At 41.7% G+C, this 288,358-nt stretch overlaps 2 protein-coding genes, 1 long non-coding RNA gene, 1 other non-coding gene and 3 pseudogenes across 14 annotated transcripts; 5 read left to right on the top strand and 2 right to left on the bottom strand.

Annotated features, from left to right (window-relative positions):
• The first annotated feature begins 9,846 nt into the window (after positions 1-9,846).
• Positions 9,847-12,386, top strand: LOC123827917 (annotated as a pseudogene).
• Positions 12,387-17,725: 5,339 nt separating this feature from the next.
• LOC123830131 lies at positions 17,726-17,855 on the top strand. Its single transcript, XR_006787705.1, has one exon. It is a non-coding gene; the product is annotated as a small nucleolar RNA SNORA11 (small nucleolar RNA).
• Positions 17,856-20,352: 2,497 nt separating this feature from the next.
• LOC123828569 lies at positions 20,353-29,719 on the bottom strand. Its single transcript, XR_006787472.1, has 3 exons — positions 29,325-29,719; positions 23,130-23,253; positions 20,353-22,786 (listed from the first exon to the last, which is right to left on the bottom strand). It is a non-coding gene; the product is annotated as an uncharacterized LOC123828569 (long non-coding RNA).
• A 24,166-nt stretch (positions 29,720-53,885) lies between these two features.
• On the top strand, positions 53,886-108,206 carry METTL21A (methyltransferase 21A, HSPA lysine). Of its 5 annotated transcripts, XM_045852810.1 has the most exons (5): positions 53,909-54,013; positions 55,212-55,390; positions 56,831-56,942; positions 63,350-63,666; positions 106,190-108,200. In XM_045852810.1, exons 2-5 carry the CDS (start codon positions 55,244-55,246, stop codon positions 106,193-106,195), a joined length of 582 nt encoding a protein of 193 aa, XP_045708766.1. In that variant the 5' UTR covers positions 53,909-54,013; positions 55,212-55,243; the 3' UTR covers positions 106,196-108,200. The 5 variants fall into 5 exon arrangements, with proteins under 5 accessions (XP_045708773.1, XP_045708782.1, XP_045708787.1 ...); XM_045852817.1 differs by lacking the exons at positions 63,350-63,666; positions 106,190-108,200 and adding an exon at positions 59,138-60,036 and having other exon boundaries at positions 53,886-54,013; XM_045852826.1 differs by lacking the exon at positions 63,350-63,666 and having other exon boundaries at positions 53,890-54,013; positions 106,190-108,206.
• On the bottom strand, positions 70,080-127,929 carry CREB1 (cAMP responsive element binding protein 1). Of its 7 annotated transcripts, none has more exons than XM_045852774.1 (11): positions 127,819-127,912; positions 119,734-119,788; positions 116,450-116,500; positions 108,961-109,082; positions 102,049-102,195; positions 101,260-101,301; positions 94,506-94,606; positions 90,570-90,712; positions 85,777-85,959; positions 83,821-83,971; positions 70,080-76,202 (listed from the first exon to the last, which is right to left on the bottom strand). In XM_045852774.1, exons 4-11 carry the CDS (start codon positions 109,072-109,074, stop codon positions 76,058-76,060), a joined length of 1,026 nt encoding a protein of 341 aa, XP_045708730.1. In that variant the 5' UTR covers positions 109,075-109,082; positions 116,450-116,500; positions 119,734-119,788; positions 127,819-127,912; the 3' UTR covers positions 70,080-76,057. The 7 variants fall into 7 exon arrangements, with proteins under 7 accessions (XP_045708730.1, XP_045708719.1, XP_045708736.1 ...); XM_045852763.1 differs by having other exon boundaries at positions 127,703-127,892; XM_045852780.1 differs by lacking the exons at positions 116,450-116,500; positions 119,734-119,788 and having other exon boundaries at positions 127,819-127,929.
• Positions 127,930-142,774: 14,845 nt separating this feature from the next.
• On the top strand, positions 142,775-166,424 carry LOC123827928 (annotated as a pseudogene).
• On the top strand, positions 144,227-144,310 carry LOC123830058 (annotated as a pseudogene).
• Positions 166,425-288,358: the final 121,934 nt, after the last annotated feature.

Consider the following 288,358-nt stretch of genomic DNA (forward strand, 5'->3'; position numbering starts at 1 on the left):
AACTCCCTCACCCTGAATTGAGGCACCAAATGCTTATTGCATATCTTTAAAGTAACTTCCTGAAGTCTGTGCTAATTCTCCCAAGGGTTGAAGTGTAACCAGACCAATTACTCTTATCAGTCTCTTGCATTTGCAACATTTTTTCCTTGTTAATCTGGAGGAAGTAATCAGTAACATCCTTTCTGCTGCTATCTGTAAAAAGTAATTACCTAAAGCAAACCTAAGCACAATGAATGAAAACTTTCTTTGATGTATGCTATTAGAAAGCAATAAAAGCTTGTACAGGCAAGGACCGGGGCACTCTCCTCTTGAGAGAGTGGCTGTGCTGTCCCTTTCCCTCCACAGGACTTTGGTGGTCCACATGAATTTGTCTTGTCTCATCCACAACGCCATGGACACTGCTGGCCAATGTCTGCATCAATTGCTGAGTCATACAGTAACTCCATTATTTTTTTAGGAACTGCCATACTATTTTCCATAGTGGCTGTGCGAGTCTGCATTCCCATCAGCAGTGAATGAGGGTTCCTTTTTCTCCACAATCTCACCAACACTTATTACCTGCCTTGTTGATAATGGCTATTCTAACAGGTATGAGGTGGCATCTCACTGTAGTTTTGATCTGCATTTCCCTAGTAGCTAGTGAAGTTGAGCATCTTTTCATATATTGTTGGCCATTTGTATGTGTTCTTGGGAAAAGTGTCTGTTCAGGTGCTCTGCTCATTTCTTAATTGTATTGTTTGTTTGGTGTTGAGTTGTATGAGTTCTTTATATATTTAGCATATTAACCCTTTGTCAGAGATATTGTTTGCAACTATTATCTCCCATTTGTTTGCTTTTTGTTGTTCCTTTTTCTTTTTTTTTTGTTGTTATTGTGAAGAAGTTTTTTAGTTCGATATAGTCTCATTTATTTTTGCCTTTACTTACCCTGCCTTTGGGGTCAAATTCATAAAATGTTCTCTATGACCAAGGTCCACAAATTTCATACCTATGCTTTTTTCTACGTAATTTATTGTTTCAGATCTTATATTTAGGTCATTGATCCATTTTAAATTCATTTTTGTACTTATGGACAACCTGTGATCTAGTTTCATTCTTTTGCATGTGGCTTTCCAATGTTCCCAGCACCATGTATTGAAGACACTCTTAGGGATTCCATCCCATTCAAGATCCATTTTTATATTAGTATCTGGGCTTGGTTTTCTCATACCACACGGACAGTACAAATATAGATCTTACACCTTCTTGTGGGCTTCCCTCCTATCCCACCCTGCCACCCCCATGGGTTTTTTATTTCTCAAAGGAAATTACTTCTCATGCACAAAGTGTCCAAGGCACAGACTTCCTTAGGCCACGGATGTGGTCTGTCTGATGCTCGTCACAAAGGGGACAGCATTTCTAGGATTCTGTTCTTGGCACAGGTCTTGGTTCCATCTACTTCACAGGTGTGAGCCCTCAGTCATGGTCTTCATCCTTGCAAGGCACTAAATCACCAGCCCACGGTCATTCAGACCTACATTTGGGTGCAGTGTCCCTGGGGCTGCTTTGACATCATTTCATACATGTATTGCTCTGCTTTTGAGGTCCATGTTCTGGTTTTGGCTCCTAGATATTTTCTTTCAGAAAAAAAAATATTGCACTTTATTCAGAAATCCTGTTTGGAGGGGGAATAGTTCTGCAGCACCCTTGGAGCTCTGGAGTGGGAAAAGTGGCCTCCGCTGGATTTCGAGCCCTTGAAATGTTTCTGGACAAGAGTGTCTCAGACGATGTTATTAGCTCACCTGGTGTGTTGCCATCTATTTTGAGGAGAGTCACAGAGATTAGGCATTAACGACAATTACAGCACCCAAGTTTTCCAGTTTTTCACCTTTGAAAATAAATTCAAGGCTCTTTTTATTTGATAACATGATCCTCGCTTCCTTAAATTCTTTCCTGGTAGAAAAGCTCTAAGAATGTCCTCTTTCACGTGTGTGGAGGTGGGAAAAAAGCAAAGAGGTTACTCTGGACTCTACTTGCCACCCTCTTAGGTATCATCTGAAGACACCCTCCACACCAAACCTTACCAAATTCTTACAAAGTAAACACCATGCTTCATAACGACAAGCAGAAAACTAGATTTACTTTCTGTACCTTTTCCAAGATTTTTCTTATGATTAATTCCAAAATGCAGTTTCATCCAAATAAAACATAATTTGTAAAATATGTGGTATGGTTGCCTAGTTACCATAAGAGGGAAATGAATTGAGCTTCTCCCATCACAGGTCCAGTCCTGAACCTATGCAAAGAGCCCACTAAGGAAGAATGAAACCCACCTTAACGGGGTATCCCTCACTGGTGCCTCTTCTCCACTCCCGGGGCCACTCTTGCTCCTGACATCTCCGGCATTTGCGCCCACATTCTCCACGCTGGTGGGGAAAAACTGAAGGTGGGAGGCACTGGATACAGAGAAGCACAACCCAGGGCAATTGATTGTTAGCTGCTTCTTTTTAGTTCCATCGCTAACATGAGTTTTCCTCAATTATATGACACCTCAACAGAGCAATGGTAGGAATTATCTTTTTAAAAAACATAAATTTTTTTTCTTGCTGTGTAGTACATCACCAAGATTTTTGTAAGCTCTTTTTGTCACCTGTTACCTCACTGGCTTATGAGAGTCTTATAAGGAAAAGAGAGGGAGTTGTTATTTACTTCACAGCAGAAGCTGCCCAGTGTAGAAAGCCCTCAGGTGTCCACTGGGCAAACCTGGGGCATCCAGGCTAGTAGTGACCTGAAACCTTCAGTGATTCACGTTCCCCCTGTTCAGCTATGACCTTGGTTCAGTGGTTCTCTATTTTCCTTCTCTTAGCTCAATAGGTGGGTCTAACCTCTCATTCTAATTCGTCCATGTCTCACCTCCACAACTACTGAAATTCCCACATGTACCACTGCCTCACCAACGTAAATCTTCCCCATTATTCCATAAACGAGTCTACATGGTCTCTCATATGAGCCAACTGCACATTTATCACTTCCGTTTATGTTGACCACTGGCCAGAACCTTCTAAGTTGTAGCAGATGAACCAGTGTGATTCATGCAGGAACGGTAGAAACCAACTGTGACAAATCTCTGAAAAGACAAACATTTCTTGGTACTTTACTTGTGACAGGAAACTATTCTTTTTAAATAATATATTTTTTTAATTTATTCTTAGAGGGGCAGGGAGGGAGAAGGAAAGGGAGAAGAACATTGATCAGTTGCCTCTCGCGTGTGTCCTGACTGGGGACTGGCCCGCGACCCAGGCATGTGCCCTGACCAGCAATTAAACCGGTGACCTTTCTCTTTGCAGGATGACACTGGACCAACGGAGCCACACCAGTCGGGTGAGGTGGGAAAATACTCTAACATGTAAAAGGCATCTGAATTTATTAGGGGGGTGTAGTTGCAATGTAACTACATTGCATATGGGTTTTTTCTCACAGTCTGATAACGGCTTTATTGCATGCTAGCCCTTGTCATTTATTGCTTCCCGTGACTATAAAAACTAAAAAGAGTGTGTTATGGCTTGACTGGCTGACCTGAATTTGTGGCTTGTTTGATCAGAAATGTGCCCTCTTGTGATGGCACTTCAATTTATGGCCGTAGTTGGGTTGACAGTAAATTAAAAAACATAATTAGCGAGCACCTAGGAAATCGAGCTGCTTTCCTAAATTAGACTTACTAACTTAGTTATTATTTTAAGTCAAAACTCTGCATGAGTTTTGCTTTTTGCCCAGCAACATTATCAAAGTCATACAGATAAGTCGAAAGAGCTAACTAGGTCATTACAGACCACGAAGTGTCTTCGTGGTGCTCTGGCCTAAAGAGAAGGCTGGGTGCAGGGTCACACTTCCGTGCGTGAAGGGCAAGAAGCAGCAGGGAGACAAAGGGAAAAGAACACGAGCAACAAGCCTATGGTCTGGAGACAAAACACCTGAGGCAGCGGCAGGAAGTGGACAGGGAGGAGAGGGGCCCCGTCCCTGGCCCTGCCCCATGCCTGGCACGTGAACAGCGGTGGGGCACCCGTCCGAAGAGAACACGAGAAAGGCCCTGCCCCTGAGAGGTGGCCGACCTGTGGTGTCGGTAGGGATGCTTTGGGGGAGACTCAAAAGGAGAGCAACGGAACTTGGCAGAAAAAATAACCGGGAGTGGCATTACTAATTCTTTCATAGTACTTAAGAGATACAGTAGATCTGTTTTACATCTCCCATCCCACCTTTTTTCAGATGCAAGGATGAGTAGAGGCGAGACCATGACTGTTGTGAGAAAAGGCGGGAAAGTCGGAGTTTGGTGCTTATGAGTTTTCACCCAGAAACCCCCAGCTTGTGGAGGGCAGATTGTGGGACTGCTTGGCCTTCATACCACGTGAGCCAATTGCTGGTAATAAATCTCCTCGTATCTATGCATCTGTATCTATTCATATTCTATTGGTTCTGCTTCTCGAGAGAATCCTGACCAACACGGGCATTTCTTCACCTAAAAACTGTATTATAGGGAAAATATAAACCACACTTAAAAGTATAATATGACTTCTTTCCTTTCCTCTTCCTCTTCCATCCCCTTTCCTTCCTTTCTCTTCTTTTCCTAAACAATTCAGGCATAAAGCCATCTGGGAGGCACGCATCCATGGTAGTGCGGGTGGAACAGGGAGCCATGATGGCCCACGGAGCAGACAGAAAGGGGTGCCAGTCGGAGAGGCAGCCTGGTGTGCACGCCAGAGCCCCGGGGGAGTGCAGAGGCCATACTGTGAAGAAGAGGCCTGGTGCGGGGGGAGGTCCTAGCCAAAGTCGGGTGAGGGGGTTGGGTTGCCAGATTTAGCCCTCAAGAAGCCAACAAAACAAAACATGACTTAGTGCGTTTGAATATCAAATAAACAATGAAGAACATTTTAGTACAAATATGTCTCAAATCTTGCATGAACTATTTGTAGTTTATCTGAAGTTCAAGCATAATTAGACACCCTGCATTTCATCTGGCAACATAGAGAAGGGCATCCACACAGAGGGTGGCCCCGAGTCTGGCATGTGGGAGCTCAAGTGCGGTGAGACGAGCATCCATGAGGAAGGTGGAAAGGGGTCCACGACGGGGAGTCAGAGCTGGAGCAGAGAAAGAAGCGCGCTGGCCCCTGAGATGGGGTAGAAGCGGAGGTGTGAGGTTCCTAAGGCTGCTGTAACCAATTACCGCAGTTATGGTAGCTTAAAACAACAGAAACCTCCTCTCTCCGACCTGAAAGGCAGAAGTTGGAAATCAAGGTGTCTGCAGGGCAGCACTACCTCTGAAGGCGACCTGAAAGGCAGAAGTTGGAAATCAAGGTGTCTGCAGGGCAGCGCTACCTCTGAAGGCGTGGGACAAGAATCCTTCCTTGCTCTTCCTTCCAGGTTCAGGCGGCTTTAGGCCTTCCTTGTCTTGTGGCTGCAGAACTCCCACCTCTGCCTCTGTCTTCAGGCACCCTTGCCCTCTTCTTCTTGTACCTCTCCCCTGGGCATGTATCATTTTTTTATGAGGACACCTGTCACTGGATTTAGGGCCCACCCAGATAATCAAAGATGAGCTCATCTTTAGAACTGTAACTTACATCTGCAAAGCCTCCTTTTCCAAATAAGGTCACATTCACAGGTTCCAGGGGTGAGGGTGTGGACATATCTTTTGGGGAACCACCGTTCAACCCACTACAGTTACATATAGGAAACTGATAAAATAAGCAAATAATTGAAAGATAATGAAAGCTTTAAATGATCCTAGTGGAGAACAATATGAAAAAGCATTGCATTGGAATTACATAGATGTGGATTGGTAAAACTGTGAATGCATGGCTTTCAATATACTACACAGGTAAATCTAGAAATAATTCTAGATGTTAATTTCTGCCTGTACGTGTGTGCATATGTTGTCTACTGGCCAGTGACATCCCAATAGCAATGAATACAATACATCTAGTACCCAGGTTTTGGCCTCTAAATAACCATTTCCCACCGAAGGGAATCAGGTTTCTTTGGAGAAAATACAAGGTAAGCCCAAAATATTTTGTTGTATCATAAAACAAAGCTGTCCAAGGAATAAAAGGGACATGTAAAAAGGACACAGAAGCCAACTTTAACAGGCTCCAAGTTGTCAAATTGAAGACAATTTGAGCAACAACATAAATGATTATAACAGTAGATTATAACGCAGTGAACAAAATAAGAATCACGAGTCCATACTTATCTGAATGAATGAATGGAAAGCTTAATGAGAAATAGGCTATTTTCACACTTTTAAAGCACCTCCCCTCAAAATATCTATCAATTACAAAGGGGGCAAAAATAGTTTTATAATAAAGAAGTTTGGCTGGAGCATTGTCCGGTAACCCAAAGGTTGTAGGTTCAATTCCTGGTCAGGGCACATACCTGGGTTGCAGGTTCAATCCCCAGTCCAGGCATGTACGGGAGGCAACCAATTGATGCTTCTCTCTTGTGTTAATGTTTCTCTCCCTTCCTCTTTCTCTAAAAAAACAATTAAAAAAACATCTTTGGGTGAGGATAAAAAAACTTAAAAAAAAAAGAAGTTTGGCAGACACCACCTTAATCAAATGATCAATGGGAACACCATCAGTAATGTGACAAATTTAAACCAAGCACCACCTGGTAGGATGTAAAGCACAGAACTCAGTCAGCAATTGTTCTGGGGTTTTTTCTTGCCAAAGATTCATAATAAACTTAAATTTAATCATGAGAAAACCTCAATTAAACCCAAATTGAGGGTCATTCTGCACAATAATGGGCCTGTACTTTTCCAGAGTGCCACACCCATGAGATCAAGAAAAGGCTGAACACATGTTCCAATATCTAGGAGACCAGAGAGCCATGACAGCTAACTGTAATGGCTGATACAGAATCACATGCTCCCGCTATAAAGGAATTAACAGAACCACTGGCCAGACTTGACTGAGAACTACTTATTATTAGATGGTAGCAATGTATCATTTCTGGATTTTGGCTGTCATTTTACGGTTATGTAGGAGAGTATTCTTATTTCCAGGGAAACACAGAGAAGTATTTAGAAGCAATGTGGCATCCATTTTGTGTGGGTGGTGAGAACATTTAAGATCTACTCTTAGCAACTTGCAAGTGTACAATAGAGCATTGTTGACCGTTATCACCATGCTGCACATTAGACCCCAGTTGTTCAAAGTGTAACAGGGAATATGTACCCTTTGACCTACGTCTCACCACATGCTCCGCCCCCCCAGACCCTGACCACCACCAATCTGCTTTAAGAGCCGTGTCTTACAACACTTTCTAATCCAGTACTACTGGGTAGTTTAGGGGTTATATAGTAATGATGGGAAGATGAAAAATGTCCAGGATCCCCAGAGAGGAAGAGTTCCCAGAGTCCCCTCTGTTTCTTTAGTTCAGAACAATCCCAACTCACCTCCTGCAAAAACATACCTAGAACAAGGGTTATTCCTTCTCTTTGGGCTGGTGTGGATGACAACTTTTATGAGGGATCCTTCCTTCCTAACTTGTCATGCTCTCTTGATTTGATGCTCATGTGTATGGACATGAGGAACTTTTACAGAAATGCTTACAGCACCTCTGAGATGTCCTCTGGTGGCCAGTGGAGGGTGCGGTAGAAATGAAAAGTGAGAAGATTCCTTAAACTTTCTCACTCAGGATGACAGTCTACAAACTGTGTAGCTTTCCTTGGTTTGCACACTGCTGGTAAATTATTTACTGGCCAACGCATTTTTCATTTTTCTTTTTTAGGGTTTTGGGGAGGAAGCTTAGTGATCCTGCGTCTGTTATTCAATCTTACCCCCAAAGACGGACGTCACTATTTCCTGTGTCAGTGGTCTTTCTGGTTAATGATAATCACTTTCTGTCAAGTAGAAGTTTTTACTTTTGATCATGATTTTGAAAAATAATAATACCTTTACCAGAACTTTTCCTCTTCCACTAATAGCTTTTATTGAGCAGTTCTTTCCAGTCAAGGACAAGGGATAAGAAAACCTCAGGGTTACTTTTGACCTTAAGATTCTAACAACCGGCTTCAAGTTCATACCAACATACACATCACAGAATGCTATTTGTCGCCTCCCATTTTTGAAAGACTGCTGAAACCTTTTTACACAATTCAGCAAACGTTTAACATAGGAACACTTCAGTGGGCATGTGTGAAGTAAGTAGGTATGTAAGGAACAGGCCTGGCAGCCCGAGGAAGAGAAGACACGGACAGATGACCACACGAGAACTACGTCATTCTGACTCACCACTGGCAACAGACTGGGCCTTACACCAAGAAAAATGAAACCCAAGATTTAAAAAAAAAAAAAGTTCTTTCAACTTACTGGACAAACAATCAAAACTATGGACTCCTCAGATTTTAGATAACATTACAAAGAATCTTTACTGATTGTAAGTTTACTCTTCTAGAATATACATTTTTTTCTGCGTTTATAGTTACAGACCTGCTTCTGTGACTGTGTTTTTCAGTTGGATATGGATGTGGAATTTTGCTTGTGTTCAATGGTAGAAGATAAATGTGTAACTTTCCCTCTTCCCATTGGGAAAAAAATCAGGAAGGAACTTAAATACGAGTCTTTCCTCCCATTTTATATTCAAAAATGTCTCACAGGAAATGAACAAACAGTGAGTCTCAAATGTAACATTGTGCTTCTATGTGCTGTTCCTCAAGTTGATGTTTTTAAGGACAAATGTGAAACTTGGATTTTCACTTCCTGCAGAATATAAATGCCAAGTTCTTCAGCCTAACATTCATGACCTTCAAAATCTCATCCCAACTCACTCTGGCCTCATCTGTTTCCATCTTTAGTCCACATACCCAGTAATACCCCATGAACCATGGGGTATTGGTTATTTTTATTTTCACACCACCCCCCACCTTTGGAACGCTCTGCTATCTCTTCTCTCTCCTTAATTCCACCTGTCAAAAGTTCCTCAAGGCGCATTTTTTAAAAAGGCATCCAGAAAGCAGCCTGCTCACCGTTCTCCAAATTGGAATTTCCCCTTCTTTCTTGGGTTTTTATCATTCTCTATAAGTAAGGGTTATTGCTTTTATAATTGGAACTTAAAACTAAAAATTGCTTAATATAATATCAAATTAAACTAGATCCTAGTGTTTTGAAAAGAGTAAGGAATTCCTTCAGAACCAAAGAGGCACATTCATACCTTTAAATGCTTTCACTAACAAGAAAAAAATAGATGTTAATTCCAGCCAACTTACAAAGTAGTAAGAAGATAGACTTGTCCCATGGGCTATAAGTAATTTTTTTTTAAATAATGGAAAAGTGAAAAAAAAATTAAAAAGCTAGAATTACATAAAAATGAATGTGTGACCTACAATAAGAAAATCAAAAACTTATTAATGGGAAAATCTTTAAATGACATATTAATGCATGTCATATTCCTATAAATTTTCCTCAAATTAATATATCAGTTCAATGCAAATACTAATGAAAACTCCAATGTGATTTTTAAATGAGAAAAATGAAGTAAAATTTCTTAAGAGAAACTTAAATAGTAAAACACATTTTGAAAAAGGAAAGGATACAAATGAGTCTTGGGGATATAATGTACAGCCTGGGGAATGTGGTCAATAATATTTTAGTAACTGCATATGCTGACAATGGTAACTAGACTTATCATGATAATCATTTCATACCGTATAAAAACATCACACTATATTGTACAACTGAATCTAATATAATACAGTATATCAACTATGATTCAGTTTTAAAAATAGTTAATAAAAAATAATGTAGTGGGACTGGTTCTATCTGATATTAAGACATATGAAATCTATAGTAATTAAAACAATGATATTGGCAGATGACTATGAGGTAAATTAATAAAACAAAAGACATAGCTCAGAATTAAATTTTAGTTTATCTCATATTTTATAATAAAATGTATCCTAAGGAAAATTTAAAAACTAAAAATGAAAATAAAATGGTAAGATCTTCTGACAAGGCAGAAAAAGTAAATATTTACCCAGTGTCTGGAGGAGACAGTTCTATAGGGTTAAAAGAATGAAGAGGAAGCAGAGGAGGAATGAAGCGATATCTGATCACACACGTCTTGAACTTTTGCATAAGAACCATAAGCAGAAGGAAACAACTGTTGTGTGGTCAAGTGCAGCAGCTTCAGCTCGGATGAAAGCTTTGATGTCCCTCCCACCTTCAATCCCTGTACCTGGTTCAAACACAGAGCAATAATAAATAGGACCTATAATGGGGAAATCAAAATGACTTCATCGGATTCAAAAAGCTTAAGTGTAAACACCAACATAAAACAAAAACACTAACAGTGCACTCATCATATAGAGAACTGTACAAACAAGGATGAGGGCAGGAGTTCCCTCTTCCAGTCATATGAGACTGAAAACCAAAGTTGGCTTACTCATTGCTTAGAACTACGGATTCATAGGAAGCTGCAGATGTTGCGAAGGAGTCACACAGCCTCGTGTACTGAAGGTCTCTGCCATCTCGACAGTATCACAGTACATCAGGAACGTCAAACTACTACTGTGCAGCCTGTTCTGAACTAGGGGCCCAGGGTACTGCGTGGAATAAACAATATTGTCAAATAGGAAGGTGTGAATGTAGGGGGAAAGGGAAAGAAGGGGAATAAATAAAAAACTAAAAACTTTCCTACTAAAAATGACCCCCCTGCAAAACAAAATTCCAAAACCACATTAAAATAACAAAAATAGCCTTGGCTGGTGTGGCTCAGTGGATTGAGTACCAGCCTATGAACAGAAAGGTCACTGGTTCGATTCCCGGTAGGGACACATGCCTGGGTTGCAGGCTGGGTCCCAGCTGGGGGCATATGAGAGGTAGCCGATAGATGTATCTCTCTCACATCAATGTTTCTCTTTTTCCCTCCCATGTCCTCTCTCTGGAAATAAATAAATAAAATCTTTTAAAAAATAAATAAAATAACAGAAATAGTACTAAAATAAATGAAAGAGATTAACCTCACTTCTCCATTTGGAACATGAGTTCACTCTATACAAAAAAATTTTACAGAACAGACAAGAAATTGAAAATAAGCATGCTGATGTTCAAAGAGATAAATGAAGATAACCTTTTGATTAAAAAAGAAAAAGAAAGCATAAAGCAAAAAATCAATAATGAAACAGGTGGATCTGAAAGAAAAACAAATAGAAATAAAAAGTATGGACATTAAAATAATCAATTGAACAAACGAACTTTAGGCCAGAAATATTCTGAGAAAGGATTGCTGAATTGGAAGAGAGGAATTCACCCAGTTTATGGCCCCAAATGAAAGCATAATATGAGAGAACAATTAAGAAGTATTATTGATTTTGAGGATTCCAGAAGAAGAAAATGAAAGGAAGACAAAGAGTTGAATCCTCCTATCAAAACTGTGTTGCACAGCGTTTTGCTAGATTGGGCTGTCTGGCACCTGCTACTACTGCAAAGCAACATATTTGTGGATCCAGCTTCTCCCCAAAGCCTGCATTGCCCAGTAGTATCTAATTCTAGGGAGGCTTTACCCGTGCCTGAGATTTATGGGCCTGAAGAAAATTGTGCAGTTTTGCAAATGGCATCTGCTGAGACACTCCACACGGAAGCTGTCTCTCCTTCCTCCATGGATCTGCTTGCTCAGAACAGCCCTGAGTCTTCCGCCAGTCCCTGTGGAATAATGCCCTGGAGTGAGGAGTGAAGAAGGAAGAGAAGGTCCATATCAAGACACAGAGGATCAGAACCATCTTCTCACAGACCCAGCTCATTGTACTCAACGAGATTTCAGAGACAGAAATATCTCGGCCTGCAGTAGATGCAAGAACCCTCCAACAAATTCAGACCTAGTTCCAGAACCAGAGAATGAAATGTAAGTGGCAGCAGAAATACAACTGGCCAAAGAGTAGCAACCATGTGACTCAGGGCTCAGCAACTACAGAGTACCTCCCTATCGCCAGGGATGCCTGGTGAATGCTTTCAACGTGGTGTAAGCAGACCTGCAATAACCCATCTGGCAGCAACCATTCCTGGGACAGCCCACTTGGAACTATCATTCCTGGACCGGTCAGACCTGGTGCTCCCAAGCCCTGAATAACCAAACTTCAAACAACCAGGCCTGGAACAACAGTCGGTTCTACAGTTATGGAGAGAAATCCCTGCAGCCCCAGACCCAGTTTCAACAAAATTGTGCTACTGTGCTACTGTGATTTGGAGGCCACCTTGCAAAGTGCTGGGGAGGGCAATGAAGGAATGCAGCAAACCCTTACGTATTGTAGTTCCCAGCAAACCATGGATTCATTCCCCGATTATTCCACGGACAGCGTGTTCATGTGCGATGATGGGTCTATTCAATCTCAATTCGGGCAGTGGCTGTATTACCTCTCCTAGGATCTTTCTGTGTACCCCTGCCTTGATATCCTGCTTCTCATTAGACCTATTGTGCCAACTTGGAGGGGTGGGGTAGGGATAGGGTACGACTGGAGTCTAATCAAAGAGGTTTTTGTAGCCTTGCTGCTATTGACTAATTATAAAAGATGTCTCTGGCTATCGATAACTAGATGTATGTAATACTATTTTGGGTAACTCCAGGACCTAGAATCTTAACCTCAAGTGCGAGTCCAAAGATGTGTGATGAGGGAACATTCACATTTTCTGAGACTGGGAAGCTTGTTAAAAACTTCAGTTCAACTGATAATTACAAAATAGTCATGGGGATGTAAAGTGCAGCGTAGGAAATATAGTCAACAATATTGTAATAATGATACATGGTGCCAGCTGGGCACTGGAAATAATCAGGGGGAGCACTTGGTAAAGTGTGTGATTACCTAACCACTATGCTGTGTACCTGAAACTAATACAAACTAATACTGAATTTAAACTGTAATTGAAAGTTTTAATTAAAAATTATAATACAAATATACCCCACAAAATATAAGAATTATTGGATTAAAGATAAGCATATAAAGTGCTAGCATGTTTTTAAAAAACTTTAGTGCAGGTGACAGGTTAAGCTATAAAGTGCTTCGATGATATCCTCTGCCCTTTTGCTGTTTTACCATAACCCCTAACTTGTTTATCACTCGAACATTTGTAAACGGTGTTTTGTATTTTGCTGTATGATAATAACAGTACCAGTTTGGCAGGCTGGTTTATAAGTTTAAGTACAAATAAAGAAAATGTCTATTATAGTTGCTTCTAAGGAAAAGTGTGTTGTACATACCGAAAGGGTAAAAAAATAAAATCATTATAGTGTGAATTCAGAACATCAAGAAAATATTAACTGCCATCACTGATAAAAGACAGATTATGTGCAATTAGGCCACAGTCTTCCCATCAGGAATATGAGATGCCACAAAGTGATGCCAGTGAAGTGGTGTCTTTGGGGTACTGAGGGAAAACAGATCTCTGTGCTGCTAAATTTCCGCAACGTGGCCATAAAAATGAAACTTTCAAACAGCAAAGAAGACCAAGAATCTGTAGTCACCTGCAGACTGGGGCAGTTGGAGTGCTCACCAGCACAGGACTGGTGCAAACAAAGTGGAGATCCAACACACGGCAATGTGAACACAACGAACACACCGATATATACTTAGAAATGTTGAAGATGGAAGATTTTATATAATGTGTTTTCCTGCCATAATGGAAAAAAATCACACTGTGCTCAGGCCCCACGTAATCCCACTCTAAGTTCTCTGTGCGGGTGGGCAACGTGCAGGGACAGGGAGCAGGAGGGAGTTTTAAAAACCAGGTGGTTTTCAATGTGCAGCCAAGGTGAAAAACCACCCAATTATGCCTAAAATAAAGCCATATAAAATTTAAAAGAAAAAAAGAATCAGAAAGGGAGTGTTTAAAAAGATGGATAGAAGGCAAATGAAAAAGAGGAAATTGGAGAAAGAAGCCAGTACAGCAGTTACTGAATTAGACAAAATAGAAAGTGAAGCAAAAAATGTGGATAACAAGGCCTGCTACATAATAATCAAGAGGGAAAAAAATCATGTACCATCACAAATTTGTGTGTATACAACAACACTGTTACAAAATATATAAAGTTACATGACATATAAAGCAACAAATATATATGAAGCAAAAACAGAATGACAAAGAAATACAAATCCACAGTTGTGGTTGGAGGTTTTTAACACAGTTACCAGAAACCATTAGACCAAGAAGACAAAAAACTTAGGAAAGATATAGAATATTTATAAAATAAAACTTTAATTTAGTAGGGATACAGAGAACCCTGCAAATGGCAAAGAGAATGATTCTCCTTTTCACAAACATATGAAACAACTATAAAAACTGACAACACAAAGGTCACAAAATAAGTCTCAACAAATTTCCAAAAAAATAAATCAGTATCATGAAGATTATATATATTTTTGTAATTTGTCATTTTTTCTTCTTGAAATTTTTTTGAAATTATAGCAAAATATTATCTGAAAAAGCTGGATATAGATTCAAAGTGTTTCATATATCATTCTCCTAATGTTTCTTTATGTTTCCAATGTAGGAATGAATATTTGTAAAAGCCCAAACCACTAGAAAGATGTTTCCAACAAATATAATAGCAGATTACTATCACTTTATACAAAGAGCCCACAAAAAGATAAGAAAACACTAAAATGTTTATACATGAGTACACAGAAGACATTGAAGGACACCCAACATGAAGAAAAAACATGTACTTAACAAATGCAATAAAATTCATTGCATTTTAAATAAAGTCAAAGAAATATATGCCCTGACCGGTGTGGTTTGGTGGACAACCTGTCAGTGGGACAGTCACTGGCCCCTTCTGTCCTTGTTTTGCCTGAGTCCCGTCTCTATGGAAGCATGATTGACCGGCCCCGGGGGTCAGGCCACCCCGACCACAGTCCGCCGAGGACACACAACAGGGAGCACCAGCAACCCAAAAGAAAATCGAGGCATTCTCCCCACAGGAAGGATGCATGGAAGCTACAGAGGTCAAAAGCAATGTCTGCTTCAGACATTTATTGATTAAATCTATTTTTGTCTCATGTGGGAATCTTCACACAAACCGCGCCCCCCCATCCTCTTTACACCCAAACTTATTCTTTGGGTCCCTCATTTTATTCAAACAACAAATGTTTGTTTGCAGCAATCCTAGGCAAGCCCATGTGTGGGAGACCAAACATGTGTCAGACCTGGAGCTTGCCGTGGAGTTGTTCACGCTCCAGCAGTGGGAAAAGAGAGAACTGCAGCAACATCGCAAAGAAAGAGGAAGAGGCCCTACAGACACAGAGACAGTGCTCTGGAAATTCAGAGGAGGGACCACTTCCAACCGCACCTTTGATCCCATACTGCTTTGCAACATCTCTTGCATTGTTGTCTTGTCCGAGTGTTGACTCCTGCCTCACTCCACACCAGCTCTGCAGTCGTGCTGAGGAGCTCCTGATGCTGCTCCTTTCTCTGCACCCAGGCCAGCAGCTCCGCCAAGGCAGGGCTGGAGGACTCACAGGTAGAGTGCAAGGGTTAATATCTACAGACCAGAATACTGCTGCAGCAGCAGAGAACATCAAAGAAATGCTATCCGAATAAAGTCTATATAGGCTCATAGATATAGACCTTTATTAGCTTACCAATATTTCTTTAATGCATTAAACAAAATAAGAAATTCAAAACTTGCTTTTCTCCTTTGCCACTCCTCCCCTCCCCCACCGCCCCAGGAAATGTCTTTCTGTTGTCATCTCTGGCATGTCTGTCCACCTTGGCTATGAAGAAATGCCAACTAAAGGTAAAACACACCTTGCTGGTGGCTCTCAAAAGACCTTTCATACCACGATCTCTGATTTCTTCATGGAAATTCCTTTTGTGTGTGTACCATCAAATTTCGCCTTTTGGTATCATTCCCAAGTCCTTCTGAAAAACAGACTATGTTTCCTTTTTTGTTTCTTTTTTAAGTGACCGATAGTAAGGAAACATCTTACTCACCTCCCTTGCTCCCCTCCCGACTACAAGCCAGAACCATGCCCAGAAGTTCCCCATGTCCTTATCTGTGCTTAAGCCGGCCGTGCAAACAGGTCTTCATCCCCTCTGGAAGGTGCTCTCGTGGGTTTCAGAGTCGCCATCCTCTCGCAGCAACTCTCTCCTTCAGGATCTGGGGTGCGTTGTTTTCAGCCTCCATGGAGTGGTTCAGGGAAACATGCGCCATGTTACACTGGGTCATGGTGGGGTCTAGGGAGGCACACGTCCCAAGAGAGTGACTTCTCTGCACTCCTTCATAGAAGAACCCTGTAGCACAACAGTCCTGGTTTGGCTCCAAGCACCTCCCATGAATCTGTGCTTGGTCAGGCAGGACCCCGCATAGCTCCATCAGCTCTACCGGGGCCCACTCAGCCCCATGATCTCTCTTCTTACACCCTTTCCTCCTGCATGGATGCTTCCTCCTCTCTCTGCCTGAATGGCCTCTACTCTACTACAGACTACGTGTCTGAACCCTCACTACAACTGCCTGCATGGTGGGATCTGCTTCTTCCTTACTACACCAGGCCTCATGGCAGAATCCCCTTGTCTTTCAGACCCCCGTATTTTAATGCTTGGCCTGGGACTTCCTACATGACCTCATATCTGGCCCCTCCTATGATGAGCTACTTTTGCCAGTTCCCCCATATCTTTTACCTTCTTTTGACTGCCATCCTTAGTCAGGGCAAGAGTTCCTGTGATGCAGGGGCACCCAGCTCCTGCCTCTTCTGCAGACACTATATAAGCTCCCCCAGCTACGTCACGAGTCCCTGAATGTTCCCAAAGTTGGGTATCCTTTAGCCTGGGGCAGCAGCACAGCTATTAACTTGCCATGGTTATGCAATGTATCTTAAATTTCATTCAGTCCACTTCCTTCTTCCCCCAATTGAGGGACCCCCACTTTGCAACCTATTACAGAACTATGTTACTTTGGTGAGTCAAAATGTGAATTGTGCTGAGAGCATGGTATGCCTGACAGAACCCCTCACGTGAAAGTACCCTATCTGACCCCAGCACCTGAATTTCAGAGTAGCCTTGTCCTTTTCACCCACTTATGACACACTGTCCAGAAGTCACATGTTAATGGCATTTATACAAAAGAAAGCATTTACTACAACAGTTTCTCTCAAATGTGGAGATTCAAAAAGGTTTTGCCCAGGATACATTGCTGGAGAATGATATCATTGCTGGGAAATTCCATGGAATGGAGATAAAAGAAAGATAAATAGAAACTTACTGAATTTCTAGAGATATTCCCTGAGTCAGGACTTTCTCTAATTGGCTTTAAAAGAATTTGAATATGAATGACAGTATTCAAGGGAATCAGTGCTACTGTTAAAAAAAGAAGAAAAATAAATAAATAAATAAATAAAAGAGTGGGAGGGAGAAGAGGAGGGGCAGAGAACCCCCAGAGTCCTACAGAGTCACAGTCACAAGCAGTCCATCTGAATTCCTGTCTGGGAGTCCCCTTGAATCAAATGACCTCTCTGGGCAATATTAACCACAGGCCAAACTGGAAAATGACAAGAGTTGTCCAGGGGAACAGTGTCCACAGTTACACACCTTGGGAATAAAGAGCCGAGCCTGCACTCCTCGGTGCTGGTTCATCTCCTTCCTGTCACACCCACACCAACCCAGGTCAGACGCTCGCAGGCCCTCCAGCTGCTCTGGCCAGCTCCAGTCTGTCCCAGCGCCAGTCCTCCAGTCCGTGAAACGCGGAGGCTGCTGTCTACAATGCGGGTGTGTGGGCGTGCTTGGAGCAGGGGGCCTGCAGAGATGGCTCCTCAGTGTACGACACTCCCAACCAGAGTTTGGGGTCATTGTGTCGAGGGGCACAGAACTCGTGCCCTTCCTATGAACAAACACCCTACATGTGAAAAATAAAAAATAATTAAAAATATATAAATAAATAAATAAAATAAAATAAAACGCAGGTGTGGCCACATCCCTCCCAGCTTTAAATGCCCACTGCCATCAATTCCTTTTTTTGTTGTGGTAAAAAAAAAAAAAAACATAACATGAAATTTCACTATCTTGACCATTTTTAAGGTACAGTACATTAGTGGTAACTATATGCCCACTGTTGGGAAACAGTTATTTGGAACTTTCTCATCTTGTAAAACCAAAACTCTACATCCATGAAACCCACTCCCCATTTCCCCCTATCCTCCATTTACTGTGTTTCTGTGAGTTTGACAAGATACAGCATAGGTGGACTCATGCAGCGTGTCTGTCCTCTTGTGACTGTCTTATCTCACCTAGCATAATGTCCTCAAGATTTATCAATGTTGTGGCACATGACAGTATTTCCTTCCCTTTAAGACTGAATAATATCCCATTGTATGTGTTTACCACATTTTTCTTGGCCATTCATCCATTAAGGGACATCTGGGTTGCTTCTATACTTGGCTATTACGAACAATGCTGCTAACATCATAGGTATGCAAACACCTCTTCATGACCTGCTTTTGCCCTAGCCAGTGCGTCTCAGCGGTTCAGAGAGTCGTCCTGTAACTGAAAGTTGCCCGCTGGATTCCCGGTGAAGGTAACATAGCTGGGTTGTGGGTTCATTCCCTGGGTGCCCCAGTCCTGGTGCACACGGGAGGCCACCGCTCAATGCTGCCTCCCTCAACATTCTCTCTCTCCCTTTCTTGCTAAAAAGCAATGGAAAAAAATATCAGGTGACAATACCAAAAAAAGCTTGCTTTCAATTCTTTGGATAAATACCAAGAAGTGGGATTGCTGGATCATATGGAAATTCTATTTTTAATTTCTTGAGGAATTGCTACACAGTTCTCTATAGTGGCTGCACAAGGACTCCAAATTTTCCACATCCTCACCAAAACATTATCATCATTATTATTATCATTATTATTTTATACTGGCCATACCTGGGCGATTTGTGAAACAGAGCTCCTTTTCATGTTTGCTAGCCACATGTATGTCTTCTTTGGAGAAATGTCTGTTTGGGTCCATTTTCATTTCTCAGATGGGTTTTTGTTATTCTGTCGCTGAGTTGCTGTTTATCATTCTTAAGCATGGTCCACACCCTTCAAGATCTGGTCGTAAGCCTCATTTCCCTCCTCTGCTTACCTTACACACTTCTCTTTGGCAAGCTCAGTTCCATGAGGTTCCCTAACGGAGCAGCCACACTATTACATCTGCATGTGTTGTTCCTGACAGGTGCTTCCCTTCCTACTCTAGACACACCCTGCCTGCTGGAGAAAAATCTGCTTTCGCCAGAAAAAAAAATACCTTTGAAAAGCCTTCTCTCACTATGTCCTTTAGCCCACCACAAACAGAATTGAGTTCTCCCTCTTTTACACCATCCATCTATCCTGTGTGCAGGGCTCACCACGTCGGTTTGTGATTTTTGTTATCATCGGCCTCTCCCACCAGACCACAAGCTCCTTCAGATCAGACCCAATGCTTTATTGAGTATTCAAACTCCGATGCCAAACACAGAGACCGCCACATAATCTGTATTGTTAAATATCTTCTGAAGGAAGGGAGGGGAGGAGGAAGAAAGTCTGGTGGGCAGGTGAGCAAGCAGGCACAAAGGGAAAACATACATTCAGGCTATTCCTCCGTGCCCTGCTCCAACTCCCTGTGTGGCCTAGTTCTCTCAGCACAGTCTAGAGAACCCTGAACCCACCTCAACTTCCCAAAGCTGCAATGGCTTAGTCCTCACAAAGGTCACACAATAGTTCTATCTGCAGCATTCCAAATGAGAGTTTAGACTCAAAGACTGCAAACAAGTGGTCCAGTGCAGCCAAGCAAATACCCCGATCAAGTCTTGGGGCACTGGGAAAACTATCGTTTATCAAGCATATACTCCATGCCAGCCAACATGCGATGGCCTTCAGATTTGTTATCGCAATTCAACCCTCTTTCAAGTCCTTTGAGAGAAGGGTTATTATTCCCACTTTCCACATGAGGAAAACAAGACCCAACCAGGATATTAACCAAGATTTTTTTAATGCTAAGGCCACACTTTCATTATTGTATCATGACACTATAAAATTTACAATGGATGTGGTCCATTGTTTTGATAATTATTTATTAGGTACCAGCTATATGGTTCATAGGCTTGTCATTTATACCTGGGAGATACCTTAGAGGATATCTAGTCTAATTCCCTTCATTTACAAATGAGGAAGCCGACAACTTGACATGATTTACAAACTGTGCAGTGAATAGAATGGTACAATCAGGCTCTGCAGAAACATTCTTCTATTTGGTTTTTAAGTAGGTTTTTTTCCCTAAATGTAAAAGCAATAAAGCTCAGTGTTCAAATTGAAAGTTAAATAAACAGGAAAGTTAAAATAATCCATAATTCAACTCACAGACTTGGGGAGGGGAGAGGGAGGGGCTGGGAGGGGGTAGGGAAAGGGAGTAAAAACAGGAACAACTATAATAGCATAAACAATAAAATTAAATAAATTTTAAAAATCCATAATTCATATTCTGATAAGCCTAACACTTATTAGTAGACACGGGTTTAGACTTGGTTCATTTGTAAACTCATTCTAGGCCTTAGAAAACAGATGCATTTATTAAGAGAATGGCTATATATGTATATACACATGTACATATATAATTAGTTGATATTATTATATTCTTTATAAAAGATAGTAGGTATGTCTCTCACTGAATCTTATATTTTCTTATTTTATTAAACATTTTAACAAATATTCTTAATTAGTAGAAAGTATCTGTACCATGATCATAAAAGCAATACTTCCTCACTGAGAAAAAAATTTTAAAAATATACATAATTCCAAAGTAAAAACCACCATTAACACTTTGGGTTTTTGGAGGGAAGAGTGTCTCCTTGGATCTTCTTGTGTGTGTATGTAACCAAGACAAATAGCACAGACATGTAAAACCCTTGACTGACAAATTGTTTTTCAGAAAGTCTATTCGTATTTAAATTAACAGTATCAGTAAATGAGATTGTTCCTCTCACAATATCCTCCCCAACTTTAAATATTATCTTTTAAAAATTTTGTCAATTTTATAGTGGGAAATGGTTTTGAATATGAATTTATTTTAAAAAATTAATTGTGAAAATCATTACTTACAATTTTTATTTTATGAAGCAAATAAGATTAAATATAATGTATGAAGAGCTCTATATATACGAACTCTAGTTTGTATCATGCCTATCTAGACTACTTTAAACCAAGGTAACAATGTCTTGAAAACAGTTTTGCAAAACTGCATTACATTAAATGGAACAGAAAGAGTAAGAAGGTACCAGGTAGGGTGGGTCCAAGAGCCTCAAGTAAGACTTCTGTGGAAGAGATGACGGCAGCATCTCTCTGTAATTTGTTTGTTTCTTTCTTTCCTACTCTGTTCCAAGAGGGAAGGCAAATAATACATCGATATATCAGCACAATGCAAACAGTCAGACCTCACCTGCAACCAGAATTTCTTAAACGTTTTACCTGCTATATTTTAAAGCCACCAATGATTTGAAGGGACATACATCAAAGTCACAATTCACAGAACACTGGAGCGAGAAATCTAAACACCTTCAGAAAAAGGTGTTTAAGAAAGGTTTAATTTCCAGTCCAGTTACTACCTTCCTAAGCCTCCCAGCACTGCTGTGTATGCTGTCCCTTTGCACCTGAATCTTTTTCAACAAATATTTATGCCTGTTAAATTTCTGGTAGGAGTCACATGCCATTGTTGACCCTCATATTGTGGCTACATGGTCTGTCGAAGAAGGAGGGGAATCACATTTGCAGGATGTGCAGTGTTTGGTGTCAGTGTTCAGAGTTCAGAGCCCTGGGAGGGTCCTTTGGCCCTCCCGAGAGGAGGCCCTGCTGGCTTGTGGTGGCAGCGTGCACAGCTACCCCTGACATCTCTAGATAACTATGTGAGATAAACCCTCAAGAAGGAGCAAGAGTGAAGTGGAAATGTTTGGACTGTGTTCATAAATATCAAGACATACGGGAAATGAATGCAAAAGTTTGGAATCTATTACAGCCTATGAATGCAATATGATGCTGTCATTATTGTTGCCATCAGAAAAATGAAATCCCTTCATACTGAATGTCTTCTCTGTTACTCGTCAGTGATTAATGCTATCATTGTTCCGGGGCCTTGTGTTAAGAATGCATGACAATCATGATAATGGAGGCATGGAATTCAAACTCTTTCTTCTGACATTCAAGGCCTTATATAACATTGACCTAGCCAACGGTTGGAAGCTTGATCTCTCCCTTATGCAAAGCTTTGTTCCAGGAAAACGAAGTTTCGAGTTACTCGCTTCCCTCCCTAACCCCCTGCTCAGTTAGTGCCCTCAGGTCATCTGGAAAGCCCTTTTTACCAAGCTGCCTGGCAGTTCTGCCCATTGAGGATCATCTTAAATGCCACCTCCCCCATAATATTTCTCTCCTGTGAACTTTTTTCTCGACTCTGACAAAGGTTCTCTGGAGGCAGAAGCTACACACCTTACACAATATGAATGACAGAGACCTCAAGCTTGTTCCTCTCCTTCCCCAAGTGTAAAGTTGTTGCAGGAAATTACTACCCTGCTAGGGACTACATAGGCCAGTAATATGTCATATACCCAGGCGTGCCCAAGTAACTTGTTCTTACGGGTTGCATGTAAGTGGAAGTGAAGGGTGTCACCTCTGGTCTGGGCATTTTAAGAAGCATGCGTCGCCTTCTTCACTCTTCTACTTCTTTGGCAGCTTGAGGAAGAAGATTCTGCCAAGCAAGAGAGCCTGGCAGGAGCCCAAGATGGAAGGAGGCAAACCTCTGGATGACCAGGTGGAACAGAGTTGCCTGCTGACCTGGAACAGAACAGCTGAGAAGGTAAGTAAGCGTGAACTTAGTTTCCAATGGGTTAAACCACCGAACTCTGACATTTTATTTCTTAGACAGAGTCGCTTCCCTGACTGATACTGCTTGGTATACTTTAGTTTTTGGCTCATTCCATTTCACACAGCAGTAGCTCCAAAAGTATTTGATAAATTACTCTGAAAATTCAGAGACAAACATGAAGAAATATAAATTAGGTTATACTTTAAAACATAGTTTGAGATATCTGGTGGCACCAAAATGTCCTCTGAACACTATTTTCTTAAAAATACCACCCCTACCCCAAGTCATTTGTTTTATATGATAAGTACTTACGCTTTGAAGTCCGTTGTCACTTTGTTCTTGGCAAAGAGAAAATAAGATGTTTTGATAACTGACAGCATTCTGGTTGAATGTGGCTGCCAAGTTTTCTTCTGGTTAAATGAGCCAGATGGCATAACTGTGAACAAATAATGACAAAATGGAAGATATTCCTGTCAGATAATTGGGTCGGATTTTCAAATAAGACATACGCAGTGGCTAGAGGCCCTTGGTCAATAGCACTTTTGTTCATACTCTAGTTAGACTTCCATTGTAAAACGATGATGTTATTATTGCGGTATTATTTCTTAGGTTGAGCTGAGTCATAAAAAAGGGAGGTATTTATTAGCTCTGCCCAAAATGTCATCAAGACAAAATACGATTGGGTCAGCATCCCTCCAAAGCAAACATCAGTCTAATTCACTGTGACAGGACACTGCATTACAAAACCAGAGTGCCAACTCCAGGAGCACGAGGAAGGTAATGAGGTTACCCCAACTTTGGCATACAGCTTTCCTTGGGACGACTCCTTAAGTCTCCTCTCAGTGTGCTCCTTTTTCACCTTCCTTCGCCCATTTGATTTCTCCTCCATCTCAATAAGCGAGTAGCCCATGGAGCCCTGTCTCTGTTCAGAGACATTTTCATATTATTTATCTTTAGGCCTAGATTGTTTGATTCACTCGTCTAGCATACACTGTTCCATCAGATGATTTCCCACAAAGACGTTAATAAACATGTATACATTTGTTTTTGATAATTTTTCCAAAATTTTTTTTCCTAAAACTGAAGTTGAACCCATACTCTCTGACAGCAAATGGACTAAGAGACCCACTTTTGGAGGCCCTTTAGTGGCTCATAAAAATCAGTTTATTGAGTCATAACCCGAATTTGCAAAAATTAAATAAAACAGAATAAATACATGTGTATCAGAAGGTGTTATACTTAGTGGTGGGTAAACATTCATTCGGCAAACTTCCATTTAAGTTACTTATACTTGGCACATACTATGAGGCAAAATAAAATATATTTCAGTGTGCATTGAAGTTTTTCATTGTGAGCCACAAAGATGAGTTATCTAGTTATTTACTTAGATTTCTAATTTCTTTCAATACTATTTTGCAGCTTTTATTGTACAAATTCTACACTTCTTTCATTAAATTTATCCAAAAATATTTTGCCATTTTTGGTGTTGTAAAAAAATAGTTTTATTAATTTCATTTTGGATTATTCACTAGTGTAGAAATACAATCAGCTTTTGTATACTAACTTTGTATCCTGCAAACTTGCTGAACTTGTTTATTAGTTAATAGTGTGTGTGTGTGTGTGTGTGTGTGTGAGAGAGAGAGAGAGAGAGAGAGAGAGAGAGAGAGAGAGAGGGAGAGGGAGGGAAGGGGGAGAGAGGGAGGGAGAGAGGGAGGGAAGGAAGCGGAGAGAGAGAGACCTCAGAACTTTCTGTATACAAGATCATGTCGGGCCAAGATGGAGGTGTAGGTAGATATACTTCACTTCCTTGTACAACCAAAAGAAGAATAACAACCAAGTTAAAAACAAAAACCAACCAGAAACTGCCAGAAAATTGAACTGTATGGAAGTCCGACAACCAAGGAGTTCAAGAAACATTCCCAAATTGGTAGAAGGGGTGGCAAGGACACAAGACATGGTGGTGGCTAGCAGATAGGGCCATCCCACATTGGTGGGTCGATAAACCAGAAGGAACAACTGGGGAGGGAGACGGACCACACAACCCAGGGTTCCAGCACAGGAAACAAAAGCCTAAAAACCTCTGGATGTAAAATTCTGTGGGGGTTGTGGCAGCAGGAGAAACTCCTAGCCTCACAGGAAAGTTTGCTGGAGAGACCCACAGGGTCCTAGAAGATACACAAAAGCACCCACCAAGGAATCCACACCAGAAGGGTCTGATTTGCTTATAGGTAGCAGGGGAAGTGACTGAAAGCCAGCACAGAGCAGAGTAAGCAGCACTATTCCCTCTCTGACCCCTCCCTTACATACAGCACCACAACTCAGAAAAGTGGGTTACCCTGCCCTGGCAAATACCTAAAGCTCTGCCTCTTATAATGTAACAGGAGACAAAGAAATATGGCCCAAATGAAAGAACAGATCAAAACTCCAGAAAAAGAGCTAAGCAACAAGGAGGTAGCCAACCTATCAGACACAGAGTTCAAAACACTGGTAATCACAGAAATGATTGAGTATGGTCACAAAATAGAGGAAAAAGTGAAGGCTACACAAAGTGAAATAAAAGAAAATATACAGGGAACCAACAGTGAAGGGAAGGAAACCAAGACTTAAATCAAAGATTTGGACCAGAAGGATAAAATAAACATTCAACCAGAACATAATGAAGAAACAAGAATTCAAAAAAAATGAGGAGAGGCTAAGGAACCTCTGGGACAACTTTAAATATTCCAACATCCAAATCATGGGGGTGCCAGAAGGAGAAAAGAGCAAGAAATCGAAAACTTATTTGAAAAAACAATGAAGGCCCTGGCTGGCGTAGCTCAGTGGATTGAGCATGGGCTGCGAACCAAAGTGTTGCAGGTTCGATTCCCAGTCAGGGTACATGCCTGGTTGCAGGCCATGACCCCCAGCAACCGCACATTGATGTTTCTCTCTCTCTCTTTTTCCCTCCCTTCCCTCTCTAAAAATAAATAAATAAAATCTTTTAAAATTTTTCAAGAAAAAAAGAAAAGAAAAAACAATGAAGGAAAACTTCCCCAATCTGGTGAAGGAACTAGACATGTAAGTCCAGGAAGCTCAAAGAGTCCCAAAGAAGGTGGATCCAAGGAGAAACACATCAAGACACATTATAATTAAATTACCCAAGATTAAAGATAAGGAGAGACTCTTAAAAGCAGCAAGAGAAAAGGAGAGAGTTACCACAAAGGAGTTTCCATTAGACTATCAGCTGATTTCTCAAAAGAAATCTTATAGGCAAGAAGGGGCTTAGAGGAAAGAAGTATTCCAAGTCATGAAAGGCAAGGACCTACAACCCAGATTACTCTATCCAGCAAAGCTATCATGTAGAATGGAAGGGCAGATAAAGTGCTTTGCAGATAAGGTCAAGTTAAAGGAGTTCATCATCACCAATCCCTTATTATATGAAATGTTAAAGGGACTTATCTAAGAAAAAGAAGATGATCAAAATTATGAACAGTAAAATAACAACAAACTCATAACTATCAACAACTGAATGTTAAACACAAAAACAAAAGCAAACTAAGCAAACAACCAGAACAGGAACAGAACCACAGAAATGGAGATCACATGGAGGCTTATCAGCAGGGAGGGAGTGAGGGGAGAATCAGGGGAAAAGGTACAGGGAATAAGAAGCATAGTTGGTAGGTATAAAATAGACAGGGGGAAGTTAAGAACAGTATAGGAAATGGAGAAGCCGAAGAACTTATATGTATGACCCATGGACTTGAACTAAGCAGGGGAATGCTGGGGGGATGGGTGGTACAGGGTGGAGGGGGAGAAAGGGGAGAAAAAAATTGGGACAACTGTAATAGCATAATCAATAAAATATACTTTTAAAAATAGATCATGTCATTGACAAATATACATTTTCCTTTCAAATCTGAATGCCCTTTTCTTTTTCTTGCCCTGGCTGGAAACTACAGTCCAATACAAAATGAAAGTGGTGGAAGCAGACATCCTTGTTCTGCTGTAAGGGAGAAAGCATTTAGTCTTTGACTACTAAGTATGGTGTTTTGTTTCATTTTGTTTTGATAGATGCCCTTTATCAGCTAAGACAGTTCCCTTCTATCCAAGTTTATTGGGGTTTTGTTGTTTTTAACCACCACATTGTTTTGTATTTTGTCATTCTTTTCTGTGTATATTCAGATCATGTTTTTGTGCTTTATTCTATTAATACGGTATTATATTGATTTATTTTTGGACACTAAGCCACCCTTGCTTTTTTCAGATAAATTCCACTTGGTCATCATGTATAATGCTCGTCTCTATACCATGCTTTTGTCTTAAAGGTAGAAGGTGGAAACCTTTGGTAGAGCTGTCCTAAGTGTGTGGCATGTCTGGCCTTTCCCTCCATATTCCTAGCACTTAGTATGGTCAAGGGTGATATCTTTATCGCTTAATGTTAATTCAGTTACTGTCTAGGGTCCTTTCCTGTAGTCCAAAGGACTCCCTTCAGTATTTCTTGTAGGACAGATCTACTAGTGAAAAATTACCTCAGTCTCTTTTATATTTATTTAAGTATCTCAATTTTGAAGGATGTTTTGCTGGGTATACAAATCTGGATTTTCTGTTTCAGTTCTTTGAATGTCACCCCACTGAACTACTGGCCTACACGGTGTCTGATGAGCAGTAAGCTCTCAGTTTCACTGGTGATCATTTGTACATGGTGTGTCATTTTTCTCTTGCTGATTTCAAGATTCTCTTCTCATCTTTAGCTTTAGACAGTGTGATTACACTGGAAATTCTTTTAAAATATTGGATGAGATACTTATTTGCAGTTGGGCTATAGTTCCTTCGATGTGTCTTATTGCCTCTCAGAATGTTCCATCAATGCTGTTGGGATCTACTCCTCTAATTCTGCCTAGAGTTATCCTCAGAAAATATGTATGAAGCAGGAAGAAGTGATGGCCATATTTCCCATTTTTTCATCCTTTTCTGTTTTGTGTCTCACTAATGGGAAATCTTTTCATTCTAAATTACCTCTGCTGAAATGTTATGCTGAGCTGTGACCCTTCTCTGATGACTTAAGGCCATGAGAAGCCTTGCATTGTATACATTGTTTTGTTAAATGCTTTCTTCCATTTAATCACCAAATGGGAATATTTTCCACTGTCTTCCAAAATACAGTTTATTAACAGCTGCATAGTAATTCATAGCTCCAAAAAGAAACTAATTTTGGTTATTTTGTTGGTTTCTGATTTTTCCCTATTATAAACAACACTGCAATGATTATTAACAACCTCCAGGAGGGCAGGTGCCATGTCTATTTTATTCTGTATTATGTTGCAGCATATGCCACAGAGCCTGCCTCATAAAAGACGTCAATAAATGTGTGTAGAATGAAAAAACCCTGGCTGGTGTGGTTCAGTGAATTCAGTGCCCACCTGTGAACCAAAGGGCCCCTGGTTCAATTCCCATTTAAGACACATGCATGGGTTGTGGACCAGGTCTCCAGCTGGAGGCACTTGAGAGGCAACCACACATTGATGTGTCTCTCCTTCTGTTCTTCCTCCCTTTCTCTAATAATAAATAAAATAAAAACTTTTTTAAAGAAATTATTTTTTAAGATTTTTATTTATTTATTTTTAGAGAGGGAAGGGAGGGAGAAAGAGAGAGAGAGAGAGAAACATCAATGTGTGGTTGCTGGGGGCCATGGCCTGCAACCCAGGCATGTGCCCTGACTGGGAACTGAACCTGTGACACTAATAAATTATTTTTTAAAATGTGTGTAGAATGAATAAGTGGTTGAATAACAAGCTCTTAAACTTTTATTTATGAATTTGATCTGTTCCTTTAAAAAATACCCAAAGGAGAAGCTGATGGATAGGTAGATCTGTGTATATTTTAAACACTTGGTCAGTATTTTCAAATTGCATGCAGAACGAATTCGTCAGTTTACACATTTCACTGGGTGTATATGGGAATGTCTGTTTTCTAACCTCCCCAACTACTGATTTATTTAAATCTGCGTAACTGACAGTTAAAGAATAGTGCTCTCTTAATAGTTTTAATGTACATTTCTTGTAGGATAAGCGGTGATGAACTTTTTAATGTCTTTTGCCATTTGCTCCTTTGACCAGCAGAGCTCATCACTTTAGAAAGGAGGGCTGCTCTCTCGGAATCCCGGGAATCACAGCCTGCGGCTGCTCAGAGAATAAGACGGCTGCTCTGTGACGGTAACAATCCGTCTGATTCTCAGGTACTCCCACAGGGTGCCATCCTCACTGGTAAGAACAGCAGGGAGCGATTCAATTGTACCTTTCTCCTGGCAGGTTCTGCTCTCGCTGCACCATGACCCAGGAAACTAAGGTTTATCTTTGGGATTCTAGGAACTTAGGCACAGGCTCTCACTGCCACCACCTCCACTAATGTTCACCTTCTCCAGTTAGATAGACACCCAATCTGCCGCCGCTTACCTTCTTCCGTTGGGGACGCCACCTCCGTTGCAGCTCACCTTCTCGCATGGAAGACTCCACCTCCACTGCCGCTTACCTTCTCACGTGGAAGACGCCACTTCCGCTGCAGATCTTCTCCCGTGGAAAAAGCCACCTCCGCTGCCGCACGCCTTCTCCCATGGAAGACGCCACCGCGGAAGACGCCATCTCCGCTGTCGCTCACCTTCTCCCGTGGAAAAAGCTACCTCCGTTGCCGCTCGCCTTCTCCCGTGGAAGACACCACCTCCACTGCCACGCACCTTCTCCCGTGGAAGACGCCACCGTAGAAGATGCCACCTCCGCTGCCGGTCACCTCCCGTTGGAGACGCCACCTCCGCTGCCACGCACCTTCTCCCGTGGAAGACGCCACGGTAGAGGATGCCACCTCCTCTGCCGGTCACCTTCTCCTGTTGGAGACACCACCTCTGCTGCCTCGCTTTCTCTTTTTATAGATCCCGCCCCCTCTGACGTTTACTTCCGGTTGGAAACCTCACTTCCGCTGACGACAATCTTCTCCCTTTGGAGACCTCACCTCCACTACCGCTTATATTTTTCTATTAGAGAATCTTCAAGTTTTTTTTTATTTTGCACCCCTGCTGGCAAACAGGTTTCAAGCATGTTTTTCCAATATATGTCCACCAATAAAATCTATGTGTGTACTAAAATACTAATGTATTAAATACATACACACCTATCACATGAGACTCAAAATTTTAAAGGGTAAGATTAAAAAGATATACTCAACTGGCAGCTCCAACATTCCTTCTTGCTCAGTGATATTTCTTTTGGGGGTCCCCTACCTTAGAGCTTAGGGCTCTCAGTTATTTGTAGCAAAATGGGTTGTCTCCTGTCTGAGCACAGTTCTTAAGCGAGTCAGACTTCACCACTGACCAGCTGACTGTATGGGCCAGTACTTCCCGTGGGGTGCCATACAAGGCCTAAACTGTTGTTCAGTAAACTGAAACCAGTGCTCTTTGATGCAGACTTTACATACCAGCCAAAGCCAGAGCAGTGAGAGAACTGGCAGTCTCTCCCATTCTTCTCAGCCTCTCCTGCCTCACACTCAGTGGCTGGTCCGCTTATTCAGAGACTGCAGTGACGTTTGAGCAAAGAAAAAGCAGCGGCAGCAGCCGAATCAAAACCTGCCCTGTGCAGTTAGAGCTTGCATCACATTGATTCAATTAAGTGAAATATTTACATCACATCATACTGTGTACACATGTAATCATAGAGAAACACTCACACAAAATAATGTAAAAATTTAACTGAAACAATAAAAGAAATAATAGTATTCGAATATAAGTTTTGAGGCAATTTCTTTATAGTAAAATGTAACACCAAATGCTTTCATGGAAATAGCTTTCTCTAAGGAAAGAGGAAAAATCCTTCAATACATTTTAGTTGAAACTTTGGGGGAAGGTGCTGTATTTGAAAGGGCGAGGGGCTTCGGGGCCAGACACCTGGATTTGAACTAGCTTTTGACCCAAGCTCGCCGTATGCCAGCAGCGTGACTTCTGACATTGAGATTTTTGGTCTATGAAAAGGGGATAATAATCCCCTTACCTTATAATATTATGAAAATTAAACCACAGAATGCCTACTAGCCATTTTCTATGTGGTAGCTACTCAGTAAATGTTTGTTCACTCTGAGATAGGATAGTAAGGCAGTAGGACAGACAGTTCCTTCACAAATGGAATGGGGAAACTGAGACAAGAAAATTAATCCAGATCAACCAGTTTGAGCAACTTACAGCCCTTATCTCCCCTAACCAAGGACACTTGAGAACAAGTAATGTATACCTCTCCTCCATAACTAGAGAATACATAGCTGAAATCACCCTGGTCTGGGGACTTCCTTTGATACTTCTCCTTGTAGTTGTGAAATACCACAGTGTCCAGGGAAGGGAAGAGAAGGGAAACGTAGAAGCTGCCTACAAGCATAAGACCCCTAAGAAACACAAGATAAACAACTGTCTTTCGGTGATTTTATTCACAGGACTTAAAGAAGGAGGAAAACAAGACCAGGGTGCACCTTCAGGGAGAAAAGAACAACCATTCTTCAGTGCCTGGCAGCTACAGAAACTCACACCAAAACTGAAAAGGCTTCCCGCCCCTTCTCACCCCAATAAAAGGCCTGAGCACTCCCAACGCAGGCGACTCTCTGGGTCTGATTCCCAGAGTTGCCACCCTCTGCAGAGTTGAAATAAGTCTTATTTTCATTATCGGCGTCCCTGAACTAAATTCTTTTATTTCGGGAGACAAGAACCCAAATTGATTCTGGGTTTGTTTTGGTAATGAGTCCTCCCTCATCTTTTTAAGACAGGCATGCAAATTTCTTTCATCCCTGCTTATGTCCTAACTTCAAAGCTTGCCTGTTTCAGCATTAATGATGTAGAATGGTTTTCCACCAGCTGCTTTAACTACCGAAAAAAGTCTTAAATTTGAAACTTCTATTGGAAAAAGTCTATGTTCCATTTGATCATTTCTAAGTCTCTAATGCAATCAAATGGGTTTACTTGTACTACAAGTTAGTGGACACAGCCTCGGGTAATTCCATAATGTGACAGTCATCAGAATTATTTTTAGCATCATTAACTGATTTTTTAAAATTATACATAACTATAGTGTTCCAGAAATCACATGTACAGCAAAATGCAGATTCACACCTGCTGAAAAACCTGCTTTAGGAGAAAGTTTCTCCATTCAGCTCTTTCTGTTCAGCTTTTCCTTGCTCCTTATTCAGTTCTGTAAACACAGGCTTATGTTTAGCTCCCTGCCCCACACCTTCATTCTCCATGTGCCCTTCTGAAAACATCTCCAATTAAGGAATTTGCAGTAGTTCATCTCTTGGAGAACTATTGCAGGTGTGAGTGAGAGTTGTCTGCCACCACTCTCAGTCATCACAGCTAAATCAGGAATCAAGGAGGCCTGTGACAGACATTTGCCTGCCACATAGTTCTCCCAGTATTTTGGAAAACTTGCTGACGACCAGAGAGGGTCAAGGCTGGTGACTGTGGAGGTCTGTTTCATCTCCCCTCCCCGACCTCCCTTGCTCTGTGTGCAGAGGATGTGGACAGCCAGAGAATGGGAAGCGCTGGCTCCCAACACCACAGACTGAGGTAACGAACACAAACTCCCCAGGCACAGGGGAGGCCAGAGCTTCCCAGCCAGGTGAGGGCCCTCACCCCAAACTACAGGTCTTTGACGAGCTAACCTTCCTAACCTTCGCTGGTCACCCTGCAGGCCTCAGGCTGCTCCTGCTCTCAGGGAAGTGTGGATGAAAAAGGGGCCACGTACTAAACCTGACCGGCTCAAGGGAGACCCACATGGCAGGCCTCACCAACCCAGAGACCAAGAGTAACCACTCACAAGGGTCTGAACGTAAAAATTTCCAACTCACAGTGAGTCCTGGCAGGTACTCAGGCACTAGGCCTGTAGCTTACTTGTCAAGGGTCAATCACTACCCCAAGTGAGCCTGTCTGTTGTCATCTTGCATCTGAGATAACATACCTTTGAAAAGTCACAGTGTCTCCAGCTCCAGACCCCTCAGGGCAAAACCACCAGCACCAGAGCGATGAGACCACAGAACTGCTCTTTGTTATCTTGATCTCTGAATACCATCTCTCTGAGCTGTAACTGTTAATTATTAGCTAAACGTTACCCACCACTGTAAAAGAAGTCTCTTCATTTTAGGCTTTATCCAATTCCACGGATTTCTCTACTTTGCTTTCTCCTGCACCCTTTAATCTACCACTGATGGATTTCATGGAACCCTCTTTCTGTCTCCCTCTTCGATTCTAAAGTACAAAACAAGCTGCAAAACTGCCATTCTCAGGAGCATTTTCCCACCCACTGAGATTTTGCCTCCCTTCAATTGTCAGTTTCACTCAAATAAACTCAGGAAACATCTCTACGGGTTTGGATGCTCCTTGCATTGACAGAAGAAATTACTCACACTTTACCAAAAGGACGAGATGAGAGAGAAGAAGGATTTTGGAGTCAGTGAGAGACCCTGGAGTCTCTCCCCTGGCGCCTGGGCATTACCCTGGGCCTTGGCCTCCTGGTCTCTGAGGAAGTTAACAGTCAACTCTGTAGGGTCACAGACGTGCATGGCACCTACCAGGCACTGGATATGCCATGATCACACCTCAGCCACTGGCCCGGGCACTCTGCTGGTCACCACTGTGTGCCCAGCTCTCTGCCCTCTTCCTGAGGTTAGCACCTTTCTCACCAGCACATCCTGGGTTCCCTTTCAGTTCTTTATCTTTTCAGTCTTTTGCTTTCTTTGCATGGTTTTTCCTTCCAGTTGAATTTCCCAGTAGACAGTGAGTTCTTTTTTTCTTAGTAGCTTGGCTTCCACAGTCACTAAATGTTACCATATTTACTTCCCTTGAACTAAATAAAGCCTCTTGAAGAAAATCCCCACAGTCAGGAAAGGGAGCCAGGTGTTCTCTGTTAGATTCTCCTTCAGCCTTTGGCAGCACTGGGGCCCCTGAGGGCCAGGCTGGTGAGGAGCGCTTCCTCGCCCCCCTGGGGCTCCCGGGCTGTCACCGCAGCCTCTCTGCCCTCGGACACACTTTGGGAAGACTCCTCTCCTGGACGTGTGGCTCACTCAGCCTGTCCTTTCCCTCCTGGGACCAGGCCCGCGCTCTCCCCTGCTCCTCTGCGATGGAAGAATCCCACAGTAGGGCAGCCTTGCTCCTGTGTCCCCTGTAACCCAGCTTGGCTTTGCCTGAAGATATGAGCCTGCCCATCCAACTGCTTCCCTCCTAAATAATAAACGGGATATTTTGCCTTCAGCTTTATTCACTGTTTTGTTCCTCACATGGTTTAGAACCTGTAGAGGAAAAAAAAAGAGATGCTACTTACTGGGTCCCTCTCAGATCCCCAGTGCTGTGTCAAAGGACAAAGCTGGGTGGGGCTAAGTAATAGGGAGACTGTGGCAAACGGAAGACAGTGAACTGTGCAAAGAGAATAGTCAGCTCAGCTCCAGCTCATTGCTGTCTTGTGGGCATTGGGCCCTCCTCCTTCTCCTAGAAATTTCCAAATTTCAAGGAGAGCCAGAGCTCTGGATTTTTATCTGACATCTCCATACCTTTAAAGGTTGCAGCCAACTAAACAAACAAATCGCCAAAACCCCTTAGTGGGTGTGGAACAAATTAAATTTATCTGTAGGCCAAGGCTGCCCGCAGGCCGTCTGCCCGGACCCGCAGTCCTGCATCCTCCCTGGTCACACCTGCATGTCATTCCACATCCATCATCCCGCCAGGAAAACTTCCTACGTCCCATCAGGGAAAGTGAGTCCCAGGTGCCCTGTGTCACCTGAGGAGGGGCACTGCTGTCAGTGAGTGAGTAACTGTGGAACTGAAAGTCAGCAACTTTCATTTGATGATTTACTGCTTTTTGATTTGGCTTTTGGTCTGGCTTCCTTAAAATGTAACACACCTTTAGAGTTACACACAAATTAACATGCCGAGTATGAAAAAGACAAATAGCTCTGTGACACAATGAAATGATCAGCCTCTCAAAGGTGTCTAATAAGTGAAATTGGGACTTTAAAACTCTTAAGGTGATGTGGGCAATTATTTGGAGGGATGTTCTGAATTGCAGCAGTTCTGGGGGAGGAACAAACGTTCCTCTAGCCTCATGGCTCTCCTAGTTGGTCAAATAATCACATTAGCATGAGACAGGTCAGCAAGGGAAAATAACCAAAGTTAATGCATGCGTATGTATGGGAACCCTGCATACGTGACTGAGTCAGAGAGCCCACATGCAGGAGAGGTTCGGACAGAGAAAGGGGGACGGAGGTGAGTAAGGCATCCTGAGCTGAGGATGAGGGGAGGGGCCTTGGGCTGCCAAGGGATGCTGGAGGATGACAAGAAGCGTAGGCCTTTGGTAAACAGAAGTTTGTCCTGCCCTATAGATTGGTCAAAAGAAGTTACCTCTGATAATTTCTTACTATGAACAAGGCACCTAAGGTTTTCTAGGTGGTTAAAGGGAAGGGCAGAATTCTGCTTCTCTTCACTCTGAGGCTGACATGGCCCTTAGCTCAAAGTAATTTTCATACCACTGAGGCATATCTTGAGGTGTCTGGTTCTGAACCCCCACACATTTATTCATTCATCAGCAAATATTTATTCGGCACTTCTCTGAAAACTGCAGCTGGAACTGCAAAACCCACCAGAACCCAACCTGGGAGTTCCTGCCCAAGCTGCTGCTTCCAGGCCGTTGTTGAACCAGACCATGGGACCAGCTGCCATGCAGCTGTGAACAAGCGTGGTTGCGCTGGTGAGATGAAAACTCCAAATGTGGCTATTTATGCCACACATTCCCTCAGGGCGACAGTGGGCAGTTTTCCCTCCTTTTCTCCATGTAGCGAGACCTTCTGAAAACTCTGACACTGAGAAGCGACAGGAGAACTGAGGAAACGTGGTGGGAACACCCTTACCCCGGATGCGGCATATGGTTACCGCTCTGTGGCACCAACTTGGCCTTTCTTCCTTAAGCTTCCTGAAGAGCCTGGAGACAGTGACTCTTTGAGTCTATATTAGTGTCCCCCAAGGCATCCGGCCTCACCCCTGGAGTCACCTAGGGCCCGGGGACTCACACAGAGGACTTGGTAGTGATGATGCAGAACTGTCTCTCCTACAGGCGGGCTGTTGGGGAGTCTGGGCACTGAAAGTTTCAGTTCTGGGTTCTCTCTACTCTTCAGGCCTCTTCCCCTTGCTCTGGGCTGTCCTCTGGAATGTTGGTCTCTTAGCCCGGGGGCTGTTACCTTTTCTATTCCCTGGCTTAGAATGCCTTTCCCCTCCCCTCTCTACCCTACTTCGTACTTTTAATCTTTAACATTTCTAATCTTTCAAATGCCAAAAGCCGCTCCCTTAGAACCCTCGCCTTCCACACCACTCCAAGCACCTTCCTTGTGTGTCAGTGAAATAAGCCAGGCCACACTGCCTTAGTGAACAAACCCCAGATCTCAGTGCTTTAACACAATAAGGGGTGTTTCTTGCTCATGTCACAATCCAGTGACTCAGGGACCCAGTTCCTCCAGTTTGCCCACCTCTCAGGGTGGAGGGCTTTCAGGCAGGGCTGTAAGGTCCCCGTGCTGACCAGGACCCAGGCACATGGCCCCAAGTTATCCGGAAGGGGGCTGAGAAAACAGTCTTCCTTCACAGAAATGATGTCCATGAGGCCTCTCAGCAACTCCCTGAGGTACAAGGAGCCTGCTCATTTCACAGAGGGTTCACTGTGGCTCACAGAGGCTAAGTGACCCACCCCAGGGCCCCAGCCTCCCAGAGCCCAATCAGAGCAAAAACTCTGCACTGCCCACGTGCTTGCAGCTAAAAATAAAAGACAATCAATAACATATCAATTATATATTTACATCTAGTGTTGGAAAGTCAGAGTTTTCTTGTCACGTATTCCCTGAATAATAGCAGTTTAGACAAAAAAGAGAGTTTTGCTAAAAAGGCTAAGGAACGTTTATGACAAACGTTTCTCCAAGTATGGTCTGCAGCTTCTGGGGAGCCCTGATTCCATTTTAGGGGATCCAGGATGTCAAAACTATTTTCATAGTAATGCTCAGATGTCATTTGCTTTATTCCACTCTCTTCTGCTCATGGATGTTCTATGCAGTTTTCCAGAGGCCCCTGCACAGGATGATTTTGTTGCTGTGGTGTGAGCATGACAGGGAGGTGTGTCTGTCACTTTAAAATGAACTCACACATAGTTTACTGTCTTCAGTTTTAATTTCTTAAACCCTGATATGACAACATCAGTAGATACAACCCTCACAGAAGTTCTTAGGGGTCCTCAATAATGTTAAAGACTGTGAAAGATCCTAAAACCAGGAAGTTTAAGAACTGCTGGGCTAGGAATGTAAGGCCGTGTGTTTCCTGATATCAGATTAAATCCTAGCGGAGAGCCAAGAAGGGACTCTGTTTTAAAAAAAGATACATGCAAAATGGCTATTTCTTATGTCCTTATCTTTAACATAGGTAGTAGCACAAATATATTACTAATCTATAGGGTGCAACACAAATAACGCCCCTTGTTACTTGCTGGTAATCTATATCAAATCTACTACTACCAAGTCATACCCACGTACTTCTGTAGCATAACAATGTCACATTCAAGCACACCTACGAAATTTGAGGTAAATGTTCAAATTGCTGTCCATCTCCTGTGAGACATTCACGTCCCCTACCAACCGCGCTCAATGGCATTACTTCTGCCGGACCCTACACATTACAGCATTGAAATAAAGAATAATTTAAAACAACAAGTATAGTAGCTTGGATTAGAATAAAGCATTCTTTAAAAACACACACACACACAAAAAACTATGTTTAACACTAACAATATATTTATTTGAAGAAATTTCCTCAATTTTCTTTGCCATTTTTCCTCAACTTCATTTAATGAAACATTACTACAGGTCAGTTTCCAGGATAACAAGACTCATCTCCTCTGCATGAGTGTAAAGAGAGCTCTTGAACATGGTTTATGGGTGTATGTGCTTTGCTACTGTCATCGTATAAATTTAAGTTTAAATAGAAGCGAGTAGCCAATCCTTTCTAGTTCCATGCAGTGGCCACACAAATTCACAAACGTGATATTTATGACCCATTTACCTTCACAGAGAGAGTGAGCCATGGGGGCAGGCAGTTCACTGCAATGGAACACAACGTCGGTGAACCTCGGTACGTACCCTCCCTGTTATCTTAACAGATGGGACGCTGTAAGGGCACTAGGTAGGCCTTTCACAGAATGACTGATGAGGCCTGCCCCAGTGCACAGTTATACTTCATTTAAGGCTTACTGCCAATGAAGTTATTTTAGTGTCTTCTAGTTTTTGGAAAAACTATGATTCTAAAGAATGAATTAAAAAACTAAGATTCTAAAATGGTAGATGATAAATAAGAATCAACAGTGAAATACCACTATGGAGTTAATAATAGGTGAGTCTTACTAGGAAACTCTTCTGTACAGGTGTGCATATGGTGATTGACATGCTTTTAGCTCACTGACCACCACCACCACCCACCTGGCCTGTGTCCTATGACACAGGCATTACCATATTTTTACACAAGGGAAGAAATTGACCTTTGCAGGATTCAAGCTCATATGCTGTGATTCAGTGCCTCATGCTCTCAACCACTATCCTATACCAGCTTCCACTTTACAACTGTTCATTTAAAGCAAATCCATACGATTCTTTACAAAGGTATTTTCATTAAAACTTGTCCTCAATTGTTGGTCCTTACTGCTTTGGTTAATGACTGTTATGGGCTGAACTGTGTCCCCTCAAAAGATATGTAGAACTCCAGTCGAACCCCCAGTACCCGTGAACGTGACCGTACTGGGATGGGGGTGTTTGCAGATGTAATACAGAAAAGAAGAGGTCGTCATGGATTTAGAAGGGCCCTACACTGATAACTAGTGTCCTACCAAGGAGGGGGAGGTTTGGAGACACAGGCACAGAGAGAGGAGACAGCCAGAGGAAGATAGGGCCCCAGACTGGGGTACCCTGCTACCAGCAAAAAATGCCAAGGACCACCAGAAGCTGGAAGGGACACAGGAGGACTCTTCCCTAGAATCTTTGCTGGGGCCATGGCCCTACCCACAGCTGGATGTCAGACTCCTAGGTTCCTCTACTGTGGGAGAAAGTACTTGTGGTTTTTATAAGTGATTCTTAGAAGTACGAGTCTGTGGTCCTTAGCTATGGCAGCCCATGACTAAATGGGCTGATAAATAAAATGAAGGATGGCAAATGGTGTCAGTCCTTCACAGCATCCTCTGGTCTGAGGCAGGGCCCACAGTAGCAGCCTGGGTGGCAGAGGAGGTCGAGGAGAAGGCTGAGTAGAAGGAAAATCTCAGCTCCTTATGGGGCTGACCACTGACCACCAAGGTCAGTCCCTTGAAGACACTTTGGTTACCACAGCCACCTCAGCAATGACTGAACAGACTGAAAATATGGGCACTGAAAGGCTGGAAGGTTACCAACCTTGTTAAATATGGAAGCTAGAGCAGCAGGCAACAAGGAGGAAAGGAGTAACAGCAAATGTTCAGGGAGTGCTTCCTGTATGCCAGGCTCTGGTCTGAGCACTGAGCGGGGGGATCGCCACCTTCCTTCTGACATCAAGCCACCAGGGTCACGGTGTGGACCACAGAGGGGCCACGGACTATGCCTGCCAGGCTCAGGGGAGGCCTGGGTGGAGGCCTTAACAACTCAGAGACTGGAAGTAACCACACAGGATGGTCTGAACAAGCACATTCCTAACTAAGAGTGAGTGGTGTTGGTAGTCACGTCCTAGCCCTGTAGCTTCCCTGACAAAGGTCAGTGTTTACCTTAGGGGGCCTCTCTATTGTCTGATTACATCTAAGGGACATACCTTTGAAAAGTCCCAGTGTCTCCTGCTCCAGACCCTCAGGGTAAAACCAGCAGCAGCAGAGCACCAGGCCCGGAATTGCTCATCCTTATCTGTTTCCGGGAATACCATCTCTCTGAGCTGTACTGTTAATTACTAGCTATCCTATACCCACTAATGTAAGAGAAGTCTCTCTCCATTTTAGACTTTCTCCAATTCCTCAGATTTTTCCACTTTGCTTTCTCCTGCCCCCTTTAATCTACCACCGATGGATTTCATGGAACCCTCCTTATGTCTCCCCTTTGATTCTAATGCATAATTAAGCTCGAAATTGCCATTATCAGCACTCTTTTCCTACCCATTGAGATTTTGCCTCCCTTCAATTGTCAGTTTGGTCCAAATAAACTCAAAGAAACTCCTGACAGGTATTGACATTACTCACATTGACAGGAGAAACCACGCACACGTGGCCAAAGGAGTAGCAGAGACTGGGGAAGGGATTTGGAGTCAGTGAGAGACCCTGGAGTCTCTCCCCTGGCGCCTGGGCATTACCCTGGGCCTTGGCCTCCTGGTCTCTGAGGAAGTTAACAGTCCCTACTCTGTAGGGTCACAGACGTGCATGGCACCTACCAGGCACTGAATAAGCCGTGATCACACCTCAGCCACTGGCCCGGGCACTCTGCTGGTCACCACTGTGTGCCCAGCTCTCTGCCCTCTTCCTGAGGTTAGCACCTTTCTCACCAGCACATCCTGGGTTCCCTTTCAGTTCTTTGTCTTTTCAGTTTTTTGCTTTCTTTTCAAGGTCTTTCCTTCCAGTTGAATTTCCCAGTAGACAGTGAGGTTTTTTTTTTTCTTAGTAGCTTGGCTTCCACAGTCACTAAATGTTACCATATTTACTTCCCTTGAACTAAATGAAGCCTCTTGAAGAAAATCCCCACAGTCAGGGAAGGGAGCCAGGTGTTCTCTGTTAGATTCTCCTTCAGCCTTTGGCAGCACTGGGGCCCCTGAGGGCCAGGCTGGTGAGGAGTGCTTCCTCACCCCCCTGGGGCTCCCGGGCTGTCTCCGCAGCCTCTCTGCCCTCGGACACACTTTGGGAAGACTCCTCTCCTGGACGTGTGGCTCACTCAGCCTGTCCTTTCCCTCCTGGGACCAGGCCCGCGCTCTCCCCTGCTCCTCTGCGATGGAAGAATCCCACGGTAGGGCAGCCTTGCTCCCGTGTCCCCTGTAACCCAGCTTGGCTTTGCCTGAAGACATAAGGCATGCCCTCCACCTCTTCCCTCTTAATTAATAAACGGGATATTTTGCCTTCAGCTTTATTCACTGTTTTGTTCCTCACATGGTTTAGAACCTGTAGAGGAAAAAAAAGAGATGCTACTTACTGGGTCCCTCTCAGATCCCCAGTGCTGTGTCAAAGGACAAAGCTGGGTGGGGCTAAGTAATAGGGAGACTGTGGCAAACGGAAGACAGTGAACTGTGCAAAGAGAATAGTCAGCTCAGCTCCAGCTCATTGCTGTCTTGTGGGCATTGGGCCCTCCTCCTTCTCCTAGAAATTTCCAAATTTCAAGGAGAGCCAGAGCTCTGGATTTTTATCTGACATCTCCATACCTTTAAAGGTTGCAGCCAACTAAACAAACAAACCACCAAAAACCCTTAGTGGGTGTGGAACAAATTAAATTTATCTGTAGGCCAAGGCTGCCCGCAGGCCGTCTGCCCGGACCCGCAGTCCTGCATCCTCCCTGGTCACACCTGCATGTCATTCCACATCCATCATCCCGCCAGGAAAACTTCCTACGTCCCATCAGGGAAAGTGAGTCCCAGGTGCCCTGTGTCACCTGAGGAGGGGCACTGCTGTCAGTGAGTGAGTAACTGTGGAACTGAAAGTCAGCAACTTTCATTTGATGATTTACTGCTTTTTGATTTGGCTTTTGGTCTGGCTTCCTTAAAATGTAACACACCTTTAGAGTTACACACAAATTAACATGCCGAGTATGAAAAAGGCAAATAGCTCATAACAGAATGTAATGCTCGGCCTCTCTTACTCCACCTTACTCAAGCCTGCTGGCTTCACCTGGCTTCCAGACTAACAGTTTCTGCCTAGTCTGGCTTATGATGGGGGATACCCCCCAAAACTGGAATTATCTTCTGGAGGATGGGCCCCCTGTGGCACTGGCTTCCCCAACTAGCTGAGTGTTCCAGGGACACTTGTGCATCAGTGTATCAACTGGCGTCATTTGAGAGGCTGTGTTCAGTCAGAGAATTTCTTCTTGAAGACTCTTTCAGCGCCTTTGCCCATTTCATGATGGCTGATTTTGAGCACACCTTCCCATGCCGTACTGAGTGTTCAGCAGTTTTTGACCAAAAACAGCACGACCCCTATGTCCACGCTCCCTGTTTACCTGGTCCGAGCCACTTTTTCTGTGACCCACCTTAGGCCACCAGCCTCCAGAGCCCGAAATGATTAGAAACTCTGTGTTGCTTACTTGCTTTCATGTGTAAAACAAAAGATAATCGACAATATAGCAATTATGTATTTACAATTAGTGTTACAAACTCAGAGTTTTCAAGTGTTCTTGTTGTGTATTCAGTGAATAACTGCAGTTCAGACAAAAAAGAGTTTTCTTTTTTTAAATTTTATTTTAATCATTGTTCAAGTACAGTTTTCTCCCTTTTACTCCCATTCCAGCCCACCCACCCTAAAGAGAGAAAGAGAAACATAATGTCTGGTTGCTGGGGGCCGTGGCCTGCAACCCAGGCATGTGCCCTGACTGGGAATCGAACTTGCGATGCTTTGGTTCGCAGCCTGTGCTAAATCCACTGAGCTACGCCAGCTAGGGTAAAAAAAGAGAGTTTTCTAAGAAGGCTAAGGAACAATTATGACAAAGGTTCCTCCAAGTATGGCCTGCAGCTTCTGGGGAACCCTGATACCATTTTAGAGGATGCAGGATATCAAAACTATTTTCATAATAAGCTGAGGTGTCATTTGCTTTATTCCACACTCCTTTGCTCAGGAGTGTTCGACACAGTTTTCCTGATGCTCCCTGCACAGGATGATGTCATTGCGGTGATGTTAGCATGTAAGAAAGGTATGGCTGTGGCTTTAAAATGAATTCACAAATAGTTTACTGTTTTCAGTTTTAATTTCTTAAAACCATATAAAATCACAATCAAGTGTTATAACCCACACAAAGTTCTTCGGGGTCCTCAATAACTTTCAAGACTGTGAGAGATCCTAAACCAAGCAGTTGAGAATGACTGAGTTAGACGTTTAAGGCCGTGTGTTTTCTGACGTCAGATTAAACTCTCCTGGAGAGCTATGAAGTCTATGGTTTAAAATATATATATGAAAAGTGGCTATGTCTTCTTTGTTTATCTTTAAAATAGGCAATAGCAGAAAGATAACACTAATCTATAGGATCTGGCACAAATAGAGCCTCATTTTATTTGCTGGTAATTTATACCAAATCTTTTATTACAAACTCATAAGCATGGAATTCTGTAACATAACAATATCACACTCAAGCACATCATGTGACATCTGAGGTGAGATGTTCAAATTGGTGTCATCTTGTGCAAGATATTCATGTCCCACACTCAATGCATTACTTCTGCCGGAGCCCGTGTATTACAACACTGAATAAGAGATTAATTTAGAACCTCAATTACAATAGCTTGGGTTAGAATGGAACATTTTTAAAACACTATGAGAAACATTAACAATAAGTTTAAAGGCATTTCCTCAATTTTCTGTATTTTTCTCATCAACTTGATTTAAAGAAACATTACTATGGCTGAGGTTCCATGGAGACAACACTCAGCTAGACTGCGCATGTGTAAAGACAGCTCTTGAGTGGGGTTTATGAGGCGGACTGCCCCATGCTGCTGTCATCGTGTAAAGTTAAGTTTAGATACAATCAGGAAGCCAATCCCTTCCAGTTCACAACAGTGGCCATACAACGTTACATAATGTGACGTTTATAATCCTTTTACTTTCACAGAGAGAGTGAGCCCTGGGGGCGGGCAGTTCACTGCGATGGAATACAACGTCGGTGAACCTCGGTACGTACCCTCCCTGTTATCTTAATAGATGTGACGCTGTAAGGGCACTAGGTAGGCCTTTTGCAGAATGACTGATGAGGGCTGCCCCAGTGCACAGTTATGCTTCATTTAAGGCTTAACACTGATGATTTATTTTAAGTATTCTAGCTTTTGGAAAACTAAGATTCTAAACAATGAATTAAAAAAGTAAGATTCTAAAATGGTAAATGATAAATAAGAATCAATAATGCAATACCATTATAGAGTCAATAATAGGTAAGTCTTACTAGGAAACTCCTGTACAGGCGTTGTGCATGGTGATTGACGTGTTTTTAGCTCACTGACCACCACCACCACCCACCTGTCCAATGACACAGGCATTACCATATTTTTACACAAGGGAAGAAATTGACCTTTGCAGGATTCAAGCTCATATGCTGTGATTCAGTGCCCCATGCTCTCAACCGCTATCCCATACCAGCTTCCACTTTACAACTGTTCATTTAAAGCAAATCCATATGATTCTTTACAAAGGTATTTTCATTAAAACTTGTCTTCAATTGTTGGTCCTTGCTGCTTTGGTTAATGACTGTTATGGGCTGAATTGTATTCCCTCAAAACATATGTGAAAGTCCAGTCCAAACCCTGGTAGCTGTGAACATGACCATACTTGGAAAGGGAGTGTTTGCAGGTATAATCAATAAAAGAGAGGTGATTCTAGATTTGGATGGACCCTAATCCCAATGACTACTGTCCTAACAATGAGGGGGAGGTTTGGAGACACAGGCATATGGGGAGGTGACTACCATATGAAGATGGGAGCCCAGAGTGGGGTACCCTGCCACCAGCAAGGAAGGCCAAGGACTATGAGAAGCTGGAAGGGGCAAGGGAGGACTCTTTTCTACAATCTTTGCTGGGGCAATGGCCCTACCTATACCTGGATTTCAGACTCCTAGCTTCCTCCACTCTGGGACAATGCATTTCTGGTTTTTATAAGCTACTTAGTCTGTAGTCCTTAGCTATGGCAGCCCATGACTAAATGGGCTGATAAATAAAATGAAGGATGGCAAATGGTGTCAGTCCTTCACAGCATCCTCTGGTCTGAGGCAGGGCCCACAGTAACAGCCTGGGTGGCAGAGGAGGTCAAGGAGAAGGCTGAGTAGAAGGAAAATCTTAGCTACTTACGGAGCTGAGCACTGACCACCAAGGCCAGTCCCTTGAAGACACTTTGGTCACCACAGCCACCTCAGCAATGACTGAACAGACTGAAAATATGGGCACTGAAAGGCTGGAAGGTTACCAACCTTGTTAAATATGGAAGCTAGAGCAGCAGGCAACAAGGAGGAAAGGAGTAACAGCAAATGTTCAGGGAGTGCTTCCTGTATGCCAGGCTCTGGTCTGAGCACTGAGCGGGGGATCGCCACCTTCCTCCTGACATCAAGCCACCAGGGTCACGGTGTGGACCACAGAGGGGCCACGGACTATGCCTGCCAGGCTCAGGGGAGGCCTGGGTGGAGGCCTTAACAACTCAGAGACTGGAAGTAACCACACAGGATGGTCTGAACAAGCACATTCCTAACTAAGAGTGAGTGGTGTTGGTAGTCACGTCCTAGCCCTGTAGCTTCCCTGACAAAGGTCAGTGTTTACCTTAGGGGGCCTCTCTATTGTCTGATTACATCTAAGGGACATACCTTTGAAAAGTCCCAGTGTCTCCTGCTCCAGACCCTCAGGGTAAAACCAGCAGCAGCAGAGCACCAGGCCCGGAACTGCTCATTCTTATCTGTTTCCGGGAATACCATCTCTCTGAGCTGTACTGTTAATTACTAGCTATCCTATACCCACCATGTATGAGATGTCTCTCTCCATTTACTCTTTACCCAGAGATTCCCCATTTGCTTTATCCTGCCTCCCTTCATCGACCACCACTCAATTTCATGTAACCCTCCTTATATCTCCTCCTTTTATTGTAATGTATAAAATAAAGTACAAAGTGCTATTCTCAGGAGCATTTTCTCAATTCATTGAGTATTTGCTGCCTTGTGATTGGCATCTGTTTGGCTCAAATCAGCTCATAAAATTTCTCTATAGGTTGCGTTGACAGTGGTTAAGATCTCCCTTTTGCAGCCTGGCTGGCGTAGCTCAGTGGATTGAGCACGGGCTGTGAACCAAAGCATTGCAGGTTTGATTCCCAGTCAGGGCACATGCCTGGGTTGCAGGCCATGGCCCCCAGCAACTGCACACTGATGTTCCTCTCTCTCTTTCTCCTTCCCTTCCCTCTCTAAAAATAAATAAATAAAATCTTTTTTAAAAAAAATCTCCCTTTTGCAAATGGGGAAAATGAGGCAGAGAAATACTAATTCATTAGTCGAGGTCATAGAGCTAGGAAAGGAAGTAGTCAGGAGGAAAACTGGTCCCTAGACTCCCATTTAGAGATAAGGAAGCAGGTAAAATCCAGGAGTTGCAGTGCATGGCCAGGGCCACGTGATCAGGGACTAGCAGACCTGGGACTGGGTTAACGTTGTGTAATCTCCATCACTCTGCTCCTTCACTGCACCCCTGTGGCCGCTCTGTGGAACACCAGGCTTGTGCGGAACTGGTACTTTTGAGTATGTTGTATCTGAACTCCCAGTAAATCTGTGAAGCGGGCAAGAGTGTAGGAAGAAAAGTCCGGCTTTCAGAGAAGCTGCAGCAGCCTTGGGGGAGTGTAGAGGCAGAGTGGAGGCAGTGGGAGGGGGTGAGACCAGAGGCTGGGGACCCAGCATCCCGGCACGGAATTGTCCCAGGGCCTCTTCAAGTCCAATGCTGTGGAGAAGTCTGGTGTCTGGGACAGAGACAGGACCTGGCGTTGGTCAGAAGTAGCTGTGAGACAGCATCTCAGCAGGGCCAGGGAGCAGAAGGCAGACAGCAAGCAGAAAGCCCAGCAGTGAAAACCAATGGGGGTTCAGAACAAGTCACCCCAAGATGTGCCTCTGTTGCACGCAGATCACTTTGAGCCGAAGACAACATTAGTCACAGCCTTTAAAAAAAACTTCTACTCGTCTCTTTAGTACCTAGAAGATCTTAAATTATGAGCCTTGACCTGAATACATGGCAAGAAAACTTGTATTTACTAAGCATGTGCTGGTCTTATCATCGTGCAATGACCTTTGAAGCCTCCAAGACACCTCCCCTCATCCCTGGCTAGGATGCTTTACTCACTTCAGTCCCCCTTTCTCTCTGTGAACCTCTCCTGCATGTGGGGTCTCTGGCTCGCTCACATGTGCAGGATTCACATACATATGTATGTATCAAATTTGGTTATTTTTTCTTGCTTACCTGTCTCATGTTAATTTAATTATTAGAAGAACCAGCCAGAAGAACCTTGAGGGCAAAGGAAAGTTTGTTCTTCCCTGACAAACCTCTAAGCAGCAAGCATGCACCACTCTTAAACACTGAATTTGGAGCTAACGGGATTGTTTGGCAAAAAGAAGCTGTTGATGGAACAGGTTAGGGAGCCGGCCTCCTCAGGCCTGGGGAGGAACAGAACTCCTAGGGTGGGTGTGGTGGTGCCTGCAGGTGGCGGGGTGGGGGTGGGAAGGTCGGAGGGGCCAATCCTTCATTCTAGAATGGATGGGGAAGATATAGCCAGAGGTCACGCTTCCATTGCACCAGCATTTATCAAGGTCTGTACTAACTCAAAATAGCTGCTGCTAATGAGTGTGGAAAGGACACCTTTGTCCTTCTTACACACATCCATCTATTAAGATCTTATTTGTTGTTTGGCAAATATGATGGCAAATTAGCCGTCACCAAATTGTATACAGGGACCTTACAGAATATTTGTATTCTGTCTCATTACTTCCTCAGAACAAACTACCGGTGTTTGCACGCTCTCTCCCCAAAGCAACCCGGTGGGTGGAAGCACGGCACCTAAAGCAGGGTGGACCGGAACAGAGACCGTGCTGAACTACTGGGCCTCGGATGCCAGGCGAATGGCACAGCAGCTCTGGGTCCTGGCTCTCCTCCTGGGCTTGGTGAGACCATGTGTGGGTTTGTGGACCCAGAGGCTGGACTTCTCCACAGAGAGACGAAGCTAAGCCACCTGGGTGTGGACGAGGCAGTGAGGCAGCCTCTTTAGGGATATCTAGCATGCAGGGCACAGAGGTTCACCCCTCCACTTCCAATAATTCTTACCACTATTGCTCAAAATAGGTAGATAGATAGATAGATAGATAAAAATAAAAACAACAGAAGACATACTATCCACTAGAATTCTGGTTGCATGTATCAGGCACCCAAGCCAGTTTAAGCAAGAAAGGGAAATTTATTATCAGGTTACACTGGTGTCCCACAGGTCCTGGGAGCCCAGGCGCAGCCACGAAAGGCTCAGGAGAGGAGAGCCACCGGGAAGCCTGGCCCCTGTGCCTCCTGGCACGGGGAGTATGGCCCCACCCAGTGCGACTTTCCATCCCTATTGTTCAAGGGACCAGCCTAGACTGAATGGATCGTGTTTCTTCAGGAGAGGACAATAAAAGCAGCTCAAACCAGCTTAAGCTAATTAGGGAGTTTAATGGTTCAAATAACTAAAAAGTCCAGGCCAGCTGGGTCCAGGTGGTCACAGGGCACGGTAGGGGGCAGCCTCTCCCTCCACCAGCACCTGCACCGCACTGGCTCCCCGCTCTGCTGGTTCAGCCCCCTGGAACGAGATGGCCTACAGGAACTCTGCTTCTGTCCTTCCCAACACTGGTTCTCCGAGAGTCCCGGCAAGTCTCAGGATGGATGGCGGGGGAGCCCAGCTTCGGTCACACTGCCCACCTCGGAATCACGGCCCAAGAGAAGGGTACTCGCATTGGCCAGGCCCGGGAGACGCGTAGCTGGTCTCAGAGCCAGGGCCGAGGTCAGCCCTGCCCAAGCATTCAACAAGAGCCAATGCTACATGAACTTCACTGTTTGCTGGGCACTGTTTTAAGTACTTTAGATAAATTAACTCATTTTAACCTCGGTTTACTATCTGTTCATTAATGTAGTCAGCACATCATCCCCTTTCTGTAAGTGGGGAAAGGGAGGCACAGGTGAAACAGGTGAACGTGCCTTCACCTTCACTTACGCAGCCTCACTGCTAGTAAGCTGCAGAGCTGGGATGTGACCTAGGCTTTTGGGCCCCAGAAGCCGAGCTCTTGACGGGTAGCAGAAGAGAACTGCTACCAGCAAAATGGGAAATACATAGATGCTGGGCTAATAAACATAATAGCAACAGCAGATGTCCAATGGCCACTCTGAACTCTCACCCTGCGGAGGAGATTATTTACCCAGCCTGGGCTGGGGATCCACCCCCGGCCGAGGGGTGGGGTCGCCTTGTACCAAGGTGGCTGTTTCTACTGTGACCTCGTGCATGAACTGGTTCCAGACCACAGGAGGGACAGGAGAATATGTGCCCTTCTACAGTTATGCCCTGGTGACACGTCATAGGATTGAGGAAAGGCCATTTTAGTCTCAGGGATAAAAATACAAATCTACCGACCAGAGGTTCTGGGCGTACTTATTTACGTTCTACCCCCACCCTGAATTCTGCTCCCCACAAGGGGCTGAGTGGGTGTGAAGATTCCAGCAGCCTGAAGGTACACAGGGAGCGCACTGGGCTCAGGAGATGCCCAAACGTGTTCCCTTTTGAGTCGTCTGGGTCCAGGAGAGGACCAAGGAGAGAAGCCCAGTTCCCCTTGCTAAAGGAAAAAGCACAACTTACAGACCGGTGTACTATGACTGAACTGCCCTTTGGAACTGCAGATAATGCAAAGAGTGAATCTACCTTTTTCCACATCCTAGCAAGACTGGCAGCAGAACTGTCCTCCAGCCTGAGAATCACAGCTGGATAAAGGTGGTCAGTGATCATCAGCTCATGCTGACAGTGGAGGCCCAGGTGTAGGGCGATTAAAGAAACCTCATGTGCTAGGCCCAGCTCTGAAAACGGGTCTTCTTCACTGAGAAGCTACACTAAGCCGCCCATCCTAAAAACTTCTGCGTTTTGAAATTTCTCTCTTCCACACCTGTGTTGTGTCAACTTCTGCTGAGTCGTCCTGTAGTGATGACTCCCAGATCTTGCAGTTACCTCAACAAAGGTTCATTTGTCACTCATGGCTCACAGATCAGGTGCGGTCTGCTCCACCTGGGGCTGCGGGTACAGGAGCACCCCAGTCTGGGACACGCTGCTTTGGAACCCAGAGAAAAGGAGCAACGACACAGCTGGGCCAGACACCTCATGTTCCTTCTTGGAGGTGACAGATGTCATTTCCACCCACAATCCATTGGCCAAAGAAAGTCACCTGGTGAAGCCTGACCTCAATAGGGCGTAGAGACAGCCCTTCCTCGGGAAGGGACATCAAGGACAGGCCTGTGTAGAAGGTGAACCGGGTATTTAAACAATATAGTCTACTGCTTACACAACTTTTTTCGAAGATTAAAAATTTATTTCCAAGCAATCACAGGAAACCATTGGCTGTTTTGGTGTATTATGATAAAAACAGAACTCCACTTAAAATCTACATTGCTACGCAAATTGCATATGCTCCTAAACATTCTTTTTGGTGCTTCCTGAGCCAATGGGCACCACTTAGCACACTGGTAGGACTAAGGATATTTCTTGTCTATTATGGTCAGGAAAAAGCGAATAACTTTCCAAATGAACTGTAAGTAAATATAATGAGGCAAATGTCCTACATTTGTGGAGTGCTGGAGAGGCTGGGAAGGTTTTCTTTTGTGAAGTCCTGTGGATGATTGCAGCAAAAGCAATGGAGAATGGGGAGGGGGAATGGAGGAGGGGCCGGCATCTCTGTGCCAGGATTTGTGGGCCAGAGACCTGGGATCTAGGAAGGTTTGGTGATGGCACAAGCTCATCCCAGTTAAAGTGTCAGAGGCAGAATTAACATTTGCACTGTTTCTCTGGCTCCAGAGCATATACTTTTTTCTTGTGCCCCAGGATGGCTCCCCAAAGGAGAGGGACAAAGAGAGGGAAAAATAAGGAGTGAGCTGGGGGTGGGGGGGGGGGAAAGTTGAGAGGGCGAAGCAGCACGGAGAGGTAGAGGAGGTAAGAGAAAGGAGATAATGGGAGAGAAAAGAGGGAAGAACGAGAAGATCAACAAAGAAAGAACAGTAACACTGAACGAGAAGAACAGCGTTGGAGGGCTGACACTCCCTGACTTCGGACTTAACTGTGAAACTATGGTAATGAAGTGTGGCATTAGTGAGAGAACAGACAAACCGCACACTAGTGAGAAAGGACAAACCACAGACTCGGGGGGACATGTCTGAAAAATACATATCTCATAGAGGAATGTTATCCAACATATATGAAGTCTTAAATTCAATAATATGAAATGATCAGATTTTAAAATGGTCCAAACAATTTGGTATATGAAATGGTGCTTAACAAGTACATGAAAAAGGTACCTGAAAAGGTTCTCAACATCACTAATCGTTGGGGAAACGCAAATCAAAACCACAGTGAGATATCACCTCACATCAGTGAGAATGGTTATTATCAAAAAAGATAAGTGATAACAATTGTTGGTGAGGGTGCACAGAAAAGGGAATCTTTGTGCACTGTTGGTGGAAATGTAAATTAGTATAACTACTATGGAAAACGGTATGGCGGGACCTCGAAAAATTAAAAATGAAACTACCATATGATCCAGTGACCCCACTGCTGGGTATGTATCTGAAGGAAACAAAATTACTGTCTCGAAGAGACATCTGCACCCCCGTGTTCACTGGTTACTCACAGGAGCCCAGATATGGGAACAGCCCAGGCTCCACCAACAAATGAACGGATGGAGAAACTGTGGTGTGTCACACACACACACACACACACACACACACACACACACAGATATTATTCACCCATAAGAAAGGAGATCCTGCCATTTGGACCACATGGATGATCTTGCGGGCATTACAGTAAGTGAAGTAAGTCAGGCAGAGAAAGATAAATACTGTATGGTCTCACATACAGTGGAATCTACAAAAAACAAACGACAAATAAACCCACAGAAACAGAGAACAGATTTGTGGCTGCCAGAGGCAGAGGGTGATGGGTGGGGGACATGAGTGTAGATGGGCCAAGGGCACAAACCTCCCGTTGTAAGATCTGGGGATGTGAGGTGTAGAATGTGATTGTAGTTAACGATACTGTATTGGGTGTTTGAAATTTGCTGAGTGTAGATTTTAAAAGTTCTCAACACAAGGAAAAAACTAACTATGTGAGGTGATGGGTGTTAACTAAATTTCTCGTGGTAATCATTTTGCAATATCTACATATATCAAATCATTATGGTGTACACCTTCAACTAATATAATGTTATATGCCAATTGTATCTCAATACCACTGGGAAAAAATGCTCCACAGCATATGTCATTAAGGAATTGTAAATTAAAACAGCAGTTTTGGCCAAAATCCGAAACCCTGAGCACCAAATGCTGGGGAGGCCGAGGAGCAAAAGCAGCTCTCACTCATTGCTGGTGGGCATGCAGTACGGTAAGGCCGCTCTGGGACACAGTTCAGCAGTTTCGCACAAAGCTAAACACACTCTCACCACATGACCCAGCAATTGTGCTCCTTGATATCTACCCAAAGGGGGCAAAAACTTATGTGCACACACAAGCCTGCACGTGGATGTTTACAGCAGCTTTATTCGTAATTGCCAAAACTAGGAAGCAAACCAACATGTTCTTTAGTAGGTAAGTAGATAAACCGTGGTACATTCGCACAATGGAATGTTATTGAGCACGAAAAATAAATGAACTACCAAGCAATGAAAAGACATGGAGGAAGCTTAAATGCATACTAAGTTAAAGAAACCAATCTGAAAAGGCTGCGTATTGTGTGATTCCAACTATATGGCATTCTGGGAAAGGGCCAAACTATGCAAAGAGGAAACAGAGCCGTGGTTGCCACCGGCCGTGGAGGAGGGATGCACAGAGGATTTTTAGGGCAGTGAAGCTGCAGTGCATGATAACATAATGGTGGATACGCATCACTATATACTTGTCCAGACTCATAAAAAGTACAACACCCAGAGTGAGCCCTAATGGAAGCTGGTCTAGGGTGGAAAGGATGAGTCAGCTCAGGTTCATCAGCTGTAACAAATGGGTGAGTCTGGTGGGGGATGTTGATAATGGGAGAGGCTGCGCAAGTGTGGGAGCAGGGAGTATAAGGTAAATCCCAGTACCTTCTCCCCGACTTTGTTGTGAACGTAAAATAGCTTCAAAAAAATACCAGCATAAAAAAAAAGTAAATTGCGCAAAGAAAAAAAAATTGACCTTCCCTGCAGATCTTCAAAATTCACTTCAAGTCACCTTTGAGGCCCAGGCCCAGCCTTCCATGGGAAGGTTGAGGAAATCAGAATGAGGCCTGGCACGCCCCCTGCGGGATGGAAGAGGCGCTGCTTCGGGACTGGCCTGAGCATCCCGCAGGTGGCGGCCAGAGGAAATCACCACGGAAGCTCGCAAAACACCCGTGCTGCGCCCCAGCGCACACCAGCTGGGACTTGCGCGTGGCTGAGTCCCAGGACGAAACGCATTCTCGTTCATTCATTCAGACGTGCAGCGGGGACTGAGGACCTCCGTGAGAGAGCGGTGGCACAGTGGGGTGAGGGGACTGGGGGTCAGGGTCTAAGCAAAAAAGGAAAAGAGAAAGCTGCTCCCCACGTGATCACACTTTTGGGTGCCCACTGAAGCCGCGCACTTTCCAAGGGCCTGCGGCGTGGGTGTCACACTGTCAGCAGCTTTCACGTCAAGAATTGGCGTGCCCAGGATAGATGCGCTAGCCATCTGCCCCGGGAGGAGGGGGACTAGGGCCTGGGGTCTGCAGCAGTTGTAGAGGCATGGTAAGGGACCCCCCCTCCCCCAAACACATTTTACAATCCAGGAGCCGGGCCAAGTGCTGGCAACGCGTTTGCGCTCTAGTTAAAGGCTTTGTCACTTTCCCACTGTATTGTCACCAAGCAGGCGATTACACCCCTTCGAACTTCACTTTGAAGTGACGCGTGGACGAATGGGTGGGTGACCGTGTATTTTTTGGAACGTACTTTCTCCTACACCCGCTAACGGGGCACCTGTAAAACTAAAAACAAGCAAGCACACAAATATAAAAAAACAGTGCTCGCGCGAGGACGAGCACACAGATAGAAAAGTGCAACTAGTACAACAGCATAGCCAGGGCCAGGTTGGTGGCTTCCTTCTCACCAGTCGCCAGAGTCCCCAAGCCCTCTCCGCACCCGCCCGCTATTCCGCACCTCGATCTGCAGCCAGCGCTGCCCTCGGCCTCGGGAGAACTGGCTTGGGAGCCCGAATACCTTGAGGACCCACTGGGGTAAGGGCTAACCACCCCGCACCCCGCGTAACGGCGCCCCTCCCGGCCCCTCGTGGCGCACGCGTCGGCCTCGCGCCCCCCAGCGAGCGCCAGGCACCTGCCGGGAAGGCTGGGAAGGGAGGAAACCGGAAACGCGGACCTTGGGGCCTCCCTCCTCCGCCGCTGGCTCTCCTACCCTTTAAGGCCGGTCGACTCTGCATCCGGCCTCGGCCCGGAAAACGCAGCGCACACCAGGCCGGCCTGCCCCGCGAGCCGTAAGTAACGGAGGGGCCGCGCCTCCGCGCCGGTGCGCTGCGGGCCCGCTTCTGGGGCGGCCTGGGCGCCCCCTCGGCCCTCCTCCAGGCAGTTCTCAGAATTCCGGGAGTGGGTGGGCGTCCCGGTTGGCCGGGGGTCGCAAAGACTCCTGTGGGCCTCTCCTCCATCTCCCGTCTCCACCTTCGCGGGTTCCCGGAGCTCTGGGGGCCTCAGGAAGGGAGTGCGCACCTGTCGGTGCTTTAGAGGGGCGGGTAGTGGCAGGTTTGGGGGACTCTGGGGAGGCCTACTAGCCGCGGACCCCCGAGTCCGTTCAGGACCCGGGGCCGCGTGCTCCCCGTTGGTAGCCACGAGTGGCTTGCACTTCCAGTCTCGAGGAGATGGAACTGCGTCCACCGTTTACACACAGCAGGGGTCAGAAAGTAGGATCATAAACCCGGTAACAGTCTACATGCAGGTGCGGATCCATGGTTGTTACCAGTGAACGCACTGCTTAGGAGAGAGTGGAGGCAAGACCAAAACCAAAACCAAATTCCCAACAAAAATATTCCCAACTCCTGCGACTGCGGCGAGATCCAGCTGCAGTCAGCGCAGGCCTGGGCCGTTCAGAGAGCGCTGCTCTCTCCCTAGTCCTGGGCTGCACAGCTGTCTCGCTCCCCCTCAGGGCCGCCCAGAGTCCTAACAGCGAAGTGCGTTGACCATCATCTTGCAGGAGTTGTACCGTTCTGGGTGCTTTTGCCTAAAGACATACTTTGGCATGGATTCAGAGCCAAATCTCATGTCCCAGAAGACTGGGAGGGGGAACACTGTAAAAGGAATTAGGGAAAAGCTTCCCCGACCTCTTGATTATTCTTTTGAAACCTTAACCCTTTAAAAAGCATGTGGGGCCACTGAAGAGATAATGCATTTTCTGGCCAGAACACGCAGGATTCTTTTTGCCCAACAGGTTTAAGGGAGCAGAGAGCTGGCACAGTTGAAATGGCCCTGGTGCCCTATGAGGAGACCTCGGGAGTGGGGCTGCAGAAATTCCACAAGCCTCTGGCCACCTTCTCCTTTGCAAACCATACCATCAAGATCCGGCAGGACTGGAGGCAACTGGGAGTCGCAGCCGTGGTTTGGGACGCGGTAAGCAAGTCCTGGGAGGCCTCTGAAAACGTCTGCAATTGATTATAAGAGTGGTCTTTATTTTTAAAAGTAAAAGAACAACTGTATCGAGATATAATTCACACACTGTACACTTCACCTAAAGTGTACAATGAAGTGATTTTTTAAAGTGAATTCAGAGTGGTGCACCCATATTACATTTTAAAATATTTCTATCACCCCACCCACTCCATAAGAATTTCTACACATCAGAGTCACTTTCCTGCCCATGTTCCCCGAAATAGGTTGCATTTAGGGTGAGTGAAGGAAAGTTGAGGGAAATTAAAATATTGCACAAAGAATATTGTAAAATGACAAAGCCCGTAGTGACGGTCTTGTGTTTCTTTAAGTTTCCCATAGTTGTCATCAGCACAAAATGATAATGGTATTTGCTTTTTCACTTCTTCTTCTCCAGCACTGTTGACAGTGGCTGGCTCTCACGTCTGGCGCCACACCTGGGCTTCAGAGGTAGCTCTCCTGATGTTGGCTAAATGCTCGGTGTAGATACAGTTTCACAGTCTTTGCGTTGTATTAGGGAAATGAGAAAAAACCTTTAGGAATAAAAAAATGTATTCTAACCCAGGAATACTTCAAGGAGTGTAGTCTAACTCCACGAAAATGATCCTAGACCAAGTAATAAAGGTACATAATAGTGAAGAACAGGTGAGTCTCTTAAATGCCCACTGAGAAGAGGAAGTGCTAATTATATGAATAGCATGTGGCCATGGAAACAAACTATATTTTAAAATCATGTTAACAGTATACAGTGCTTCTGTAGAATAGTACACAAATGCTAACTCACACATCAAGTATCCAGAACTTTGGCTAAAATGTACCTTTTGTTGCCCGATAGTACATGGCGAGGGCTCCCGTGGGGCGATGCCCATCAGGGATGATGGGGGGTGGGGGAGGGGGAGGGTGAGGAACGCAGCTCCAGGAGCCTTGGTTGCTGCTGTGCTTTTCTCCTTGGGGGAACATTGTGGCCTTGCTGATTTGAGCTTAGTTTGGAAACTAGATGTCTCCTTAAGAAAAACGACAGAGACTGTTCCCGCCAGCTCTGCCAGAGGAGCACTGTAAGCCTCAAGTGTAAAGCAGTGACACATTAAGACATTGATCTTCCCAGGTTCAGCAGCACCCTATCTTGTATGGGCAGTGTCATGGATCTCTAGCACCCGTGCCCGTTAGAGCCTTCGGTGGGGCTTGCTGCACCTGTCCTATAGGGTGCCTTGCCTGGGCTTGCTGTGGGAACCCCCTCCCAGCAGCCCCTGAGCTGCTGTGTGTGCTGTCCAACCAGGACCCGAACCATGCGGTGGGAGGGGGGCTGTGATGTCTTCTTGCCAGTACAGAGCCTACTCAAGACCTTTCAGCCCTGACCTGGAGCAGTGCTGACCTTCCTCATAACCCCCCTGTGTTTTGACTCAGGCTGTCGTTCTTTCCACGTACCTGGAGACGGGAGCTGTGGAGCTCAGGGGCCGCTCTGCTGTGGAGCTGGGTGCCGGCACGGGGCTGGTGGGCATAGTGGCTGCCCTGCTGGGTGAGTGTGACTCGCTGGCTCACGGCTCTGTGAGTGGAGCTCATGGAGAGATGCGTTTGCTGCTTTCTCGGTGTGAAGCCCATTGTTCATTCACTCTCTGGTTCGATTGTTTTCCTTTCCCCTGTACTTATGACATGTTACGGACCAACTGCTGGTGCTCTGAAGTCCAGTAAGGCTAACTTCTCTCGCTCTTTATCTTTATACTTACACTTTTCATGGGCCTTTGCTTTTCCCCCTTCTATTTTATGCTGCTGATAATGTGATCTGAAGGTGACTTTAAGTTCAAAGAGAAGTCTCTTATTCATGTACATAGTTTTTTGCTTGTTTGTCTTCACAGTTCAGGTGCTTTCCCATACACTGTCACCTCTAACCCCGCGAGGCCAGAGAGCAGATAGCTCTCCCCTTCATTGCTCAGGAAACTGGTTTTTGCCTTTGAGGAAGGGTCGGCCCTGCATCAGTTTGTAGTGGCATCTTATATTAAAAAAATTGTAACAGTATACAGTTCAAAGCTGATGAATATCAAGGTTTGTCATTTTCTTTTTTGTTTGGCATACAGACCTTAATGTAGGCCTAGAGTATTTTTAAGTCACATTACTATCTGATGGCTCTTTACTGACTCCTCCCCACAGTCTCTGGTTCATACATCTGAGTTAGGCTCTGACGGGACAGACCAGCTTCGAAGATTCTGTGTGGAGTATTCCCACTTCAGTGCTGTCCCTGGGGGCTCTTGTTAAAAGGCAGTTTTGGGTTCTGAAGAAATGAGAGTCTGCATTTCTAACCAGGCCCCAGGTGAGGGTACGCCGACTCCCAGCTTATTTATGCCCTCTCCTAACTCCGTTCTTTCCCAGCATTCCTTTCCCTATTGACATTCCGCTTTCCGAAACCCAATGGGGAGTGTGGCAGGGGTGGTGGTTAAAAGTGTGAATGAACTGATTTAGGTTTCTGTCTGTGGACGCAGCCCTTTACCACCGGCAAGGCCCTTGCTGCTTCGCTGCCATTTGTTTTCCTTAAGTTCCCCTTATGTGTATGCTAGGCATTATTTCCCATTTTCATTCTCAAATGGAACTGGGGTGCTGGGAGATGAAGCCTCTCTGAGGTCCTGGTCATCGGAGGCCGGAGACTCAAACCAGGCCTGTCAGACACAGCAGCCCAAGGTCTCCTCTTTCCACGATGCTGACCTCCCTCTGCTGCTAAGTGAGGAGTTAACTGGGACAGGAAGTGAGGCTCCCCCCCCCTCCCCGGGAACAAGGGCGTCTGCAGAAGGCGTCTGGCTGGCGTAGTGACGTACTAGTGAGGTAATGTAGCGCATAGGGTTAGAATTATACTTGGTTCTGACACCTTTTACCTTCTACTAGCTGTGTGTCCTTGGGCAAGTTGCTTTACTTCTAAACTGCAATTTTCTGATATAAGGGGGAAGTAATCTCATTCATTCCACGCTGAGGATCAAATGCGATGCGTGTAGAAATCTGCTAGCTCACCAATGGACACAGAGTAAATGCTCAACTAGTATTGCTTGCCTCTCTGAGTGTTTCTGTTTCTGGTCCAGAAATGTGGATCTGTGCGGTTGGGAAAGTCGGGATAAGGCTCTTCAGACTGTCACAGAGCCAGGGACTGGTGAGCTGTTGCCACCGAAAGTCTTGGGAGCCTGCGGGAGCTGCTAGAGTGGCAGATAGCCTTCTCACGGTTGGGAGGTGTGTGCTCCCCGCCCAGCTCCCCTGTCACCTCGTGGAGTTCTTTCCTGCCCCAGAGCAAAAGTAATCGCTGCCTTAGTTCTTTTCCCCTCTGTGCTGGTACACTCCCCACCTCTGTCCCAGCACGGTCCCATCACCTCCTGGGCAGTTGTTATGTGTATCTGTTTCTCCCTGCTCCTGAGGAGTGGGCTCTGCACACCGGTTCCTGTTTTTACTTCACACATTTTATTGCAATGTGTTTATGTCTCTTTCCCTCATGAGGCTGAGTTCCTAGAGAGCAAGGTTTACCTCATTGCTCTCTGTATCTCTAGCACACAGTAAGTGCCTGAATAGTTGAATAAACTAAGTCATTACTTACAAAACGAAAAACCAAAAGCGAGGACAAACATTTACACATTCTTCTTCCATTACCAAAGGGGTGAGAGCAGGTTGTGTGGCCTTACTGGGTCGGTGTCCCTTAGTCTTGTATGAACCAAATATCGCTTCCCTTCCCTCTTCCTCCAGCATCATCGAGGGCAGGAATTTCATCTTCATCCTTACCACCGTGTTCACATGCCGTCAACACCCTGCCCTGCCTCGCTCCATCGTCCTCACCGGGCTGAAAACAAGGTTAAGTGCAGCTCTCCTCTCGTTCCGGGCACAGACCTGGGCAGCCAGACAGGGCGGGAGGAGACGCACTGCTGCTGGTCTCATTTTCAGTTTGTAATCCGGAGCCTCAGAGGGGTTAATGCTGCTGAGCAGTCACTCTCCTGCCTCTCCCCCCCTGCAAGCCCACAGTCCTTCTTCCTCCATCCTCACTCTTCGCTGAGGATGTTGCCTCTTCTTTCACACAGAATGTCGAGGCAGTCAGAGGACAGCTGCTGGAGCCTCCTGGCACTGCCTTTGCCCCAGCTGTGGCTGGCCCCAGCGTCTCTGCTTCTGCTCCAGAGGTTCTCTCTCTGTCGTCATGCCCCCCACTCTCCACCCGATCATCCCCATCACCACGCATGCAAACTTGCTAGTATTTCTCCCATCTATAAAAAAAAACTAAAAACTTTATTAAGTGGCTGATTCTAGGTCTGTGGCAGGACATGAGTAAGAGGACCCTGGAATATCTTGTTATACCAGATAGTAAGAAAGCTATAGAGGATGACATAGGGTTGGGTCAAAAGTCTACTGGCAAGAGACAGGACAGCATGGGCATCAATAACAATAATGGCAATGGACTTAAGGTCCATTAAAACTGTGTAACCCATGAGTTCATGATGCAACAACTACAATAGAACCTAAACCGTTGTCTTTGGAGGATGCTTAGAAACCAACTCTTCATTTTGAAATCTGTTTTATAAAAGAGAAGGGAGGAGCAACAGTTATCCTTCCTTTCTTATTAAAACAGTTCCTATACACAGTGAGTAAACAGCCATTGAAAGAAGCATTTTTAAAAAGATTTTCTTTATTTGTTTTTAGAGAGAGGGGAAGGGAAGCAGAAAGAGAGGGAGAGAAACATCAATGTGTGGTTGCCTCTCACGCACCCCATCCTGGGGACCTGGCCCACAACCCAGGCATGTGCCCTGACCTCGAATCAAACCAGCGACCCTTTGGTGTGCAGACCGGCACCCAATCCACTGAGCCTCACCAGGCAGGGGAAGAAGCTCTTCTTTATCAAAGTTTCTTAACAAACAATTCAAAAGGAATCTAATGAATTAAGGATCTGGGCTGCTCACATCACAAAAGTAGAGCCTACAAGGTACCTCTTGAGGAAGAACACACCACCACCTCTGAAATGTCTTGTTCAACAAATTCAACTCCAAAAAAATTTACAGGAGATACAAAGGACATAAGAACATACTAAACGATACAAATGGTACCATCAGCAAAATCCTGACTGTGGGAAACTGTGGAACCAATGATCTGTTTCTTCCCTACATTACACAGGAAGAAAGGAAAGTGATTAAAAGAGACTAAGTTACAGGGCACAAATGATGTCCCCTGTACTCCCCGCAAAACCGACAAAGAAAACCCCAGAACGAAGCCACATGGACGGACATTCGGGTGATCAAATTCAGTGAGCGGTGACCGAGTGGTCCCCGGGAGAGGGCTTGGCCCGCGCGTGGGTGCTGCGCTGGGGAGACGGCTTGTGGCGGGTGTCTGGGGTGGTAACAGGAAGGGGGTGCGCCGCAGGCCTCCGCCAGGGTCATCGTGTTGGCCTCCTCACTCGTCCGCTTGCTTCCTGCCCGCTTCCTGCCCGCTGCTGGGAGTTCCGTTAACACCGAAGTGAGATCGTGCACACTTGTACTCAGCCTCTCCAGTGGCTTCCCACCTCAGTCAGAAAAAGCCAAAGCCTTCTCTTGTTTTTTTTTTTTTTTTTCTTTCAATTTTACTTTGTATTGCTTTCAGGTATACAGCCTTGCGGGTAGACAATTGATACTTCATAGTATTGACCTCGCTATTTCCAGGACCCCAGCTGACACCTTGTGTAGCTATCACGTCATCGACCGTGTTCCCCGTGATGTGATGTACTTTGCAGCCCTGTGGTTGTCCGTAACTACCTATTTGTGCTTCTTCACCCCTTCACCTCTTTCACCCAAAGCCTTTTCAAATCAAGACCAAAGAGGCCTGGGTGATCTGCCCCACCTCCCGTTACTTTTGTGACCTGGTCTCCTTCTGCTTTGTTCCTCATTCGCTCATTTCAGCCCCTCCAGCCCCCTCCTTCCCTTCCCCTGTAGGCCCTTGCACTTCCTCTCCCGTCAGGCCTTCACCTCCCTCATCTGCCAGAGGCCGTCCCTTCTACCCAGTCTAAAATTTCACACCCGCCTCCCTTGCTTCCTGACGGTTCATGTCCATCTGTCCTGATTTATTTTTTTCCCTAAGGGCATCTCTCTCACACACTGGGTGTTGTTTTTAAAAACCTCCATTGTTTACCTCCTCCCTGGAAGGCAGGCTCTGCGAAGGTGGGGGTTTTGTCTGGTGGCTGGTGGTGGCCACTCACATTTTGTGCAACTGAGGGGTGGGTGTCACAGAGGAATGAATGGCCAGCTGCCGGCGAGGTCCCGTGAGGACTCCTGGAACAGCGAGCCGGCAGGAGGAGCCTCAGAAATCCCCGAGCGGGGCGGCAGGGGAGGTCCGCGCCTGCGCACTGGGGAAGTGGACCCCCGAGAGGGTACGCAGAGCACTCGATGGCTCTGCATTGAGCACAGCGCCCTGTGGACGGTCGAGGCATCCAGAGGTGAGGTTCTGAGTCAAACCCGGAGAAGGCTGCCCGTGGTGCGTGTTATCAGGAGAGAGGGACGTATCACGGGAACTCTGCTCAGCAGGCCACGCGCTGTCTAGCGAGGGATGGATGGACGAAGTGGGAGGCCTGTGCTTGTGACAGCTGACGACTCGAACATTCCCGCAGTTGCCCACTCAGGACTGTGAATGTCAGACTGAACCGCATGCCGTCCTGACCTAATGGGACAAGGCAAGATAAGAAACGTCAAGTAGGAGCTGTGTCTGAAATGCCTTCTGTAGCTGCTCTGCAAGCTTATGGGGGATTGCCTATGAACATCCCACACTGGAGACAGAGGCAAGTGAGAAATCGTTTCGTGAAGGGAGGGAGCAACAGTTGAAACTTCCGATTTGCAGGGCACAAATGAGGTAACATTATACCTATTACATTGTTATTATGATAGAGATGAAGTGTTTTCGGGGTTCATTTGAAGGGTTCAGCCTCTCTCAGATATATTGGTTCAAAACTCTGGATCTTTTGTTCACGGTGAACACCCACAAGGATGAGACTATTAAGTACTGCCTCGTTAACCTTATACACTGTGTGCCAACACATAGCATGTGGAGGCCAGGATTTCACACTTCAACCTACAGTACTGGAACGCAACCTAGGAATTTCTTTTTTTCCAAATTGGAAAAAGGGAAGGTTTCTTTAGAAAGTTACAGAGGCCATAGAAATGAGCCAGCTGGGCTTCCAGGCTCAGGAAACAAGTTACAGGAGCGAAGAAGGGCCTTGGAGCTCAGGAGAGAGAAGGAGGGTGAGGAGAGAGATGGGTGAGGCTAATGGTCTGGGCTGAGCGGGGAGGAGGGGGGAACGTGGAACGTGCAGGCGTGCTCCCAAGAGGGAGAGTGTGCCACGGTCTAGTAGTTTGTAAGTTTACCGTTTTTCAATAATTATATATATATATATACACACACATATACACATATGTGTGTATATATACATATATATGTGTGTGTGTATATATATATAGAGAGAGAGAGATTAGCTGCTTTATAGTAGTATGAGGAGAAGTGGATTAGGATTTCTTCATAGCCAATTAATCACTTCCTTGATTCCTTTTAAAGCTTTAATCCCAGAAAGCAGCCCTTCTCTGTTTTTGGTATCTTGTCATTTTCATGCTTGGATTCCATTCCACCCTGAAGCCAACTGGGCTTGAAGGCTGCGACCTAATGAATGCAGTGCAGTGGTGGACACCTTTGGAGGGTGGGCCAGCTCTGCCTGCCGAAGTGAGAAGCCTCAGGTGGTCGTCACTTGGGGGCCCTGCGTTTTATAAGGCTCACTTTTACTAGTAGGCTGTGCAGAAAGAGCTCCTGGTCATTGTTCTGATCTATTGCAGCCATCCATGAAGGGCGTGATCTGCGTGTCAGGTGGAGTCTTTAGACACACTCACCTGCCGTTGAACTTGGCCCCATTACCTGTTAGTTGTACTGATGTGCCCATTACTTTCTCTCTGTCCCACATTCCAGGTGCTCATGTGACTATCACGGATCGAAAAGTAGCACTAGAATTTCTTAAATCAAACGTTCAAGCCAACTTACCTCTCCATGTCCAACCCAGAGCTGTTGTTAAGGAGCTGACTTGGGGACAGAATTTGGGGAGTTTTTCACCTGGAGAATTTGACCTGGTACTTGGAGCTGATATCATATATTTAGAAGAGACATTCACAGACCTTCTTCGGACTCTGGAACATCTGTGTAGCAGCCACTCCGTGATCCTTTTAGCTTGCCGAATTCGTTACGAACGGGATAACAACTTCTTAGTGATGCTGGAGAGGCAATTTACAGTGAGTAAAGTTCACTATGATCCTGAAAAAGATGTCCACGTTTACAAAGCACAGAAGAGAAACCAGAGGGAGGGCTTATAGTTGGCTATAATTTATAGGAATCTTGTCATTAAACGTGTCCGTTAAGGTCTTCGCCTGGGAATCTAACCATATTGAATGAATTGGCGTACTGAACGAAAAGTCTACCCAAAACTTCTCAAGGGACAAAGCGAATGCGCAGTGTTAAAAACAAAGCAGCAACAGACTTTGCCCCGTTGCTGTGGCTTTTCAGTCATGTGTTCCTCACTCAGAAACGCAGGCAACAGACAAGGGAAGCGTGCAGCTCTGGTCCGCGCTGTGTCTGCAGGCCCACGCTGCCCTCTCTCCGCGAGCAGCTGTCTCGGACGGACGAAACGGTGAAGGGCTGGTGGTAAGGTGTCTTCAGAGCAGTGGGAGGGGCTGAATCACCCAAATCATTTTAAATACATTCCGAGATACACGTTCAGCTGTTTTCCCTCAACTTCTGAATATAAAACAGGAGGTTTCACATACATTCCCTGTGCTGTTAATGCTCTTGAAATCTTTTGTCTGCCCATTCAGGTCTTAAGTACTTCCGGTTGTTTGAGATTGGGATGTGAGTTTTCTGAGGTCTCATGTCGTGCATTTTGGCCTAATTTCAGTTTTAGGTATGTAAACAAAGGAATAAGTAAAAATAAAGTTTTAGTTACTTTTGAAAGCGTATAAAATCTTGGACCTCCATGTGCTGTGAATAGGTTACTATCTTCCAATCAAACGCCGTAGTTTTTCCCTTCACTTTCCCCTTTCTCAGATGTTTTTGTGATTCTTTCTTAGGCCTTCCCTGCCTCCTTGTAGTACACAGGATGACAATGAAATAAGTATCACACTTGGGAGAGGTTAGCTCCCCAAGTACAAGTTCCTTCCATATTGTACTTGTAGTTCCTTATTCAGTGTTTGGATTCCCCAGAAGACAAAGCTTCTTGAGGACCAGGAATGCCCCTGCCTCTTTCACTGTTGCCTCCCCAGTATCTAGTATATCAAACCAAATATTTGCTGAGTGATAAAGACACATTCCATTTAGAGGATATTGATCTTTGGGTTAAGTGATTGCTACATTGTTTCATGATTATCTCTAATAGTTTATGAAGTCACACACATCAACACAGTCGCCCCCCCCCCACCTTTTACAATGTACAAACTTAAACAACAGCTTAAACAAATTTAGACCACAAGAATATTATAACTTGAGTATGGTATTTGATATTAGAGATAGATTTCCTTTGCAAAACATCAGAAATAAGACCTCTTTCCTCTTAACCTTTGAATGAATATCTTGGATATGAAAATATTTTCTGCAATTATTTTAATAAAGGTGAATTAAAAGTCCTGAGCATTCTGTGAGGCACCAGTTTAACGCAGTTCTGATAAATGCACAAACACAAACACCCAGAACTTACCCAAACCACACAATGCCTGTACTGTGCATGAACATGGAAGGTCTTTTAAAACAATACATGCCCTGCAACATCATCAACACTAATGAAAGCCCAATCACATTTGGGTACCAGAAATAATTATATTAATCGGAGTTCAGCTCCTTTAGTTTGAAGCCTCTAGCTTTGGAGATAGGTACTACCATGACTTGGGGTGGGGTGAGATGGGGCTGGAGAGTTTCGAGGTGCCTGGATGTGCTACCAAGTGAGCAATGATTGGGTTGTCTTACATTTCCATAAAACATTAACTAAGAATACTGTTGCTAGAACAAATTGAAGGTTGTTTCCCGCCCCCCACCTTATCCCACTAGAAGAAAATAAAGGCAAGAAAAATTTAGCAGGAACAGTTTGGTTGTCTAAGTGAAAATCAAGTGACCTTTTGGCTTTGGGTTTACGAGGTTGTCACAGGTCAGCTTCCCTGGGGAAAAGACTCAGAGATGGAGGTAGGGTGCAGACATTTTAAATGGGACTGCTTTCGAGATCCATGTCTCTGAAAGAGTAAAAGTAGTAGAACTTGGAGAGTGGGAAAAATTGTTCTGAGACACAGGCAGGAAATCCCCAGTGAATTCAGAATGCAGGTGGGCCATATTAAAGCAAGGGGCGGGACTTTATATCCTTGTGTAGCTTAGTCATTGGATCCAAGGGGCATAACTTTGAGCTGAAGACGATACCAGGAGAGGGACTCAGCCGTCAGCCAGCACTCCTGGAAGCTGGGGAAATGAGTGCTTCAGAAGGCGTGTGTGTGGGAAGGCCGGGGTTGGAGGAATATACCTCTAGAGTATGCCAGAGTCTACCATAAGTATCAATCAACAAAGTTGTGACCTTTTTCACTTACGTTAAAGGGATTAATGTATCCCACAAATGTGCATTTTAAGTGTGTTTGTTGTATCCTCAAATTCAGGACAGAAACCTAGTCCACACTGATTGTTCTAAGCCTTGATTCTCACATTGCTGTTTCTTTGAACTGTTAGAGAGTTAAGTCATCCAGTGGGCATCGGTGACCTTCTTCCCGACTGAAATTAAATATGGCTGCCAAGGTGCTCTGCGCCAGAGCGTGTACGACATCGGGTTCTGAGAACCCCCGCTCTGACGCGTGCCGCTGTTATGTTCCAAGGTGATTACCTCCTAACAACCTCTTTAGTTCACGAAAGAACTACCCGGAGCCCTGGCAGCATCTTCATATAGCTTCTAGCAGAGCATTTATTCTGTTGTGAAGGGATCAGAATTCTAATAGATGAAAATACTGTATCCAAATTAACTGAACACTCAGTTGAGAACCCAGGGCAGAACAACAACATTGTCTGGAATGTTTTATCTTACCGAATACAGTTTATGCTCCCTGAAGACAAGAACTGCACCTCGTATTTTATACTCGTGTTAATTACGGTACCCTCTTCATAAAGGGAGTTCAAGAAACATTTACTCATGAAAAATAGATTCCTTTACAGATGAGTTATCTTATTAAATTGCCTAATTTCTGTGCTTTATTTTCCCTTGACCAAGGTAAGGGATAAGTACCTTATCAGGGTTATCAAATTATCAGGCTGCCAGTTTATGGTGTTTGAAAGGTAGAAGTATTTCCTGTCAATTTTTAAACCAAGAAAATAGTTTGGAAGTGCATTTGTTTATTTATCCTCACCTGAGGACATTTTTTTTCATTGCTTTTAGACAGAGGAAAAGAGACAGAGAGACAGAGACATCGGTATGAGAGAGAAACATTGGTCGGTTGTCTTCTTATATGCTTCCTGATTGGGGACCAAACCCGCAGCCTGGCTATGTGCCTGACTGGGACTCAAACCTACAACCTTTCTGGTATGTGGGACGACATTCCTAACTAACTGAGCCACACTGGCCAGGGCTTGCAGTCCTTTAAAAACCACTTTTTAAAAACATCCTTACCCGAGGATACATTTATTGATTTTAGAGAGAGAGGGAGAGAGAGAAACATCCATTAGCTGTCTCCTGTACCTGCCCCAACAGGGGACCAAACCCACAACCTAGGTGTGTACCCTGACCAGGGATGGAACTGGCGGCCCTTCTGGTGTATGGACAGCACTCCAGTCAGCCACGCCAGCCGGCCGGGGCAAAACCCACTTTTGAACATTATAGTATTGGTAAGCGGTCCTAGATATGGTCTGACATTAACACTCTGTGAAACAGGTATGTGATTTACTTTAGTGTCAGAGAAACAGTCATCATTCTGCTCCCCGGAACCTCCACCTAGACAGAAGTAGCACTTCATAAAGTTCTTTAACAAGAAGGAGACAAGACATGGCCGTGAGTAGAGTCCTGCTCTGGGAAACTGGAGGCTTGGATCCTCTGAGCACTGGCAGAAATTGCACAAAATCAGGGTGGTCCTCAGTTCTTTTTTTTTAATGTCATTTTAAAAAATAAGGATTTGTAAGCTCCAAAGTTTCAATCCACTGTTAAATTTTGTTATGCTTTTGTTTCTCAACTACCTGGGAAGGGTTAAAATGTAACACTAGAACAGACAGCATACTGAAAAATTGTCTCCTTGGTGAGGACTGTTTCTGAGGGAGATGAACAGGAAAACAGTATAACAGAGGTGGGAACAGGAAGGTCCACCCACGTCATAACCTCATGAAGCCTGGCTCTGCTACTTCTGACTTGACTTCCTCAAAAAAAACAAAAGCCAAAACAAACAAACAAACAAACAAACAAAACATCTCCACCAAAAAAACGCTTAAGTTTGACATAAAAGAAAACCAACATATTTTTATTGATTTAGCAGATTCTTAATATTTAAGAAACAACTTCCAAATATGAAAAAACCCATAGTTTTCACTTCTCATGTATGTAGCTCTACTAACATGTATATCTAACAGTCAAAGTTTTAAGCAACCTACATGTCCACAAAAGAGGTTACTGGTTATTTTATACAATGGGATACTACATACCTGTTAATAGACAGATATATGTACATATATATATATATATATATACTGAAATGGACCTATTGCTGACACATTCAGTGAAAAAAGCACCATTTATGTAAAAAGGGGGTGGGAGGAGAATCTCCATTACATTTGCATATTTACAGGGCGGGGCAAAAGTAGGTTTACAGTTGTGAATACATCAGTTTGCTCTTATATTGTTACTTATTACTGTATTATTTCCCATCCAAACTACTATAAACCTGCTTTTGCCCCACCCTGCATGTCGATTTGCACTGGAAGGATACACAAACTTTTTGGTGTTTGTGCATTTGTCTTTTAGTTTTTTCCAAATGTACATTATCACTTTAAAAACTGAGTTCAAATGAAGACATCATCACAAAAGTGGAAAGAAAACTTGGAGAACTGGAGGAAATATTTGCAAACCATTTTTATCTGGGAAAGGTCTAATATCCAGAATATATACAAAACACAAGAAACTGAACAAGAAAAAAAGTTAAAAATTAGCAGAGGACTGGAGCAGTCTTTTCTCCAAATGATACATGAATGACCAAATATTTGTACATGAATGTTCCTAGCAGCACTATTCACAATAGGCAAAAGGTGGAAATAATCCAAATGTCCATCAACAGGTGAATGCACTTACATGTACAAAATGGAATATTCGGCCACAAACAGGAATCACATACTGATAAATGTGGAAGAACCTCAGACACTTGCTAAGTGAAAGAAGCCAGACACAAAAGGATTCCATTTATATGAATTATCCAGAATAGGTAAATCTATACAAACAGAAAGACTGCTTGTTGCCAGAGGTTGGAGGGAGAAATGAAGGGTACAGGGTTTTTGGAACGATGAAAATGTTCTGCAACTAGACACAGGTGGTGGTAGTGTATCATGAATGCACTAAATACCAGTGAATTGTTTGCTTAAAATGGCAGGCTTTGTTATGTGAACTGCACCTCAATAAAAAATGAAAAGAGCATTCAAACTCCTGAAAATTTACCTTCCTCTTCACTTGTTAGGCCATTAGAATTCCAAGTCCCAGTTCAATCAATGTGCTTCAAGTGCACGAGACGAAGGCTAACATTGATCAAGGAAGTGCTTTTCTGGGTTTTGGCTTAAGCTGCAACAAATAGTGGCATCACCTATAGGAAAAAAAAAAAAAAGCCAAAGGAAGAACAGATGTAGAGGAGAAATTAAGTTTTGTATTGGACCTGTGCTTTACAGAGTGCAGATGACAAATGAGTCTGCAGCTCAGGACTAAAACTGTAAATGACAAAGTGGCTGCAAAGACAAGCATGAAGAGAAGGTAGGAACCCTATGCTTTTATTGGAGATTCATCCAAGCACCTAAATGTGGCTGACAAGCCGGGTAATGCTGGTTTATGCCTGCTGTCCCTACTAAGATTACCCTTTCACCTTCAAAAATGCCTATTTCTATAATAAGTTATGCGGTCACTCTTGTAGAAGGAAAAAAGGAATGAAAATCATGTAATTCCTTTAATACAAGAGCTGGTGTAACAGGTACTGTAGAATAAAATCCACTGTTATTTTCAGAAAATGAATTTAGTATGTCTTTTGTTTCAAGCAAAGAGATTATAACCACATTCCCTTCTTTTATATGATCACAAAACTTCAGCATTTTAAGGGAACCTGAGAAGTTATCTATTCTTATTGTTCTTCCAATGCAAACATGCATTTTATGACATTGGAGATAGCTGGTCAGGTTTTCAATAGAGTGGTAACATCTCCAAGTCTTCAAGAAGGCACTGTTCAATCTTCCTGAACAAAAAAATCTTGTGCTAAAAATTAGGAAGACAATAAGATTAACTGAAGATGTGTTCTTGCTGCTTGAATTAGTTTTCTGTTGATGTGCAACACAAGCCTGTGATATATTCTAACATAACTTTGCTCATTTAATAAATGTTACGTCCAAGAAAATATAGCTTAATGTTACTAGTGAAAAGCAAAATACAGAGATCCCACCCCCAAAAAAGAGACAACAGTTTTTAAAAGCATGTTTATGTGACTGCACGTAAATGTGTGTAAAAGGGCATTATGACAGTTTTTACCACAAAGATTACAGTAAGAAAAAGCACTTTATGACAATATTTCACAAATTCACAAGGATCACTTTAATATACAAAGCAATGCTACCATTCTGAACACAAAGCAGCTAGTATGTACATAGTGTTAATAAAATGCTTTAGAACTCAGTACATTTTTTTTTCTTTACACTGGTGAAGCACAAAAAGATTTAGGTAAAAAAAATTAAAACAGGGATGCTTCTAGGATGTAGGAATTTTTATTAGAAATGTATATTCCTTATTATAGTTCTTTATTTAGTATTCAACTCTAATAGCAACATCAGAGTTAAAAATCAATACCCTGTTTTGTGCTGATAATTTTGGGGGAGGTATTCATTACCCCAGTCCTCAAGGGAAAACAAAAAAAAGCAAACACCTCTTTCTCTAGAAACTTCCCTGATTATTGTTTCTAAAAAGTTTCAAGTGATACTCCTAGGTCAGAAATAATTCCTTTTTGGGGTGGGGATGACAACTGACGTGTGGACAGATCAGTCAGAGACAACTTGACACGGAAAACTGCTAACAAGCACTCTCCCTACCACCCCCAATAAATCTAATCACAGAAAAATGTCGACAAATTATTTCCCACTTTTAATATAAATAATTTTATTACTTATTACATACACAAATTGGAGTGGCATCTGGATAAAAATACGTCTATAAAGCATTTACCAATTCAATTTTAATAACGTTAAGAAAATAAAACCTCCCAAACACAATGCTAGATCATTTCACTTGGCCAACTAACGTAAGATCGTATCTGCAGGGATTTTTTCCTTCCCTACCAATGTTGCAACTATTTCAGATTTACTTTCACATCTCTGAGATGCTTCTCAGACAGAAGCTTAGAAATGCTATACTTTTGTAGGCAAGTAATAAATAATGCCTGTGTAACAGTAGGTACAATTTCAATTTCCTACTGCTTGACCTTCTCTAAAGACATTTCCTAAAGACTTTTCCTTTTTCTTGCTGGTGACAATTAATGTATCCCATTATACCAAGGTAGGACCTGCAGCCACAGTACCAGAATGCAGACAGGTCAGTATTTTCTCCCTGTGCTCAACAACTCTGCCTGTTCTATGGTATCAATTTTGCTTCACAGGCTTTGTTCTATTTTTTTTTCTATTTTATTTTTTTAAAAAATAAATTTCAAGCTAAAACACCTGAAATATAATCCTTCCATTCAAATATTATCTGGTCCCTCTTAAAAGTTTGCCTGCCCCCTGAGGACACGTACAAAGGCTTAAGCTACATTCACTAATCAGCAAGAACTTATCATAAGCATGTGAGACAGATGGAACTTCAGCACCCTGTTTGATTTATTTGAAATTCTTCCATACTGACTCAGCTTCACGATATGTTCGACCCCTCAGGGATTAGTGCCTCTCCTAGCCATTGATTCTAGAAAGTCAAGGAAACCAGTTCCTAGTACATACAGCGACTATGCAGTCAACTTAAAAAAAGTCAACGTTATCAACATTAAAGTACTCAAGATGTATGTAAGCCACTCGCAAGTTCTAGTTGTGCTTTGTACAACTGAGTGAGCAAATGTATCCCACCACTCTCCACCTACAGGCAGCACACTGCACTTTCTCCCTCCTCCTCTGAAGTCAGTCAAAACTAGGCAGCGTGTCTCTTATGCTAACAAGGCCGATTTTAGGTGAAATGAATTCAGTCAAATGATTACATGCAGGTCTCCATTATGACAGTACTTAACTGCCTTGAAAAATCTTTTACCATTCTAGACAAATCCATGGATATCTTGGCATCCTATAGACAGTACTATTGTTGGGGTGAAGATAAGAGTCTATTTAAAATTGTAAATATTTATTTACTTGAGTTGTTTTTTTCCCTATCTTTATTCATAATGAAGAAAGAATAAGGATTTGGACTCATCTTCTATTTAATTGGGCTAGTCAAATCTAATTTCCTGATTCAGTGAAAAGTTTACATTAAAAAATGTCCAGTTATTTAAAGAAAGGAGAAAGACTAAGTTGACAATGAATTGATGAGGGAATTTCTCAAGTTGCTAATACCCGAACTGGGTCATTTTTAAAAGTGCAAGTTACACCAAACATTTACAAAGAATATAATGTAAATATAATCCAAATAAATACACAACTTTTGTATTAAGTCAATGGGACACAATACACCAATAGTTCTCAGGGCTACAAAGACAATAAAATAAAGCCTCTTGAAAAATAACTGAACAGGTATATAACCACTGTTTCTAAAACACACTTTAATTCAAAAATCTTAACTTTAAGACATAAGCTTTATTTACTCCTGCAAAATGAAGCAGCCTCTTTGATCTTGAAAATAAAGACCAACTTATGCTGACTGTAGCTAATCATAGAATTTAAAACATTAAAAGTGAAAAGAAATCTAAATGGAAGTCACTTCAAGTAAGCAAAAGCATCCTGATTTAAACAAACTTGCTTTTTCTCCCTAAGCCTTTGTACGATTCCACATGTCACCCAAATGGTTGAAATGATGATAGAGATTCAGCCTGAGAGACAGAGATGATCTTCAGCCACATGGCTTCTGGCTGGACAGCCTACCTGGCTGGTATTGTGCTTTCCCGTACAAGCACTGCTGCCGACCTACCACACAAACACATTTTCTGACAAAATCCCTGCTCAAATGAAAACACCCAGATCCTCCCCTAGGATGATTTTTTGAAATAGCAGTGGTACCTTTTAGAAGCTATCTTTAAAGTGTTCTTACCACTGTTATAGCTGCCAGAGACAAAGCATATAAACCAAATACTTTGGGGGGTGGAGGAAAGTTTTCAAGTGACTAATAACATATTTAAAAATATCAAGCAAAAAAAAAAAGAAAAGAAATACCTGGAAGAAAATTAGAGGACAAAAAATCAATCATGAGTGCTGGAGTAATGCAGTCTAAGAAACTACAAAAAGATATGCAATAGAACACGCAAAAATGTAAAAATTCATCTGACCTCAATATACTATAATACTCAGCATTCCTGACTTAAGAGCTCTCAGAGCTTCAGATTATATACTGTATGTATGTATATATATATATATGTACACATATATTATACAAATGCCACCCCCCAGAATATCTAAATGAACAGCACCTATGACAGTATTATGGTTGCCAACATGGTACTTGAGTTTGAAAAAGAATGAACGTCAAGTTACATCTGATAGCAATGTTTTAACAATGTGAACACATTGGATCTAGCCCTTTCTAAACCACTTTTCAGTTAAACACTATCAAAGCTTGAAAACTAACAGTAATATCAAAAATAAACCCCTCCCACTTCATTTTTCATTAGTTAATCTGTTCTATAGATAAAAGTGCCACATGGCCCTATATTTGCAAAGTGATACCAAACTATTTTCTAGGCAAATCAATAGCTATGTACAGATTCCTATGATGACGTTTTCATTCCCTTTTGGCCAATACGAAGAGAAAAAAACATTACTGGTAATGTGGCCACATATGTTCTTGGCTACAAGATTTTTTAATTGTCATTTTCATAATAAAAATTCTCAAAGTTGCATGCTTAAAAACACCTTTCCCCCAATGCTTGTTTAAAAAGAAAAAAAGTCTGCACAAAAGATTCTTAATTTCTATCTGTATAAACTGAAATCTTCAAGTCTCTCCAAGGTTCTGAAACAGATTTATCAACAGAATACATTTCTTACCCCACCATTAAGTAACTGACCAAGCCAGTGCAATCATCCTCAAGATAGGAAGGACTCCATCTTTGTAACTTACAAACTCAACCAGCTAATACGGAAGTGATTGCGTCTTGACGTATCAGGGACTAAGAGGACCACCGACTTTCTGATCAGATAGAAAGTCCCAACTTTTGAAAAAACATTTAACTTTAGTTTACAACTTACTAAATACTAGGCAATTTTCATTTATAAAGCTTTATGACATTCAAAATGTTCACTCTGACATTTCGACTCATTACGAAAGAATTCTAGTTGGTGAATCGATTTGCGATTTTGCTCGGTTTCTGTTAAACCAGTTTTGGAAAATGACGTAAGTGTGCTACTATACAAATAACTTTTATGCTATAACTTTCCCCGTTAGCTCAGCAGGATAAACATCAAACGATACAGTCGTTTGAAAGCCTTCTTGAAAACCTGACGCATTGTCCAAATATACTACACCACTCAATTCTTAGAATGATGCTCCTTCATAAACTCTGTTTATCCTCGAAAAAAGACAATGGTTTGTTACAAACAAAAATATACCATTTACAAATATTAATTTAAAATCTTACTTTTTAAAATGGACCCAATAATTAACATCCACTTGCATATTTTAACACATTAACAACTTTAAAAAATAACCATGACTAAATATAAAACATTAATTTTCTAGACTCTTTTCTAAAAGAAATAATCTTCTCAAATGAAAAATTATATCTAACATTATGTCAATCTCTAATTTTTAAAATCCACCTTAGTCTTTTTTAGTCTTATTTTCTCTTAAACGATAACTTTTAGATTTATCAGGCTTAGTGAATAAAATGATTAATAATAACAAGTAGTAATGAAAACAATGTATGATACATACAAACACAGGTTGTTATAATTAGGAGTTAAAAAATGTATCTCCTTTATAGAATGACGAAGACTATATAGCATATTGGAAGCCTAAAGCACAATTACCCTTTTTAGAGGAAAACAAATGCTTTCCAAGAATGATATTCGAAATATTGTAGTACAGCAGTCATTCAAATATGTCTGAAGAAAATGACTTTCCTCGCCACATGTAATAGTGTACTTTTTAGAGCTATACCTTACAACTTCTCCATTAAAAAATTCACTAGAGATACTGTTAAAATGTGTTAATATGGAAAAAATTTAAAATAAGTACTTTTCTACAACATAACATTTTATAAACAAATATATCACTTTGCATTACTTAATCTTGAAGGCTTTCCTGTTGGTGGTATAATGTAAGTGCAAATGGGAACCGTTTAATTAGAAATTTTTTAAAGTAAATGATTGACAATATAAATATTTTTGGAGGCGATGACAAAAACATTTATTTAAAAACCTTGTCATATAACTCAGAGGGCTGGTTTGAGTAAAGAGCATCTTTTCACTAAGAATTTAATACTAACTAAAACAAGCTTTGTACTTATATTTACTTCATTTTAACTTAAAATACCATGCTTTTTTCAGTTTGTTACTTCTTTTAATGTATTCAAAAACATTGAACACATACAGAACTGAATTAAGAAGCAACAACTGCCCTATGGAAGAGCTGTAGTTAATACAGAATGTTTTTAAGAATCAAGGACAAGTTTTCAGTATTGAAGAGAATATACATAGAAAGCACTCCAAATTCATTCTTAATTTCTTCAACACCATACTAGAATTTTTTTAGGGGATAAGCCTTTTAATGATTTTACATAATTCACAATGAAAATGTGAAAACATGTCAATTTGGCAATCACGCTTCTTCATTGCACCTTACTTACTTTATGCATGCGGCCCACACATCACTCCAGCACAAGAGGCTGGGGTGATTCTGTCCCTAAGGCAATCAGTGCGCTCAGCACTAACCTTGGAATATTTTTAAAAAGATTTTCTTTCCTCATTTCCCCCATGATTTTACAAGTAAACCAATTATTACTTCTTGAGGAGGGTGGGGGATGAAATGTTGAAGTCTCTTCATGATTCCTGGCGCTGAAAACTTCTTGAAGGGAGAAGTGGAGGCAGGTGTTGGAACATTCACAGTTTAATGCAAAAGCACAAATGAATGAAATTCTGTAGTTGCTTTCAGGCAGTTTTGCGCATAGAAAAAAAGACATGTTTAGAAAATAAAATGTTTATTTTGTCTTTCTGCTTGTGGCCAAGTCAGTTCTTTTTCCACCATACCGGTGAAATTTAAATCCCAAACTAATCTGATTTGTGGCAGTAAAGGTCCTTAAGTGCTTTTAGCTCCTCAATCAGTGTCTTGTTTTGGTTTTCAAGTACTGCCACTCTGTTTTCTAAACATTTCACATATTCTTTCTTCTTTCTGCGACACTCTCGTGCTGCTTCCCTATAAGCAAAAAAGGACAGGAAAAAGTATGTGACATTTCTGTATCACTTATTTTGGGTTAGAATACATTTCTTAGAGATTTAGCTCATACATCATTTTAATATATTATAAATTTAGCATTTGGAAAAAATACAGAATCAATTGGAGACTGCCTTACATAAACATTTAATTTTAATATACCATAGAAGTTTGATTTAAAACTTCTTTTGATGTGAAAACCCCACAAACAACAAAAGGGCTGAACTATCACTTAAAAATTATATTTAAAAAATGCATCATACCTATAAAACTTGAAAAGCTATCAATTATTGGTAACTAAGAAAATATTAAATTTTAGTGTGAAAAACATCCTTCAATGATCTCACAAGCTCATTTCAAGGCATTTAAAAAAATCTAACACAAGTCTCATCAACAGATGATGTTGAGGAAACACGCAAAAGAAGAAAGTTGGACCCTTATCTTATACCACATACAAAAGTTGAATCAAAATGGGTTAAAGACCTACACACCAAGACCAAAAACTATACAACTTCTTTAAGACAACAGAGGGGAAAAAGCTTTAAGACACTGGATCTGGCAGTGATTTCTCGGCTATGCCACCAAAAGCACAGGCAACAAAAGCACAAGGAAGCGAATGGGAAAAGGGGACTATGTCAAACTTAAAACTTATGTGCACCAAAGGACACAATCTACAGAGTGAAAGAACAACCTATGGAATCAGAGAAAATATTTGCAAATCATGTATCTGATAAGGACTTAAAATCCAGAATATACAAAGAACTCTTAAAACTCAACAAATTAAATTGATTTAAAAAATGGGCAAAAGACTTGAACATTTTTCTAAAGATATACATACGTATGGCCAACAAGCACATAAAAAGATGTTCCACATCAATCTAATCATTAGAGAAATGCAAATCAAAACCACAGTGAGAAATAACCTCTCAGCCATTAGGATGGCTATTACAAAAAATGCAAACAGCAAATAACATGTGTTGATGGGGGTGCAAAGAAATATGAAAACTTGTGCACTATTGATAAGAATGTCAAATGGTACAGCCACTACAGGAAACACTATGGCAAGTCCTCAAAAAATTAAAAACTGGATTACCATATGACTCAGCAATACCACTGTTGGGAATATATCCAAAAGAATTTACAGCAGGACACTGAAGAGATATTTGCACACCCGTGTTCGTAACAACATCATGTACCAGAGCCAAGAGGTAGAAGGAAAGCAACCCAAATATCTACGGATTGATAATACATTTTAAAAACATGGTGTATAAGTAAACAATGGAGTATTATTCAGCCTTAGAAAAGGAAATCCTGTCATGTACCATAACATGAATGAAACTTGAGGAAATTATGCTAAGTAAAACAAGCAGTCACCAAAGACAAATACTGTATGACGGTACTTAGATGAAATATCTTAAGTAGTCAAACTCAGAAAAACAGAAAGAATGGTGACTGCCAAAGACTACAGGGGGAGGGGCAGCTGAGGGAGGTTGTTTCTTAGTGAGTTTCCATCTCACAAGCTGAAAAGGTCTAGAGATCTGTTGCACAGTAATGTGAATATACTTCACACTACTAAACGGTATACTTAAAAATGGTTAAGATGGCAATTTTTTTAAACTAATATAAAAAATTTTTAAATCCAGCAGATTAAAAGTAATAAAAAATACTTTTTAGCAAGCTACTAAATCACTATCACAGGGACTGGCACAAGGCAGGTACTTACTGTTGAATGAATGTAGGAGTTGAAAGCAGAAAAGTTTTAAGTCTTTAAAAAATGAACCCCCCCATCAATTTATAATCATTCAATTTATAATCATTCATTTACCACAGTGGCAGTACAATACAGCAATTAAAGAGTAGTAGCTTTACTGTATCAGATTTAATTTTAAGTGATTTTATGCCTTATCAATTTATGTGACCACAGGCAAATTATATAACCTTAGCTTCCTGACTAAAAAGAGATAATATAACCTACCTGAAAAGTTTTATGAGAATTAAGGAATATATGAAAAGTGCATTAAATAGTGGCTGGCATTTTGCAAATGCTACATATGCATTAGCTATTATTATTTCTAGATAACTCAAATGGCAGTCTATTATAATCTCATTAATGTCTTCATCCCTATAGAGCCTATTGATTCAAAGAACGAACACGTTTTCTTATAATGCAAGCTAATTTTTGGAATTAAAAAACTGTACCCAGTGTTGTATGTCCATGGTAGATATGGACAATGTATGATCCAGTGCAAGAAAATTTTTTTGGAAATAAGTTAAAAATGGCCCAACATTCTACTGAGCATTGAAGACAAGTCAGGAGGTTTCCAAAGTTAAACTACTATGATCCTGTAAGTAACTCCTAACTTTTTCTCACTGAAATCAGTACAACTGTTCCTCATTATCAAGGGGCCCCACAGATACCAAAATCTGTGGATACTTAAGTCCCTTATATAAAATAACAGTATTTGCATATAACCTAAACACATCTTCTGGTATACTTGAAATTATTTCTAGGCACTGGCTGGTGTGGCTCAGTGGGTTGAGTGCCAGCCAGCTTGTGAACCAAAAGGGTGCTAGTTCAATTCCCAGTCAGGGCACATGCCTGGGTTGTGGGCCAGGTCCCCAGTTGGGGACATGTGAGAGGCAACTGATCAATGTATATCTCCCACATCAATGTTTCTCTCCCTCTCTTTTTTCCTCCCTTCCCCTCTCTCTAAAAATGAATAAATAAAACCTTTAAAAAATCTCTAAGCTACTTACAATACCTAATAAAATATGAATGCTATTAAATAGTCACACTGTATTGTTTAGTGAATAATGACAAGGAAAAAGTCTGTACATATTCAGTACAGGCACAACCATCCTAGGTCTAATTACATGAGCAACAACATAATATTTTTTTCCAAAAAATTTTTGATCCGCAGGTGGCTGAATCTACAGGTGCAGAACCTGAAGATATGGGGGGCTGAATACTATATTGTTGTGAAAGTTACAATGTTTCTCATAAAAATGAAAACAGTAGGCTAAGGAAATTAACTTATTTCTTCAATGCAAGGTCTCTTTGATCTTTTTAATATACTAATCTCCAAAGGGAAATTCTATGTATAGCATGTCCCAAACTGAATTTGACTACATGATGCTTTTTTGTTTGGAGGTGGGAGGACCACTGTCATGAAGAATGATGCTCAGTACAGGCACAATTTAAAATAAGCAAATGTGGATAACAATTCAATACAGGATGTCAGACTAGCAAGAATTCTAAACTGAGGGTCAGGAAACTTGGGTTCAGATCCTCACTTCAACATTAACTACTTGTGTAGTTCCCAGCCCTTTCCATTTGAGGGTTGTTCCTCATCAGCTTAAAAAAAAAAAAAAGGTTAATCAACCTGTCCCAAACCAAGACCATTAGCTTTATATTAACAAGTATGCAGAACCAGAAAATAAACCTGAAATGTCACTCTAAAGCACCAATTTTAATTGATAGGGCAGAGGGAAATTAAGCACTTTTATATTAAAATAAGCATCAGTATATTTTGGAATACAAAATTCAAATGAACTTTAAACAAAAAAATTAAAGAACTCTTTAGTGTGGAGAATGCCTCTTAGAGCTTCTCAAAAATTTCTACCTGAATATTTTTAAGGGCAGAAGAAAAGGAAAGGACTCTCCCAGTGGATGGGGAGGATGTGGGGTGATGATGAAATGGATTGCCGATGTCTCCGCCAATATAGAAACAGGATTTTATCATTCCAAGCATTTATGCAAACAGATAGCCTATACATTCTGAAATTAACTTGATACACATTTTTAGAAAAAAGTTCTTTTACATTACATCCTCCTCCTATATTTACTAAACTAATTGTATGTGATACTAATTGTTTCATTTATTCTTGCCTTCTCTTGGCATCTTCAATTCTTCCATACTACCTTCTTTTTTGTCTTTTGCATTCAAAAAAGTTTATCAATTGCACTGATTTTTTAAACAAGTCATTTATTCACTCAGTCATTCATTTATTCACTCATTCACTCTTTCATTCATTTTTGGTCCCTTGACCAGGAATCAAACCAATGACCTTTTGCTTTCTAGGACAATGTCCAACCAACGCAAACAATTTTGTTTTTCTTTTTACTGTAAAGGGCCAGAATGTAAATATTTTAGGCTCTTAGACACAATGGGCTCTGTCACAACTTACTCAACTCTGCTATTGTATCATACAAGCAGAAAATGATAATAATGAAATGAGCATGACTATGTTCCAATAAAACTTTATAAAAACAGGTAGTGAGGTGCAGTTTGCTAACTTCTGACACAGATTAGTGATTTAAAACTTTCTTTTCTAACATAAGTATTTAAAGGTATAAGTTTCCATCTCAGCACTGAGTTGCATCCCACAAATTGTTGTCACAAATTGAACTGTCCTTTATCTAGTAAAGAAATTCAATTCACAGTTTTAAAAAAAGCCTTTCAAAAAATGAAAACCCTAGGCCCAGATGGTTTCACTGGCAAATTCTACCAAATATTTAAGGAATAGACAACACTAATTCTATACAAAGTCTTTCAGAAATAAGAGAACACTTCCCACCTCATTTTATAGGCTAGCATTACTCTGATAACAAATCCAGACAGAAGCATTAGAAGAAAACTAAAATTCTCTATCAGTCATGAATGCAGATGCAAAAATCCTCAACAACACACTAGCAGATCAAATGCAGCAATATGTAAGAATGATAATACATCACGATCATGTGTGAGTTCATCCCAGCATGCATTCATAGCTCAACACTGGGAAAAAAAATCAATGTACTTTACCCTATTAATAGACTAATTAAGAAAAATCCTATGTTCACCTCAATAGATTCAGAAAAGCATCTGACAAAATTTAACAACTACCATATTTTGCCATGTAAAAATGCTGCTCAAATGTATAATGTGCATCCTTATTTTTCCCTCCGTAATTTGGGCAAAAAGGACACATTATACACAGCAAAATATGGTATTTATGACAAAAACTCCCACAAAACTAGAAACGGAAGAGAACTTCTTACTGTAATAAACAGTATTTACAAGGAACCTGTAGTTATCATCATATTTATGTTCTCCCAAAGATGCCCAGTCTTAATCTCTGAGACCTGTAAATACGTTACCCGACATGGTAAGAGGGGAATTAAGGTTCCAGATAGAATTAAGGTTGAGAATCAGCCAACCTTAAATAGGAAAATTTTCCTGGATTATCTGGGTGGGCACAATGCAATCAGAAGGGTCCTTAAAAATGGAAGAGGGAGGGAGAAAATCTGACTACAATAGAAAGACACTGTCCATATTTGTCAGCAACATGATAGTAGAAAATGCCAAAAAAAAAACTACAACAAAGCTCCTAGAAATAATAAGTAAATTTAGAATAGTTACAAGATAAAATGTTAAAAGAGAAGTCAATTTTATTTCTATATACCATCAATGAACAACTGAATATTTCAATTTAAAAAACATACATACCATTTAAAATACTCCCCCCGACCCCCTAGAAAATCCAAACTGAAAGCCCCTAAGTATTTAGGTTTAAATCTAACAAAATATGTATAGGAACTATATGCTGAAAATGGAGCATGTAGTGTGTTCACAGAATGGAACAATCAGTATTGTTAAGATGTCAATTCCCCTCAATTTGATCTATAAACTCCAACACAATCCTAATCAAAATCTCAGCAAACTTTCTCACTGACATCAACAAACTGATTCTAAAATTTATACAAAAATGCAAAGGAACTGGAAGACTAAAACAATTCTGTAAAAGAACAAAGTTGGAGGATTCACATTAGCAAACTCAAAACTTACTAATAGTAATCAAGACAGGGTAATATTGGAGAAAGTATAGACACAGACCAATGAAAATAGCTAGACAGCTCAGGAACACACCCACACAAATACGGTCTGTTAGTTTTCGACAAAAATGCAATGGCAATAGAGAAAGAATAGTCTTTTCAAAAAATATTACTGGACAAATGGATGTCCATATGCAGAAAATGAACTTTAACACACCTCACAACTAATACAAAAGTTAATTCAAAGGGGATCATAGATCTAAATGCAAAAACAATCTAACACTTGCTATAGAGCAAATGGAACTCTCATACACTCTGGTGCACATGCAAAATGGTATAGCCACTTTGGAAAACAGTTTGGCAGTTTCTTATAAAGTTAAACATATACTTACTATTCCACTCAGCCAGACCACTCCTAGAAATGTACTCAAGTGAATTGAAAATTCATATAAAAATGTACTTATAAGTGTTTACAGTACATTTATTCAAAATCCTCCCAAACTGGAAACAACTAAAATAAACTTCAAGGTGAGTGAACAAACTACAATACATACATGCAATGAAAATACCAGTGATAAAACCAATTATTTATTTATGCAACACTGTCAATGCATCTTCAATGCATTTTGCTAAGTAAAAGAAACCAGACCCAAAGGCTACGCACTATATGATTCCATTTATATAAGATTGGGAAAAGGCAACCCTTTTTGGTGGTTGTGGGATCCTGGTATAAAAAGGAGAAAACGGAGGTTTAAAAGGTTAATATTTAGGTTAATATCCCAAAGCCACAACACAAGGGACAGAACCAGAACTTGAATCCAGATCTACGTTCAGTCTGTTTCTTTTACTTTATTCATCGTGTTTGAAGAACGTTGGGGTGAACAGCAGAGGAATATTTTTACCAATTTGTAACTTTTTATATCTTATATACTTTATTATTTTATTTTATTTTATTTGGTTTGTCTTATGTCATTTCTATATTAAAATCCTAAACTAAATATTTAAATGTTAAGCTAAAGAAAAATACTAAGGTAAATGTAAGTAAAAATAAAAATATTTTATTGTTTTGTGATGATAAAACCATTTAAAGCTATGAATTTACTTTATGAGAAGTGGATTTTCATAGATTTTTGATATGCAACATCTTTATTGCAGCATTTTCTTGAGGTTAATTCTATTTTAAGATTTTGTTAATAACAAGGTATTCTCAGACAATCCATTTTCAAAGAATATTTGGGTGCTAAACTGTTACTATTTTGAGTAAAGGTAATATTCACTAGGACATGGATTGGCCATTATACGTTTACTATATTGCAAATAAATTTAACATTTAATTTTAATATATGTACATGAAACTCTTGATCTTGTAATATACTGCTCATGGAAAGAAACAATTTTAAATAACCTAGCCAGTTGGTTGAAGCCTAATGAATATATAGCAAATTGTGCACTAAATCTCTTATGGGGAAAATGCATGAAAGAAAACTACTTCATGATCAAAGATTGACCCGTAATCCTATTGGCCATCTCATAAGTGCAACTTACTAAATGAGTTTCAGCAAGACCCATCAATTCTACAAGAATTTAAAAAATGTAAATTTTTTAAAATTTGTAAAATTTTTTACAAATTCTTGTAAAATGTTTAAATTTTAAAACGAAATTTAAAAACACCAAAATTTAACTCAACACCAAGATCCTATTGTCAGCAGATGTGAAAGACACACATCTCAAGAATCTGAAGACATACCCCACTTACATCAATCTCAGTAAATGCAACGTACATACCTATTCTTCATGAGGCGCACCTCTCTCTTCCGCGCGGCTTCTTCAGCAGGCTGCGTGGGGAGCGCTGGGGAGGACGCCATAACCACGCCGGGGGCAATGGTGCTTGTGGGTGCTGTGCGGATCTGGTATGTTTGTACATCTCCAGAGGCAGCTGGAAAGAAAAATGAACATGGTGTAAGACACTGAAGCACTGTGACCTGGTAAAACTAGGGAGGTCAATCATCAATCTAAACATACATTTTAGATTAAAAGGGGAAAAAAAGGAATAGGTGATTCTGACTAAAATGTTGAAAGAGCACTCTTTGGGTCATTACTGAGAATAGTTCCCAACTGAATGTGTTTATTAGCATAGGCACTTGGGTGAAAGAGGTCTTAACCCTATACACATCTGCTGGGTTATTTATCTTTCATTGGAATGCAGTTCTATTCTGTTAACATGCTTACCAACCTTAAGTCTAAAAGGTAAGTAGGGCACAGCTTGGATCATCTTCCTAGATATAGTCCTCAATGTCTTCCTTTGATATTGGTAAATTCATATTAAAAAATTTCAAGTAGACTCTTGCCACGACATAAAAACGACCATGATTTTTCATAAAATAGCAAAATGGAAGAGAAAATAAAGCATTATGGTCAACTATTATAAATTTCTAATTGACACAAAACTGTAAGTATGAAAGTGTACCAAGTGATGCCAATTATATCATCTGTAAACACTGTTTTAATGTAAATGATAACTACTAAATAAACTCAAGTTTTATTCTAACTAAATGATCCATCACTTGTGAAAAGAAATACAATCACTACTTGTCAAACTGCTTTTAAAAACAGCGTAATAATATGCCCACCTAAGAGAAGAAACCTAACATTATCTGAATTTGAAGATCTTTGTTCTTATAAAATTATCCATGTTTGTTAATATCAATTAAAATGTGTAGTTTGAGTGGAAAAGATTTATATACTAAACATGTTACCATCTTCAAACTGACGTTCAGAATTCAAATTCACTGACATCCTGCTTTACAATTTTTGAGTACCTGCATGTAAAGTGAAAAGGTGTTTTACTCCCATTAACAAGCAAAATATTATCTTCTTCAAATATTTCAGTAACAGAATATATTCTGTAAATACATTAGGGCCCTTTTAAATAAATTATGACTCTCTCTAGTTGATGTTTTAGAATTATTCAAAAAATTTTCATCCATAATGAAGGGGCACATCTGTCATTCCCTAACAGAGGCAAAACATATTATTAACAAAAACATTTTAGAAACATCTTTTATTTCTTTAATATGCAAATTTCAATCTGGCATTAGGCCATATTCTTAAAATACTGAAATAGTTAAAAAGAAAAATGGTCAACTCCTATCTATAAAGATTCCTGAAAGAAAGTAGAATAAAATAAAACAAAATTTAAAAAGCTACTTCTTTAGTTGCATACTGGTACAAAATTTTTCAGAACATGCTTTCATTTGAAATAAAAAATGATCATCTTAGAAATGAGGGTATAAACTGCTTTTGACTAAAAAAGCAGAGAAACAATTTTGAATATCCAAAGATTCTGATCAATAATTTAGTAAGATTCTCATTTGACACATGGGAAAAAAAAAAGGCCTGGAGAGGGTGGGTCTTACTCAAGGTCACGGAGCAAATCTATGGAGTTCGATAGAATCTAATCCTGGTTTCACTGTTTCCCTTTAACCTACGCTGTTTCTCCTACCCCAAAATTCTAGGTGTTAAAGATAGAAATTATATTTTTAAAACGGAAAATAGTTGTTTTTATGCCATGACATTTTGGTCCAACTGTAATAATGGAAGAGTTCATAGAAAATATTATCTATAGTGAAGAAAAATTTACATTTTAACAATGTTTTACAGTATCATACTTACTTTTTTGAGTTTATAAAATTTAAACCTTCCACAGAATTTACCATACCTGTGAAATCTGAGTTCTCTTACCTTGAACGACGACTTGGTTGCTGGGCACTAAGATCTGCTGTCCATCAGTGGTCTGTGCATACTGTAGAATGGTAGTACCCGGCTGAGTGGCGGCTGCATTGGTCATAGTTAATGTTTGCAGGCCCTGTACCCCATCGGTACCATTGTTAGCCAGTTGTATTGCTCCTCCCTGGGTAATGGCAACTAAAACCCAATGGATTTTATTGTTACAAGTTTAATTAATACCATATAGGACTTTTACAACACACTAAACTCAAAGTAGAGTACTTTGTTGTAAGACATGAACTCAGAGAACTGTAACTACAAATAACAATGCCAAGAAGGATTTAGTACATTCAAGTACTCTTCTGCTCAGGAAACCCATATCCAATTTCTGTATATAAATGCACTCAATAAACTACATTATAATTTATAATAATATCTACTAACAATTTTAGAATAAGTAAATAAGTGAGAAAATATTAAATTCCTTTGGAAGTTACTTGGTTCGGAGGAGGTCCCACTTTGTGACCCCATACTTTCTTTATTCTAGCATTAACTACCTAATATTTTAACTGTTTAGTATTTGACCCCCAAATTAAATAAATTTCTTGACTGTAGGAAATGTGTTTTTTCTTCTCTACTTTCACATACTTATTAGTACAATAATGGGCATGTACTAAAAGGTTATCTTAATGAATAATTAATAAAACAGTTCAGTAGCATGTTTTCTCTAACTGCCAGCAATGCACAAACTATAACAGAAGTCCACTCGATGAAACAACTGAAATGTCGTGTGGAACTTAATTTTCAGAGTCTTTCAGGGAGTTTAAAGTCAGAGCTTATGACCATCATTTAGGAAAAGAATACCTCACTGCTATTTCTAAGTTATGTATCCAAGCATTCTCATCAGGGGTCTTTTATTGATTATTTATTAATTAACTATACTTGTCATTCATTCACTGTTACAAAGTAATCATCTGTTACAAAGACATTACACTTTATTAAAAAAAAGGTGAATTCACCTTTATGGTAGAGTATATGAAAAAAAGAGAAATAGATCATTATTTTATTTGGAAGAAGTAATCCTTTAGTTATCAGCATTAAGATAGATAGTTGGATCCTTCTCTAGATACTCTCCCTGTCAGAGTTTTAAGTTTTCCAAAAAGAGACTAAAAATTATATTACATATAAAATTGCATAATGGATTTTTAACTGAGTAAGTCAATATGTCTGACTTAAGCATGTTACTTTTTGTCTGTTAGAAGGGAATTAACTTGGAATCAACTGTGAGCCAGCTCTGGTAACTAATATCCTGAATAATCTGTATATGGAAAATTGATGATCTATTGTTCAATCAGGAAGTAACAGTTAATGGCTATGATCTGGTTTACAAATGATATCTGTGTAAATTAAGACACTGGCAAATAGCCCTGGCTGGCGTAGCTCAGTGGATTGAGCGCGGGCTGCGAACCAAAGTGTCGCAGGTTCAATTCCCAATCAGGGCATATGCCTGGGTTGCAGGCCATGACCCCCAGCAACCGCACATTGATGTTTCTCTCTCTCTATCTCCCTCCCCTCCCTCTCTAAAAAATAAAATTAAATTAAATTAAAATTAAAAAAAAAAAAGATACTGGCAAATACAATCCATTCACTTTAATCCCGTAAGTTTTACTTATCTTAGACAAGGCTAAAAAAAAAAAAAGAATATGTAAGAACTATTGAGATTAATATTCCAGGATAACTTGAAAGAATCAGAAGGTTAAGAAATCAAACCACAATTTCTCATATAGAGTTAATAAGCAAATTCCACTGTATTTAACACACAGCTTTCTTCTCGGCTACATACCAATGAACTCATGGTGGGAAGAAAGAAGTAGAAAACTATATATCAGGAGATCTGGGGTCTAGTCCAAGTTCCATCACTAAACTGTTATTTGACTCTGTTATCTCTTCTGTAAAAATAAAAATATCTGGTTCTAGCCACTAAAATACAATTGCTAAAAAAATTAAATGAGATAATGTACATGAAAGTACTCTGAAAACTGACGTCTGATCCTATCAAACATAGTTTCTTCTTAATTTATTTATACATTTGATTATTCCAAAAGAATTTTAGATAAGATTTCAACAAAACAAAATTCATTAAACCCTGAGCAGTGTGGCTCAGTTGGGTGTCTTCCCACAAAATGAAATGTGGCCTTTTACATTCCTGGTCGGAGCACATGCCTGGGTTGTGGGTTCAGTCCCAGGTCAGGGCATGTAGGAAGGCTACCAATGGATGTTTCTCTCCCTGTCTTTCTCCCTCTTTTCCCCTCTCTCTAAAAATAAATAAACAAAATCTTAAAAAACACACAGACAAAAAAACCCAACTAAGTTCATTAAAATAAGAACACAGAAGTCAAGTGACTGATGTATCTATAGGTATATTCAATAATTCAATCAGAAAATCTAGACAGAAAGAATACAGTTAAACATAAACTTAGCTGAGATTCTCAGTAGCTAAAATAAAGAGAAAAACATCATTGGTTATATATAGTTTTATTTAGTGAAACAAAAAATTCAAGTTCAAAATGATATACATGTTTTTCTACCTAAAAACAGACTCTTTCAAATAAGACTTTATTATTGGAGACAGTGAACAAAGTATGGATAAAACTAGCAACAGTATTAATAAAAGAATATAACCAATTTATGGAAGGAACAAAAATTGGTTCAGCCACTGGGAAGAGCGATTGGGCAGGATATGCTTTGATTTAACAATTCTACTCTGTGAATGCCATGCCACTGAGGCAATACAACATGAGTAAGAATGTTCATGTAGCATTGTTTGAAACAGTAGAAACGTTCTGAATGTTCACCAGTATCTGTGTGTGTGTGTGTGTGTGTGGGGGGGAGTATTTAAGTAAATGTTCATTTATAAAGTGAAACATAATATAGCTGTTAAAGACATAGTATACATAACTATATGTGTATATATTATCAATGGTATAGAAATAATGTAAGTCATTTATATAAAAATACATGACAACATGTGCATGTACAAATGGAATGAAAAAGAATGGAAAGATGTATACTTAAACTCTTACTACTGGGAAGGGAAGAAAAAGATGTTTACTTTTTATTAATGATATGAACCCCTACCATTTGAATTTTCACAACAATGTATTTGATAAGGTAAAAAATATACAAATATGTTGTGTAGGTAAGTAGTCATTATACTGCTTCTTAATGAAAATCAAGAACATAATATTAAGTCACTTCCATCAAGGTCATGTGTGTTTATACGCAGAGAATAAGGGATAAAGATACTAACCTTTAAAAATCTAAAAGTATTAACCTTTTAAAATTAGTAATATCCTCAGTTGCTGGAGGAGAGCAGTGTACCAAATTAAACATCTACTTTCCTGAACTTCACTTCCCTGTTTAAGATTCTGATATGCCTCTTGCCAAAGGAACATGCTTTTTAGTTCAAGTGAGAACTGCTAACTGAGTCACTGTCACCAACAGAAGTATGCTGTATCCTCCAGGCGTGCTGAAGTCGGAAAAAAATAAAGGTCATGTATCTGCATCTTAGAGCACACAGCTTGAACAACTCAAATTGTTTGGATGTAGGGCTAAAAAACACGTGCATATATATATAAAGATAGTACCTGTTTATCTCTGCCAACAAAGAACTTAAAGAGAAAAAAGATAACAGAACTTTATTAAACTCAGAGTGGACAAGGAGCTTAGTCAAAAATGCCTTCCTTCTACTTACTATCAAAAGTTTCCGCTTTGAGAGAGCTAAAAAGTCTGCTACTTGCAAATCTGTTGTTAATCCAGCTGGAATGCAAACCAAGTTGGAGTTATAACTGAAATACTATATTAACTTGGAAGCCAAACTTTTATTCATTTCTGACACAGGCCGCAGGGAATTTGAAAACTAAGCAAGCAAAGAAGTTTCAATGTTTGCATTTAATTTGTAATTAATGAATGGAGGACAGGAAACATAAAATGGGCAGTACTGAAGTAACGAACAAATCAAAACGAAGAGACCGATACTTTCAGGCACTTTGTGAGGGAAAAAGATACTGGGAAAACAGGACAAAAAGCGCCCTTCACACAAATGCCATCTATCTAACAAAAGCAGAACTCAAAAGTACTTTATAACAGATTTAGGTGAAAGTTAAGACACACTTAAGTGTTAAAGATGTCACAGAAATGGAAATTGATAATTTTGCAAAAGAAATCTGCTTTCTGTGAGCCAGAAAGAACTTAATTCAGCAGTCCTTGTGCTTTCATTATCATATTCACTTCACTACCTTTCATATGAAAAGGAGTAATAACTGAATGTGCTAGTAGACTGCAGACTGCAGCCAAGCCTCTCCAACCCCACCATGAAACATGAGAAACTACTTTACAATGCTAGAAGGAAAGATGAAGTATCAAATAGGTAAATAATGAGACCATTTTGGGCTTTAAACAAAATCAAAGAATGATTATTTTCTTTATCTCAAAAAACGTATGTTCTCTAATCACATCACATACATCATGAAGATGAAAATCCTCAAGGAGTGGTTTGAAAACCTCTACGACTCTCCATGCAGCAGCATAAAACAAAAGGATGGTCGTCTAAAGGGCTTACATACTTGGGTAACCCTAATTAAAACCCTGAAGGAAACAAAATACTTCTGTATAGAACTTTGCATATTGAACAATAAAGTAAATATATAATGACAGCAAGCCTGAGAAAAGAGTTGGCACTTCCATGATTCCTTTCAGGAGAATTAGTTTTCATCTCACTTTCCGAAACAGAAATATCTGTTACTCACTGTACTGGCCGCTGCTCGTCTGGTAAATCGGAGTTGGCACCGTGACAGTGGTGATGGCAGGCGCTGAAGTCTCCTCTTCAGACTTCTCTTCTTCAATCCTTGGCACTCCTGGTGCATCAGAAGACAAGTCATTCAAAATTTTCCTAGAAAAACAGAATTATATTAATTAAAATAAAGTAACATTAACTGGCTAAATACAATAGGACAAGATCCAAAAAGTGGTAGGAAGCTGCTGCTGCTTAGGACAGAAGTTTAAAACACAAGAATTTACAAATATACACTAAAAAAGGGCCAGGGATCTACAATCTATATGTCAAAATGAAACCACATGAGAACCAAAATAAACAAAGGTGAATTTTTCTTTAACTTGAATTTAAAGAAAGACTGTGATTCAAAATCCAGGTGCAAGCAAAGAAAAAAAATCCTTTTGTGTGGCAAAGAACACCAAAAATTAAGTCAAGAGATGATCAACAACACTAGGAGAAAATGTTTCCCTGTATTACATATAAAGGGCTAATATCCCTGATATATAAAGAACTCTAAAAACTGATGGGGAATAAAAGACCAAAATACTGATTTTTAATTTTTAACTTTCAAACTGGCAAAATTTTTTTAAAAAAGTGTAAAAAACAAAGCCTGACTGGTGTGGCTCAGTGGACTGGGTGCCGGCCTGTGAACCAAAGGGTCGCTGGTTCAATTCCCAGTCAGGGCACATACCTGGGTTGGGGGGGGGCAGTGTGTGAAAGGCAACCACACACTGATGTTGTTCTCCCTCGTTTTCTTCTCCCCTCCCCCCTCTCTAAATATAAATAAATAAATAAAAACCTTTTTTTGAAAAAGTGTAACAATATATTCTATTAGCAAAGGTTTGAGAAAACGCTTTCAGATTTTGCTGTTAGGAGTGTAAAATCAGAAGAAGATTTACGAAAGTAATTTGATAATATCTAACAAAACTGTATGTTTACATAGCAGTCTTCTAGGTATTTACCCTTAAGATATACTCCCAACAGCACAAAAATACATACGCATAAATACTCATGGTAGCACTCTTTGTAACAGCACATACGGAAAACAATCTACATACTCACACACAGGGGAATGTTGAATAAATTACAGTTCATCCTAGTAATAGATATACATGGTAGCTTTTTGTATAATAAAGTGAAATAAGAATATATATATATGGATCTGCTTATCTGTTCTAGAAAAACACAGAGAGGCTAAACCAAAGTTTAATGAGATTAGCATCTACTAAGGTGGTAGGGAAAGAAGGAGGACAGAAGAAATGAGTGGGGGGGATCCTTCTGAGTATGTGCACATACGTACACACACACAATTCTAACTTCTGGAATCATGTTAATGTTTCACATACTGAAAAGAAAAGAAAATACATCAACAAGGATGGGGAAAATTATAAAAATGATGTATGAACAAAAACAAATAAATCTTACCATATTTCAAATGAATAACATAATCACAGAAGAGAGGAAAAAAACCCTAACTCAAGTCATTTTCAACATCTTAAATTTCCAACAAATCAGTCTGAATAACTTAGCTTTAACAGTCTACCCGAGCTCTGCCCTTTTATATTATTGTCACATAATAAATCTTCATAAAATATAGTGTGCTCATTAACAGATTTTATAATTATTATTTTATGTATTGGTCTTTCAAATTATATAGGGAAAAAAGAGGAGTTACAAGGCAAAACTATATATATTTATATATATATATATTTACCTATGTAATTACTTTTACTGTTATTATATAAAATATTCTGTTATTATCTCTTTAAATAATTTTCTTTCTCCCAATTTCTCCTCTGGAAATTCTATAAATGCTTTTATGGAAGTACCTCACTTTTATATACTCCATGACTTTCTGCCAGTTTTTTACATTTTCTACTTGTTTCTGCTCTCCATTTTGAGTTACCTTCTCAGTTCCCCTCCAGTTTGTTACTGGTGTTTTGTTTTTTAATTTCCCAGTTTGTATTTATTATTTCCAAGATTTCTTACGTATTCTTTTCCATATCACTTGTTCTCATTTGGTAAAGTCCTATTCTTATTGTAAGTAAGATTTTCTCCTTTATTTCTTTGCAAATGAGAAACAACTATTTTAAACAACTTATAGACTGAATGCTGGTCAACAGATTACACTTCAGCATACATACGACCATCTGAAGAGCATGTTAAAACACAGATTCGACCCTGGCTGGTGTGGCTCAGTTGGTTGGAGCATCATCCCATAAAATGAAAGCTAGCGGGTTTGATTTCCAGTCAGGGCACATACCTAGGTTGCTGGTCTGTCCCCAGCTGGGGTGCGTAGGGGAGGCAACCGATTGGTGTTTCTCACATTGATGTTTCTCTCCCCCTTTCTCCCTAAAATCAATAAGCATGTCCTTGGATGAGGATAAAAAAAAATTAATTTTAAAAACAGATTCCTAGGCCATATTCCCAGAGTGTAATTCATGAAATACGGGGGAAGGACCCACGAATTTGCATTGCTAACCAGATGCTGATTTACCAGTCTGGTGTGTGGACTACATTTTGAGTAAGATTGTTTCTAGAGCAATGTGTCTCAAACTGAGGTCAAAATCCACATGTGGATCATCAAAACAATTCAGTATGTTACAAACAACATATTGTAAAACAAGAACAGCTGAGTATCACCCATGATAAGGGTTAGTATTGCCTTGTGAAAATTTTCTTTCAGATGCCTGTGGACAGATATATACACTCAATATATATGATATACCTACATTTTTATATATGATTGTGTAATTATATGTATGTGTATAGAGAAATGAAAAGATGTATTCTTGCCCTGGCTGATGTGGCTCAGTGGATTGAGTGTGGGCCTGTGAAACCAGGGGTTGCTGGTTCAATCCCCAGTCAGGGCACATGCCTGGGTTACAGGTCAGGTCCCCAGTGCGGGGGCACACAAGAGGCAACCGCACATTGATGTTTCTCTCCCTCTCTTTCTCCCTCCCTTCCCCTCTGAAAATAAACTTTAAAAATTCTTAAAAAAAACAAAACAAAAAAATATATTTTTAATTATGGAGTATGGTTTGAAAAAGTTTAAAAGCCATTACTGAACTCCTGCAGTACACATACATCTACTTCTCTTTTGCATGAAGCCAGTGATCCCTCTTAAGTCTTTTCTTTCCAGACCACTTTAGTCAATTCTCCCCCTGAAAATACAGTTCACTGAATTGAATTGTGAGGATAGAGAAAAGGGCTAGCTTAGTAGCCAAGTAGAAAAAAAAATTAACCATTCCTCTGAAAAATAGAAATATACATAAAGGAATTCAGACTACTAAAAAAGAATAATATTATAAGTTTGAACCTTACATTAAACTGTGAAGTAAGCTTATGAGAATTTGTGGAAGGAATTACTCTTCCTGGAAATATTTACTATGGAGCCAGTATATCCATACAAAAAAATGGTTTTGGTACATCTTGGAGGCAAGGCATGGACCAGGCAACTTCTCTAGCTGAATATAAAAACTACAGCAAGGTACCCTTAAAATTAGGGGATATCAGCAAAGCATCATTCTGAAACAACTATTAAATTAATAAACAGTTATGTTAAGTACCATTGCACAAGAAATGGTTTGCAAATGTGTTGCTAAGTAGATGAAGAGCAATCTCAAAACTGTCATGTAACTAGAAAATGCTATAACCTTATCAAGTGTATTTCAAACTTTTAAACAGAAAAGCAGCTCCAGCATAATCTACAAGAACAGAGCAGGAAGAAAAATACATGTTGGTGTTTATCCAGGATTGTGCAGAGTAAGAAGTGTTCTCACTCTGTACGATAAGCTTTCAACTTATTTTGAGAAAAGTAACTCAAGATGAAGAAAAGTAAGCTTCCATACGGTCTTGAATTGAACAGCTGATTGGTTTTCTGACATCTTTTAACTATTAAATTTCATACCTGTAGGAAGGCCTCCTTGAAAGAATCTCTCTTCGTTTTTGGGAATCAGTTACACTATCCACTGACTCCTGTGAATCTTCACTTTCTGCAATTGTTGAAATCTGAAAAGAATGAAGAATTATCTTGATAATCAAATTTCATTCCCATAAAATTTTTATGAATTAAAAAAAAAGTCAACTACAAAAAGACATAGATAAACTTTATACATGCTTCAGATTTTAAAAAACACGTTTTTATAAAAAAACAATCACATCAATCACTTTCCTCTCCCATTTACTTATCTATAAAAAGTCAGAAGATCTAAAAAGTTTGTGAAAACCACACTTTTGTGATATCCAAATTGAGCTCAATCTATTCCAGGACTTCACGTAGTCAATCATGAATGCGCCAAGATTATCTGTCAGTTGTTTCCTTACAGCTGTTAGAACAAGACTACCAAGTAAAATAAGGGTTCTGACATGAGGAAAGAATAAATAATGAAATATTAGGTCATAAGTCTATATGGTGACTATACAAATATTTTCCTTTAACTACAGTGTAAACACTTGTGAATATATTTACAAATGTACAAATAAGATTGGTGATACCCTACCATCTTCCAGATGGTTGTTTCTAGCAAGTTAAGAAGAAGCTCTCTGCTACATATAGACATGTTTCAAAGTTTGCATTCTATTATTCTTATTAAGCAAACACTCAAGTTAAAAAGAACTGTGCCTTTCTGGAGAGTATCTTTGGACTGAAAGGTAATAAAGATTAAGTTGAATAAAGATTTTACATGGAGTAATAATAATAGCAACTAACATGTTTTACTATGTGCCAGGTACTCTGCTAAAGCACACATATATATACATATATACATACATACATATATATATATATAATATTACTTAATACTTACTAATACAGTAACATTAGGCGATGGATAAGTATGATTATTATATCCATTTTATACATAGAAGAACTACGGTACAAAGAAGTAACTCACTGGAGCCACAAAGCTAGGAAGCAGTGGAGTCACTGTCAATACCTGGCATTTCAGTTTTAGACATCCTTACGGGCACCAAAATCCTACTGGTTCCAATCTCAAACCAGTTTTATCAGAAGCAGAAACCCACAGGTGCTTTTAGACCATTTTTAGACTAGAAGTGCATTCACCTAGGCAAGTCTATCTGTCAGATTTACACTGCCAAATTTCCCTAGTCTATTCAACAGGAGCCTCTTGCTTGTTCCTGAACTAGGTGCACACAAGGCTGTCAGAGTGAGAGTTAGATTTAACCAAGTCTATGTGGGTTAGCTCCAGGTAAAAATTTATGGCAACAGGATTAAGGAAAAACATTCAGAGGAACTTGAGAAATCCCAAAGGCACTATGTACATGGTCTGAGCCTAAGGGTTCTAGTAAGGAAGTAGTCATTGTAACAGAGCTTTGTGATATGCACTCATCTTAAAACAAAATTGGGTAAATCTCGTAACACTTCACAAACTGTACTTACAATAAAGTAATCTGCTTCATCCAAACACATTATAGTATTAAAGACATAAAAATTAACAGAAACATTTTAAGGAGTCCAGAAATGACAGATAAAAAGATGGGCAAGGCTGAAGTTAGTCTGTGAGCCTCTGCACAGTAATAATGCTACAGTTACTACGGAAGAAGCACACAGAACAATTTCTCACTGATCTACAGCTGCTGTATCTAGCCCACTCAGTGTAGTCTGCACAGACTTTCTCACAGAGGTAGAGCAGATAAGGAACTTGAAAAAGCCTTAACAGAAGACCAGAATCTCAAGGAATAACAAGACTGAACAGTACTGTGTGTGGGAAGTGTTTACCTTCATTGATACTTCTCAAGACCTTAGCTCCTCTATTGTTCTTTCTGCCTTGTTTAACGTTCATCCTTATAACCTTCTTGCAAGGATACATAGTTGAAAGTCATGAAAATAACTTCAAAACATGCTACACAAACCACCCATATGACAGTTTCAAAATGAAATAAATGAATGTTCCTTTTTTAACAGATAGTCTGATTTTTTCCCAAACTCAGTAGATCTATTGCTCTTAGTAGGAACCATCCCCACTTTCTCTGATCTAAAAGATTTTGTCAATTCAGACAACAGGAACTAACTTACCATGTAGTAATTACTTAGAATTATGAAGCCAATTCCTATGGATTATTTACCCAAAATAAAAAACCAACCAAACAGAAAAAAACAAACCAAAAGTACATAGTGGATCCATATTTCTGAGACTATTAAAAACCATGTCAAAAATCCTTTTTATAAATATCACAAATTATTATAGTTTAGCCACTTCCTTAGGCCTCACCTCAGTCACCTCACTTTTATGCCCTTCCTGAGCTCCGTAGATAAGTCTTTAACTTTGGCCACTTACAAGGTAAGACATTTTCAGAAAGCCAAACTAGCACTTATAAATGTAAAGTTTTAGATATGTATCTCTCAACTTTCTTTTACTGTGTTAAAACCCCATACCTCCTGTTTACATGGGGGGAAACTTCCTATTGTGATGTTTTTTTTTTGAAATTTCAAAATAATCAGCAAAAATAAAAGTAATGGTAATAATAGATGTTTTCTCAGACTATACACATTCCCCTTGAAACTTAGGTACTTTTCCTGGGGAGAGTCCACGCTCATGGTTTTAGTACAGATTTCTACTCAATGGATCAAGAAGTTTAATAAAAGTATACAGCAATGATTTCCAAACTCTTTTGATCTTCAGATCTCTTATGAATAACTTACATAAGCATGTATATTTATTTGTAAATTTAAGTGTTATTATATATTATAAACAAAATCATTTTTAAAGAGATAGATCAAATATAAATAAAATATACCTGTACATTTCTTAAAGCTAAATCATTAATTTTTTTATGATAGTGAATGATGTGCTTTAATACGCTTCATTAAAAATAACTTAACAGGCCCTGGCTGGTGTGGCTCAGTGGACTGAGCACCAGACTGCAAATCAAGGTTCACTGGTTCGATTCCCAATCAGGGCACATGCCTGGGTGGCGGGCCAGGTTCCCTAGTGAGGGGCACATGAGAGGCAACCACACATTGATGTTTCTCTTCTTCTTTCTCCCTCCCTCCCCCTCTGTCTAAAAATACATAAATAAAATCTTTTTAAAAAATCACTTAATAGTTTATAATAGTGACTCAGAATAATGATTCTAAGCTTGGGATTTTGAAATGTGATTTAAAACCTGCTATTACTGAAAAAAGAGAACTTGTGAGATGTAGATAAGTACATTTTTGGCTAGACTTACTTAATAAAACAATCACTTTTCTTTTTATCTACTAGTTATAAAAACATTTGATGAGCTTTACCTAGTATAGTTTCATTTCCCTGGCTCTCAGTGTACGCTAATAAAAAAAATTATGGTTTCATATTTCAGCAAATAAGTTCAACACTACTGAAACTGTAGAAGACTTCTAATAGTTTAGAAAATTCTATTTCCGGGGTTTATAAAGTATATAGATTTGAGTTTTTAGGTGCCAAGTTTACCTTGTTTGCAGTTTGGAAAAAAAAAAGGTAAGGATCCCCCAGCCAGGTGGCTTAGCTGATTGGAGTATCACCCCAGTCACCAAAAAGAAGCAGGTTCAATTCCTGGTCAGGGCATATACCTAAGGTTGTGGATTTGATCCCCTCTGTAGGGGCACGTATGAAAAGCAACCAATCAATGTTTTTTTCTCACATCCATGTTTCTTTCTCTCTCTCCCTTCCTGTCTCTCTCAAATCAACTCAAAAAAAGGTATGGAAACATTTCCTAACTTTTCTTTCTTTAAGATTTTATTTATTTATTTTTAGAAAGAGAAGGGAAGAAGAAAGAGGCAGAGAGAGACATTGATGTGAAAGATACATCAATCTGCTTGCCTCTCGTATAGGCCTTGACTTGGGACTGAACTCACAACCCATCCAACCTACTGAGCTGCTCAGTCAGGACCAAACTTTTATTTTCAAAATGCTCTTTTCACACACAGCACAAGTTTCTTTCAAAAAGTAGTTACTCTCAGCCCTGGTCAGGTAGCTCAGGTGGTTCGAGTGTTGTTCCGATACACCAAGACTGTGAGTTCCATCCCCAGTCAAGGCACATACAGGAATCAATTAAGGAATACATAAATAAGTGGAACAACAAATCGATACCTCTCTTTCTCTTTCTCTCTAAAATAGTCAATTAAAAAATATATAATATATAAAACATTTACTCTCTCACTCATTAAAATGTCACTTTTCCTCCCAAAAAATAGTTGAAAGGAATTTTCTTTCCAAAAACTTATTAGGTAATATATCACTTGCAAGTCCTTACTTGCCATCATTAAAAATATCAAAACTTCTTGAACACTTACGTGAAAAACAAGCAAGTAATTCATCCTTTCATTTGATAAGTCTTAAATACATGATAACCACTGTACCTCTGTGTTTCACGGGGGATTTTTATTATTGTTCCCATCACATTACAAAGCAAAGATTCTATCAAAAATTCCATCTACAACCACTCTTCCCCTTGCTCACTCTAGTTGAGTCACATCTCACTATTCCTTGATATGTGACCCATGTGCTCACTTCTGAGCCTGGGGACTTGCTTCTATGATTTGTATGGGTTAGCCTGACTTACTGCCTTCTGCTTACCATGTTCCCTGACCACCCAACATAAACCAGAACATCCTTCTCTCCAAATCACTCTCCATCACTTTCCCCTGCTTTTAATCATCTTCCCAGCACTTATCCTCACCTGACACATTTTATTTTTTCATTGTTTCTCTTCGCTCAAATGTGATCTTCATGAGAATAGGGAAGTATTATTTGTTCACTGCTGTCTTTCAAAGCACCTAGAACAGTGACTGGCACATAGCATGTGATCAATAAAAATTTGTTGAAGGAATGAGTGTAGTAATTTAAGGTAACATAATCCATATATCCTCTGACACATTTAAACTGCACTGTATTAAAAATGCACCCAAAACCAACAAATGAAAAGCGAGGATGCCACTGTTAACTTCTACGCATTTATGCCACTCCCATAATCTGTGAGATTGGACTCATACATAAGGATTAGGTTAGGGCACCAATGTAAGCCATAAATATGAATGCAGCTTAGTTTCTAATATTCTGATTAAAAAATATAAACAGAAATCCTAGTATCTTATTTTCGCACCTGTGAAATGTACCTTGTACATTTTGGAAATGCTATTGTAGAATAATAATATTCTTCCATCTAGAAGTTTCAGAAACCATTCTTCTCCTTGTCTGATCACCTCTTTGCTGTACATTACTTCCTAGTTACGTTAACACTGATCACTGTTATGATTATTATCAATCACTGATATGGCCATTAAAATTTAACGGATTCTTTATGGTTTAGGCCCTTTAAAGAAAAAACACTGTATGTCTCTATTTGTAGAATTCAGGCTTTCAATTATAGACATAGCTCACCTTAACAGGAAAATGTGTTTTTGAAAAGATGAACACATTTCTATAGTTAATGGCCACATAACCCTCAGGTCCAAATTATTATTATTATTGCCACAAAGGTTAAAATTAAGAACACAAAAACATCACATATTCTAACTAAAAACTGTAATCTTAACGAATTTGTGGGTATAACTTTTTTGTGTTCTTTATAGAAAGACCTCCTACTATAAGTGAAAAAGAAAAAGTAAAGATTAATGTGAGGTTTGAAATCTAGTCTCCTAAGTTTTTTTCCACTATTTAAAGAGGAAGATATGAGCAGGGAATTAGTAATGGCCTAGGATGGAGAATGTAAGGTAGCATTCAATGAAGTAAACACTGAGGCAAAGGATAAAAGGCTATAATACAGCCACTGTGATTCCACAGAAATGTCAAATTCTTAGGTCTTTACATGGACAGCACTGACTCCTATTTGATAACAAATTCCATTCCTGGTACCTTTAAGTATGGAAATTCATACAAATTAGTATCTCACACGAAAATATTTCCCCCCCCCCCAAAACACATGTCTTTTTCCCCCCACTAGGTGTTCAAGTAAGCCAAAAGCACAAGGACAGAACGAAGCAGAGGGAGGTCACAGCAGCTCAGTATAATATGGCTGACAAACCCCAACATGTCCTTTCAACATTAGTGGAACGCTTCCAGGAAAAAGGAGGTACTTCTCCCCTCTACAAATATTAATCAGTCTGGCTACCATACCCAGGGAAGACACAACAGTTCACCCACAAAAAGACAATAAGGATGGCAATGAGAAATCAAAGCTATATCATATAATCAATGGCTGAAGAAAAACAGGCAATTGTTTAGTCTGAACTTTTTTTTTTTTTAAATGGAAAGGGAGTGGGAGATGAGGAACAGAAAGCAGTCCAACAAAAAGGGGGTTAAACTTGCTTAACTAGTTTCAGAGGAAAGACCTAGGACCACCAGGAAAATTTTATAAGGGCCTATCCTGGTTTATCACATGGAACAATATTTTAGCAATTACCCCTAATTATAAATCAGTTGCCTCAGGAGATAGTATGAACTTCCTTATTCTGGTGTCCAAGCAGTGCTGGGCTACCATCTGGAGGGCAGATGAAGAGACATGTAGGGAAATCAAGCAACAACTAAGGGCTGGGCAAGCAACAAGTCTGGGCTACACCTAGAAGATCTTTAGGATTTTCCTTCAAACCTGAATCCCATGTTTATAGAGAAGGACAAAGACAAAGAATAATTTCTCACCTTCCTTTCTACATATAGTTCTCTCCAAATCTAGGACCTAGGACTCACCTGAGTTCCGGAGAAAAGTCTTTTTAAGTCCTTACAGGAAGACTGTGAAGCAAAAAATATGAAATGGGAGGCTGGGGTTATGGCCTACTTGAATGAACGTTAAAAGTTTTTTTTCTTTAATAAGCTGACTGCAAAGATGTATACTACTCTAGGTTTTTCCTACAATTAATTACAGTAGTCACCTTCAGAGGTCTACAAGCCTTTAATTCCTTTGGATCCAACCAAAGGAATAATCTCTCCACAGAATGAGATAATGTGTAGTATACTCCCTGATCCTTAAGGTGCATTTTCCGAATATATCATAATTTCACAGTTATACACTGTTAACTTAGAACCCTAAACATAGCTGGTATTACAAATGCTTTATGTAATCTAAATTGAAGTAATATCTTAGGTAAGGATATTGGTTACTTTCTGACATAGGTTTATTTTTTTCCAGCTGCATGTTTAGAAAATAATTAGAGGTATTATTTCAATTTTCCTTATTGAGGTAGATCAGCCTTACAGTCTCACCCAAAAATGTTTTCATTTTATCCCATGTACTTAATGATTTTCCCCAATTTTCTTCTTCTATAGCTTAGGAAAAAGTCTTTTTCTTAACGTGTCTGTTCTTGACTATATGTGTTCCAATACATGAGGTGACTATATAGATGCAGCATATTCCTTTACCGTAAAATAAAATAAACTCTGAACTAGATTATGTCCCTATTTTCATAACTAATGAAAGGAGAGAGATATGACTATAAACCACAGTTACAAAAGTAGATGAAGAACTTTTTATACACATACCTGAACTGTCTGGACTTGTGGAGACTGAATAACTGATGGCTGGGCCGCCTGAATAACTCCATGGACTTGGACTGTCTGCCCATTAGGCAGCTGTACTAATGTTACGGTGGGAGCAGATGATGTTGCATGAGCTGCTGGCATAGATACCTATTGTGTTGAACATGGAAAAAAATTACCACCACAGATACCTTCTTGGGAGTACTCATGTTCAATATCAAGCAAGATTTTAGCAGCAAAGAGATGACCTTTTTGCTCGGTAATTATTTCATTGGTGTAAAAGAAACTAATCATTAAATTTAACATTCTGAAAGAAAAAAAAAAAAAGACTACAAATCCCTCCCCCACCCCCACCTTTCAACTTCTTCCAAATGAGAAAAACAAAATACTATTTTAATGTAATATCAATATATTGGGTTAGCCAAAAAGTCCATTACATTTTTTCTGTACAATGGCTCTAGTGGTGCTTAGTTGTCTTTAACCTCACTTGAAACAGTTGTACAGGAACAAGTATAAAGGACACATGGACAAAAGCAGGGGTGGTGGAAACGGGAGGGAAGTGGGGAGGGCTGGGGGGGTGGGCTGAGATGGGAGTAAAAGGCAGAAAACTATACTTGAACAACAATTAAAATTATTTTAAAAAAAGAAACAGTTGTTAGATTGTATTGTGACAGCTGCCATATCAGTGTGCATTTAAAAAAAACTTACCGAATTGGTAAATTTTTGTGCAGCCATTTTAATACTGAAAATGGAAGAAATAGGCAACATTTGCAGTGTATTATATTTTATTATTTCAAGAAAGGTAAAAATGCAACTGAAATGCAAAAAGATTTGTGCAGTGTATAGAGAAGGTGCTGTGACTGATCAAACATGTTAAAAATGTTGCAGTTTCTTGGTCCTACTGACATTTTGGCCAAATAATTCTTTGCTGTGGGGCTTTCTTATGCACTGGAAGGTGTTTAGCAGCATCCTTCGCCTCTACCCACTAGAAGCCAATAGAAGGAGATAGCCGGCATACTCAAAATATCCGCATCAATGAAGTTATTGGTGAAAATGGAAAAAATGTGTCTTATTTTATGGAAAAAATTTAACGGACTTTTTGGCCAAACCAATATGTAAAAGACTTCCTTTGAACACTAAATACTACTTTATTTGTATGATGCTTTACATTTTCCCATCTACATTCATACCCAATTTCTCATTTTGCTCTTCAACAATATCAAAACCAGGTAATCAGGATTATTTCCATTTTAGAAATAGAAATATTAAGTGCTCAGAGATAAAGTAATTTATTCAAGTTTAGTTGATATGCTAGACTTTAAGAAACAAAGGCTTCTTAATATCATGTATTAAATAGCCCATGTTCTAAAATATAACTGCTGTCAATCTTGGGCAAACTTAGCTAGTATGTCTAGAATAAATACACATTTTATAACATAGTTTTATCTTAAACCGATTACAAGTATGCCTTTCACTAGTGAGAAAGTATTAACAGGAATTATAATCTAAAAATTTCTACCCTCCCCAAATAAATTGCTAAACTGGTAATAGTTGATATTTTAAAGATTTATTTTCCTCTAATAAAGCAGCAGAGTTTAGAAAATATAAGAGAAACCAATTCTCCCTGATGCACAAAGAAGGCAATTTTAATGAGTAAATATCCAGGTACAAAGGGCCTACATGTCTGTCAGATGGTACTTAACTGTTTCTATGCTCGTATATGCTTATGGGCAGGGATTTGTATTTGCCCATTTAGTAAAGGTACTGGGGACTTATATGCCAGGAGCAATGTCAGACTTGAAACTACAAAACTGATAAAGACATAGATCCCTGCGCCCTTATGGAAATTATTGGGGTATGTGTGAAGAAATGGGGAAAAGAACAAAAACATAATTCAGTTAAGTAATGAGGTCTGCAAAGATAAAATTGAACACACTGAGAGCTAAAACCACCCCACCAAAGAGAGGAGGCTACCAGGAAAGAATATGAATTTGAAACAAAGAAAACAAGTCAGACATGTTGTTATAAGCACAGAATTCCAGGCAGAGAGGCTAGCACTGGCAAAAGCAAAGAGAAAACAGCATGGCCTGCCCATGGCCGAGAGGGATGACAAGCACACGTAAGGGTTTTACTCCATGATGTAGGCAGTGGGGATAGATGACGTAACAAAGGCAGGTAGGGGCTAGATGCGCTAGTCAGGAAAAATCTTATGTATGTCCTGTTAAAGAACTCGTACTTCATCCTGAGGAGACTGGGAAACGCACTGAAGGGTTTTGAACTCCTGAAAATCAGGGTGAGGTTTATACTTTAAATAGATCTTTTTCTGTGGCAGGGTGAAAACTATTTATGTCACAGAAAGAAAAAAGTGCAGGTAAAGAGAATAACTGAGAAAACCTATATAGTAGTTAAGGTGGGATGATGAAGGGCGGAAAGAGGGTACTAGATGTGGTAGAGATGAGAATGAGAGAAGTGATTTAATGAAAGTTCAGGAGGCAGACCAGTAAGGGCTTTATGAATGGTTGATTGAAGCAAGAGAAAGGAATCAATGATGATCCTAGTACTTCATGTTTGGGTAAGAATTGGTAGGCTGTATTATCAACTGAAGCAGAGAACACAAGAAGTAAGGAGAAACTTTTGGGTGACTGGGGTGGTGGTAGAAGACATCAGAATTGATTTGACATCTGAATTTGCAGATATTTAGCAGGCAGTTAAATACTTTGACTGTGAAGCTTAGGGGAAAGATCCCTATTAGGGTAGAGGTTATGATCATAAGCTTTCCATTTTTGGACAGTTAATCACTATTTAATCACTTTCTCTCTGGCCACTATAAATCTTGTTTAGTTTCACTGGTTCTCGAAATGTGATCTGTGGACCACACCTCTGTTAGAGTTACACAGGGACCAGTTTATACACTCTGATGGGCCCAAAGATACTGTTCTCTACACTGAACCACCACCTTAAGTTATTCGGAGTATTTCATCTCAATTTCATGTAAAAGCTTTTCTAATATTTAAAGCAATTATGTCCTTCCTGAGTATTCTCTAAGGTGAATATAACATGCTAACTCAATGAATAATCCCTTTTATCCTGATCAGTCTACATAATGACTCTTCTCCTAAGTTTATAAAATACAGATACACAAAAATAGATGAAAATCACTTATATTCCTACCACTCAGACACAATCACTCTTAATATTTTTGCTGTAAATCTAGGTGTTTTTAAAGGTATATATATACATTCAAATTTTATAACACATTATCATAGAATCTATTTTATCTTTCAAATCCATTATAAACATCTTTCCATTCCATTAAGTCTTCTTTGTTTTAATGACTGTGTAAATTCTTTATGCATATTTAGGTTTTCAAATTTGCCTATTTCAAGTTACAACTATCATCCTTCTTTCCAATTATTTAGCCAAGTCCATAAAAATTTACATTCTCACAATCAAAACCAACATTTTTTTCACTCAAAAAAATTTGTGTAAATTCCAAAAGGAAATTAAGACATCTCATTATTGTTTTAGATTTTCTTTCTTTATTAGGCTGAATTTTTTTCCTGTTTATTAAATCACAATGATCTTGAATTTGACCATTTTATTATCTTTTTCTAGTATTAAAAACTGACAATAGCCCTGACCAGTGTGGCTTGGTTGGTTGAGCGTCATCCAGGCAAGCAAAAGGTTGCCAGTGCAATTCCCGGTCAAGGCACATTCTTGGGTTGCAGGCCTGGTCTCCAGCTGGGGTGCGTGCTGTAACCTATCAATGTTTTTCTTTTCTCCCTCTCTTTCTCCCTCCCTTCCCCCTTCTCTCTAAGAACAAATGAGTAAAATCTTAAAAAAAAGACTGACAATAAAAAAATAGCAGGCATCAAAATTATGAGGAAATTATGTCCAAATGTGTGATATATGTGTTAAGAATGTGGATGAACAAGTGAAAAAACTCTGTAATTAGGGATAAAAACAAAAAAAATATACAAATAGAAATAAACTTTCATGAAACTCAAATATCATGCCATCCTGCCTAAGTCTTAAGTGCTAAAGGACTGCTTGATAAGAATGACATCCTGAACATGTGTATATAATTTTGTTTCTTTCCTGAATCTCCAATTAAACTTCATGAAACTGATTTTGCTTTTTACAGGTATAACCATGCGAACACAGAAGAATGGGAAAGAGTCAGAATTTTGGAGGCTGGAAAGCAGATGAATGAATGGTATTAAACTTGGAAGACCTCAGAAAGACCCCATTCAAGAGGAGGAGATAGGGACAGACCGATTTACACCACAAAATCCTTAAGTGGCTCAGGATCTAAGACAACCTGGAAGGCAGGGTGAAAGGGAAAGCTGAAAATAAGGAAGCTGTTTCAGAAGCATTTGGATCCCCTCCTCAATTCCCTGTGGGCAGGACAACTAACATGTGCCGTGCTGACAGAGAAATGGAGATTTACTTTCTGGATAGAGGGTCTCCCTTGACTTGTACTGACACCAGGCATTGCTCAAGGTAGGGCACTAAAGCTCAGTCTTCCTCTCACTTGGCTCCCAGGCCTTTACATATGAGCAGGGTAGTAGTAAGGCTTTCTCTGGGGAACAGGACCAACACCAAGGGCCAGAAGAAAAACTTAGAAGAATCTGCCACACTGAACCTAGGTGAAGCTCACAACTCATGTTAGACCCCAAACATATCCACAGAGCTTTTTGGTGCCCTACTTTTAAACTTCAGCAGACAACCACTAATTATTGAGGAAAGTTTCTAATAAGAAAGATGGAGACCAGAACAAATGGAAAGGAGAAAAAAGCAATAGAGAAAAATCTTGTGGGAAGAAGAAAACATAAAAAAACAATACCCTCATTAATAGTCTGATAGAAAACACTGCCTTTGTGAAATATAAACAGGATGAAATATAAACACAAGAGGACTATTCAGAGAGCAAAAGGAACTCTTAGAAACGTGACAGGATAAATAAGTTTCAACAGATAGGTTGCAATGTGAATTTGAGGAAATCTCCCAGAAAACAGAACAAAAAGACAAAGAGATTAAAAAACAGGAGATGAGGAAATCACATAAACAGTCTTATAGGCATAACACCTGTATCACAAGGATCCTAGAGAAAAAAAAGAGAAAAAAATCACTAAACAAATAAATTGTGCAGAAGTGAAAACATGAATTTCCACTACAAAAGGGCCCACTGAGTACACTGGACAATGGATAAAAATGATCCAAATCAAGGTCTTAATAACATGACAATGAGATAATGAAGCAGTATGGTCAGAGACAAGATTTTTATAAGATACCAAAGAAAATGCATTTAGTCTTTCAAACAGCAACAATGGAAGTTGATTAGATCAATGCATTCAAAATTTGAAAGAATGATTTCTTTATGAAGAATTCTTTACCTAAACTTGCTCAAGAAACCACTGGAGAACATGTTTTACTATCTAAAGAACACAAAACTCTCAAGAGAAAGTCAGTAGGGAGGAAGGAATTTCCAGAATATTATATAGCAGACTTAGAGGACAACTGGACCAGAGAGAACAGTGTGACGACAGAAAGATTCATTGAAGGCTGTCACCATCAAGATCACTGCCGGTGTTATAATTTACCAGAGGTCTGAATGCTTGGAAGAGCCCAGATTCCTATTTGTGTATGCTTTCCTTGACCAAGTACTGATGAAGTCCTGGCTCTCCCACTTTGTTCCTGCACCTGCCTCATTTGAGTACATTTACTTCATCCCCAAGTGCCTTCTCTTTCTAAGGGCTGGAGGTGAGCCTTGGTGATCTTATGAGAAAACAGAGCTGCCCACTCCTTCTACTGGACTAATTACTGCTGGAGGTCCAGTGTTGACCCACACTTTAGTTCAGTGGTAACTATCTGTGGTTGGCCCTCTATTTGACAAGACTCTATGCTTGCTCAGTGACTCCCCTGGCCCCTGGGAGAGCTTTAAAACTCTTTGGAAAGCTGATGCTTGACATTCTGGAGCATCAGCTAGGATTACTTCCTCCTGGGAGCCTTCACCTGAAAGAGGCAATATCATACTCTTACCTGACAGGTCTGTTTGCTATTTGGTTTTTATATTAACCACCTTTCTCATATATCTTCAAATAGTTGTTAATAAAATATAATACTTGAGACCCTGGCTGGTGTGGCTCAGTGTATTGAGCTCCAGACTGAAGCAAAGGGTCACTGGTTCGATTCCCAGTCAGGATACATGCCTGGGTTGCAGGCCAGGTCCCCAGGAGGGGGTGCACAAGAGGCAACCACACATTAACGTTTCTCTTTCTCTCTCCCTCCCTTCCCTTCTAAAATAAATAAATTAATTAATAGATAAATAAATAAAATCTTAGAATAAGATACTTGAGGAAAAATATACATAAAAAATAAGCATGAGAATATAATTTTAGATATAGAATGTTTCAAAGATAAAATGAAAGAATCATGAATTTCATTTAAAATTTACAGAAAACAAAAACTATCATCCTTAAAACTTACTTGTGTGTCAATTTATTTACTTATCCTGTTGTTTTAGTTCAGGCACATGTAAACCTAGCCTTTCAGACTACCTGCATTTCCATGTTCCAAAATAAATCTGTGTGATATGAAAAAAAATTATCAAGTTTTCTTCCCTTGTTTAAGAGATACAATCAATCTACCCATCAATTAAAATGTCATTATTTCTGAATCATGTAGCTACAAAGTGTATCTGTATTTAACAATACATTTTTTTTATATTACTGAATATTGTCATTTCTAAAATTAGGTTAATACTAAGTAAAATAGGAATTTTGATATTCTAAGAATGTCTCTCTCATCCTATGTGTATCTCTAAAAAATACCCCCAAAAACCTCAATTCTCTGATCTGAAACATATTCCTCTTGGAAAAGATGCAACTTGGCATCTCTCCATGTATTTTATACCTGGGCTAATGTGGCAATCTGTGGCTGGGCTTGAACTGTCATTTGCTGGTTTTCAGCTTCTGTTACAGCTGCATCTCCACTCTGCTGGTTCTCTGCTCCAGATTCCATGGTCATTTAGTCACCTACAATAATATGGAAGAGTGTTACAAGCACTACAGTGCTTTGTGCTTTTGTGATTTTAAAGGCAAATTTCAACTTATAAATATGTACATGTGGTGGTTAGGTTAGCAAATGCACTAAGAAATCTAATTAAAATACAATGTAGCTTAATTATAATAAAACTTGTTCAAATTTGCTGAGCTATAAAAGTTTTAGTCCCTTGAAAAAAGAAAAAGCTTTTTCCCTTGTCATTTCTTCCCAAGGAAATATTACTCTAGATGTAAGAAGGTATTCTTTTCTTCAATGAGTCACCCCTATAAGCCAGGGGAGGACAAAGTTATTTTTTCAGACTACCAATTAGGTAAGAAGCGAGGGTAGAGAGGTGAGCTGATGACATGGTCTGTGCATACTGGCTTCACGGTACATCCTATAAGGGTATTCCCTCCTATTACAGGGAAGAAGCAAAAAAATTAGAAGCTACTTCCACAGGAAATTATTGGAGGTAGGACAAAATCCGCACAAGTTGCAAGAGCCCAGGTTGTGGGGTATTGATAGAAAGGTGGGGTAATTATCCACAGAGCCAAGTTAGAGACTCCAGTCACTGAAAACGTAGGTGTTCTGATTCCTCTCCCTATGTATAGTATATAACACTATGTTTATGCACACACACACACACACACACACACACACACACACACAAAATAAAAAGTTTTAAATTTTAAATTACAAAATTGAGGGTAAGTTAATTAAGACCCTTTTGGCATCTCTGGGCCACAATGGAAGAAGAGTTGTCTTGGGCCACACATTAAATACACAAACACTAATGAAAACAAAAACCCCTCAAAATATTTTAAGTAAATTTACGATTTTGTGTTGAGCTCTTTGGGGCCCACAGACCGTGGGTTGGACACCCCTGGCTTAGTATATTTGTTGGGTAATCAGGCACTGGATGGCAGCAAAAGTAAATGGAAGGCAAGTCTTAGCAGCAGCTACACATGAAGGTTAGAGAAATTTCTGATGACTGGGGAAGCCATCATGTGTAAATGAATGGGATTATTTCTTGTGTACTACTGTTATCACTCAGTGCCTAGCATATTACCTGTCAAAAATGAATTTATTAATAGTAAGGATTACCCACAGTGATTCCATAAATAACACAAAACCCCAAATGCTTTTCCAGAATTTATTACATTTATTTTATAACTGAAAATAATCAAAATTGTCATGGTTCCTTATGTGATTACTACATACCATCAGAATGTATCACATACTAGTACATTTTGCCATCATTTACAGAGTTCTATAAAAAAAGTGTTTTACAAGTATTGGTTAAAAACAAAAGTAAAAATATCTCTAGAAAGGAATATAAATAGTTTAGAAATACAGAATCCATGAAACAGATAACAAAGGAAAAGATCAACAACTTAACTATATATTACTTTAAACATTTATATGGCAAAAGCCACTAAGACAAGTGCACAGGGAGAAAGTATCTGCCACATACACAATTAACACAGTAACATCTAGAATACAGAGAAAGTACTAGTCAATAAGAAATCTTATTGAACTATTACTGATTAGTTCACAAAGATGTATGTTCAAAGAAATTTTTTATAATAGCAAAAAACTAGAAACAAGTATTCATCATTAGGAGGACCATTAAAGAATTTACAGCAATAAAAAAGAAAGAAATCTACCTATAGTGTAATAACACATAAAGCTTTCCAAGACAAAGTGAAATGGTGAGTCACGGAACATACTATAAAACAGATCCCTCATTTGTGTTAAAAACAAGTAAACCAAAATGTTGCAAAGCTATATGCATGGAAAAAGATGTGGAAAGTTACATACTACCTGTAAGTGTTAGCTATAAATAGATTTGGTAGACGTGTATAGGATGATGGCTTTCACCTCTTTTTACATACTTTAGTATTCTTTTTTCTTCCCATGAACGTCAGGATTACTTGTACAATGTAAAAAATATTAATACCAGAAGTCATGGATGACATTTTGAAACTATGAACCAAAAACTGTATTTCAATCATGATTTTGAGATACCTGTTTACAGAAAAATTTTAAATCCCAGATACTTTTACATGAAATTATTGTTTAAATTTTGTTTACCTTACATTTCCAGAGAGTAACTATTTTTAAAAATTATCAAAAATTTTGATTATCATTTATGATGATTAAGTTTATACTTACAATCTGTGCTCTTTTAAATGAAAATATTTAAGAAAGACATCAAAAGTAATAGAAAGCAACAGTAACAACTAAAGTTTGTGTACCCTAAATGTTGTGCATACTTTTGGTCTGGAAGAAAATGGATGTGAAAATAAAAAACCTAACTTTAGTAACAATAGGTAAATAAATCCACTTGAGAACAATACTGAGTCAAATCAAGTAAGAGCAGGAATCCATTTACTTTTCTACTTCTCCCCAGTCATCATTTTAATGAAAATGAAGATAAATTTATTACCACAATATCTGCAAAGGAGATGCTGTAGTATCATTTAAACAATACTTTATTTATAGCCACGTTTTTCTAACCTAAGCTGTCAGTGATTATAGTCTTACTCCATCGTTTGCTTAAACAAAATCTAAGCATTGTACATATTTTTTATTTTCTCTGTAACATATCTGGGTTACTTAATATTTTTGGCTTTTGAGACATAAGGTATCATTATAGCTTTTGTTTTAGAAAATATTTATGACTATTTTAACAAAGGAACAAAGCCATTATCTAACATAAGTTAATTATAGCTGCATTCAAGACAGAAGTGTGACTTGCATCCTTCTCTCCCCAACTAGATAATATTCTTTCTTTTTAAAACAAATTGTGGCCCTGGCTGATGTGGCTCAGTGGGTTAGGCGCAGGCCTGTGAACTGAAAGGTCTGCAGTTTGATTCCCAGTTAGGGCACATGTCTGGGTTGCAGGCCAGGTCCCTGGTGTATCTTTTACACATTGATGTTTATTTCCCTCTCTTTCTCCCTCCCTTGCCCTCTCTAAAAGTAAATAAAATCTTAAAAAAATAAAAATAAAAATAAAATAAAATAAAACAAAGTGTGATATTTACAAAAGACAGGACCCTCCATGTGAACTGCCAGTGTTTTATATTATTTTATGCAGGCAGACTACCAATCTTTTTTCAGAGGAGGAATAGCCTTCTTAATTTTTATACTCTTAGCTTGAGTAGATATGTCACTGGGGCAACAGTACAAATATTGTCTTCCATCAGAAAATTCAGAACTTTCTCAAAGTGGAGGTGAGAATGAATCATTTTTAAAAGAACAACCTGTATCTGCCCTGGCTAGTGTAGCTCAGTGGATTAAGCACTAGGCAGGCCAACAAACCGAAAGGTCACCAGAATGATTACTAGTCAAGGGCACATGCCTGGGTTGTGGGCCAGGTCCCAGGTTGGGGGTATGCTTGTCAACCAATTGATTGCTGATGTATCTGTCACACGTGTAAATTCCTCTCCCCAACCTCGGCCCCATCTCCCTCCTTTCCCCTCTTCTCTAAAAAATAAATAAAAATGCTTATTTTAAAAGTGCTTTAAAAATAAAAAATAAAAAACCTCTGTATGAGAAATTCAGTCATCACTCAACTAAAACAGACATTATTGTTTGGTTTGCACCTAGAAGGTACTGAAGCAGCAATATCCCAACTACACCAAATTAGTATCTGAAGTAGATGCATTAATTTTGGACTTTGAAAACTTTTGTTCTTTTTGTTTATATCTCTAGGTGGAGAGGGAAGAGATGCTGTAGTATCATGTGTACAATCTTTACTTTCCTACTAACCCAGCAGCAGTCTAGCCAGCAGTGCAGTACACAGACACAGGATTAGTAATTACAGAGCCAAAATGTGCACTTCTGAAATTGTTTGAAGAATGGAGAGTCCTGCCTAATTCACTACACAAATCAATGCTTTTTGGGTGCAAAACATAAAAGGACTGAATGGTACTATAAAATAAGAAAAAGATCATGCCTATATGAACTCAGAGAAAATGCTGTATAAATAATGGGCCCAGAACATTAGAAACAGAATAGATCTTACAAATCACTGAAAATCTAGTACTAGACTAGCTTGATGGTTTTAATTCTTATTCTTCCAGTAATTCTGAATATTAAAATTTATTTGGATTCAATATTTAAGATTTGGGGATTTGCACGATTTATCCTTAAAAATTAACATAATCCTTTGGAAATTATGAATTTCTAACATAAAATCCTGCCATACTTAAAACAAATGACAAATTTTAAACCAATTTAGAAAGATACATATCATTATGTATAATCATCTGAGTTCTCCTTCCTAATGTGAAAAATAAAAACCGAAGTGATCCTGTAGTATTATTCATCCAGTCTTGAAGGAACGATGAATGTATCTGTAAGTAGTTGAGAAAGGGAATTCTGGATCTGTCACCAAGTGGCTGTTGGACAAATTAAACTTTTTGTGTTTTAATTTCCTCACTTTTAGTAAGGGGGATGGATTAAAAGATCTGTTTCAAATGCTGTGATCCTAGGAATTGACACAAGATGTATGTACACACATATAATTATGCGGGTCACTTAATAAAGTAAAATATATATAGTAAAGGAAGTATTTCCCATATATATCTGATAAAAGATAGAACTAAGACTAGGTCATCGAGCCTCTTGAATGTGGACAAATACAGCAGTACTACCACTCATTTATATATATAAAATCTTGATAATGCAACATGACTGGAGACAGTGTTTTTTACTCATTATATTGTTCTTGTCATAACTATTATAGTTATTAAAAAATTTAGCCCTGGCTGGCGTAGCTCTGGATTGAGCACAGGCTGCGAACTAAAGTGTCACAGGTTCCATTCCCAGTCAGGGTACATGCCTGGGTTGCAGGCCATGACCCCCAGGCAACCGCACATTGATGTTTCTCTGTTTCTCTGTTTCTCTCCCTCTCTCTCTCTCTCTCTCTCTCTCTCTCCCCCTCCCTCCCTCTCCCCCCCATTCCCTCTCTAAAAATAAATAAATAAAATCTTAAAAAGAGTGGCTGAGAACCTTTAAAAAAATTTAATAGTACCTTTTCTTAATTTTCAAAGATAAAGAAATTTTTTCTTTCATCTTAGAAATCTTCCAAGAACTTAACTGAGTGGGGCTATATCACTTCTGTACCCTTTACACAGTAAAGACAGTAGATACTTAAAAGTTTAAAATGTAGTTTAGGTCAATATCCCAAATACTGAGCAAGCACTTCCATGACATTTAAAAGAAGAGGACATGTTCTGCAAAAGGCAGAGTGAGGGAATTCCAAAAAGGCACTGGGGATGAATAGTACTGATAAATGAGGGGGAAAGGATAACTTTTCTGATAAAAGAGAGAAAAAAGGCTTACATTATGGCAAGACCTTTAGAGAAATGACTGTCATTGGCTGGTGTCAGATTTTGTATAGAAGCAAAGAGAAAGGAATAATACAGAATGGTCACTCCAAAGCAATCAACAATTAATAAGCAAAATAAGAATATAAGAATGATGTCTTTTAAGGTAAGTACTGGATTCAGAATTTTTATAGTGCAGTGGATTTACTTCTACTCTATATAGCAATATATCCTGAGGGAATTCACCTGTGAATAACTCACTTCTCTAAAACCAACAGTATCTTCAATTTGAACCACTTACATTATATTTCTATTACAGTATCATATCTAAGTACTTATATATCAGGCACTGTTCAAATTACTGGGGATAAAGAAAAAAAAAAACAAAATAAAAAGTTAAAACCTGACTTTGCATACTTATATTCTAGTGTGTGGGAGCAGGGGAAGATAAGTCAGCCCTGGATGGTATGGCTCAGTGGACTGAGTGCTAGCCTGCAAACTAAAAGGTCAATGGTTCAATTCCTAGTCAGGGCACATGCCTGGGTTGCGGGCCAGGTCCCGGCTGGGGGCGCTCAAGAGGTAACCACACAAGGATGTTTCTCTCCCTCTCTTTCTCCCTCCCTTCCCCTCTCTCTAAAAAAACAGAAATAAAATCTTTTTTAAAAAGTAAAATGTATAACAAATCAGATGGTGATAAGTGCTGTGGAAAAAATAAAGCTGGGAAGGATGTTTGAGGGATTTTTAATATTCTAACAGCTGACCAGTGAAACCTTCATTAATTTAAAATAGCATTTAATATTCTATACATGATACACCAAGTCAGGGACAATTTTCTGGCAGCACTATTTCCGTATCTTTCCGCCTCTATCGAGTGAACTAAAGCTAATCAAACAAGAAAGCAAGCCCATCTCATCAGTTTTGCTAACAAGCATTAAGCAAAAGGAAAGAATGCTACAGATCTTCACTTTGATCTTTTTCCTAATACATTTGGATCTTTAAAAAAGAAGTGCCCCAGTCCTTACAATCCTAAACATTCTAGTTTAGTTTATAAAAATAGATTCATCTCCCCAAGAATCTAGTCTACTTTTTAATTCCTTACATCTATGACCAAATTACAAATAACATATAAATGCATTCTGACTTTTTAAAATGCAAATGACATCAATTATAAATGAGGAAAAAACGTTCCTCTGCATCCCACAGCAAGTAGATTCCTCCTGCACTCTATTATCAATCCAACAGTCAACGGATTTAAGGAAATCACATAAGAAGTTTGAAGTCTCTAGGGTAACCATCACAAAAGGCACATTACTTTAAAACTAAACAACTATTTTGTCATACTCAAATGTATTACCAAAGATATTTTGTAAAAGTATACCTAGAAACATCTGAGCAATACATAATACTTTCTCAGTTATTTGGTACTTATTATTTAGTTTTTAGGATATTATAACAGTTTGAAATCCTTGCTAACACATTCTTAACACCTTCAACAATGTCTTGATTAATTTACTAAAGTGGTAAAATGTTCAGGTGCTACACAATAGACTTTAGCTTTCCAGAAATCGGCAGCTATGTTGGCACTGCCTCTTTCCTTTTACTTTTTTCCCCCGTACAATTTTTTTCTTGGTTGTTAACCTTGAGCACTTGTCATTTATGTTTATCACATGTCCATTCTAGCAGAACTTAAGATGTACGCAACCAATAAGGGAAACTTAATAATGCTCCAGGTTTCTGATGCTAATATTTTTTTGTATTAAATACAACCTATGTTCCCTGAAATTGGATAAACTGCATATTCAAATGTATATGTATGTATGTGTATAAATTTACACACAATCCCCTCAATTCAACACACATACCAACTTCAACTATAAAAACTTTATTATATTATACTGATCACACCTTGACAAAATGAAATGAAGTTAATATACATTTTTGGGGAAACAGCAAAAAAAAAAAAAAGGCAATGTGATAATAAATTCTGACATAGTTTTCAAAAATAGTTTTCTATGTGCACTTACCAAGCTCTTTCTCCCTTAATTGGAGAACAAATCCATACCTCAGCCTGTAGTCTAGATATTAGAGGAAGGCAAGAAAAGTTACAGATGAAGTTAATTCTGTGATTTGAATTGATAAGCTTTAATCATTTAGAAGACAAAATCTGAAAATGTGCTTACATATATATTTTAAATTCTTTGTATTAACAGTAAACAACAGTATAACCAAACCACTACCAAAAAAAAAGGCAACATACAGCAAAGGAGAATCTTTTCAACATTATTAAATAAAATTAACTACCTGATTTATCGGTTTGTTGGATCAAACTCAGAGAAACTGCTTTAAGTTCAATATTTATATTTTATAATTTATTGCAGTTTGTGATTACCAACATATTTGAATGTTATTTTTAATAAACTAAGTTATTTTTAAATGTATAACATGCACTATGAGAAAGACAGTGTCCCCTCAAAGGAAGTGAACTAGAAAAATGTTATTTGATTTACAGAAATGTACTGCATGATTTATGGCAGCCATCCTTGAATATGGGGCTGATTCTATAATATCTTTCAATAAGAAACTTTAGTTCTTTCTTAAATCAAAGCTATTATTATTTTTTTAAGTACTGGAAAATTGTATATGCTTTGTTTTCCTTCAGGTTAGACTACCCAAGGCTCTGAAATAAGCCTTGGTGTATCTGGTAACCAAGAGACAAAAACTGTTGCTTAGCAGAGCAGCAACCAGGACTATGCATTATTTTAGATTAACATTTTATCCCATCTCTTCCCATTCTCCTTTCTTTCCACACATCCACGTGATATTATGTTTCTACATTTTTACACTTTAAGCCTTTCAAAGAAGTGATCCTACATAAACTTCTATATGTGAAGTTCAACTAAATGGATTTTTGTTCTACTAAAACAATTTTTGTTTTGACTAAAGACTGAAACTGTCTACAAATTAAAGTTCTGCTTCATGAAATTATTCAGCGTTGAAATTTTAAGGACTCACAGGAGTTGTGCCCAAAGTTAACTATTAACAGCCTACTACTCCATTTACTCAACAAAACCTGAGAGATTACTCAAAAATCACTATTCAAGTGGAAATAAATATCCAAATGCTTTTGAAAAATGTAAAATCAACATTTATTATTTTGACAGTTGTTCTGAACTAAATTTGAAACACTATTCTTAGTCATTTACAAATTAGACATGGAAGAGTGAAAAATCAGTTTTCCTCAAGCAAGTCAGCACAGTATAGTAGGAATAAGACAGGAATTCTGCTTTTCGCTCTGACTTCATAGATAAAGAATGGTTAACATATTTACAAGAGTGTTTAGGGCTACACCACATAGCTTCAAATATTATAAAAAGTGAAGACTTCTTTGTATTTGGCAATGGGACTATATAAAACTATTAAGCAACACGCTTATCATTTTAACTATGTTTTGTTTACTAGAAAAAGCCCAAGTATACATGGCACCAAGAATATTTTGGGGTATTTAAAAATTAGCCATGGTTAATCTATAAAGATGATAAATGACGCACAGAAAACAGCAAAGACTTTATGTACAGTTTTGATAAAAGGCTCACTTCCAATTTAGGAATCTTTATTTTTAATCCTGAAAAAAATCAGCATCAAGTCCAACTTTTCCGGTAGATATACCATTTTTTTACCAAGCTGGCAGTGATCCCTGGTAAGGTCACTTTGATTAATACAGGCTCATGCTATTTCTCATGTCATAGAGGTGGGGAATTATTAGTAAAGCATCAACGTTAATAAAAAGTCAAAGTATGAAAACTTTTTAAGCAATGGAAAATAAAACTCATTTCCTTGGATTTTAAAAAAACAAATCTGTGATTTCAGTGTATTTTAATTGTCTAAAGTTTGTTATGTCCACTTCCTTTAATCTGTGCAACTCTAGAGGAGCACTGTTTTTAATGCTGCCTTTTAAATCTGTGATCCTGCAAGAGGGAATCATTTATTAAAAAAATTTTCTATGCCCATTATACAAGTTTTCTGCTAAAAACTATTGGAACTAAAAAAAAAAAAAAGCAGACAAGAATCTTTCTGTCAATGAGCCTACAAACTAATAATAAATAAAATACAGGGTGGAACAAAAGTAGGTTTACAGTTATAAACTGTATTTGAAACCGTTTGTATGAGTACACAAAAGTTTGTTCTTCTATTATGATTTATTATGTTATTTTCCATACAAACAACTGTAAACCTACTTTTACCCTATACTGTATTATATATGAAAAAGTTATTTGCACATACAACCAATTTACCTATAAATTACTCCAAATATATATTTAATAACAATGATTTAAAATCATAAACTATTTTGAAATGATAGGAATACAACAAATTATGGAAAAAAAGAAAGCATAGGCTGGCCATTTATGGTAATCTTTAAATGATGCACACTTCAGTAATAAATAATAAAATCAGTTTTTTTTCAAGACCATGGATAGAATGACTTCCTCCACGTGAACTTTACAAACTGAAACTACTGTTTAGAAATAAAATTTCTAGTAATCATAAAGCTAGAGCTTTGAAAACTTCCTTTACAAAGAGCCAATACTACGAAAAGTGATTTAGGCTATGCTTTTACTGTTATTTCTTGCCCAAGAAAAAGGCTCTATCAGCAAGTAAATTATTAAAATTCTACAGGGCTGATTATGTTAAAAAAAAAAAAAGGAGTTACTACTCTCTTCATGGTAAAAGTTTGTAAAAGTGTGAATTCCCCAAATATAGTAGTTTATGAGTCATACACTACACCCACACAAGCAGCATAATAAATTCTCTCATAACAAATAATTCTCAAAATAGAACACTTATCAATGTTTCACTTAAAGTTGTTATTTCTTGATTTTTATCTCTGCTTCTTTTCATCAGTTACTCCAACTAAGGGATCTGGACATAGAATAAAGGGAAGTCCAGAGGAGGCAAGGTGTAAGTCAAAATATGTATTTGGGGTTTTAGTTGTTTTTCATTAAATAATGGTCTCCTGCTTGCCTGGGCTTTCGGGGGTATTCAGAAAATGCTTGTAATAATTAAATAAGAATTTATGATGTCCAAGATAGGGACACCAAAAGCACAAGCAACAAATGAAAAAAATGTATGAACCGGAAATCATCATCATCAAAAACTTCTGTGCCTCAAAGGGCACCATTAAGAAAGTGAAATGACTGACCAATCAGTAGAGACCATGGCCCTAACCACCACCCTAACTCCCTCAGTCCCCCATGTGACCCATCCCTTAGAAGCCATCAGGGAGCCAGGTCTTTGAACATGAGCTCACCTGTGACTCCGGGTATGGCACCATTTCCTCAATCACTGAACCTTTATTTTCTTGGCTGGGAAAAAAAGTGAAAAGACAATCCAGAGAATGAACAAAAATTTTTAAAATCACATATCTTGTATATAAAATAAGAACTACAATGAATAAAAAGACAATTCAATTTAAAAATGGGCAAAGGAGCAGAACAGACATTTCTTAAAGGAAGATGTACAAATGGCCAATAAGTACATGAAGAGAATGCGAGTGTCACTAATCATCAAAGCTACGAGATACCACTTTTCATCCACTAAGATGGCTATAATGAAAAATCATAGCAGATGCTGGTGAGGATATAGAGAAATTAGAACCTTCACACACTGCTGTAGGAATGTAAAAAGGTACAGTAGCTTTGCCAAACAGCCTGGAAGTTCCTCAAATGATTAAACATAGTTACCATATAATGCAACTATTCAATTCCTAAGCATATACCCAGAAGAAATAAAAACATCAGCAATAAATGAATGTTCATGGAAGCTTTGTTCAAAAGATCCAAAAAGTCCAAATGTCCATGAATTTATTGATAATGTTGTGTATCCATAAAATGGAATATTATTTAGCAATATAAAGGAATGAAGTACTGACATATACTACAACTTGGATGAACTTTGAACACTGTGCTAAGTTTTTTACTGCTCACAGTGAAAAACTTATTGTATAAGTCCATTTATATGCAATGACCAGAACTGGTAAATCTCTAATGCAGATTTTGCTGGTGCTGGGGGTATGCAGAGATTGAAGGGTGATGGCTACTAGATGCTGGGTCTCTTTGGGAAGTAATGAGAATGTCCTAAAACTGACAGATGCACAACTTTGTGAACATGCTAAAAACCAATGAATTGTGCATTTGAAATTAGTAGATTGTTAGGTACGTGAATTTTTCAATAAAACTGCAAAAAAAAAGAAAAAAAAGGAATCTATGATGTCCAATTTTTAAACTGCAATACAATCTACCATGAAGGAGAGGGGATTACAAGTCAGGAACTATGTTTTAGTCCAATTTATGTCATTATTGTTTATACTGTTCCTCCTCTTACATGAAATTGAAAACTTCCTGCCTCACACTCAGGGTTCCTGATAATGTGGATTTATAGTTAATGTAATACTTTCTCCACTAATTTGTGAGAATATTAGGTTCACTTTACTTCCATGCTTTCATTTCTATTGTCCATGCTGCGGCCACCATGTAGACAGAATGCATACCTTTTTGTCTCTACCTATTCAAGTTCTTCAGTATTCAATTTAAGTGCTTTCTCACAAAACTTTCCCTCACTAAATTGCCTCTTTTAAGCTCCTATAGACCTTTAACACAATAGTGAAAGCTGATAGTCTGCCCTGTATAAATCCCTTACACTGTTTTCATCATCTCGACTACACCCTAAGTTCCTTGAGGGTTGGAGCCACATAATCAGAGTTTATTATTTATAGCAACTAGAACAATCCTTCATTTAATATCTATAAAAATACTTAACTGAATAAATTTTCTTATGATTATTTCACCAACTATAAAAATATCTATATTGATAGATGCCAGTAAGTAAAACCAAGGTATTATTATTGCTGGTCAGAGCAAACAATAAAGCTGCTGATACTGTAAAAATAATAATACCCTTTTAAGAGTACAAAGTCAGGACACATAACAATTTTTACTTCAATAATAAAAAAGATACTTCTCAGTCTCCTACTACCAATCACTTATACAAATAGGGATAAAAACCCTCAAAAATAATGGTTATTCAGCTTTGGATGAATTACATTTTCAGCTACATTGATACTGTCATGTAAGTTTATATAAATATAAATATATAAATATAGCCAGAAACTCACACGCAGACAACTAGCTCATTAGGCATACACTTAAAATTAAAGAAATAATAATTTCAGATAAGTAAGACTCACTAATGTTTGGTAAAGACATAATTACTATTGGCCTAAGTCAACTTTTAGACTCACCCTGTACTCCTACCCAGGTCATTAGTTGGCTATTTTAACTTCTGCTTAATTCTTTCTTCTCCAACCAAATGTCAGTTTTTAATTCTCTCCTTTGGGGGGGGGGGGGGGCGGGTACCCTCAACATCAATCTCTCATATTCCAAACCTTTGCCCCTTGTCAGATCCTTCGGCGATCCTAGATTAATCCAGCAGCAAGAAGAAAACTCATATAATACATGAGTCTTTTCCATCCTTGTTCAGGTAGTCCATCTTATATATAAAACCCTTTACTACCTTACCTCAACCCTGAGAAAAAGCAAATCAAGTATTTCAAAGTTTTTCAAGAAGTATTGTTTTCTTTTTCTTTTAAACTTGAGATTCATGTAATTAGCCTCAAGAATAGATTAAATATACAAGGTAATTTCTCATCACTGAAAATGTAAAATACTGTCTTTTACTTCTCTATTGGGATAAACAGCAGAATATAAATGATTAATTTTTCCCCCTCTTTTTGGTAACCTAGTAGGAGACATGAACAAAACTCTGGGTAAAATATAACAAAACATCTTCACAGGGCCACGTCTGGCAGAGCTAGGAAAAAAGAAGGCGAAACAAAACAAACAGGACACGAGACAAAAGTGTGCATATATTGAGGCGAGAGAAGCATTCTGAATAAGAAAAACAAATAGTTATTCTTATCTAAGTTTCAACTGTCTCAAAAACCTGTATTTGCAGATATGACAGTGTAGATTAAGTTTAAAACCATACTTTCTTCTTCTGACTTCAGAAACTTGACCAGGGCTAACCTCTACATAATGACTGAGTTAGCATATGTATTAAAGGGCAAAGGAAAACAAACAGCCATTTTCACGTGATCAGTTTGTTACTTTAGTTCATTATCTTTACCTCCCCCTGACAAAAGGTAATCAATCCACTGGTTCCATGATTCCCTGAGAAATCACCTAACTCCCTGGTAGTGTACAGATATATTCCAGAAAAAAAATGTTCTGCCTTTACAAACTTTAATTATCTCTATCCCCCCAAATCTGTAAAAAGTGCTTTGTAAACATTTCAGTCATTGAGCAGGTAAAAAAAGTAAAAAAGCATGTATTAATATTTTATATGAAATACTAATAAAGCCTCAAAATAGTAAGGCAATATATTTTTACATTAAAAACTTCAGCACACGTAACTGTCAACTAGAGCATACAAAGAATGAGATACACCAAGACAGCTTCAATTAATGTGTTTTTTGAAAGATAGCTTATCTGTGTCTCTGGTGTTCAATTATTAGTTATCTTCTTTCCAAGTTTAGTCAACCTTAAAATTTATAGCAGGTGTATTTTACAGATACACTAATAGCATGTTTGTTTTAAATGGTTAAATGCTGCTTAGAAGAGCCAAACAAGAAAAAGAGAGGTGCGGAAGCTTATTTTGTGCCCTAGCTGAAGTATTACCTGCAACTGGTTGACCAAGGATTTCCAGCCGGTCGCGAGGTGTGGGAGGGTCATCTCAGTAAAGTCTCAATACAGAGTCAGCTGAAACTCACCATTTATATAGGTATAAAATATAAAACTCAGTGATAACTACACTAAAAAATTTAGAAAACCACCAAAGATTAAGTTAATGATTCTATAAAAAATAAACACAGGAAGAAAACTAGAACACTAATCAGCATTACTGGATTATAATGTCCCATGAAAATAGCCTGCTTTAAAAAACAAGGACTGAATGATATAAGATGTTTTCTCATTTAGAGAAAAAACTGAGACTTTTTTTGGCTTGAACAGTAATAGGAGGTGGTAGTCTATTTAGGACTGTAAGAACCTCAGTAAGAGTTAAATTCAAACTAAATTCACTTTCATAGTTAACTCTTACACAGCTTACTTGCCTTTTCATGCACTAAAGCTAAAAAAGTACGTAATGGGGCAGTTCAAATAACAATTTCCTGTTACAAACTGCTATTTCTCATTCAAGGGAAGTATCTTTCATTTAAAAAATAAAGGTATAATGCCAGATTCCTTTAGTTTAAAGGGTCACATAAGACCTAAAAATAAAATCAGCTCACTAACTAGGTAATAAATACAGGTACAACTACATGATGAAATGCCTCATAATTAAAAAAAAAAGCACAAAGCTCTTTATGTACTGATATGAACCAACTGCTAAGCAATATTAAGTGAAAAATAAGATACATGATAGTGTGTATATTATACTACCATGTGCATAGAAAGGGGGGCAGACTACATACATATTTGCTTGTGTATGGATGGAATACCTCGGAAAGGTTAAGAAATTGGTAAAACCTGGGTGACTGGGGTAGGGGATGACACACACATGTGCACAAGATTTTTCCCATATATTTTATGGTTTGAATTATGAATTATCTGAATAACGAAATAATAAAATTGGCAATATAAAACTAATATTCCTCTTTTCCATTATTTTATCAAGTATCATCTTTCCTTTGACTGCTTTATTATGACATATATTTTGCCTTATTAGTCATGGCATCCTCAAGTTCCTTCAGAATAGAAATAAAACTGTAATTCATCTTTGGATTTGCTGCAACTTCTGCCCTAGTGTATTAAACACAGTAATATTAATTATGAATAATTTTAATAGGAAACATTTGTTGAATACTTGTGAAATGCCTCACATTTAATATGTATTAACTTATTTAAACAGTTTACGTGTGTTAACTTACAGAAACCACACATTTCTGTAACGTGGATATTGCACGTTTACGACCAAGCAAATGAAGTATGGAGAAGAATCCTGCCCAATGTCCCACAGAGAGGAAGTTAAAGCTTTACAGTGAGTGCTTATCGTTGAATCCCTATGGAGGTACTTTATCTCATGGCCCTATCCAAAAGGAGGTACTATTCTAACTTAATAAGGAAACTGAGGCTGAGAAAGATTTTAAGGAACTTCCAGGAACTCACTAATTTCCATGAGGGTAAGCACATGACCAGTAGTGTCAGCAGGGATTCCAAATCTAATGCTCTTTCCATTAAGTACATTCTGTCACAGTAAACACTAACTAACTATTTTAATGGCCACCAATCGTTGTCTCAAGTGATCCTGTGGTAGGAATAAGTTCAAACACAAGTAAGGGGAAAAAAAATCCTTCTTTTTTTCCATTCCCTATTCACTATATCCTTACATTCAGATTTGAGCTCTAACTATTCAATAAAAAGGCCTTCGCTGGGAGTGACACTGTACATCAAGAAAGAGGCTTGTAAGACTGTGTCACAGACTAGTATAAACAAGTGTATGTAACTGTATCTAGTGAGGTATTTATGGGTTAAATAAAATTATAAATTTGTGATACATTGTAAGCATTAAGTTACAAGAAAAATTTTTCTACTATGGAAGAGGAAGATTTTTAAATTGAGGTGAAGGGGGAAATACATACAGCGTGGGGCAAAAGTAGGTTTACAGTTAGTCATAAGGAAAATAATACAATTAACAGATAACACAAGAATAAACTGTTTCACGTGCTCACAACTTTAAACCTACTTTTGCCCCACCCTGTACTTGGTTTTACTATATTATACTCCAAAAAAACAAAACTCTACATCTTAGAATAAGACAAGATAAAGCTGCTTCTCTGTGAACAAAAAACTTCTATTTATCAGATCTAATAAAAATACATAAATTTTTGAAAACAAAAAAAGTGGGTGCCTTTTATGGATCAGGTTTCTAAATTCCCTTGGGCTCTTATGTGGAAAAAAAAATTCAACAAGGGCACTATTGAGCATTAAATCACATAAACTCTCTTCTAACGTTTTTCAATTAGTGTCAAAGATTCATTAACTTTCTGAATACACGTGTCCATTAAATAAAGTTCAAGCAGATTTAACTATAATTTTTAGTGATCCCTGAGAGAGGGGAAACAGTATAATTAGTACCATGCTCCACGTGAATGTTCAAATATTAATGAATATAAAAGTTTGACAAGTTTCACCTGGAATTGCTAAGAATTGCAGATTATGAATTTGTAAATAAAAAAAAGTTTAAATAATCTTTGGGACAAGACTGAAAAAAGAATCCATCAGGAAACTTTAAAAAGAAATTTCACAAAGCGTTCCTGTCCTATATTCTCTGTAGAGGGAAAAATGGACTCAACTGATGCTGCTGGACTGCAGAAAATCTTTCTTAAGGAAAAACAGTAATTTATAGCACTACCAGTACTGTGTTGTCAGGGTTTAGCAATAAAACCATCTTCCCAATCCTTATAGAAAACTCTCTTGATTGCACCTGAAGTTTTTCATCAGTGACGGATTGCTAATGTAATTTTTTAAAGACCTGCAATATAACAAAGTAGGTTTTGGAAAAGTGACTTAGCTACAGAAAAAGAAGACGGTGCTTCTACTGCCAATCAGTATTTATTCCTAATCAGAAACCTTGTATGTATTAACCACAACTCTATCATACTGTGACAGACCAAGTATTTTTAAAACAAATAATCTGTTCATCTTCTGTACCCCTAAAAATAACCATTTTGGCTCTCCATCAGGAAAATAAGCAGTGAGTGTAAAAAGATTTCAATAGCTGGCAACCAAAATTATCTTTTATACTTAAACCTTTACAAGGCAGAACTGATGTTAAGACCAGAATGATATTCTAACTTAAGAAGGTATGGCAAATTTAAGTAGGTCATATTGCAGGTCCTTTAAAAGTTTTTATTTTAATGTGTCAATGACTTTTGTGCTGTGCCTTTGCCTAATAGGCAAAGAAAAATAAGCCTTGTGGCTTAAATTATTGTCGGTCTCAGCCTGGAGTTACCACCGCGTTGCAGACAAATAGTGGAATTTTTAAATGCCTATTTTTATAATTAGTATTAATATGTTTAAGTTTAAACAGAAGTAGGTAGGACAAATGGTAGGAGGTGGGGTGCAGAGAGATCCAGAGGACCCAAACGCCGTTGGCTTGGTTGGCAAAATAATATAAAAAGTGATGTAAAGCAAAAGTCCATCAGTATAAACGAAGTGTTTCATAATGATAGATCTCAAGTGATTACCTTATTGAAAAGGGTTAAAAGCGAAACTGTTTTCAAACACCAGCTTCCCTTTTACAAGATCCCAACAGTTTTAAAGTTACTGCAAATGTTTTTTCTTAACACCCCCTTCCTCCCCAAAAAAGAATGCATTTCCATGACTACTGACTTTGGGGTGAAAAAAAAGAGAGTGAGGGAAAGAGTCAAAATTATCTAAAAATGCACAAGCCCTCATCATTTCAACTATGGAGAAAAAAACGGTGTTTCCCCAATGGAGTGGGAGCAAGGGAAAGGGCATGAATAAAATACAGCACGAGAAGAAACCTTTGGTTTCGAACTTTATTGCACAAAGAGAGCGGAGAAGAGTAGGTCAGACGTTGCCGCGCTTCTCCTCGCGAAGCGGGCAGGGCAGACACGGAGGCTACCGGGAAGGCAGGCACCTTCACCTCCTCTGCCCTCAACAGTCGCCTCTTTCCTCCTCCACCCCCCGCGGGCACCCCGGCGGCTCTGCCCAGGAGGACTGCCGGGCCGGGGGCGAGGCGGGCGGCGGGGGCGGCGCGGGGGGCAGCAGCGCCAAGCCAGATCGGGCCGGGCGGGCGGCCTCCCCCGGGGCGGCTCCCGGTTCCCGGCTCTGCGCCCGGCCCGATCCGGCGGCGGCGGCGGGAACGCGGGCGCCAGCTCGCCGCGGCCGGCCGCCCGCACACAACCCGGGTCCCGGCTCCCACCCCGCCCGCGGCCCGCCGCCCCCCGCCATGAGCGCCGCCGCTGGCTGCAGGCAGAGTGGCTGCCGCCCCGGCCGCCGCTGGCTCCAGTCCGCCGCCATTATTCTTTGTTCGCTGCGAGCGGCGGCGAGGTTGTGGGGCTCGGGCGGAGGCTCCATCTTTACCGCGGCCCCTCCTGCGATGGGAAGGCCCCGAGCGCGGGTGTCCGGCGCCTCCCCGTCCCCCCTCCGTCCCCCCGGCTCTCTCCGGCTCCTGCCTCCTCCTCCTGCTCCTCTTACCGGTGGTACAAGCTCCTCCGTCACTGCTTTCGTTCGCGGCCCGGATCTCGCTGGAGTTTTATTCTCTCCCCCACGTAACACACCGCGTCAAACTACACCTCCGCCGCGTCACTCACCAACACTCCGCTTCTCCCAGCCGCCCGGGCCACAGGCAGCAGCAGCCGCCGCGGACTGAGGAGCCGCAGCCAGGGAGCCAGCCAGCGCCGCCCAGTGCCGAGTGCGCAACGGCTGCGCACGGAAACAGCCGAGTTCGGCTCGGAGGAGCTCGAGCGGCCCCGCCCTCGCCCTGGAGGCGGAACTTGCCGAAGTTCTTCGGGTTCCTTCGGCCGAGGCGAAAGGGGTTCCGCTAGGAGTGGGACCGCGAAGGTGGGCTGGAACCCACCGGGGGAGGAGTGATACAGGCCCCACGGCGACGTTGTGATGAAGGAAACCTGGCGGCGGAAATTTGAAGGAGGAAGTGGGGCTCGCGTGTGGCCGGGTGGGGAATTCCCGAGGGGTGTGGACGACTGGATGGAAACCCCCGCACGGTTCCGGCTCTGCGGCTTTAAGTGGCGGGCTCTAGGGCGGCTGCGGCCTGGCGGGCCCGGGCTCCCGAGGGCGGTCGGCCCGGGAAGTTTCGAACGCCGCGGGGACCTGGCAGACGCGCCGCCGAGTCTGGGACGCGGCTGAGTGTGGAAGTCGGGCGAGCTGGGGCTCTGCAAACGCCCCCAACGCCTGGGGCAAGGCCGCGCTGGAACGCGAGGCTGCTCTGCTGCCCCAGCGCGGCTCGGAGCCCCTGTGGGGAGGGTTTTACGCCTTTCTGGGCCGCCGAGCTGTCTGGCTCCGAGACTCAGCTGAGAAACCTGGCGGCCGCAGGCAGAACTGTTCTATTTCGGGGGTGGGGGGTGGGGACTTGTGGCACCTCGCGGGGTTCAACCGGCTGCGTGGTCGGCCTCTACAGAGGGTCATCCAGAGCCTCTGAGCAATGATCTACACTGACCCAGTGTCTTGGACACTTTTTTGAAATGTCTGCACGCCTCGTTTCTGGCACCATCCTGTGTCGCTATCTTTTCACAGCCGGTTTTCTACAGCAGCGGTTTGCACCCACTGCACCCTTTTCTTCACCACCTACTCCCACTCTAAGTCAGCCAGTGTGACTTCCGTTGCCTCGAGGCTACTGAAATGTCTCATCGGTCACCCAAGGTCATGATACTGACTTTTCACTCCCCTTTTCATGGAACTCTGCAGTCCGCTTTCATAATTCTCTTCCTGCCCGTTAAAGCAAACCTGCCCTTTAGGAAGCGCGCCGAGACGGTAGAAATCTGAGCTCCGCCCCGTACTGGTTTCCTGTTACAAAGAAACGGTCGTCCTTCCTGGTCTCTTGATCAATCACCTGCTTTCAGGGACTTTGGGCTGAAGAATATCCACCTTTCCTTCTGTTATTTTTCAACCTTTCTGACTACTAGCTTTCCCATCTAATGTTTTAACACGCTTAGGGCTCTCATTTCATTAAAAAGATTTCTCTCCTTAAATCCCTCTCCAACTGTGATTCCAGTTGTCTCTTACCCCATGAGCATTCTCTCACGTCCCACTTCTTAACCCTTTCCAGTCTAGCTTCTGTTCCTACCATTCACCTGAAGCAGCTCTCAGTTGTCATAGACAAGCTTCAGTCATCATCTTACAAGATTTTATTCTAGCATTTGACACTACTCTGCTCTTATATCAAAGTTTTTTGTGGTTGCACCTTCTCTTTTTTAATTTTCATCTGAGGACATTTTTTCATTGCTTTTTATTTTTTTTTTCACCTAAAATGTCATATGGTGTGCTTGAGTGTAACATATTACAGAATTACACACTTACGATTTTGTAATACAAAAGGGACATTTGTTATGCTGGACCCTGTATTTTAGTTATTTATATTTTAAATATATAATCTTTATTATATTTTTTTACATTGCCATTAGTCTCCTTATAACCCCTACCCCCAGCACTTTCATTGCTTTGTAGAGAGGGAGAGAGAGAAACATTGATTGGTTGCCTTCTCACATGTGCCTGACCAGGGATCGAATCAGAGACCTTGGTATGTGCCCCTACCAGGAATCGAACCTTCAGCTTTTCATTTCGTGGGATGATGCTCCAACCAACCGAGCCACACTGGCCATGGCTCTGGTTGCTTTTCAATAACCAGTTTCTCCTCCTTTACCCAACTCTTAAATATTGGAACCCTATTGAGCTGAGCCCTCTTCTTGAATCCTTCCGTATCTGCTCTCCTAGCTGGTCTCATTTTCTTCCAGTAGCTTCACATACCCTCTGCCAAAGACTTTCCATCTCATAGTCCATACTAGACCTTGTTCTTGAACTCTAGATTCATATTTCTAACAGCCATTGCTACAGCATTATTTGGATGACTAGGGCATGTCAAACTTGAACTGTATGTTGTATTCCCTACAAAACCTTCTTCCCACTGCCCTGGGATCAGTAAAGGGCATCCTACTTATCTAGTCAGTTCAAGCCAGAAACCTAACATGCCTCTGACACATCAGAATCACCTAGACCTGTGTGCCTTAAAAAATTGGATTGTGGCCGCTTTCCACATCCGACTTCCGTCTAAGCCACTTTCATCTCTTGCTTGAAATACTGCACATAACTACCATGCAGGTCCTACAAAACTGTTCTTGGCCCATTCCAATTCATCTGCCAAACTGCAGCCACAGTAACGTTTAAAATACAAATCTGACCAGGTCACTAGCCTGCTTGAAATCCTTCAGTGGCTTCCCGTTGCTTACTGAAGACAGTCTAAGCTCCTTATCACGGAAACCAGGCCCTCCGCAGGCTTGTCGGCGTCCCCAGCCTCTCTAGCCCTCTGCACTCCAACCACAGTATTCTCTTTTATTTTTTCCAGGCCCTTTTCTCTCCCTTTTTTCCTGCTGTAGGCTGTCACCTCAGGTTATGGACACGTGCCATTCCCTTTCCCCTGGAATTCTTTTCTGGCACCCACCCCTCCTACCTAACTGTGAATTAACATTTTCTTTTCTGATTTATCACACTTGGAATTGAATGGGGACAATGTCTTCTTGTTCACCACCAGCTTTCCCCTTCACTTTTATCCCTAGCACCAGCACAATGTCTAGAATGTAGTGATATTTGTTAAATATTTATTGAATATATGAATGTCTGTGTGGTCCCAAGATAAGTTCCTTAATATCTTTGGATTCAAATCCTGGCTCAGCCACTTAATAACAATGAGACTTTGGGCAAGTTGTTAATTCTTCTGCTTTGATTTCCCCACGAGTAAAATATAGGTGATAATAACACCTATATTATAGTGTAAGTGCCTTGGGAGTGGTCTCGTGAGATGATGAAAGGCTTCAAGGAGAAAGTGATATTTGAGAGCTTTTTTCTAACTGTGTCTTCCCTTTCCTGTTATTTTTCTCTCTTGCTTCCGCTGTTGAACCTGATTTTTGCCCTCACTACAAACTCAAGTTCCATGAACCTGCCTATTCTGCTGCATCACCTCTCATGACTTAATTTGCTTTCCTTACCTAACCCCAAGGCCATGGTGACCTTTCTCATTAATTCTAAAAATATCTGTTGAGCACCTGCTTTGTGCCTCATCCCCTTAGAAACTGGGTATCAGCGCTATCAATGTTATCAATGTTCATGAAATAATCTCGCGATTTGCATTGTACTTTCCAAATAGTTTTCCAACAAAGAAGGGGCAAGAACTGATGTGTTACAACTATTCCTGGTGTTTACCAGTTATGGTTCACATGTAAATTAAGGTATTTGCTTCTTCAAATTAATCTTAAACTATAACAACAACAACAACAAAAAAACCCTCTTGAATTTACTTCTTTTTCTAGCTACTGTCCCATTTATTTTTGCTCTCTGTGCAGAAAATATCCTTGAGAGAGTACTCCCTTCTCAGCCCCAGTTGCTTTTCTCTCATGTTCTAGCTAGCTCTTGCCCCCAGCGTTCCACCAAAACTGCTCTCCGTGTTACTCAATCCGATGGCCTGACCTCAGTCTTCATGTCTCTCGGCCTATCAGCAGCAATGGACACAGTCGATCATTCCCTCCTCCCTGTGACACTTCCTTCACTTGTTACACTTGTTTCTTTAGTGTTACAGAACACTCCACATTTCCCTGGTCTTTCCTAGCTACTGTCACTCTTCCCAATCTGCTCTGCTCGCTGACCTCTTAATATTGGAATGTCCCAGGATTGCTGGACCTCTTCTGTTTCTTTCCTCTCTCCCTCAGTGATTGCATGTAGTTTTTATGGCATTAGATATGATAAATACGCTCACAGCTCCCTAGTCCCAGATCCACACTTGTTTATGTACCTCAGCATGTTTACTTGGATGTTTAATAGACCTCTCCATTTTATTATGTCCAAAATGAAACTGATTGCCCCCCCTGCCCCCCGCAAAAACATTCCCTGCCTACAACCTTCTCTATCTCAGTTTATGGCAACTCCATCATTCCCACTGCTGAGGCCAACTGAGCAACTCTTACCCCCATATCCAATCTGTCATCAGATCCTGTTCAGTCTCTTCAAAATACATGGCCACTCTTCCCCTCCCCGCTGATACTACCTTGGTTGAAGCCACTGTCACCTTCGAATAGGATTTTATATCAGCCACCTTTAACCTTCATTTTGTTCTCAGGAAAGCAGTTAGCATGATCCTTTCAAAACCTAAAGCCAACCATCCCACCATTCTCTTCAGAACTACCCAGCAGTGTCTCGTCTCACGTAGAAAAAGCCACACTTCTTACAGTTAGGTCTACAAGCCCCTTTTCCTGTCTGATCTGACGTTTGGTTCGCTTAAATAAACAGGTCTTGCAAGTGTTCAGGTAATTCTCATTTTATTGAATGCCACAATCGCATAACTTATTATAGTATGTTGTTACACTTTTATTATGATTTATTGTTGTTAATTTCTTACTCTAATTTGTAAATTGAACTGTATCATAGGTATACATGTATGCACAGGAAAAAAAAAACAGTACACATAGGGTTTGGTACTCTTTGTGGTTCCAGGCATCCACTGGGGGTCTTGGAATGCATCCCCTGCAGATAAGGGGGACAACTGTACCTTGAAAGAGATGAGGGCCTCTTTGGAGCTTTCTGGTCTCCCACGTCCCAGAGTAAGAATTAAAGAACTAATCACCAAGATTCTGGTTGCTTTTAATTTCTATTTTGAGGACCAAACGGTCAGCTGCAGTCTCATCTTCCTCGTGACCGAAAGCAATGCCATGTAAACAAAGCCTCTCATCCTCCTAGAAGTGTCAGAAAGGCCAATGGTGAGCAATTAAAACCAGGAGCAGGAGCAAGTTAAGATTTATTGAGTGCTTACTTTGTTCCAGGTACAGTTCTAACATTTTTGATATGTTAACTAATCCTCATAGTAACTCAATGAGGAAAGGTATTAATTTTAGAAACACTTTATAGACAAGTAAGCTGACGCACAGAGGGGTGAATAAATGTCTCCAAGGCCTTAGAGCTAGTTAAATGGTAGGCAGACAGCTCCAGAGCCTGCATTCTTTACCATGACGCTTCACTGCCTGGTTGTAGAATAGAAAAAAGGGGTGGGGGGGATGGACTTTACATTGAAAAAGCAAAGTAATAACTCCAGCCATGTAATTCTGTCATCTGAAAGCACCATAGTAATTCAAGCATTTTTTTCCTGACATCGGCCGTATTGCCATTTTCATAAATGATGCAGGAATCAGGCTAACTAGCTTCCAAGATACCTAGCCACTCTTCCAAGGCAAAGGAGTAGGCTCCTCGAAACACTCTGCCAAACCCTTCCCCTTGCCTTTGCTTCACTATCTCCTACTTTTTAGCTGAGCTCTGAAGGGTGTGTCGTTACTCTGAGTGGCCTACCTAACTACCCCTCCCAAGCCCCTAAGACAACACCCTAGTCTGGTTTAGGTGCTTGAATTCTATGTTTTTGTTTCCATCAAAGCACCTATCACAACTTGTTATTATTTGTGTAATGGTCTAGTTCTCTAGACTGCAGTCTTTGTGAGGGAACAGTTGTTTCAACTGAATAAAAAAGCAGTATTTCAATGAACAGTAAAATGACAACAAACTCACAGCTATCAACCAAATCTAAAAACAAAACTAAAAACAAACTAAGCGAACAACTAGAACAGGAAAAGAATCGCAAAAATAGAGATCACATGGAGAGTTATCAGTGGGGAGGGGGAGGGGGGGAAAGGTACAGGGAATAAGAAGCATAAATGGTAGGTACAAAAGAGACAGGGGAGGTTAAGAATAATGTAGGAAATCTAGAAGCCAAAGAACTTGTATGTACGACCCATGGACATGAACTAACGGGGGGGGGGGGGGTTACGAGTAGGAGGGGGTGTGCAGGGCAGAGGGGACTAAAGGGAGGAAAATGGGACAACTAATAGCATAATCAATAAAATATATATTTTTAAAAGTGGTATTTCTAGAGAATATCTACAATTGTAACTATGCACTAAGATGAGTTTTCTTGTGTCCAGGCTAGTCCATCTTTTTAGAAATGGAAAAGATAACTTCCTTCTAGTCTGCCTTCCAGCTGTTGGGTTTTTGTGTTATGATGCCTGAGCCATAGTGCTAGCTTTCAATTAGTGCTTCCTTTGCTTCTGATTCAACTAACATTCAAATGCTATGTGATAGATATTTTCCTAGGGTCTTTTGTATACAATATATCTGCTAATTTAAATTGAGATAACTTTTTTGGGTTTTAGTTTCCTCAGCCATACAACCAAGACACCAGATGGACTTGTGCATGATCAAACTGTAGGTCTGAGAATTGGGGTTTGAGTTTAGAACTTCCGATTCTAAATTTAGCTTCCTTTTTTTCATGTGTGCCTTTCTGTTCTCATCTCTGATCTTGTCTAATTAGTCCATGGTTGTCACCAACATTACTTGAGTCACAAGCATATTTTATAATCTTATTGTACACACCTTCTTTAAAAACTTTTTTCTTATTTTGTTTTATTTTTCAGTTTGATCCATTTTCTTTCCATTTCTACTCTGCCATTTTCTCCCCCAAACAGTGGCACTCTGGGTTTATGAACAATATCCGAGGCCGGTCCTAATTCCACGTGGGGGTTGAGGGCATCAGTAATATTTGTTTACTTCTATTATTATTCCTATACTATCATTATATTTATTTTATAAATAGATCTAAGAGTCCCAGGGATGGAAACCAGGACACATAGTATTTGGGCTCCTGATGAACCAAGGTGATTGGACACATGCTTTTTCCTTTGCTCATACCCCCCACCCCACAGTAAAAGAATAAGAAGTATAAACTCTTACGGTAGACAGAATAATGCCCCCCTCCCAGATATTCCTGTCCAAATTCTTAGAATTTAGGAATATGTTATTTTACTAGGTAAAAGGCACTTTTGGATGCAATGAAGATAAGGATTTTGAGATGGGAGCTTATCCTGGATTATTTGGGCAGGTCCAGTGTAATCACAAAGATCCTTGCAGGGAAGTTGGAGTCAGAGGGATGGGGGAGGGGGAGAGAGAAAGTGACCAATGGAAAGCTGCTTCCCCACTGGCTTTGAAGATAGAAGTGAGGTCATGAGCCAAATAATGCAGACAGCCTGTAGGAGCTAGGAAAGGCACAAGAAATGGTTTCTTCCTTTGAATATCCTCAAGTATTCAGCCCTGCAACAGCTTAATTTTAGCTCACAGCGGCTGATTTTGGACTTCAGACCTCCAGTACTATCAGATAATAAATCTGTATGATTTTAAATCATGAAGTTTGTGGTAATTTGTTACAATGACAATAAGATTCCTGTACAGCCCTCATGGACAAGAATAGGAAAGGAGATACAATGGTAGTTGAGAGCATTCAACACACATTGAGAAGACAGGATGGGTGGAGGAAAGGTAGCTGACTCGGCAGAGCAGAGAAAGTGATTCCCAAGTGCCTGCAAAGGGATATCTGGAAGAAGAAAGGCGATTTGTCCTGTGGAAACCAGGGCAGTTCAGGAGCTAGAGGCCATGCCTACTTCATGCCATTTGCAGAGCCAAGGGGAAAAGGTTTAAACAGAGGCCTACAGAACATTTGGTTATTTATGTATTTTTTAGTTTAACAGGCATTTATGCATTTAGTTGAACATCTTCTACACACAAAATAGATCGTTTAAGATTTTTTAGAGGAAAGGAATTTAGGTCTTAAGAGGTTTATGAGTCTGCTACGTGTTTTCTGGAAATCATTTAACTGAGCCTTTTAAGCCCCCTGATGGCTGGGGCCAGCTGGAAAAAGGACATTTGGCTATTTAAAAGTTATAAACCCTGCTAACTAAAATATAATGTATCCTTCTATCTTGAGAAATGCAAAGAAAGGACCTCCACTTGGGAGTACTCCAAGCAATTTAAGGAAACTGTTCACATGAGAGAGAGTATCAAACACACGGTCAACAAACTAACTGCGGGACAAACAGAAAGTCTGATGTGTATGAATGTATTGAAACAAGGTTTAAACAAGCAGTAGAGTTTCTAATTAGTGATATGTGCTTTTAAAACTAAGGAAGTGAAAAGAACAACGTTAACTCCAGGGAAAACAAAAAGTTTGGCAGAAGGAAAAGTCATCACAGTTAAGTCCAAATAATGTACTCTTACTAATCTAATTAAAGTCGTGATACATAGTGAAAGCAGCATGTAGGGGAGGGGCGTGCAGAGATGGAGGAGAATAGATTCTCATTTCCGTGATGAAAAGTCAATAAGTAATACCCAGTTAAAGCATGCTAGATAGCTCAGTTCCAAAGAATCAGCTAAAAAAATCACAGTGGCTGTCTTTGGGAAGGGTAATATTCAGTGAGAGGGTTGTTGACTTTAAACTATGAGCATATATGACTTTAATAAAACTAAATTTTTTTAAAAAGGGAATAAAAGATGATCTCAAGGAGAAAAAACTTTGAAGATACTTTCCTGGATTTGAAAAACATGAGCATTAAGATTGAAAGAGATATCTAAATTTCTTAACAAAGGCCCATGGTAAAGCACATGATCATGAAGTAGGATACCAGTTATAAAAAAAAAAGAACTAAAAAGCCTCTGAGAAGGGGTGAAGGTACATACAAAGGCCTGGGAATAAGAGTGGTACTGAGCTTCCCAATAGCATCATTAGAAGCTAGAAGACAATGTAGCAATGCTTTTTAATTCTGAGGGAAAATTATTTTGAATCCAATATTATATAATTTTCAGACCTACTAGGTCTTTGTAGGAAACACCTTCTCAGGAAACTACTGGAAGATATACATTACCAAAATAAGGGAGTGAACCATGAAAGAAAATCCAGAAATAGTGTATCTGTCAGCTTAGGCTATGATGTGGTAACAAACAGTACCAAACTCTCCATGAATTTACAACATAGATGTGTTTCTTCTCACTCAACATGTTCACTGCATACTTCTGCTCCTTGTCACCTTTGCAATGGGACCCAGGCTACAGGAGCATCCTCTCTCTGGGACACTGCTAACCTTGTGGCAGAGGGATAAGAGAGAGATGACAGACCTGTCTCTTAAGCTTCCACCTTGGAGTGACACATGTCATTGGTCAAGCAAGTCACATGGTTACTTTGGAGTTTAATGTGGCAGAGATGTAAAATCCTTCCATAGGGTGGGACATCACAAGTCATAGTCAAGCCTGATGTCAGCGAGGTGAGGAAGTATAATCGACCCCAGTACAGAGCAGCAGATATTTTGAACACTAATACAATTTATCTCAAAGGGAACCCCTGCATAGAAGAGAGGCAAAGGGAACCCCAGGATAGCAGCTGTGAGGAGGAGGAGCGGTCAGCTTGGGGCAGCGGGGGCGGCGGGGGGGGGAGTGGGGACTGGCACTGATGGTTCCTCAGACAGGTTTGACTGTTGGGTGGCTGCCCCTCTGGGTAGGCGCTAGATTGATTTGGGGGTGGGGGTGGGGGTGTGTGGGTGGGTTCAGAGACCTGTTTTCTCACCAGCTTTTTTTATATGAAGTTTTTAAAATACTGTATAATAAAATAATTTAATAGAAACCTAAATTATGTTTACATGGATAGAAAGTTAATGGGTATGTTTGTATGTGTGTTCCTGTGATATACATGTGTCCTGTGTTTGTGTACATGTGTGTGATTAGGGTAGTTCTCAAACCCTAGTTGGGAATAGTTTGTTCCTTGTCTGCAACAAGATAAGTACAAAAATTGAGAATAAGCATTTATAAATGTTAGTAGAAATTCAACACAGTATCTTATGTCTGTTGAAATCAACAATATAGAATTTTGGGGCTTATGTATATATTTTTTTAAATTCTACTTTTAGTAATTCATTTCTACTCTAGTTTTTAAAAGTTTACAGTGGGTTGGAATTTCATTATTATTATTGTTTATTTTATTTTTAGAGAGGGGAAGGGAGGAGAAAGAGAGGGAGAGACGCACATCCCCTACTGGGGACCTGGCCTACAACCCAGGCATGTGCCCTGGCTGGGAATTGAACTGGCAACCCTTTGGTTTGCAGGCTGACACTCAATCCACTGAGCCACACCAGCCAGGGCATGCAGTGGATTGGAATTTTTTTAAAATGGTCCTTTATAATACAAAATAATATTGAATGTAAACTGTAATTGAAAAATAAAATAAATAAAAGCAGTCCTTTGCCACAGATCATTTTAGACTGATTTGGGATATAAAGGTCAGGCTTTAGTCTGAAGACATTTTAAGAATTATTGTGCTAGAACATTAAGCAAATAACCAGTGCTGCATTTTCAGACCGTTCTTCCTCCATAATTCTGAGAATTTTGTGCAGAAAGAACAGAAGCATGTTGAGGTCAGCATTTCCCATCCTTCTGTGATAAAGTCATTGATGATATTCTCCTCTTTCTCCATCTTGCCCTCTCAATAAAACATCTGGAAAGAACCCAAAGAAAATAGTGGCATTTTCTAAGAAGCAACGGGAAAGCAGCATTACTAACCCCAAGAAGGTGAAAGCATTTGATTTTTCTAAGGATAACAAAGTTATATTTTCATTTTAGACTGCACTACTCTTAGATAGTATTAATAGTCAAATATCTAAGACATTCGTAATTACAATATAAAAAGGTAGGAGCTCTCTTGCTTTCCAAACTGTCTTATCAGGTTCTTACTCTTTTTCCTTCAGGCTTTGTGCCCACGCTACCCTGTGCTGATTCAAAGAAAACAGAAAATGTCCAACTAAATGTCTTTGGGGGCTTAAAAAAATGATGTTTTACTGTGATAAAGGAAAATACAATCTATCATAGGATAAATTTCAGAAGCACCAAAGCACAGTTCCTCTCCAGCAGAGTGACATTTCTTTCAATGTATGAGTAAAAAGGAGGAAGTGGTCATTATTTCTCTGGATCCTCATGCCGAGGTTCATGCACATCTTGACTAAACTTTTCTGGTCTCTGTTTAGTAGTTCAGTCACGTATGTTGTCTTGGTGATACTGGAAAACAATACAGCTGACTCATGCCCTAACTGTTACTACCTAAACTCAGGTACAGGATACAGCGGTTCAAACCACGCCTCAGGAAGCACCCCCATCTCTGCATAATGAAAGGCTATTCAAACATGGTTAGCTCGTGAGACAGGAGGTACAGTGTCTCCTAAAACTAACACATTTATATCGACAACATCCAAAGATGGAGTGGGGCAAAGGATGCTGTCTATTTTCAAAAGCTCCTTCCGCCTAGACTTTTACCTCCCTAACCTTCCCCTTTCTACATGGAGTTTGGAAAGAGGTTACTTATTTGGGTATGTAAGGGTGATGGGGAAGGGGAGAACAAATCTTTCCAACTGTACACTTCCCTAGGCAGCCAATGAGTTATAAGAACCCTGGAAATTTCAGTGTCCCTTTTCTGTATAGACTTTTCTTAGCAAGGAATCCAGTCCTGTCAGCTAAATTTTGTATCTTAGTACTTGACACACTTTTTTTAAGGGACCTCACTAAAATGAAGATGATTTAGTATGTGTTTCTGCTTGCTGCATTAACTACAGTGTTGCCTCTTCTAGGAAATACTTTCTTGCCAACAGAACTTAGAGGGCATGCACACATCCATCCATGCCTCAAGCAGATTTTATGTCATTAGGGTCTAGTATCCACAGATCAGGAAAAAAACTGTTTCTGAGATCCTCAAAAGAAAAGAAGACTCAAAAGAAAAAGATCCTCAAAAGAAAAATAGTACACCTATTCTCAAACTCCGAATGAGAGTTATAGACATCGGTGAAATGGAATTGAATTTGCTGGAATTTGGTATGCTCACAACTCTGGCCCTTCATGGGTGGCTTTTTATTCCAGGTTCACACATCTCTCTAGACTTTCCTTTTTCCAGGACTGAGTACACCCTTTTTTTTTCTCCCATCCCTTTCCCCACCCCTCCAGTACAATTACCTTTTATAGATTCCTGTAATGAATCTGCAAATGTTATTGTCTAGCATGTTACTGTGTAACACTCTGTAAATATTACTAACATCTCTTCTATGGCACAATGTAAAATAGCTTCTGTAAAGGTGGCTTTGAGCTGAACCAGTAGAATGCTTTTGTAATTGTGAGTCAATTTCTTATATTTTTTTCCAGGAAGCCAGAAATGAATCATTTTTAGGACTTAGAGTCTATCACCTTTGGTCTAGCAGCATATTGCACCTGTGGCCTACGTGTTGCAAGGTATGAGCAGGCTATAATCAAAACACTCCCTGAGTGGCTCACTGCAGCCCAGGAATGTGGACTGGAACTGCCCTGAAGCCAAAGGAGTTTACAAACCATCCTCACTTTCTCCCCATTAGGGCTTGCCCTAAGTTGTCCTTTCACTGTCAGAGCTTGCTGCACACATGGGCAGAGCACACACATCACGTGTGATGAAATATATTACCCATTCACGTACTTGCCCAGCCCACTAGACTGTAAATGCCTCAAGGCCAGGGATAAAGTTTCACTCATCCCATTAGCCCGGCTCCTCTTCCGGGCCTGTTGATTGCCCTGAACAGAGGGAACCACACAAAACTGAAAACACAGGACACGAAAGACTGGAGTTGGAGCAGCCTCGCTTGGGGTAACACATGAAGTAGGTATGGAGGACCCGTTCTAAAGATTTCAGTCTTAATTCTTAAAGGGGAGGAATTACTAAGCAAGAGGGTGATGATTTTTTTCCAAGGGGAAAAAGTAGCAAAGTGCAAAGATTATTTGGGGCATACGGAAGACACATGAGTTTTCTTGACTGTTTTGAGCTTTCTTTAAAAAGGGTGGGGGCGGGGACATGGGAACTATGTCACAGGATTTTTGTGGGGATGAAAAGCCTCATATATGTGATGCAGCACTGTCCCTGCCTCATTGTGATTAGTAAGTATTCGATATTTTTACTGTATTTCATTATATCCAATCAGAAGATATTTTTGTGTCACTAAGAAAAAAATGTTCATAAACTGTTACACAGTCATTTCTTATCACTAAAATTATTTTCAATTTCTTTAAAAAATTTTAGATTTATTTAGATGGATTTTTAAAATCCCATTTTATTTTCAAGCCATATATACATATATATATACACATATATATATAAATGTGAAGGTAAATAAATTGTCTAAGATATTTATAAAACTTTTTCATATTCAGAGTCTAATTCTTCAGAATCACTTTTTGACTCAGAGGCACTGATTTCTGTGTTTTTTCCTCATGATGCTAGCCATGATATCAAGGGCTGGAAATTAGAAATGTTGCACTTCTAAAACGGGCCCCTCTGCTCAGTCCCAGATTTCTTTCAAACCACTGACACCCACTCTCCTTGTGCTTGTTCTTTCTCACCAGAAAGTGTCAACAGAATCTTTTCAAACGAAAACCAAATCCGTATTCCCTTCTGAATTCCTGCTCTTCACATCCTGACCTGCCCCTCCCATGAGGGGCCCCTGCCCCTTCCATGGTCGCCCCCACGTGAGTGAGTTCATGGTCACTCCGCGGTAGTCATCGTTTCTCAGGGCCAGATCCCTGCCGTCATTTCTGGCCCCACTCTGTTCCACCTCACATCCAGTCCTCCAAGGATCTAAATGCAGAATCTGGCTCCCATCCGCCTCCTCTGCTGCTACTTGTCTAGCCAGAGGCATCTTCGAATCTCACCTGTAATTACCTCCTCAGGTTTTTCTGTTTCTGTCTTGGCCCCCCTACTATTCTATGCTCAACAAAGTGGCCTGAGTGAATTTTGCAAAACTAAGTCGGATCATCTCTCTACTCAAAACCCGGCATAGCTCCACTGGGAGTAAAAGGCCAAGTCTTTGTACGGGCCCCTAAGCCCTACATGATGACCTTCTCTGCTTCACCTCTCTTTCCCTCCTCCCTTCTGGGGCGTTGTGCTGGCTACTCAGTGGCCTGCAGGCTGTTTGTCCGTCTGGCCAGGCGTGTCCTGCCTGGGGGTCTTTGCTTTAGGTCTTTCCACTCCCTGGAAGCTTCCTCCTTCAGGATCTATAGAGTTAACTCACCTCATTCAAGTCTGTTTAAGTCTCATGTTTTCCCTGAAGCCTACCTTGGCCGTCCTAATTAGTATGGCCACCTGATGCTCCCTCTACATCTCAGTTCACTCAATCCCCCTTAATCCACTCTGCATTTTCTCTTCCCAGAGGGCTTATCCATATAACATACTACAAAATTGACTTATTCGTTATAGTTTACTGTTTATTATCTGTTGTCCCCTACAAGGGCAGGCATCTTACATTTGTTCACTGATGATTCCCAAGTGCCCAGAGCAGTACCTCATCAGCATTCATTAAATACTTGTTGAGTTGTACGCAGTTGTGACAAATCCTGTGACGGAGGTCAGCACAAGGTGCGTGGGAGTTTTTAGAAAGGCCCCACACTGAGCAGGCTGAGAGAGACTTTGTGAAGGAGCCAATGCCTCTGCTGAACTTTTAAGGCTAAATAGTGAGGCAGCTGCACAGACTGGAGGAAGCAACCCAATCATAGGTCCCTTGGATATTGTTTCAGGTGGATGGTTAGATTGGGCACCACCTGATTGCAGTTCAGAATAGGGAAGTTAACCCTCACAGGTAATACACTTTGCAAAAAAATTTTCAGCAAGGTTTATTTGTGTCTGGGTGGCCCATGTCACCGGTGAGCACTCATAACGTTCGTGATCAGACTACTCGGGCCAGGAAGGTCAGTTTGACCAGACAAGGTGACAAATCTTTGTTTTGGTCAACAGAGTAGTCAGTAATGAAAATGGTAAGGTTCTGCTAGTCCAAACAGTAGTTAAGGAAGTTCACCATGAGTATCTTTAGAAAGGAATGCAATGACACAGATATTTCTCTCATTTGAGGTATTCTTTCAGCTTGGACCAGGGATTATCCTCCAAGAGAGAACCTTAGCTATTTTGATACCTGAGATAAGACACAAATCCACTCTCGAGTCAGCTTTGTAACTCATGATGTATGATTTATGTGTTCCTAACAACATGGACCATCTGGTGGCTTCATATTCAAATAATTATTCTTGACAATTAGATGCCAAGCTAGTTGTTTATAGCTGTTGGGAGAACGTATGTGCTGTCAGTATGGAAATATAACACATTTTAGAATCGTATGCACTCTAAAGTGTTTGCTTGCGTCCTTTAAATTTTGGTAGGCGGACACACAGCCCTTTTCACCTTCCCAGTTTTGACTTGTTTCATAGAATCCCCTAAGCTTCGTCTCTCGCTGGCACATTAATCAATATGCATTACTTAAATGACTGAATCAGATGCATTCTGATCCAGAAGAAAACAAACTCCCAGCCTCAGGATGTGGGGAAACCGCACTTACTGTTCTCTTTTGTGTCTCTACACAGAGCTCATCATAGTACCCATCTTAGCCTGCATGAGAATTAACATATGTAATAGGTTATAACACCTGTAAGTCTTTGACATATTTCTTTGATTAATAGGCTTTATTTTTCAGAACAGTATTAGACTGACAGGAAAAGTGAGCAGGTGGGAAAGAGAGTATGTGCTTATATCCTCTCCCCTTACCCCACCCATGCCCGGTTTTCCTGTTGTTAACTTCTCACAGTAACATGGTATGTTCGTTATGGGTAATGAATCAATATTGATGCACAACGGTTAACTCAAATCTGTAGTGTGCTCAGACGTCCTTAGTTTTTCCCTAATGTTCTCTTCTGTTCTAGGATCCCATCCAGGATACTGTTACATTTAGCCCTCTTGTCTTCCGAGGCTCCCTCCGCTGTGACAGTTTCCCAGACTTCCCTGTTTTTGATGACTGTGACAGTTCAGAGGAATGCCAGTCGGGTATACTGTAAGATGCCCCCTATTGGAATTTGGTTTTGGCACATGTTAAGGCCTATAGAAGTATTGGTTATTATTATCGCTTCATATTCCAATTAAAAGTGGAACTTTACTTAATTAGGTAGGATGTAGGGGAGGGATAGTTTTGCTGCATCTTCAGTATTTAAAAGAAAGATTTATCTTGAGGCATGGTCAAGTTAACAATGCTGAAAGACTGGACAAAATTTGATTTGCCTGCATCTCTCCCTCTACCTGTCTATTCTATCCAGTAAGTATTGAGCTCTGCGCAGTGGCAGTATCATAGCCAGTGAGGTTTATCCGAGGCATGATTATTGCTATTCAGTAAATATTCACTGAGTCTCTCTTGTGGGAGCAGAAGTACGTTGGGTGCTGGGGACTGAATGATAAAACAAAACCACCCTCATGAAGCTTAGGGTCAAATAGGGAGACAGTTATAATAAGTAATGAAAGAAATACTCCAAAGATAGCTTGTGACAAGCAAAGAAAATAAAATGTTCTTATATTAAAAAGTATCTCAGGCGAGGGGAAGGGGGACTACTTTATTAGGATGGAGTATAAGTTCAGATCAGATTTAACAGTGAGGGGCAGGACTTCAAAAAACAGGGGCTTAAACACGATGGAAAGGTCTCTCTCATGTTCAGAAAGCTAGGGAGTGAGCCCAGAGCTCATGCAGCAGCTCCACAGTGTCAGCGTCCCAGGCCCTTCCATCTCCGTGCAGACATTCATTTCCCAGGACCACCTCGTGGTCTAAGGCAGTTTTTGGAGCTCCAGCCATCACATCTGAATTCCAGGGAAAGGGACAGGAAAGGGAACACTTATTTTCCCATTTCTGCTTACTTCTTCCTGGCCAGAACTTAGTCATGGCCTTACCTAGCCACCTTACCTAGGCTTTATCCAGCTGGCCAGGCATATCAGTTAAACATCAGAAGTTTTACTGCCATAGAAGAGTGGTTCTCAAGCTTCAGCGTGCGCCCCAATTGTCCACAAGACTTGCTGAAATACAGATTGCTGGGCCCCACTCCCGGGGCTTCTCATTCAGTAGGAGGCCAAAAACTTGTACTTTGAACAAATTCCCATAATGCTGGTCCAGGACGACACTTTGAGAACCACTTTTATAGAAGAAGGGGGGCCTGGATATTGGGGGAGCTGTCTGATTCAGAACATAATTTAGACTTTAGTCATTTACCTTTTTGTATTGAGACAGATTATTCTTTCTGAGGTCAAGCATCTTACCTTTGATGTGTCAAATCTGGATAGTGGTACACAAGTTAGTAATTTTTGTATAAGGTCAGTGGTTTTGTTATCTGCTGCCATGTAGCAAATAACCCCCAAGTGCAGTAGCTTAAAGCAGTAATTTGCTTATGGGTTTCTAGATCTGCAGTTGGAGCAGGGCTCAGTGGAGAGGGCTTGCCTGTGCTCTGTGTGTTGGCTGGTGGTGACGGGGCCTGGGGGAGGCAGGGCGGCCTCACATGTCTGGGGCTGGCTGTCAGCTGGGCACCTCACTGCTCCGCTGCCTGGACTTTGTCGCGTGAAGACTGAGGGCACCACAAGGACCACTTGGAAGTTCTAAGGCTTCTTATGGCCTAAGCCTAGAAATCACTCAGAGTCCCTTCTGCCAGATTCTATAGGCCAAAGCCAGCCCAGACTCCAGGGGAGAGGAAGTAGACACCATCTATCAATGGGAGAACTGGCAAAGTCCCACTTAAGAAGAGTGTGCAGTTGTATTGTGCCATCTCTGGAGTGAGAGTGTCCATATTACAATACAAAACCCTTGTAATTATAAATATGGACCTAGATCTATCATTAAGTGGATTTGATCCCTGTTAGGGCCAGAGCATGACTAGGGTAAAACATTTCCAAAATGGTTTTGTGCCCAGGTAGAAAAGAAGCGTGGCAAAGTCAAACAGGGTTTTAGAAAGGTTTATTGATTATTGACTTGTACCTTTATTGATATAAAAGTCCAAACATGAGGAGAAGAACAGAAGTTCAAAAGTAAGTTCATAAATTTTTCTCTGCTGGCTAAAATATGGCTATTTTGATTGAAAATCGAGATCTCAACTTTTGAAAGTCAGCATTTTAAATGTAATGTGCTCACACCGTTACACTGTGAATTAATGCTCCAAAGGAGGTCAAGTTTATAGCATATTTTTATAAGTGGTGTCATTTGGGTGTGGGTAAGAGACTCTCCCCTTGCCCCCAGGAAATCTTTGCAAGTGCCTGAAATTTTATCAGGAGTGATTCATTGTTTCAAGCATTGCTCATTTTCTCTGGCTTCTTACATAGCAAATACTTCTGGGAAGGGAAGGATAGGAAGTCAGTGGCACTGTACCATGAATAATTTAGAACCCTCTTCTCTCAGAGAATTTTGGAGTCCTGGATGACTTTGGGGGAAGGGGGTGATGAAGGCAGGCGCGAGGAGAGATGGGGGCGGGGTGGACGAAGAGTGGTTAGAGACAGGTCCGCAGCCCACACTTCTCTACCTCCCAGGGACTGCTGCTTAGGCGGCATGCATTAGGCTTAGGTGATGTTAAAACAACCAATTCCTTAACAGCTTTTTGTTTTGCCGAAAACATTCTGTTCTTATCATATGATACTCATGCACTTTGTTTTTTTTCCCCCCTAAATTCTCCACAAAGAGTATTTCTTTATCCTTAAAATAGCTCCAACTGCGGCATTGAGGCCCTTCTCTTTTCACTTCTGTGAGTTTCCTTTGCCATAAAGTATCTCTTCCAGCCCTTCCTTCTCACCCTATTTTTCAAGGTCTAAAAGACAGCCCTGGCCTTCTGCTGGACCTCTGAAGTTGCCGGCCCACTGTGGGAAAATTCCAGCTTGGGCGGAGGCCATGCTGTTTACTCACCAGGTGTTGAATCAGTCACAGAGGGGAGCTGCCCACAGCCTGTGTTTTCCTCTTTTGAAGAGCAAGCTCATTTACTTCTTTGACTGGCTCAAGGCTACTCCGTCTCTCCTTTGAATGTATGCCTTTCCCCATCGGAGCTAAATCCAACTCAGACGCCTGGAAGAGTAACATTCCAGGGTGTTTCTTTTGTTTGGGGCGCTGATATAGTGCAAGACTGTGATTTTATTATTCTCACAGAGAGCCAGAGCCTGTTCTGTGGTGCAGATGGAAAGCTCTGTGACTAACAGGATTCTTTTCTTTTCTTTTTTCTTTTCTCTTCTTTTCATTTTTCTTTTCTCTTCTCTTTTCCCTTTCCTCCCCCAACCCCGTGCGCCCCCCCCCCGCCCCCAGCTCTCTCTGTCTCTCTCTTGGTGGTGGTAGGAGGGAATGTTATGTTTGTCCCATTAAGTGCCTAGTTGTTTCACAACACTTTTATTGGCTAAAGTGATCTATCAGGTAGAGAGTGAAGAAGTGGGACCTGTATGGTTTCCTTGAAACCCATGAACGGGGTGGGGGCGGGGGCAGGGGCAGGGGGTGCTTCTCTTCCTGCATTCAAGACAAGCCAATAACTTGTAACTTAGAAGGTGTGAGCGGAGGAAAGGAAGCTTGACTCATAAGTATTGCAGTTCTGGAGAAGCCCCAGATACAGGGCAGTGAGCCAAGGGGTGCAGTTTGCCTCCCAGTTCTCTCCCTCCTGAAGCCAAAGGCTCTTGGAAGACGAGCGAGTTTCGCAGCCAAAGTAAAGATGAGGGTCCTCCTGTGGTAGTCCTAGGGACTCACTCAGTATGGATTCTACAGCTAGCCCGAGTCTGTTGCACACTGGAATTAGAGCAGACCAGGCATTTTGCCTCTTTTGAGCGTCTGCGACCACTTCCTCCCTTACCCCAGCTGGTTGGCAGCATCCCAGGGGATACCCACAGGCTGTCGAAGTTTCCTCGGTGTTGGAGTGTCCCGTCTCGTCCTCCTTAGTCACTGTTTTCTCAACAACAACCTTATTTGGACAAACTTTTTTTTTTTTTTTAAACATGTGGCAGTTTGACAAATCCCATTTGTAGCTCAGTGTCATGAAAAACCAGATGACAAAAGCATCTCTAGTCTTGATAGCTTGCAGAGGTCTACCTGAAAAACAGGTGAGCCATGGGCAATGAATGAATTGGAGGATCGTGCTAATTTGCTAACAAGATGGACCAACAAGGTGTCGATAGGGTGCGGAGGGCAAACGTCAGTGTGATCTCTGGTATTCTTTTGGAAAAACCTCTGTTGCTGAGTCTGCCACCTTCCATCCACTGTGAATGGGTTTGCTCTAATCCTGGGACCACCCCAGTTTCTGAGCCAGTCCTGACACGTAGGGAGTATATCAGTGTATTGTGAAAACAGAGCCAGGAAAAGAGAAACCAGGCTGAACAGGGAATTTAATGCAGGTCACTGTTTAAACAGGAGATGGAAGCGCTGAGAAGCCCAACAATGGATGGTGAGACAACCCAAAGGACAGCCACAGCAGGAAGGCACCTGCTACTTCTAAACTGGAGTTGAACAGTGAGGAGGTGCTTTTTGACCAAAGTGGAGGAGGCGCTAGGGTCAGCTGGTGGAAGACTGCTGGGGGACTGCCTGGTGGGAGCCAGTGGCACAAAGGAGGGGCCAGAGACACAGCCTTAGGTGGAGACAGAGGGGCAGATGGACCCTGGGAAACAGCTGGTGAGGGTTAGTCTCCTGGGACCCAGAGCGGAGCAGCAGAGCAGGGGGGCTGGCCCAGGCAGGGAGCCCCATGTGAGCATGTCCTGTATCTGGTGTGTGTGGGAGGGTAGCTCACGATTAAGCCTCGTGTCTGTACCGCCAGGGAAGACTCCTGGCTGCTGCGAGATCTACCAGTGGCACTACCTCCTGTCACCAGATAGTCTGGTAGAGTGTAGCGGTTAAGAGTACTGTATATAGCTGTTGCTAGGAATGTGGGTCACACAGATGCACGCATCTATTCAAACTTTATTGAACTATAATGTTTAAATTCTGCCTCAATAAAATATAAAAATACACATATAAAACAAGTATTAGGCTCTGGAGTCACACTGTCTGTGTTTCCTACTAACTAGCTCTTACAGACTGAATTATGCTCCTCTCCGCCCCCTTCCATTTATAGGTTGAAGCCCTAACTCTTAATGTACTATATTTGGAGATAGGCCCTCTAAGAAGATTAAGGGTGGTGCCCTAACCCGATAGGACTGGTGTCCTTATAAGAAGAAAAAAAATAGAGATATCTCTCTCCCTTTCTCTCCTCTCTCTCTCCTCTCTCTCCCCCCGCACTTGTGCACATCAGACAGGCCATGCGAGGACAAAGGAAAAAGGCAGCCATCTGCAAGCCAGGAGAGGCTTCACCCGAAATCAACCCTGCTAGCACCTTGATCTTGGACTTTGAGTCTCCAGAATGCTGAGAAAATAAATTTCTGTTGTTGAAATCACCCCGTCTGTGCTATCCTGTTCAGGGCAGCTTGAGCTGACTAATATACCAGCTTGTGACTTTGAGCAAATCACCTATCATCTACTTACCCTAGTTTGTTCATCTGAAAAATGGAGATGATAAAACGTCCCTGGCGTGTAGTGAGGATGCACATGTCACTCTTACTATTCATACCCATGAATTTCTGCCTCAGTATCCCTGCCCGGAATTCAGGAGTTCACCTGTTATCAGATGCTGCCTCCCTGCCCCCTAGCCTCACACAACATCCTGCTGGTCCTCTCCCTGTATTCTCCTCCTGCCTCCTCCAGCCACCATCTGGGGTCCTGTTGGCATTGCTCAGAACTGTCATCTGCTTTTCTCTTAGCTGCCTGTGCCTGCACTTGCTGACCACATCTGCACTCTGAGAATGTCACGTCCCTATGATCAGGGGCTTGGTCCATCTACCAAGTGGCTCTTGGCTCAGCTGGCTGTATTCATTTCCCATGACCCCATCTCTGGTCCTGGCTCCATCCCATGAGCCTATGTGCTCAGGGCTCGCCCAGCATACTTTCCCCTCCTTCAGCTCTCCAGGCTATTTACCCAGACTTATGGAGCTGTGGCAGCTCTTGAGTTTTCTGTCTGGAAATGGATTAGGGTGGGAAGGGGTGAGTGGATGGATGAGCTTCAAAGCTTCAAATGCCTTGAAGCTGCATTTGCATAGCAAGCACACTCTTATATTTGTTTGTTTTAAACTTAGACTGTGGACTTACTGAGTTGGATTTTCAGAGCAATAATTGGAATTTAGTGCATGGGGTTGGTGGGGGAGCCACAGTCACAGGCAAACTTCCCAGCATCAGTCGCTTGCTCTGGCACATCGCTTCTGGTTTCATGCGAACATTGGGACGTGAGGTTGTCTGTCTGAGACTTGTTGGGTGGTTCATTAGCAGCGGTTCTCAGGTTTGTAATGACTCGTGTATTAGTTTTTAATTGCCATATACCTCAAAGTTAACACTCGTATCTCAGCTTCTGTAGGTTTTAATCTTAAAATTACAATTGATACAAGTTGGTTATAACAAACTTAAACATTAAGAAGTTTATCAAGTAAAAGTGAGACACAAGTCTTCCCTACTCCCCTCTATTCCAACCCTCCCAAGGAATAAACACTGGTATCCCTTTCGCCTATTCGTTTGTTTTTTCAGTGTGTACGTGAACATACATTGACACACATACATCCACTTTTTTTTTTGTAAAATAAGAATGAGATCACACTTAAAGTAGGACTTTTCTTTGCAAGGGCTAGAAATTCTGCATCAACTATTTTAAGCAAGAAGAAGAATTCACTGGCAGAAGAATTTTTTTAAATCCTTACCCGAGGATATGTTTACTGATTTTTAGAGAGAGAGGAAAGGAGGGAGGGAGAGGGGAGAGAGGGAAACTGATCAGCTGCCTCCCACATGGGCCCCTACGGGGGTCTGACCCACAACTCTGTGGTGTGGGACGCCACTCCAGCCACCTGAGCCACCAGCCCGTGGCGCCGGCAGGAGAATTTAAACCACGAGAGTCTCCCTGTCTTTTGTCTCTGTTTCTCTCAGACCAGCTTTCTCCCGGAATTGGAGCTCCACACACCATGCCACCTGGCTGCCGCCTCCAGGCTTCCCCTCCCAGAGGCCTTATCCCTCTGCCTTCAGCTCTAAATAAAACATTCCCCTGAAGTACTTTTGGCTCAAGCACCACAAAACCCAATTGCAAGTGACTTAACGGAGGGCTAATTCTTTTCACGGACTGAGACGTCTAGAGGCTGGTGGTCCTGCAGCCCAGTGATGCTGTGGTTCTGGGGTGATTTCTTTGCAGTCCTCTTGGTCTTCCCCTCATGGTGGCAAGATGGGTGCAGCAGCTCTGAATGCCCGTTTCTCACTTGACAGTGTCTTTATTTATGTGGCTTCTCTCAAAGGCACAGCCTGAGACATGGGCTTGTGTGCAGTGACTTGGGGAAGTGACGACAGGGAGCAGGGAAAAGGATGGGGGAGTGCAGTGGAGAAGGAGAGGCCGCTGATACGAGAACGCACTGTGGAGGGGACACTGCATGGGTGACTGGTGCTGGTCCTGCTGGCACCTGCCGAGGGGCCGTATGAGGCATATCTCAGAACTGCCCCCTGGGGGCCAAAGAGCAGCATTTAAAAAAAAATCAGGATACCTCCCCCCCCAAGATGAAAATACTTTCCAGTTAGTGCAGGTATGGTGTACACCCTTTCCAGCTGCGCAGGGATTTGTTAGCAGGTGAACCACACGTTGTGTAGCCTCCTGTTCATGAGCGCTGAAGTCGCAGCCCTGCTTTTGTATCACATTGCCCTGAGCATTGAAAGGCTCATGGCTTTTCCTCCCCACCCCCACTCCCATCCCAGCACTGGGATTTATCCCATTTCAAGACTTGGGCAAATTGGAAAAATACAGCAATTTTCTATCTTGCCAAAACACAACTATTTCAACATAACCTATTCAGAACAAAAATAGAAAAGAGGTAAAAATAGCTTCTCAGTAGCCAAATAGATGTCAAACTGTCACGACTTCCAGATGGAGCGGGAAGTCTTGCGTGCAAAGTCACTCAGGTTTTGTCTTAAATCTCACACACTTGCAAGAGAGAGCTCAGTAGGGGCCTTTTAACCTCATTTTACTTACACTTACTAGCTCAGTATCCTAGTTACTGTTTCCACAGCAAATGAGGGGAAGGAAGCTTTTAAAGGAAGTCGCACCGACAAACTCAAAATCAAAATGTGCCCAGTGACAACAGAGAACACAAAAATCCAAAACAGCAGCAATAACAAAAAAAAAACCTTTTCCTAAAAATGTCAAACATGCAAAAGAATATTGGTGTGCTATTCTATGGAATCGTAAAGGAACCGAGGCTCCCAGCCAAAAAGAATTGTTAAAATTGCATTTAGAATACTCTATGAGGCGAGGAAATTAATAATTTATTTTATGCTGTTATATCCTTCATGCAGTATGATTATTTTTCGTGTATTCTGTATTTTAGAGTGATTTTCCAATAAACAGGTTTAAAATGATGAAAAAAGTAGCTTCTAAGAGCTCTGGGGAATGTCACTCTCTAAACAACTGTTTCCCACGGAGTCTTAGACAAGAAATTTCCGTCCAGGTTGGGAAGGGCGTGATTTCTCTTCTCTGCACAAGGGGGCGACGTGATCCAGCCTTCACCTCTGATGCAGGCCTGCTCCGCTCTGGAGTTCACCCCAACGGATAGTCACTCATTGTCCTTCTACACACAGTGACAGGTTAAGCTAGGTAGGCAAATGCTGAGAAGTTATCCATCCTCCTAGAATTTTTCCAGAAATGTTAGAGGTGAGCTAGAATGGAAGGGGCAAGAAAATAATCCTTTTCCAGGAAGAAAGGAATTTGGGAACTTTTTCTACAAAAGTTCTGTAAACTAACACACACATCATACATTTCTATTTTAGCCTAATTAGTAGACAGTATTATCCGAGCTGTGGAATCAGCTCATTAGGATATTATTGTGCACGTGGGTGTGGGCACACACTTGAAATTAGCTGATGGCATTGAATAGAGAGGGTTTTTTTTTTTGCTTTGTTCACAGTCTTACAGACTAGTGTGCCAACCCTTGTAATCTCTGATGTCCTTACTGTTATTACTATTACCACTTCATTTTGTGCATTCGTTGTTATTTCTACATCTATTCTTTCTGTGGATTTACATCCTGTGGTAGACAGAATAATGCCCCCCACCAAAAGATATGCATGTCTTAATCCCCAGAACCTGTGAATATGTTATGTCACATGGCAAGGGGAATTAAAATTGTGCAGCAGCTGTCAAAATGGGGAGATTATTACCTTGACTGGTGTGGCTCAGTGGGCTGGACATCACCCCGCAAACTGAGAGGCTGCCGGTTTGATTCCTGGTCAGGGCACATGACTGGGTTGTGAGCCAGGTCCCTGGTTGGGGGCATGTGAGAGGCAACGAACAGATGTTTCTCCTGTGCATCACAGGTTTTTCTTCCTTTCTTCCCTCCTCCCTCACCCCCATTTCTAAAAATAAATTTTAAAAATCTCTTTAAACAATGAGATTTTCTTGGGTTATCCAGCTGGCCAACTATAATCACAAGGATGGCAGAGGCAAAGAAGTTAGAAACTTTTTTGTAGTTTCTAACTGGAAAGTTAGAGAAATGGCATAGTAAGAAAGCTCTGCCATGGATGGCTTTGAAGATGAAAAGGAGTCATGAACCAGGGGATGCGGCAGCCTGCGGAAGTTGGGAAAGGCAGGAAGATGAGTTGTCTCTGAGAGCCTCAGAAGGGAATGCAGTCTTGCTCACGCCTTGATTAGCCCGGTGAAACCCATTTTGAAGTTTTGACTTCCAGAACTCTGTGTTCTGTTCAGAATATTTCTGTTAATTTGCTAATTCACTGTATTATTAGAAAGGTAGTAAGGCCATCCTTCTAACTCCAACAGACTATTGTTGGTTATCACAGTAGCTCATTACAGCATATTTCTGTCGAAATAAGAAAATGAAAATAACACACAACCAAAAAGCTTTCTGCATTTGCTGAAGTTGACCCAATTTTGATGATAATTCCCATGTTCAGAGTGTAGCAGAGCAAGCCATTTCTTAACATTTATTGAGGCAAGAGTTCTGTATTAATTTGTACAGGAGTGTTTTAAAGTATTGGTTATATTTCTGACATGTACAGAATACTGAAGCATGCAGTGGTTTAATACACGGAGTCAGCTTGTTTTGAGTTCATATCCTAGCTTCACCACCTACTCCCTATCCCTAGATGAACTCGGGCATTATCCAGCCTCTTGGAGCCTCGGTTTCCCCTTCTGTAGGTTGGGAGTAATGGTTATTAACACCTTACAGGGTTGTGGTGGGGATTAAAAATGGTTCTTGCTGTTGGTGATGCTGCTCGTGACCGAATAGGTTGGAAGTAGTCTAGTTATGCGGAGGTGACACCGATGGGCACTTTGCCTCTTAAGACCTGTGTGTCTTTGAGCTGCTTGCCTTCTCTCATTCTCAGTCGTCTTATGTGTGAATGGGGGTAATTATAGTTACCTGGCAGGCTTGCTGGGAAGATGAAGTCCAATAGACTATTGCAAATAGCATTTAGCACAGAGACGGGTACACAAGGCCCTCAGTAAGTGATAGCTACTATTATGAAAACTGATCATTGGAAAACTGCTATTTAGTTTAGCATGCAGCAAAAACATCACCCAAAATAATATTCTCTGTTGCTGTGCTCTTCCACTCCTTCCTGTGGCCTTAAATGTGGCTATGATTATTTTCTGAACTGTAGGTTGACTTCTTATACCAAGAATTCTGATATGCTATCTAATATTTTTGTTTTGTATTTTTCATAACTAGACTTCACAGGGTAAAAACTCAAAAATCTTTTTGTTGCTGTTATACAGATTTTACTTGGCCATGATGGATTTAACTCAGAGTCCATAGTTTTGGTTTTCCCGTTTTTTTCTTCTTCCTTCTTTCCTTCTGATCCTCATTCCTTTGCTTCCTTCCTTATAATCAGGATACTTCCAACTGTATTCCACGAAACACCCCCAACACGAAGGACGAAGGATGAGGCCTGTTTTGTGGAAGAACAGCTCAGAAAACGCAGCATCAAAGCTCGCACTGACCCTTAGGCGTCTACAGGCCCCTCTAAATGATTATCTACCCTGCCTCACAGAGGGTCCCAGTGCTCCAATTATCGCTTTCATGCTCATTTCTGCCTAAACTTTACATTCTCCCAGGGCACGGAATATTAATTTCAGCTTGCAAACATTTGGTCATTTTTAACCCATGTTTTTTCATCAAGCTATTGTGAACTTATTAGATCCACATTTTCTATTGCTTACTAATTTGAGGTGTTTAAAGAAGATGCCAAACAATCAAAATCCAATCTAGTCTTGCAAAATACCTCAATACTATAAAATGGTAATACTTTAGGGTCAAATCCTGGCCACCATGGAAATTGTTCCAGGCAAAACCAACAATTTCTTCCTTGGATTCTGAGGCTGTATCTATTTGTTTGTTTGGCACCAAGCTGCAGGGAAAATGGAATTATCTAGATTGTCTCCAATTAAAAAAATCACTTTCTAAAAGTGTTAAAACACATGGACTTTTTTTAGGATTTAAGTATATTTATTAATAGTTTATTTCTAGAGAAGAAAAAGTACCAGTGATGTTGATGCTAGTGTTAATACTAACAGCTATTGAGTGGTGCTTATTATTGGGAGGTTTGGGGAGCTAGGAGAGAACCCCTTCTTCAGGCATATTTGCTGAGGACCTTGGAAAAACAAGGGTGGAAGAAGGGCGCACCATGAGCTTATAAGCGGGGCAGGCTTGTGGTCAGCATCCTTGGCTCTGCTGGGGAGTCAGGGCACCGTGGTGCACTCCATTTCCAGGGAGCAAGATGGTGCACTGGTTCGGGAGGCAGACGTACCTGTCTTCACGAGCCAGCTCTGTCATCTGCTAGTAGCGTGACCTTGTATAAATCACTTACCGTGACCAAGCCTTGGTTTCTTCACCTGTTGAATCAGAACAGTGATGATACCTTTCCTTTAGGGCTGTTGTGAGCAGTGAGTGAGAGAGTGCATGGAAATCATTTAGTACACCGTCAGACACGTGGTAGACTCAGTAACATGGTTAGTATTATTATGACTGTTTTACTACTATTATTAAATTAAATAATTTAATAATTTAGTTTAAATTGAAAAATACGTTTTTCCCCCCCACTCTTCCCATTAGTCATGTGATCCTTAACTTCCTCTGGCTTTAAAATAAGAAGCCATAATTTCTTATGTGCTTTTATGTTTGTTTGACTATAAAGAGGATAAGTCATCCTCTTCCTTTTTTTCTTAGTCTTTTTTGTGTCCATTTAAATCCAACAAAACTTCTTGCCTGTTGGAGATTTCACTCTCTAGGGGTGTCCAACCTGTGGCCCACGGGCCGCATGCAGCCCTGGAAGGCTGTGAATGCGGCCCAACACAAAACTGTAAATTTACTTAAAACATTATGAGATTTTTTTTGGTGATTTTGTGTCACCATATATTTAGTGTGGCCCAAGACAACTCTTCTTCTTCTGTTGTGGCCCAGAGATGCCAAAAGTTTGGACACCCCTGCTAAGCTCTACGGACAGCAGAAGAAAGTGGTGGCTCACTCCTGCCAGTTGAAATAAGGATTTGGACACTGTGGAGCCCTGCTGGATGAGAGAGAGTTCTAGAACTCTCAGGGACTTGAGTGCTTGGGTGTGAAGGACTCAGCGCTCTCAGCCCAACGAGGGGTCGCCAGGGGAGTGTGACGGGGCTGTTTTTGGCCTGGTGTTGGGGGACTCCCCACATGTGTGTGTGACCTTCCTGGAGGCCTGGCCCTCCCCGGTCAGTCACTCTCGGGGACGTGAGAGGAGTGCCATCTCAGTCCCTGCCTGGCCTTGGGCAGCTGCACAGAAGCTGGGAGAAGCGAATGTCAGCCTCTGGCCGAAACAGGGAGGTGGCAAGAAATGGAAGCCTGACAACAGACACGGGCAAGGTCAGGGCCGAAGCTGCAAGGATGAAGTCCGAATGTGTGCGCCGGGGTCTTTCTGGCTCGAATGATCTGTGATGGCTTCGCCACTTCAGTCTGTTGTTGTGAACACGTATTGTTTTACTTACAGAGTGCCTTCACATTGAGTAGGGAACCTGTCTTTTCCTCCTTGTGTCTTTCCTTTACTCTCACAAGACTCTCACACTCACCACCTCAGACACCTCTGGTCACCGGATGTGTGGGTCCCCCCCACCAGGGGGAAAAAGCTCTCTAATTCAACTCAGTTCTGACACCATCCACCTGAAAGTGTCAGATCCCAGAGGTTAAAGGCTCAGTCCCATGAGACCACCCCCACTTCACGAGTAGTAAGTCCCTAGGTTACCCACAACCTCTGTCTGCCTTGGCTACACATTGGAGGTCCCCACCACCCCTTTCGTGGGTTCAGTTAACTTGCTAGAGTGTCTCACAGACTAGAGGAAACACATTTACCACTTTATTAAAGGATGTGAGAAAGGATACAGATAAGGAGCCAGATGAAGGGACATACACGGCGAGGTCTGGCAGGGTCCCAAGCACAGAAGTTGGGGCGCCTCACACCCCCGATACATGGATGTGTTCACTGTCACCAACCTGGAGGCTCTCCGAGCCCCACACTTATTGCAATTTCTAAGGAGGCTTCATCCCACAGGTGTGAGCAAATATTAACTCCATCACCAGTCCATCTCTCTTCTCAAGAGACTGGGGGTTGGGGCTGAAAATTCCAAGCTTCTAATCATACCTTGGTCTTTGCTGACCAGCCCCCCTCCCAGAGCCCACCCAGAGTTGCCTCATTAGAACCAAAGACACCCCTGTCACCCAGGAGATTACCAGGGTTTCAGGAGCCCTGGGCCAGTGACTGAAGGCAGAGAGAGACCAAAGGACTGTATTTGCTATCGTCTCACACACAGCCACCCACTGGCAGGATCCTCCAAACAGTTTTCTGAGGCAGGTGGGGGGTGGGGTCTTGTGCCTATTTTCCAGAGGAGAAAATGGAAGCTTGCCCCAGTCAGTCTCCTTCCCTGATGGCAACGCAGCTCCGAGCTCCGGGCCCCACTGGTTGGAGTGTTGTGGCAGGCCGAACTTATTCCCGGGTGAGGGCCTACGGAGTAATGTGAGGCCCAGTGGGACAATCTCCAGGCACCAAATTACTTCTATTTTTCCGCACGATTGTCTGCATTTCCACCATTTTGAATCAATTATACATTTGATTTAGCCAGTACCTCTCCAAGCCTTCTCTTAGAAGATGCAAAGACTCCCTGGTAGGGGTAGGTAAATCAGAAATGGTGAATCAGAAACAGTAAATCAGTTCGCCAGATTAATTCCTCTTTTCAGCCAGCTGAGGTCAGGGCAGCTAGAGGTGGGAGTATTGATGGCAGATGGAGGGAGGGAGCCTCTGCAGTTTGAGGCACTCTCTGAGAAGCACAGGCCTAGGAGGGCGTATTGATTTTCAGTTGCTGCATAGGCAATTACCGCAACCCGAGGAGCTTAAAACAATGCACATTTATTATCTCACAATATCTGTAGTTCAGGAGTCTGGGCATGGCTTGGATGGGTCCTCTGCTCAAGGGCTCGGGAAGCTGCCATCAGAGTGCTGCTGGGCTGCATTCCTTTTTGGAACTTGGAATCTTCTTCCAAGCTCACATGGTCATTGGCAGGGTTGAGCTCCTTGTGGTTCTGGGACTGAAGCCCTAGGCTCCCAGAGGCCACATGCAGTTTCTTGCCCCGTGGCCGTCTACATAGGCAGTTCACATCAGAGCAACTTGCTTCAAGGCCAGCCACAGGTTTTCTCTCTCGAGTCTCTAAGATGCACTGCCATAGAGCACAATGTAATCACTGGTGTGGCGTCTTGATATTTCACCTGAAAATCTAGATCTTTCAGTGAAGTTGGGGCCACATTCTCACGGGAAAGAGCTGGGGGGAGCTGAGCAGCAGCAGCAGCTGAGTAGCTCGGACAGGGAAGGACGCCTTCGTTTTCCAGAATCCCTGCCTTGCACAGAGGCTGCATGTACACACCACCCCTCCTGCTCCAACCATTTGCTGTGCCCTTCTGTCCGTCATGGGTGCTTGGGTTTGTGACTTAGCATTACATTCTTGAAGAAACTGAGAAGTGGAATAGGAGGCTGTGATTGAAGATAGGGGCTGACGCTGCAGCAAATATGGCCCCATACCCTGTCTAGTTATTACACAAAAGAAGGTGGGATTGGCTAGATCTGGGCTCTGCACCCAGCTCACACTCACATGTGTGGATTTCAGCCTATAATTTTTATCTCTCTAAGCCTCAGTGTCTGCATCTGGAAAGCCTCCCTTTCCCTAGGGTTTCTGATTCCAATAGACTGGTATCAGGGCCTAGGAATCTATAGTTTTGACAGGTACCCAAAGTGACTCTTAATGATCAGGCAATGTTGGATGATGAGTCCATTCACAACTGGACATTAGACAGCAACTGTGGGCTAGGAAATAAGAGCCAGGTCTTGGGGAAAGGCATGGATGATAGGGGTTCATCTAGGCATGCTAGAATTAGGGGAAATATTTCAGTTCCAGAAGAATTATGCGCAGGGAGAAAATATTAGGAAGTTAAGAAGAATGTGGGAAATGGAGTCAGAAACCAAACCATGTAGACTGGGCTGCCATGGTGGAGTAGGGGAAGTATGTATCTAGCGGACTGGGTTTCTCCACCCGCCATGTCCTTCCCAGCCCCCCGGAAGCTAGATTACGATGGTTTGTAAGCTGCTGATGGGGCAGGTACTCCCTCGTCCAGGAAAGCAGGGGATCAAGAAGTGTAGGTTGAACAAGTGAACCAATAAAAAGTAAACACTGGTGGAGGTCTGGGGCTCAGTGCCAGTGTGATGCACTCTTCCATTCTTAACCTCTCTGAATCTCCATGTTCTCTGAGAACATGGAGAGAAGTTCTCCTGTCTCTTGACACTCTGCTGAATTGAGTGCAATCTATAGAGATATTGTATAGTTAATGAGGGGCCCTAGCTAAAAGCGAATTAAGTGCCTCCAATGCACTGGTATAAAATGCAAATTTTTTAAAAAGTAAAAAAAATCGTTTGGTTTCTAAATTTCAAATTCTGGAACACATTTTCCCCACCAAGGGGAATTTCTAGTAACCTACAGGTGTGGAAAACCTCATTGGAGGCAAACTTGGGTTTTGTTATTGTACTATCATGTTTGAACACATAAAAGAATTTTAAGTCGTCCGATACAAGTGCTAATTATTATAAAGCTTTGTGGTTAGAAGAAAGCTATAAAAACGAAGGGACGGGAAGCACAGAAGTCCTGCTTGGGGGTAAGACTTGGCTTCCTCTGAAATATGGTTTGGTCAATTGGTTCATATATTTTTGGTCCTATCTCTTTTTAACACACAACATTGGTTTGGTGTAATAACCCAAGAGAGCCTTTAAATATTTCATAGCTGATAGTCCTGATGAGAACTTAACTTGTACCAAAGTTATTTTTTATTTATGGGCTTCTGGGGCATCCATAGTGCCCCACGAAGCGTGGAAAAGACAAGTTTATGCTCTAGGCCTTCTTCGTGAGTGCTTAGCATTTAGATAGCAGTGACAGATATGAGCTTGAGTGGCTTTGTGAATGATTTGGAATGATAGCCTCCTGGTAGGAATGACATGCTGTCCTGCTTGGGGGAGCTTGGGGGAAAATGATTATACAGGGGGCGGTCACCAGTCACTGCATTCGGAGTCATTTTTCTAGAAGTGGTGATGAGCATTTAAGGGACAGAAGGACTGGGGAGGGCAGATGGGAGGAAGAAAGGCATTTGAAATGAGGGAAACAGTGTAACCAAGGCACAAAGGTGCTGTACCTGATATATTTATGGGACGTATGTGAGGGATAGAATTAAAGGAGGCTGAGCTGTGTGGCAGGCCCCGATTATGAGGGATCTGGAGAGGCAGGCCTTGGAACTGTAGCTAATGGAGACAGAAGGGTTTCTACTGCAGATTTCTGAGCGGAGGAATGCCGTACTAGTAGTTACTTTTTTATTGAAGGATTACCCTACACAGGTAATGATGTAAGTGTTCTGACATACACGACTTACAGCAACCCTGTAATGAAAACAGTGTTTTCATTATCTCGTTTTTTAGATGAAGAAACTGGGCACAGCAAAGTCGCTGAGGTAGGATCTGAATCCAGGCTGTTCGGCTCTAGAGCCAATGATGCATTTAATCAGTCATCTGTCTGGGACTCCTCAACGTGATGAGCGGCATTCAAGGAAGGTTAGTCTGGTGGTGATGCTCAGGGTTGTTGGGAAGGGAGAAAAGCCTGGCAGTGAGAAATCTAGTTAGGAGGCTCTGGCCTTAGATCTAGGCATCCCGGAGACCGTTTGCATCTTTGCTTCCTGACTTCCCGTCACTTGATTTTATCCACCCCTCCTTGTCCTATGCTGATTCCAGGCCCCATTCTTTTCTGCCCACCACCTTGCTCACCTGCAATCCATGCTCCGCTCCGTAGCCAGTGGATCTTTGTAAAGAACGAATCAGAGCATGCCGCTCCCTTGATTACGTAACCCTTCCACAGGAAGGCCAAACTCAGGTTACAAGGTCCTTCCTGGCTCTTGTGGGACACCACAGCCCCATTTCTAGGCACCTGAGTCCTTTCACACCCAGAAATGTTAGCTGTTTTTATTGCACCGTGACAACCCACTTATTAATCCATTGTATTTGTTGAATGAAGACAGTGAGTGAGTAATAGCGATTAAGAGATGGATGTGATTAATAGGCAGATGTTTGGTTTGAACACTTCTCCTCCACCTAGAGGCCCGAGGCAAAGAAACCCATTTCTGGGCCTGGCAGTCTTTCCTTCTAGAACCTGTCCAGCAAGTCCTTTCCCTTTTAGCTCTGCCCTTTGGAGGGTCAGTTTCCAGGTCTCAATCCCATGCATCTCTCGTGGCTCCCAGCTCTGCTGCCCGGAAGCCTGGAGCCTGGCCACGGCCACTGTAGGTCCAGCTCCAGGAAGCCAGCCTCCAGGACCTCACTGGTCTACAGCCTTGGGAAGATATTTCAGATCACCTGAAGCAAAAAGGAGACAGGGTGATTCAAAGATGAGAAGGTGGTTTCAAGACGGCTGACTCAGAGAATGGCTAAGAGAAGAAAGCTAAAGGGGGTGAAGCGAGGGGACAGCGGTGGGGATGGTGAAGGGCTGGGGTGCCTCTGGAGGCAGCAAGGCCGGACCTCCGTCCCAGTGCCTGACCTCGAGCACGCTGGCCCGTTGGCCCCGGCCTTAGCTCTCTCCCTCGGGTGAGGCCAACAATCACAGTACCTGCTTTATGGGAATTCCATGAGGGTCAAAGGAAAAGTGACCCTGAGCACAGCAGCCCACGGCAAGATGTGAGAAGGGACAACACAAGGGCATGCCCTGTGCCAGTGACTTTGACATTTTTTGGTTTCAGGAGGGCCCCTTTGTACTCTGAAATATTATTGAGAACCCCAGAGAACTTTTGTTTATATGTTTATATGGTGATATTTACTACCTTATAAATTAAAACTGAAATATTTAAACATATTTTTGAATTCATATCAGAACAGTAAAACCCATTATATGTGGACACATTTTCTAATTGTAGTATTCTATTAGATAAAGATAGCATAACTTGTTTCTTAATTCTCCTGAGGAGTGGAATAGCTGGGTGGTGGAATATAGATGTTTTTCACTTTAAAGAGAAGTTTAGTCATGTCTAATAAGGCAGTTGCCCCATAAAATGAGAAATAGTCATTTGTTTCCAAGACAAAAGTATATGGAAGGGTTGCATTGGCCTGTGTTATCTGTGGATCTCGGTCACGTGTGGCTTACCTGAAGGCAGCTGGAGGACCGTCCAGCCTGCTGCAGCATCACGTCGGGCAGCCTCGGAAAAACACCATCGGACACTTGTGAGAGAATGAGGGTCAAACAGGCAGATAATGTCTTGGTGCAACCATGAGATGACTGGGACCAATGTGCCTGCCCGAAGGGGTCTCAGGGAACACCCAGGGTCCCCAGACCACACTTAGAGAACCACTGACCTATAAGATCACTTTGGGGGGAAAAAAAAGAAAAACAAAAATCTTTTCAGTTCGTGAATAAAGATCATGCCCAGAATGAGATTGGGCATATCACCTCCGTCACACGAGGAAAAATTGGAGTCTGATAATGTCAAGTGTGTCCCAGCACGTGAGACAGCAGGCGCGCCCCGCCTCTGCTAGCAGGAGCATGAGCAGGTTCAGCCACTTCGCTAGACAGGCCCAGAGTTCTCGTTCAAGTTAAAAATGTTCACCTCTACCAGCCAGCCATTCCACACCTCAGGAGAATTAAGGGACAAGTTATGATAGCTTTACATAATAGAACACCACGATTAAATACTACAATGAACAGTAACAGAATTAGAACACTATCAAATGCTACTTTTCATCTGTACTTTTATTTTTATTATTATTGTCAATATTAACTGTGGGTATGGATGCATGAGAGACTGGTTTATGGGTTGTTCACACCATTTCCTGCTGCGTTGATTCCAACTTCCTATTGTCTTTATCCGAGCTTTTTCCCCCGTGGTATTCAAAAGTAAGCCAAGCAGTGGGCGCTGAGAGGGCCGTCTGCTGCTGCTGGGTTTGCATTGGAGTCCCCCTTCCCGCTGCCGCCCGCCTCACTCACTCACTCACTCACTCACTCACTCACTCACTCACTCACTCACTGTCAGTATTAAGGCGCAGCATCGGCCTATCAATGAGCGAGCTCTGCCTCGACAAGAGCACTGGGGAGGGGGAGAGAATCGGGCGGGGGGGCTGTAGCTCTGCCTTGGGTCACTTGAGAGAGAACAAGCCCTTGGGAAGTGGTTTTACCCAGGTCACAGCGCTGACAACTCACTAGTCTGCGGGAGGAGCTAGGGGAGCAGGGCGAGGGGCGTGGTTTCCACCACCTGTTAGCAGGGGGAAGGTCATTTTGTATTTGTTCCACTAAAGCAGCTTAGAACCGCACCCCAGGTCATTGTGGTACATTTTTTACAACCTTGAAAATGTCGAAAACAGCGTTTCCTATTTTTGTTTTTTTTAATTAAACCTTGCACAACCCTCCCCCCCCACCAAAAAGAATTCACTAGTGCCATGTTAATATGAATAAATATCAAAAACAATGATGAGCTAAAACTGAGTAGAAGTGGAAGTCCAAGGTAGCATTTACATAAAGTTTGAAAGTGTGCCCAACAAAACTACATGCTGCTGATGGACACATGTATGCAGCAAAAGCATGCAGTCATACCTGGGGTGAGGAATGACAGATTTTAGGACACTGGTCACCCCTGAAGAATGAGGGCAGATAATGAAATCACGGAGGGGTCTTGAAGGGCTTTCACTATATCTGTAATGTTCTATCTCTCTATTTTTACAATTGAATTACAACAAAAACTAGCTGAGTTCTGTGTAAGCATGTATTTGTCTGGGGAAGAGAGTATGCAAGGCGCTCTCTGCAAAAAGCCTGTGGGCAATGACTCCCAACTCCTCACTCACGTGAACTACCCAGACGGGGTCCAGTTAGGAGCAGGCGGGTTCCAAATGCTCGTTAGTAATCGATTCTTTGGCACTTCGCCTGGACTTTCTGAATGAGACATTTAAGCACATTGCCTGAAGGCGTAGGCAGGGCTTGTCTGGGCTTGTCTGGGCTTGTTTGCTCTGCTTGTGCTCACACTCACGGAGACCCATTAACTTTACAACCTGCCTGACCAATGGGAAGAGATCCGCAGGGTTGAGAAGTTGGTCCCAGGAAAGTTTGTTCTGGCTTGGCAGGAACAGATCCATCCTGTCCCTGGCAGCCTTGCCTTGTTTTGGGATCCAGGGTGCTCTCGTTTCTGAGTCAGTCCACGTGGGCGGGGGGCGGGATCCCGATCCCAATCAGGCAGGGCAGGGCAGTCTGAGACGTGTGTTTCCCTGGGTGGATGCACGGTCTGGGAATTTGGGGCCAGGAGATCCGGGGTGGAGGGTGAGCCCGAGAGCCCAAATCTCTGAATTGGAACAACTCCTTGGCCAGTTTTAGAGCCATCCCTTGCCGATCTGCTGAGACCTCTTTCACTTCCCCCTTTACTGCCACTCTGGTTGTTTTGACACGAGTTTCTCTCTACTGTTCCACTGTAGAGAAAGGCCACGGTCCCAAGGGGCCTGCCACACAGTAGACACTTAGCCATCCGTGGCTCCAGAATTCCCTTGCAGGGATGCTGATCTGATTGGAAGGGAGGATTTGAAGACGTGTTTATCTATCATTTTACACAAGATGCAGGCAACATTGTCCCTGCTGGAGAGAGGGAGGTTGAGGCTAAGAAACCTGCCCCTTCCCTCCCCAACCCCTACCTCCTCCCGTTTCCCCACTAACTTCCCAGTTTTTGTACTGAACTCAATAACAGTTAATTTTCCCCACTATCCTCTTCTCAATGTCTGAAGTGAGCACTCAGCCTGGGGATTTGTAGGGAAAGGCAGTCACTAAAAATAAAAGGGAAGAGGAAAGTTAAGTAAGAATTTTAAGAATTGTTGAAGAGTCTCCACTATGTGTGGGTCCTGATATTCACTGAGACAGATCCTCTTTCTGCTGGTGGACCTGCGGAGTAAGCCTTCTTAAGTCTCCACTCCTGCAATTGGCAGGTCTAAGTCTGAATCTCCCAAAGGGCTGAACAGCCGTGGAAGCTCTCTATCAGAGGTCTGAGCTTGGTCACAGCTGATGGGGGTCTGAGGAGCCATTGTGAGTGGAGAGTGCTCACAGACTGTGTGGTGATGAGATCCATCCTGAGGCTCTGGGCTTGCAGGTTCACCAGTGCAGAGGAGGTGGATGCAGCCACGAGTACAAGGCCACATGAGGCGGATGGAAGAGAGTGGAACCAAAGGTTACTGTCCAAGAGAAGGCTCCCAAAGATCGCTTCACCGTGAAAAAGATTTTTGTTGGTGGTACTAAAGAAGACACTGAAGAACACCACCACAGACAATAAACGTATGGGAAAACTGAAGTGACTTAAACCCTGACTGACCAAGGCAGTGGCAAGAAGAGAGGCTTTGCTTTTGTAACCTTTGATGACCACAACTCTGTAGACAAGACTATCATTTGAAAGACCGTACTGTGAACGGCCACAGCTACGGGGTAAGGAAGGTGCTATCTAAGCAAGAGATGGCTAGTGCTTCATCCGGCCAAAGAGGTCAAAGTGGTTCTGGGAACTTCAGATGTGTTGGTGAAGGTGGTTTGGTGGGGATGACAGCTGGTCGTGGAGGAACTTCAGGGGTTGAGGGCGCTTTGGTGGCAGCTGTGGCAGTGGTGGATGTGGTGGCAGTGGGGGTGGCTAGAATGGACTTGGTAATGATGGAAGCAACCTTGGAGGTGCTGGAAGCTACAATGATCTTGGCGATTATGACACCCAGTCTTCACATTTTGGACCCACGAAAGGAGGAAACTTTGGAGGCAGAAGCTCTGGCCCCTGTGATGGGTGGAGGCCAATACTTTGCCAAACCATGAAACCAAGGTGGCTGTGGCGGCTCCAGCAGCAGCAGTAGCTGTGGCAGTGGCAGTGGCAGAAGGTTTTAATTGCTGCCAGAAAACAAAGCTTAGTAGGAGAGGAGAAACAGAGAAGTGACAGGGAAACTACAGGTGACCACAGATTGGTGAACGGAGCCAAGCACGGGGGTGGGAGGGCCTAGCTGCCACAAAGAAGACGTGTTGTAGATAATCCTCACGTGAATGGGCAAAAAGCTCGAGGACTGCCTTTGTGACTAATTGTACAACAGGTTATTTTAGTTTCTGTTCTGTGGAAAGTGGAAAGCATTCCAACAAAGGGTTTTAATGTAGATGATTTTTTTGCACCCATGCTTTTGATTGCTAAATGTAATAGTCTGATCATAATGCCGAATAAAGTGTCTTGAAATAAAGGAAAGGAAAAGAAACATAGGTTTAATTTGCTAAAAGTATCTTTTAAATTACATTACAAGTTTTTAACAGGAATAACGACATATTTACACAGAGGCACTACTCCTTTTTCCAACCCAGATGCTCTCGGTTTTGGACACTCCTCTTCAGTCCTTATTGCACTGACGTGTTTATACAGCTGCAGATGAACCAGGGCGCGTGCTTTCATCTCTCTGTTCTCACTACACATTTCCCTATGTTCCTACTTAGTCCTAGTATTTATTTATTTTTCTTTTGGAAGCAGGTCTGTTTTCTTTTCCAGCTTTATTAGGATGTAACTGGCATATAACATTGTGTAAGTTTCAGGTGTTTCAAACTATTATGCCGACATAACACTTTGATATGGGTATATATTGTACAATGATTGCCATAAAAGTTTAGCTAATATCCATCACCTTGCAGAGTTAAAATCTTTTTCTCGTGATGAGAACTTTTAATTTGTGTTCTCTTAGTAACTTTCAAACATACAATGATGTACTTTAGTTATCATGCTGTACCCTACATCCCCAGAACTTGTTTAACTTACACCTAAAAATGTGTACCTTTTGACCACTTTAGTGGTCAAAAATACATCCTGTACAGGTAATAGTTGTGGGGGGGAGGGGAGAGGAGAGGCTGAGAAGAAAGAAACTGAATGATGACAGAGGAGAGGAGAAGGAGATTTTGGAGCCACCTGGCTGGTATTGTCATTTGTATTTAAGAGATGTATGTAATTTAGGCATCTGAAAGCCAGAGGCTATCCTCAAAAATAAATTTCCCACGCTTCACAGCAATTTATCAACCCTAAGCGTCATCGCCTAGTTATTTATGAGTTTATATAACTTGAATAAATACCAGAGGAGTTTTTTCTGAGTTTGGTTCTTCATTTAGTAAGTTTATTTTGGATCATTTTTTTCCCCCATGACCAAGTTGCAAGTTAGGGCCACACATGAACAGGTGAAGAGTATTAATGTTTGGGGCAAATAAGGCCATCACTCTGGTAACTCCTAACCCCAAACCATTTTTTTTTCTAAATAATGAAGCAATTAAGTGAGCTGGTGTTTTCACTTGAGATAGACGAATAACCGTGACTACAGATTTAGCAGATGATATATTGACGTGGAAACTTGGTAAGGTTTTTTTTTTTAATCTCTTTAACCTTCTAACTTTTTAAACTTCTGTCAAGTTAAAAATATATAAAGTATTTTTTAAAAAATAAAGCTTGATTTAAATATCTTCGCTTCTACTGTATGAGTCTAAGCCCACTAAGTGGTTCCTAGGATACTACGCGGACATCTGAAAGGAGGAGGTGGTTCCTTCAGTAATGCTGCTGGAGCCGTCATTTCAACGAGCTCCTGAGAAGTTGTATGAAAACCTTTTGGTGCAGCAGCTGTGATTTAGGAGTGACTAAGCTTTCAACGGTCAGAGTAAACTACCCAATGTTTCGTATCCATTATGGCCTATAAAATCCTCGATGTCACGGTAGGGTTTACTTTTGGGGCAAGAAATAGTAATTAAAATGGACTGGAGAAGTCCCCTGGGAGATCGTTCAAAGCCTCATATTAAAGAAACTGTGAGAGGAAAACAACGTGGACCGTGATTTCATCAAAATGGGGTGTAAAAATAAACAGATGAGGGATATTGCAGGCAAAAATGTTATAGCATATCAACTCTTTTCCTTCTAAATAATTTCCAAAAGTAACTAATCTGTGAAAGTTACATAATGTGCAATTAGTACATTGTTTTATTGCATCTCTTTTAGTTTTTCTTTTTCTTTTTTTTTCATATCCCTGCCTGTGGCCAGGGAGGCAGAATTAGAAGACATGTGCTTCTCAAAACCAGCGTGGGGGGAGAAAGGACCGACCCGGCAAGCAGGGACCCTCAGGGAGGGTCATGTCCAGCTTCGCGCATGAGCGGCCTGGCTTCTTTGGCTCAGAGAAGGAGGGGATGTTTTTCTCCGGCGTCCAGGGGTCTGGGCGGGGCAGTCTGGAGCTGCTGCCTGTGCCCGTGCCCGAGCAAGTGGCTGAGGACCTGGGCTCCCTCCTGCTGCTTCCCTGTCATTCTGGCCCCGTTCCGGGCTCTGCGTTTGTGCTCCGGGCAAGAAAAAGGAGTTAGAACTGGCTTGCAGGTGGAAGGCAGAGGCTGCTGGTATCGGTCTCCTGCAGTCTCCAACCCTCGATTTTTGTTTCCGTTTGTAATCAGCCAGCACCAACTCCCGAGGCCACCTCTAACCATAAGGAGGTCTCAGAGAGGGGGCGTTTCTAACTGGGTGCTGTCACCCCCTAACAGAATCAAGTTCTCTCCATAAGGAATAAGGGGAGGATGTGTTTATTCTTGATTTTAAAACTATTGAGTTTATTCTGTTGGTCATGAAATGGGAGCTAGGATTACTTTTTCTTATGACCTTTCACCCTTGCTGCACTTAATAGTAGACATTCAAAAAAGTGGATTGACTGACAGGTTGAATACTCACGTGATCAGTGATTTTTCAGCATACCTCATGTAAGCACACTAGGATATTCACTAATGAAATATGCTCCTGCCTTTGAACGGCTTTAGTTTCAATATCAGGCACTCTTATCTACAAAATAATTAACCATCTGACTGATATAAAGGGAATATTATCTTCATTTATGTTTTGTTTTCTATTGATTGATGATATTAATATACCTGTTGAACTGGACATGGTGCCAGGGGTATTTTCATCAAATTATTTGGTGAAATGTGACCAGTGGTGCAGAAGAACACATCACAGCCCTAGACACTTGGATTCTCCTTCCATCGGGGTTTGTGGGATGGTTACCTGTCCTTTCTGCTCCTCAGTGTCTCTGTGACAAGCAGCGGGTATCAATAGCCACGCAGCTCAGGCATTGGGTAGGTGAGAGGCTACAAAAGACCGTGAGGAACACTCAATGGGCTTGGAAATCAGACCACATGGATTTCTCTTCCAGGTCTGCCATCTACTAGCTGTTTAATGAGAAGTGCATGCCTCAGTTTCCCCATCTGTAAACTGGGGTGATGGAGCTACACACTACAGAGGGCTGGTGTGGAGACTGAGTTATACAGGCAAAGGGTTCAGAAAGAACTTGGCCCATAGTAAATACTCAATGAAAGTTGGCTCTATTGTATATTATATGGCATTTACAGTCGTCTACTTAGAAGTGCAGGCTCTTTTTCTCCCACGCATGATTTCATGAGTGCTTCCACAGTCACCCCCTCCCCCTTCAAGCTCTCTTTCCTCTCCCTCCTCACATATTTTGCTTGTGTTTGCTTTCATATCTTTGGGCCAGAGCGGGCAAGAGGAGCTGCTGAGGTGGCTTCTGAGACTGGGAGAAGCAGCCCTGAAGGCTGAATGCCTTGAAATGCTGCGATCAGCTCTTGAGCTGACTGCCAATCAAAGTAAAGCAATGGGACCTGCCAGCAGTGATGCCCATTTCAGCTGTCACACGTGTTCCATTTTGGACTCTTCCCCAGGTCTCTTGACCCTACCCTGCAGTGCTTTGAAATGAATTTTATTAGGCTTTTATTAATCCTCACATCTATTTTTCTCTCTCGGTATCCGGCATCAAGGCTACACAAGAGCCAGTACCACATACTTAGACCATATTCTGCCCAGGCCTCTTCTGAATGCCAAGTTCCCTGGGTCTGCCGCACCAAATCCAGAGTGAGACCAGGAGTTCAAGGCCCAGCTCAGCCATGAGGCTATATTTTCTTCTCCTTCTTCAAGTTCCTCCTGCTCCAGAATTATAAAGAGGATGCTCTGTGACCTATGGGTCAAAGAGGGAAGACTCAAGCAAGTAAATTTTATTATAAAGATTATTATGAACATAAAATATTAATAATAAATATCAAAGGTTCAGCTCAAAGATGATAAAGGGGAAGTCTCCATGAGTCTTCTCTCCATTTTTCCAGTTCTCATTTCATAACTCATCTCTAGATAGAACGGTGATAGGATTTTTTATGAGCAAAAATTTTCACCCCCCAAAAATAACTTGCTAATTTTTATCCTAAATAATTCCTTGACTGATAAATCCTCATTTTTGTCTTATACTGTTTGCAAACAAAAAAGAGAACAGTGATCCACACTAATAAATCCGAGAATGCACTTAAAACCCACTTATTTTTCTAATTAAAGAAATTTCTGGAGAGTGATTTTCAAAGAAAAACAGTGACAGCATTTGTGTCTAAATATATCTTCTTGCTTTTGTTCTACTTCTACCGGAGTGTTTTTAAGATTCTTGTGTAAAGTTGATCTTCCTTTGTTAAGAATACTGTTTTTCAGAATGTTTTTTTAAATTCCTTTTTTTTAATTTCTACAACCTCCAGCCTCCACATTTTTTGTTGAGAGTATATTTCATGCTGAATTTGAAGGGGGTGATGTCTTGTCAGCATATCTGATGCTGTGGGTGTGGGTTTTGTTTCATTCCCGCCAAGCATTTAAAGCGTATTTAGTTCCTTCTTTCTTTCGCCCTCCTGGTTGGAGAGAGTGGTCACCAGTGACAAACGCCTCTTCACAGCTCTTTCTCTGATTTCTCTTTGTGGCCTTACCTTCCACTGGAGTTCAGCTACATGCGACTTTAAGAAGAAATCTCATTTGTTAGTAAGCAATGGCTATTAAAAAGGGGGAGGGGACTATTAAGTATTTCGTGAAATAACAAATTGTCAGATAATTTAAATCTGCTAGGTGGTGTCCTTCCCTCATAATTTTGATTATTAGGCACAAAGTTGATGAGCTTCATCCTGGTGATTCTAGAAAGGCCCTATGATACTTACTATATATGAACTTAGAGCTTTTTCATTTAAGCAAGACTTTTCAACCCATTACTACCCTTCCTTCCTTCCTTCCTTCCTTCCTTCCTTCCTTCTCTCACTCTTTCTCTTTTTCTTTCTCTCTCTCTCTCTTTCTTTCTTTTTTTTTAAACCTTTGGTCACTACTTTAATTGGAGCAGTTCCTTTCTTATCTGGCTTCAGAGCTGTCTTCTTCTTTTTTTTAAATATTTTATTTATTTATTTTTAGAGAGGGAAGGGAAGGAGAAAGAAAGAGAGAGAGAAACATCAATGTGCGGTTGCTGGGGGCTGTGGCCTGCAACCCAGGCATGTGCCCTGACTGGGAATCGAACCTGCAACACTTTGGTTCACAGCCTGCGCTCAGTCCACTGAGCTACACCAGCCAGGGCTCTCTTTCTTTCTTTCTTTCTTTTTTTGTGGGGGCTGTCCTGTGTATAACTGGATAGTTAGTAGCATCCCTGGTTTCAACCCACTAGGTGCCAGTAGCACCCTCCCCCAGTGAGACACCCCAAAATGTGTCCAGACATGGCCAGTTGTCCCCTGATGGTACAATGACAGTTCTCTACAAAGGAAAAAATTACCGGAGGGTGTTAAGGACAGGAACCTGCACATCGCTGATGTGGAAACATAGGCACGGAAGTTTACACATGCCTCACCTGTCACATGGTAAAAGGGGAGTCAGAGAGTCACACTCCCTGCAGTGCTTGGGTCCATCTGCCTTACTGGTTCTGACCAGATGGGCACCAGGAGCGGGGAGGCACAAAGCAGCTGATTAAGCTGCACTTTGACTAGTCCAGTTGGTTTGCTAGCTGGCAGTGTATTAGAAACTATTGCCTGGGAGTTTTCTAATCTTCAGGTTTCTAACTATAAAAAGGAGTTTTAGAAATGGTTGCAGTAAAACTCAGTGATTATTCAAGTCTATTAACATTCAACATGTAGGAGTTTTATTTTCTTCCTCCCAATCTCTGCCTTTTAGATGTTATTTATTATTTTTTTATTACACAGCTAGCACATGCTCACTATAGGGAAAGAAAAAAATAGGTGTACTGCCAAGGGGGGAATCACCCCAAATCCCATTACCTAGATATAACTGCTATCAACATTTTGATGTACATTTTCTACAGATGCGATTATATAGGCACAGCTTCCTTTTTCATAAAGTCCACTTTGAATAACACTTTAATATTTACTTTAAATATAATGTTACATCGTGGTAATGCTATCTTAGTCTTTATAGGATACATTTCTTCTGTGGACTCAGATGTCTTCTGATTTACACTTAATGTTGCAATACCCCAGCGAGCTAGAAGGAATGAGTATTATTATCTCTTATTTATGGAGTATTAAAAGGTAAAGAGGGTTTAAGTGAATTATTTAATGCTGTAGAGCTTATCAGGGGAAAAGGTTTGAATAAGATTCCAGGTTTTCTGCTTCCTAATTCAATGTGCTCCCCATTAGTCTGTTTTAGTTATTTTAAGTGTGTGTGTGTGTGTGTGTATACACACACATATATATTTAAATACAATAAACTTTCTTCACCAAAACTTTAGGTGCTTCAACTCAAATAATTCCTAAAACCCTTATGGAAAGTTGTTAATGATGAAGGGAGAAAAATGGAGGGAAAGTATAAGCAAAATGAAAAGAGATAAATCAGAATTAGTGCTTGCAAACTTTGCTCTCCCCATCTTTAAGCCGAAATGCTATTTAAATTTGTTGAGCTCTGTGGCTGCTAAAGAATTAACATGTACATCACAATTCTCTGAGCTAGAGCAGGAAGGTATGTAACTTAAAGACCTACAAAGCTCAGACAAGTGTTGCAAATCAATGAAATGGGCTGGGTGTGTGTTAGGGAGTGGTGGGGACTGTGGTAAATCACAGTGCGTATGCTCCATGCAAAGGGGCGGCCACTCCTCAACTCTTGTGGAAAAATGGGCCCAGTGGTGCCTGGTCTTCTGATTTTACTGAAAAAACAAATGTCAGATTTTTATGTGAAACATTTTGATTAAAAAAATTGGAGCCCTGGCTGATGTGGCTCAGTGGACTGAGTGCTGGCCTGCAAACCAAAGGGTCGACAGTTTGATTCCCAGTCAGGGCACATGCCTGGATTGTGGGCCAGTACCCATTTGGGGGTGTGAGAGAGGCAACCACACATAGATGTTTCTCTCCCTCTCTTTCTCCCTCCCTTCCCTTTTCTCTATAAATAAATAAATAAATAAATAAAACCTTAAAAAAAACACCCAGTAGTCTATTAGCAAGTGAAGTGTGCCTTGCAGGGTTCAATCTACTCTTGGCATATTTGGATTTTGACTTTCAAGCATTTTTCGATTTAGAGTTCCACCAAGAATAACAGTTGATCTGGTGGCTGAACATTTTCCTTTCACTTGCAAATATGCCTCTAGAGGAAACTTTATGGGGGCTGATTCCTTCCTCTTCACAAAATGCTCCCCCACTTTATTTACATAAAAAGTATACCCTCTTCTAAGGGCAGCTGTCTACTTGTTGTCCACATCAAAGCTCCCGTGTAGCTGTGTCCTCTCACAAGACAAGGGCTCATGGTGTAGGCCAGGTGGCTGCAGGCGTCTGGCTAGTGGTTCTGAGGGCTGCCCCTCAGGTTAAGAAATCTTGGTGTCTGACCTTGACATGGTAACTGCTATCTGACCCTCTCCCTGGTCTGCAGTTTCTCTAATTACAGATGATGTGTCCTGGCAGGAGCCAGAGGTGCTTTTCTATTCGCAACCGTGAAGTTATTTTTACCTAAAAGTGTGTTTATGAACTGATCTGTTGTTTTCTTCAAATGTAATAAAACCTTTTCTCTGGAATGGAAGGGAAGAGTCATTTCTGTCAGATCATGTTCAGATTAGAGACACTCAGACATTTTCTTTCCTGGAGCTCTTCTGAGTTTTCTGTCATGAGAAAACACTTCTTCCCCAAGGAACTCTGAGAGTTCAGGATCCCAGGGGCACCATGATTTATTGTCCATTTATTTCCCCCAATGTCCTATAAAACATGTAAAAATGGTACAAACTCAATCCAGAATTAGATATAAAATTTTGAGAGGGTATTTTGCTATGCACATAATAAATTTAATGTACATATATGATGCTAAATGGATGCAAAATTCTTCAAAGACCTTTGGGAAATAAAGGAACATAAAACGTTCTGATTTTAAATACAGAATTACGTTATTAAGAAGTTGGCCATTGGAGGGCAGCATTGCCTACATAAATCACAGAATGGTAACTAAATTTGAACCTCAGATATTGTGAGGTTCTTCCCTCATTTGGAATAAAGCACAAGCAATAGCAATAGAAGCAGCATTATTTATGCTTTTAATTTTGCAATTTTTTTCAATAAGACATCTTTACCTCTTGGTTTAGGCAGCTGCTAGGACGAGGCTATTATCAGCTAACGATGTCACATGTCTTTTTTTTTTTTAAGTATATTTTTTTCATTCTCTTTTCTTTCCCAGCCTGTCTATTTCACATTCTGCTCTTGGTTTCTGCAGTTTGATGATTTATTTTTTAAAAACCACCTTGCTCTTTTCCTGGTCACATTAGTTAACTCCAGGGAGTTAAAAGAGGTTTCTTTTTCTTTGAAACTCCTAGGCAGTTTAGTGCAGTGGGTGAAATGTGGCTTCAGCTGTGGCCAGGTGTTCTCTGCCACTTGGAGACTCGCTTTGCCCCATTGGGGAGCTGAAGGGAATAACAGAATGGATTTATGAAACAGAGAGTACCCCAAAACATTGAAGGAACCGTGTGTGTGTGTGTGTGTGTGTGTGTGTGTGTGTGTGTGTGTTAATTGCATGAGTGGCTAACATTTAAAAATCTGGAGCGATCCCACCACATTTCTCACTGATCCAGTTTCCTTCGCACATGTTACTTGCCTGGCTTCTGTGGGGCCCTGGTGTCAATGTCCCTCCCTGAGTCCTTCCGTCTCCCGCTGTCTCCTCACCACCTCCAGATGATGATAAAAAGCACACCACAGCCGCAAGAACAGCTGAAGGAAGGACACGTTGGTGTTTTTCCCCCAGGTTGCGGAAGATGATTGGCTCAGTCCTAGCAACTCTGCAGATTCTTTTATCTGAGCAATCCAAAGTCCTTAGCGCTGCAATTTAATCTAATTTGTTCCTTTTGTCAGTTTTCATTTTGAGGTGGAAGACTTTGAGAGAGTAGGAAAGGACATTTCCTGTGGGAAATTTGGTTTCATTCATTCCTAGGGCACAGGTTCGGGGGGTCGGGATCTTCTGGCTGGGGATGACACCTGGGGCCTGCAGGCAGAGCAAAAAAGGCCCCAGGGACAGACTTGGGGCAGTTATGCTGGGAAATTCTTTCTCCTTTTTCTCCCTTTCCTTTCCTTTTCTTATATTTTACTGTTAATCTTGGAGAGAGAAAAAAGAATCTTTGATTTATAAAATAAGGTTTAAAAGGTTATTTCCGCCAAGCAGGAGGCTAGGGAGAGAGCTTCCCCAGGAGCCGGAGCCTCTCACCTGACTTCAGTGACTGGGCCAAGTTACCAAAGGAAACCACCACTAATGGACCCGACCTTTGCAATTAAATATCCGCAGGCCAGTGTGCTTGTTGGAACTGCGCTCAGGGTGGCAGCAGACACTCAGAATGGTGCTGCAATTTAACTTATTGCATTTCAGCTCATTGAAAAACATAGCACATCGAAGGGCTGCTGCGAGAACACTTTTCAGACTATAAATCGGGGGTGGAGGAGATGCTTAATTAAATCAGGCCTGAGTTACAGGAAGGAAAAGCAAGCCTCTCCCTCCCAGAGTTGACCTGGTTCAAGTCATGCGGCAGCTAGAGAACTTGGAACCACGTTAACAGGACTAATGCAAATGAACCAGAATCAGGTGTCTCTCTGTCAGCCTAGTGAGCCAGAAATCAGGTGCAGAGACAGACAAGGGCTCTGACCTTGCATTCTGTGTGCAAGGAATACACACGGGAAGATGACCCGCGAGGCTGGATTGCTGTATTTCAGATGACAGTGCAAAGGACAGACTTTCTTTTTTTTTTAAAGATTTTATTTATTTAGTTTTAGGGAGGGGGGGAGAGAGAGAGAGAGAGAGAGAGAGAGAGAGAGAGAGAGAGAGAGAGAGAGAGAGACATCAATGTACGGTTGCTGGGGGTTATGGCCTGCAACCCAGGAATGTACCCTGGCTGGGAATCGAACCTGGGACACTTTGGTTCCCAGCCTGCCCTCAATCCACTGAGCTACGCCAGCCAGGGCTAGAACAGACTTTCTTAAAAGACCTTATTTCTACAGAATCCTGTTATTGGCCAGCAGGGACTTGGGAAGCTGAAGTAGGTGCTACATTGGGACTCTGTGTTTGAAAGGGCCAGTCATTAGCTAAAACCCTCCAGTCCATGCATGGGAGAACCCGGTTAGAATTTGGGATCCCCGACCGTGGGAGTACACAACAAAGAAAGCACGTCTACAGAGAAGGGAAAGTGAGCAGGCATTAGTAAGGTTGGGGGTACCACGCATGTCGCCCACCCAGCGTGCCGCACGCAGGGAGGCCCCTGCACCCCAGAGGGTCCTCTTTTTCTCGCTGAACTCTCTCCGAGGTTCCTGGGCTGACGTGATCCCTGTTCATGCAGTATCTCAGAGGGCCGTCTCTCCCCATCCTCCCCAAAGTTAGAGATGGCATCGCATGACTGAAAGAAAAAGACCAGGACCTACCTGTGAAATCACAGCATTTGGTTTTAGCCAGGAGACAAGAAGGTCGAAGAAGCAGGTTTGACTCAGTCGGCACAGAGTGCCGGAACCCGGGTCCCGGCGGTCGGGCCCCGCCTGGAGCACGCGGGTCCTGGCGGTGACCGGAATGCGGGGGACGAAGACGTCTTCCTGGCTGGACCCTCGTAGGGTCTCTGCCTGGGTCTGAAAGTTAAACTGACGAGGTGAAAAGCACACGCGTTTACTTAATGTAAGTTTTAGGTGACGTGGGAGCCTTCCTAAGGAAACAAAGACCCAAGCAACGGTTAAACCTGAGTGTTTATTGCCAGGTTTGATGAAGAGTGGAGGGTCACGGGAGAACGACAGGACAAGGGGGCGTGAGCTAAGGGCAGTAAGTGGGGGGCCACTTAGCAAGGCCTGTTGGCTCTGATTCTTCTCAGTGTCCCTCCATCTCGGGAGATAAAGCTGCTCCTTTCCTCAGGGCGCAGGGAGGGCACCTCTCACGTGAGGCTGTTACAACCTGCGTCAGGAAGGAGGGCGGAGTGGGTGCGGGGGGAAGGTCTGAGAGACCTTTCTGCACCTGCTGTTTCTCAGACCCCTTCAGCTCAAAATGTTCAGTGTACCGAGGTGCCGTATTCGGGGTTAGCATGTCCCACACCCCATCACTCCTGACGTGAAACAAAGGACTCAGTGCCTTGGAATTGCTCCCGACCCCTCACACGTGTAGTCATATATTGATCATACTCGTTTTTCATTCATAATTTTCCATGACTTATCATTTCCCATGGGACGTCCGTATCAACCCCGTTAGCCGCTTTGGATCTGTCTGTTAGCTGGATCAATGCTTGTTAGGACTGCAGGTTAATAGTCAGGGGAGGAGGGAAGGAGAGCTTTGGGGGAGGCGTTTATTCGCATCTCCTGTGCCAGAGCGGAGAGACACACACCACTCTCCTCCTTTTCTTTATCGTATCCCTTCCTCTCTTGAACTTCCTTGACCTTCCCCCTCTTCTTCGGTTGTTTTCTGCCTCGAAAATTACAAAGAGGGTCTGAACAACATGGTCCGTGTTGTGATAGATGGACATCCTGTTTGCCTCCCTCCCAGCAGCTGCCCCTTGTCCCCACACCCTCTCTATTGAACAGCAAAGCCGTGAACAGATGAATGAACGGTTGCAGTGGAGAAGTCAGGGACAGTGGAGTCAGAGGGGTGGGGGAGGCCCGCAGAGCAGGGGAGTTAAGTTCCAGTGCGGGAAGGAGGAGATGTGTGACTGGGGCCACCACCCACCTCTCTGGGCCTCAGCCCAGGAGTCAGGGGGTGAGACTGGAGGTGTTCTAGGGCTGGCTTTGGGGGTCCATGAGTTCATACACTGGGAAGCAGCAGTGCACAATGTGAAAACTCTGTAGTACACTTTTAAGGTTAATTTATTTAAAAGGAAAACTCTGTGATCTGTATGTTTATACCCCAACTACCAATGCAGTTATATTAGAACGACTTATTAAAACTAGCCAAAAAAAAAAAAGCTGGGGGTGGGGACTGGCTGGTGTGGCTCAGTGGATCAAGTGCCAGCCTGTGAACCAAAAGGTCTTGGGTTCGGTTCCCAATCAGGGCACATGTCTAGGTTGCAGGTCAGGTCCCCAGTTGGGGGCGTGTGAGAGGCAACCACATATTGATGTTTCTCTCCCTCTCTTTCTCCCTCCCTTCCCTCTAAATAAATAAAATCTAAAAAATAAAAATTTAAAAAATACTTTAAAAAAGGCACCCAAAAGGCAGAATGATAAAGTCGGCAATGATGCCAGGCTTATTCTGGTGAGTAATTTGTTTATTCCCTCTGTACTTGGGGTTGCCACTAAATCTGGACTGGAGAAACCAGTAAATATTTTTAATGTGACAAGGAAATCAAAGCATTCTGTGCCTTGCACACTGTTGTTACTACAAGTTTTATTTCTTTTTTTATTATTAGCCATAACCTTTCGGGCCCGATCTCATATAAGAGCCCCGTGCGGTCCCCAGAAGGGTGAGAGGCCAGCTGGAGCCATCGCCACGTGCCCGGACATCTGCTAGTAAGTCTCACGACCATGGTCAGGGCCCTTCCGATACGGTGCAGGAAGCTGGTTTGCGACAGGGTTCAAGAATATGTGTTTTTATTGTGGTGTTGCCATGTACACCTTAGGCTAGTAATCTAGAGGAAGTCAAAACCTCTGTAGACCCACTCACATTTCCCACCCAGCTGATACCTTTTGCATTCCCTGTCTCAAACCATCAACTAGTCAGTTTATTTTCTTCTCTCCAGTGCATTAAGTAAGGGACACACCCACACCCACACCCACACCCACCCATCTGCCTATCTTTGTGAAAACCTAATAGAAATAATAACAAAGACAGGCAGGGTTTATTCAATTTGGTGTAGAGCTGGGCAACATTAATTTCCCTGCCTCAAAACAGCGCATACCTTGGAGGGGTTCTATAAAACCCTTATTCAGCACTGGCTTCTAAACCTCACTCGTCAAGCCGGCGAGGTTCACTCAGTGACTCCTTCTATCTGGCACTGAGAGAGTTAACCTTAAAAAAAAAATTGAAATGCAATCCCAGCTCATGTTACCCATTAGCTGGGTATATTGACCAAACTTATAGTCAGATAATGCAAACAATAACAAAGTTATTGATTGAGGAGATGTCAGGCAAATAGGTACTTATCACGATGCTACAGATAAGCTTGGGGTCCCCTCACGGGGCAGTGACAGAGGCCTATTGATTCTGCAGTGGGTCATCTGCGGCTTCCAGCTGCCCTGAGACCTGCAGGCTGATGCCACGTGCAGGAGCTGGACTTCTTTGCATGACAGGAGAGCGCTGCAGTTATCTGAAAGAACGCCACCAAACTCTGGCTGCGGGCAAAAGAAGGGCTGATTCCACATTAGAAAGAGGAGGCAGTGAGCAACGCATGACAGAGCCACTGGGTCACAGGTCGCTGTGGGGCTGTCTCCTCCTCAGGGCATGTTCCTTTCCCCATGACTGGAGGACACAGAGCAGGCCCTGAAGCAGCTAGCTGGCATTAGTGCTCAGCTCAGAGCTGACCAGTAGGGGTGCAGAAGACAGATGAGGCCCACAGACCCTCCCTACTGAACGCCAAATGCATCACCTCCACGGCACATCTGCTCCCCAACCTGGGCCTTCCAGTTGGCCGGGAAATCTGGCCAGACGTATTATTATTGCTTCCCCCAGCATGTGATCAGCCTGAGGCATTCATGGTTGATGGTTTAAATTTTAAATGTGAACCAGCAAAATGCCATCTCTCTTAGCACTTTTAGTATTAGCTGATTACATGACCGTAGAGGGGATGTAATAATAATACTCATTATTTTTTGGATGGCCTTGCAGGAAAAGGAGGCTTGGTGCCTGCCAAATAGAGCTAGTGATTGTTTTGACACTTGGCTGCTGAGGGAGAGAGGGAAGCTAGCATGGGGGTGTGGTGTAGAGGATGAGAGGAGTAGGGGGTCATTTATTTCCCTACTTACCCATAGATAATTCTGCAGATGATTTGCTGGCTTCATACTTGAGGGAACAAAACACTTTGTGTTCATTGTTACCAATTCTTCATGCAGAATGACACCAAAGGGTACAGGATGTTTACACAAAGTTACACGCTAAAAAGGAAGAGTAATTTCATTCATTCATTCATCATATTTCTGTTGAGGGCCTATTATGTGCTAGGCTGGGTGCATACAGCTGGATGGAGCAGTAGGGCAGGGCAGCCAGCTCCTGCCCCACGTTGGTTTCCATCTGATGGATGGTAGGATGGGGTGGAGGTAGGTAGTGCACAAACACATTTATTTACTAGTTGCCCTATTTGGGGAGATTTTGGTTGTTTACACATTTCCTGTTCCTATAAACAAGCAGTGGGCCTCTTTTGGAGGCCTGGGGTTATCCTGTGGGAAAGCCTCTGTTGGTTTTAAAGGCACCACTCTCTGAATTGGGATGCCCGGCATTACAGATGTTGTTTTGGAGACTTCTCTCTTGGAGTTACTGTTCAAAGCTTATTTTTAATATCCTCAGTCCTTTGAGGGTGAATCTAATTTGACTTTTAGAAATAGTCAAGCGTCATCTGGCTTTACATCTGGTGAACATTATGAGGATGAATCATCACCATTTTTTGTTGTTGTTGAAAATGTGTGACTATAAAGTAACACAAATGATTTGGGGGGGGAGGGGAAGGCTCCAAAAAGCACCCTGAAAGCAACGCAGAGGAGGGCTTCTAAAATGCTTTGAACAATGGCAGTATCTTTGTTACGGAGAAGCAGGGCGAGGAGAGCATGCGGCCTCCGGCGGCAGAGAGTTCTTGGTCTGCCCTCCTCCCCTGCACACCCTCCCTATATGACGTGGAGGCAGGTGCTCAGCCCCCTCTGGGCCTCAGGCTGACCATTTACAAATGAAGTTAATTTTATCTACCACACCGAGTTATGATGAGGATTAAAGAAGATGAAACAGCTAAGAGTAAAGCATCTGGTACAGTGCCTGACACATGGCAGTTGTTATCAATAATGCATGAAGCACTTCCCACAAGGAGTAAATTGAAGGGAACTACTTTAAAAAAAAACTATAGCTCCCCACCTGTTTATTAAAGATACTGACTTCAGCTTGGGATAGTTGAATACCGTGCTGGGTATCACCTGTTTGATGCCCACCATCTGCCCTCCATGCTCCTCCAACCTGCTCTGTGTCCCGTGCGCACTGCACTATGCAGACCCTGGTTCCTGGCTTCCGGCTGGATTCAGACAAGGTGGCACTGACCGGTGACCAGAGGGTTGGAGGAGCCAATGATCGGCGTATCTGCTCTCCCAGCTTGCTTTCCTAGAGGACGCAGCCCTCTCCCCGGAGGTCACAGCTCTCAGGTGCCAGCTGCTCTGGGGCAACTTCCACTCCCCCGCTGTTCCCCCTTCACCCGGGGCTGGTGACAGCTCTGCTCCAGCCCCAGGGCGCTTCACTATTCTTGTTGGGTTGTTTGAACCCTACCCATACCCACAAACAAACTCTGCATTAAAGTCTCCTCCATTACCTAGCTGGATCCCTTACTATCCAATTGTTGTATGGTTAGTCGTTTACTGTTAATCTGTTGCCCTAAGGCTGAGATAAAAATGATTTGATTGGGTTGAGGCATCTGGAAAGAGCATGGGATCTTATAAACTTTGAGCTACGCAAACAGCAGGATTTAACAGAGGCCCTACGAGCAGGCTCCAGAAGTGCACATGCTGGACGCCCAGAGCTTGCTTTCCAGGCAGCCCTCGGGATTTCGTTCTTCCCTTCTTCCTCCTGTGATGTCACAGGTCTTCATGTTAAGTGCCTGCGCTGTCGCAGGGGCCCTCGGAGTAAGGAGCTCTACTCAGTGAGTCACAAATGGAACACGTGTCAGCCAGTGTCGTGAAATGGATCTGTAAGGGGCTTTTGTCCCTCAATTGGAGATGATCTAATTTAATTTCTATGATTTATGGCTGAGAGAAGACACTTTCTGTCTCCCTCCCAACGTTCATTCTGTTTTTCTCTTACTCCCAAATTTCCTGGGGTCTGAAGGGAATTCATTTCTGAAGACAAACTCGAGCCTATTGCCTTCACCTAATGCTAATTATGATCACTTTTTATTTTTTTTGCTATTGTTGCTAACACAGGGGATGTGAAGTATCACCAAAACCAATCTGCACCTTTGGTATTAAGATGAGATTCCTTTTCTAAAAGAACAGCAGGCTGAACTTTAATAGGTGAGTAGTATTTCCTTGTCATGAATGGCAAAGATGTGTTTTTCAATCACGGTTGACATACAATATTATAGTAGCTTCAGATGTACAACATAGTGATGAGACATTTCTATAACTTATAAAGTGACCACCCTGATAGGTCTAGTACCCACCTGACGTCAGACATGGTAAGATGAGATGAGATTTGTTTTGTGGGAAAACCGCATTATTTTTTTAGATGTCGGCTGTGAAAATCACGAGGATGGTGTGAAAGAAGTGGACTGGTCTGGTTGTCAACATGAACTGTTAATTTAAAGATGGCGCAAAGTCCAAGTAGCTGCTGTAGTGGACGCTGCTCAGCATACATCCCTCTATCTGGCCGACACACCACCCCCAGCTTCCTGGAATGTCGGCTGCTCAGCATCACGGTTTCCCTTTCCCCAAAAAACCGCCCTGGGCCAACAAGAGCCTTATTGCAAAAAGTTGGCATCCTTGCAGCCCAGCCTGAAGTTCATGATTGGAAAGAGGGATACACGGCCAAAACTTCTTGCCTAAAGATGTACAGGTGTGCAGGGCCTCCCTTCCTCCACTCCCAATGCTGTCCTCTTCCCCAGCCTGCTTCCCGCACCTCCTCATCCTCATAAATCACAGACCTCTGGACTCCCGTCTCAGGCTCTGCTTCGGGGAGGCTTGGCCTTTAGAGGTGGTGAGAGAAGGGTTCTCTTCCTCTTGCGTACATGTGCTTGATTTGGTAGCGGCGGCTTCTAAGAATATTCTCAGAATACATAGTTGCCGTTTTGATGCCTGCATCTGAGTCATCTGTGGACATAAATAGTTGTCAAAGTTCTTACTTTTTACCGGTTGTGCGAAGACTAAACATTATGACCCTAAACTGCCTCAGCATAGTTTACGACTCCAAAATTCTCAAGTCGTAGAAACTGTTCTCTCTTTTTGTTCTGCTGAGAGTGTTTTGTCAGAAATTTCATCCCTGAGCTTTCTGTTGTAGTTGTGGGTCTGTGGCATTTTTAATGACTTGCGAACATTGTCTTGGACTATCTGGGCACCTCTTGCTATTCCTTTGAGGGGAACGTCCGCTCCCATCCTCTCTGCCAAGCCGAGTCCCTCATCACACAGAAACCACACTCTGAGAACATTCTCTGAGGGACACTGCCCTACCTCTCGCCACCTGAGACACACCTGCACCTCTCTGACATCCACTTATTCTAATTCCACAGAGCTGCGCCCACTCAGCCTATGTGTGTGGTATAATGCACGTAAAGGGTGTGCATCTCAAGTGCGCAGTGTGATGAATTTTTACATGTGTGTCTGCCCAGGAAACCAGCACCTGGGTCTCGAGCATTCCCAGCACACCACGGTCCTTCCCAGCTCCCTGCCATCCACCCACCAGTCAAAGGCAGCTGCTGTTGCAGCTCTTGATAACGGAGCAGTTGTGTCCATTCTTGAGCATCAGATAAATAGAACCACACAGTACATATTTCTCTCTGTCTGGCCTCTTTCCCTCACTGTTACATCAGAGAGCTCGTCCATATTGCTTCTTCTTTTGTTGGTAGCATTTCTTGTTATGTTTTTCTGTGCTTGTAATTTTGTATGTTTGTGTCCTGTCTTCCCCTTTACCTTAAAAGGATGTGTCTTTTATTTATCACATATATTAGGATTTAAAACGATCACACAGGTAATGCTGACTAGATTCAAGTTCGCATTGCTACTTAGTGAAGCGAGCTTTGTCCTTCCTCCCTGGTTGCGTGGCATGTGCCATCAAAATAGTTGTGTCTGGGGCCGAAGCATGTTTTACTGTAATAATAACAACAGGAATAAATATTTATAGAAACTTTATCCAAGGGATTCAGAACAACTTGCAGTTTCTAGTTCATTTTTTCATTTTCTTTTAGAGCTTGGCAGGAGAGCCATGGAGGTCCTTTTGCAGATGGATGAGCTAAGATGCTCTGAGGTTAAGCCACTGACCCCAAGACTTAGAGAACATTAGTGGCAAATCTAGTTTTAGCTCACTCCCTCTCTTGGGTTCGACCCCCCGCTTCTCTCATCTCTGGGAAGCGCTTTAGGGCTCTACGCACGGAAGGCGGTGCGGCAGCACAATCACGCATGCTAGGAGAAGTTTGCAGTTTTGGAATCATTATTCTTCATATGGAATCATATGAGTTCTTATTATGCTACTATTTTATTCTATGTGTTTGAGGGTGGATGGCCTGTCTTTAAATTTATTTTATCCCCTACCTCTTGTGATACTTTTTTAGATGTTACTTCTAAATAGATCAGATGTAAAAAGTTACAAATTTACAGCCATGATAAGGGAAGGTGTTAATCGACACCTTTCCACAGGAAAAGGACATGATGGTCTCGTTTCCTGGGGAGTTCCGTACACTGGGGGCCACAGTTCCGGAGACGCCGCGTTGTGGACTGCCTTCTAACCAAATCTTTCTGTGTTTCTTTTTTGTCCATAAGCTCTCTCTGTCTCTCTCTCTCTTTCTTTTCTGTGGGACCATGTTTCCTATTTCCACTAGAGATGAATGGGAAACAGTATTCATTTGATAAAAAAGAAAGTGGTGTCCAACTTGACCAGATGTCTGAAGTCTTTTAAGACACACAAATGCTTTGTATTTGATTCACAAATACAGGCAGTTGGACCTATTTCATGTAAATAACACATGGTAAGCACCTTTGACATGCATACTTTTAAGACATGAGGGGTAGAGAAGTATATCGACAAACTTTGAGAAATTTAGTAAAACAATTTAGAGTCAAATCTATCTTCTCTTTCATTGTTCAGAATTTGGATTTTGTTTTTATTGCTGCCATTTGATCTGTGGTTTGTTTTGTGGGAAGAAAAATACTTTCTCTTTTCAGCTAAGGTGCCTGTAACAAGAGGCAGATAAACCTGAGGAAAGTGTACATATTTATTTAATATTTTAATATAAGTTTTCTGTGACACAGGATCCTTCATGAGTAAGTGAAGATCTGAAGAAATAGGTAAACCTGAGTGTTTCTACTCAAGGTTTAATGACAGGTGTAAAGTTCTGTGGCAGATGTGATACAGTGAAGGCTAAGGCTAGTGAACCAGGGGAGACTCAGCCAGGCCTGCCCTTTCAGGTTCCTCTCAGCATCCTCTGCCTCCAGAGACAAGGATGGTCCTTTCCTCTGGACATCAGGAGGGTGCCTGTCATTTGAGGGTCTTGTGACCTGCTTCAGGGGAGACGGGGGAAGTCAAGAAGTCCTTCTTGCACCTGCCATTTCTCAAACTCCTTCAGCTTAAAATACAGGTACACCTCATTTATTGCACTTCACAGGTGTTGTGTTTTTTACAAATTTCATCAGCAAAGGATTACTACTCACTTTCTGGCAGTGTTCTGGAGCTGAGCCCACAATATCTCCGAGGTATGCCTGTACTCAACATGCCAAGGTGCCATATTTTGGGGCAGTGTGTTCTGGTCCCTGCCATTTGGTACAGAGTAAAAGCTCTGGATATCACCAGCATCTCATTGCTTCTTTATAAATACACCAAAATGGGAGTTTCTCTCAATTTTTTGCTTCTTTCCATTTTCCTTAATCAACCCCAATTCATGGCTAAGATAATTGTAATTTTCTTAAATTTTAGGTTGGTTTAAGAAGAAACTCTAAGAACAATATATATTAATGGCAATTGTTTCCCCAATTTTGAGATCTGTTTAAGTGTTGACTGCACATAAAAAGTCAGCCGTGTAATCCTTCAGCAAAAAGGATTTATTTGTGAAAAAAGAGAGGTTGCAATCTGGCAGTTACAGCCGTGGGAGCTGGGGGTCAGTCCTCAAGCAAGTAAAGGAAAGGAAGTTCTTTTCTGGAGAGGAAGAGGAAGCTGCAGGGCAGAGGGCTCTTATAACCATAGAGTCCTTCCTGTAGGGCTTTCCTGATGAAAACGGGGGTGAGAGCTCCTCCTAGAGGTTCCTGTGGTTCCTGTCTCAGTTCCAGTCTGTCATTAAGTTTGAAAGGGTTTTTGACTCCTCAAGCTCAAACAAATCATGAAGGTACTGAATAATGAATAAATATCTATTCTTAAAAAATACTTATTTTTTTTAAAAGATACTTATTTTAAAAAAGTTTTAAGGTTAAAAATTTTTTATTATCCTAAAATTTTAATTAAAAATTAATTTTAGGATAATTGATACTTGTTATTGACGCACAATAGTAAGTATTAATTAAGGATCTGGCGATGGCACATATTAAAGTTCAGGTGGCGATATTCCTTCTCTCTTTGGAAACAAAGCTCAATATGCTACGCAGGTGCTCGGTCCAGGAAGGAAAGGGCTTTACCCTCCACTTAGTTCATGAGATGCTGTAAGAGTAAACGGAACTGCTACTCTGGAAGCATCTGCTAAACCAATTACATGGCTAATTTTCAAGTGTTAGAATGGGTGGATCTGTGATTGGTGAAGAATTCGATAATGAAGAGAAAACAGGATCTAGAGAAGAGAACAGATGATGAACGGAGAATGTGTGAGTAGGACCTTGATGGTGTCTGTGTTTTATTGCAACCTGCAAATTAGACACTTTTACATGCAATATTTTTTTTCACCTAACAGTTCCCAAATAAACAGTTAAAGTGGTTTTAGGTGATTAAAGCAATATAGAAGATTAGTTTTGTTATGGATAATCACCTTTGCTTCTCCTTTATTGATGAAAAGAGCTTTTCTCAGCGGGTTGTGTTATCTGTTTTAGATGGTGCCTGATCTTGTTTTTTAAATGTAAATCAGTTTTTTAATCTTTTTTTATGTAAATTTGATAGCCCAGTACCAGCAATTATTCTGCTTTGTTGCAGCTCCCTCTTTAGAACTGTCTCTGTTTTATGTTTAATTGTCCTAATTGTCCAAATTTGAATAAACCTGGAGAACAGCAATGGAGATCATTACTTGTTTTTAAATTTACAAAAAGGTTTAACTACTCCTTCATGAACTTCCCTTTAATTCTTTACACTGTTAATTATGATCTGGGAGATTGGAAAACCTTGTTATTGTCCCCAGAGCTGCTGCTCCAAATTATGGGTTTGTTTATTCTTGTTTTAGCACTTTATATCAGACTTCTCCTTCTTATGAACATGATAAAAAGCTCATTGGAGACAATTCACATTCACTTTTTAATCAGTGCAGGATTTTAGCAATGGAGTAGCTACATGAAGAGGTACATTATGTACTCTTAGAGGCCGGAGCCAGTAACTGTAGTCCAGGAAAGGGAATTCATCCACTTAATCTACCAATCTATCATCCGTCTATTATCCATCTAGCCATTCATCCTCCCACCCATCCATCCATCTACCCATCTAGCTGTCCATCGAGCCATCAATTTTCGGAAAGCTTGAACTGGATGACACAGCAATTTAATGAGATTATGTTCTTATTTAATAATTTTTAGAAAATGAGTAGATTGGTTTCTAGGTCAAATCTGACTGAATTTTAAAGTTGATTTAGTGCATAATTTAATTGGAGAAAACAAACAAAAGAAGAAGACCAATGGGAGTCTTATCTTTGTTCATTGAGGTTCTTTGCAGCTTAGGGTTTTATGCTTTAGCTCAGATCAAGGTTTTGGTCAGGAGACAGGGCATTGATTTAGCTGTTGAGCCTGAGACTCAACTGTGTCTCAGCTAAGCCTCATCTGTGTCTGGTGCACCTGTGTTCTGTACAATGTCTCTAGCCAGGACACTTCTTTTGTGTCGCCATGTTAAAGAGAAGCCATCTCTGCAGTTTCACTCAGCAGCTAGAGACACTTGGAATGAACAAGGAGGTATTAATTTCTGGTCAATCTGACATGCTGGTTGGGTGGGCTCTGATATCAGTGAGAGAATCCTTCATATAACATAGGTATTCACGTGTAGATACATATAGATAACTAACTTGACTGGTGTCTGTGGCAAGATCTGTTTGACACTGCCTAAAGAGACAGGACCATGACCCCCTCTAAGGTTAATTTTCTCCCCTATGAGGCCAGGGTAGGATTAATTCTCAGGGGTGCAATATAAGGAGGACAGACAAGCGTCAGTATTTTAAAGAAGCTCCATTATCATACACAAGGTCAGATCAAATGAAAATGAGATGTCTTCTCATAGCATCTCCGAGTTTCAGGAAGTGAATTCTAGTCATGCTTTGTGTTCACAGACAGGAAATGTCTATTCAGAAGGAATGAATAATAAATAACTATTTTCTTTGCTTTATACCTTGTTATAATTCTACAACTAACATATTAAATGAGTTCCCTTCCTCCCAGTGATGTTCAAGTTACATACGGTAACCTCAAAACTCAACAGCGTGAAAAATCAAACAGCTGGGGAAAATGTATCTTTAATTTTCCCATCCATTTACCACCCCCTGCCCTGTTGCTCCAGATTATCTGTCCAGTTGTTAAGCAAATGGTATATTCTAAGTCCCTCTGCTCTCATAAAGATGATGGACCCCAGCCAGTGTTAGCTCCAGTCTTTCGGATCCAGGTTTTATTTGCTGGTTTGTAAAACCGAGGTTCGCTCTCACAGTGGTATGTAAAATACCTCATTTGCTGAATCATACCCTGAATAAATTTAGCCAAATTGTTTTTGAAATGGCATGTAGTACAATTTTTAGTGTTATATAGCTCATGCATAGTAACTTATGCTTAGTAAAAAATAGTAATAAAAACGGAGCCTGGCTTATAAACACTGTGGACTATGTTATATATAGTTTATCTTAATAGTACGAAGAGAGGGAACCAGGGTCAATGAATGACATCACTCTGACCGGGAAGAAATCATAGACATACTTTTGTTAACTGTTCATTGAAGAATTGAGAGGGGACAGCAGTTCTGAGAGATGAAGTGACTTGTTCAAGGTCACACAGCTGGTTAACTCCAGAGTTGGCCCTAAACCTCACAGTTTTTGGCGTCTGGTCCAGCATACTTTCCATCACAACATGTAGCCTCTTAGTTTGTTGGTTTTGGGTCAGAAATATAATTAACACAGGGCAGGAAGCCTAGATTATGAAAAACTTGGAGGGGAATCTAATGAAAATCAAGCGTTTCTGAAAGTCGTAGGCAGTTGACCTGTTCCGACATACTCATGGTGTCCAGCGGCAAGCGGAGTTTTGGCAAGTGGCGCTTCTTTCCTCTTTGACCTCCTGATTCTCTTCCTAAACTGGTCCCTTAAGAACATACAGAGAGCCCTGGCCCAAGTGGCTCTGTTGGTTGAGTATCATCCCGCAAACCTGGAGATTGCTGGTTTGATTCCAGGTCAGGGCACATGCCTGGGTTGCAGGCTCTGTGCTCTGTCCCCAGTTGGGGCACTTGCAGAAGGCAACCAGTCAATGTTTTTCTCTCTCTTCTTCCCTCTCTTCCCCTCTCTCTAAAATAAAATAAAAATATTTAAAAGCAAAAAATGTACGAGAACGCACAAATTTTAGCAAAGTGATAAAAGTAATAGGATAATTACAAAAAAATAACCACCAAGAAAAAGAAAAAAAATTAAGAAGAAAGTATTTTCAGGAACAACTATAAAGGACACATGGACAAAATCAAGGGGGTTTGGAAGAAGGGAGGGAGGTGGGGATGGCTGGGGTTGAGGGGAGAGATGGGGGTAAATGCAGACCACTGTACTTGAGCAATAATAAAATAATTTTAAAAAGAAGAAGAAGAAAGTAATACAGCAATAAAAGTAGCACAATTCCAAAAACTCTGATAGGAGGTGATGAAGCAGTGTATGGGGATGGGGAACACCCATTCCAGAAGTTCAGTGGTGATACAGAAGAAAAGTAGTGTTTGGTGTTGAAGAAGAGCAGAACAGGGTGTTCCAAAGTGTGCCACTTTGGCATGTGGATTATTTTGCACTGAAGCCAGTCAAGACCCAGCAGACACAAGAATACTTCTACTTTTCCCTGAACTGCCTAGAAGAACTCAGATGTGGAGACTGGCCCAAAAAGAGAGTTGTTACCAGACATAACCATCTGAAAGACTTACCTCTATGGCAGGGGAAACATCTAATTACCAAACATCTGCTCTCACTGTCCTGTGAATTGCCAATTTGCCCCCCGCCCCTCATCTGGGCTTTTGAAGCTCAAGGTCCCTATTTCCTTCCCTAGCTCAAGATGGCAGCTAAACCTCAATTGTCTGAGTGCCTTTGAGTCTCATATCTTTGGGGCTCCCATACATAAGAATTTAAATTTGTTTTTCTCCTGTTAATCTGTTTCATTTGTATTTAATTATTAGACCAGCCAAAGTGCCTACAAGGAAAGAGGGAAATATTTGTGTTCCAAGGGTGTCAAATGATAATGTAAGAAGTACGACTGCTTGAAAACCAAGAGAATAAAGTACAAAGAGGGCAGGATTTAGGTCCCTGATGTAGACCTGGTGGCCACACAGATGGCAGGGCATGCAGCAGAGCCCTAAGGTTTTGTAAATGAGCACAAAGCCCATACAGAATTCTAGTTAAACATATACATGGAAGTACAATATGTATATATATACATACATGCATACTTATTTGTATGTGGGGTTGCTTCCCATTCCACATTGTGGAATTCTTTAATTATGTTTATAAATCCATTGGTAAGGAACAACCTAGGAATTTTTTGAGTTGCCAAGTAGATCTCATTAACAGTAAGAGTCAAGATGCTGAGAGAGGTAGGCTAGTAAGTAATGCCCTTACAGAATGGCTCCTGGCTCCTCGGTTGAGATCCCCACAGCCCTGTTCTTCATTTCTGCCTACTAATGATCAGTGTCTTCTCACAAGGTTTTAGGCTACTGACTTTTTTGCTTTTATAGACACTCTTAGAGTAACTCCTGTGCTTATGTTACATTAATTAGCATGTGTTTAAAATTGTTTTCCAGTATGTGTCTCTTTTCAATTGTGATTTTGTGGGGACAGGGACCGTGATGAGACTACTTACTATATGGCTCTAGTGACACAAGCACTCAGGGGCTCACTCCATCTGAGCCACCATATTAGAGTGAGAACACTGGATGTTTTAAGTGCTCCTGGACATAATTATTCTTTTGGTTATTGACTTATATTGCCAATTCCAGTTGGCATCATAACACCATCATTTAAATTTATATTTAATTTATCTTAATATCCATTTATAATTTACATTTAAATACTAATTTATACTTATATTTAATACATACTTTATTTTGTATTGACTTAATTATTTGCATTCTCTATCCTGAGAAGTCTCTTCCTTATATCAAATTATCTGGGAGATGAATTTTAAGCAAAATGCTGATTGGTGAGCATAGCGTACAAATTGCCTTGGAGGATATTTTATGTAAACTCTGGAAAAACCTGATGAAATATTCATTCTTTATAACCAAATACACTGTTTGATGACAAGATCATGGAATCTCCAAATTCAAAACGCTTTTACCATGGAAAGTTTGAGTTCTTTTGGAATGAGGAAATTGATGAGGGATAAAATTGATAAGCTACATGTGATAGGCAGATTGGCCCCCAAATGCCCAAGCCCTGGCCCCCGGAACCTGTGAATATGTCTTCTTACCTGGCCAAGGGGACTTTGCGGATGTGGCTAAGGTTACAGACATGGATTATCCAGGTGGGCCCAACCTAACCACATGAACCCTTAGAGACAGTGAATTGTTTTATCTGTCATGTGCCTGTTTATATTTTTCTACAACTCAACATTGAAAATTCCTTATATAATTAGGAAAAATACTGTGAATTTAGATTTGGAAAAAAAGGGAAATAGAAAATAACCCCCAAATTACAGGACCTGAAAATGGAGCACGCTGATTATAGGCAGGCAGAGGAGGAGATGGCAGAAACTTTATTTATCAAGACTATTTAGGTTGCAAGTGACAGAAACCACCTTGGGTCCTGTGCCCATCCTTGGGCCAATTTTAGTTTCCAGGAGGGTGTTGCATTGATTTTGAGTCCAAATTCACATGGAATGTGGGAAATGCTAATACCCAAAGGAGGGGAGGGGATGTTAACAGAAGGAGGAGTAAAGAAATACTTTCTAGTCAAAACAGGCTCCTTTACTGTGTCTGCAACCCTAACAGAAAAAGAGGCATGGTTGAGGGGCTTGGAGAAGATAAAGAACAGTCGGAGAAGGAGCAAAGATCAGGGTGAGCTCAATTTTAAACCCATTCAAACCTTGGTGTCAAAAGTTGTCTCCAGTTTAGAAGCTCTAAAGGCCACTGGAAATGGGTTAAAAGAGAGGTAAAGAGATTTGCAGATCACCTGCATTGACATGGTAACTTAACTCATTTTGTTAAGATTCAGTGTCAAGGGACAAAAAAAATCACTTCAACTTACTTTGAACCAAGCAACTGAAAAAATCCAAAGTCGAGTCCAGAAGCTCTCAAACAATGGTGTCGGGTGTCTGCCTTGCCCCATCTTCTCAGCTCTTCTCCGTGCTGACTTTATTCCCACAGACGCCCATCGCACACGATGGCAGGAGGAACACCAAAGGTCTCAGCATTCATCCTTCCAGTTAAGTGACGCCAGAGGAAGGAGAGTGCCACCTCTGCAACAGTCCTAGAAAAAGTCCGGGTGCTTTTTGGACTTTTTTTTTTCCTGCCACATCTTGAACCAATCCCTATGGCAAGTGAGAAAAAAACCACATGGATAGGCTTGCCCTGGACCATATGCCCAATCCTGGAGCCAAGAGGAGGGGCCAGCAAAAGTGTGTCAACTGAAGGTGAGTGATGAGCATGAAAAGTGGGCCCAAAGGAAAGTCCTTCCCTCTTTCTTCTTTCTTTTGACTTCACCACAGTTCTCACCCAGTATATTGATTGAGGGAGCCTGTCCCTTCTGCTGGGCACCCTATGATGGCTCCCGGGCTCACCCAGATTAGATTTGTCCATACACCTTGTCATTACAACATAGGGAGTGGTGCAGTGTCCTGGTTTGACACCCGCATAGTCCTTTCTTGACGAAAATCTAATGCAGTTGGTTTTCTTCCATATCTGTGCAAAACATATTAGTATGTTTTTTTGATCAAAATTATGCAAAGAACCAGATGTTTACATTTCATTATATCGTACAGATAACAGTTGGTATTTGAACGAGCTACCTGGAGCTTCATTGTCCTTGTCTTTTGAATTCTGTGTTGGGGGTCTGTGTTCATATACACAATGGTGTTTTTTTCTCGGATTATTTTCTTAGATCGTTTTCTCTGCTCCAACCTGTCTCTTCAAACTGTTATAGTCTGACTCAGAACTCACCCCCTTCCAATCTGAGTTTGTTCCCTCTCAGAATTTATGTAATTATGAACTCGAGCTTTCTAATAAAATAATATTAATGGTAGCTACTCTTCACTTAGTGTTTACTGCAGGCCTCCTTGGCATGGAAATAAGTCCTTTGCCTTCATTATCTTGTCTTTACATAGACTTCTGTATTTTTCTCTTCAGTCTCGGATACACTTGTTAAGTATGGTCTCACCCTCCACGAAGACTTCACATCTTCTGAGCATGGGGGACGTGTCTTCCTCATCCGTGTGTGCCCTCCCAGCACCATGCCCGTGGCGCTGAGGGTAGTGCAGGACTCCGTGCCTGTTGCCAGTCGACTGACTGACAAAATATTAATAAAAGCTGAAAGTATACAGCATTACACTTCTTTCATCTACTGATTTTTTCCCTTTTTTCTTTTGCAGCTAGTTGCATCCTAGGAAGACTTTGCTGGCCTGAGGACTTTTAAAACTGATCTGCTCCATAACTAGAAGTAATTGTTCTTATGATTGAAACTAACAACTATATAATGCCTGCTAGGCATAATGCCAAGACATGATTTGATTTCAGGTTAAATTTGCAGCTAAGTTGATTTTGCAAAATGTGCCCACATGTACTCAGGCAGTATGGATGCCCTCCCTCCCTCCCTCCATTCACCCTAAAAATGCACTTGTCCACAGAGTTGGATATCCTTCCCTTGTCGGAATTTAACACTGTACATTTAAGGCTGAGGCTTCCAAGGCTAATAGAAAAAAATTGTTGTTGATCAGTGTCTGCCAAATGTAAAATGCCATGTTCAGATGCCTTTAGGACATCTATGAAAACAGCCAGAAATGGGGCCATGGTATTTATCAAGTCAATGGAGACTCATGCGTAATAACAGTCAGTTGTTTTATGCTATTAAGAAATGAGCAGATCTGTCAGGAGAATGTTCAACATAAGCTAATGTCAAACTTGCTGGAATAACTTACTCACTGCAGGGTTCCCATCTGTGAAGTCACTGGGGACATGGCCGCCTCCATGTGATTCTTTAGATTTGTCAGTTAAATTAGACCCCCAAGGGCAAAACCAACGACAGGGACATTATGGGACACTCCTAGAGGATCCAGAATCCAGAATCCCAGGGGTAAGTTCCATTCACAATTTTGTTCATGCTGATACTAGGGGTCAGTTTTATAAGAAAGCAGTGGATAAAAAGAAAGCCAGCAGCTCAGCCCTCTCAAGAGTGTCGGTGGCAATCTGCCTAGATGCATATTTTATACGATTGGAGAGAATAGAATGGCTCTACTTTGTTTGCCAGTAGGAAAGTCCCAGAATAAACTGGAGAGAAGAGCTTGCAGGGTTTTTTGGAATTGGATATCTTTGCTGCACTAAGGCAGGCTACTTGTCAAGGAAGTTGTATTGATGTGATACTGTTTGAAGTGTTACTAATGTTTCCCCATGACATACCCATCTGAAGGTAAAAATAGGATACAATAACAAAAAAAGAGCGAGTTTCTGTTTTGATCTCTTTCAGCAACTGTAAGAAGAGCAACCGTTTCATTTCACTTATTCTAGTTTACTCTGCTCTCTCTTTTTCACGCCCTCCTTCACCCACACGATTCTTCACTACGCGGCCTTCAGAAGATCATGGGTTGGGAGTAAGGCTCTCTTGAGTAAGAGAATGTACAATAGAAGATACTGTATATGAACATGCAACTCAAAACAGTCCCAACCCACTCCCTCTCCTCCCACCAATACTGATCTAAACTCTTTTGACCAAACTGGTAGGTCTCAACTCTCTCTTCCTTTAGGGTAAGTTATTTGTTAGGAAGTTCCTTTAACCATAATGAAAATGGGCTCCTGATGGGTTTACTCAAGTAGTCCTCAGATCCACCCTAGCGTGTCTGGGTTTTAGGGTGAACACAGTCTACTGAGAAGGCTCTGCCCCGACCACAGCAAGGTAACTGTCTCAATGACCTTTCAACGACCTGATTTAAATGTCAGACAGTGTAAGTCAAAGACTGACCAGACCACAGTAAATATTTTACTTTAGACTGCTCAGAAGCAGACCCTGAGACAAAGAGTCACGTGGGAGTGATATTTTGGGGAGGTGACACTAGGAAACATTTGTAGTGTAGTGAGGAAGGGGCACAGGGAAGGGAGAGGCCAATAAAGCATGTATTATGAAGCCAGTCACCACTTTAGGCAGCTGGTGCTTTTTCTGCCCAGCAACTCAGGGAGAGAGTATAGAACATACCTTAGAGCTGTCCCAGCTGAGAAGTGAGGAGGCTGGAATATGTATCCCCCAAATATCCTCTGTCATCAGTTTATTTCAGGGGCATCAACACCCCCGCATTTACACCTTGCCCTGTAGGAGTGCTGACCCATCTCTCGAAGCTGGAAAATATAAGCAGAGCATTGTAGGCATTCGTATTTAGCATCCTTTGATGTGCAGAGGTGGGTAGATACGGATGGGGTGCTGGTGGAGCCTGCTATAGCAACAGTGAGAAAAGGAGTAGGAGGCAGATGAGTAATCATCAGGATCAGCAGAAAAGCCATCTTTTTGTGGTTTTCCTATCAGTGCATTAACAGAGTTCATCTCAGACAAAGAATGCCGGGACACTGGCAAGTGAAAACTTCAAAATACTCACAGTTTATACAATTCTGCAGGGCAACTAACCCTCATTTGCCATTGGGTAGGTGTACAAGAAGTTCTAGCAAGGAAAGAGAAATTCGATAGACAGATAGGCACAAAGAAATCTGAGTGTAGAATACACTTTGAAATGATCTATTGTGGACTTAATCTCTCCACACAAACCCAAGAGTCCTTTAGCTAATTCCTTTCCCAATGAAGGAGCCAATCAATGTTCTTTCAGGGGAGAAAATTACTGGAGAGCCTAGTATGTGTTTTGATGCCCTAATGAGGCACTATGAATTACCCAACCCAAACCAATTAAGTCTTAGCCCGAATAGAGGGCTACCGAGGAGATGAGGGCGCAGCATGCATTTAGGGCAGAATTAACTGCTTCCATAGCCTGGAAACATGCCTGGGGGGACGCCAAACCTTGTAGGCGCTCTGTTGTCCTTAAAGCTGGCAGTCAAAATGTGATCCAGCCCAATGTTAGCTTTTAACGCTTTTTCTTCTTTGGCCTTAAATTTTTAAAATGCCTGTAAAACATAAAATATGTTTTGAGCATTACATAAGGCTATTAAGAGAGGGTGAATCATGCAAACACGGTATGTCAGAGACAATAAAGTAAGTGAAATGAACTGCTGCTGACTAGCTGCTTGACCTTGGGCTAGTTGCTCAGTCCTTCCTTGTCAATCAAACAGGAAATTATAGCCCAATAATGTGGTTTTGGATTGCAGCTCAATAAGCAAGCTCTAATCTCTTGGTTACGCCTTACTGTAGCATGGGAAACCAGGCACTTATTTTCATTTTAATGTGATCTCTTCCAGTGGACTGTGACCTCCTAAAGCACCCAGCACAATGCCTGGCTTGCCTTAGGAACTTGGGAGCTCTGTGTTGAATAGACGTGAAATGAATAGTGGAAGAAGTTATTTCAAATATTACGGTGCACCTAGAAATATGTGAATAAACATACCATCAACACAAATACCTGTTTTAAAGAGAATGACGGATGTTGAATTTTTATTCAGCCCATGTACATTAGTGGGATGGAGGGAGCAGAGCAGAGGGGCGCCGTGAGTGAGGTGTGCTGTGTGGTGACTAAGGTAACAGCCTTTCCAGTCAGGCAGCCCTGGGCTGGCTGGAATCTTGGCTCTGCTACCTGCTAGCTGTGTGTCCTTGCACAAGTTAACTAACTTCTCTGAGTTTCAGTTTCTTCTGGATCTTATAGGTTGCAGAAAGGACCTCATAATCCTGCAACATCTAGAAGGGCTTGAGAAACAGTGCATTACCTAAAAGAGCTGAGTCTAAGATGACCATGTGCACGCACACGGTCCCAAGTGAACCGCCAAACTTCCTCCCTTGGGTTGCCAGTGAGCCCTTCTGAGTCAGTCTTTGGTGGCTATCAAGGCATAACTTTTTTGCACTTGATCGTTCTTTCTGTTGTTCTGCCTCTACCATCTCCTCACCCCCACCTCCTGTCCTCCCACTGTCCGAGCTCCGTTTTCCTGCCACCAGGATTGGCCAAGGTCGGCGAGGCTCCTGATCCTGTTTCCCGCTTTGCTTTGGAAGGCAGTAATGCTGGATTATTGGAAATGGTGGTATGTTCCCAGGATCCTCTGCATGGCGGGCTGTGCCCCATGCCACAAGTCTTTAGAGCAGACCATCCTTTTGTTCATATTGACCATTTTTTGTACTACCACTTTAACTGTGCTGGGGTAAAGGTGGGAAGGGACAAAGGGCGTGGAGAGAGCAAAGAGCCATTTTTGGCCACACCGTACGAAGGAAATACATGCATTTCCCCAGTACTTCCCATAGTAGATGCTCGAGACATAGTGGCCATATTCCATCTTCACGGTGTTAGGTGATCAAGGGACACTTTTTACCTCTATTTGCTTCACCATTTTAAAGCTGCATTTTGAGCAAAAACCTAAGTTGTAAACAAGTCTCCAGGCCTCATTGGGAAAGCTGAGGATGGTTGAAAATCATGCCGGTTGTTGGGTCAGTACCAACTCTCAGATGAAGACCTTGGATCAATGCCTTAGATTTGCCTGTCCTCTCCAGGTGAGGCTTGACATTTCCCCCACCTTTCTGACACGGAGGCCCAATGCAGCATCGCTGGTGTGGGAGCACCTTCCTCTGGGGTCCCTCTCTCTCCCCACCAGGACCCATAGCCTCTTGTCCCAGAAATCCTGGGACCCTTTCTGCTCTTAGGTCATTTTGAACAAAGGCTATTCATGGGAAAGCTTTTGAAAAAATGTCTATTTTATTTTTTTATGATGCAATAATTTACTACTCAGCTTTCTTTGTGTATTTCAAGAATTTAAGCAGTACGTAGATCTAAAAGGAAAGCTAATCCAACTCCCCTTTAAAGGGGAGAAAGGGTAAACTTTGCTTTGCTACAAATCTCCCCTGTCCTTTTCTCCTTCCTTCTTGTATTTTTAGAGGCCAAAAGCTTTGTCCTGGGTAGGGTCTGGTGGGGGGGGGGATCTAAAAACGATATGTCTGTAGACTATTTTATACAGACTATTTAAAAAATTTTCTTAAGATAAAATAAAATTCACAGTTGAAGTTATGTGGCTGCTTGGAGAGGTGGTGACACGTGTAATGCTTCATATGGCCTATATTTATTTATTTATTTACGCCCATGTAATAGCAAAAGAGACACAACGGCATGGAGAGCCATAAAGCCAAACCACTCTCTCATTTCATTTTACAGCACAAGGCGGAGAAAGGCACAATTTGGTATCCTGACCATTTTTATAGGGGTTTGGAGACAGGTTAGACACGTCTGAAATATGTCCTTCAATTCTTAGAACTCTTTCAGGCCTTCCTGCTGAAGGATGTTCCTTGGAGAAATACTCCTATAAATACAGGATGTTTTCATTACTGCATGTGGTTGATTCAGCCTGTTGGCTACATGACAGTGAGGAGAAGTGCCTGAGAAATGACTTCATATAGACCGCGTTCAAACAGTCCCTAGAGCTCCCCGGATTAGAATGACTCTAGTGGGAGCGCTTGGAAATGAATGTTCATATATCACTGGGGTCTTTAAAAAAAGGTTTAAGGTTCTGCAGGCTGTCTCCCTTAGTGCAGGGAAGTGATGGAATGATAGCGTGTATGGAGATGAATTTCTGCCTATGAAAATTTTTACTTCTCTTTATTTCAGGAAAGATACAAAATCAATAACTCAGACAGCAAAACAACAAGAACAAAACAAACCCTGAACTTTAAAAAAAACAAAAACAAAACCCTACACGAGGAGATAGCAGGAGAATTTATCTGGGGGCAAATAGTAAACATGGGCGCACACATTGGTCAGTTTGGATGTTGTCTTCAGCCAATGGAGTAGAAGCTGGAGCTTGAAAGTTCTATGTTATTTTAAATAACAAAAAACAAGAATGTTCCCTGTGTATATAGCTCTCACAGTCCTCAAATATTCATTTCTTTGTTATTGGAGCCTCCAAATAACCTTAGAATATAAGTGACTTTTTTTTATAGATGATGAACCTGAAGCTCAGAAAGACAAAGTGATTGGTCCAAGGTTGCACAGCTAATAGGTCTCTAGAGCCCCAGACTCTCAATCGGACGCTCTCCTACCATCCCATGCTAGCAAATAAAATATTGCTTCTCCGTTTTTGTAATATTGCCAGTGTTGTAAAAAATATTACAGCCCCAACTTCCCTGATCAAAAATTAACTACTCTTTATTGAACAAAGACTTTTATGGTGTGAAAGACTGAGGAATATAGCACCCCTGATGCAGGGTGGGTAGGAATTGACTTAGGGATGCATCGTTTTCAGAGAGATGTTGAATTGTTAATGAAACATGCAATTTTGTAGACATTTATTGCAAAAATATAGAAAATAGTGGGCAGGTTGGAGAACAGCAGAATTGTGAATTGAGAAAATTATTTACTATAATTAGATTGGTCTGTGGGCGGGATGAAATTTATGAAGAAGGGTAACCTTTGTCTGCCAAGGAGAGGGTAATACAATCTCATGTGCAGAATAAAGCTAATTATCATTAGGAAGGACTGTCTCTCTCTTTGCTTGTTGTTGTCCTGGGTATTATAAAAATATCTATCTATATATCCATCTATTTTTATTTTTTATTCTTGCAACACCCTAAACAATTTAGGAACTGTTGTCAGTGAAGTTGAAGAAGACACAAATACAGATAAAGCTATGGGAGAACTGGATTCTGGATTCTCATCATTTATGAGCCTGTCTCTTCTTTCAAAGAGAATGTACTTAGGACTGTGAATTAAAGGGCGATTTCTGGGTGTTTAGCAGATATAAAAGCCAACAACCACACAAAACAAAACAAAACAAAACAAAACAAAACAAAAGACAACACTGATTCACAAACGAAAAATGTCACCAACTCACAATGCCGTGCAGTTAAAAGGTGAGCTCAGTGCTGGCCTTTATAGCTCCAGATGCTCATCTATCTCTTTCCCCAGCTTCCCTTCTGTGTGTCTGACCTGTGTGTGCCTGCCTGTCCCAACCACTGCCAGAGCGTCCTCTCAGGACCAGAGCAACGTCTCATTCAGCACCCCCTGAGGCAGCTTCCTAATGTTTCTTCCTCCTTCTGCAGTTTTGGAAAATTAAAGAAATGTACAGAAAACACAGACGCTATTTTAACAAACACCGGAGTAACCTCTACCGCAATTAAGTGCTCACATTAGTTCCAAGGCGAATATAAGCAATAGTTTACATGTGCTTCCAACTCCTAAACTTTTTCAGATCATGATGACCCATTCAGTGGTGAATTCATGAGGTATGAAAATTCTGGATCCAAGAATATGCATATTTAACACTAAAATTGAAAACATAAATGCTGGTTTAGCATGGTGCAACTTCACTAGTTCAGATTAATTTTTTGAAAGGACTGAAAAACCAAAGTGAGGGTGTGAAGCTTATAACTCGCACAGACATATAACTAGATGAGAGTTAGAAAATTTTTCTTTATAAAGTTGTTTTAAAAAGCAAATAAAAATAGTTTTTATGTGCATAAGAGTTGCTTTTAGGTAAATGGATACAGAAGCATTAGAGGACGGTGCGTGGAAGCCATGAGCCTTTGTCACACATTTACCGAGTGAATGTGCACCATTTGCCGAGCACTGCAGTAGGTACTCTAAATATAAAAATAAGGAAATTCTGAGTTCTTTATGACAGGAATTTTGTCTGGGGCAAGAAACTCATAGGTAGGCAGTTACTATGACCTGGTAAGCAAAGCTATGGATGTAGACAAAAGTTGCATTTTAAAAAACGATGTGTTTTCTTCAACATTTTAAATAAAATTTGTTGTTTACACTGTTCATTGACATGATAACTCTTTTGTGTCAGATAATGTCCTGCTAAATTTGTTGTAATTTTTAAATGAATAGAATGTGACTTGAAGGTGGTTTACTGTAGAACAATAAGAAAAAATGTGTTTGTCCATCTTCCCATAATCAAAGTGTACAATTCAATGATTTTTAGTGTCCTAGAACCATTTTGTTAAAAAACTATTTTTCCCCATTCAATAATCTTACCACCCTTTTTGAAAATCAGTTGGTCAAAAAATGTTGGTCTATTTCTGAACTCTAAAATCCACTCCATTGATCTATAGTCTGCTGGCTTATCCTTAAGCTGATGCCACACTGTCTTATTTTGTATAGCTTTGTAGTAAGTTTTGAAATCAGGAAATGTGAGGCCTCCTACTTCATTTTTCTTTATCAAGATGGTTTTGGCTATTCTGGATCTCTTGAATTTCCATATCAATTTTACGATCAGCATGTCAATTTGGGCAAAGAAGCCAGAGGTAATTTTGCAAAGCCAAATTTTTAAAAATTTATTATTTCATTATTTTAAAACATAAAAATCTTGAAATGCCAGAGGGAAGCTTTAGAAATACATTTTGGTTTTATAGCACTAAAACCCCATTTCCCCATTAATGAACTTCAGGAATGTGGACACGAGGTTGAGTACAAGCACTTCCCTCTAATTAGATACATATCCTGGGAAAGTCACTGGGCTTCTCTGAACCTATTTATTAATCTATTAAAAAGTGAGATAAATTGTACTACATTAAACTAAGAACTAGATGCTATTAAAGAGTGGAGAGGCAAGCCACAGAGTGAGAGCAGAATCTGCAATACGTTCTCCTGACAAAGGGTTTATACTCAGAAATCAGTAAGAAAAGGCAGGTCACCCAGTAGAAGAGTGGGCAAGAGAGCAGACACTTCACAGAAGAGGGCATGCAAATTAAAATGTGCCCACCTGTTGGCTGAAAAAATGGCCCTTCAAAGATATATTCACTTCCTGTCGCCAGAACCTGTAAATATTACCTTATATGGCAAAGGAAATCTGAATGAGCACAATATGCAATCACGTATCTCCTTATAGGAGAGAGACAGAGAGAGCGTTGACACAGACATGCACACAGCACAGGCGACATAGAGGCAGAGAGGCCAAGGTTGGAGCGATGTAGCTTGGAACGCCCACAACCACCAGAAGCTGGAAGGAGCAGGGGATGGGTTTTCGCCCAGAGCCCCCAGAGGGAACACAGCCCTGCTGACACCTCGATTTCAGACGTCTGGCCTCCAGAACTGGGAGCGAATAAATCGTGTTGTTTTAAGCCACCAACTGTATGGTAATTGATTACAGCAGCTGTAGCAAACTAATAAGTCACCTTTATTAATTGTCAGGGATAAGCAAATCAAAAGCACCATGTGATACATCTACGCACCCCCTCCCCATAAACTAAAATGAAAAAGACATAATTTTTAGTATTGGAACCACTTGAACACCCACATGCTTGCTGCTGGTGCAGTGTACATTACAGCTACCCAGCTACATTGTTTGGGAGTATCTTCTAAAGTTGAGTAGATGCTTATCTTGTGATTTAGCCATTCCACTTGTCGATAATATGCTCAAGAGAAATGCAAGCTTTCACCCAAAACTGTGAACATAAATATTTATAACACTGTTCACAATAGCTCCAACTTGGAAACAACTCAAATGTTCATTGGCAGTAGGATGGATAAATTCATGATGGGGTACTCATACTACGGACTACTATGCAGCGATGAGAATGAGTAATGCAGCTTCACACAGCAACACGGACTAATCTCATAAAGGTGAAAGAAGCCAGACACATAAAAGTGTATGCCGTATGATTTTTATCTGTAATAAATTTCAGAAACAGGCAAAAATAATTCACAGTGTTAGGACAGTAGTTACTCTTCAAGAAGGGTAATGACTGGGAGGGGGCAAAAGGGGTAGCCTTTAATAAAAGTTTATCTTAATAAGAGGAAATGAAGTTAATAGGGCATGTCTCATTCATTCATTCCTTTATTTAACAGTTATTTATATTTTTGAGCTCCTATTATTTGCTGGAAACTGTTCTAATGCTAAGGTTATAGCAGTGAGCAAGACAAAGTTCCCGCCCTCACAGAGTTCACAGACCAGCAGTTTCCTCTCCGAATACTGGAGTGCACCGTGGCCTTGCCGATCTCCGATGATTCACACATGACATCCACATCCTTTGGCAGCCCTCTCCCCAGTTGACTCCGGATTTGGCCAGGTGACCTGCTTTATGCCAGCAGAAACTTTGAAAAGTGCTTGCACATTGAGGCTATTGCTCTTGGAATGTTCCTTTCTGGAAGCCAGCTGCTGTGCTGTAAAGGAGCTTGGACTTGATGGCTGAGCGCTGAAAGGCCACATGGAGGAGGTGCCTGGAGGATGAGAGTCCATCTTGGACTCTCCGTCCCCACCAAGCTCCCAGCTCAACAAAACCGCATAAGTAACTTCAGCTACATCTTGTTGGGCAGAAAAATCACCCAGCGGAGCCTAGTCAACCACACGCTCATGAGAAACAATAAATTGTTATTTGTTTAAACCGCTAAGTTTTGCGGTGGTTTGTTACACAGCATTTGGCAACTGAAACAAAAATAAATGGGTGAGTAAATAAATAAGGAATGTAATTTCAGAGTGTGGTTTGAGCTACAAAAAATTAAACAGGGCGATGGAATAAAAAAATGACAGAGGGGAAATTCAGAGAGGCCAGTCTGAGCACAATGTGAAGAGTTTACAGTTACGTGGACTTGTAAGGTATTACCAGTGTATTCTATGCAGAAACCAAGGAATTAACTGTTTCTTGTTGAGAGTGTCCCATGTTGTGAGGGATCTGCCAAAGAGGAAGAGTGGCTGGAGTAGAAGAGCTGGGCAGGAATAAGAATGATGTTGACCTTGGGCAAAGCGCCATGAGCCTGTTTTCTCATCCCTAATACGGGGGTAAGAACACTCATCTTGCCTACCCTGCAGGGTTCTTAGGGGGGCTGTACTCAGTCATGTTTGCACGAAATACCCCATTGTTTTAAGATGTTATTTAAGTGGAAGCATCTCTAAGAAAACAGACATTTTGATCACCCCATTTGCTTTCTGAAGCTTATTTTCTGTCCACAAAATGATACATGCAAAGTCTGTGAAATGAATTTTCTTGCCATAACCACAGTCTGTCTGTGCCTTCTACTGGCACGGTCCATGCTACACATTAGCCTTTTTATTTATTTTAGCCATCGAGCCCCTGGTTCTGCAGCTCTGAATAATCCACGATGTTGTCAATGAAAGCTGCTTCTCTCCATGTTGATAATGAAGAAAAACACCAATGAACAGGCTCATTAGTGTAAAAAGTCACACAGTCCAAAGCCTCTATCCCATTAGGAAAAAACTCCACATAGGTCATGTCACATTAATAAATACTGCATGTGCAAAGCATACCTTATATTAGCAGTAAGTTCCCCCATGGAAAATTGATTTGCTTTTAAATTTTAATTTACTTCTTTTTTCTTCTATAGATCATGGTTAGGTTTTTTTCCCTCCTTCGCTTTTCTTCTACAAACAATGTAAGTTTGTACAAAAAGGGTATCATTCTTTAAACCAAACAACCAAAAGAGAAACAAAATGCAGAAAAAAAAGAGGTAAGAAGAAATAAAAGGGAAAAAAGAACAAATTGGTCATTAAAAGGGAAAAGATGCACGAGATTAGAGAGGAGGAGGCCAGACGCGCATCCACTCTACTGGGCTTCGGTGCAGATGTAAGTATAAAATGCTCCACAAGTCCTGTAATTGAGAAAATCTATCACATGTCCTGACAGCTGCTCGGGCATTTCCAGAAGCGATAAAACTTGAATTTATTTCACTCCTAGAAAAGGGGCAGTATCACCTTCTGGCGGCTTTAATGAAATGCCATAAAATTTGAGGAAAAACTGTGTTGTAAAGTCATAAAAAGGTAGTCGGAAGTGGGTTGTGGAGATGCTGTGGGAGGGGTTGCTGTGTCTGAAGAGTGACTGAGGGGATCAGAGGCCCCGTGGCGTGGTCACTGGGCACCAGCGAACTGTTCAGGCTTCACGTTCGCTCCTGACCCTGCAGCCCGGCCTCCAGGGCACGGAGAGCGTGGTGAACCGAGAAGCACGGTCTGTGGACTGCCCCTCCACTCACCCACCCTCAGAACTTGGCCAGTGGCTTCATTGCTCTCTGACTTTTCACCTGTGCAAGTGGGACCAATAAACCCTTTTCGAGGCTCATCTGCTCCAACTGTCTTTTGTTGAGGTGGCCACTAAGAGCATTCTCACTTGCGTTTCTCCAAACAGAAATCGTATAGTAAATTTTCATGGATAGTTCCCAACCATAAGGTCAGCTGTCCTATCTGCAGACCTGGATAGGAGGCTCCAAGAGCTGCTGGTTCTTGGGGCAAAGTTTAGAGCAAAGACAACTGGACACTGATATTCTGCTGTAGAACCTGGTTACTCAGGCCTTGGCTCATGCTTAACTTGTCCTGATTCCCTCTGTCCTTGGGTCTACTATCTGTTATTTCATCTATGGGTTTGCTTTTTCATCTAGGTGATAAGCAACTAGGATAAGTGTCTTAAAGGTTTTTTTCACCCCTTTGGCACCTTGCCTCCCAATTTATACACAGTAGGAGCCTATTAGCTGTTTCTAAGGGGAATACAGTTTGTGGGGAACCTCAGGTTGCCAGGTAATATCTTCCGTTGTCCAGCCACTTCTGTGGTGGAGTAACCACCCCTGGTATCACCTATAGAAAGCCAAGCTGAATTCATTTATGTGAAGTGATTGCACGGGGAGCAGTACATAGTATTTTACTTTATATTTTGAAAGTTTGATATTTTAATAAAGTTCATTGGATCCGCATAAAGAATTCTATTTCAAAGATAAACACAGGCCCTGAGCCTTACAGTAAATTTCTTTGGTTCATCAAGCTTTGTGCAAAGATAATGAAGTTAAATTGGAAATGCAGAGAACAAGGGGCCTAAAATAAGGGATTTATAGTAGATGAAGATAAAGATATGCCTACGAGATAATGTTATTCATAAAAGAGATGATGAAAATAAAGGTATTCTAACTGTCAGTGGCTCAAAGACAAATTTTTGCAGAATCTCTTCAGGCTGTTCCAATAAAAAAAAATTAAAAAACCAGCTAACTGACTAAATACACGCAATTTAAAAAATGATGATTTCAGGGCAGTGTAAGGAAGTGAGGTTAGTGAATTTTAAAAAATGGATTGTGTAGTTGAAAGTGAGAATGGACATTTCTTCCTCTTGGTGAACTGATGACCTTGAGCCTTTGGCATAAAGGGGGAATTTCTGCAGTAGAGGCTTGACCCAAACCACAGGCTAAAGAAATGTCAGTAAGAGTGTCAATCTTTGGACAGTCTTGTAAGCACTATTATTGAGTTACGACTGTCACTTGTGCAGTGTCTTCAGTGGAATAGGATATAAATTTCCCCACGGCAAGAGCAAGTACTTGGGAGCCAGCAAAGTTTAGTGATCATCTTTTCATTTTTCAACACTCAAGTCCTTCGTCAGCTTCAGGACTGGGAAGTCAGCTATTAGAGATGAAATACCGCCAGGCTCCAGATGTGCCCGCCTCACACTCCTGACTTTCGCCAGATGTGCCCAAACCACAGCATTCATAATGATTAGAGTGAAGGCGGTGGGAGCCAGCCAGTGGTAGGAATGACACACTCACAGGAATCAATGACACACTCACAGGAATCCTGACTCCCAGCTCGCTCCATAGGGACGCCCCTCCTAAGCGGAGGGACCCTGAGTAAGCAGCAGGGAGTAAAGATGAAGGCACTTCAAAAGTCCTGTAAAAGGAAGTATACATTTTATTTTTATTGATAATTGATCCCAGCTTTAATATCCAATGGTCTCCATTAGGTCACTTAGAATTAGGTCACTTAACATTGCACGGCCATATTAAGCAGCCACTTCTGGTCCTGCCTCTTTGATACAGATTTATCCTTGCTTAATTGCTTTCGGTTTTGGGCTAAAGCATTCCATGTTTCTCTCATCTCCCTTCACCCACTTTTGATTGACAGAAAGTTTGAATCAGCACCAAATGGTTGGAGACTATGCTGAGAACAAAACGGAAGGACCTCCTTCCTCAACTCGATTTCCAGGACATTGAGGGGTTAACTGAAGTTCACGGGGGTGCGGGGAGGGCAGGGATGTGCAGGCATAGGAGCCCTTAGGCTCAGTTATCCTGTCTGGGCAGGAGCCAGTCTCCAGGGTGACACTAACAGGTCACAGATTATCACTGTCCCTCCGATTAGAATCTGTAAATCACCCGTCTCTCACAATTGGAGATGAGACTGGGGATCCTGAAAGGGTGTGAGAGGCTGGAAGCTGCTTTTTAGACCTGTGTGAAAATGAGTGTGCCTTCAGCCATTCCCCTCACAGCCCACAGCCCGCGTGATTGTGACAGGTTCTGTCAGGTGTGAGTTGAGCCATTGTGGGAACATGATTGAGAAGGAGTGAGCCGTGTCCTATATGTAGTTTAAGGGTCTTATTTATCAGGAATAATTTTTACTTACAGCCATAAACTGTCCTCTGAGAATTCTTCGCTCACAGAACGACTTCTTTGTTGAATGAAATGATAGTAACTATGTGCATTGAATGGTCCCTTCTCACATTAACTAAAACGGAACGGACAATGGCAACGTAAAAGGTCACCTGCAGGTTCCAGCTGTTTTATGCTGACCAGGCAGGATAGGTCACCTCTACAAATTCTCAGACAGCATGGTACTTTTTATCAGGGCAAAGGTACTGGGATTACGTGAAAAGAATCTTTAGAATATTGTAACATTTCTAACTGGCATTCCACCGATAAAAAAGACATTATTCTCTGAAATGTTTTCTTATAATTTTCTTCACATTGACAGTGTGGAAAAACTTCAATCTCCTCTCTTTCTGAAAGGCAGAGAGAGAGAGAGAGAGAGGGAGAGAGAGAGAGGAAGGGAGGCAAACAGAGATAGAGGGAGAGGGAGAGAGAGAATGGCAAGGAGGATCATGAACGATTTTAGTTCATTCGGAAGTTGAGGAGACTTATTTTTCAAATGTATTCCCTCCAATCCAGATTCCTATAACAGATGCTCTGAACTCCCAAGCTCCTTCCATCTGTAATTCAATTTCCTCCTCAATGTGATGCTGACATCTGTTACAATGCAGATACTACTCAAGTACCTGCAATTTCTCTGTCAAGCTTAGTGTCGTGGTAAGGAACTGTGAACTTTGCGGGGTTGGGGACCAGACGTTGGAATCCTCAGGGCTGCCGGTGGCAACCCTGAGAAATTTAATGTCTCTTTCATGGTTTTGATATCTCAGCATCTTTTCCTCTGACACCGAGGTTCTTGTTAAAGATTTTCAAGGGAACATAAAGTGTTTACTTAATAGTGCAATTAATTGTTTTAGCTTCACTGCTGGAGCCACCTCGGACCAGCACATGCTAAGACTTAGCGGGGAGGTAGGGTTGCATCCTCAGATTCTTTCTGACAGGGTGGCTTAGATAAATTACCACCCAATTCTCTTAAGTGTTTTAAAAACAAAGACAAAGTACTGCGTGTTGCACTTAAAGATGCTAATCTTTGTCTTCTGTCTTTTTTAATCCCCTGCCCCTGGCATTACAATAAAATAAGACCATTTGAGGCATAGACTGAGTTCAATCATCCCATCATTCATTCATTCATTAAATAAATATTTGTCGAGTCTCTTCTGTGCCTGGTACGGTGCCAAGAGCTGGGCGTGGAAAGGTGTTGGTGTGTCGCAGGATCCGTTCAGGCAATTTCACTCATGTTCATTTTAAGAAAAGTAATGAGCCTCATGGAGGGAAAATTTATATATTCTGATAAGAATGCAAATCTGTTATTGGATGAAATATTCTCCCTTTAGTAGGGACATATTTTTGAGCTTCATAGAAAAGCGTGAGTCTTTGCTGTATGCCAGCTAATTTGGAACTGATGGAGATGGGGAGAATGGAGTATTCCTTCTGACCCTACCTCTCGCCCTGCAGACAGACAGCTGACACCTGAAGCATGTCACTTGATTATCCATGTCATTTCTTTAGGTTGCTAAGGCTACGTTAGAATCATGAAATCATCCAGGCCTTTAAAAAGGTTCATCATAACATTTAACCTGGACACCTTCTCTACCAATTACCATCATTTCAGTTTTGTACAACACCATCAAAAGGCTCAGTGGGCTGTGTGAAGGAGTGCTTTAGAGTGTCATTCCGCACTGACCACGGATGAGTCCTGCTCTGAGCCAGTCCAGGTGTGGCTGGCGATAGGAAGAGACAGAGGATATGGCTGCAGGCCGTGGTCACAGGGCTGCCTAAGGAGAGTCGGTGTAAAGGATAGATAAGGAGGGTCTGAATCACTCATCATCAACCCTCAGGAATTTCCTTTAACTACGATATTGGACACTATTTGTCTTGGGCTTGTCCTGGCCCGTAGATGTATTATATTGAGCCTGCATTGTACTATAATTCTAATTTTTAAAATTGGTTGATAGCATATAAAAGCTGGAAGACTTCACATTAAAAATCTATCATCTGTCTAAAAATTGGAACACCTAGCAACACAGGGCCTACGTTGCTTCATGGCAAGAGTGAGCTAGAACTCAGTTCCAGCTGTCTCCTTAGATGGGAGATGCTTCCCCCCCAAAAAAGCTTCACAGTTTCCACTTGGTCCAGTGCATGGGGGAGGGCTCCAGGGTGGTTTGAAGGATGCCTACTGGTTTCAGGGAGAGGGTCAGGCAAAAGCCAGACACCAGGGGGGTTCAGAGGGGCCGCTCAAAGGCCTCCCAGCTCCAAAGGCTTTTAGTCCTGCTTGGGGGTGAACCTCCCAAACAGATACTCTTTCTAGCCCAGCCTGCAGAGGTTAGTCAGGTGGTCGCCCACCTTCTTGATGAGTTCTGCCACCTCATCCAGGAAGGGGCCCTCCAGGAAGGCAGAGAGATGGAGGTCCCTGTGGACAGAACCCAGGGCCTGCAGATCCCAAAGGGCCAGGCTCAGGTTCTATAGTGGCTTCCACCGCATCCTGAGTTTTACCCCGCTCATCGTGGGATGGACTCAGCGTGTCCTGGTACAGGGCGTGGCTGCCATGCTGGTTTCGCCTCTTCAAGAGATGCTGGATGCCCTGGAGCTTCTGCTCCGCCACCTTGAGGAAGAAGTGGCCCAGCCCCCCCGGAGCCACACCATCTGGGGGAAAATAGAAGCCTAGACAGAGGTAGGTGTAGGAGGCCTGCAGATACAGATGGCAGCAGCCTTCACCTCAGTGGGATTGTTTTGATGAATTTGGGAGCTCATGGTTGCTTAGCAATAAGGAGTTAAGCTAAAAAAACAAAACAAAACAAAACAAAAAGCCACAGAAAACAAAAAAACCCAACGGTGTTAGCTGGTGTCGGAGGCTGAGGATGGCCAAGATGGTTCCAAATGAAGGCGGTGACTGTGAAGGAGGCTGGAGGGTGGTCAGAGCCTGGGAGAAGGGCTGTCCCTGGGTCTGGCCCATCCAAACACTGTTGGAGCGAGAGAGACAGATCTGGGGGATCACCAAGGCCAGGACGTGCATTTCTTATATAACCTCCGTCCCCACTGCTCTGTGCTGTCTTATACCCAGGCTGCTTCGTTATTCAGTTACCTCTCTGGTCCCCTGTTTTACATGAGTTAATTAAACAAAAAGTTTTTTCAGTCCGTCAAAAACTTTTTATTGGGTCACTGCTTTCCTTCTGTGTGTGAACTTGGTGTGTACGACTGACAAGGCCAATGACATTCCTGTCCAGGGGAGGGAGAGGAGGGAGAAGAGAGTAGCGCCACAATTAGAGGCATCCTAGACATGCGAATTCAGTGTAAGAATTTACAGAAAGGAATGTCATTGATATTCTCAGTCATTAGGCTTCTGTATTTTATTCTTTTATTTTCCAGGAGAACAGAAAGAAAAATAATTTCTCTTTCCTAAAAAGGAAGTTCTTAGGAAGTTTAGAATGTAGCTATTTAGGACAACAAAGTACAAAAGGCATTTGTGTTCTAATCACATTTTCAAGAAATTCTTTTTGTTATGTAGAGTGAGCCCAATCCCAGGCAACAAGCATTATTTACACCTGAGGTACTATAAAAAGAAATGACGCTGAATAGACTGTGGAGATTTGGAAGAAGGATTAACCATACTAGTTCTACTGCACAACCCTTTGGGAGCCCATACAGAAAACCGACTGCTTAAAAGCGTTTGTAATTATCGAGAAAGACCGGAACAATGCTTTAAAATTCTAGGTTTAATTTAATATTGACTCTGGCTAGACTTGCGGTCTGGGCTTGCTTTATGAGGGGAAGGCTGCCACAGAAAGCAGGGAAGGTCAAGGTCTTATTGGCATTAAATGGGGAACAGTTGGCTACTTTCCCCAGGAACAAACTCATAGTCTATTACACTTCGCTTTTTTTTTTTCTGAGAACAAGAACTAGTCAGCCTAGCTGGACCATTTAAAGCCACAGCCAATGGCTGGGAGAGTCTAGTTTCTCATGAGATTTAGTGCATACACGCGTACGCATGCGATCGATGCTCTGTTAGCGAATGCTCATCAGCAAGGACATTGAGCACCTAGAAGTATCAGACCAGTGAAATCTTTGTTGGAGGCTTTAAAAAAGTGAATATGTATCGGCTACTTATGTCTTAGACACCATAGTAGGTGCTTTATATGTTTTATTTAATTTTTACAACGACCTTATGAAATAAGCTCAAGTAATATTCCCTTCTACAGAGAAAATCCAGGGGCAGAGAGAGGTTATCCGAGGTCACCAGCTGGCAGGAAGCACCACTGGGAGCAGAGCCCAGAGTCGATGCCAGGATCTGTACTGTCCACCTCCAGGCTGCCCTGCAGGTTCAGAGTGCCTTGGTCTCTCCCCTATGGATTACCGGTGCTCAAATGTCTCCTTTTTGGAAGGAACTGGAAAATGTTATCACTGTGGGGCATTCATGGGTTTGCTAGCAGTCCCCCACACTGAGGAAAAGGCCCCAGTCATTTTCTTTAATTCTACTCCAGTGCTTCTAGGCACTGCTGGAGAAAATCACAAATGCTTTCACTATAAAGGCAACATCAGCTCAGGAAGGGCCCCCAGAGCTGCTGAGCACTGCTTACACTCCCTTGCAGGGGAGTCCTGCACAACAGCTGTTTCAGACTCGGCAGGTCTTAAACGAGAGCTCCAACTTAACCCCTCTAGAATTAGAGACCTTGGCAGATGACCTTTGCTCTCATTTGCTGAGAAAATGAGACTCCGTGACCTGAGCTAGCCTCTCCTTCCTTGTTAGAATGCCCTTGCATGCTCACTTCATCTCTACTCTTTCCCTCTAATCTCAGGGGAAGAAAAACTCCAGTCTCCCTTTTTTAACATGAACCCTGTTCGTGTGCCCACCAGCCCCTCTCTGCTTCCAAGCCCTGCTTCCCTGGTCACTTCTGGTGTGTCTTATATCTGGAGTCTTCCTCTGCCCCGCTGATCCTTCTGGGGAGGCGTGAAGGCAGTGCCCTGAGTGACCAGCAGCTCAGCCTCTGATCAGGCTGCCTGACCACGTGTCTATCAGGCATTGCCACCTGCCTGCTGCTTGACCTTGAGCAATTTTCTTAATTCCTTTTTGGTTAAATTTCCTCATCTTTAAAACAGGGATGACTGTGAAGCCTTAATATGGCTGTGAGGATTAAGTAAGACGATTGATGCTGAGAGACACCCATGACCTTGATCTCTACTTGCCGTGCCCACTTTCTTCACTTCCTCCCTCATCCAGCTAATATTCATGACCATCACTTAACCACTCTCTAGCCAACCACATCACTTCCTGCCCAGTGGGCTTTAGATTTAACCAACTGTCTGTCCCATAGCCTTGAAGCGGACCTCTGGATCCTCTAGTGAGTACTCACTTCCACCTCCCACTGACTCATCCTCATCGCCCATGTTCCATCCCACGTTTGCAGGAAGAGCCAGTGGCTTTTGCTCTCACTTTAAGGGTTGTCTCCTTCCATGGCTTTTTTTTTTTACATATTTTTTAATCATTTTTATAACTTTTGCTATGATCCCAGTTTTCTTCCATAGGCAGAAACCTCAGTAAAACCAAAGGGTGTAGGTAGGATGGCAGATCCCACAGGCTCTGGGATCAGACTGCCTGGGTTCAGATCCCAGCGTTGCCTCCTGTTCTCTGTGTGACCTTAGGCAAATCCCATACCCTCTCTGTGCCTCTGTTTTTATTTTCTGTAGGGTTGTTGAGAAGTTTAAAACTAGTTTTATAAGTGAAGTGCTTAGAAGAGTGCCTGTTACTCAGGTAAATGCTACTTATTATTATAAAAAATGGTACTTGGAGGCCTCTCTCTTATCCTGTATTACTAGATGAAGCAAAAACACAGAATTGTATGGATCTTAACATCACATTCAGAGGCAAAGGAAGCTGAGGTTGTCCTTAAGAGGCTCTTTTTAATAGAGGAGGAAGTATGAGACAATACTGGCATTAAATTCAGAAAAATATAGGGAGGGAACATAGCCTCATTTCTAGCAGCTGTGGCCTGGGAATCTTCATAAAGTCCAGAATTCTTCCCAGTTTGGTTCAAAGCCCCTGTGCCATACTGACTTGATTGACTCTGATGTAACTCTGATAAGGGCAGTCTGCTGCTTCTTTTTTTTTTTTTTTTTAAAGTCCTCATCCGGAGACATGGCCTTTGATTTTTAGAGAGAGGGGAAGGGACAGAGAGAGGGAGAGAAACACTGATGTGAGAAACATCCATTAGTTGTCTCTTGCATGTGCTCCGATGGGGGATGAACCCACAACCTAGGCATGTGCTATGACCGGGAACTGATCCCTCAACTTTTTGGTTTATGGGACGACACTCCAACCAACTAAGCCACACCAGCCAGGGCCCGTCTGCTTCTGAAGGGAAGTTGGGAAGCCGAGTGTTTACAGTTGATCCCTAGGCTAACTTCAGTTTCCACTGGCAAGGAGAGCATGCTGTACTGTTCGTGGGCTAGCTTCTTTATTCAGAAAACTGAGGTTCTAGACCCAGGGGGCCCCTCTTCCAGATAGTGAGAAGTGGAGGTTCAGAGAGACGTGAGCTATTTGTTGACTCATTTTGTCCATTTCCTGTGTGGTTCTCGCGTCTTCCACCTAAGTTACTGACTCAGCGTAACCCTGCTTAGCTTGCAGGACCTTTCAGGGAAGTCAGAGCATGAGATGCAGTCACTGCAAGTTATCAGACATGATTAAGAAGCTGGCAGGAGTGATTTATGTAGAAAGATTAAAATCCCTAAATATGCATGACCAGGGCTGCCCTGGTTGAGTGGAGCTTTGGGTAATTTGCAAACTGCCCTATGGGAAGCTGCCGACTTCAGTGGGGGTGGGACTGCTTTAAAGCCTACGCCCCCACCCCCGAGTTGAAGGGCAGAAGAGGCAGGTGGCAGAAATGTGATGATAGTAGAACAGGGTGCTACTACCCGATGAAGCTGAAAAGACCAGGCTCAGACAGGAAATTCTTCTGTGGCTTTTACTTGGTTAGGCCCCTGGCTATCTGGGATTGCTTGCACCTGCCATCAGACAGACGGGTACTCTCACCCTTTCCTTAGCAGTGTCCCCATTCTAGGGGACTGCTTGGCCTCCTCCCTCTGTTCCTCCACTGCAGCCCCTCCCTGCAGTGTCTCTGGGGCCTCCCCGTTGCCCTCACTCCTAGGTGTCCCTCTGCCACCACTTTCTTGGTGTCCTGATTTGAAGTTAGGACTGTGTAGCTTGAATTAACTGGATAAACTATAAGCCAGATAATGATCTGAGTCTCCCAGGTAACACTGAGGGGCTCTCCCAAGCCCTTAGCAAAGCCGAGACTTTTCAACACTTTGTGTGTGGGCATGTGTGTGTGTGTGTGTTTGAGTGTATATAGAGTTGGAGGAAAAGTGAAGGTACTTTTTAGCAGCCTGCATGTGACCCTGTGCGGCCACAACAAACTCCCATCAGGGCTCAATGTGGAAGTGGGTCATTGACTAATCGGAGTCAAGGAGGACTTCTTAAGGAAGTCATGCTGAAGCCAACGTGTGAAGATGAGTCTGAGTTAGCAACGCAAAGGGGTGGGAGAGAAGAGCGATGTTTCCTGAATTTCTAAGGAGACCTTTGTTTTCCAATAGTTTACCCCATATCATGATTTGGACAACATGGTCACTCTACATTAAGTGTGATAGACTAAATGTAAGAGTGATGTCCTAGTCTCATAGACTCTCTTTTTTGAAAGAGCAAGTCAGAGATAATCCATCTGTGCTTCTTCCCTGCTACAGTGGCCTGTGTACGGCACACCAGCCTGTTCATAATCTTCCCCTGGCCCTTTTCTGATAGGCCTTGCGCTCTCGACTTGCAGCTCCCAGGTCACATTATTCACTTTTAGGCCTCTGTGCTCTTCAACAGTCTTTCCTTTTGTTCCTGGATTATCTCCCCTTTGTTTGGATTTGTCTTTATCAAACTCTTGACTTGTCTGTTAAGAGCCACCTTAAAAATCACCTCCTTTAGGAAGCTCTCCTTGACTGAGTCAAAGGCATCTTCCTCTATAGCATTATAGTGCCTTGCGTTTGTCTTTATTTGGCTCATATGTCAATATTGTGCATATTTGAATATAAGTTGCTCCTGCTGGCCTGTGAGCATGTTCTATTCTTTTCTTGGGTCCTTAGTGCCTAGCACAGCGTAGTGTTGGGCATAGAGTAGGTGCTTACTTAGTAAATGTTTGTTGAATGAATGAATAAATATTGGCATACCTATGCACATTTTATAATTGTAGTGTGTACATATAAACACTTATGGATTAACAGTAAACCAGAGCTCAGATAATGGAACAGTTTGGATTTTCTGTTTTTTTGAATAATTGAAAAGAAATATGTGCATATTTAATTATTCAGCAGGTAGTATAATTCTATTTTTTTTATGGATAAATTGCAGGTGCCTCTCTTTAAAAAGAATTTCCTTAAATGTGACAAGGTTTATTTTTTGGTTCATATTTGTTATGTTATTAGAGTGTTTTTAAATATCTAGCTTAGGTCACGTGAAACTCTTAAATTATACCTTAAGCAGCTATTAGCATAATGATCTCGTCTATTAATAGAGATGCCTACAGGAGTACAGGTACCTGCAATTTACATGAAATCAGAAAACTTGGCGTGATTAGTAGCATCACAACAAACCCAGCACGACTATTGTAATGACTTGCATTTCCCATCACTGTAATTATCTCCTAAAACTTTTATTGGGAACATTGATTGCCATTTGCTCACTCACTCACTTTGAGAAAGTGGAGTGGTGAATGAGTGCCAGGAGAGGAAGAGCGCCGTGCAGGTCCTGTGGAAAATACACGCTGGATGATGATTACAGAATGAACCGTGCCCACTGGCTGGGAGAACCTGGTGACCTTTCCGGGTTCACAGTGAATGATAGAATCCATATTTCTTTCCATTGCCAAGAATGTCAGTGAAGAAGGTGAGTGAGAGATGGTGATTTTCTAAGAGAATATATGCCATGATAATTTGAATTTAGAGAACATTAGACAAAAATGCCTTGTGTCTCCCTCTCCCACGCAGTGCATCCTTCCTACACCTTTGAAGGAAGGTGGGGATATGGCTTCCTCCTTATTTCTGGAATCTGGCCACTTTTCTCCATCTTCACTGCCGTGTCTAAGCCAGGCCACTACCTGCTGCCCCTTGGACTACTTCAGCTGCCTTCTAACTGCTCTCCCTGCTATAATAGTTCTCTCCAAGCATTCCCTCTACTTCAGACAAAGTGCGCTTTCTAAACAGCAAATCTGATCGCCCCACTCCCCTGCTTAAGTACTTCTCTGACTCTCTAAATCTTCATCCCGGCTTATAAGGCCTTCGGTTGTCTGATCCATACTCAGCCCTGCAGCTCTACCACTTGCTGTGCTCCAGGGGAATTCCCCAGACACCTGGCCACCAGGGACCACCGGGGACTCCTGCTGGGCTCTCCTTCCTGACCCTGTCCCCCTTCAGGCTAACTCCTAACCACCTTCCCTGGTTAGACACTCCCTGTTGCAGTCCAAGTGCATGCTTTACTCACTTCCTTTTTCACACTTACCACGGGGTCTGAAATTGCCTCTTGACTTGTCTGTTTCTGCCATTGTTCTGTTAATTCAATGAGAGCAGAGGCTGAGTCTGTCTGGTTGTCTTGTACCCTTAGCAATAAGCATGGAGAGATGACAGCCAGGCATGGCTAAGAGCAGGAGACGGTCTCTCTTCCAATTTTGCTTGTTGCTGCCTTTAATTCAAGTCAAAGGCACAGTGTTCTTTTAGCCCTAGTATCTACTTCTGGGCATTGCTTTCCCTGTACAAGTGGATTTGCTTTCTGAAAGACGGCTCAAAGAACAGAATGGAAGGTGAGACTGTGGTCCCAATTGGGTTGTTCCAAATACAGAAATGTGGGTGAACATATTTAGTCTGTTGCTCCCAGACGCAGACAAGAAGGGCTAGAGGCTGATAGGGCAGAATTGTGGGGGGGTGTGTGTGTGTGTGAACACATCCATGTGGGTGTCTGGATATATTGTGTTGCCAAGCACAAGGATGGATTCACTTTGTTAGAAACCAGTGCCTGTGAGTTCTTTTGATAAATCAGTCAGTAAACTCCGCTCTCTTTGCCAGAGAAGGACCTATGTGTATCAAAACGGTATTTTCAGAGAGAGAAAATTCATAAACCCTAGAAGGTTACCTGACAGGTCTGATATCTACTGTAGCCCAGATTTTATGACTAGAAAATACTTTTTAGTCTCTTTGAATATGGCCGCCTATGTGGGTATATGTGATTGGTGTTGGACCAAACCAATTTAGAAGGATGTAGCTTATCTCAAGAAAATAAAATTGTAAAATATGAATGAGGTAACCCAGGAAAGCCAGTTACAGGTAGGTTGTAGAGATCTTGCTTTGAGTTGATTTTGCATTTACTAAAATTGTTTGGCTCCACATATTTTTTCCCCCAAAACATGTTTCCCAAGTCTCCCGCAGGTCCCATCGGGACTTCTTCAGAGGTGTGCTCTGCATACTCTGCCAGCTCCCTTCTTTCTGTCGCAGACTGACAGGTAATTGTGGACACGTTCTCCTGCCATCACTTAACCCTGTGCAACGCCACAGGCGCCTTGAGCCGCGTGGCTCCCTTTGTCTAACAAGTGGTGCAGATTGGGTAATGCATTCGAACAAGCTGACGGGTTCTTGCCAAGATGCAGACAGGGCAAGAAGGGAAGAAAGTCTGATGGGTGCCTGTTTCCCTTCTTCCCTGCCTTTCCCAATGCTGGGTCACGGAGTCCAGTGCAGGGACTTAGCAAGCACCCAGCAAGCTGGCTTACTGATAAATCACAGAGCAAATAGATGTGCCATTTGTATTTCTTTTTGAAAAACAATCTGGTGGTGAGAGCCTGCCTTGTGTGATGGCAAGAACTTCAGTGATTACTTAGTCACCCAAACACTATCTTCTTGCCCCAGTTTTCCACTTGGGGCTTTAGGTTGTACCTTGTTCCTTTAAACAAAACAGCTGACTTGACTGGTCTCCCACTTCTGGGAATAACTGAAGTCTCATGGCAGGGGCTAAGTAACTAGAGAGCAGCAAATGAAAATTTCACTCTGAAACACACCCACACTCACCCACATGCGGGCGTGTGGGCTCGCCCGCAGTGCTCACTGTGGTTTGGAGAGAGAGATTTGGGGAATATTCATGTGTTATTTGCTTTTAAAATTTTCTAACCCATCTTAGGGGTCAAAGCTGTAAACCTCAACAGGGAGTGTGGGAAAGTGAATCTTTGTGTATGATCAAGGGGTATATGGATTTTTAAAAGTTGAGAACTACTGTGTCAGAGAGAAATGGGGTCATTTAGTGATCTATCCAGCCTGTGCTTTTACGGAAAAAACTATGCCTTGGGAGAGAAGGCAGTCCGAAAGGCAAAGAAATTAAATTACTCAGATGTTCAATTCACGTCTGTGCACTTTGAGTGAATTAGCATTCAGTATTTAATTCTCACAACAGAGCTGCTATCCCAACTATTTAATAGAGGAGGAATCTGAGGTTTAGAGAGATTTAGTAAGTTGCTCAAGGATACCCATGTGGTAAGAGACAGAGTTAGGACTTGCACCCGGATTTCTCTGGTGCCAAATACAGAGCAATTATATCACATTGAAATCAATGGGGGGAAAACCCCTAGAACCCATGCAACTGGGGACCATGTTGTTGCCATTTCATGCCATCACAGTGGTGTCTTTCCCCTGCTCCCAGGCCCGCCTGCCTCCCTGCTTTGGGGAGCCTCATCATTGCCAGTACTGCAGGCCTTCCTTCCCTTTGGAGTTGTGCAATGCACTAGCATGTCTGTCTTTACACAAACTTAGGAAGGAGCACTTTTTAAAAGTATATTTTATTTTTTAGAGCAGTTTTATGTTCATAGCAAAATTGAGAGAAAGTTACAGAGATTTCCCATCCCCCCCTCCCCCACACATGCACAGCCTCTCCCATTGTCAGCATCCCCCACCAGAGTGGTACCTTTGTTACAACTGATGAATTAACACTGACACATCATTATCACTCAGATCTAGAGTTTACATTAGGGTTCATTCACTCTTGGTGTTGCACATTCTACGGTTTTGGACAAATGTATAATGATGTGTATCAATCATTAGAGCATCATACAGAGTAGTTTTAGTGATCTAAAAATCCTCTGTGCTCTGCCTAGTCATAATCCATCCCGTTGTCTCTCAACCCCTAGAATGCAAACCACTGTTTTTTTTACTGCCTCTATAGTTTAGAGTGTGTTTTTTACAGTTGAAAAGGTAAGGATGTGGAATGATTTCTCAAGCTCGCTATTACTTTTCCATCCTTTCTGAATTAGCCCATATATTTCCAGTGAGTCATCAGTCAACATGCATGTATGAAGGCCTCCCCATGAACAAACCATTGTAGCTCTCTACCTGGGAGATACAGGAACACCCTAGCGGCGGTTAGGATTCCCAAGCAGCTTAGCAATCTAGTTGGGGAGACTGATGAGATATATATTTATCTCTCCATCTCTTTACATCTCTTGGTCTACATGTGTATATATGTCATTGACTATGAAATTAAAGCAGTGAGACATTTGTTCAGGGACACCTGCTAACACCTACTAATTGAGAAAGTGAGTAAATACAACCAGAAAGTTTTGAGAAGACTCAAAATTAAACACGTTCTTCTTAGCACCTAACAATGCCACTTAGCAGCCTTCCGTGAGGACGGGGAAGGGCTGTTCTTTCAAAAAGCTCCCCTGTTGTCCCACAGCAGCCGGAATGGTCAGGAGTTGGCAGGGCCTTTTCTGATGTTTGTTGGGCTGCTATGGAAAGAATTCTGTACCTTGGATTCTGTGATTTATTTACATTATGAATATATTTGGAAATTATTTTTAGGCAATGAAAAACTGGGAGTGTTGTGGTCTCAGAGTTATTTTTTATTAAACATTGTTTCCTGGCTGCATTTTAGGTGCTGGTTGCATCCTGCACAGTGGGCTGTATCAGCATCAGAAATGCCGCTGAACGATAATAATTATAATAATCACATATATAATAAGGGATGAAATTGGGTTTCACTTCTATTTGGCTGAATTTGATGTTTGACTTTGCTCACCCAGTTTCGGATTTTAAGATGAAGATATGGACCCCGTTATCCCTGAAGACTAGGCATGCTCGTGCTTGAAAAGAGACTTGAACCCTTGAACGAAGGTGCTTTGAATGCAAATTATTATTTATTTCCATCAGTATGTTTTACGGGTTATCATCTTGGACAGGAAGGAAATCTCTCCTAGACTGCTTCCAGATGGGAACTGAGGAAGCATGGTGGGAGGAGGCTGGGAAGGTCTCACTGTCTCCGGCAGCAGCTTGGCCACCTTCCTGCCATCTTGAACTAGTGTTGCCATCTCTTCACCACAGAATCTTATTTGTGAAAGACAAGTTGCTCTTTTTGCTCCCAGTACATAGGCATGTATCCCAACCTCTTTCTTGTTCCCTTCGCACTCTCTCCTTCCCTCAAGCTCATCAATTCCCTGTTGCAGCGGGATCTTCCCGGAGAAGTGGAGTGAATCATTCAGCAAGGAGAAAGCACCAGCCATCTAGGCTCCTCAGCGCTGATTTAGAATCCACTTTAATATGGCTTAAAATCATGACTAAAGAATAAACAAATGATGGAAGACCGAGGGATAGAGAGCAGCAGCTCACAGAGTGAGGCCCATGGAAACCAACTAGGATCAACTGAGTGTACACTGAGGTCTGGGCACGTCCTGAGGTAAATACTAAAAATCTAAAATTAGTTTTTGGCCTCTAGGAGCACAGAGTCCGGTAGGGGAGAAGCACATGCTATGAGACACGATGAGACAGTTCATCGCCAACAGCATTGCTTCCCTTCCATCTGCAGTGTCTGGAGCCCTCTTTCCCGACTCCCCAGGGACCTGGAAACCCGTATGCAGTCTCTCTGACTGCCCAGGAGAGTGTCAGCGGGAAGGGCCCTGGCCTGGGTGAGGGGAGCCAGAACTGGGCTATCTCCTACAGACGCTACGCTACTACCTCCGGCAGTGCGACCCGGGGTAGCAGACCCTCCCCCTGTTCTATTCACAGCCACTCCCAGCACCACACATGGGTCTTGTGATCTTGGACTTGACGGCTTCAGATTCTCAGACTCAGAGACCTGACTTTTTTCCGTTCTCTGCTTGCCTGACAGCTTCCGTCCCAGGGTCAGGAAATATCTTCTCATAGAGCTTTAAGACGCCACTGATAACATCCACATTCCTCCAAAAATAAAACCACCTGCCTATTCTCCTAAGCGTGCCTATTCTGATGATGATGACGATCTTAAGGACCACTGAGGTGACTTTCCAACACATCTTGTGTTAAAGAAAAACTGCAAACAAAGAAAATGAAAACATGAGAATGGTCAAGTATCAAGTGATCAAAGAAATATATGCTGAGAAGCAACACAATGACAGTTTCATATCTCTCATTCTACTGAATCTCTATGATAAAGCCCACAGAGTAGTCGTTATTCTTCCCATTTTATTGAACAGAAAGCTGAGGGTCATAGGAGTTAAGCAAAAGGTACTTACTCAAACTTATGGATTATTAATAGAGTCAACAGTGCATATATTTCCTGTTGCCCAGAACAGTGTTCCCACCACAGCTGCTTCTAGGTCAAGAGAGGAAGAGCTTCCTGTGGGTTGGAATGTCCTAGGGGCAGGTTTATGAGGAAGAGGTATTTGAACTGGCTCTTGACTGAATTATGGGCTTTGGCTAGACAGTGGACGAAGACATGGTTATTCCTGGCCTGTGAGAATTGGCACGACTAAAACCACAGGTTGGGAAAGTAGAAGGTGTATTTGGAAGACTGTGTGTAGACCGTTTTGGCTGGAGAGGAGGGTTCATTCATATAGTAACGTGGCACCCAGCCAAAGAGGAGAGAACAATGGAGACTGCTCCTGCCATTGTTATGATTCAGGAGTTTCAGGATCTCTGCTCAAGGAGGGTGAACAGGGCTGACCTTCCCTCGCAGGCAGTCTGGGACTGTGAATCATCAGTGGCTGGGAAGTGGCACGCTCCGTTCTCTGAGGCGTGATGGTATACCCACCAGCTATTTCGTGCTGCTGAATTTTTGTTCCACCGAAATGGCTCTCTCAGTGTGAGCTCAATAGCAACGGGCGTGATGGTGGTTTCTCTATGTTGCCAGAAACTAGGTCTGAATTTCTTCCAGCACCTCCTGCTCTAAAGCACCTCTTATGATTAATTAACCTTTTGTGGAGTAACTGGGACATCTGTGTGGGATGAGATGTACTTTGGTCAGACTTCAGTTTTCAGTTGTTCAGCAAGAGGGTAATTAATTATAAGAGCTGAATCTGAATAGAAGATTGTTGGAGGGAATCCAAATGAAGCAAAACATCTAATTATCAATGAACAGGAAGTTTTCTTTTTGTTGTTGTTCTTGTGCGAGTGAATAAAATACTGAATGCCGTATAAACAAGAGGTAGTAGCAGAATGCCTACTCGGAGTGTACACATCATGCTAAAAATGGGAGATATTTGTGTTTTTGGCAATAAAGTACAAGGAACTAACTGTAACTAGACAAATAGGAAACAGAGGCCAAGTTCGTGCCTAAAGTAAATATGTATTCCTCTTTGAGAAAATTGTTGTGTTGACTTTAATAAGGATTTATCTAGACTCACCTGGCTATATTTCCAGTGAACAATAACAATAACACCTCTTGTCTAAAGGAGCAGGTTGGATTAAGATGCAAAGTAAGAGATAAAATGCAGGAAGCTAAAAACAGTGCAAAATCAATTTCTTTAACATAAATGGCTATTGTGATAAAGATAGTTTTCCAATGCTTAGCTTTCTGAGGTGAATCACCTCCATTATATAGCTTACATCGGCATGATACAATCTCCCACACACCCCTAAGCCTGACACAGCCAGAGATTCTAGTTTGACTGACTTAACTATGATGAGGAGTATTTTAGCACAAATGTGAGAAATAATTTTCTTTCAGACAAGATGATCCTCAAAGTGGGTTGCTGTCCACATTCACCGACAACTTGTAAACAAATGCTACATGCTTCTATTTTGATGAGGGAATATGATTTTCATTCATGTTCATAAATATCACCAGGCTTCCACCGGCATGATGAGGCTGTGTCCTTTCTTACTTCTCCTGTTGCTATGATATAGTTCTTTCTTCTATTTTCTGTCTCTGTTCTTCTACTGCCTCATGTTAGCATCGATGCCCATTCCTTGTGTGTCTCTTGGTTTTCACAACTTTCTATTTTTGGGAGACAGTTCTTCATGGACATCTTGTATTTCTGCACGTCCTGTGAGCAGACGCAATGAGAGTTTTTGTTCTGGACCATCTTTTCATGGATGCTTGTACAGAAAGCAAATTTGGACAGTAGTGGTAGTATCTCCCTCCCGTGCAGAGGGCAGCTTTATTTGCTGTTAGTAAACAATGTCTCTTTTAGGGGCAAAAGTAGGGCAGGTGTGCTAGTAACTCATTCTAAAAGATTTAGGTTTTTTAAATGTGAGACTCCTCAGCTGTGATGCAGACCTACTGCATCACGTGGCAGCTCGGTGTCACTCCTCTGAGACCTAGAGGGTGAAGGACAAGAGGAAGTCAGGCAGATATGAAGCTCACGCTGCTTGCTGTGCTGTGAGGACTAAGTCCTTTGTCTCTGACCCAGGTGTCTTGTGTCTGCCCCCAGCGTCCATGAAGGTGTGGTAGGCTCAACTGTTAGCAGATTTCTTTAGACCTCTCGACACGTGTGTCTTACATCCAAACCTCCCGCGAGGATTTGGGTCAGTCAGTCACCATCCAGTGTAGAGGATCCCTGTCACCTTGAGCTGTTATGCCAGACCACCTTTCAGGCCAGGCAACAGTTTGCTGCTTTAGGGGAAGGTACTCCTGCTTGGACCAGCACTCTGTGGTCACTCTGTTCAAATAGTGGGACCTGTGAACAAGGGACAGGAAGCCATTAAAAGGGCCTGTGAACTTGGCAAACCTTTTGAAGTTGTCAAAAGCAAACATTGCAAATTTCACCTTTCATAGACTGTCCAAGGAAATGTTTATCTTAAAAATCTAGTTAATTAATTAATTAATTAATTAACTTTTCTCACTTTTTATTGTTGTTCAAGTGCAATCGTCTCCATTGCCCCCTGACCCCTGCACCTTAGCCATCCCCACTTCCCATCCTGGATCTTACCCATCTCCGGTTTTGTCATGTGTCCTTTATATGTGTTCCTGAAAACACTTCCCCCTTTTCTCCCCATTCTTCCCTCCTACCTCCCCGCCAAGGAAATGTTTTTGAGAAACAGTAAATTCACCTTAACTCTCCTGCATAATCTGGGATTTTTTGTGGATAAAGATGAGTGTATGCTTTCTTCTGCCACCAGTCCTCTACCTAAAGAGGAAACATTCGGTAAATACTGTGTTCCAAATACTGGATAGTGGAGCTGAATGTGCAGGTTCACTGCAAGGTTCTCTCTCAGCATCTAGTCCAGCATCGGAAGAGCAGCTGTGCAGCTGTCTGGGATTGTGTCTCCTGCCGGGTTTGGGCATGGACCCTGATTGACCCGAATCAATCAACTCTTTGTCTACTGTGATGAATGCAGAGGAGGGCCGGTGACTTTAGGGCGCTGCTTGGGAAGTTCTCTCTATTTTTCTGGATGACCTAGTATGGGAACGTGAACTCTAAACTGTAGCTTCCATTTTTGTAACCGTATTAGAGCTCTTCAGAGAACCATAATCAATATTACTACTATTTAACAGGTTGGTATAAAACATATACTATATGTGTATATATATAAAACATAAATACATAGAATATACTATATATATACTGTGCATGTAGTATATATACTATATATATACTGTGCATATAATCTCCATGTATATATGTGGAGATTTGTTATGAGAAATTGGCTCATGCGATTTTGGAGGCCAAAGAAATCCCACGATCTGCTCTCTGCAAGCTGGAGATCCAGAAAAGCTGGTAGTGTAATTCCGTTTGAGTCCGAAGGCTTGGGACCCAGGGCAGCAGGTGGTGTAAGTCCCGGTCTGAGGGCAGGAGAAGATGAAAGGAAACGTCCAGCTCAAGTAGCAAACCAGGAAAAAAACCTCCTTTTTCTGCCTTCTGCCCTATTTATACTCTTGGGTGGTGCCCACCCACACTGAGGAGGACAAGTGACTTGACTGAGTGAACCAATAGAAATGCTAATCTGATCCAGGAACACCATCACAGACACACCCAGGAGTCATATTTAATCTGGGCACCCTGTGGCCAGTTAGGTGGACACAAAAAGTTAACCATGACTGTTACCAAGAGGGGAGCCAGCTTGAAAATAAAGCTGACACTTGGAGGAAGAAAAAGTCAAGAGAGTAGCTAAAACTGGAGCCAGAGTCCTAATTGAACTATCCCTAAAGTTTATATAATTTCTGTGCTTGGCAGCTCTGTGAGCCAATAAATTAACTTTTAAATTAATGCCAGTTTGAATTTTTTTTATTACTTACCAACAAAAACATCCTAAGCGATTCACTTACTACTTTTTATAACATCTGAGGTTATTCAAGAGTTCGTGTTCTGAGATTACACGGGCGGTGCAAACCTCCTTCTAAAGTTGGGACTGGGCGCTTTTAGTCCTGGAGACCTCAGATACAACAGGCTCACTGTGCAATCCACTGCTCTTTTTCTGGGGCCCGGCACAGGGCACCTGCTCGTAAACATCTGTGGAATGGGTATATACTGCCTACCATTCCCCAGAACTTATCTCTTGTTTCCCGACCCAGGTCATTCCTCCTTGACCACCTTGATTGGGTTTTTGCTGTACAATTTGGAGGATGAGGTTTTTTACCAAAGAGTTAAATGAAAAGACCAAAAAAAATCATGCTGTTTCCACAAACACGGGGACTCATGTCATCATCGTGGGCTCCACATTCGTCATCGATGGGTTTCCACATTGGGGATTAGCCGACCAGGCCATACTACTTAATCAGAAGTTATAATTTTGGTTTGAACTGTTCTGTGGTCCTTTATAATCTACAGCTCATGTTTTGTGGTGAAAGGACAGACTGACTAGTTTTGCTGAAGTATGATGTTATTTTCTTCAGAAAATAATCAGACCTAGAGCTGTGTTTTTTAGATCTCAGCACTGCCCCTTTTGCATGCAAAAGAATATTGTCTTTCTAACTGAAAACTGCCAGATTAAAAAAAAATCAGGACACAGATGGCCTTACCCTGTGCCCAGGTATGACTTCCATTATAAGTGAAAGTACCGATAGGAATCACACCCAAAGAGAGAGAACAGAACAGCTTTGCAAACTGCAGCTGAGCCATGTTAAAATGATGAAGAATCCTGGTGGGACCGCAGGTTAACACTCCCAGCTTGCCAGGCCACATGCTTGCTGATATCAGGATTTTTCTAGTGGATGTGGAAAACAGTTGAAATCAGAATATCTGGGTCAGCATAACTTAATATGCACTAACTGACAAAAATCTAACCTGAACAGCCGTCCCCAGTGTTCATGTGCTCTTTCTCTCTTTCAAATGCTTTGTTATGTCCAAAGAACGGGAGAATTCCCAGAATGCCTCCTGGTGATGAACAGCAAATCCAGATTGCAACAAGTAGGTATCAGGGTTGTTATGCCACAGCTGTCTGAGAATAGGCTTCTCTCCTCAAAGGTGTGTCATTTATGCCACTAAACCCACCCATGCACCTTCTATTGTCTTCCTGGAATCATGAAGGTGGTTCAGAAAGGAACCCAGATCGAGTGATTGTCTTATAGGTGGACCTAAATCCAAGGCCATGCGTCCTTTGGAGAGCAAAGGGCCTGCTGGCCTGTCAGACAGACAAAGGACTCCTTGTCCTGGCCAAACTTGAATTCAAAGAAATCCTTTCACCAGTGAAGTTCTCCAAAGTGTGCCTGATTGGGTTGCATTTCAGTCTTCATTTTTTCATTAATGTGTCAGGCACACTTATTTTCTTAAAGTCCAAGTTATCTCCATTTCTTTAGTTTAGCATTTGGAAGTCCGAAATACCATCACACCATTGCCACTTTCCCTGAAACATCTTGACAGGTTTATTGGCAACCGATTTTTTAATCAGGAAAAAAAAAATCCCTGTTAACTATTTCCTTATGATTTCATTCCCAGAGGTAAAATTCTCAGTAATATTTCTTAACAATTTCTTACTTGTGTATTATTTCTTGTCCCTATAAAGAGACTGTGAACAGATGCCTGAGTAATGGCAATCTCCATTGTCTGCCATGGGTCCGAGCTTTGGGTCCAAGCTTTGTCATCTGCATCGGGAAAACATTGTCAATGTCCTTTGTCTTTGTAGATGGTCTGTTTCCCCTTTTGTCATACACAGTCCTCTTCACCATGTTTCTACCTGTGTGTACATTTCCGTATAGGAGTCTAGCCTCTTACTCTTATTGTAGCACTTGGTTATACTTCCTTTGCTCCATTATACTCTTCTCTAGTGTTTGTTGGTTTCTACCTTTTAAGCATTTCTTCCAGCTGGTTCGAAGAGTAGGAACCATATATTCTAATTCTTCTTATGTTGCTAAATACCACCTAGCATATTGAAGATGGCTAATAACTATGCTTCCCTGATAATATCAGTTTATTGGTCTTAGCTTAAAAACCTCTCTTAAATTCATTTTTTTATAATTAATATTTAAACTGTTTACAAGCCATTCTGAGGCCTCATATGAGCTCATTTCATGTAGTTGCAGGTATGTTGAAAGAGGGTTTGACCAGAAAGGAATCTTAGATGTAGGGACTATGACCAGATATATTTCTTGTATTTAGCTCAGTATCTCCTTAGTGTTTTTTAAAATTATTATTACTACTCTAACTGGATGATTAAATGTGCTAAACTCAGTAAGGCTTAACCAAAAAAATCCCACCACATTTATTTTTCTTCCATAACTTTTCTTAGTTATACTTGGTCAGATTTCTCTTCTTGGCCTTTGTGGTGACAACTTGGGAGGATCTCATAGCTTTTCAGTCAATTTCAAAACATTAAAAAAGGGGGGGACTTACTTTAGAGTATTAAATAACACAGCCCAATCTAATATAAAAACGCCAATCTATCTACATCTGAAGTTAATAAAGAATAGTGTTGAATCATCTGAAGCTAATAAAGAATAATGTTGAGTGTAATTGAAAAGTAAAAAATATATAAATATATTTTTAAAAACTCCACCCTCTCAGCTAACTGAAGCCCCTTTTCCAACCCTCCACACCCCCCTCCCAGGGTCCCTCCATGCAGCAGGTGGGCAGGGAGGCATGGCCTGGTCTCTGGCTCTCCACTTTGGTGTTCCACACAAGTGTTCACTCAAAAGGCTGCTGCTGCTGGATTCTTACAGGGATGAGCTAGCACGTAAGGAGGAGAGGTGGACGGTGAGAGTTTCCGACTTGGCTGGCGGTGGTGTAATCGATGCCAGCATTCTCTGTGTGACAGATGCCCCCGCGCTGGGTTTCTCTCGGAGGTGTGTTTCCAGGGATCTTCGTCTTGCCTGGGGAATGTGTTCTCTGGCTGACCACTGTGACACCCTTTCAGTTCTTTGCTCTGGCTATACATTTTACTGAGCCTTCCTTTCTGGGACGGGGGGGGTGGGGCGTCCCAATGCCCTACAGGCAGAGCTCTTTCAAGATGGTACCAGCCTGGCTCTCCTCCATTGTAGTCACGTGGTCCAGGACGTCTTTATCCTGCTGCAGGCAGGCAGAGGTGCACCTTGCTTACTCTGTCGTCTTTTCAATTTCTTATTCTTCAGCGATAGCTACTATTGTAGAGGATAGTCCAGGTCCTCTCAAAAAAAATCTTCCTAAAAAACAAACAAAACAAAAAAACAAAACAAAACAAAAACCCTCTTTCTAGCCCCCTTCCTTAATATCAGTCGGCCATGGGCTAAGATGCTGCTGTTTCTGCGTGCAAGTGGTTGTGTCCAAGCCCCTTCCTACTGACTGGGTGTTTTGCATGGGGACAAGGGGAGAGGAGGCAGAGCATCCCTATTTCCTTCTCCATGGGGCGGGGACTGGACAATCCATTCCCATGAATTTCTGTAAAGAACCTTCTCACTTTTATGCCAGTGGGCTGTGGGTGACGGGCTCAAGTTCCCAGGTCAGGATTTGGCCACTTACAAGTTAGTCCTGCAGGGAGGGGTTTTGGAACATGGGGTCTGCAGCTCCTTGTTCTCAGCTCTGGTTCACCAGGTCAAGTTCTAATCAGCACCATGTCACGACACAAAAACCAACCTGTGGCACTGAAGGGGAGTGCACATTCTCTTTGTGTTCATTCCACATTCTTCCATGTGGTTTTTATAGATGAAGCCAGGCACTTTGAAAGACTAGATTTTTTTTTCTTGGTCTAATATTATACCTCTTATTACCAACATCAAATCATGATTAAGGAAACAGGAACAGATAAAAATCAGAGTCTAAATTTGTTGATGTTTGAATTCAGTATTCTTCATGTTGACTGTGCTTTCTGTTGAACAGTCAGTAATTTTCACTAAAATATTGTTTGGCTGAGAAGACCTACTATAAAGTGAGACAGATTTTCTGTGATTCTTGGCTTTTGAGATTCTGGTTTCTAACATGATTTCAAGATGCCTTAATGAAGAGATTGGATTTGTAGCCTTGGGTTTCAAGTCAGGTAAACAGCTTAGCTTTGTCACCTTGGAGAAGGCATTTTTACAAAGCTAGATTGTAGAATTTTTAAGTTGAGAAGATTTTACTGGATACTTTTGAAAGTGCTTCACACCTTTAATAGTTTCCACTTTTGGATATATATATTCATGTTAGCATGAATTTAAAAAGACAAACTTAAAAAATGGTAACTATTTTTCAAACAAATATCTGATTGAAAATTTGCACTAATGATAGTGTTGTTAGAATTTCATGATTCACCATATAATTCACATAGCCTTTCATTTCATTATTTACGGTACTGTATATCACCATCTATAATGCGAACCCATGTTTTTGTGCATATTATATACAGGATTATTATACCCATTATTATACCCGTGGTATGTAATCATTATTCCCATGTATATCCTCATTTTTCTCTCAAGATTTTGGACAAAAAAGTGCACATTTTACATGGCAAAATACAGTAATTTCAATGTATTTTCCATAAATGGAAAATTTAATAATCAGTGTCTTTAATTAAACACTTAATCTAGTACTAGCATTTCCCCTTGACTGGTTGTAAAACAAATTACTAGGGGTTTCCATTGGGCTACATACTATAAGTAAACAAACGATTTATTTATTTTGTACACTACTAAATACGCGACTTCGTTTTCTCATCCAGACAGCGGGTGTGACAAAGGCAGAAACAAAGCTTGGCGCATCTCCCGCAAACATGCCCCTCGGGCTTTCCTACCAGACGTGTGATGGTGAGTCATGAGCCAGGGGTCCCCAGGGATTCTTCTTTCCCTCACCCTGCCGCTCAACCAGCTAGGAAATCCTTGGCTCAGCCTTTAGAGTAGATCTGATGTTTGTCCATCCCCTTCCACCTCCGTTGTCACCGCCAGTTCTGTTCACTCTTGCTGGGATTGGGGTCGACACTCCTCAGCATTTTCTCAGCCTCTCTTGCCCCTGGGCTCCAAACAGCAGCCACAGTGCTCTGTAAACACGTCACCATGTCCCTTTCATCCTCTCCCTGAAACCTTCCAGCAGCATTTGTTTGCAGTTAGAATAAAATCCAAACTCCTTATCAAGTGCATTAGTAAAGGCAATTCCAGTTGAGGTGACAAATAAAACTTAAAATTTCAGTGACTTAACACATGAAAATTCAGCCCTGGCTTATATAACAGTTCAGTGCAGGTGATCCTGGTTTTGAACAGTTTTCCTCCGCGTGAGGATTCAGGGACCCAGGTTTTCTAACCTTGGGGCCTGTGGTTGGCCAGCTGCCTCAGAGCTCCTGGGTCCCACTGGCAGGTGGGGGAGGGTGTGTGGAGAAGGCACACCTACTACCACGCTGCTGTGGCACTAATAGGACCCCCTTCCAAAGCTCACGTTCCTTTGGTGAGAGCTGATCATATGGTCCCACCTGAAAGTAAGAGTGGCTGGGAACTGTGGTCTCTGGCTGGGAGACACGTCCCAGGCACAGCTCTTCATTTGGGAAAGGGCAGCATGAAACTTTGGGGGCTGGCCATCCTGCCATATACAGTCTCTAAGGCCCCCACAAGTTACCCCTGTTCACCTCTCCAGCCTTCCCTCATACAACCCTCCCCTGGCTATGCTCCAGCTACACTGGTCTTCTCTTCTAATCTCAAGCTCATCCTTGCCTTATGACTTCTGCATTCTCTTCCTTCTGCCTGGCAAGTTTTATTCTCAAAAAAATTTTTTTGGATAGTTCTCTTTAACTCTCAAGTGTCAGTTCAAATACTACCATCCCCCCAGGGGTCCCCGCCTGTCTACTCAATGTAGTCCTCTACCACATCACCAGTGTTAGTTGTCTTTGCAGCACAAATCAGCTACAGTAATTATCCAAGCCTGTTTACCTAGTTCTTGTCTAGTTTCCTCCCCACTCTCCAACTGTGCAATGGAAACGCCATGTCTGACTCTCTTGCTCACTGCTGTATATATTTCTAGCACCCAGAACATGACTAACATATGTAAGTCACTCAATACACATTTATTAAATAAATGGATAGACTCTTTTAGTCCTGGGGGTTCAAAGTGCATAAAGAAGAGTTGCTATGAGGAGGCTGGCACCACTCCACATCTTCAATCACCAAGATTCAGTTGGGCCAGTCAGTCATTCAGCCAGTAAAATCAGCCAGCTCTGCTGCATTATGGCACTGCCCTGGAAGAACCTGGTGGGATATGTTAATCTAAGAAACAAGCAAATCCATCTCCTGTTAGATATCCTTTTTGGTAAGTCTTTACAAACTGTACTCTGTCTCTTGGAATTTTCAAAATAGTCCTTGGCTGACCTAATGTGAATATGCATTACAAGTGGTGTACTGTGTTTATAATTCTTATTGCTAATAATGATACCACTGGGGGATACAAATGACACAACACAAAACAATTCCAATGGCTGCCCAGCAGCCAGTTTTAAAGCTACTAATGGCCTGAGGCACTTGAAGTGTGTGTAGTCAGAATTTAAGAATGACTACTTAATCCTTTTCCCTGTTATTTCTAGTGTAGACATTCAAAGGCCTTTTGTATTCTCTCTGATGAAATTACCAACACAAATGTAGGGTTTTATGAAGATGAAGCTTTTGTATTAACAGGTAACATTAGAGGACAGGAAAAATATTTCTATCGAAGCCCAAAACCCTGAGTTTGAATTTTGGGTCTTCCATTTACCAGCTGTGTGACCTTGGGTAGGTTATTGATTTTTTCCTATGTATCAGTTTCTCGATCTGTAAAAGGAGAATATTAATATCTGCCTCACAGGGCTTTTGTGAGGACTAGTGTGAATGTTTAGCCTAAAGTCAGCACTCAGTAGGTGCTCAAAGAGTGTTAGCTTTTCTTTCTTTATGGTATTTAAGTATCTCTTTACTCAGTTTAGTTCAAAGTTCTTTAGCAGACAAAGCCTTGTGGAGTGATTGCTCAAAAAATATGTATAGATCAATTTTGCACAATATTTCTCACACGTACTCTGGGTCAGATTAGAAACGTTGGGGTCATCTCTTTCTCCCTTGATCCACACTCAATAAGTTATAGGTGATGTTGAGTCTACTCCTGAATTACCCCCCAGGACACCCACACTTCATCAGACACTTCATCTCTGACTTTCTCACTCGAGAATTCCCAGCTGGTCTCTTCAGTTCCTTCATGTTTCAAATCTATCCTCTACATTGTATCAGGATAATTTTTCTAAAATACAGATAGAATCATATTATTTTTCTTCTTTAGTCTCTGTGATGGTTAATTTTATATGTCAACATGTCTGGGTCATGGGATACCCAGCTATCTGGTTAAGCACTGTTTCTGGGTGTTTCTGGATGAGGTTGGCATTTGAATTCGAGGACTGAGTAAAGCAGATTGCCCTCCTCAATGTGGGTGAGCCTCATCCTCTCCACTGAAGGCCTGAAGAGAACAAAAAGGTGGAGGAAGGGAGAATTCACTCTCTCTGCCTGGCTGCTGAACTAGGACATTGGTCTTCTCCACTGGGACTTATACCACAGGCCCTCCAGTGCTCAGGCCCTTGGACTTGGACTGGAAGCACGCCACTGGCTTTCCTGAGTCTCCAGTGCACGGATGGCTTCCCTACTCACATGAGCCAATTCCTCATATAACACATAATGTGATACAGTTAACCCTTGAACAATATAGGGGGTAGGGGTGATGATTTCCCATGAAACTGAACATCTGCATGTAATTTAAGTCAGCCTTCTGCATATGTGGATTCCCAGCAGCCAGTTGGCCCTTGCACAATGCAGGCTTGAGCTGTGTGGGTCAATTGAAAAAGTTCGCATGCAGTTGGACCCACACAGTTCAAATCAGTGTTGTTTAGGGGTCAACCATATATACATACACACACATATATAAAATATATATATTCCCCATTATATATACACACACACACATATACACACACATACATATACATATGCTATTGGTTACATATATCCTATTGGTTCCATTTCTCTGGAGAACCCTGACAAATACAGCTTCTAAGGGTCCAGTTGCTTGTAAGTTAACATTTGCCCATGCAAATACTTAGTATGGCTTAGCTCTGAGTAACCTTACTAGCTAACTTTTCTTCCTGTCTCTGCTTATACACTGTGCATTCGTACTACCGTGCTCTTCATCATTGCCCAAGCACTGTCTTCTGTAAGCCCTTCTGGTTTGAAAAGTAGTTTTCTCTATCTAGGATATCCTGTTCTCTCTTCTCTGCCTGGTGAACTCGTACTCCTTTTCAGGATCCAGGTCACACAGCACTTCTTCAGCTGTACTGAGCAGGTAGCATTGGTGAGAGTCCACTGTCATATTTACCATTGGAGCATAGGGTTATCTAGTGGATTCTAAGGATTGGGATGGGGTGGGTGGTCCCTTCTGCTGACAGCCCAGTGATAATACATAAACATTCCATAAAATTCAAAATATTATTAAATTCATTTTACATTACGTTCCATATTAAGCAATTCATATGTTCACAATCTGAAAATAGAATTCAAGCCAGAGAGTACAATATTAAGAGATTCTATAAGAAACCACATTTTACAATAAGAGGTCTACAAATTCAGTCAGGGAAAAAATAGGATAAATCAGCTTAATCAACAGTAAAATTTGATCACAGGTACAACATTAAAACCAGATCATGCTGTGTCTGCTAATTATAAAGTATATGAAATTCTAGCCTACAGTGAAAACCTCTGGTGAAAGGGAAATAAAAGAATAATACTTAAGTTGATGAGACTGCATTTCCTGATAATAAAAATATACCATCTTTTACAAGTGTGGTCTGCAAACTTTCAATAATTCAGTTATTAATTGATCTGCATGCAGAGAATGTTGCTCCTCTCTGGTTTAGTTAATACACCAAAAAATCAGTCAACAAACATTTCCAGAGCATTCTCTGTGCTCTAGACACTGTGCTAGGCATCGTGCAGATTATAAAGAGGGTCTCCTGTCCTCGAAGGGCTTTCAAAGTACTCCCTCTCTCAGCTTTGCGTTATCTCTGAGTCTCTCTCCTCCCCTCCCACTCAGCACTCTGATGGGTGCTGTCTGTACCCACACCCTTCATTGGCAGGACCACATTGGCCCTTGAGTTCTTTCACTTTGTACATCAGCTCATCAAGTCTCACACTCTGGTCAGGACCACCCTCATCTACCTGTTCCTCATCCAAGAGGTGCATTTTTGACTCAATGCTATAAACATAGAGTTCTCACCACTGTTTATAAGAGTTAGGACCCCCCATTTACATTGATTTGTGTTTGCTTCTGTCACTGACTTTCTCTACACACATATTTCTGGAAAGGAATGGATCATAATCCTGCTTTTAGTTCTTTACATCTAAAAAGCTTTGTTTTCCTTTCCCCCCCAGAAGACTCTTGAAGTACAAAATGACTCAGGGAAGGTGTTGTGTTAGTTACAGTAAGCTTTTTCATCTAGGTTTTCACTAAGGTCTTATCAAGGGAGTGGAAGAGTGAAACTAACAATATGTGGGTGGGGTGATTGGAAGAAGCTGATTAGTGTGGGGACTCCTGAAAAAGGAAAGAGAAACTCACAGAGGAGGTAAGGGAGAGGGTTAACCATATGCTGTCTAGTCCGCAGTTTCTTCTAACATCTGGTCCCGAGTAATTTAAATGGCCCCTCTGTTCAGGGCCTAGTTTCATGAACTCTGCTGCTGGATGTTTTTTTTTTTTTTAGTGAATATTTATTATCCCAACTGTAATCCTTCATTTAACATAATATAAAAATTGTAGAAAAAGAGAGTAATTAGTAATAAATCATCATCTCACCCATTAGCAGTAAATAAGGCCACTTTGTCAAAGTCATAATCATCAAGCAGTCAGCTAGAGGTGATTATGTGTGCTACCCAACTGGAATCCATCCAGAAACAAACCGCAGCTCCTGTTTATTATCCTAATTATGCCTTCGTATGATGCTGTCTTTCCCCCCATAAACTTGATAACAATAAAAGAACAACAATGAAAATTGACAGGATAAATGGACAAGAAGGGAAGCCTAAGAAACCTCTCACCCAGCCACCCACAAACCTCTCTAGTTCTGATGCTGAAAAGCCTGTAAGACTTGAGGGGAGAGCTGAATAGAACAGGGGAACTGTTGAAGGAGTTACATGCACAGCTATATAGAATTTTCTTTTGTTCATTAGTCTGTTAGTCAAATTAGGATACAGGTAGTCCTCACTTTGCACAATGCTATGTTAACTGAAATGTGTGGGTATTGGAACTGTGTCATCATTTTACATGGTTCAGTGGTAACAGATTGTTACAATGGAATTGTGTGAAAGAGAGAACATGGTTCCCACAGGCACACAACTGAGTTAGCATGGTAGCGAGAACCACCTGCAGTCTGTTGTGAAGTAACTTCCCTGTCCCACCTCTCCCAACCTTTGTTAACTTGAAACTGTCAGACTGTTTGACAGCAATGGAGTTGATAGAAAAATGAATGCAAAAGGTTTAAATGAGGCTTTCTATGACAACCTAGCCCATTATCTAGGATGAAAGATACTCATTATCTAGGCTGAATGGATCCCTGATAGGAGGATGAATCTTCTGTGCTAGAGTAGGTGAGTGAAGGGTAGGGTGGGAGCTCAAAGACCTAGTTTGAAGATCAGAGTTAGATGGAAAAAACAGGTTGAAGGCTAGAGAAAAAGTGTTGGTTATGGAATAGTTTGAGAAGGATAGGTGTTAGGTTTTATTTGAATGATTGATAAAATTTGCCTGTGAAGCCATATGGTCCAGGACTTTTGTTTACTGGGAGTTTTTCTGATTGCTGCTTCAATTTCATTCATTGTTTTTGGTCTATTCAGGTTTTCTGCTTCCTCCTGAGTCAGTTTTGGAAGATCATATGTTTCTAGAAAATTATCCATTTCACCTATGTTGTCCATTTTGTTGGTATATAGTTGTTCATGGTTTTTTCCAACAACCCTATGTATTTCTGTGGTATCAGTTGTAACTTTTCTTTCATTTCTGATTTTATTTATTTGGGTCTTTCCTCTTTTTTTTCTTGATGAGCTGGTTAAACATTCATGAGTTTTATTTATCTTTTCAGAGAACCAAATCTGGGATTTGTTGACTTTTTTTTTAGTCTCGATGTCATTTATTTCTGCTCTGATCTTGACTATTTTCTTCCTTCTACTCACCCTGGGCTTTGCTTATTGTTATTTTTCAGTCCTTTCAGGTGTAGGATTCGGGTGTTTATTAGGGGTTTTTCCATCTTTAGGCAGTCCTATCGTGCTATGAACTTCTTTCTCAGGACTGCTTCCCTGTGTCCCATAGGCTTTGGGTTGATGTGCGTTCATGCTCATTGGTTTCCAGGCACTGCTTGATTTCTTCTTTGATCTCATTGTTGACCCACTCATTATTTAATACCATGTCATTTAGTCTCCGTATGTTCGAATGCTTTCGAGTTTTTTAAATTGAGGTTGATTTCCAGTTTCAAGCCATTGTGATCTGAGAAAATGCTTGATGTGATTTCAATTTTCTTGAATTTGTTAATACATATTTTATGTCCTACCATGTCTTTGAGAACAATCTGTGTGCGCTTGAGAAGAATGTGTATTCTGTTGCTTTGGGATGCAACATTCTTTAAATGTCTATTAAATCCCTTTGATCTAGTATGTTGTTTAAAGTGGCTATTTCTTTGTTGATTTTTTTTGTCTGGAAGATCTATTCATTGGTGACAGTGGGGTATTAAAATCTCCTACAATCACTGTATTGCTGTCAATCTCTCCTTTAAAGTCCTCCAAGACTTTCTTCATATATTTAGGCACTCCTATATTAGGTGCATATATGTTTACAAGGGTTATATCCTTTTGTTGGATTGATTCCTTTAGTATTATGTAGTGGCCTTCTTTGTCTCTTATTTTGGCATCTATTTTGTCAGATAAAAGTATTGCTACCATAGCTTTCGTTTTCATCTCCATATCACCATTAAAAAGCTTCTGAACAGGTAAAGAAACAATCATCAGTAACAAGGGAACCCACTGTATGAAAGAACACATTTGCCAATGATACATCAGACAAGGGTTTAATCTCCAAAATATATAAAGAACTTATGTGACTGAACACAAGGCAAACAAACAATCCAATCAAACACTGGGCATAGGATCTGAATAGACACTTCTCAAACTAGGATGTAGAAGTGGCTCATAAACATGAGAAAAAAATGCTCAGTATCACTAGCCATCAGAGAGATGCAAATTAAAACCATAATGAGATAACATCTCATACCTGCCAAAATGGCTATCATTAATAAATCAACAACAACTAGTGCTGGCAAGGTTGTGGAGAAAAGGGAACCCTAGTGCACTGTTGGTGGGAATACAGACTGGTACAGCCACTATGGAAAACAGTATGGAATTTCCTCAAAAAAATTAAAAATGGAACTGCCTTTTGACCCAGTGATTCCACTGTTGGGAATATATCCTAAGAATCCTGAAACACTAATTCAAAAAAACATGTACCCCTATGTTCATAGCAGCACTATTTATAATAGTCAAGATTTGGAAACAATCTAAGTGCCCATCAGTACATGGGTGGGTAAAAAAAAAACTGTGGTACATTTATACAATGGAATACTAGACAGCAGTAAAAAAAATAAGGAATTCTTACCTTTTGCAACAGCATGGATGGAACTGGAGACTACTATGCTAAGTGAAATAAGCCAGTCTGTGAAAGACAAATACCATATGATCTCACTTATAAGTGGAATATAATGAACAAAATAAACTAAAGAGCAAAATAGAACCAGAGGTATAAAAACACGGAACAGACTGACAGTTATAAGAGAGGAGGGGGGAAGTAGAGACCAGTTAGAAGAAGGTGAAAGGATTAGTCAAAGAATGTATATGAAGGACCCAGGGACAACAGTGTAAGGATTGATTATGGGAGTAGGGGGTGGACTGGGTGGAGGAGGGCAAAGGGGGAAAATTGGGACCACTGTAACAGCATAAACAATAAACTATTTAAATTAAAAATGTTGGTTATGGCAATTAATGTGGGAGTTCCAGCTCAGGAAAATTAGGACATACCCTAGAAGCAGGAGAAGATGGGTCAAGGATCTATGTGGAGAAAGGTTGGAGAATCCTCTGAATTAGTTGGGCAGGTGACTCTGGCGTTAAGATTTCTGACCTGTGTGGATAGTGCCTCAGAAGATTTGCCCAGCTTAAATGAACCCCTCAGCTGGCCATAGTGGCTGGCTCCATGGTACATTTTTAACAAGGTGATGCTTCTCTCTAGTCACATGGATTGGTTCCAGGGTATGCCTCTAACCCAAGCTGGACCTCAGTCCCTTCCCTAGGGATTTGGAATTGTGAATGACAGAGAGACCGTCAGATTCCTACTGGGGAGATAAATCATTGAAAGCTTTGTTTGCTGTGTGGTGGGTGGTTCTTCCCCGTTATATGCTCTCAAGATGCAGAGTATGACTGTTTAGCTTCATTCTTTGGTCTACAACATACAGATGAAAGTAGACAAAAAAGATAGAGAGATTCTTTGGGATATTTATCTGGCTCCTGGATTCACTCTTTTCTGAGGCCAAGATGCATTTCTTCTGCCTTGAATTTCTGTAAGCTATTCCTATGTTCTTATGATAAATTCAAGTTTTTGGTTTAAACTATTCTGAATAGGTTTCTGTTACTTGTGATTAACCAATCTTAATGTATGATAGGAGTCTAAAGGATATAGGATAGATATAATGAAAACTAATGAGATGTTGATTGGGAGGAAAGCAGGTTAGATGAACAAGGGAATCACAATGACCCTCGTTCTGAGGGCTGAGTCTCGGGCAGTGGCTTGGAACCAGAAGGTTCATGAAAACCTCCAGTGACTGAAAATAGTCTTCACTGCTCCAAGCTGTTACCCTACTGAGTGATGGTAGATTTACTTGTGATGAACCTCAACTGTACCAAGTCAGTACTCCGCAGTTCAAAAATCTCACCAAACAAGACCTACCATCTTCTACTCTATGCTTAAGCCTTACCATCAGCCATTTGCTGCCCCAGGTCCTATATGTCAGTCAACCTCCCACTAAGTTTCTTTCAGTTTCTTTAGTGGACCACATGGTTCACAGCCCCTATGTCTCCCATATAAACTTCTTTTTGTTTGGAAAGCCCTGCTTCTTCTTACCTTCTTCACCTGGTCATGTTCTAAGTGACTGTCCAGATACCATTTTTTATGTGCCTTCCCTAAAGCCTGCAATCAGAGTAAATCTCCTCTCCTTTATCCCGCTCACTGTCCTTATCTACTTGTTTTCATGCCTTCCTAAGAGACTCAGAGTGCCTTCCAGACAGAGTGAAGCTTCATCATCTTAATTTTCTCAATGTGAACATAGTTCCAAAAGTACATTATATGCTCAGTAAATAGTATTGACCCAACTTAACGCTGAGTAAATATTATTGACCCAACTTAATACACAGATGGAGATTGTGAATGAATGGTATAAGTGTGCCGATGCAGACTTGCTGAGGAAGACACATGTATAGTGAACAGGAGATGAGAAAAAGTGGTAACTAAAGAAGTATGGTTGTTTTGAAGATATCTACTCTTTCTCTATATATGCATATAGAGATAGATATAGATGCATACATATCTATATATCTATACCTATATCTATATAGATATCTATATTGGTATATATAAATATCTATATCTATATATAGTCATACAATATCTATCTATAGATATTTATATCTATAGATAGATATATATAGATATTTTTACCTGTTCCCGTTATGGAAGTAGAAAGTCCCTCAGATAAAAGTCACGAGAACCTAGGCTGAAGAAACCTTCATTTTGGAGGATGCTCTGGTTGACCTATAAATAACATAGACACAGACCTAGGATTTTAAGGAAATTGGATTTTTCTGATACCCATTACACTGCAATGTCCAAATCTGAATCTCTGTTCGACTTCTGAGTGTCATTACTACATTATCAACTGTCTAATGGACAGTGCTAACTTGGATGTTTCCATAACTTCAAACTTAGTGAGTAAAAAACTAACTTACAAAAATACCTCCCATCCCAGCTCCTTCTCCAGCCTTGTTTACATATCAGCATTCTCATACACCCCATCTCAAATACTGCAATTGTTTTTCCATAGCAATTGATTAACCTGAATCTTCTACACTTTTTGTTTGCCATGTCTTTCTGATCCATTTTCTCTTTCTATTTCACTGTCACCATCCTCCTTCTCCCCTAGGCTATTACAAAAATCCTAAAGTCTGACCTTTAGGCATTTCATTGTACAATCTATCCTATATGCTATCACAACTGAGTTAGTCTTCCATTCTCACCATGCTAGTCTCCAGGTAAAACATCAGGAGAACGTAGCACAGTGCTATTCAAGAAGTCTGTAAGTTAATTTAGAATTTAAAACTTTACTGCAAGGGGGAATTCTGACCATAATATTGAGCATATGAATTGCTCTAATACCTATGTTATTATATAAGGAAAAATTATTTTATAGATTGCTAGATGCTTTGCATTGCTCAAAGTTTTTTCTCTACTGTATTTCTTGACATAGTTGAAGGTATACAAGGAGAACAATAACAATCATTCATATTAAATGGAGTAAGTGAGATACTTAAAATACAATTTGTTCATTTGTCTATTCTACACATATTTATTTAGTACTTAACTGTGTGCATAGTATTGGGCTATGGGATGTGTCAGGAGAGAGGAATTGAGTGAGGAGAGGTAAAGAGAATGTGATCCCATTATGGACCGAATAGTTTGTTCTCCCCCCTCCATGTCAAATTCATAAATTGAAATCCTAACCCCAGTGTGATGGTACTGGGAAGTGGGGTCTTCTGTAGGTAATTACTTCATGAAGGTAGAGTCCTCATAAAGAGGATTAGTGTCCTTACAAGATGAGACATCAAAAAGGTTGCTTTGTCTGCTCTCTGCCGTGTGAGGATGCAGCGAGAAGACAGCCATCTATAAGGCTAGAGCCGGCCTTCACCAGACATCTGATATACATGTGTGTGTGTGTGTACCACGTCCACATATTCTATCGGTTCTGTATTTGGTAAAACCCTGACTGATATACCCCATTCTTTTTAAGAGCCCTTTAGTAGAAATGTTTGGAAGGCATTAAGAAATACTTTTTATTGTTTGTTTTTCAAATAATTCAAGGAGGGGAGATATAGGCTCTGTCTCTGATTTTGGTCTGCCCAGCATGTTTTTATTTTTCTTCCCTTTTCTGGTAATTCATTTCCTCTGTCTTATGGGGAATCTCGTCCCTGTCTTTGAATGGAGCTGACCTACTTTCACTCCAGGGGTTGAATCTTGATCCGGGCTAGCCAATCAGAATAACATGTCTCATTGGCCACCATGACTGGTTTAGGGATGGCCATGTGACTCAAGTTGGGCCAATAAGATTCCCTGTGGGACTTGTGCTTCAACTCTCAAGAATGCAACAGTTTATTATACAATTTGCTAGCTAAAAGAGCAAAGTAAGGTTAGAGCTGTGGATGGGGAAATTTCTTCTTTCTGTTACAGAGCCTGACCAAGAATAAAATCCATAAAGAGGAGCAGAAGCAGATTACTGATGCCATCATTTCAACCTCTGGGTCTAGCTGTGTCCTGAATTTCTCTGTTACATGTCCCAGGAAAATCACCCATATCTTTTTTTTTTTGTCTGTTTAAGATGGTTTGACCTGTATTTTCTGCTATGTGCCACTGAGTTTTGACTAACAGAGGAATTGAGCAGGAAACCAGTGAAGAGTTAGCAAAGATTATAATTATGGAGGGGGTTGAAACAAAACAAAAACTATTGTGTTTGGAGACACAAGGAAAACATTATAGCACAAAACACAGGGCATTGAAATCATTCCTCAGTAAAGTGGTGTTTTTGTTATTGATTGAGGTGGTCAGTAGTTAAAAGCAGCTTTTCAGAGCTTCAGTTGTGATTTAAAGAGTGCATGTAGGAAAATTAAAATTTTGTAATTTTAAAACTGAGATTTACATATAAATAATTTATTGAGTAGTGTGAATTATTCTTAGTCCTGTACCACATGACAAATACCCTAGTTGATTTAAAAAATTCTGTTACTGAGGATGTTGATAAATAGGCAGCAATTCTTGGTCAGGTTGGGTATCCTCATTTTAGATACTAGGCACCTCCAATGATCATCTCTTTAACACTTAGTCTTGGATTGTTAAGAATTTATGCTTTCATTGATGAGCGCAAGAAGAAGCTCTGAACTAGTATGGCAGACAGGTAGTGAGTTAGCATTTGCTGCACGACAGTGTGATAAGTGCTATTTTAGAAGTAGGTGCAAGAAAATTGACAGCAAAGAGCAGGTATATCTAGACCAGGGTGAGGGTTTTGAAGGATTTCTGGGGAGTGAGATGTGAACTGACTTTGGAGGATGAGTGAGCGTCAACTAGATGTTGGAGGGGGCTGACAGCATGCCAGGTATCACTAATGCAGATGCTTGGGAGACATTCGGCAGCTGAGGATAATGGAAAGCTGATGTATATGTGGCAGAGGTGCAAGGTGGTGGTAGAAAGATAGGGAGGGAGCAACCTCTAGGGGCTTTGTGTGTTAAGCTTCAGAATTTGAACCTTGGCAGATATTTATGGGGTACCATTGAAAGATTTTTAAACAGGAATAGTGACCATTTATTTAAATTTCCCAAGACATTTGTTTTAAAGCCACGACCACACCTGGGGCTAGTCATAATTGCATGGCAAATAAGGAAATGAGCAATTGCTCCAATCTGTAGGGTGTTATAGGGAAAGCCTTAACTATCTGTGAGGCTCTGATCAACAGGGTTCCCAAGGAGTGACTGAGACATTGTTCTCGTGAGGCTTAACCAAAGGCCTTCAGCAGGAAGACAGCACTTTGAGAGAAGGAGGCTTTATACTGGAAGGCAGTTACTGATTCAAATTTATGTGTGTGGAGTCCCAGCTGTGGCCTTGACATTGATCTTCTGTACTCCTGGATCTAAAGTAAATTCAGAAATGCAGTCCTTTGGAATGAAAGCAAAAATAAGGGTGAGAAAGAAAAGGGAAATACAGAAAAGAATTAGCTTCACTTTAGTGAGAAATCCCCAGCAGGGTATTCTTTTAAGTAGCATGTATTCTGTTCTATTTCATTCATTTTAAAAGGAGGACCACTAGAAATGACTTATCTGAGTAACCCAAAAGATTCAGATCAGCTCGTCAACTAATGGGACCCAGGTCACCTTTTACATGAATGATGCATGAGGAGATGATAGATACAAAGAGGCTTGCTAAGTCTGCTGATGTTTAGTGTCTAAGAAATTGAGGGGTTTTAGTCAAATGAATAAAGATTCTTCCACTGTAGAGATTTCCTGTGTTTTGGAAGATTAACTAGTGTATGCTTTGGCTAGCAGTTAATTTTTCTGTTTTGACAAAGAGAAAAATTAAAGAGAGTTTGGTATGTACACATATTAGAAAGATGGGGATTTATAGAACTGCACTATTTTACTGTTTCTGAACGACCCTTTTTTATGGAAAAGAGACCTGTGACCTTATTTGCATTTCAAATATTCCTGGAGTAGAATAGTGAAGATCAATGAATTGATTGTCAGAGAGACAGCATGAGTGACAAATTTCTTAGTAAGGAAAAAAGAAATACAAAGGAGAAAGGTAGTAAGGTCTTCCCAATTCAGAAGTAATGGAACAAAAAGGTCTCAGTTCTATTATTGGTCTCATTTGTCTAAAATTCTAATAATCTGTGAGGATAAGAAGAAAAATGCTGACCTGAAAAATGTGGTTAAATATTTTCTCACTGCAAAATTATGTGACACTTGAGTATGGCCCAATGTGCGTTTTGGGGCATGGGCTATATTTCCCTTTATCTGGGGGACAATTTCAGAAGCAATGAAAGGTAATAGAAAATGGGTTGTGTTTGGAACTTGAAAACCACTCTTCCAGAAACACAGACCTCAACCATTCAAGGCCAGAGGATGGGCTTCTTTTTGGAATGATTATTTATAGAAATATTTATTATGTCAGAGGAAATCTTACTCCATACAGAGGAGTGTATATGAGTTCTATGTCTCTAACAAAATAATCACTTCAGCATGTAATTGTCCAAAGCTGAACAGTTTAAAAACATTAATTGCTAACAACCATTGACAGACTTGGGGGTATCTTGAATAGCATTAAATAGTATCTTGAATAAGATTGTTGGCCTAGAGGTTTGGGGAATAGGACTATGGTTAGAAATCGTAGAATGGACCCAAAGTTAGAGAATTTGTGTGTTCTGCGCTGATCTCATAGATTTGGGTGGAATTATGTCCTCCCAAAAGATACGCCCAAGTCCAATTCATGGTATCTGTGAATACGACCTTATTTGGAAATAGGGTCTTTGCAATGAATGTAGCGAAGGATCAGGGTGGGCCCTCAAGCCAATGACTTGGGTCCTTGTAAGGGAAATAAAGATGAGATTTAAGACACAGAGACACACAGGAGACGGGGCCATGTGAAGGCAGAGGCAGGGATCGATGTTCGGCTGCCACAGCTGTGCCACATCTGGAACTGCTGGGAGCTGGAGGAGTCAAGGAACCTTTGGACAGGACATGTCTCTGCTGACATCTTGATTTCAGAAATCTCCAGAAAAGGCCCCCACAATCTCTGGAACTGTGAGAAAATAAAATTCTGTTGTTTTAAGTCACCAAATTTGTTCCAATTTGTTCCAGCAGCCCCAGAAAACTTATATCCTCACAAAACGACTCTGGAGACTCTAATTATGAGCTCATGCCAACTGGGTTCAACGCCAAAAGGGGCTATGGTGTTGCGGGGTTCACTGATTCTGACACTAAAAGGGAAATGGGACCACTGCTACAGAGGGAGACAAGGTGGAGGGTGGACACCCAGTGGTAACAGTTAAAGGAAAACTCAGTCACTTGTACAAATAGAACCTCCAACGGCCCAGAGCCCTCGGGAGTAAAACTCTGGGTTACTCCTCGAGGTCAAGAATTCCTAATTGAGATGAAGAAGTACAAACTGGTAGTTATACAATAGTCATGGGAATGTAATTTCAGCATGGGGAATATAATCACTTATATTATAATAACTATGTACGGTGCCAGGTGGGTACTGGAAATACTGGGGAGATCATTTGTTAAGTATATGATTATCTAACTACTATGCTATACACCTGAAACTAATACAAAATACTACTGTATGTAAACTATAACTGAAAATAAAATAAATATAAGAATTCCTAGCTGAGGTTCTGGGTCAAGGCACAGGAACCTTAGAGTAGGTAGGAAGACTTGTAAATACCACCTACTGAATCAGCTGGCCTTGCTGATATATTTGTATACATTTTCCCCTTCTTTTACTTTTTTTCCTGTTTCCTCCATTATGTTTATAGGGTGAATTGGTGGGAGTTAGCTTAACACTTTGGTTTAGAGGCTACAGAATATCAGGAGAAGGTCGTGAAGGAACCAGTGTGAGAAGAGACATGCAGGTGTCTTGCACCTGGAGCTGGTGCAGGAACGGATGAGACCGTGGGTCTTTGGGTCTCCCCGCTACTTTGGGCATAAGGCAGACACTGAATGATTGTATGAGGGATAGTTACATTGTGTTAAACTCTGTTTTTTTTTTGTTTGTTTTTTTAAAGCAGATGCCTGGATAGAAGGATGTGGGTTGATATTGAATAGCTTAAAAAGTAGACATTCGTGAAGTGCTTTGACAATGAACATCTGAAGTCTCTATCTCTGTGCAGGAGATTTGCTACCTTATGAGTCTTGGTGGGTGGATGGAGGTGACTGAGCCTGCTGCCCCCAGCAGAAGCTGAGCACTTTCCCAGCATCTCTTGCACGTAGGACAGAGGAACGTGACCTCAACTCCACCAATCAGACTCATCCACCCAGAGCTGGAAACTAGAGCTAGGAAGTGCCAATAAGCAAGAACCACGAGGACACCTGGAGGCAAGAGCTGTCCCCTTCCAGTTCTGAGAGGTGGCATGTCAAGGGCTCTCTCTGGTCAGTGTCCCATGTTGGTGGCTTTGGAGATGTCAGCTGTAGTGTCTGTGACCAGTGATGCTTCCCAGGCTAGCTCTGCTGCCTAAGTTCTTGGCTCACTCCCCGGCTTAGATGTCAGATTCGCCTGGTTATTCTGTGAGCCTCCTCATGTCTCATTAATATAAGTTCTTTTTCTCTTTAAATAAGCCAAAGTTAGTTTCCCTGCCTGCAAGAATCTGACTGATACAGTGCCACTTAGGGTTCTTACTCTCTTTTAAAAATATATAGTTTTATTTGATACATACCAAAGAATGTGTTTAAAGTATACATTAGTTATAAGTATAATACTTACAACGTTTTAAAGTATAATACTCTTTCAAGGTAAAACATTACCCCTTCCTCAGGAGATAAACACTATCCTGAATTTTGTTGTTATTACTCCTTGCTTCTTTAAATTATTTCCCTTGAGTCTTAAAAAAATGGTTCTATCACATATCCAGGTATGTCTAAGCAATATAATCCTTAGTTTTGCTTGATTCTGAGTCTTATCAAAATAGTGCCAGTTTTGTATATGAGATCTTTCTGGAAAAGCCTAGCCATTGTTAATATAACCAGAACGGTTTGCACAACATCGAAGTAACCTGCCAGCCAAGGAGAGTGGACTGGAATGTGCATACGTGAATGACAACTTCACTGTACTAGTCAGTGGGGGTGGTAGATGCCGTTGAGTAAGCATGTGTACTGTGTGGCCATCGCATTCAAAATGACTGAGTAGAGCAACAGATCTGCTTCCAATTTTGCATTAAGCTTGAACATTGCTCTGTAGAAACTATTCAGATGATTCAGAAGGCTGCAGCAGTGGGCAACTGGTGATTGGCAGCTTCATCATGGCAATACACCTGCTCATGCATCAGTCACATTTTGTGCAGAGTTTTTTGGTGAAACATCAAATCACCCAGGTGAGTCAGCCCCCCTACAGCATAGATTTGGTGCCCTGCGACTTTTGGCTTTTCCTGAAACTAAAATCACCTTTGAAAGGGAAGAAATTTCAGAACATTGGTGAGATTCAGGGAAATATGACAGGGCAGCTGATGGTGATTGGGAGAACTGCGTGAGGTCCCAAGGTGCCTATTTTGGAGGCGTCATTGTCCTATGTACAATGTTTCTTGTATCTTGTATCTTCTTCAATAAATGTCTCCATTTTTCATACTACGTGGCTGGGTACCTTCTGGACAGACTTCATATGGTCTCCTGATCTGTCAATTTTCTTTTAAACTGAAAACTAGTTTATACATTTAGGTAATAAGAGAATGAAATTAATGATATATCTGTCTTTGGACTTTCAAAATATTTATCGAATGCTGAGGTAAAGAATTTTATTTATTATGAATTCTCTACTGGAATTGCTTATGTGAAAATCTGACAGACCTGGAAAAGACCCACAGGGGGCAGGGGATGCCTCATGCTTTTTCCATGAGCAGCAGGCACATGGTACTGCTGGGGCATCTGGGTCTCTAGAGGGCTTGTGACAGGCTGGCTGGAGCAGAGGACTTGGTGGTGACACATTTGGGGAGGAAATGGCGGTGGAGAAAGGCGACAGTGGAGACAGTATTGTATCAGCAAGAGAGGACTCTAGACAGAACAGCCGTGGCCCCTGGGTACCAGGCTGTGCGTGTGCGCATGTGTGTGTGTGTGCGGGGGGGGGATGGGGGGGGTTTGAGAGAGTGAGAGACTCTGGTGGAATTTTAGGTTGTATAATATCTGGAGAAAAGAGGAAAGGGATTTTAAGTGTTTTGTGAATCATACATTTAATTTTCTCTAATACTCTTTAAAAGATGAACACCAAGTTTGGATTGCCAATATTTGGTTTCCACAATAAATGTGAAGGGTAGGTAAACCATGCATTATTGTCTTGGTGTTCTAGGACATAGAAAGGCAAGGAGTTTAAATAATTTGCCCAAGTTGACATAACTCCTATAAGGCCTGCTGGTTGCAAGTTATGATCCCAGTGTGTTGGTTTGTTAGGGCTGCTCTGACAAACAACCATGAACCAAGTGGCTTAAATAATGGTCGTTGTTTGTCTCGCAGGCCTGGAGGCTAGAAGGCCAAGAGCAAGCTGTCAGCAGAGCCACCTCCCGCTGAGGCGCCAGGGAGGGCTGTGTTCCAGGCCTCTCTTCGAGGCTTTGGTGGTTGCTTGGCTTGTGGCAGCACCCTCCCGCCTTCACGTGGTTCTCCCTGTGTGCGCCTCTGTCTCCGGCGTTCCTGGTGGTAGCTGTTGGGCCTCGCTGCCTCTCTCCTTGTCCCTCATGTCTCTTATTGGCCCCTGGCTGTTTGGTTTCTCCCAGAGGTCCGGCACAGAGTTTGGAGGCCTCTCCAGTGTCAGGATCTCAACGTCGCCTCCCCTGAGAGTGCGGAGAGGGTCGTCTCTGCATCCAGGGCCCCACAGAAGCGACAGGTACTCCGAACAGCCCTGCTGACTGATTCCCTTTTTAAACGCCAGAACCATTAAGTACAGTAAATTCATTCTACTACAGAAGAGTGGGTTGCAGTCAGCAGGAGTAAAAGCCACACCACTTATTGGTCTAAAAAGGCGTTTAGCAGCTACAAATAACCCGCTGGATTAATGGAATCAACAGTCTTAAGGTCTCCAGATGTAAAGGGGCCATTTATTCGACATCCATTCATTTATTCAACAAGCCGTGGTGCCGGTTTGGGTCGAGCTAATTCTGAATTGAGGCTGCTGTCCTTCCTCTTAAGGCTTTCTTCAATAATTATTCTGTTATTGACACATCACTGACCCAGGCATGACTGATGATTTAGTATTACTGAGAGATGCAGCTAAAGGTCGCCTCGGGGGTGGGGGGCTGTGCGGGTGGGCGTGGCGGGCGGAGGGCTGAGCTGACATTTCCGTGGTGCAATGGGGGAGCTAATGGAGAGTTTTAAGGGGATGGACCCCACTCCGTCTTTACAGGAGACTTGAGTGCCATTACAATGCCCCGTAATCAAATTTCTTCCTTTTCTAAAATCTTTGTTCCGCTTATTAATTAAGCGAAATGACACACTCGGGTGCCCGCTGGCAGCCTGCGGCACACTCGGGTGTATCGTCGCGACAGCGGGCAGGCTTGATTACAGTCGGTGCGAGCAGTAGCCGGTTACTTATTGGGCAATAAGGCAGGCCCAGGAGTGTCTTTGTCAGAGCCGAAAGAGGAATTTTCAGATAAAGGCGAAAAAATGTTTTTAATGAAATTTAGAAAAGGGGGTCAGAGTATAATTTATGGACTGAACCTTGTTTGCTAGCACCTGCAAAGACAGAAGAAAAACAAAAAACAGGGCAAGGGGAAGAATCCAAAGCTCCAGAAAATACTCTCATTAGCCAGGTCTCTCGTTCTCATGTCTGTCTGTAACCCCATGTCCGTGGATTGCTTACATTTCTAGGCGAGGTTTGCTGTCATCTTCTCAAGATGCGTCTTTTTTTTTTTTTTTCTTTCTTTAAACACTGGAGTGCTTGCCTATAAAAGACTCGGGCTGATTGCTTTTCTCCATTGTCAGTTTTCCTAGGTGTAAAACGGGCAGGTGAGTTCTTGATCTAGTACTGTTTCACAGAGAATTTGGGAGAGGCAGTGAGCATGAAACTCTCGTGTTCTGTGCCTGAAGACATTCACCATGGGTCAGTGCCGTACCCATTAACACGACGCAACAGAGGTTTTCTCAGTGAATGGATGAACCCGAAAAGGCCTGTTCTGTTTGGTTGCTCTGGTTGACGTGGAGATGTGCCGTTCACGTCCTCTTTCAGGACTAAAGGTATGACGCCCCTGCCGCTGGGATGCTGCAGGTGGCGGGCTGTCAGCTGTCCGTCAGCCTCTTCCAGGCTGTCTCAGATGAGGACAGCGGCCTCGACCGGCGCACGCCCCCTTCCTGCGGCAGCTACAGCCAATGACTGACTGAGGAAAGGGTGGAGAGGTCTGGCCTTTGCATCCACTTGGAGCAGTGTTGAGAGGCCAGTCTGTCTTCAGAAGCCGCACCGAGTCTACTGCAGTGTCCATTGAAACTGCCCTGTTTTGCTTGCTTCCTGCCTCCGTCCTGCAGATATTAGATACCGAAAGCACTTACTAAAAATGCCCTGCATGCTAAGCCCTGTCCCAGAGTCCTGGCGCACCCCAAGCCGCAACATTCATGAAAGTGCGTGGGTGTCATATCCTATGCTGGCCGGCCGGACACGCTGGGAAGGACATGTGCTATGGTTGATTGATGAGAGAGCTCTTGTTTGTGATTTGGAGTTTTGTGTGGAATGTGCAGGCTGGAACACAGCAAACCCAGCCAGCAGCCACGCCCTCTCTCCAACACCCCCACTTTAATCTGGCATCTAATGGCTGCAGGCCCCTTGGAACAAAACTCTTTTTCATTCTCTTCCCTGAAGAGGAGCAGAATATGCCACCCGGATATATGCCACGTTGACATATTGATTATTTTGAATTAAAGTTACTTACAAAACAGCAAGAAGGACACTCTGACCTGCCTTTGTCCCCTGAGGCAGGAAATAAATCTCCCACGTGAAAGGTGCCCTCCCTGTACCGGGGAGGGGGTGGGGGGGTGGAGGTATGGTTATCACCAGACATGGGGAATTTAGGGAAGAGAAGGCTGTATGAACAGGCCTTGATACTTTTTTACTCACCCTAAGTCCAAACACCTTTGTCTTGAAGATATTTCACAAATGTATTCGTTCTTTCTCTAAAAGGTGTAAAAGCTGCCTACTTTAGTTACTTCTTTGAATCTAATATTTCTCTGAGCTCCCGTACATATGAAATTAAATTTTTCTCCCGTTAGTCTGTTTTATGTCAATTAGACCAGCCAAAGAACCTAGAGGGGAAGGAGGGAAGAGTTTTCCTCCCCTACATCCTATTAAGGCTGGAGCGTGCTGGGCCTGGTTTACTGGAAACGGGACCATATTCGACAGCAGATGTTAATGAAGAATGGGCACATGAAGTTAATAGTGCTTTCTGATGGGCTGATTGCATTTTGAAGAGAACATTGAAGCTATTAAAATGTGCAATTGGGAAACAGAGCCTATGATGCCATCTACAATATTTTTGTGACCCTTGTTTAAAGGGCGTCGTTCAGTGCTACAATAAGTGAAGGGAACGATGATGACAGTGCCTTCTATTCCGCTCCAGGGTCCCCCTCCCTGCCCCCACCCCCACCAGCCTTTGTGCAGGGCAGATGGCTTAACGCTGACCTTCCATACATCCTGGACCTGGGTTTGTTTCCTCCTGCCTTTGGCTTGGCTCTATTGTTAAGGGAGGAGAATATGAGAGAAGAAAAGTTATGCTCCTCAGAGGTTTTTCTAATTAACTGTTTGAAAGAGATTTTTTTTTTTTTAAAAAAAGCCTAAGTGTGAGGTTATTTGTATGCCTAATTTTGTTTTTATGTTACACTTACTTTTAAGTGTAATTTACTAAGGCTTAACACTTGTATTCTTTCAGGGGCATTACAAAGAGCATTGCACATTTATTGCAGCCCTTTAAATCGCTGTGTTTTATTTCCATATGCTTTTAAATGGTTATTGAGTGAATTTGGTGCTCTTCCTGTAGTTAAAGTGCATTTTTTTTATTGTACATAAATGGTAAATAATTGATACCTGCCATATGCTTCTCTCTCCCTTTCGGAGCTCCCCTTTCCCTCTCCCTCTTTATTCTCTTCCCTCTCTGCTCCTACTGGTTCCTGCCCTTATCTTGCTCTCTATCCCATCCTCTCTCTCTGCAGGCCTCCACTGCTTTCAGTGCCATTTTCCTCACTTCTCCACGGGCTCATTTGAGAGGAGGTTTTACATGGATTCTTCAGACCATTTCATTACCGAGTGGGGGCAAAGGAAGGGGGCAAGAATGTGCGGCTTTGTATTAGGTGACGCCTGGATTGACAATTTGTGTGACAGTGGTTTCAGAGAACATTTCTTGACCTTTTTTCCCCTCAGGGTGTTAAACTGATACTGGGCTAATTCTTTTTTGTTGCCTCTGCTTCTCTGACAACATCCAGAAGCTGGGGATTCAGGAAGCTATGGCCAAGTGTCTGAGACCGTTCTCAGCAGGCAAAGCTCCTCACAATGAACAGTTTTAGAGGACCTCTCATTAGGGAGAGGAGAGGGTAAGTGGTGCAGGAGGAAATTTAAAGAACAGTCATTTGGGTGAACTTGTTTTGGGGGGAATTCCTGCTATATTGAAGCCACAGAATTATACGAATTTTGGATTTCTCTGCTATTAAATCCCCAGGAGGCAAAAATTAAGACCAATTTACAGATGTTATAGTGTACCAATATTAGAACAGTTTTCCTTTTTGAAATTTTAAAAAGGAGTTAAAATTTCATATTGAAATTCAGAGGACTCAGAACAATCATAACAGTCTTGAAAAAGAAAGAATAAAGTTGGAGGACTCATACTTCTATTTCAAACTTTACTTCATAGTAACAATAATCAAGACAGTGTGGCACTGAAATAGTGTTAGATGCATTTATCAATGGAATATAAATGAAAGTCCAGAAGTAAACCTATATATCTATGGTCAATTGATTTTTTATAAAAGTGCCAAGATCATTCAATGGAGAAAGAATATTCTTTTCAACATAGGTGCTAGTTTATCTGCATGCAAAAGAATACAGCTGGGTTTCTATCTTATACCATATCCACAAATTAACTTAAAATAGATAAAATATCTAGATGTAGAAGTTAAAACTATATATAACCTTTAGAAGGAAACATAGAGGTGAATATTTGTGACCTTGGACTTGGCAATTGGTATGAGCCAAAAGTACAAGGGACAAAAGGAAATAAAAATAAATAAATTAGACTTCTCTACCGTTAAAAACTTTAATTCTTCAAAGTGCACTATCAAGAAAGTGAAACAACAACCTGAATAATGGTAGAAATATTTCCAAATCATATACCTGATAAGAGAGCAATATTTAGACTATATAAAGAATTCTTAGAGCTCAATAACAGATATCAGATATAAAAATGGGCAAAGGACTTGAGTACATATCTTTCCAAAAGACCAGAAAGCATAAGAAAAGATGCCAAACAACATTAGCTATCAGGGAAATGCAAGTCAAAGCCACAGTTAGATACCACTTCACACCTGTTACATATATTTTTTTAAAAAAGTAACAAATGTCATCAGGTTGGAGAGAAGTTGGCATCCTCATACATTGCTGTTAGGAATGTATAATGTTGCCATCATTTTGGAAACTAGTTAAGTGGCTCCTCAACGGATAAATGTAGAGTTGCCATATGGAGTAGAACCCAGCAGTTCCCTGTCAGGTATACTCTCAAGGGAAGTGAAAGCATATGTCCACACAAAAACTTGTACGTGAAGTTTTCATAGCAGCATGATCTGTAATAACTAACAGGCAGAAGTGTCAATCAACTGATGAACGGATGAACAAAATGTTTTAGATCCACAGTGAAATATACCTGATTGTACAAAGGTATGAAGCACTGGTACAAGTCACGGTATGGATGAACTTTAAAAACATCATGCGAAGTGAAAGAAGTTGGTCACAAAAGTCTACATATGGTGTGATTTCATTTATGTGAAATGTCCAAGATAGGCAGAAAGTAGAGACAGAAAGTAGATTAGTTTTTTGCCTAAAGCTGGGGGAAGATGGATGGGGAGATTGGAGAGTGTTAGCCACAGGACTTGGGGTTTCTTTTGGGGTGATAAAATGTTCTAAAATGGATTGTGGTGATGCTTACATAACTATTAATATATAAAAAATTGAGTTGTGCACTTTAAATGTCTGAACTGTGTGGCATGTAAACTATATTTCAGTAAAAGTCCCACTCACAAAATGAGAATCTCCAATAATTAAAAAAAAACAAGAGTTGGAGCATTTTGAAGTTGTGGAGTACGACCCTTCTCCAAAACCAAAGCTGCAGTGTCTTTGAATGACAGCCTATAACGCTGGAGACACTCGGGTTAAGAAAGCAATTATTCCTGTCTTTCCGATGCGACAGCTGAGACTCTGAGGGTTAAATGACTTGCCCAAAGTCACACAGAGAAGTGGTAGTAGTTTTCTCTGTATCTGATTTGAAAAACTGCATTATCTGCTAACAAACCTGAGGACACAAACATCACAATATGTAATTAAAACATGTAAAGCAAGTGACAGCCCTAGTATATTGCTTGGAGTTTTGTGGCATATTTATTCATTAATTTATTAATTGTAATTTAATTGGAACTCTTTCGGCCTAGGCTGTGAGGTCCTCTGCATATGCTGTTAGAGGCTTATCTGGGGAGCCCAGATCCCCATCTCAGCCGTGTACTGCAGGGCCATGGCCACACCAGCTCTTCTCAGAGCTTCCTTCCCAGGGCCCTTTGGAGGCAGCAGAAACAGGAAACAAAGCCGCCTTTGCCTGTGTTTTCGCGTGTTTTTGCGATGAACTGACCTAAACCGGTCTTTCATGCACAACTCTTAAGTCCTTTTTTGTAGATAACAGGACTCTTGCTGAAGTCTGAGGTGGGTGAAGGTGAGTTACTCCCTCACAACCTTTTTAGCAGGTAATAATGAAAGCAGGTCTCAAGACAAATTCTGCCCCACATGTGAGCATTAGATAGTCATACAAGGAGGCAGGCACAAAATAGCTCACACAGCCTGTTCTGCAGAGATGGTGACATGTAAGCCTCTGTCGTTTGGTTTGTGTCCACTCCTGCTTGCATGAAAGGTCCACGTGAGGCAGATATGATGATAGTCCAGAAGCAGGATTCTGTTCCCCGACAGTCCAGGCAACTGGAAATCCTGGCAAATGATCAAGCCCTGGGTATTCCAGCAAAGAGTTAGGCTACAGGTCCAGGTAGACTCTGATACCCTGTTTAAGCAAGGGATAGGAGAGTGTCTTAAATATCTTAGCCAATCTATACATCTTGAATATGATTTCACCAGTAAAGGCCATTTCAAAAAGAACCTCAGATTCTACATCTGTAAGCTAAGGTATTTGAGGAGTAGTATAAATATGTGGAAACTTCTGTGATATACTAAGAAGCCATTAATTTATTTAATAAATAGCCACTTTAAATATTTTTAAAATTCACTGTGCTAATTAGGAAAAGCCTGAGTGCTGACTGAGACACAGAAGACAGAGCATTTGTAGTAGTTCCTTCCAGAGCAGTCCTTCCATATATGCTAAGTGCGCATGGATTTCCCTCGAGTGGAGCTTAAGCTAGCAGCATATGCAGAGTGTCTCACAGCCTAGGCTGAAAGAGTTCCAATTAAATTACAATTAATAAATTAATGAATAAATATGCCACAAAACTCCAAGCAATATACTAGGGCTGTCACTTGCTTTACATGTTTTAATTACATATTGTGATATTTGTGTCCTCAAGTTTGTTAGCAGATGATACAGTTTTTCAAGTCAAATAAAGAGAAAACCGGTAGAAGAGGAAGGCGTAGAGAATCCATGGGAAGGAAGAAAGCAGCAGAGACAGAGAGAACTAGAGCCTGAGGAAGGAACAGTGGGGCGGATGGGGGACTCAGAGGCCCAGAGAGAGATGCACAGAGGAGAGCAGAGGCAGAGGGCCAGGACGGTCAGGTATCCTCGGGTTGCTCATTTCTAACTTCCACGTGGTCCCTTCAAAGGCCTCATTTCCACCGGCCAAGAGCAGCAGGCCTGTCCCATCACAACTATCCCAGCCTGAGGGGAGGGATAAACAGGGGTCAGCAGGAATATGGTATCTTGGATATAAACCCCACGGTTTACAGTAGCCAAGACATGGATGAATGGACGAAGGAAATTTGAGACATATATAGATATACATATACATAGATATATAGATCTATATAGATATATATGAATATTATTCAACTATAAAAGGAAGGCTATTCTGTCATTTATGACAACATGGATGAACCTAGAAGGCATTATGCTAGTGAAATAAGTCAGACAGAGGAAGACAAATACTATATCATTTCACTTATATGTGAAATATAAAAAAATTGAACTCATAGAAACAGAGAATATATTGGTGGTTGCCAGAGGTGGGGGGTAGGGTGCGGAAAATAGGGGAGGGAGGTCTAAAAGTACAAATTTCCAGTTATATAAATAAATTCTGGGGATGTAACGTATAACATGGTGATTAGTGTTAACGAGACTATATTTATTATACAGGGTCCAGCACTAATAACACACTTATTTTATTACAAAATCATAAGCATGTAATTCTGTAGCATAACAATATCACACTCAAGCCTACCATATGACATTTAGGTAAAATGTTCAAATTACGAGTATAAATTACTACATCCATATTATTCTACCAACCATACTCAAGCAGGTATTACTTCTGCCCAACTCTGTATATTTGAAAGTGGCTAACAGAGTAAATGTTAAAAGTCCTCAATACACACACACACACATTATGACTATGTGAGGCGATGGATGTTAACTAAAATTACTGTGATACTCATTCTGCAATATATACACATGTCAAATCATCATGGCATACACTTAAATCTAATACAACGTTATATGTCATTATATCTCAGTAAAGCTAGAAAAACAGAGAAATGTCTCCTGAGTGAATAAACCTAAGCTTACTCTCCCTCCCTCGGTGTGGCAGGGCACTGATGGCTGTTAGGGACATAGAGAGGGTCCTGCAGAGAGCGGGCTGGCAATGCTGGGGCTGCACGCCCACCGGGGGAAACCTGGAGGCTCTTCCAAGCAGGCAGAGTGGACGGTCGACTGTGGGCAGTGACGTGGGGGCTCTGGGAAGGAAAGGCTCTCCTCACCTCACTATTTCCACTCATCGCCCACCTTGGCTCTGCCACTTAGAGCGAAGCGACACTGAGCGACTGACCCTCCTGGGCCTCAGACTGCGCCTCCATCGAATGAGGACCAGTGCCAGAAGCCTGATGACTCCCGCAAATGCTTCCTTCTTTTCTTCTTTTCTGTGATTTGTTGTCTCTTTGCTTTTGTAGCAGATTTTTTCCCCATTAAGATGATTTTTTTAAAAATGCCAGTGGCTCTAGGGGAGGTGCATTAAGAGTTTTTCTTCTCAAATACCCATTAAGGTGCCCCTAACGAAGGAAGCAAATAAACATTTGGGCCCCCTGAGATCTGGGGAGGGAGCTGAAAACTTGCCTTGAGCTCAACATGTATTTAAAGTTGTAGACTTATTTTAAAAGCCCACGAATTTTGCCTTTGACTCCAAGTTTGCATTGTACTCTAGTTTGTCGTGCTCCAAAATAATGGCATTCCCCCTGTTATTGGCACTGCAGGAAAATGTATTGTGTTTATCCTGTGGTTTCTTATTCACCTGGCATGTTGCCATATTCTCTTCAAGAGTCTGTTACCCCTGGTTTGAATCGGGTGACCTTATGTACCAGCTAGAACGTTGGCAAATAAAGTTACAAGGGAAGTGGGGCACCCAAAGATGATTCTGGCTGTGTCGTGAGCCCTCTGGGCCTGGTATTCATATCCAGGCTATCCTAACTCTGTAGCTAGAACCATACTGATTTTAGCCTTGAAATGAGGCAAAAAGAAGTTAAGAGGAAAAGGGGGTTAGAGAACTAATTTAGGAGTTTTCTGATGTTCTCAGCCTCTTGAGAATTTGGCTTTAGATTTGAGATCTCCTTGGACTTGGAAAAAATGCCAAGGATTTTAGTCCTCCCAGAGAGGATCTTTGTCAAACTCAGTGATCTTGGGCCTCATCAGAGAGGGTGAGAACTTGAAATGGTACTTGAACTTGAAGTATTCTTTCAGGTCAATTCTCAGGTCCTCTTGGTTTCAAGGTGCTAGCATTGCTCTAAGACGACCATGCTGGTGAGACGGTATCGTCTCGTCTCCAGCAACCGCTGAATTCAAGACCGTGCTGTGGTGACAAGGTATTAAGAGGTTAAACTCCTTGGCAGAGGATCTTTTTAGTCATCTCTCAACAAGTTGTCTCATGCTGCACAGATCGTCTCAGTCCTCACTAACAGATGCATCTGCAGCAAAAGACAATTTGCAAGCCCAGGCGGAAAAGAACTTGTGCTTTTCTGAAATCTTTCCCTTGGCTCATATTAAAACTATCCAGGAGAAGAGACATAGCAAAGTTTATTAGGGACATTTCCCTGAAGGGGAAAATAATGGGGATAATGAGACATATTCTTAAGGCATCCCGGGGCTTCTGAAATAAGCAGACTCTGGCCCACTGAAATAGCTGGTGGGGAAATGGCTTTGTTATACATAATTTTACAAAATGTATTCTGTTGTTCTGTTCCCAATACATTTGCAATTTTCTACAGAGGTTCTAGTCACGTCTAAGAGCATCATCACCAGGAGTATCCAACTGAATAGCAATCAAGATTGTGTTGCTGATATAGATGGGGTAACACTATTGTGTCCCCTGAGGGTAAAACTCACCTAGGCTTCAGAAATGGCCAGACGGAGCAATGCTCATGTCTGAATCCAGAGCAGCCTGTGAGTCTAGGGATGTGCAGAGGTGAGGAGGAAGAGTTCTCATCCCTTCTCCAAGCTTGGTTTTCTTTAAGAAGTAAGAATGCAGGCTTGGGGAAAAGGCAACTCTGTTTGGGAAGTTCAGGAACTATGCATCTTATAGTCTAATTTTAATCAAGAGGGAAGCAGATGGAGTGTGAGTGTGTGTGTGTGTGTGTGTGTGTGAGAGAGAGAGAGAGAGAGAGAGAGAGAGAGAGAGAGAGAGAGAATCTTTCTAGTTAAAAGTCAGTGGAATAGGCATGCTAGCTCCGTGTAAATGCCACAGAATGTTCCTCAAATCAGCATGAGGTCCACATGTGAAGAAAGGAATATTTATCTATTTCAAATCATGTTACAAAGCTTTGGTCACTGTATCTCTTCTATGGCATAATAGACAGCCATGACTCCAGATGCATAGTTGGAAAGTACAGAGAATATTCCCCCTACCAACCATGGAGGCTCCTTCATCCGTTTCTTCCAAATATGTTGACCACCTTCCTATAGATCTGGCCTTGGCACTAAGTATCTGAAGTCAAGTAGGTCTGGACACAGTTTGCATGTGAGGAGCTTCTGGTCTATTGTAAAATATTTGTGTAGAGACATTATGTAGTAGTTAGAGTCATATGCAGTGGCACTGGAGTGTAGTGGTTAAGTTCACAGGCTTCTGAGGTCAGATTGTGTGGGTTCATATCCTATCATCTCCCCCAGTTAGTAGATCAAGCACACTGAATCACAATGCTATCATTGTGAAATAAGAATAGTATGTTCTGCTATAGGATTATTTTGACCATAAATCAGTGATATATGTAAAGTGCCTGATCCATAGTAGACATTTAATAAATGGAGCAATTATTATTTATATATATGTGTATGAGTATATATATATATATGTAGCATATTGACATTCATGGTGAAAACATATGTTAGGAGACCTTTGCTAACCCCTAAATTTGGGAATAATGATATAACATAGCTTTGGAAGCAACATTTCCTTTGATTCCTATAAGTTATTATTAATACTTTTGAGAGGAAGGGGCAACTAAACCTCAGTGAGATATTCTAGTTTCACAAATCAGTTTTCCACCTAGAAAGTGCAACATTCAAATTAGTGCTCAGCAAATGACACGTGGCTTTCGCCATGGAATTCTGGATTAGACAGGATTTGTCCAAATTAAGGCTATTAGATTTCTGAGAATACGGAAGATTCATTAGACAACGAAACAACCACAAGAATGCCCATTAGCTCGGGAAACAGGAGACTTGTGATGGACTGGGAAATTCTAGCTCTGCCCAACCATTAGGTGAGGTGGGAGATGGGAGTAAGTGGGGGTTTCGGGAGCTGAGTTGGGGTTCACTGCTGCCGGCTGGCCCGAAACTGAGACTCAATTAGGCCATGACTGCCTGGCATTCTGTGGATGCTTCCCATGTTTCTAGGTATTTATTTTCTGCCTGATTTTAAGTGAATATAACTGGACACTTCCACACATCATGAATTGAAGGGTAGAGTGGGTTCCAGACAGAGTGGAAATGCAGACCCAGCTGACCTTCCATGCTCCAGCCTCCCTCCTTTCTCTGCACATTTCTCCGAGTTCTGCTGACAGCTCCCTTCCTGAAGGGCTCCACATCCTCTCCTATCTCTGCCCTCCCCTGCATCAATTTCTGCTTCAGCAAAAGATGGGACATTAGTCATTTATATTTCAGAATGAATTTAAGCCAACATGTTACTTCTTACAGAAATAATTTCCTCTTAGCCTCTAATATTTGTGGCAATTAAACTCATCTTTCTCTGGTTTTGTCTTGGCGCTTATGTTCACTGTAAGAGGAAAACAGCTTCAGGGTCTCCATTGTGGATTTCAGTGTTATACAACAGGGAAGAAATGTTGGTAGCAGCAGGGATTTTAATTCACTGATTGCTGAGTTTAAAAGCAAAGGAAGGAGAATAAGGAGAAAGGAAGTTGAGGAGGAGGAAAAATAAAGGAGAAAGAAGAGACGCAGAGAAAACATCTCCATCTTGGCAACAAGCACAGAGAATCCGGATGACAATGTGGGGGAGGCGTGGTGCCCACGGGTCTAAACAGGTGCCCAGGTCCCTGGGCTAATTTTCACAATTACTTTGTCCTTTTCTTTCTTTTTTTTTTTTCCAAATCTTTGCCTATGAAAGGACTTCAAAAGCAACTTACCACATTTTCCCATTTTCTTGTGTTTGTTTCTCGACATTTGATTGCCTAAAACACGTGAACACGTGACAGAAACAGCAAGGCACCCACACCGCCTTAGGGCTTCTCCGTGACTTCCTGTTCTTGTTTGCATTTTTTACATTTTGTTCGTTACCTAGGATTATCTCATGCTAATTGGTTTGTTTGTAGATTTTAAAGGTCAAAGTTCACTTTATTATTACCTTTAAAAATGTACATTTAAAAATATAGAATAAGAAATATCCTGAGGAACTAACAAGTTTCTGGCAAAATCCACAAGTGGTTCCAATTTCTACTTACAGAATTTAAAATTCAGCTTTTGATCTGGGATACAACTAATGGTAGAAAAGAACATCATTGAAGCAAAGAAGAAAGAGTTGGGTGTCTTCAAACGTATTATGTTAGCTTTATATTTTAACAGATTAAAATTATCCAAATAATGTCTGAAACACAGGAAGTCTGCATATAGGATATGTTGAAAATCATGTATCAGCTTAAAATGTTTTTCTTAAAAAATGGCTCTTTTCATACTTATAATGTCAAACTGATGATAATGTGGGTGAGGGAAATGTGTAGCTTGAGGAAACTTGGTAAAAATTAAAATTTTCTGAAATAATGGATTGTACACCACCTGATTTATACAGGCTAAGATGGCAAAGACCTCAACTGTACAAGTTGCATGTTCTAATCAAGTTTTCCAGTGAATGGTTTCACCTTTTTCCTGTGTGCCAAAACTTTCAGGGCAGAAAAAATGGGGCCCCCCTCAGCAAAATGTGGGTCCCCAGGTTCCATCTGTCTGCCACTCTCTGACTGCATTAGCGGTAACCTTCCCTTCTCCCCAGCACTAGAATCCACACAGAGACTTTGAAAGATATCTCACTCAACCTTGTCACAGAGCGCATGGGCATAAATGCTGTGTGGCCACGGTAGCCATTTGTGGCGTGTTTCCCGTGTGTCAAGCACACATGGTGCTTTACATTCATTCTTCATTATCCTTCAACCTCACAAGTCAGGTAAAACCAACAACATAAGCCACATTTCTGATCTGTGGCAAAATTTCTTTACCATTGAGGGTCCTGCTTGATCCTTTTCCCTATTAGCAGGGCTTTTCTGTTTGGCCAAGGTGATGGCTCACTCACGGTCAAGTTAACAGAGCCTGAGTGTTAGAATCCTGCGATGCGGTGGTAGGGTGGCTGACCTGAGTCACATGACTAACTCCCCAAACAGTGCCACCCACCTGCAGATAGCACTGTGCACTTTCTGTCTTACATTTGAGCCCGGTTGTGCTGTATTTGAGCTTTCCGTCTGAAAAACAAATGGGGAATGCAAAAGCTGTTCTGCTTTTGTTATGTCATGATGTGGCCATGAACATCCTCACTCACCATCACATCCCGGGCCACTTGTTGCCACTTGTAAATAGAACTTGAAGGAAGTGCCTGATGATCATAGATGTGGGGTCTGGAAATAGACACCTGGATTTGAACGTCAGCTTGAGCACTTGTCAAATGTGTGACACTGGGCAAATCATTTAACTTCTCCGAGTCTCAGGGGCTTCCTTGGCAAAATGAGGATTAAATGAGACACATAATAATTGCCAAGCACTTAAGGTAGGGCCTGGCACTTGGTAAGCATTCAGGGAAAGTTACTCATAATTGTTATTTTGATCATCAGTCCAAGAGCCTGTGTTTAATGCATGCTGCATGGACTCCATGCTTCTGAATGCAGATCATTAGCTTTGTTAATCATGTTGGAAATACACAATGGTGCTGAGTATTCTCCTTTTATAGATACACAGTTGTGATGATCTTACCCTTTGCTTATCTTTTTCTTCATATACTTTTCACAGCTCTCTTAACATGTGGATCATTAGGCAATTTTGTCTAATAAGATAAGTAAGTATATAAAATATATAACATATAATATTCAAATAATATATATAATTGCCTATGTATACTTGTCCAGGATGGTTATGAATATGGCCCAACACAAAATTATAAACTTTCTTAAAACCTTATGAGATTTTTTTGTGTGATTATGTGTTGCAATGTATTTAATGTGTGGTCCAAGACAACTCTTCTTCCAGTGTGGCCCAGAGACACCAAAAGTTTGGACACCCCTTTATTAAAACATAAAATCCCATCAGACATGTTTATTACTTTTGTTTACCCCCCCCAAAATTCTTCTTTTCAGAAATTATAAGTCGATTAGTATTTTTCTTTGGGTCGCAAAAGTGGCCAACAATGTGGTAAATAAAGCTAATGATCTGGATTTGAAAGTGTGCCAGGTATCTTACCATATGTGTGTGTGTGTGTGTACATATATATAACTTAAATCACCACCTGAAATCAAGAAATTTAAAATATAATTAGCCCAAAATTTCTTAGACAAAAGTAAGTTGATTATCTATTTTGATGTCATTCACATTGGAGAAAATGTACACACCAGTCAATGTAGTTAATACAATAGAGTTATCTGTCTGTCTAGAGCCTCGGCTTGCTCCTGAACACTGGCTGATGTGTCAGAGTGCTTTGATCCGGTAAATTGTGAGAATGCTTCCCCTTCTGATGAGGGGATTCAAACAGGATTTATTGCCATGCAAGGGAGAACTTTCTCTAAATTCTCTTCATGAGGAAGTCGGTCTTTTGGACATGATATGATTTTTTTTTGAGGGACAGTTTCCTGATAAACAGAATTTAGTTTTTCAAAAAGAACCTCCAAACTTGTTAAAAACTAGTTTAATAGTCTGTCCCACTTCCAGTGTCAAATAATCAGGGTGAAGAAGTTTCTTGAGTATCGTAGCCCATGGACCGCTGAACGCAGCAGACTGAGCACCAAGTCAGTAAGGGTGCACCCTGGGTTTTCTCTCGTGACGGTGGTGTGTGTCCTAACCTGTTTGGAAAATCCAAGATGAATTTTTGAAAGGTAACAAATAAGAAAGAAAATTTTAATTAAAAATGGAGGTTTATAATGACACAGTCTATATTGTCTTGCATTTACATTAGATTATAAAATTTTCATTAAATATGCCCATTATTTTTGTTGAAACATAAAAAAACCTTCTTACAGAAATTATAAGCTGGTCAGCAGTTTTCTTGGGGCACAAACATGAAAGCTGCTGCTCTGTGGACCCAAAAGAAGGCAGGGTCTGGGGCGTGGACACCCAAGTGCAGGTTGGACATGGACAATAGTTTATGATGTTATTTCCTGTTTCCAGTCGAAACTTCAGAACGCTTTGGAAAGGTCAGCTTCTTCTCATAGCTTCCTTTTTTTTTTTGTTTTTATTCCCAACCTTTTATTTTGAAAAAGGTTGAACCTACAGAGAAATTGAAAACCTAATATAATCCTGTTACTGTTTACTAGACTCAGTGATGGTTTTAACACTTTGCTACGTTGCTGCATGCACACACCTCTATGCCCACTGATTTGGATTTGTCTGAGTTGTTCCCACGTGATAAGATTCAAGCTCAACATCATTGCGAGACTGTAACACAGTGGAGGTCAAAAACCTTTTAAATGAGACAGGAAGGTGGATATTTGCCTCCTCATAGAATCAGGGCAGGTGGGGAGAGTCATCCCTCAGGCCAAGTGGCGTGGGGTGGCAGTGGCACCTGTGGAGAGGGGCTTAGAGAATTGGTCATTTTAGGAACTTAGTGTATGAGAAGGGAGAGACAGAAAGATGGTCTTATATGAAGTGGTGCATTTAAATATTTTTTAAGGTAGGTTCTTTCTTTCTTTATTTTTTTGTTTTTATTTATTTCTAAAGAGGGAAAGGAGGGAGATAGATAGATAGATAGATAGAGAGAGAGAGAGAGAGAGAGAGAGAGAGAGAGAGAAACATCAATGTGCGGTTGCTGGGGGTCATGGCCTGCAACCCAGGCATGTACCCTGACTGGGAATCAAACCTGCAACACTTTGGTTTGCAGCCCGCGCTCAATCCACTGAACTATGCCAGCCAGGGCTGCATTTAAATATTTTAATACCCTTGAACTTTATGCACACATATCAGTAATTCATGAAACTTTCCTCTCCTTCTATGTCTCCAGGACAAAATCTACGATGCTGTCCCTATCGTATCTACTCACAATTCCTAGGATGACCTTTCAAAAATTTGTTTCAAGAATCTTTTTGATAGTAACTTATATCAAGTTTGACTTCAATAAAAGATTTGTGGATTGGGGGAAGAGAAAGGAGGAAATCATAGCATGATTTGCCCAGGCTTTGTACTTACTGATGTCAGCTCAAAACTTTGTTTTACTTTTCACTTTTAAAACCATGATTTTCTGGCAGCAGCGGGGTGGGTGGATGGGTAGAGAAATGCTTAGGAGTGGAAGGGTTGAGAAGTGTTCCTTAAACAAGTATCTGAAGGAACCATGATTGAAATCTTTCAAGAACAGATGAAACAGATAATAGAACGGGCCCCAAATGCCCAATGTCCTGGAGTCTCCAGGAAGGACTCTAAATAATAGACAGTTCTCCTTAAAATAAAACTAAAAAAGTAAGTGATCGAAAAGTAAATGATAAACTTCAGAATACTTTCCAGAATTACCTAGTTCTTTTTCCTCCTCTAAAGTTTTGTGTCTCGGGGCATATTACCTCTGTGGCAAAGAGCTCAGAAAATTGATTATATATGCCCACCCTGTGAACAACAGTGGCAAAACTCGATCACACAAGCATGGGAAGGATGGGCGGGAAGGATGGGAGGTCCTTGGGCTGCCCAAGCTCTATCTTGAGTCCCCGAGCGGATCATAGGACACAATGATTACGATTAGGATGTTTCCTCTAGATAGTTCTACACAATCCACAGGGGAAATTGATGGGAGAAAAACCTGCTCTTCTCTGGCTGTGTTCCAGGCCTCAGCATCGCCTGTCTCCCAACAGATAGCAGAGGAAGCGACACCATAGAGAATTCACCAAAAAGATTGAGTTCCCTACTTTCTGTTGTTGTCAATGGCTTCTTGAAGGCCACCGCCAAGGTCACCACCGAGTTCGTAGAAAAAGCAGCACATTGGCTGTGAATTGATTTCTGGTGTAATTTCCCTTCCTGTCTTCCTTTAGCCTCCACTGGCAGGTGGCTCATGCACAAGTCCTAAAAATGTTCAGCCTCCTGAGGCCTTGGCGGGGTTGGCATGATGTGAAATGAGCTACGCACCCCTGAACACCATCCTTATCAGTAGCTGCAATGAAGCAACATCTGCCCCACAAAAAGTCAAGGGCAAAGGTCATCTGGCATTCCAAAGGAACTCTCCGCGGCAGGGAGCCTTCTAATTGGCTGGTATTGATCAGTAAATTGTGTCCCTGCTGTGATTAATTCTAGCCCACCCAACCAAACTCCCACAGCATGAGCGTGATAGGTCAAGGTTTGGGGCCTCTGAGCATCCTTTACAAATGGAGCTCAGGTTCTTAAAGCGCCACGGAAAGGCTGCAGCTTGTTAACTCTCTCCCGGCTGCCAGTGCTCACCCAGAAAGCCTTTTCATTCAGTTTCCCTGCTCTCACTAATAGCGGCTTAATGGGATGCTAATGTGAGGAACAGAAGTTATCAGATGGCTTGTACGATTTATGATGGATTTATTACCACTCTGAGTTCCCTTGATGTTCAGCGCATCCTCTCCCCATCCATCCCTGTTGTTGGCCTTAGCAAATGGTTTCATAATTAATTAATTTTTTTCCTGAAGGGGGTTGGATTATTTTTGCCCTGCTGCTTTTCCTCCATATTTAATTCCCCGTGGATGATTCCTCCTTGTGTGCCTACCGAAGATGGACTATACTAACAGCTGTTCTCTCCATGGTCTCCTCTCTTCCCCACCTTTTCCTGCCAGTGAGTACCTACTCATCTTTCTGCAATAGTGGTTCTCAAACTTGACTCTTCCCTGGAATTACCTGAGAGAGCTTTTAAAATACTCATGCCCGGGTCCCATGCCCAGAGGTTCTGATTTAATTGGTCTGGGAATACTGTCTGGATATCAAGTGTTTGAAAATCTCCCCAGATGATTCTAATGTGCAGCCAAGGTTGCGAACCACTGGAGTACAATCTAAATTCATCGGGACTGCAACCTCCCCCCGTGATGCTCTCTCCCTGCCTCCCAATGGGAATGGCCTCTCTCTCCTTGGAATCCATATAACACTTTATACATGTCCTCGAAACCTGTATAGCACTTTGTATATTTCCACTGGCAGCTACCTTTTGGTTTGTCCATTTGTGAACTTGTCTTATTGCCAAGATTAGGGTATGAGCTTCTCGTGGGCAGGGGCAGTGCCTAAGCTCTTTTTGTGATATCGTGGTACGCTGCACATAGTAGGAACTCAGTAAATACTTGTTAGCCTGAGTTTTCCCAGTGACCACACTTTATGGGGAACGTGCATCCAGACCCTACTCTCGCATATGTCTCAGGCACCGTGAGCGGGTCCTGCTCTGTGGCCTTTCAGAGAGAGTTTGCCAGCCAGTGTATCCCCGCTGCCTTATATCATCCCTTCTCACCAGAGTGACCTCATGTCCTGGTTTGTTGGGGACAGTCACTGTTGATGTCTTTTGTCCCAGCACCTTTATGAATAGCACTTCCTTTCACTTTCAAAGGTGTTCCAGTTTGGATGACAAATTATGTGCTTCCTCTATTTCTCACTTTCCTCTTCTGGCTCTTTCTCCATAAGTCAACTAGAAAAGATAGACTGACTCAGGGCTCAGACCTTCTTTGTGTGATAAGCTTAAGCAAGCTACGAAAAGGCCTGTACAATACTGTATAATTCCACGTGTGAAACACTATAAAACAGGTGAAACTAACCTAGAGCATTAGAAGGCAAGAAAGTGGTTCTCTTTGGGTTTTTCAGTTCCTGGAATGGAGCACACAGGGGTACATGCAGATGCTGGAGATACTGTTTCTTCATCTGAGTGTGGGTTACGCAGGTGTGTTCGTTTTGTGAAAATTCATTGTACTGTCACATTCACCCCCCTCTTCCATGTGCATGTTATATTTGCATAAGAAGTTTTTTTTAAGGGGAGGGTTAAATTACAGTACAGAACTGCGAAAGGCGGTGCTTCTTCTTGTTAACAGGTCGCTGTGACTGACGGATTCTCATCAAGAATCGGCAAAGGGCAGCACCACACAGAGCACCCGCAAATCTACTGTTTATCTTTTTGGAGGCACATGTTGCTTTCGTTTTATTAAGAAAATGCGTGTTATCAGTCACCAAAGACAGTGCAGTCTTGCTTATTATGTAACTCTTCCAGTGACTCTGCGACCTAGCCAGGTATTTTCTCACGTTACAGATGAGAAAGCTGTCGCAGAGCTGGTGAAAAGTGGGCTGACTTCCACACAGGCTGACCGTATTCACAGCAGATTGAAACACCAGTGGACTTTTCTGCTGTCTCCATGACAGAAGCAGATTAAATGTATGACCCATCTTACTGACTGGGCAGCCATCAAGCAAGAGAACCTAAAACAAAATTAAACTCCAACTAGAAATTAAACACTTTCACAGCTTTAGGTAGAAAAAAACAGAGAGTCCATGTGTGAACTGAGAGATCAGGACTGATAGTTTCTGAGTTTCCAGGAAGCATGATACAATTCCAGGCACCCTGAGGGTCCTGGTCTCAAACTGAGAAAATTCGAGGTGGGCTCAATGTGACCCCTGCCGAGGTCTGAGCCCTGCTCTTCTAGTCCAGAGCGGAGGTTGCCGGGGTGGAATCACCCAGAGATTCCCCAGCAGCTGTCTCCATCTCCTTTGCACCCCACCCCTGCAAGCATGACCAGGAGAGAAATGTCTTCCCTTTTTAGGTGTAGCACGCATGGGCAAATGAAGTGGATTAGTTTTCATTATTACAGATAACAAATAAGTCTTGTGAAATTAATAATGGACTAAGAAACATGGCTTAGCAGCCACAAGGCTGGGTAAAAACAGAAACTTTCAAAAGTAGAGAAAGTCAGAGAGCTATCTATTCAACCAAAAAATAAGGCAGCAAAATCCTGGGGACCTCATGTGCTGTACTGAAGTGAGTTTGAGCTACTTACTCTGTGTTAACTGTTGACGAAATGTCATTGAGCTTAAAATAAGTTTGTAGTCCCAGGTAACACTCCACAAGATCAGATAATGTCAGGCCTCTCTACCCAGTTATACGAAGAAATCACTCATGGCAATGTACCAATATGTCAAGCTTTTTCACAGGAGGTAATAGGAAAACTAGCTGGATGGTGTCAGGCTTGTTTAAAAGCTCATTTGCTCCCCTTAGTCACTGTCCTTTCACCTTTCCATGTCATATATTTTGGTCCCTTGTCGATGTGGTTGTCAAAGCACCAGCTTAATATTGCTGGTCCCTCAACAGAGATGTGTTAAATGCAAAGATGGCAAAGTCCCCTGCTGAAAGGGAAATGCAAAGAACTAGAGCCAGCTGAAGTCACGAGATAGCAGGTGACAATAAGACTGTGTCATTTTCTGACACGTATCCCTGAGGAACCGGTGAACTTTACACAGAGTTTTTTCTGTTTTATTATTCTGACATCCTGGGGAAAAAAAAGAACGAGGAAAGACATTTCCATCCTACACAAAGGGAAGCCTGGGCACAAAGATGTCGAATAAAATGCTCTACTTCACTGTAGTGTGTGGGATTTCCTGGTTTCCGTAAACAATCACCCACCTGCCCGCACCCCTCGCACCCTTACGGGCACACTACAGCTCCACATGGCTCTAGCTATTCAGAGGAGCAAACTGGACATCTGCCATGGGAGAGGGGGTGTATGGGGTGAATGAGAAAGGCCATAGCTTCCCACCTCCGAAAACGATTGCAACACAAATCATACACATAATCCCTTCCTGGTTCAGTGAAACAAGTGCTTGTTTCATTCAAATCGACCTCTCGGAGATTCTCTGCCACCTCCTGAGATGTCACCTCTACAAAAACCAACGAAATGCCCCTAAGTCTTGGAGGCCATCCAGTGAGGAGATGATGAACTTCCTGGCTCTTCTGTGCTCTCCTTTCAGCCCTACCCACTTACTGCACCTGTGCCTGTCTCCTGTCAAGAAGTGAGGTTGATTAACCTCTTTTGGTTTCTGATTTCCTATCTGAAAGATATTTAGGATAATTTAATGGACTAATTAATGTTCAGCGGTCTAACACAGTAGTTGTCAAAGTACAGTCTGCCCGCTGTGTACCTATGGAAATGAAGTTTTATTGGAGCTCATTCCTGCCCATTCATGTATGGCTATTGTTTGTTTACTGTCTACGGCTGCTTTTTTGCTACAAGGTCAGAGCTGAGTAGTTGCCACACATATAGGGATGCGCTATGTATTACTTGCTTACTCCTGTTTGTTTTTTTGTGTTGGTTCTTATTCTTAACTATGTGTTCCTAATTGGTCACTCTCTGATCATCTTATCTGTCCTTGGAAATGGAATGATGACACTCTCTGTTCAGTTATTTTCTGGAGAGTTTTGACTTTACTTTGGGACTTCTACATCTTCCTAATAATGGGGAATTCATCCGGAGTGGCTGGGGGTGGTGGGGTCTGGGGGCGAGAGTAAGTAGGAAGCATTATATCGCTCCCTACTTCATGAGCGGGCTCGGTGAGGAGCCGCTTGGACACTAGTTCAGTGTCAAGTGTCTTGGTAGTGTATCTACTTTTTTTGCCAAGGTTTCTATAACTTGATTTTTAGTATTTAAATCTTTGAACAACTACAGGTTTTTGTATGTTTGCTTTTAGCAGGGGAATAGAGTGTGTAAGAGCCAAGTCTCCATTTTTTTCCCTCAAATTTCAACATCACTAAAAAAAAAAAATCCATTCTCCATTGCTTCATGAGACCAGTACGGAGAAAAAAGCCTACTTTGGGAAGTCAGAAAATTTGGGTTTAAGTTGAGTTCATCTTAGTTTAATTATACTGGGCAAGTCACTTCTTTTCTGAGTATCAGTTGCTTCATAAAAATATAGAGATAATAGTAATACTTGTTTCATTGCATAGTTTGCGACATAAAAGATAGTGCAGGTAGAAAGCTTTGTAAACTGTAAAGCCATTTTATATATGAACAGGGTGTTTAATTACTTTCCTTTGGTTTATATTTTTTACATTTATATCAAGCTTATGGTTTTTATTATTCATGTTCTACAATACATTCTGATATCTGATAAGATTGACCCTTAAGAATATTTTCTGGTAGTTATCCCTGCTTAGAGTCTTGAGTCCTTGTTATAAGATAAGCACCCAGCTCAGCAGTCAATGCTGCTTCTAATGACTTCCAGGAAAAGTCTGGTTATCTATTTAAGTAGAATTATTTTAATAAATTTGAGAAGCCCTGACATCCTTATGTTGAAATTTTCCATGTAATAAAAAATGTAACTTTTTCTATTAATTATTGAACTTGTATCTCTCAATCAAGGTTTTAAAAGTTTTAATACATTTCTCATTGATTTTATGGGTATTTTATATTTGTTGCTCTTTGAATGGCATTTTGTTTCCATTATATTGTCTCCATGGTTATTACCAGTATACGGGAATACTATTGCTGTTTAGGTATTTATCTCATTCCAAGACACTTTATGACTTGTTGTTAATTAAGAAAGCTTTTAGCTAATTCATTGGGTTTTTCCAGATATATACTTATATGATTTTCAAGTATTTTAGTATCGTTGTACTGAAAATTGATTCCTTTGGTTTATAACTTACTGCCTTAGCCAGAGAATCTAAAGTGATAATGATACTAAATGGCATTCTTTGTGTTTGTTTCTGATTTTGACTATTTCCAGTGTTTACCCATTAAACTTAGTCTTCATTTATTTTAAGCCAAGAGCACCTTTATCACATTGAAGGGGCATCCTTCTATTTCTGTTTAAATGTTTACTTGATAATGGGGAGAAGGTGTTGATTTTATCAGATGTGGTATCTATGAAATTTTCACATAGGTTAATTATTGTCGAATCAGTGAATACTCAGTGGATTATTTTTTCCTTGGGAGCCAATCTCCGTGGTCAGCTGACTGACTGTACTAGAAGTGCAAACGTGTAAATGGTAATGTTATGAGTTTGAATGTCTCGAGGCCCAGCTCAACACACAAGAAAGTGAGCCAGTGCAGCAGCGAGAGCTGCGGGAGGGAATCCCTCAGGGTCTCTCTCCTGGGCATGTCCTCCAAAGCTGGTAGCGTTGAACACTTCTCTAAGGTAATGATGGTTGACATCACAGTTGTTAACACTGTGAAGAAGAGACATTAGAGGGCGCAGCATGGAACAAGGTGAAGGGGTTCAGGGCATGCCATCTCAAAAGTGCTGCTTTGACATGTGGATTGCTTTGAGTTAAAGACACTTGAAAAAGAGCAGATACAAGAAGGGCGATCTGATGTTCTTTTTCTTTCTAGAAGCAGGAGACATCATTTCCATGTGGAGGTGCCTTCCTAATAGGGGACTCAAGACTTGGAAAATTTTAGAGTACGGTAAAAAGTTATGGGTCTAGCAAATAATGTGTATGTTAAAGCTTTTGTTTCAGAAACTACAGATTAGGCCCATCCTAGCTCCTGGGAAAAACAGCCGACCACCTGGGGACATCTGAACCTTTGTTCCAGGGAGAGCAGATGACCACCCCTCCACCTTGGGATCAGCTAACTGCCCAGGACAGGAATGTTGCAGCTTCTGAATCTCAAAGCCCTCACTGCACCTTGTTTGTCTTCCCCCGCCCCCTTATAAAAGATTTGGCCAGGACAGAGAAGGGAAGATGGTTTGTTAGGGTATGAACCCGCCATCTTCTCGGATAGCTGGCCATCTGAATAAAGCACCCATAAAGATTCAATCACTGTCATTGCTTATTGGATTTGGTAGTGACAGGCAGCCTGAATGCCGGTGTTTTTTCCGGTTACATTCCCTGTACTGGGAGAAAGAAAGACTCTTATCGCCAGAGATTAAGGCTGAGAGAAACTTGTGCTAACAGATATTGTCAAACTAGCTCCTCTTCCTTCAGTCCCCCTCATACTACAGGTGCTTTCCACAACTGCTCCTTTGTTCGACTGAGCATGTAAGTGCTTGGGCCTGGTCACTTCTCCGAGTCTCCATGTTTCTTGTGAGGGCTCCCACTTATATGTAGATACTTTTGTACACTTTTTTGTGCATACTTTTTTTCCTGTTAATCTGGTTTATGTCAGTCCCAGATGCAGATCGCAGGAGTGGGAAAGGAATTTTACTCCCTTTACAGTGGGATTGAAAATCACAGGCCTGCTCATGAAGTATGAAGTCAGAAAGTCATGGGAGGAGGTGCCCTTGTATGCACAGCTCTCCCTGCAACCGGAAGTGCAGGTCCTGCTCCCACAGCCAGGTCCGAGGACCCCCCAACTGCATCCCCCCTCTCACCCGCTTGCATTTGGAGCTGGTTTATACTGTTGGGCTTGACACTGAGTGTGGAATGTCAATGCCGTGGGCCTTGCATTTTAAATGCCAACACCAGAATATCCTCTAAAATGTAGACAAATGAACTGCCCACATCAGTGTCTATACCGGGTTCCTGCTGGCGCTCTGGTCGCCTGTATGACCTTTCAACGCAGCATTTTTTTAAAAAAAATGAGCAGTGCTTTCCTCTTCCCCTGGTAGCTCAGAATAGCTCTGTTTCCTTTCCTATAAACAAGTCATATCTCTGGGAATTTCTAGAGCCAAACGGTGTCTGCTCAGAAGCCGTGACTCATACTCTTTCCTGGCAGTCCTCACACATTCTCGAACACCTCTTGAGGAAAGGATCCCAGACAAGAGTGGTCACCGAGAGCCTCAGATTCCTTCATTTCAAATACAGGAAGCTGAGAGACAAAGGAAAACACCAGGAACAATCCCTGGCCAGGGCACCCCACCCCCTCCTCTTGTCTGAGCTCACCTTCAGCGGCTGCCAGAGCAGGAAGGGGAAACCCGCTAGAAACCAGTCCCAGCCTGTCTTTAGGTCATCACCTACCGGCCCCTCTGTTTGGAAACTTACCTCTGTCCTGATTCTGGGGGTTCTCTGAGCAGGGACTCCCCAGGGGCATGACCAAGAGGTCACGCACTGGGTGAGGGGGCTTCCTCATTGCTCTTACTAAGAACTCTAAGATGTGCAGAATCTCCTTTCTGCACATTTTCCCCAGTGCTTCCTCCTCTTCTGCACCCCCTAATCCTGTCTCTTCAATTTTTTGGGTCCTTCTTTAGTGCCACATCGTTCCACTCACAGCTTCTACATTGTCAAAAAATGGGCGGGGTGAGCATTTATTTGGATGCTCCTGTCTCAACAGAATAAAACCCTCTGTGTGTCTCCGTGTGTGTCTGTGTGTGAGAGTGAACGTTAGTGATGCATATGTAAACAATAATGCAAAGATCTTGATTGAAGAGGCTGGATGAGAAAAAATTTAAACGCTCTGGGTAAATAGAGCATTGCTTCAGCTCTGCCCGTATCTTGGCGTCAGACTAATGACGCCAAGGATTGATTGGCTTATGCAAATGCCCTGTGGTAGAAGGTTTCATCCCAGCTGGCCCATACTGTGGCCTGAATTTAGTCTCACTAAGACCAGAACACTGAAAATCTGAGGTATCCACACTGTGCAATCTGTGAGATAATGAGGCTTAACACCTGTGAAGTGTGACAGGTGCCAGGCATGGTGGTTAAGTACTTCCCATGCATTTTATCAATTGTCACAGTGTGAGAGTTTTTGGTATTTCCCAAATGAGGAAGCAGTACTGGAGAAGTTTAAATAATTGTTCAAGAGTTTTAAAAAGTCACGGCAAAGCTGGAATGTAGACCCATATCTACTGGAAACTAGAGTGGTTCTTGGTCAGGGAGCCACAGACCTACCCTGACAGCAAGATGGGTTGGCAAGGAAGTGGGTGTGGCGGACGAGTGGGTGTGTGAGTAGGATGTTGTTCTTTATAATTCAAAAATATCTATTTGGTCTTCATCTCTGTTTCTGGCACAAAGCTCCTAAAACCCTTAGAATTTCCTGTGTGATAAGAGCCATAGAGGTGTCTTTTGTTATGTTAATGACGTAACCTTTGGACTGAACTTAAGAATGGGGCTGGTTGCCAGTGGCGCCAACTGTGTGAACAGAGAGTTAGAACTTTCAGTTCCTGACGACCTTCTACTGCACCCCCTTCCCTGACCTCTGGGAGCACAGAGGGGCTGGGAATTGAATTCAATCACCAGTGGCCGATGATTTAACTAATCATGCCTATGTAACAAAGCCTCCATAAAAACCCACAAGAATGCGTGTGGAGAGCTTCAAGGTTAGTGAACACTATATTCGGGAGACTGGCAGCCTGGAGGGGTCATAAAAGCTCCACACCCTCCCCCCCCACCTTGTTTTGCTCATCCCTTCCCTCTGGCTGTTTCTGGGCTATATCTTTTTCTAATAAACCAGTAATCTAGTGAGTAACGAGTTTCTCTGAGTTCTGTGAGCCACTCTAACAAATGAATGAAACCCAAGGAAGGGGTTGTTGGAACCTCCAATACGGCTAGTCAGTCAGAAGCGCAGGTGACAATGTGGACTTATGATTGGTATCTAAGGTGAGGGTGGGGTCAGCCTTGTAGGTGTAAACCCTCAGCCTGTGAGATGGGATGTTACTCCAGGTACAGAGTATCAGAGCTGGGCTGAGTTGGAGGACACCACGCTCGTGTCAGAGAATTGCTTGGTGGTGTGGGAAAAAACCTCTGCACACTGAAACTGGTGACGTGGATTTTCCTGAGTATTACACTAGTATAACTTACTAATTTTACCTTTTTTTCAACTCTTTAGGGAGATCAGCTTACCCAGGTTTTCCTGGGACCTACCTAGTTCTGACACTAAACTTCTCACATCCCAGGAACTCCCTCAGTCTTGGGCAAACCTGGACGGTTGGTCATTCCATCGGTTGGTCACTGTCTGGAAAATTTCTGCTACAGATCACATGGATTATTAGAAGAGAAAGGCAACCTGTTTGGCAATGGAAAGAACCTGGATTATAGGGGGGTACAGTTGAAATCTGTATCACAAGGGTTGCTGTGCACTGTGTGTATCCCGTGCACACCTCTCACAGCGGCTGTTTAATCTGCAGCATGTCAAAGGCATGGAATTGTTGCCAGGCTGGTATATAAAGAACTAAGCAGTTTATGTGTCAACCTTTGTGGGATGAGCACAATTGAAATAATATGATTTTAGGTAAAACCAAATGCATGAACAGTGAAGTTTTTTATAGAAAGTCATTGTTTTCTCTATGAATGTGCAATTTCTTTGAACAACACTAAATTCTACAGCTGGACCATTTCTTTAATGCCTGAGTCTAGGAGTTTTCATTTCTTATAATAACTGTGTTCCTGAAGGTACTATGAAAAAATAGCTTTTTGTAAATCATACTTTCCATGCATTAGGGAGGTTCTTTTCTAGACCTAAAAGGTCCTCTCACCTGGTAGGTTTTGCAAATGTCAGTGTAAGACATGAAGTTACTATGCTAAACGAAAGTAGAAAATACCTATGCCAAAACGCATGGGGGGACGATAAACTTCAAGAGTAATACTGAGTTAGTGCATCTGGTTCTGTTGTGATATGGGTTTCATCTTCAACAAAAGAATTTCTCATTTGCTCTGGAAATAGAAAGAACGAACTTCTTTTTCTCCAATGGCTATCTCTTTCACCCCAATCTAAAAACTCCCCTGTTCAGACACCTGCTTCCTCTTAACTTAAAGTTTCTTTTTCACTGCCTTATCTTTCTGATGTGATGTGTCTGGGCCGTATTTTTATCGCTTTCAAAGAACGCCAGGAAGTGGTTGCAGAACAAAGTAGAACCTTGATACTGGGAGGATGTTTCTCCTGCAGTCATGGTCTGGGGTGACCAAAGTGGTATCATTTATAACCAAACCCTAGAGTGTGATCAAATTATAGCTCGGTTTAGCTCAGCTCTCTCCCCTGTGACTCGATAGGACCTTTGCTCTTCCATCCAGAGAGACTCACTAAGACCTTAGACACCCTCTACAGTTGAAGAAACTTGGCATTCAGTGGCATCAATTATAAGGAAAAATCTGGGACCACTTTTCTTCTCCTGTTTTCACAAAAGCAAAATACAGCAGTCTCCCCTTATCCACAAGAGATAAATTCTAGGACCCCACTGGATGCCTGAAACCTCAGATAGTGCTGGGCCCTATATAGACAATGTTTTTCCCTATATGTACGAGGTCTGTCTAGAAGGTATCCAACCATGTAATATGAGAAATAGAGACAGTTGCCAAAGAAGATACAAGAAACATTGTACACAGGACAATGACGCCTCAGTCCACTTCAAAGTAGGCATTTGGGAGACACAGGTCTCCCAATCATCACCAGCTCTCCCATTGTATTTTCCAGAATCTCATTGATGATCTGAAACCTCTTTCCTTTCAAAGGTGATTTTAGTTTTGGGAAAAGTCAGAAGTCACAGGGAGCCAATCTGAGCTATAGGGGGGCTGGGTCACCTGGGTGATTTGATGTTTCACGAAAAAACTCTGCGTAAGAGGTGATGCGTGAGCAGGTGCGTTGTTGTGATGAAGCTGCCAGTGACCAGTTGCCTGTAGCTGTGGCCTTCTGAATCATCCAAATAGTTTCCGAAGAGGAATGTTCAAGCTTCATGCAAAATTTGATGCAAATTCATTTCTACTCACTCAGTCATTCTGAATGTAACAGCCACACGGTACACATGCTCACTCCACAGCATCTACAGTGAAGTCATCCTTGTTCCTGCATGTGCGTTCCAGTCCACTCTCCATGGCTGCCAGGTTATATCAATGTCTCGCAAACTGTTCTGATTATATTAACAATGGCTGGACTTTTTCCAGACAGACCTTGTCATATCTTTGATAAAGTTTAATTTACAAATTAGGCACAGTAAGAGATTAACAACAATAACTAGTAATGAAATAGAGCAATTATAACTATCTAGTGTAATAAAAGTTATGTGAATATGCTCACACTCTCTCTCTCACACTGTTAACCTGTCTGATAAGGAGGTGGCTACTTAGTGACTAATGATTGCAGGGCGTATGCAACAAAGGTACACTGGACAAAGGAATGATTCACATCTAGGCAGAATGGAGCAGGACAGTGAAAAATTTCATCACGCTACTCAGAACGGCAGGCAATTTAAAACTTATGAATTGTTTATTTCTGGAAATTTCCATTTAATAGTTTCAAACCACGGTTGACTGCAGGTAACTGAAACCCTGCAGAGCAAAACCGCGCTATGGGGCACTACTGTAGAGCTCCGGGACCTTCCTGTTCACTGTAGCCACTCCCCCATGTGAGATTCTCCACTTTTTTTTAAAAACAAAGTACTACTTTTATTGGGCTCACTTCTCCATTTATCAGAATAACCACATCTGGAGAGGCACGAAGCACTTAAGTTTTACATGACTACCAAGTTATCACAAATTCCCATCTTTTTAGCCATGGGTATTTCACTTACTCTGTTTAAAGTAAAAGCTTTCAAAACATCTGAGTTAGCTTGATACACAGAGACCCTGAACATATGGGAACTACATATTTTTAAGTGTTTGTATGTCCTGCTCTAATAATGTCTTCGTTAAGTGGAGCCCAGCATAAAAGGGATTGAAATACATACGCAAATGTTTCGGAGAGAGTGACATCAACCTGTGCAACGTGGCACAAGGTGTGGTGTGCACAGACGTTCTGCAAGGAGTCACTGAGCCATCTGGGCTCCCAGGGCTTGGTCTCTCTCAAGGGTCCTTCCTTGGCCTCCCCCACCCTAGATGTTCTTCCAGTTATTTGAAAGTCCTAAATTCAGCTTGATCCAAGCTGGGGAAGGTTATCCTTTCCCCCCACTCTTTCAAGTGAAAAATGAGACTGACATATTGATGGATTTTTGTTACCTTTTTAACAAGTGCCTTCCTAGGATATGATTTAAAGAATAATGTTTCCAATTATTGACTGAGCAAAATTAGCCACTGTGGTGAGAGATGCCCCACATTAGGCGCTTCTAGGAGCCTGGAGGCTGTCGGGAAGGCTCCCTCTGTCCACAGAAGTGTATGTGCGCTGGTAAAATCTCGTTCACGGGTATTTATAGGACACAAGGAAGAAGAGAGAAACGCCTTTTCTCTCCACTGTTTACACTGATTTGTCATTTCAGATGGAAGTGGTGCTGAAACATGCCAGAGAGCTTGTCATACTTCCTGGAGAATCTGAAATACTTTTTTTGAAGCAGAATTTCCTCCACTTCTTTTTATGGTACCAGTTCTCTCCAGGGAACAAGAAGCAATGACTACGAGCATTTCACAGGGTGTTGGAAGAGGAAGGAGTCTTCCTGATGTCATTGCATAATTTCTTCAATTTTAGAGATGAGAAAACTGAGGCCCGTATAAGTAAAGGGAGTCACCCTGGCTCTCACAGTGAGTTTGCATGTATGACTCAGGCCAAAGCTGTCTTCCTTTCTGGCACACCATGATTACCCCACGGTGACCCCAGGATGGTATGTTCCAAACCCTGGAACGAAATCTATCAGCCCTGCCCTCTCCCTTCTGCAGCTTGCTCACCTGTGCTTTGCTCAGTAATGGCCCCAATATAGCTAGTTTACCAGGTGGCCCATGGGCTCCTCAGAGAACATTAGTCACGGGCTCATGTCTCAGGGGCCTTGATTCATTTCTAGCCATGATTGCATCAATGTCTCTGTGTGCGAGGTGTGAGCATTTCTCCAGTCACATGTGGGAGACTTTGCCAGGGCTACAACCGCACCCCTCCCCCATCACACCCCTGACCTATGGCTAAAGTCCTTTTACAGACTAGAGGCCCAGGCCTCTTAAAGATTATAAAGACTGCTGTAGGAGACATTAAGAATTAAAATCCTGATTATGTTGGGTGTTTGCTTTGCAATCCTTGCTAGCATTTTGAGATAGTGAATGCAGTGCGGTTGGTATTTTAATTGGCCCTTGCAAAAGTGGTTGGGCAGGATACTCACACTTGTTGGGAAAGTGCATGGAGATCTTGAGATAAAAGGTTTTATATGAGGGAAAGGTTATTACTATTATTTTGAACTTTCAGAGTGGTTTCCTTTTGCATATTTATAATATTAATATAATTTTAATAGAAGGCTTAATGTGCAAGTTGCTAAGCACACTGCCCAATGGGAAAAAATTATACAACTCCTGCCATGATAAGGCAGTTTTCAACTACACTTAATAATCTCTTCCTTAAGAAAAATTTGGAGAAATCTTAAAAGTCTGCGTGAAAAATTTCAAGGATGAAATAGTTGAATTTTAAGATTTATGTTTTAGGTAAAGCTAACTATTATCCTCTCCATTTAAAAAATAAAATAAGGTGAGATTTAAAAATTTCCTAATTGTGTGATATCTGTGACTATGAGAGAAATTGAATGCTGAAGTAGACAAGACTGGAAACAGAAGTAGACATATTCTTACAAACCATGTAAGAGAGGAAGGAGACATGGGAGACTTCAGGGAAATAAATCCAATATTGACTTAACCTAATTTAGCACTAGGCTTTGCTACAGACTATGCATAACTTGAATGAAAAAGTTTGGGCACCACTCTTTCTTAAATAGTTGAAACTGTGGCTTTGGCCTTGTAGAGCATGCTATATCAATTTTTAAGAAATGGGGGTGAGGTCTGTGTGTTTGTGGATGGAAATCTTATGGCACAAGCTGTTAACTGTTATGTAGGTCTGTTTCAAACCACCCTGTGAGCTGGTTCAGCTACACATTTATGATCTCCAGCTTTTGCTGGGTTCCCTTTGCAGCCTACAACCCTATGCTTTATTTCTCCAAAAGGGCATGGGAAATTTTCACTGTTCTCACTCAGAACAATCTTCCATTTGACTGATGATATACCTCCTCATGCACAGAAAATGCATATCCTGTCTGGCAAGAACTCTCTTAACTTCTTGTTCCTCTCACTTAGACACAGTGCCAGCGACACCCCTCCTTCCCTCCAGACACCCCTGTTGTTCACACCCAGCCCCTCTACATGCTCTGGGAAGCTGTCATGCCCACCCCCATCTTTTCTGGGGGCTCACTTAACCACTCCTTTCTCTCCTGGTGCTTTCATTCATTCTCTTTCTATTGGTTTCTTGTCCTCAGCAAATAAACACACTCAACTTTTTTATTTAAAAAATAAATATACAAGTTAAGGATGAAATTCTTGCCAAGAGAATTAATGTATGTATTGAGCATATTAAACACTCTAAGGGCCAAGACAGCTTTCTGAAATGTGTGACAGAAAATGATCAGAAAAAGGAGGAAGCCAAAGAGAAGGGTTCCTGGGTTCAGCTGAAGTGCCAGCCTGCCCCACCCAGAGACGCGCCCTGTGTGAGAGCCAGTTGGAAGGGTCCTGAGCTGCCGGAGTCCACTCCCTAGGGATTCATGGCATGGTGAGTGTGAAAAAACATAAAAGACCTTTATACTGTACTGTTAAAGAAAAAAAGAAGAAAAAAGAAGGCTTCTACTCTCAGGGTCTTGGGATGCTATTAACAATTTCTTAAAATTCCTCTCCTTTCCTTGCTTAATGCTGACCAATTTCCTTTTAACTTGACTTTCTCTTAAATTTCTTCCCTACTCCCATCCAAGCAGTAGCCATGGGATGGTCAGACTTTGGCAATGCAAATATGAAATTAGACTGCCTAGGTTCAGTTTCTGCTTCTAGAACTATGTGGCCATAGACAAGTTAAACCTCTCTAAGCCTCTGTTTCTGCATTTGCCAAATGTAAATAATAATGCCTACCCCATAGTGTCTTGTGAGGTTTCAGTGTCATGTAAGCATTTAGCATAATGCTGGCATAGAGCAAGTGCTCAATAAATATTAGTTATTATAATAATAATAACTGTTATTATTATTACTCTTGTGCGCATCTTCCTAAAGCCCACTGTCCTTTCTGGTAAATCTGAGTTTTTCCAGACCAACTGCAAAATAACTCCTACTACAGAAGTGAGTAATTTTGTTTTTAAAGACAGAAAAGAGAATGACTAATGTCATGTTTTTTTTTCTTGCAGGAAAATTGTTAAAAGTCACACTTTTGCCACAAAGTTTGAAATACAAAGTTAATTAAGACATTATTTCTAGAAAAAAAAAAGAACAGAACATTAGCAAAATTCCCTCATCAAATCACATGAAGTCACATAGTATCAATGATATATAAAATGAAAAAGAAATTATAATCCCATGTCTGGGCACTAGTAGAGATTTTTGCTTTGAACACGAATGGACTGACTGAATCTTGGGATATGTGTGGTATATGCATGTAAAGGTGAGGGCTTGATGACTTTAAGTTATGTTTTTCTAGAACTCCATGCTACTGGCAGAGACAATTATGTTGGTTAACAATGATTTTGTGAGTCATCATATGAGACACAGGGTTAGGATGTACAGTTGACTCTTGAACAACATAGGTTTGAACTACATGGGTCCACTGATATGTGAATTTTTTTCAATAAATATCCAGTCCATCCTTTGTATCCCTGGGTTTCACATTCGCAGATTAAACCAACGGTGAATCAAAAACAGTACTATTGCCCTAGTCGGGTGGTTCCATTGGTTGAGCATAGTCCCGAACATGAACATCAACCAGTCGTGGGTTCAATTCCAGGTCAGGGCACGTACCTAGGTTGTGGGTTCCTCCCTGGTTAGGGAACATACAGGAGGCAACCAATCGATGTTTCTCAAATCGATCTCCCTCTCTCTCCCTTTCTCTCTCTAAAAATCAGTGAACATATTATTGGGTGAGGATTAAAAAAATAACTATTTTCAATCTGCAGTGGGGAATCCGCCAACTTAACTTATCCATAGATTTTCCACTGGACGGGGTCTATGGACATAACCCCCACATGGTTCAAGGGTCTATATATGGACAGAGCACTGGCTACGGGCTCATCAAGGAGCTACACCTGCCTTCTGCCTGGAACACTCTGTCCTTGGACTCTGTCGTGACCCACCCCATGTCCCTCAGGTGCCGGCTCCTTAATCACCCAGGGTCGCAGCTCCCCTCCGTCTTTCTGCAGCTTATTGCCCTGTGCCAGTTGTTCCCACAGTGCTCAGGCCTGAAATCGTTCTGTTTACTTTTGTTTCCTTATTTAACATGACCCCTCTTTCTCCACAATATAAATTCTATGAGAAAATGTTTATCCTTAGAAACCTGTAGTAATATCTAACCCTTGAAAATGTACAGTCCCCATTTGCTGAATAAAAGAGGTTCCCTTGAGGGCCAAGCCACACATGACTTTATTCCCAGAGAATGGCTGTGACCAACAGTCTGCTCTCTTGATTGTTGACAGGTTGTTCCAGGCAGAACAGTCACGGGTCCGAAGGTTTCGGAGAGCTTTCTTTTTCAGATACACCACCCGTGTGTTAGCAGTTGCTGGACTGATAAGCACCTCCCTCTCAGAGATGGGAAGATTAAATGTCTCAGCTAAGGAGTTAATAGCGAAAGAATTCTTAATCCTCATTTTGAATGCATTAAAGGTATTTGCTATTATTCTCTTGGACTCTTTTCATATGGTTTTGAAATATGTGCAAAAATGTGTACTGTATTTTGACATTTATAATGTGCACCCACAGTTTTGTATGCATTATTATACACCTATGGTACGTAATCATTATACCCATGTATAATGTGCATCCTTATTTTTTCCTCAAATGTGTGGGCAAAAAGGTGTGCATTCTACGTGGTAAAATATGGTACATAAGCCACTTACTGGTTAAAGGTTATACTTAGCTCTTAGCTAGTTTGCTCCTTATCTTTTGATCTGTGTGGAATTTAAAGGCTGTATCACAGTTCAGAGAATTTGTGTTTATTGCCCCACATTCAGCCAAGGACTACTAGCTTGGAGGTTCTTTCTCAGAGTGCTCCCAAGAGGGCTCCGCCTTGGGCATGCCCATAAACTTCCACATAGTTGGGGGCAAGTGTTTATAAAACCTGGCGTCCTGGGAGGCACCCCTCATTCAGAATACCTTATTGTTCACTGGGTGGTCAGAGGTTGTGTTTAAGGCCCTGGTGCCAGTGAACCTTCCACGCGGGCTGCCTGGGATCCCAGGAGGGAGAGTCCTGGCTGCTCTTTCCCTGGTTCTCTGCATGAAACTCCTAGCTGCTTTGCTCTTTTGCTCACACCCGGAGCTCCGTACTCCACGTGATCACTCTCTACCAAGCTCTCCACTGTTTTCAACAACACAGTGGAGTTTTCTACTTTCTATTCCAAGCAGTCAGCCCCCGCAGGCAGAGCTGCAGAACTCCTCATTCTTAGGGTCTGTCCCAGCTCCTGGGCACTGCACTGGAGCGAGGAGTTTTGCTCCAGTTTTATGAGTGGACACAGGTTGGGGGAGCAGTGCCTGCCCCTGACGTTCCCAGGTTCCTCTTCCCAACAAGGAGCCTCTCTTATGTCGGAGCTGAGGCAAGGGTGAGGAGCGCCCCGGTGTTCTCGGAGGGCTACAACTGCTGTGGGACGAGGCGCAGGAGCCCCGTCCTCTAGATCGTTCCTGCCAGGAACAGAGCTTCTGCAACACAGGCTGGGGAAGAGGAGAACGAGAAGTGCAGCCGGAAGTGGGTCCTCCAGCACGAAACTGGAGCCTAGACTGTGTGCTTCTGGGAGAGGAGGGCCCTATCTTCTCAGCGGCTCGCGCCCAGGACTCAGTGTCTACGAGGTGGAACAGGGAGTGGGGGATTAAAGGAGCGGGTCAGGGCTGACACTCAGGCCCTTGCTATTCTTATGAAATGTAGCAGGTTATCTTGAACGAGTATTTCTCCTTTTGCCCTCGGACCTCAGGACGATAGCCAGGGACTATACATGATTTTATATTTATTTTCATAATTTTCATCACTTAAGTTCTTTTGTTGGGGACAGTCCACTGGAGTCCCACTCATTTTATTTTAATATACTTTACATCAGTAGTACTTTCCCTATCCGGAAGACTGACTATACTACAGTCAGTCTTCTACGACGTTAATGTTGCTGATGCTGCGGGCTGCTCATGGGGACACGGGGTTTGAGAATCAGTGAGAATGTAAGAATTTTCGGCACACTGAGAGAAGCACTGGTGTGGCACTCCATGGGGAAGGGGCGCTGGGAACAGATTTTATATTCATCTGTGGTCCCTGATTGCAATTCAGGTTGATGATCATCGCCCCGGTCTTCTTACAACATTCATTCCAGCCTTCTGGGGATCCTGATATAGCCATCTGATGTTTCCTCGGGCATCTGAACTAATATCAGCATCCAGTAGCATCTGTTCACTGTGAAGAGAGAGAATGCACTTTAATTGCAGCAGGAGGAATTTGGGCTAAATGTGAGGAGATAGTCCCTGATCGAAAGCGTCAGCCTGAGAGGTCTTTTTTAAGTGTAAATCACTTCCTGGCACTCTCCTGCTTCAAGCCCTCCAACAGCTGCCCAGTGCAATTAGAATGAAGTCCCATCTCCTAACCAGGGCCTACATTTCATTTCACTCTCTGTCATTCACCAGCTCCCATGCTCCCTCCACTTGGGTTTTCTTTTCTGCTGCCCAAAACCTACTGGGCTTGCTCTTGCCCTAGACCCTTGCAGTAGCTGGTTCCTCTGTCTGGCATGTCCTTGCTCAGTTCAGTGGTCCCCACTCCAAGGTCACCTCCTGGTGCCTCTCTATGTCATGGTGCCACTCCAAGGTCACCTCCTTGGAGAGGCCTTTCTGGACCACTATATCTGAAGGAAGTCTCCCTCACTCCCAGTCTTCGTTGTTCTCTAGTCACCATTGACCTTGTCTCCACTCTCCCTCGAGACTGGAACTCCTAGGAGGCAGCGATCTTGATTTTCTCAGGTTCTCTACTCACTTCCCAGTGCTTGGAATGGGGCTTGCCCTCCAGTGGGAATTTAATAAATCCAAAGACTAAAAGAAAGACTGAAAACATGGCACAGAATGAATGTCCAGAGTTTTCTTTTTAGGATTTAAAGAAAAGAATAAAACACTGTCTCAGTAAGGGGGTCTCCGAAGCAGAGCGTGGATGAGATTATGTGTGGAGGTTTTGTGGTGCGGGGATTCATTCTGCCGGAGAGCGCTTTACAGGAAAATGCAGACTGAGGTGTCCTCCAGGGGAGTAAATCCTCCAAACAAGAACAATTCAAAATCTATTCCGTTGTTCAGGTCCTGGTTTTAATTCCCCTCTGACCCCTGCCTGAATAATTTCGTGTATACTTGTGCCCTGTTTTGGTTCTAACACACAGGGACAGGCACAGTAAGAGGAACGGCACCCCTTTCGACCTCATATGCTTGTGACTGCAATATTAACTTTGAAGGTTATGACTCCAGAAGACACAGAAACCCGAAATAATGCTGGCTTTGCCAATTTAAACAAATCCTGGTGCCTCTCTATGTCATCAATCAGGCGAATGCCCCTTCCACCACGCTGATTAAACTATGCATTTGGTTCCAAGGTGCATTTTCTTTATCAGTTATTGTGCCAAGATATTCTTTCGTCTTAGATTTAGAAACTAATCTTATGAGAAACGCAGGAAGA

Source organism: Phyllostomus hastatus, unplaced genomic scaffold, assembly GCF_019186645.2.
Source record: "Phyllostomus hastatus isolate PE091 unplaced genomic scaffold, TTU_PhHast_1.1 phas_contig_137, whole genome shotgun sequence".
NCBI classification, from domain to species: Eukaryota; Metazoa; Chordata; class Mammalia; order Chiroptera; family Phyllostomidae; genus Phyllostomus; species Phyllostomus hastatus.

What these genes read in the sequence shown, in the direction of transcription:
- METTL21A (XM_045852803.1), top strand. Translation starts at nt 55,244, where the DNA reads ATGGCCCTGGTGCCCTATGAGGAGACCTCGGGAGTGGGGCTGCAGAAA. An exon ending in CAGCCGTGGTTTGGGACGCG is followed by an intron (nt 55,391 to 56,830) that starts GTAAGCAAGTCC and finishes GTTTTGACTCAG; the next exon opens with GCTGTCGTTCTTTCCACGTA. An exon ending in CATAGTGGCTGCCCTGCTGG is followed by an intron (nt 56,943 to 63,349) that starts GTGAGTGTGACT and finishes CCCACATTCCAG; the next exon opens with GTGCTCATGTGACTATCACG.
- CREB1 (XM_045852780.1), bottom strand. Translation starts at nt 109,074, where the DNA reads ATGACCATGGAATCTGGAGCAGAGAACCAGCAGAGTGGAGATGCAGCT. An exon ending in GACTTTTCTCCGGAACTCAG is followed by an intron (nt 94,607 to 101,259) that starts GTGAGTCCTAGG and finishes CATTCTTTTCAG; the next exon opens with ATTTCAACAATTGCAGAAAG. An exon ending in TCAAGGAGGCCTTCCTACAG is followed by an intron (nt 90,713 to 94,505) that starts GTATGAAATTTA and finishes CTGTTTTTCTAG; the next exon opens with GAAAATTTTGAATGACTTGT.